Raw genomic sequence first — 233,071 nt, forward strand, 5'->3', positions numbered from 1 at the left:
CTCTCCTCAGTGTCTCAGAGCCTCAAACCCTGACTCAGTCTCTTGTCTTATTTATTTATTTATTTATTTATTTATTTATTTATTTATTTATTTTTGAGACAGAGTTTTGCTCTTGTTGCCCAAGCTGGAGTGCAATGGTGCAATATCAGCTCACTGCAACCTCTGCCTCCCAGGTTCAAGCGATTCTCCTGCCTCAGCCTCCCGAGTAGCTGGGATTACGGGCATGTGCCACCAAGCCTGGCTAATTTTTGTATTTGTAGTAGAAACAGGGGTTTGCCATGTTGGTCAGGCTGGTCTCGAACTCCTGACCTCAGGTGATCCTCCCGCCTCGGCCTCCCAAAGTGCTGGGATTACAGGCGTGAGCCACTGCGTCCGGCTTGGTCTCTCGTCTTAAATCAAGGAGGTTTTCATAGCTCATGGCCCATCCACACACAGCCTCTGCCACTCCCACATCAGACTGAGTGGGCAGGGAATGTCCTACTTTCATCCATTCATTCCATCCCTTATTCACTTAATTTTAACTGGGCAGAGAGTCAGGGTGACGTGTGGCCTGGTCAGAGTCCTGTGCCATCTTACTTAACTCTCAGAGCCTCAGTTTCTTCATGTATAAAATAGGCACAATGAACACTCAACTCCTCAAACTGCTGTGAAGGTTAACTGAGAGGAACAAGCCTGTGGTTATGATTCCATGGCCAGTTTACCATGGGGTCTGTGACTGCTGCCTCGGCTCTACCATCTGAGCTCAGGGCTGCCTGGCCTGGAATGGAGGGGTGGGTAAGAGCACAGGCTCTGAAGCCAGAGTACCTGGATTCAAATCCTCCCACCACCCTGACTAGCTGTGTGATTTTCAGCAATATACTAAGCTTTTTGGTGCCACATTTCCTCATTTAAAAAATTATGTTAATAATAATGCCTACCCTATGACATTGTCATGAATACGAAAAAAAGTTAATACATGTGAAACACAAAGAACCATGTAATTATAGACAAAACTGTGTCTCCTCCAACCCCACCCCAGATTCATATGTTAAGGCCCTCTCAATTTGACTGTATTTGGAGATAGGGCCTTTAAGGAGGTAATTAGGGTGATATGGTTTGGCTGTGTCCCCACCAAAATCTCACCTTGAATCGTAATAATCTGCACATGTCAAGGGTGGGGCCAGGGGGAGATAATTGAATCATGGGGGCAGTTTTCCCCATACTGTTGTCATGGTAGCAAATAAGTCTCATGAGATCTGATGGTTTTATAAATGGGCATTCCCCTGCACAGGCTCTCTTGCAGGCACCTTGTGAGACATGACTTTGCTCCTCATTAGCCTTCTGCCATGATTGTGAGGCCCCAGCCATTTGGAACTGAGTCAATTAAACCTCTTCTCTTTGTAAATGACCCAGCCTCGGGTATGTCTTTATTAGCAGAGTGAGAACAGACTAATACATAGGGTTAAACGAGGTCATAAGGGAAGTGGGGGCGGGGCTAATCAGATGGGATTGATGTCCTTGTAAGAAGAGAAGAGACAACTGAGATAGCTCTTCCCCCCATGACCTTTCCCTCTCTTTCTTGTGTGCACAGAGGAAAGGCCATGTGAGGACACATCAAGAAGGTGGCCATCTGCAAGCCAGGAAGTGAGGCCTCACCAGACGCCAGCCCTGCTGACTCCTGATCTTGGACTTTCAGCCTCCAGGACAGAAATAAATTTCTATTGTTTAAGCCACCCAGTCTGTGGTATTCTCTTATGGCAGCCTGAGCAGACTAATATGCCAAACTCATAGTTTGTGCTGAAGAAAAGCTAATTATTTGATAATAATTTTATTTATTATTATTAATACAATTGTGGTTGTAACTGAAAGACCAGATTCAGGTATCTCCTGCAGTGTTGATAAGGGGGTGGCAGGGTGAGGGACTGGGGCTAGTATCAGCACCCTGCCCAACAAAGGACTTCCCCTCCCAGGCAGCCAACAGAAGAGGCTGGGCCAGGCTGCAGGTGGTCGGGGAAGCCTGGCTTCCTTGTCACTTCTGCCTCTCATCACCGGTGCACAGGCCTGCTCAGGGCCAAGGGTACCAGAAAGCTTTGCCTGTGCTGTTTCTCTGACCCAGTGGCCTCTCCTTTTTCAATTGCCTAACTCCAGGACAGAAATAACTCTGATGCCCCTTTCAGACCTGCCCCCTAGGGCACCCCCTTAGACATTGGTCAGTAACAGGAGAGAAGATCGACAGATTAGAGGTGGGGGCATGGGAAGCTCTCTTCTGATTGTTTCTCTTTTACAAAATGAAAAGCAAGGTCAACAGCTGAGAATGGGAGGGGGTGGGAGTTGGAGATTTGAGGGGAGCGGAGATAAGGAATACAGGTTATCTTACTTTTGGTTGCTCAAAAGCAGACCCCAAGACAAGGATCCCAGAGCACGTAGTTTATTTGAAAGGTGATCCCAGGACAGCCAGGTAGGGGACTAGGAGGGTGAGGCAGGAAGGGAAAGGAGCCAAGCCCATTACGATGGTGGGCAGCTGAATGCAGGTCAATCCCACTGGGCTATCGTGGGTGCCACCCAAGATGGGAGGGGACCGGAGTGATCTACATTCCAGCTAGGGGTGGTTTTTGCTTAAAGGTTGCTCCTGGTTGAGAGGTCAAATCTCTGCCTCCAGCCCTGCTCCCCAAGAAAGCCCTAGCCATGCAGATGAGGGCAATTAGCATTGGGGCAGCAAGGAAAGGGTACTGGCCAGGGGTTGTGGGTGGGACCCTGCCAACATCTGCTATGGTGAAGGAGTGAATTAACCAGCAGTAAGTAGAGGTCCCTCAGGGCTAATGTTGATTGGTTTAAAGTGAACCAAAGAGCATAAGTTGCCAAAGGACCTTAGTCATCGCAGACTACCATGCCTGGCTAATTTTTGTATTTTTCGTAGAGATGGGATTTCTCTGTGTTTGCCAGGCTGGTCTCGGACTCCTGGCCTCAAGACTGGCTTACAGATGACATGAACCATAAGGCCCCTAGAAGAAAAGACACTTTTCCAAAATCACTCTTAGCATGGTCAGGATGGCAGATCACATTCCTCTGGAACCTTGCACAGAAGAAAAAATAAAAAAAAGTTTAAAGCAGTTTTTAGTATACAAAAGTAAAACATGATTATTGGAGAAAATCTAGAAAATATAGACAGAAAATTTAAAATCACACAGAAATGTGTAACCCAGAGACAACCACTGTCAACAATGGATCTGTATCTTTCTAGTCTATTTCCTAAGCCTATGTGTATTCATATAGTTTTTTTCAACAAAATTTCAATCACATTATATGTAATAGTACATACTGTCCTCTAACATGATTTTTTCATGTTACAGTATAATCATGTTTCTCTTTCCATATCATTGAATATTTTTCTGCATAAATGTCTAGGGCCACACAATATTCCATTGTTAAACACTGAAATTGTTTGTATTTTTTCATTATTATAAATACCACTGCAATGAATTTCCCAGAAATTCACTCTGAGCATGACCATGAATATTTCCTAAGAATAAATCCCTAGGAATGGAATTGCCATCTCAAAGGGTAAGCACTTTTTAAGGCATTTATTTGATAATTTGCCAATTTGATAAACTTTGCTAACTTTGGAAACAGCATGACTGTTTATTCAATTGCTCAGTCCAAAATTCTTGAGTCATTCTGTGTATAATAGTTCTGTACTTTGTGGTAGGATTTCTGTAGGGTCCTTTCAAGTGGGACATAAAAAGGAATGTTCATTTGCCATTTTGATAACACTGCCAAATTATCTTCTAAAAGTATTTAACCAAATTGAATGTTCTTATCTAAAAACACACTATTTCTCTCTCTCTCTCTTTTTTTCTGTTAAATGCTTCAGGAGAGTTAAATTGTTGTTCCTTTTTCATAGACATCATGCACATTATAAACTTTATTCTTAGGTATCTTTTGAGTTTTATTGCTGGCATGAATGAAATTTTAAAAATCGGTCATATTTTCTAGTTGGTCATTGTTGAAAACCTAAGAAAACTATAGATTTTAGCATATTTATTTATTTATTTATTTTAGTATTATTATTATTATTTTTATTATACTTTAAGTTCTCAGGTACATGTGCACAACGTGCAGGTTTGTTACATATGTATACATGTGCCATGTTGGTGTGCTGCACCCATTAACTCATCATTTACATTAGGTATATCTCCTAATGCTATCCCTTCCCCCTACCTCTACCTCACGACAGGCCCTGGTGTGTGATGTTCCCCAACCTGTGTCCAAGTGTTCTCATGGTTCTATTCCCACCTATGAGTGAGAACATGTGGTGTTTGGTTTTCTGTCCTTGCGATAGTTTGGTCAGAATGATGGTTTCCAGCTTCATCCATGTCCCTGCAAAGGACATGAACTCATCCTCTTTTATGGCTGCATAGTATTCCATGGTGTATATGTGCCACATTTTCTTAATCCAGTCTATCATTGTTGGACATTTGGGTTGGTTCCAAGTCTTTGCTATTGTGAATAGTGCCGCAATAAACATACGTGTGCAAATGTCTTTATAGCAGCATGATTTATAATCCTTTGGGTATATACCCAGTAATGGGATGGCTAGGTCAAATGGTATTTCTAGTTCTAGATCCTTGAGGAATCACCACACTGTCTTCCACAATGGTTGAACTAGTTTACAGTCCCACCAACGGTGTAAAAGTGTTCCTATTTCTCCACAGCCTCTCTAGCACCTGTTGTTTCCTGACTTTTTAATGATCGCCATTCTAACTGGTGTGAGATGGTATCTCATTGTGGTTTTGATTTGCATGTCTCTGATGACCAGTGATGATGAGCATTTTTTCATGTGTCTGTTGGCTGCATAAATGTCTTCTTTTGAGAAGTGTCTGTTCATATCCTTCGCCCACTTTTTGATGGGGTTGTTTTTTTCTTGTAAATTTGTTTAGGTTCTTTGTAGATTCTGGATATTAGCCCTTTGTCAGATGGGTAGATTGTGAAAATTTTCTTCCATTCTGTAGGTTGCCTGTTCACTCTGATGGTCATTTCTTTTGCTGTGCAGAAGCTCTTCAGCTTAATTAGATCCCATTTGTCAATTTTGGCTTTTGTTGCCATTGCTTTTGGTGTTTTAGACATGAAGTCCTTGCCCATGCCTATGTCCTGAATGGTATTGCCTATGTTTCCTTCTAGGGTTTTTATGGTTTTAGGTCTAACATTTAAGTCTTTAATCCATCTTGAATTAATTTTTGTACAAGGTGTAAGGAAGGGATCCAGTTTCAGCTTTCTACATATGGCTAGCCAGTTTTCCCAGCACCATTTATTAAATAGGGAATCCTTTCCCCATTTCTTGTTTTTGTCAGGTTTGTCAAAGATCAGATGGTTGTAGATGTGTGGTATTATTTCTGAGGGCTCTGTTCCGTCCATTGGTCTATATCTCTGTTTTGGTACCAGTACCATGCTGTTTTGGTTAGCCTTGTAGTATAGTTTGAAGTCAGGTAGTGTGATGCCTCCAGCTTTGTTCTTTTGGCTTAGGATTGACTTGGCAATGTGGGCTCTTTTTTGCTTCCATATGAACTTTAAAGTAGTTTTTTCCAATTCTGTGAAGAAAGTCATTGGTAGCTTGATGGGGATGGCATTGAATCTATAATTTACCTTGGGCAGTATGGCCATTTTCACGTTATTGATTCTTCCTATCCATGAGCATGGAATGTTCTTCCATTTGTTTGTGTCCTCTTTTATTTCATTGAGCAGTGGTTTGTAGTTCTCCTTGAAGAGGTCCTTCACATCCCTTGTAATTTGGATTCCTGGGTATTTTATTCTCTTTGAAGCAATTGTGAATGGGAGTTCACTCATTATTTGGCTCTCTGTTTGTCTGTTATCGGTTTATAGGAACGTTTAGATTTTTGCACATTGATTTTGTATCCTGAGACTTTGCTGAAGTTGCTTATCAGCTTGAGGAGATTTTGGGCTGAGATGATGGGGTTTTCTAAATATACAGTCATGTCATCTGCAAACAGGGACAATCTGACTTCCTCTTTTCCTAATTGAATACCCTTTATTTCTTTCTCCTGCCTGATTGCCCTGGCCAGAACTTCCAACACTATGTTGAATAGGAGTGGTGAGAGAGGGCATCCCTGTCTTGTGCCAGTTTTCAAAGGGAATGCTTCCAGTTTTTGCCCATTCAGTGTGCTATTGGCTGTGGGTTTGTCATAAATAGCTCTTATTATTTTGAGATACGTCCCATCAATACCTAGTTTATTGAGTTTTTAGCATGAAGGGCTGTTGAATTTTGTCAAAGGCCTTTTCTGCATCTTTTGAGATAATCATGTGGTTTTTGTCTTTGGTTCTGTTTATATGCTGGATTACGTTTATTGATTTGCATGTTGAACCAGCCTTGCTTCCCAGGGATGAAGCCAACTTGATCGTGGTGGATAAGCTTTTGATGTGCTGCTGGATTCGGTTTGCCAGTATTTTATTGAGGATTTTTGCATCGATGTTCATCAGGGATATTGGTCTAAAATTCTCTTTTTTTTGTTGTGTCTCTGCCAGGCTTTGGTATCAGGATGATGCTGGCCTCATAAAATGAGTTAGGGAGGATTCCCTCTTTTTCTATTGATTGGAATAGTTTCAGAAGGAATGGTACCAGCTCCTCCTTATACCTCTGGTAGAATTCGGCTGTGAATCTGTCTGGTCCTGGACTTTTTTTTGGTTGGTAAGCTATTAATTATTGCCTCAATTTCAGAGCCTGTTATTGGGCTATTCAGGGATTCAACTTCTTCCTGGTTTAGTTTTGGGAGGGTGTATTTGTCTAGGAATTTATCAATTTCTTCTAGATTTTCTAGTTAATTTGTGTAGAGGTGTTTATAGTATTCTCTGATGGTAGTTTGTTTTTCTGTGGGATCGGTGGTGATATCCCCTTTATCACTTTTTTTTGAGTCTATTTGATTCTTCTCTCTTTTCTCCTTTATTAGTCTTGCTAGCGGTCTATCTATTTTGTTAATCTTTTCAAAAAACCAGCTCCTGGATTCATTATTTTTTGAAGGGTTTTTTGTATCTCTATCTCCTTCAGTTCTGCTCTGACCTTAGTTTTTTCTGCTAGCTTTTGAATGTGTTTGCTCTTGATTCTCTAGTTCTTTTAATTGTGATATTAGGGTGTCAATTATAGATCTTTCCTGCTTTCTCTTGTGGGCATTTAGTGCTATAAATTTCCCTCTGCACACTGCTTTAAATGTGTCCTAGAGATTCTGGTATGTTGTGTCTTTGTTCTCATTGGTTTCAAAGAACATCTTTATTTCTGCTTTCATTTCGTTATGTACCCTGCAGTCACTCAGGAGCAGGTTGTTCAGTTTCCATGTAGACGAGTGGTTTTGAGTGAGTTTTTTAATCCTGAGTTCTAATTTGATTGCACTGTGGTCTGAGAGACAGTTTGTTATAATTTCTGTTCTTTTACATTTGCTGAGTAGTGCTTTACTTCCAACTATGTGGTCAATTTTGGAATAAGTGTGATGTGGTGCTGAGAAGAATGTATATTCTGTTGATTTGGGGTGGAGAATTCTGTAGATGTCTGTTAGGTCCGCTTGGTGCAGAGCTGAGTTCAAGTTCTGGATATCCTTGTTAACTTTCTGTCTCGTTGATCTGTCTAATGTTGACAGTGGGGTGTTAAAGTCTCCCATTATTATTGTGTGGGAGTCTAAGTCTCTTTGTAGGTCTCTAAGGACTTGCTTTATGAATCTAGGTGCTCCTGTGTTGGATGCATATATATTTAGGATAGTTAGCTCTTCTTGTTGAATTGATCCTTTTACCATTATGTAATGGCCTTCTTTGTCTCTTTTGATCTTTGTTGGTTTAAAGTCTGTTTTATCAGAGACTAGGACTGCAACCCCTGCCTTTTTTGTTTTCTGTTTGCTTGGTAGATCTTCCTCCATCCCTTTATTTTGAGCCTATGTGTGTCTCTGCACGTGAGATAGGTCTTCTGAATACAGCACACTGATGGATCTTGACTCTTTATCCAATTTGCCAGTCTGTGTCTTTTAATTGGAGCATTTAGCTCATTTACATTTAAGGTTAATATTGTTATGTGTGAATTTGATCCTGTCATTATGATGTTAGCTGGTTATTTTGCTTGTTAGTTGATGCAGTTTCTTCCTGGCATCAATGGTCTTTACAATTTGGCATATTTTTGCAGTGGCTGGTACCGGTTGTTCCTTTCCATGTTTAGTGCTTCCTTCAGGAGCTCTTGTAAGGCAGGCCTGGTGGTGACAAAATCTCTCAGCATTTGCTTGTCTGTAAAGGATTTTATTTCTCCTTCACTTATGAAGCTTAGTTTGGCTGGATATGAAATTCTGGTTTGCAAATTCTTTCCTTTAAGAATGATGAATATTGGCCCCCACTCTTTTCTGGCTTGTAGAGTTTCTGCCGAGAGATTTGCTGTTAGTCTGATGGGCTTCCCTTTGTGGGTAACCTGACCTTTCTCTCTGGCTGCCCTTAACATTTTTTCCTTCATTTCAACTTTGGTGAATCTGACAATTATGTGTCTTGGAGTTGCTCTTCTCGAGGACTATCTTTGTGGCATTCTCTGTATTTCCTGAATTTGAATGTTGGCCTGCCTTGCTAGGTTGGGGAAGTTCTCCTGGATAATATCCTGCAGAGTGTTTTCCAACTTGGTTCCATTCTCCCTGTCACTTTCAGGTATACCAATCAGATGTAGATTTGGTCTTTTCACATAGTCCCATATTTCTTGGAGGCTTTGTTAGTTTCTTTTTACTCTTTTATCTCTAAACTTTCCTTCTCGCTTCATTTCATTCATTTAATCTTCAATCACTGACACTCTTTCTTCCACTTGACTGAATCGGCTACTGAAGCTTGTGCATACATTATGTAGTTCTCATGCCATGGTTTTCAGCTCCATCAGGTCATTTAAGGTCTTCTCTATGCTGTTTATTCTAGTTAGCTATTCATCTAATCTCTTTTCAAGGTTTTTAGCTTCTCTGTGATGGGTTTGAACATCCTTCTTTAGCTCGGAGAAGTTTGTTATTACTGATCGTCTGAAGCCTACTTCTGTCAACTTGTCAAAGTCATGCTCTGTCCAGCTTTGTTCTGTTGCTGGTGAGGAGCTGCGTTCCTTTGGAGGAGAAGAGGCACTCTGATTTTTAGAATTTTCAGCCTTTCTGCTCTAGTTTCTCCCCATCTTTGTGGTCTTATCTACCTTTGGTCTTTGATGATGGTGATGTACAGATGGGATTTTGGTGTGGATGTCTTTTCTCTTTGTTAGTTTTCCTTCTAACAGTCAGGGCCCTCAGCTGCAGGTCTGTTGGAGTTTGCTGGTGGTCCATTCCAGACCCTGTTTGCCTGGGTATCACCGGCGGAGGCTGCAGAACAGCAAATATTGCAGAACAGTAAATGTTGCTGCCTGATCCTTCCTCTGGAAGCTTTGTCTCAGAGGGGCACCGGGCTGTATGAGGTGTCAGTCAGCCCCTACTGGGAGGTGTCTCCCAGTTAGGCTACTTGGGGGTCAGGGACCCACTTGAGGAGGCAGTTTGTCTGTTCTCAGATCTCAAACTTCGTGCTAGGAGAACCACTACTCTCTTCAAAGCTGTCAGACAGGGACTTTTAAGTCTGCAGAAGTTTCTGCTACCTTTTGTTCAGCCATGCCCTGCCCCCAGAGGTGGAGTCTACAGAGGCAGGCAGGCCTCCTTGAGCTGTGGTGGGCTCCACCCAGTTTGAGCTTCCCAGCCACTTTGTTTACTTACTGAAGCCTCAGCAATGGCAGACGCCCCTCCCCCAGCCTTGCTGCCACCTTGCAGTTCGATCTCAGACTGCTGTACTAGCAGGGAGCGAGTCTCCTTGGGCATGGCACCCTCTGAGCCAGGCATGGGATATAATCTCCTGGTGTGCCATTTGCTAAGACCATTGGAAAAGCACAATATTAGGGTGGGAATGTCCCGATTTTCCAGGTACCATCTGTCACGGCTTCCCTTGGCTAGGAAAGGGAATTCCCTGATCCCTTGGACCCCTTGTGCTTCCCAGGTGAGCCGATGCCCTGCCCTGCTTTGGCTCACACTCCGGGGGCTGCACCCACTGTCCAACAAGCCCCAGTGAGATGAACCCGGTACCTTAGTTGGAAATGCAGAAATCACTTGTCTTCTGCGTTGCTCACGCTGGGAGCTGTAGACTGGAGCTGTTCCTATTCGGCCATCTTGGAGGGTGACTTCAGCATATTTATTTTTAGGCCGCCTGCCTTACTGAATCTATTATGATTTCTAACAGGTTTTCAATTCATTTTCTTGTTTTTTTTTTCCCCTAGGTGGAAAATAATAAAATGTTTAAATATTAATCATTATACTTATTTTCCTAATAGTTGTATCTCTAATTTCATTCTCTTGTCTAGTGACATCGGTAGCACCTCCAGAAGAGAGAACAAAAGCAGTGGTAGCACCAATCTCCTTAGTCTTTTCTCAGATTGAGGGGGCATCTCATGTGTGTCTTCCCTTTGAAAATGATGCCAACACTCATTTGACGTACACGTGCAAATGTTTTTGTTGTGGAACTATCCTTCTATTCTTGTTTTATGAAACATTGCCATCGGGGATAGATATATTACTTTTAAAAATTGTATTTTAGAGCCCTGTGTGGGGCTCATGCCTGTAATCCCAGCACTTTGGGAAGCTGAGGTGGGTGGATCACTTGAGGTTAGGAGTTCGAGAACAGCTAGACCAACATGGTGAAACCCCATCTCTACTAAAAATACAGAAATTAGCCAGGTGTGGTGGCACGTGCCTGTAATCACAGCTACTCGAGAGGCTGAGGCAGGAGAATGGCTTGAACCCAGGAGGCAGAGGTTGCAGTGAGCCAAGATCATGCCACTGCACTCCAGCCTGGGTGACAGGGCAAGACTCAGTCTCAGAAAAAATAAAAAATTGTTTTTTAGATATTTATTGAAACTTTTTTCCTTTTATATTAACAGCCTACCAAATTTTGAATAACCCTTGCTTATTCTCACAATTTTTCTTTTAATGTTCTATTTAGTTTATTTGCTAATATTTTGTTATTTTGCATGTATATTCATAATTGGGTTTGTAGTCTTCCATTTTGTGCTTGTCTACTTTTTAAATATTTAATTCTGCATAATTTGTAACATTAATTGAAAATTTTCTTTCATTATGCATTGGGATGATTTAAAGGGCAACAGATTTCTATGTTGTTTGGATTTTTGAAAGAGTTCTACTTCATCTGATGTGATTGTGGTTCTGCTTTCTGCTTATTTGTTTTTCCTGGAACAATTTTTTTGAACAAGTTTTGCTGGTCCTCTTACTCATAGTCTTTCTGAATCATTTTATTTTACTTAAGTGTTTGTGGAGTTATATTTTATGTGTTAATTTAAGCTTTTAAAAAATATCTGTGTTTATTCCATTTTCATTTATTGTCATAGTAATTTCTGTTTAAAAATGTTCTTAGGTTATTTTGTTTGTTGTGATTCATCACAGTATAATTTCCTTTATATCTTTTGCTTTACTGTTCATAATTTTTAAAGTAATTGAATGCCCATATAGATTCTGCTTTTAGATCTATTGATAATTGAATAACTTGATCAATCCTCGTTCTCCAGTTCATGAGTTCTAGCAGTAAGGCCTTCCCCTTTGTCTTTCTCTATGAAAGAGAAGGCCAACTGCACGTTTTTGCTTCCTCTCATTCTCTCCTCCGTCAATATCAATTCCAAATCCACCTCACCCGATTTGTGTATCCTGAATTTTTGCCCCAGCCTATTATAAGGAACTTATCATTAATATTTGTATTAGGTGTCTTTCTTTGTCAAGGAACTTAATGTTTTTGTTCTTTCTTATAACAATACTTTCCATGGCTATTTAGTCTTCATTTCATGTTTGGAATTTGGATGCAGTTTGGATGGATTTGGCTCTTACCCCAGGCTTTCTGCAACACAGACTTCATGTTCAGAAATATATACTTATTCAACTAGTTCTTGAGAGAGTGTTTATGTGACCTCCTCCTAAAGTTTTCTGATGTTTAATAACAGCCTGTTTCCTTACCAGGTGACTGGCACTTTGACTGGGCTTAGAATTTGGGGGCTTAGAACTTGGGACCATATTCCTTTTCTTCCTTTAAAACACTGCCTTGTCTTCTGGCAGTGAATTGTATGGCAGAAACATCAGGGTCGTTTTTCTTCAGTGTAGATATTTACAGACATTTTTCTTTATAACTAAAATGAAATAATTTTTTATGAGAACTTGCCTTGAAACTGCCTCCTTTGTTCCTCTTTCATATTAGGAAAGATCTCTCCTTTTATGTTTCGAACTCTGTTTCTGTCTTTTTTTTTTTTTTTTTTTTTGGAGATGGAGTCTCACTCTGTTGCCCAGGCTGGAGTGAAGTGGCGTGATCTTGGCGCACTGCAACCTCTGCTTCCCACGTTCAAGCAATTTTCCTGCCTCAGCCTCTCGAGTAGCTGGGACTACAGGCGCACACTGCCATGCCTGGCTAATTTTTTTGTATTTTAGTAGAGATGGAGTTTCACCGTGTTGCCCAGGCTGGTCTTGAACTCCTGAGCTCAGGCAATCCACCCGCCTCGGCCTCCCAAAGTGCTAGGATTACAGGCGTGAGCCACCACGCCCAGCCTCTAGTCTCTTCTTTAGGAGCACCAATTATCCTATACTCCATCTCTTTTTCTTTCCTCTGTGGTTTTCCTCAATCCTTTGTCTTTTGCTTCTACGTTCTGCATTATTTTCTCTCAAGGACCCTCCATCTTGACAACCTGGGTTCCTTCAATGATGAATCCGTTCTCCCTTCCTACCCATTTAAAAAATGTTGCAGTAGCGTTGCTTGACCTCTTACTGTTTTTTCTTAGCATTGCCCATTCTTTTGTAAACCCAATCCATAGTTACAGGAGCTCATTTTTCATCCATTTTTTTCTTTGGAGTCCTTGAACTTTTTCCCATGCCACTGAGAATAGAAAGTAGATTTGCCCCAAATTTTCATCTGTTTTATGGGTTCAGTTTATAGAAATATGGTCTTCATCTCTCTACGCTGCTGTGTTCATTTCCTTGTCATTGGTTGCTAAGTTCTTGCTTCTCACTCTCTTCTCACCTTTGAATAGGATTCTATTTAGGATTTGTACTTGCCTTGGGCTGGCATGGATAGATTTTCCTTCATGATTCCTCACACTTTGCACTCTACCCTTAGGTATTTGGGTAGCTTCAGAATCGTCTTACTAGAACTCTATAAGTGAATATATATCTGGATGCATTTTGAGAGATTCAGAAGGATGCAAAACCAATAGAAAATATTGGTTACTTTAAGGTAAGATTGGAGGGAAATACTATTGACCTTTAATTTAAAAACCTCTCTTAAAAAATGGGCAAACATTAAGAATATCAGATAGAATGTACAAATGACTAATCTGCTATGTAAAAAGATGTTTGACCTTGCTGATAGCCAGTGAAGTGCAAACTAAAACCACACTAAGACATCATCACTTGCACATCAGATTGAAAAAGATTTACAATGTTATAATGTCCAACATGGTAAAGATGTTGAGAAAGATGCACTATTTCAAGATTTTTTTTTTTAAAGGAACTTGGAGACTGGATCAGGTAACTTAATTTTAGGAATTTAAAACTCAGACTGAAATGGGCCTATGGACAAAGTGGGTTAATTTAGTCTTTATTTTGTTTTTGCTAAATAAATATTTCATGTATGTTTAAGAAACCTTATAAACAAATTCAGTCACAGACTTTAGTTTGCATTAGGATTACCTTCAGTTTTTCTGTACTTTTATGTTTTGCCTCAAATGTGATTTCTTCACTGCTTTATCAAGAGCTGGACCTGACATCAACATTATAAAATAAATTTACAGAGCTCGAGGGCTTCAAGTGCCTGTCAAGGTGACCCAGAAGCCCACATCGATGGTTCTTGCCATGAACTCTACTCTGGAGAAACCACAGAAATAGGATAAAACACGGACTGGAGGAACTAACAAAGGAGTGTTGGAAGCCCCTGGAAGGGTCTCATGGCTGCTTTGAGCTGGAGTGTATGTATATGGGTGCACACACTCGTGTATGTAGGAAGCAGAAAAGGATGGGACAAGCAAAGGCAATGATGGGAAGGTGGGTTAGAGCAGTGATTTGCAATCCTGGTGCATGTTAGATATCATCTGAGAAGCTTTAAAAAATATTCACACCAGATAACAGGGAAATATAGGAGAATGTCCTCCTCCTTAGCTGATGTTGAATTACTAGCTGTCTGCAACTTATTTCCAAATGCTTCAACAAAACAAAACACCTCGTAACAGAGAATAAGAGAGAGAGAATGAGAGCAACTGTGGCAACTTTTGATGAATCCAGGTGAAGACAGCAGTGATGTTCTCTGTACTATTTTTTTTAAGACTGATTTGTTGGTTTGATTTTTGTTTTCAAAATACAATGTTGAGAAAATCAATACTCACCTCCAAGCCTCATCCCAGGTATTCTGATTTCATTGGTCTGTGATGCAGTGGCATCTGAAAAATGTTCCAGATATGAGTGTAATGCTGAACCAAGATTAAAATCCACAGGGTTGGCAGGAAGCTTTTAAAAAGCTCTTCTCTTGCTGCTTCTCCTGAAGTGCCTTGATACCATCTTTGACTTCCACTTCACCATAGAAATTGGAAGCAATAGTCCAAACCTCCAGTGCCAGTAAACATGGTGCTGGGTGCTCTGCTGAGTGAGGAATTGATGCAAAATGAAACCCCAACTAGAGGAGCTGTCAGTTACAATGGCAGCAAAGAGCAGTGGCTAACTGTTGTTTTGTGGTACTTGAGCTTCTCTACTCAGAGGCTCATCCCTCTCCTTAACTGACATTCATCCACAGGGACACAGATGAGAGCCTGGCCCTTGAGGTTTCATTCATACTCTGCTAAACAAAGTAGTTGATTCCACTGTGGGAAAATGAATTCACAGGCCAAGATATCTAGACACCTGAGAAATACCTGTCTTGTTAAAGAGAAAGAAAAAAAAAAAGACAAATGGAATGCATTCCACCTGAAGCAGCATTATTGAGAGATGGCTTCAGAATTTAAAATAAACATTATAGAAATAATTAAGAAAATAAGAGATGATTTTAAGCATATGAAGGAAAAGTAAGAAATCATGGACAAGAACCAAGTGGAAATATCGAGTATGAAAAGTATAATAGTTAAAGCAAAAAATACAAGAGATAGAATTAATAAAAGGATGGAAACAGCTGAAGAACAAATTAATGTAATGGAGGATTAGGTAGAGGAATTATTCTGAGGCAGTAGGAAATGATGAAGAGGGAGAAAAATATATATTTTCAAAATGCTTTGAAATATGGAGGACAGAAGTAAAAGTGTTAATATTTTAAAAATGAAAACACTAAGAGAAGAAAAAAACTGAGAAGATGAAATATTTAAAGAAACAGTGAAGATTCAGCTTCCTAAAATTGAAGACAAGTCTCTGGCTTGAAAAGTCCTATAGAACACCAAACAAAAGAGATAAGAAAAACCTATACTTAGCTGGGTGTGGTGGCTCACACCTGTAATCCCAGCACTTTGGGAGGCTGAGACAGGAAGGTTGCTTGTGTCCAGGAGTTCAAGACCAGCCTGGGCAACATAGTGAGACCCCTTCTCTACAAAAAATAAAAAATCAGCTGAATGTGGTGGTGTGCACCTGTAGTCCCAGCTACGTGGGGGGCCTGAGGCAGGAGAATTGTTTGAGCCTGGGAGGTTGAGCCTGCAGTGAGCCATGATCATGCCACTGCACTCCAGCCTGGTGGATAGAGTGAGATTTTGTCTCAAAACAAAACAAAGCAAACCCCTCAAAAAAACCTGTAGCTATATTAGAGTGAAACGTAAGAACATCAAAGACAAATTCTAAATGTTTTTGAAGTTGAAGCAGATTGCCAACAAACAAGAATCAGACCGACGTCAAGTGGGTACTACAAGTGATATGAAAAACACGGAAGACTAGATATAAATATAGTCAAGTTCAAGAAATAAATAAGGATAAATAAACTTGAGTATGGGTCTTAAATTAAGGGCAACTGACACAAGGCCCAAAGCAAAATAAATAAATTTTGAAGCAGCAAAAGGAAATTCTCCCTACCCAAAAGAAAGTTGGATAGAAGAAGGAAAAAAGAAAAATCCCTGTAAGTGTAAATTGTGAAATACATTATAACAATAATAATAATAAATGAAAATGGATTAAATTCACTAATTAAATTCACAGACAGCTCAGAGTAGATTTTTTAAAAGAAAGAGACAATATTATGTTTTTAAAATAAGAAATAAGCAATACAAAAAGGCAAAGAAAGTTGAAAAATCAGACTGGATTCCAGGCAAATATGAAAATATTGATAATCTGGCAATTTCAACACGTGACAAAATACCATTTAATGCCAAAACATCATAATGAACAAAGCAAGAGGTTATATACTAATAAAAGGAACAATATAACAAAAAACCCAATACAAATATATACGCACCTGAAAATAGACACTAAAAATATATCAAGCAACAAGTGACAGAACCACAGGGAGAGGATAATTCATTATTCCCAGTTGAATCTTTTATTGTATTCCTCCAAGGAATGGACAGATTAGGTAGTCTAAAAATGATCAGAAATTATTTTTTAAAATCTTCTCTTTGCTCCTAGTGTTCCGAAATTTCACGATGATATGTTTCAGCATGGGTCTATTTTTGTCCGTCTCACTTGGTACTCATGGGCCTTTTCAATCTGGCAATTCTTGTCACTCTCTTAGGGACATGTTTTATTGTTGTTTTGTTGCTGATGTACTCCCCTGTGTTTCTCTGTTCTCTCTGGAACTCCTCTTATTTGGATGGCATCTTCTGGATGGTTTCTCTAGTTTTTTTTGTTTTGTTTTGTTTTGTTTTTTATCTTTTCTTTCCTATTATCTATATCTTTGTCTTTTTGATCTACTTTCTGGGAGATTTCCTCATCTATAGCTTCCAAGCCTGCTGCTGACTTTAATTTTTTTCATATCGTATTTTTAACTTTATGAGCACTTTTTTGGTTTCAGAATGTCGCTTTTCTTAAAATAGAATCCTGTTCCTATTTCATGTTTGCAATACTTCATCCCTTTGAGGGAACTAATACTTTTTAAAAAAGAGATTTTCTTCTTTCTGGATAATTTCTGTTTCTCTAAATACCCCTGTACTGGTTTTTGTTGCTGCTGTAAAAAAAATTAAAACAATGTAAGTGTATTATCTTATAGTTCTGTAGGTTAGATGTTCAATATGGGTTTCACTGAACTGATATCACAGTGTTGGAAGGATCATGTTTCTTTCTGGAGGTTCTAGGGCTAATCTGTTTCCTTGCCTTTTTCAGCTTTTAGAGACCAGTCACATTTCTTAACTCATAGCCTGTTTCCTCACATCTCTCTGTCTCTTTTCTAGTTGCCACATCTCCCTCTGACCATGGCAAAGAAAAGTTCTTGGCTTTTAAGGACACATGTGATTTGACTGGGCTCACTAGGATAATCCAGGATAATCTCCTCATCTCAAAATCAGATCATTAACAACTTTAATTCCATTTGCAACCTTAAATCTGCAAAAGTGCCATGTAACATAATACATTCCCTGGTTCTGGGGATTCGAACATGCACATTTTGGGAGGGCATTATTCTACCTACCATATCCCATCCCCATAACCTCTCTCTTTTTTTGTTTAGTTTTGTTCTCTGATTTTCACTTTGGAGGTTTTCCTCACATGTCTGGTAATCTCTAGCTATCTGCACATACTTAGGAATGAAAGATTAAAAAGTTTATTGGAAGCTCTGAAAACATGAGTGGAGCTTATTGGCTGTATAACTGTGGATTATTTGACAGACTATTTCCCTGGGCAATCCCCATGTCAGTATATCAGGGTCTTTCTTGTTGGGCTGGTCAATTCCCCAGAGAAGACTTGTACAGTCTCCTCCCTAAAGGCAGAAGGCCTGGCCACCCGAGTTACACTATCTGAGCAGGGGAAGAGGCTTAAGAATCTCAAGATCTGGGATGTGTGTGTTTAGACTTAATAATTCTCTTGTGTCTGTCAATTATACCTGTCATCCCTTTTGCAAAAACTAGACATTCAGTCATCTGCCTGGGTGTAAAGATTCAGGGGGAAAATGGGGCAGAGGAGTTCAAATGTCTCTTAAACAGACCTTCAGCAACTCTTGAATTTTTAGTCAAATCCTCACCTTTACTTCCAGAGATCCTGGACAGCAATTGCTGAGTGACTCGGGGGTTCTTTAGTATAAACTGGGTTGGTTCTTGAATTTACCCTCCGTGGGCTTATAACTCAACTTTCTCAGTCCTCGGCTTGTCTATCTGCTTTCCAGTTTCCAAAATTTTGATGTTGCTTTTTCCCATTGGTCCTTGCCTTATTGGTTTTTTGTTAAAACCCTTTATTGTTGCTATAATGGCATTTCCAAAGAAAGCAGAGCTCAAAGCTTGGGTTCAATTCATTATTTTTTTAACTGGAAGTTGGTACATTGTTCCATATTTGTTGAACCCACTGTGCAACGTGAGCCATGGAAGTGCCCTGTCCCACTGTGGATGCCTCTTCTGACTGACATATTTCTCCTTTTTGGGGGCGGACCAACCATATCAAAGAGATGTCAAACTAAAGGAAAAGCTCATAACCATAGGCTTTCTGTGTTGAAGGTTGCTATGACTTTTAATGGCAAAAACCACAATTATGTTTGCACCAACTTAATAATATTCCCAACCCAACAGGTATTTGTTGAAGATATTGGTCTATCGCTCTGAAAATATTTCCCAAATGATATTTTCCAGCCTCCCTGATTCTGCCTTTGCCTTCCTGACATCCATGTGTGTGCTCACTTGTGCGTGCTTGCACACAGACATACACACACACACACACACATTTTCTTCCTTTTTTGGAGTGTACCCTTATCAGTATTAAGAATCTGACTCAGAACAATGGGGAGGGCTTTAGTCTTCTTGTTCAGCTATTACCATGGCTCAGAATGCTGTCTATGTCAGGAGATGAATCCCTGATTTTTTTCATGGCCCGTCCATGTCTTTCCCTCATGCCACCAAATTGAAGATAATGATATAACTTTGCATTTAGTTTTATAGCCATAGGAATATCCAGCACCATATATGTTTAAATACAGGATAACCCAGAACATAAAACACCTCCATTCCTTTTCCAGTTGAGAATATTCTCCAGAATTTTGGCCAATTTAAGTATAAATAACCTTTAGAACCTTATTGAAATTGATATTTACTTATACATTTTATTGGAGTAGTTTCATTATATATACAATTTAAAATTATATATTATAAAGGTAATTTAATTTACTGCTTTTTTCCTACTCATATAATAATAAAGTTGTAAGAAACAATTTTACTGAAACTCCTCACTGGCGTCTTGGACATTAGTGTCTCTGTCGTCAGTAGATCCATTTTTTTTAAATCGTCCAGCACAGTTTTCCACAGTACATTGTGTTCATTTCCATTTGAGTCATTGTGACACGTTTATGTTTGTATCTATATGTTTGCTCCCACGGAAACTTTTATCCCAAGCCACAATAGCCCATTATGTGCGGACAGATTTTTGGTTGTTTAATTTGTCCTGATGGTATATGTGCATGATTTCCACAGACAACCGTTTTCTGTATTGATTTTCAAGTGAGCTTTAGAAGGATTGTTTACAAAGACATTTGACACTTGCAATTGTGAGGTGATAGACCTTTAGCAATAATTACTAAATCTGTGTCAAATTTCTTTGCCTTCCTTATTTACTGATTCTGTCAGGTGACATCTCTAATCATTGCAAACCAGTGTTGATTGAGGTCATTTCAGGCTGATGTTTCTTTGCCAAACAAGATTTTTGTTCAAAATAAAGAATTTGAGGCTGGGCACGGTGGCTCATGTCTGTAATCCCAGCACTTTGGGAGGCCGAGGTGGGTGGATCACCTGAGGCCAGGAGTTAGAGACCAGCCTGGCCCACATAGTGAAACCCCATCGCTACTAAAAAATACAAAAATTAGCTGGACGTGGTGGTGGGCACCTGTAATCCCAGCTACTTGGGAGGCTGAGGCATGAGAATCGCTTGAACCTGGGAGGCAGAGTTTGCAGCGAGCCGAGATTGCGCCACTGCACTCCAGCCCGGGCAACAGAACAAGACTCCATATCAAAAAAAAAATTTTTTTTTGAAGGTGCATTTCCATAATAGTGCCTTTCCAAATTGGTCTTCTTGTTCAGCCTTATTACCATGGATCAGAATGCTGTCTATGTAGGGAGATGGGTCCTTGATTTTTTTCATGGCCTGTCCATGTCTTTTCCCTCATGCCTCTTCTTATAGATTACCCAGTCTCAAGTATTCTGTTATAGCAACACTAAATGGACTAAGACACTTTCTCTTCAGACATCCACAGGACTCTCTCCATAATATGAGAGATTTTTTTAAGGACGCAAATTTAGAGTAATTCTTTTCTGAGAGTTAATTTTTAGAAATTATTGTATTTGGAGTAGATTTCACACTCGGTTGGTTTTATTGCTTATTGTTGGTCCCCTTTTATCATGATCTTCTCATTTCTGGGTCCAACACTTTGGTCTAATAGCCAGTGGGATTTAAGTGCCATGATTTTAAACATCATTTACGCACTGATGATTCTCAGTGTTGTACCTCCAGTCTTGACATTTTCCTTGATCTTCAGTTTATATATTCATCTGTCAACTCAACACCTCCTAAGCCTAAACCTAAATTGATGTTTAATAGGCATCTCAAAATTGAAATGTCCAATACAGAATTAGTTCTCCAAGAGTTGGATTTTATAAAGCCAGGATGCCCCTTGGGTTTAGTCTTTTTGCATGTATCCACTGCCCATTTGACCTTCTCTACCATGTTATGCTGTAGACCAATAGCCCTCAACATAAGCCTGAGCCATACCCTTGAACTTCCCAGCTTGCAGAACTGTGAGCTAAATAAACCTCTCTTCTTTATAAATTACCCAGTCTCAGGTATTCTGTTACAGCAACAACACTAAACAGACTAAGACAGTCTTCCTTCAGATATCCACAGGACTCTCTCCATCATTTAATTCAGGTCTCTGTTAAGATATTATCTTCCCAACTGCAGTGCCACTCCACTGACATGCACTAGTCACTCTGTAACCCTTCATTCTGTGTTATTTTTCTTTATAAAACTTACCATTCCATGCTAGTGCATATACTAGCATTTACTAGTATATGCTAGTATATGCAAGTATATGTTAGTATATGCTAGTATATTATAGTATATGCTAGTGCATATACTATATTATATTACTATAATTTAAATATTTATTATTTACATTATACTTATTTGTTTATTTTCTGTTTTTCCACCAGAATGTGGGCTTCATTAAGGCTAAAACTTTGTTTTGTTCATGATTTATTCTCAGTTCCTAGCACCAAGTCTGTGTTCAATAAATATTTATTAAATGAATTAACGAATGAACAAACCAGTTTTCCATACGATGGATCACATATTTAGTTCTCCTTTCATCCTTTTTCTTTTACCCACTGCATTCCTGCTTTCTCTTTTATAATTTTCACCCTTATTCTTTTATCACTGCATTCCTGACATCTTATCAACATCGATGACTTGATATGCATTTGTTTTGCTGCAGTACTTTATTACTGTAGCCACAGTCTAAAATTCTGCCATAGCATTGTTTATTTCTTATATTATTAGTTTCTCACAGTAAAAACAATCTCAACCAGGCTTCTGTTCATCCCATTCTTCTGCATTATTATTTTGTCTCTCATCTTACATTTTATAGGCTCTACATTTTCTTGAATTTTATTGGGAACTTAAACTTTTCTTTTAGCAAGTGATTTTCTTCAGAAGACCTTTTCTTTTGCTTCCCTGCAGAGTGTTTAGCAGTGTCTCAACATCCACACAGAACCCCAAAGTGAAGAATGGGAGATGTGGTGGTCTGAGGCATTTAAGGAAATCTCTCTTTAATCTTTAGTGGCTGAGCTAACCAAGCAGAGACTTCAGCGGCAACATGTGACAAAGAATATAGACTTTACAGAATAATTCCAAAGGACACTAAAAAAAATGGCAGCAGCAACAACAAATAATAATAACAAACTCTGGAGAGGGGGAGAATCTGATTTCCAGAGTTGCCATATTATATTATTTTAAAGGTCAACTTTTTTAACAAAAAATACAAGTTATGCAAAGAAATCAGAAAGGATGGCCCATAAACAGGAAAAAGGGGCAAAAACAAGAGAAACTACACTAAGGAACCCCAGATGTTGGATTTATTAGACAAAGGCTTTAAATTAGCTATTTAAAATATGCTTAAAGCATGAAGGAAATTATGTCTAAGGAACTAAAGAAAAGTTTAAAAATGTCTGATGAAATATAGAATATCGATAAAGAGATAGAAATTATTAAAACAAAAATTCTGGAGTTGAAAGTACAGTAGCTGAAATGAAACATTCACTTAGAGGAGCTCAACAGAACATTTTAACAGGCAGAAGAAAAAGAAGTCAGCAAACCTGATGATAGGTCAAATGATATTATCTGTCTGAGGAAGAGAAAGATAAAAAGAATGAAGAAAAATGAAGAGTCTCAAAGACCTATCAAGCATACTGAGATAGACCAAGAATACAAAAATATGCATAATGTGATTTCTAGAAGAGAAGATAGAGTGGCAGAAAGAATATTTGAGAAAAAAAAGGATGGCTAGGTTGGGTGTGGTGGCTCACGCCTGTAATCCCAGCACTTTGGGGAGGCCGAGGTGGGTGGATCATGAGTTCAGGAGATTGAGACCATCCTGGCTAACATGGTCAAATCCCGTCTCTACTAAAAATACAAAACAAAACAAAACAAAACAATTAGCCAGGCATGGTGGCGGGCGCCTGTAGTCCCAGCTACTTGGGAGGCTGAGGCAGGAGAATGGTGTGAACCTGGGAGGCGGAGCTTGCAGTGAGCCTAGATTGCACCACTGCACTCCAGCCTGCCTGGGTGACAGAGTGAGACTCCGTCTCAAAAGAAAAAAAAAAAAAGGGATGGCTAAAACTTCCCAAATTTGATGAGAAACATTAATCTACACATTCGAGAATCTCAACAAACTCCAGCTAGGATAAACTAAGAAAGATCCTTACCTAGACACATCATAATTTAACTGTTAAGAGGCAAAGACAAAGAGAATATCTTCAGAGTATCAAGAGAGAAGTGACTCACCATGTATAAGAGAGCCTTAATAAGATTGTCAGCTCACTTTTAATCAGAAACCATAGATGTCAGAAGACAGTGGGTTGGTATAGTCAGAGCCCTGAAAGACAAAAAACTGTCAACCAAGAATTCTATATCCAAAGAAAACTATCTTTTAAAAATGAAGGAGACATTAAGACATTCCCAGAAAGACAGAAATGGAGGCAGTTTGTCAGGTATTTCAGCCTGAAGCTTTTCTACAAGTAATACTAACGAAATGTTCAGTCCTTCAGGCTGAAATGATAGGACAATAGGAAGTAACTCAAATCGACATAAAGAAATAAAGGTAACTACATAGGTAAATACAAAGGCCAAAATACATACAAAAGGAAAAATAAATTTATTTTTTTCTTTGTAACCCTTTTTTTCTCTTATTTGTTTTAAAGGATAGCGATATGAAGCAAAAATTATGAATCTATGTTGATGGTCATACAGTGTGTAAAGATGTAATCTGTATGACAAAAATAGTACAAAAGTTGGAGAGGGAATGAAGTTATATTGGAGAATGGTTTATGTATACAATTGAAATGAAGGTAATAACTAGGTTGTTATAAATTAAGATGCTAATTATAATCTCCAGGGCAACCACTAAGAAAATAACTAAAATATATATAGTGAAAGAAATGACAAAGGAATACTAGAAAATATCTAGTACAAAAGAAGGTAATAATGGAGGACTAGAAGAAACAAAAAAAAGAAACATATAAAAACAAACATCAGAATGGCAGACATAAAGCCTACCTTATCAGCAATTATATGAAATTACTCTACATAATCAAAATATAAAACTTTTATGTTTTGTTGGACACCACTGAGAAAGTGCAAGACTACTCAGAATGAGAGAAAAGTTCAAATTATATATCTGATAAGGGACTTATATCTAGAATATATAAAGAACTCCTACAGTTCAACAATAACTAAACAAATAACCCAATTTAAACATTGTGCAAAGGATCTGAATATACATATCTCCAAAGAAGATGTACAAAGACAATAAGCACATAAAAAGATGCCAAACATCATTAGCCAGCAGGGAGAGAAATGCAAATTAAACCAACAATGGGCCGGGTGAGGTGGCTCATGCCTGTAATCCCAGCACTTTGGGAGGCTGAGGTGGGCAGATCATTAGGTCTGAAGATCGAGACCATCCTGGCTAACATGGTGAAACCCTGTCTGTACTAAAAATACAAAAAATTAGCCGGGCATGGTGGCGGGTGCTTGTAGTCCCAGCTACTTGGGAGGCTGAGGCAGGAGAATGGTGTGAACCCTGGAGGCGGAGCTTGCAGTGAGCCGAGATCGCGCCACTGCACTCCAGCCTGGGCAACAGAGCGAGACTCTATCTCAAAAAAAAAAAAAAAAAAGCCAACAATGAATACATTTTTTGTTTGTGTTCTTTTTAAGAGATGTGGTCTCACTATGGTGCCCAGACTGGAGTGCAGTAGCTACTCACAGGCACATTCATGGCATACTGTAGCCTCAAACTCCTGGGCTCAAGTGATGCTCCCACTTCATCCTCTCAAGTATCTGGGACTACAGACATGCACCACTGCACCCAGCTTAAAACAATGAGATAGTACTTCAGACCACTAGAATGGCTATGATAAAAATGATGGACAATAATAAAGGTTGGCGAGGATGTAGAGAAATTGGGACATGCCTACACTGATGGTGGGAATGTAAAATGGTGCAGCTGCTTTGAAAAACTCTGGCAATTCCTCATGAAGTCAGACATACAGTTACCACATGAACCAGCAATTCCATTCATAGGTATATGATCCCCAGAATTGAAAATCTATGTTCATACAAAAACTTGCACAGAAATGTTCATAGCAGCTTTATTCATAATAGCCAAAAAGTAGAAAGAACCCAAATGTCCATTAACTGATGAATGGATAAACGAAACATGGTATATCCATACAGTGAAATATTAGTCAGCCTTAAAAAGGGATGAACTACTGATGCATGCAAAACACAGATGAACCTTGAAAACATTTTGTTAAAGAAGCCGGACACAAAGAGTCACATATTGTATGATTCCATTTATGTGAAATGTCTGGAAAAGGCATATCCATAGAGACAGAAAGAAGATTAGTGGTTGCCAGGGGCTTGGAGAAGGGGGTAATGCAGAGTGGTTGCTAATGGTTACAGAGTTTCTTTTTAGAGTGATGAAAATGTTCTGGAATTTGATAGTGGTGACTGTTGGACTACTCTGTGGATGTATGAAAAACCACTGAATTGCAGTTTAAGGGTAAATATTATAGTGTGTGAATTATATCTCAGTTTTAAAAATGGGACGGAGTTGTACCTAGACCTCTAATGTGCAAGGGACTTCCTCCTATGTCCTACCTCTATCACCTGGACATGTCTAAGTGGCCCTCCTGCCATCACCTTGACCCCTCTTGGTCCCTGTATTAGTCAGGTTTCTTCAGAGAAACAGAACCAATAGGATATCAACATCAATATTGGCGTTGACACCAGTATCTATATTGACAAAAATATTGATATATGGAGAGATATAGACACATAGAAAGACCAGCTGTTCACCCAACAAGCTCCTTCCTGTCCCCTTTGGGAGCTCTATTCTTTATACTCCCAGTAACTAGCTAGGATTCCATGACTAGAATCATCACTTCTATTTCCTTCTTGTTGTGAGGTTAATGAGGGGATACATATTGAGCCCAGAACCTGGCCAGTCCAGGGACTGTGGATGTCCTGGTGAGGGTGACTGGCGACAGCTCCTGAGATGTAGAAAATGAGAATCTATGGTTCTTTGAACAGTGCCTGGCTCCTGAGACCCTAACCTCTATGCATTGACTAGAATATGCTCAGCTTTCTTAAAGACTAGAATTAAAAATCTAATAATATTACAATTCTGCTCAAAACCTTCATCGACTCCCCATTGCATTCTAAATAAGAGCCTAAGTTTAGTCTAACATTCCCTTTTCTAGAATATTATCCCAGTCCACCTGTCTAGTCTCCTGTGCAATATTCCCTCAGTAGCTGTCATTCTTCTGCAGGACACTTGACCAAACATTCCAGAAAACCTGGCGTCTCCATCATGCATTGAACATGCCATTTGGCACAATGCCATTGAGAAACTGGACTTGGGATATAGGGAGACCTGCTCAGGAAGTCCAGCTCTGCCAAAGACTAGCTGGGTAACCTTGGGAAAGTCACTCTACCTTCTGTTTAGTTTCCTTATTTGTCAAAATGAGGAATGAGTCTACCTGTCTCAGTCGGTGGTCACAAGGTTTAAGAGACATAGAGCATGTGAAGAGCCTTAGAGAACTAATTTGGCCTAGTCTAGCATCCCCTTCCTGCAGGAAGAGGCCCCCTCTCCTACTCCCTCCCTCTGGTTCTGTGGGTGGCCAGTCATTGCCACTTTTACTTCTCTGGACACACAGGTGAGGAAGTGGATCTCTTTGGGAACTTTCAAGTTGGAATTAAAGAAGGATCGCCTCTTTAGGATGGAAGAGCCTGGAAGATGTGAAGTAGGGGGGCAGTGGTGCCCATGTGGCCCAGAAAGCCAGTGTGTAAGCATGGAGAGAGTCCAGGCGGCATTTAATTTTGGGTTCTGGTTATTTCTGCAGCCAGCTGCAGCCCCTTCCACGTAAAGCAAATTCACTCATCAATTACCCTTTTACCCAAGCTGGATTAAGACAGGCTTCTGATCCTTGCATGACTGATGAACTCAGGAGTGAGGGATTGGGGGACCCTTCCCAGACTCCTCGTTGCTCCAGGTTTGTGTTCTTATTCTCCACTCTTACCTTTCCCATGAGATCTGAGGCTCTGTCTAGGCAGGGAATTAGTCATTTGACTTGCTCCTCCCTTTGAGTCAGCTTGGGGTTCAATCAGTGTTTGGGCTTAACCCCTGAGGCTCAGGCAACATCAGCAGGGCAGTGAGAGCCGTTGCTCAGGGAGTGGAGGTACTTAGAAAACTTTGAGATAGGTGCCAGGACTTCTGCCAGCTTCCAAGGGAGAACTAAGTTTGGACTTCTATGAATCTCAATGGCTAAACCACCTTCATTTCCACTCAGATGCACTAAATCCAAATTTCTGGAATCAAGGCCTGAGAATCTGCATGTTTTTCAAGCATCCGGGTGATTCTCATGTGACCTAAACTTGACAATCTCTGGGCTGAGTCTTTTATGAAGCCCCGAGTTCATCGTTTTACTTCTTCAGATTCCTGAGTACAGCAGTTTGGGGAAAGTTATAACCAAAACAAGCCAGCGAGCTAGTTTCTTATGCTAATGGTCACACAGATCTCATAATTACATGGAGGACACAAGTGTCTCATAATTAGCGTCTGCTGTTCTGTTCTTGGGGGGCAATTGTTCTGCAACAATGGCCAGGCTCAGTGCTGGACCACCAGCCTCCCTCAGCTCACTCCCCTCCACCACATTCCAATCTCATGAGAGAAGAGCCCCTAGTTCTCAGGACTTTAACCCTCTTCCTGCCAGCACCCCCAGGCCAGTGCTGAGGTAGGGGAGGTTCGTGATCTGATGCCGGGCATCCAGAGGGAAGTGGGAGAAAGAAATGTGGAATGACTGAGTACTGGGGGCAGCTAGCACTTTGCATTTAAGGCTGTGTTTCTCACTCAGACCTAACGAAGCATAACTTACAGGGTTGAGGCGCAGGAACCCCCCTTGGTAATTCTGATTTTACTAGGATTTGAGACTCACTGACCAAATCTTTACCTCTTTCAGGCTGACAAGTTGTCTAAAAGGGCAGGAGGACTTACTCCTGACATGCATCTGCCACCCAAACCATCACAATAGCCTTCCGCCTTCTCAGTGGGAGTACGAGTGACCCTGCAGCAGAAGGCAGCAGGAGGTGGTGACAAGAATACACGTCTGGCCCTAAAACCTGGGTCAGTCACATCCTGGCTGCCATTCACCAGCTATATGATTTTAGGAAAGTGGATTCACCTCTGAGCTGCAGATTCCTCATCAATAAAATGAAGACAAGAACACCCACCCTTAGTATTTGGGTATTTAGACTGTTTCCATGTTTTTTTTATTTCTTTTATCATATTCTTGGCATTACGAGTTTAGCATTCAAGGTTCTGACCAATAAGTGATCCCAGGGGTGTTCATGAAAATCCCCGGGGAAAGCTTTTACAAAATAAAGAACGGAGTCTATTGAGCTGGAATTTGTAAGGGCATGACTCAGGAATGGAGTATTTGGAGAAAGTTCTTCAGGTCTTCCTAATGCACACTTTTATCTTTTATTTTTAAATTTTTTTATTATTCATTATTATTTTTTTAGAGACAGGGCCTCACTCTGTTGCCCAGGCTAGAGTGCAATGGTGCAATCGCAGCTCACTGCAGCTTTGACCTCCAGGGCTCAAGTGATCCTCCTGTATCAGCCTCCCAAATAGCTAGGTCTACAGGCATGTGCCACCATGCCAAACTAATTTTTTAAACATTTTTTTGTAGAGACTGGGTGATACGGTTTGGCCGTGTCCCTGCCCAAATCTCAACTTGAATTGTATCTCCCAGAATTCGTATGTGTTGTGGGAGGGACCCAGGAGGAGGTAATTGAATCATGGGGGCTGGTCTTACCCCTGCTATTCTCATGATAGTGAGTAAGTCTCATGAGATCTGATGGGTTTATCAGGGGTTTCCACTTCTACTTCTTCCTCGACTTTCTCTTGCTGCCACTACATGAGAAGTGCCTTTAGTCTCCCTCCATGATTCTGAGGTCTCCCCAGCCATGCGGAACCGTAAGTCCAATTAAACCTCTTTTTCTTCCCAGTTTCGGGTATGTCTTCATCAGCAGTGTGAAAATGAACTAATACAGTGGGTTTTGCTATGTTGCCCAGGCTGGCCTCAAACTGTCCTCAACTCATCCTCCTGCCTCGGCCTCCCAAACTGCTGGGATTACAGATGTGAGCCACCATGCCTGGCCTCCTAATGCATACTTTTATTCAAACTCATCTGTGAGAGGCCTGGAAGGACTTTGACATGGTAAAAAAAAAAAAAAAAGTGTGATTTTGCAGAGGCATTGATTTAAATTGTGTACACTGATAATGTTAGAGCAAGTTTGTTAGCAGGGAGTGAGCCCAGGCAAGTACCCAGCATAGACCTGTCTGTCTCCTTTCTAAGATTTCCAAAGGGCTAAACAAGCTTTACTTATTATCTTATTTAATCCTAAATTTGTATTGCTGCTCTGGGCTACTCCCCAGGCCCCTAGACCCATATATCCAGCTACCTGCCTGATCTCTCCACTTGGATGGGAATAAACATCTCCAGTGTTGCTGGTCCCAACTGAAATTCTGATTCCCCCCAAACCTGCTCCAGTCTCAACCTCAATGGCAACTTACTTAATGACAATTAAATTCTTATGATTTATTGGGCATTTTGAATATATCCTTAAATGTTCCCTTTCTCTCACACCCTACATCCTATTCTTAAGCAAATTCCACTGACTCTACCCTTGCAAAACATGCGGAATCCAAACAGTTCTCATCATACTCATGGCAACCTCTCTATCCTAAGGCACTTTCACCTCTCTCCTGAATAATTGCCATCATATTAAGGCAATGTCTCTGATGCTTTTTTTTTTTCTTTTTAGAGACGAAGTCTTGCTCTGTCGCCAGGCTGGAGTACAGTGGCGTGATCTCGGCTCACTGCAACCTCTGCCTCCCGGGTTCAAGCGATTCTCCTGCCTCAGCCTCTCGAGTAGCTGGGACTACAGGCATGCGCCATCATGCCCAGCTAATTTTTGTATTTTTAGTAGAGACGGGGTTTCACCATGTTGGCCAGGATGGTCTCGATCTCTTGACCTCGTGATCCACCCGCCTCGGCCTCCTAAAGTGCTGGGATTACAGGCGTGAGCCACCGCGTACGGCCTTTTTATTTTATTTTAATTAATTTTTTGAGACAGTGTCTTACTCTGTCGCCCAGGCTGGAGTGCAGTGGTGCAATCTCAGCTCACTGCAACCTCCACCTCCTGGGTTCAAGCAATTCTTCCACCTCAGCCTCCGGAGTAGCTGGGATACAGGTGTGCGCCACCATGCCTGGCTAATTTTTGTATTTTTAGTAGAGATGGGGTTTCACCATGTTGGCCAGGCTGGTCTTGAACTCCTGACCTTAAGTGATCTGCTCACGTTGGCCTCCCAAAGTGCTGGGATTACAGGCTTGAACCACCGTACCCGGCCTAGACAAGAGGCTTTTTTATCCCAGTCTCCCAAATCTCTCTGAGCTATGCCATGCCAACTCTGCAGGAATCCAGGCAACTCTAGTCAGTGTGGACCTGAAAAGGAACTGAATTCTCTGTGGCTTTTTTGCTCATTGTTTCCACTTGAGAGGAATCCTAAAGAGAAAAGTGGAAGAATCGTTTGCACAAAGATATTTATCTCTGGGATGGGTGCGGTGGCTCACGCTTGTAATTGGAGCACTTTGGGAGACCAAGGTGGGCGGATCACGAGGTCAGGAGATCGAGACCATCCTGGCCAACATGGTGAAACCCCGTCTCTACTAAAAATACAAAAATTAGCTGGGCGTGATGGTGCTTGCCTGTAATCCCAGCTACTCGGGAGGCTGAGGCAGGAGAAATGCTTGAACCAGGAAATCGGAGGTTGCAATGAGCCAAGATCACACCACTGCACTCCAGCTGACGACAGAGCGAGACTCCATCTCAAAAAAAAAAAAAAAAAAAAAGATATTTATCTCTGAATTGCTGGTTTATTCAGTAGAATCTTTGAGAATTACAAGTCTGAGCTCCAGAGCCCAATGTTAAGAGGTCTGGGAGAAGAGGCCGGGTACTGTGGCTCACACCTGTAATCCCAACACTTTGGGAGGCGGAGGCGGGTGGATCACCTGAAGTCAGGAGTTCGAGACCAGCCTGGCCAACATGAGGAAACCCCTGTCTCTACTAAGAATACAACATAAATTAGCCGGGCATGGTGGCGCATGCCTGTAATCCCAGGCTGAGGCAGGAGAATCACTTGAACCTGGGGGTTGGGGGCGCGGAGGTTGCAGTGAGCCAAGATTGTACCACTGCATTCCAGTCTGGATGGCAGAGTGAGACTCCATCTCAAAACAAAACCAAACAAAACAAGAGATCTGAGAGAAGAGAAAGAACCAGTAAAAGACACCAAAAAGAAGTGACCTGGGAGGTAGGAGGAAAACAGGAACGTGTGGTATTCTGGAAGGCAAATAAAAGCGTGCCTGGAGGAAGATTCCTAGAAATAAGATCAGTAACAGGTCTACTAGCAGAAAAAAAGCAATGAATCTCCACTGAAGGATATGAAATAGGACTTCAATAAAAGAAGACACATCTTTGATAGGAAGTTTTAGTATAGTAAGGATGTCTGTTCTTCTTAGATGAGTGTTTAACTCAATGTAATTCCAGTAAAAACACCCTACTCAAACTGATAGGAACTTAACGAAGTTATTATAAATCTGGGACAATTGGTATACAAGAATAGAATTGAATTTCCTGAAAAGTAAACATAAGAAGTGGAACTTGCCCTACTTGTTTACCAAAACATCTAATAAAGGTAAATTAATGGAAACCAAACCACAGGCGCATGGAGTGATGAATAAGGGTGCCGCCGAGTGCAGACTTGGGCTCCAGCATCACGGCTGTTCAGCGGATAATGAAATTGACACTTCACATTTGGGGAGGAAATAATGAATTACTTATTAAATTTTATTTAAATTAGCTAGTCATTTAGATTAAAAAAAAAAAAAGCTAGAAACTGTCCCTGAGTCTTATTCCAAAAGAGACTTCAGAAAAATGGAAGATAAAAAGAAAAAAAAAAATCCATACAGTATAAAAGAGAACACAACTGAATAGTTTAGTAATCTTTAGAAAAATAAAGAAAAGATTGAACGATTTAATTGCATAAAATAAAAAATTTCTATAGAGCAAAATAAATCATAAAACTAAAAGATAAATACTACTGTGAAATAAAAAAACTTTTAAACATATGAGAGAAATGGTTAATATCATTAATGTTAACTCTAGGGTGGGAGTAAAGTTGGGAGCTAAATAAATACTTTGGTAAGGAGAGGAAGAGCCTTAAACTCTGTCCATCAACTCCTTCCTGCAGATATCGGCTCCCTGCACCCGCACCAGGTCAGGCTACTTCCAGGTGGGCAGGCTGGGCCAGGTTCCTAAGTACCTAGAGCTGAAAGCCCCACGTACACCACTCCTCCATCCTGGTGGCCCACCTGGACCCTCCTGCCCCTCCTCTGCACCAGGTGTGATGATAGGGGACAGGAGGAGTCACAGGAGACCTCTTCTCTCAGAAAGCAAGACCAGGCTGACATCCAAGCTAAAGGCAGGGGCTAGGACTGCTGGGTGGAGGGATGGAGTGGGTTCTGGGTCAAAGGATAGGTGGGAGGAGATGGAAGGCTGTGCGCAGCAGCAGGGAGGGGCGGTGAGGAGGGGGAAAAGCAGAGATGGGAGCCCAAGCAGCTAGAATGGGGGCGGCAGTCAAGGGCAGGAGAGGTGGGACAGCTGAGGTGGGGGGTGTCCCTCCAGGCCCCAGAGCTGCCACTTCGCCTCTCCCAGTCATCCAATTTGCAACGAGTTCCCTTTAGTACATGGAAAGTATCCTCCGGAACTTGTTTGCAGGAAACAACGCAATGCATGAAAGCCCACTTTGAGATGTTAATTACCTATTTGGTTCATTTATTCAAAATTTTTTTTTATTTACTCTGAGTCACACTGTGCTAGGCACTGGGAACAGTTGGAATACTCACCACACCCATTCATTTATAAATTTTAAGACAATGTGAAAATGCTTAGATTTAAAATGGAAAACCATAAATGACAAGGTTTCTCTGCCAAGTCTACTCAACTGCCTTTCACCAAGGTCAGAGAACTCCAGGGTGTGGGTTTCCTCCTAAATTTACTGAGGCTGCCATGGGCCAGGCAGCACGCTGGTCTCTGGGGTTAGAGTACTGACTATCCTCATGCGTTTATTAATTTAAAATGAGGCCCAAACACAGGGTCACACAGTGTCCAAAATGAAATAACCTTTGGACCGACACAGCTTGTTTCAAAACAGCTGAGATCCGTTGCCTTTTTGGCATTTGATTTTTGGTGCTGGGCCAAAAAAAAAAAAAAAAAAAAAAAAAAAAAAACCCAAAAAAACGGGGAGGTGTATCTAGGAGGGGATCATAAATGCAGCTATTTAATCTGCTGTCACTTTGTAAGAGCCCCATTGAATTTTTGATGGGAAAAATGTTTTTGCCCGGGTTGAGCTTCAGGACAAAGAAGAAATGCAAGGAACAGAGAGCAGAATTGATAGTGTTTAAAAATATGTTAAAAGATCTTATACTTTGTAACAAAGTTGGTAAGCTACAATGGAAGAATTCCTGACACAGCAGAGGCCTGGCCAAACCCCTCCCCTGGGGGCCCCGGGAATAAAAGCTTCCTCCTCCAAGCTGTCAGTTGAAAGAAATCGTCCTGCCTGATGGCCATGTGCCACTCTCTCGATGCTTGGGAACAAAATTGTGATGTTGCAGACTATACATTGTTTTTCCAGAATAACACAGAAATGTGTTCTGGAGAATCAGTTTAGACTTAGGGTATTTGGTGAACCAGTACAGGACTGGGAAACAGATGCCCTGGGTTCTAGTCCCGGCTTCACAGGAGTGACCCTGCCCAAGGCTCGCTCACTCTCTCTCAACCTGTTTGCTCCTCTGTAAAAGAGGGATAATGAGCTAAAGGAGCTCCATCTCCCAAGACTAAGTGAGGATCAAATATAGCAATCAGTGGGTGAGAGAGCCACTCATGCTTTTCTCCTCCCTCCCTATATACACATCGTCTCCATGTTCCAGTTAGAATCTCAGGCAAGGCCAAGAACTGAATTCAGGGTGGCTGCTCATGTCCTTGGCCACTGGCACAAATGTGTGCCTCGAGGCCCCACTTTCCTCTTGTTTCTGTCACTTCTTATGTCAGTGCACCCAAAATCTCTGCTGGCCTTTCCATGGTGTAAAATTGTTTTGAGGAGGCATCTTTCCAGTCTAGCACTACATTTCCTCGCCTGCCTTGCATCTGGGGTTAGCTATATGAGAAGTTCTCATCAAGGGAAGGTGAGCAGAAGTGATGTGTCTCCTCTGGGCTGGGGTTTATGTGAAGCAGGGGGATGGTGGAGCCAGTGATAGAGGAAGCCTGGATCCCTGAATCACCACATGGAGGAAAGCTGTCAGCAAACAAGGAACTGGACTTTTCAGTGAACTGGAGTCATCAGTGAGCAGGAAACAGACTTCTGAGATTAAGCCAGTGAAATTCGGAGCTTACTTGTTGCAGTAGCTAATGTTACCCAGAAGATACACACTATCCACACACTCACCTCCCCTGGCACAAGCTGCCCTTTCAAACCTCTCAGACATTCACCGATCACATTCACACAGATCCAGGGAACTGGATCACTGATGTTATCAACTTAGTCATTGATTGAACAAATATTTATAACTCATCTGCAATGTGCAAGGAGCAAGGCTAAGCATCCCCAACACAGTGCAGATCACACCCCTACCCTTCCTGGAGGAAGTCATGTCCAGGCCTCCTCCCAAGTCTAGCTGCTGGCCTGAGGCCTGAGGCCCTCATTCTCCTACCTGGGGATCCAGCCCACCCTTAGACCCCTGATCCTGGACTTTCCCTTCTTCAAACACCAGCCCCTACTCACTGTGGACAATACACCCTAGAGCAGTGGTTTCCAACCCCTAGGCCCATGGACCTCCACCGGTCTGTAGCCTGTTAGGAACTGGGCCGCACAGCAGGAGGTGAATGGCAGGCAAGTGAGAATTACCACCCGAGCTCCACCTCCTATCAGATCAGCGGCAGTATCAGATTCTCATAGGAGCACGAACCCTATTGTGAACTGCTCATGTGAGGGATCTGGGTTGCACTCTCCTTATAAGAATCTAATGCCTGATGATCAGAGGTGGAACAGTTCCATTCCTAAACCATCCTTCTCCCGTACCACCGGTCCGTGGGAAAATTGTCTTCCACAAAACCGGTCCCTGGTGCCTAAAAGGTTGGAGACCACTGCCCTAGAGACTGTCTTCCCCTTAGGACTGTCACTCCCCGTCATTAATGTAAAAATCCAACTGGAAGTCCTCACCATTCCACCCTCAGCCCTCTCAGCTTTCCTCCAACTGCATCCCTTAGAGACCTCCAAAACCAGAACTCCCTCCTTTTATCATTATCTGTCCCCCTTCTGCCTTCCCTTCACTCTTAATCTAGGATCGACCTGAGAGCTGAGCATTTTCACTGTGTCTTCAAGCCCTGTACAGATGGCAGGGTGCATGTCCAGCCATCCCTGGCAGCCCCAGAAGCTGCTAATAGTTCTCCAGGGCCTTCTCATTTGTCCTGATTCTTTTGCATGGCCTCCCTTCAGATGTAGTGCCTCCTTCCCCCATACCACACACATATTGCGTGGAGCTGAGGACACCACTGTCCACCCCTGGAAATGGAAACATAAGCTACTGACCCCTTTGCAAGCTGACCTTGCTGCCTCTTTAAGTGAAGGGTTTAACTGTGTCCACAGGGTTTGGCCAGCAGACCATAGGCTGGATTTCAACTTCATTCACTTCCTTTACACAGTACACAACCTATACAACTGTACATGGTCGACTTGGCTTTGAGCTCCTAAATCTGGCTCTTGGGGTCCTCCCTCTGGCTTGCCCCTCCAGCTGTATCCAGGCCCTTTCTGCCATGCCCTGGATTCTCCACCAATAGACAGCTTCATGGGGAGCCCTGTGTATAGCAGGCTACTTCAAACCACCCTGTCTTTGCTCTTACTGTGTCTTCTGACTAAAGAATTCTGCTTTGCTCAGCCGGCTCCTGGTCATCTCTGAGACCTCGTTTGGGAGTGTCCCCATCCTGGAAGTCTTTCTGCATCCCTTCTTGCCTCCTGCAGCCTCCACTCCCAGCCCCTGTGGCCCCTGGGTAACCCCCATTGGCACTCCTTGCCCTCCACTGCCATTTCTGTCCACACATCTGTCTGAACACAGCCTCTCTCCAGCAGGGATCACATCTGTAAACTTGGTAGCCTGCTCCAGTTCTGGACCTGGCAGCAGAGGACAGCAGGAAATGGAACTAAATGAGGAAAATGGTTTTAATCTAAAAGAGTGCTTGATAGGATGAAATGAATCCATTCTGATAGATTCACTCATTCATGATTCACTGGGTCAACAAATACTTTTTGAGCACACGCTGTGTGCCAGGCACTGTGTTGGCCCTGGGGCACCGTGAACAACCATTTCTGGCTATGTGGGAGCTCCCAGCTTCAGCTCTCACATACATCATGGTACCAGAAAGAGAAGTGTAAATAATGATTCTGACTGGGGCAATGTGAGAGGAAAGGAAAATCCGGGCCTAACCTGGCAGGGGCTGTGGGTGGAAGCCCATGATTCTGGGAGTGGAAGGAGGGCCACAGGCTGCAGCCAAGGCCTGGGGGCTGTTCCCCATCCACCTGTGACCTTCAAGAGCCTAGGCCTGGAAGTTAAGATCCTGGACTCCCAGGCGCCTCTCTTATGTGAGCGGCTCAGAGAGCTTGAGCAAGGCACTGCCCTGCTTTACATTGCAACTTTGAGGGAGAAGAATCCGTGGCTGAATGAAGTTTGAGCCCCCAGGTCTGATGTCAGTCCATGGGGGGCCTGCCCTTGGTATAAGCCCCTTGCTCTTGGGTACAGAGGCCACCACAGAGCCAGAGACAGCCAGGACCACTTTGTGGGCCAGGCCCAGGCTGCTTGCTAAAATTTGAAGAACCATCTGCTTACCCAGTGCTGCTAGAGTTGCCATTTTAATAACCAAGTTTAGGAGATTCAGTTAAGATTGGGAGCCTCATCCCTCTCCTAGGGAGGCCTCACAATTGGTGTTTTTCTTTGCAAAAGCACGAGTGGGGCCCTTTGCAGGGGTTTTTGTACAGCAAGCAGCACAGAGAGAAAAAGAAATAAAACCAACAACTTTAGTTCAAAGATGCCAGTAATAGGGGGTTTCTTTTCCAGTCTCCCCATGGAAGGTTGTCGACAGTACAGGCACAATCAGGCCCGGCGGCTGGCCTGCTCAGAGAGAGGGACGTGTGCTCCTTTGTTAGGACGGGCTGAATAGGATGTCCCTGCACCCAGACCTGGTCTCCCGGCTAACAAAGGGCCCCTTTATCACCCCGGGCAAAGAGTGCTGCTGAGGTTGCCACAGCAACTCAGGGACACAGACTTAACGTGCAAGTGACATTTCAGATGGTAACCGGGCATGCAAAAATTCAAATTTCTTTTTGTAGAGTGGTTTCCTTCTCTAGATATTTTAAAGGAACCATATTGCAAACAAAAGAAAAAAATAAGTAAGCCAACAATACACACGCGGTCAAGCAGCAAACAGAACACTGCAATTCAGCATGCTGGCTCCTCCCCTCCTGATGAAAAAGTTGGGTGAAAAGCCTTGCTGAGGGCATCGTGGGAGGCCCTGGGTGAGCTGAGGGTTTTTCTTATCTCAAAGGCAATCGGACAACATTAAATAAAGTTTGGGGAAAAAATCACCTGGAATTCCAGTCACTGGACACAGGACACTTTTCCTTGTCTCTGTCTCTGTGTTTACCAAATACTACTGGATGATTCGCTGCATGCCAGGCTGAGAGCTGGGCCGGGGCATGCAAACAGATGTCAGGTTCCTGCTGTCCAAGGTGGACGGTAGGGTGCGGTCTCATGTAAATGTGATCTCCATCCAACGCTACATTGCCTTTAGTTGAGGTCAAGGGAGTCGCCCCTCAGAGGAAGAAATCGATGTGGCATGAGCAGAGGTGAGCAGGGAATAGTGGAACTTGGATTTGCTGCCAACCCAGTGTTGACCCTTTGTTGCTATTCGCTGGATGGGATGAGGGAGACCCTGAGGGAAGGAAGGAAGACAAGGAGGAAGGGCTACCTCTACATTCTTCTATAGTGGAAATCATGGTAAATAGCATGACGCAGACACAAATGTTTACCCAACTGCCACCATAACACACGAGGTATTTTCCCTCCACATTTTATGATGACAGTTTAATAAACAATGTGGAAAGGCTATGACAGCAAACACCTGTGTATCCACCACCTGGATTCCACCATTACTTTCCTCTCCTGCTTTTATCACATACTTACTATCCATCTATCTGTTTCTCTATCCATTCATCAAGCTGCCTTCTTTTGGAAGTGCATTTCCAGTTGCAGACATCCTTTCACTTCCCCTAAACTACATCAGCATGTGTACCATCAATTAGAGTCTAATACTTGTTTACAATTTTTAAAATGTGAAATTTACATACAATGCAATGTACAAACCTTAAATGTACATTTTCTGAGTTTTGAGGAATGTGACTGCCTGTGTAACCTAAGCCTTCATCGAGATATAGGATATTAGGGTTACTTCAGAAAGTTTCCTCATGTTCCTGCCGGTCAATTCCCCCACTTACCAACCATTAGAGCAAAAATAACGTTCTTGTGTTGCTTTCTAGTCTTCATGGCCATTCATTCTTCTGTTTACTTAATCAATTCATTCTTTAGTCACCCAGGGCCTGTGTCTCATGTGTCTCAGGCACTGGACACATGTCCCGATAGGAGATGGTGTGTAAATGTAAATGCTCTGGGTTTGAATCTCAGGCCTAGTGTTTTGTAGGGCAAGCCATCTAACCTCTTTGAGCTCCACTTTCCTGACCTGTAAACTGGGGATGGTAACATTAGCAACAACCTCACAGTGGGTAGATTATGTGAGATGATACATGCCAACCACTTAGTACATAGTAAGTGCTCAGTAAACATATTGTCTTGAGGGAGGCCACAGCTGAATGGTTGTTGTCAGCCCTCCAGGACTTTAAAAGCCTTTATTTTTCTCATGGCCATTAACTCGACTACTGTCTCTGTCTAATTTTGGCTATTAAAAGCCCTGCTTCTCTGAACGTTTTTGGGCAAGGATATTTAGGCTTCTACAGAACGATCGTCCAAAGCCCAGTAGAGACTTGGAAGGGAGTGACCAGAGAGTAGTACATCTTTTATTTTTATGTTCTTGTCTTCATGCGCCCCTTAAAGTGGGCTTGCTTATGAAGCCACCAGCGGTTGGGGAATGGTCGTTACCATAAGGGGCATTGCCAAAGGTCTTCTTCAAGGTGAGAAGTAGCAGCTGACTCTATCTTTATTCTCCTTCGTCCACCCCTGTGCTATAGCAGATGATAGAAAATACAGCAGCAGAGGGGCATGTAGGACCAAAGTGGAGTATTGTCATCCTTAGAAGGGGGAAACATTAGTAGACATTCTCTTGTGAAAATGAAGGAGCCAGGGTCCGGGCAGGTCACCCTTGCTCAGAGCTGAGCCACTTGAAGATGAGTCCAAAAGCAAGGATAAGAAACAGCCATCTGTTTCACTTGCCTAACTCTTAGCCATCCTACAGTGCCCAGCTCAGCATCACCCCCCTCAGGAAGTACTCCTCTGTGTTCCCAATCCACTTTGTACTTAACTCTATTATGTTTATCATACTATACTTCATTGACCACTTACCTGTCTGTCTCCCCAATTCAGCTATGAGCACAAATCATGTCGCAATCATAGTTTGAGTCTCTAGTCCCTGGCATGTGCTAAAAAATATTTTTCTTATATTAATTTAACCAATATTGCCAAATGTTTTCTAAGTACTAGGTGCTTTATGTGTATTATCTTTGTTTGTTTGCAAAAATGTTAATTTTTCTTCCCAGTTACTATAAAAAATTTGGAGAATATAGAAAATAGAAATATAGAATAAAAATGTAGTTTAATGACAGACAAACTTTAAGTATGATTGATTAAGAAAATAAGAGAAAGAGCATATGTAACAGATACAAGAGCATTTCAAAAATCATAATACTAAAGACACGTTTAACCCAATACATTTGAAAAGCTAAGTGAAATGAACAATGTTGTAGAAAAGCATACCAACATTTACTAAGAAAAAATGATATGATCATCCAATTATAATTTAAGAAGTTGAATCGGTTATTAAAATTCTTCTTTCCCATTCATTAGGCTAAACCAGTATAACCTTGACACATAAAGCTTGGCAACAATAGCACAGAATTTTAGACCAATTTTGGTTATTAACATAGATGCAAAAAAAAACCCTAAGTGAAATAACTTCAAATGGAGTTTAGCAGTGTATTAGAAAATAAAATATGGCTGGAGGTAGTGGCTCATGGCTGTAATACCAGTCACATGGGAGGCTGAGGCAGAAGGATCACTTGAGCCCAGGAGTTCGAGGCTGCAGTGAGCTATGATCACACCACTGGACTCCAGCCTGGGTGACAGAGTGAGACCCTGTTTGTAATAATAATAATAAAATTAGAAGCAAATAGAAGTCCCAACAATTACCCAAGGTATTCAAGGATGGTTCAATATAAATAATATCTCTATATATAATACATATAATTAATAGGTTAGATGATAAAACCCAGATGGTTATTTCAATAGATGCCAAAAAAAAACCACATTGTAAACTACAATTAATTCATGCCAGAAAAAAATATCTTAGCAGACTAGGAATAAAAAGAAACTTTATTAATTGATAAAATGTATTACCAAAAGCTACAGTAAGTATCTTACTTAATGGCTTAATGGTGAAATATAAGAAGTAGGTTCACTGAAGTAAGGAACATGACAAGAATGCCTGGTATCACCACTTCTATTTAACATTGATTCTAGAGGTGCTGGACAATGCAATAAGAAAAGACAAAGAAAGAAGTGGTAAGAAGATTGAAAAGGAAGAACAGAATCAATCCCCCTTCCAGACAACATGACCATCTACACAGAAAGTCAAAGGGAATCTATAGAAAAACAGAGCAAATAAGAGAGTTTAAAAATTTTTCTTGAATACAATATCAACTTTGAAAACTTTAATAGTTTCCTATCTATCTGAATTAAAACAACTTTTAATAAAAAATTTAATTCTCCCCAAGTTAATTGAACAATTAAATGTAATTTCAAGTAAAATACTAATAGGGTTTTCTTTTTACCTTAACCTGAAATTTGTATGACAGATCAGAAAGATGCAGTGAGGTGTAGTAGTTATGAGTGTGAATTTGGAAGCCAAACTGGCTAGTTGCACATCCTGGCTACAGCTTGTTCTAATGGCAGGTAAGTTACTTGGCCTCTCTGTGCCTCAGTTTCCTCAAGTATAAGATAGGGACTACCTACCTCATGGGATTGTTGGCTAAGGGAGTTGAGCAGAGTCCAGGACTTGCATTCAGAGTCTTTGACCTCTCATCTGGTATTCTTATATGCAAGGGCCAGAGTAAGTCACTTTGTGCCAAAGTCTGTCACACACGTGTTGGTCCATTAGATCTTTTGTCCAGCAGACACTTTGAGTACAAATTGTGGGCTTCTTTGGCTCATTGTCAGAAATAATGGACAGGTTGGCATGCTGTTGGCCAGAGGGCACCATGGCAAGGGCTCTAGGAATGCCCACTGCTGCCTCAGACAACAGCTACCCACCAACAAAGTTCCTGGAGGAGATGTGTATAGCTTGTACCTGCCTGCCTCTCTTTGCTTATGGGCTTTCTCTGGTTGCCACAGCCCTGTGGTGCCTCTCAGGCTGAACTGCCAGGAATGAATGCCCCAGACAGGAGGCTTTAACCAAGAGTGTTAAGAGAGTGGGTGGGTAAAACCCCAATTCCTTGTTCTTTAAGGGGATAACTCCAAGTATGCGCTCTACGCTGTTTCCAGAATTCCCCAGTGGAGTTAGGCTCCAGTTGCCCACAGTAGGAATTTGTTAGATAATATGCCCTTTCTTGACTGTCTTCCTTTCTTGTCTCACTTTCCCACACCACTATCTGTGTGTCCCGGAACTGCGCTCCCGTAAACTACTTGCACCAGAATCTGTGTCTCAGGATCTGCTTTTGACCTCAACTAAGATAAGTTGAGCTTTTGAAGTGAGGTTTTCCCTGTGGACTTCCATTTTCTGCACCTCAATCCAGCTTAACATATCCCACCACAGGCATGCTGGCTACTGGGAAGGAGGGGACAGAGATAGATGGTAGACAGGGCCTCACTGGAGGGCTGAATTGTGACTTCCCTCACTGGCAAACATGGCCCATCTGTGAGCTGGAATCTGAACAATTAAATTCTTCACGTGTGTGTGTGTGTGTGTGTGTGTGTGTAGGAAGGTGTGTGTGTGTGTGTGTGTGTGTATGTATGTAGGAAGGTCTTCTCCCCAGAGGTGGGCAGGAAGCATCCAGGCTTTGTTAGCCCCTGTGCTAGTCACTGGTGGCACTGAGATGAGCGAGCTATTGTCCTCGCCTTGGAGAAACTCACTGGGCAAATGTGATGTTGCAGTTCTTTGAGATTCACACTAGTAGTCCTGTGTGCAGATGGTTATTGGAGCAGCAAATTGGAGCACTAAGTTGGAGTCTTGGAGAAGTCTTAACCAAATAAATGTTACTTGAATTAGGTCTTAAAAAATGAGTCGACATTTGTTAGGATTTTTATGGCTCGGAGAATAGGATTAAATATTTTCTCAGGCCCTTAAAACTTCCACCTGGAAGTGACACACACCGATTCTGTTCATGTTCCATTAGCTAAAGTGTCACATGGTCACACCGAAATTCAAGTGGGTGGGGGAGTACAAGTCTACCACGTGCCTATAAGGAGAAAGAGGAAGAAGATTCATTACTAGATCTAAGTGCTCCCACAGTTGGGTATTTAGTTCCTCTGCCATAGTTGTTTTTTAGGGATTAGTCCTTTTGATTTAAAGCCAAGACATTTCCTAGGTAAAGGAGCAATAGATGGAGTAGGACTCATTTCCCTCTTGGATCCCATGGGTAAGTGGACACATCTTGTATTAACCATGTCTTTTTTTTTTTTTTTTTTTTTTTTTTTGAGACGGAGTCTCACTCTTTCGCCCAAGCTGGACTGCAGTGGCGCTATCCCGGCTCACTGCAAGCTCCGCCTCTTGGGTTCACGCCATTCTCCTGCCTCAGCCTCCCGAGTAGCTGGGACTACAGGCGCCCACCACCACGCCCGGCTAATTTTTTGTATTTTTAGTAGAGACGGGGTTTCACCGTGTTAGCCAGGATGGTCTCGATCTCCTGACCTCGTGATCCGCCCGCCTCGGCCTCCCAAAGTGCTGGGATTACAGGCGTGAGCCACCGCGCCCGGCCTAACCATGTCTTATTTTCTGTATTCTGATACTTTGACATCTGGGGTCTTGCAGACCCTGGAGGGACTGCCCCTTCTAGAGTTAGCCAATACCTAGAAATAGTCAACAACTCACCTGTGAGCCTGTTAGCATAATTTTCTAATGCAAACCAATACAGAGCCTACGCCTCCAACCACCTGTATTATTGGGCTCTCACACTCCAACTCACTATCTACCTGCTCTAATTACTCCAGAGCCAGTACCAGACAACTAGGGACAGCCCCTATGCCCCAGAGCTGCTGAAATTATTCGAACAAGCCAATCCTAAACCTGCTGACCCGGCCTTGTCTGCTCCTTCCTGCGGAAGCCACAGTAAAGGCTCTTGCCCACAGTTCTCCCCTCTCCCTCTGCCTCCTGACTGACCTGGTGCTTCCCCACTGGCCCCCAATGGCATGGTATGTCCCCTCCTCCTGACACCTGGGAGTACCAAACTGTCTTTTCCATGGCAATCATCTCCTGGTGTGTTGTCCTTACCATACCTCAAGGTTAATAAAACATATTAAAACCCATCTATATTCTGATATCTCAGCTATTTATGATGTCAGAAACTGAGAGGTGGAAGATGAACAAACAGATACTCTGGGTCTCCAGACTGGACCAGCTGGGCTACTGGCTGAGATCTGAGCTTCCTCTCTCACAGATTTTTCCTTGCAATCAAAGGGAAGAGAGGAGAACTGAAGCCCCACTACCATCTTCAAGACAACAGATGAGGCTCTGGTGTTTCTTTGGGGGAACTGAGTCATCAGCTTCCTGTCTGATCAACTGCCAACATGAAGTGGCAAGATCAAGCTTTGGGGCCTTGTTGGACTTTGCTGCTGGACTTCTCAGATACCTCCGTGGTGCTGGCTCCCTCCTCAGGGAAGAAAGTGGATATACGTGATTGGCAGGGTTGATTGTTGCTGCTGCTGGCAGGCTCCAGAGAAGTCAAATAGCTGCCTGTAGCTGACCCATTGCACATGCATCTTCAAACTCTGGTGGTCATTGTTCTACACCTCTGGCCAGAGTTAGTGGGACCAACACTGTGGAAATATGGGCAGTAGGAAGTGCTCCAGGTGGAATTTCCAGACTTAGGTGTAGTCCTGGCTCTACTATTAACTGTCAGGATGTGCATTCCTCACTGGGTCTCACTCTTCTCATCTGTAAAATGGCCACAGCAGTCTTATTTCCTGACCCAGAGTATTTCTGTGAAGACTGATTTCTTCAACCTGCAACAGAGGTGTCTGCAAAAAAAAACTGGATCACAAGGTCAGGAGATCAAGACCATCCTGGCCAACATGGTAAAACCCTGTCTCTACTAAAAATACAAAAATTAGCTGGGCATGGTGGCACACACCCGTAATCCCAGCTACTCAGGAGGCTGAGGCAGGAGAATCGCTTGAACCAGGGAGTCGGAGTTTGCAGTGAGCCAAGATCACACCACTGCACTCCAGCCTGGTGACAGAGTGAGACTCTGTCTCAAAAAACAAACAAACAAACAAAAACACCAAAGCAAAATGAAACAAAAATAAAACTACAGCAAGCATTATAACTAATGGTGAACTATTGATATCTTTCCTTCTGAGATCAGGAAATCAGGAATGGGGCAAGAGTGTCTGCTACTATTACTTCTTTCCAAAATTATACTGGTGATATTAGCCAGTGCAACAAGGCAAGAAAAAGAAACAAAACTTATAAGAATTGAAAAGAAAAAACTAAAACTCTCATTTTTACAGATGAGATAGAAATTTTTTTTTAAAGCCAAAGAATCTACAGATGAATTACTAGAATTAATAAATGAGTTTGGCAATGTTGCTGGATACAAGGGCATTATTTAAAAATCTATTTATACTATGTTTCAGACCTATATTGCTAAGTAACAAATCACTCCAAAACTTTGTGGCTTAAAATAACAATAATCATTTATTATCTCTCATGGTTTCTGTGCATTTTGGATTCAAGAAGGGCTCATCTGCACAGTTCAGCCTTTTTCATGTGGGTACAGTCAGATAGCAGATGGAACAGGAACAGCAGGAGCTGGCAGAGCTGGGGACTGGCTAGGAATCCCTCTTTACTTAGTATCAGGGTCTCTGCATATGATTTTTCTGTGTGGGTTAGTTTGGGCTTCTTCAATGCATGGCAGCCTAAGAGAGAGTTCTCATATGATGGCTTAGTGTTCCAAAGACAAAAGTCCTGAGAGAGGGAGCCAGGTAGAAGCCCTATTAATTTTATGATCTAGCTAGCCTCAGAAGTCACATAGATTCACTTCTGTCACATTCTTTTTGTTAAAACCCATTCGCTAAGACTAATCCCTTCCCGAGGGGAAGAGTGTTAGACTCTACTTCTTGGGAAAGGTGTCAAAGAATTTGTGGACATGTTGTAAAACAACAACCCTGTACTGACAACAAACAGAAAATAAAATAAAGAAGCCATTCATAATAGCAACAAAAAACACCCGGGGCTAAATTTAATAAAAGATGTGCAAGGTCTCCACGTAGAAAACTACAAAACATTGCTGAGATAACTTTTTTAAAAACCCAAAATAAATGAAGGGACATACCATGTTCATGGATAAGAAGTTTTACTATTGAAAATGTTAATTTTATTCCAATTGATCTAAAGGTTCAAAGTGATACCAATTGAAATCCCAGCAAGATTGTGTTAGTGTGTTTGTGTGTATATATATAAATAGGTATGCTGATTCCAAAATTTCTGTGAAAGTGTAAACATCAAGAATAGCCAATGCAGTCTTAAAAGAACAAAATGGGTAGGCTTATTTCATGGGACATTTAGACTTATAAGCCCACAGTAATCCAGACATTGTGATAATGGCACAGGGAGAGAAAAATAGGCTAACAGAACAGAATAGAGAATTCAGGAACAGTCTTATGCACATATCGACTACTTGATTTACGACAATGTTAGCATTGCAGAAGAGTATGTGTGTGTGTGTAGGGGGGTGGTGGTGGTGGTGGTGATCTTTTCAATAAAGAGTGCTGGTCAGTTGGATATCCAGATGAAAAAAATGGACACAGGACAATGGAAATTTTTTTCTGATGAGGTGTGGCATTGTATTTCTAGAAACAATGACTGCTGAAATTTATTTGGAAGTTCTTTCCTTTCTGAGCTATAATTTCCCTCTGTTGTTCCCAAGCCTTCAGTGAATGCCTGTTTCCCACACCTATCTTTTGTTAATGCATCTTTCTTATGGTCCTAGTTCTAGGCCAGGACCAGCAAAGCCCAAGCAGCAGTTGAGAACTAAGTTCTAAGCTAGCTCCTGAGTGGGCAGGAAGCTCAAGTCCTTTTCTCCCAATGGCATCCTATATCCTGGTGCCACACAAGAATGCCATTCTGGCTGACTTCGCCTCCTGGCCTCTCCCAGTCAGACATACCTGGAGCAGTCAGTGAGCAGTGAGATTGCTAGGGGAGATTGCTAGTGTAGACAATTCTTGCATGAAAAGGGGGATGGGGGTGCAACAGTCTAGCAACCAGCAAGTGATATCAAGAACTAGAGGGTTTTTTTTTTTTTTTTGGTTGGGGAGGAACCCCATTTCACAGTCACCTTTCTGACCCACCATCAGAGCCATCCCATTCCAATCTCATTTTCTTCCTTTCCTCACTCCAAGAGACCGTGACTGTGGGCAGATCCTAGACCCCTCTTCAGAGCTTCGGGCTCTAGGCATTCCTGCGGCCCTCCCCTCCCTATCATTAAAAGGGGTGGGGTCCTGCTGCCTTCTCCAAGTGGTTTCAGCTCTGGATCCTTTGGGGGCAACGGAGCCCACCCGCCTGGAGCTCCATTACTGATGCTGCAAGTTTTTGACTCAGTTTCCCCATATGTGAGTGAGAGTTTAAGCGCGGCAATCTCCAGGGGGGGCTGTCAAGCTGACTCAGATCAGTGAGACGAGGAGGGGGCGGGCATGCTAAGAGCATCCTCCGGCGCTGGCCTGCGTCCCCCCAGGTAAGGCAGCACCCATCTCCAAAGTGGTCCTGTCACCACCTTCCTCTTCCCCCCGCACCCACGCCGCGGGGCGGGGACTAGCGCCGCCTCAAATATTTAGGGCAAGGGAGTGTCCCACTTCTGGGGAGGGGTGCCGTTCGGGCTTCTCTCCTCACCGTGGGTGGCGAAAGGCGGGACGGAAAAGCGCCGTCTGGACAGGCGCGCCCCCCTCAGGGATGCAGGGCCGGGCGGGGGACCCGGCGGCGGCCCAGCCCGGAGGAAGGACCTCCACGCCCCGGCCCGGGCCCCCGGGCCCCCGGCCCTAGGCAGCGCCCGAGGCCGGAACAATAGCGCGCGCGGGCGGGGCGGGGGCGGGGGCGGGGCGCTCCTCTGGGCACCGCCCCCGGCCCGCCCCCCGCGCTCGCAGTCCCGCTCGCACACTGGCTCCCACCCGCCGCCCGCCCAGGCACTGCCCGCGGGAGCCGCCGCCGCCGCCGCCGCGCCCGCCATGGACGTCCGCCTGTACCCCTCGGCGCCCGCGGTGGGCGCGCGGCCCGGGGCCGAGCCGGCCGGCCTGGCGCACCTGGACTATTACCACGGCGGCAAGGTAGGCGGGGGCGGGCGGGGGTCCCCGGCGGGCGGGGCCGGAGTCACCTGGCAGCTCGGGACTCAGGCGCTCCCGGGGTCACACGGGGCCGCGCACATCAGCCCCGCCGACGGGCACGGGCGGCTCACATCGATCCCCTCGCGGCCACGCTCACGCCCTGAGTTGTTGGGATCGCGGGCAGAAGTCATCCCGACAGCCACCCGTGCGACGACACAGTGGCCCCTCACTCGCGTCCCCCTGACAGCCTCGCAGTCATTCACAAGCCGTCACAGTGACCCACAGCCACACGCAGGCGGCCAGGCACTGCTTACACGGTCCCGCCGTCCCACGCAAGTCACCCTGACAGTCACTTATACACAACGACACGCAACCACTCACCCGCAAACAGCCTCACCGCCACAGACGAGTCACCCACAGACGCTCCGATGCCCCACACACCGTGACATGCCCCCACCCGCTGTCACACCCAGGCACAACGGGGGACAGTCACACAAAGAAGTCGCCCGACAGTCACACTCTCGCAGCCACAACGCCTCACCCAGGCGCACGCTGTCACACACAGCCACCCCCCTGGACGGTGAGCCTCAGACACAGATCGTCCTGACGGCCACACAGTCACACGCGGTCACACCCAGGGACGGCCACACCTCGGTCATCCACACTCGCGCGTCGAGGTTTAACTTCTCAGCGCCGCAGCACACTAATTGGGCAGTTTACTAATTGGCCGTCACTGCCTGGCGGGGCCTCGGATTCCGAGTAGGCTGCGGCCAATCGAGGCCTGTGTCCTCCCGGGAGCGGTGAGCCGGCGTCCCTCCAGGCTGGGGCTGTAGTGCCGGACACCCTCCCTCCTCCATGTTTCCAGGATCTATCCCCCCACCCCAGCCAGGTCCCAGCTGCGCTGCGCCGGGCGCATTCCCAGTGATGGAGGCTTGCGTGCCTGGAACCCCGAACCCGAGGCGTCAGGTCCCACTGCCGGGTCTGGCCCAGCCTGGATGGGTTGGGTGCCTCTAAGCAGTCCGCGTCCCCTTCGGTCGCCGGAGAGGGAACTTTCAAACTTAGTTAGGAAGCCAGACTGTCCGCGCGTCCGCCAGTCGGTGCGTCGGTCCCGGGCCGGCTGGAGCCAAGCGCGGGTTTTCGTCACTCGGAGCCCGGATTGAACAGCGCGCGTGGGTTTCCCGCAGCCCTGGCGCAGACGCGTGGGCTCCGTGGCGATGCGGGGTGAGTGCGCGTCCAGTGGCTGGATCGGCGCCCCCCAGGGTCTCTCCCCAACCTCGCAGGCTTTTCGTCAGGCCCCTGGTAGTGGGGATGAGGCAGGAGAGAGGCGTCCCGGCGCGGATCCCGGGGCCTCCCGGGCTGGGCCTCCCTGAGTGCGCCCTCAGGCCCCAGGGGAGCGGCTTCTGGCAAAGCCTCCCTGCAGTTCGCCAGGGGCAGCAAGCATCCAGGCCACTAGGGCCTGCGCGATGTGGGGCGGTGGTGGGCGACAAGTGAGGTCTCGCGAAGAGTGGCGGTGGTTCTCTTTTGTCCAGTGACCTGCAAAGTTAGAAGCCGATGAGGGGGGATGGTAGCCTCAGGAGAAGGCCGGGAGCTGCCTCCAGTCTGATGGAGGAAAATAGATTAAAAGTAGCAAGTGGAGTTTTCAGGGAGGAGAAGGTTGGGTGTGGGGGCAGCTGGTCTGTCTTCTGCCCTTGGCTTTGTTATTTTTCAAAATGTGAAGTTGGCGAGGTAGGTACCAGCCTCTGGTTTGCGGGTGTGGGTGGGCTGGGCATTTGTGCCTCAAAGTCTGAGTGGGTGGGGGTTTAGCCTGGAGCGCTCCGTTTGAGGGTGGTGTTTCTATAAATCTCGCCAGGGTGGGGCTGTCCCAAATAGGGGCCTTTGGAGGCAGGACTCAGCCGAGGCCCCTGCTTTATTCTGATGCTCTGTAAACCTCTGACTCAGCACCAGAACCTGTGCGAATCTCGCCGGGAAGGGCCCGTCAGGGAGGGAATGAGAAGCCGGCGATTCTGGTTTCTTTCTGTGTGGGATGTAGGACCCCTGGCCCATAGCTGAGGATGTGTCCAGAGTGGGGCGGGGCAGGGATGGGGGTGGGGATGCAGCTGAGCCACTTGATAGGTGAAAGGAAGGTCTGACTTTGCACTTGGATGTGAAATCTGCTACTCAGTCCTTCAGGCTAGAGCAGGGTGAGGCGGGAGGGGAGAGGTCACTGTATTCATTTAGGGGCTAGAGGTCTTTTGGTAAGGGATTCCCAAGTGGGCATGGCCTTAGTGGTGGTGGTTGGGGGGTAGGGCCAGGCTGTGATCAGGAACTCCCCTTTTCTGGCTCAAGAAGTGGATGGGGAGGGGTTGGGGAGGGAAATGCCCAAGCTCCACCTTTACACTAGTCACTATCAAAGCTGGAGGGGAAACAGGCTCAGGGTGCAGTAGTGACCACACTTGGGGCCTGTAGGCCTGGCTGAATCCAGACATTGTGGGGTGGACACACCCACACATGGGGGGCTCTGTCCGCAGACAAGAGGCTCGTTGCACAGGGAGCCAGGCTTTATATACATAAGGGCAAGCATTTGCCCAAGTGATGCCCGACACCTATGGGGCAGTTGACCTGGAAGGGCTCTTGGCGACCGTCCCCTTGGCGACCATCCCCTTGGCGACTGTCCCCTTAGCGATCCTCTACACAGAGATTCCCAGCCTCTTTAAACCAAAGTCACGAACATTGGTTGTTCTTTTGGTATCTTTTGTTTGAGAAAATGCACACTAATGAAAAGCTGTTATGGTTTTATTTTTGCTTTGAAATAGATGTGTATTTTATTAAACACAATATTAGCATGCATTAGAAAAATAGCTTAACAGGTATGAAGAAGACTCATTACTATTTAATGTAATAAAGGTGCTTTTTGAGCATAGGGATTTGTGGCCCCATGGCTCCCAGGATCTGTGGCTCCATGCTGGGAACCATTGGTCTCCTCCTTCTTTGCATTACAGAAGGGGAAACTGAGTCACAGAGGAGTGTAACTCACAGATTACACAGCAAGTAAGGAACAAAGATGAGGCCTGAGCCCAGGTTTGACTCCCAGCAGGACACTTGTTTGGCTTTTTTGCAAGTCTCTGTCATGGTTCAGGGGTTTAGAGCCTGTAACATCTTTCTTAGGGTAACTATGAACTCCTGGTTCAGATTTTGGCAAGGCATCTTACCAGGCTGGGGGACAGCTGGGGGATCCCTGCTCAACTATGGCAGACTAGTGTAAACTAGCCATCAGAACTGGGCAAGCCTGGGTTCAAATGTCCATTTGTTGCTTAGTGACCTAGGGCAAATGATTTTTAGCTCATTTTTTACTGAGATGTGATTTACATACAATAACATGAAGATTTTAAGTGTACAGTTCCATGAGTTTTGATAAATATTAACACTCATGTAACCAGCATCCCAGTCCAGATAGAGAACATTTCCGTCATCCCAGGAAGTTCCCTCACATCCCTTTATAGACAGCACGCCTTATCCCCACCTCCAGAGGCAACTACTTACCTGATTTCTGTTACCAATGCTTTCTTTAAGTTCAATTTAGGTATATTAACCATGCTTAAGTTCTAGAACTTGATATGCAGCATAAACATTTGTGTGTCTGTCTTCTTTTTGCTCAATGTAATGTCTTCAACATTCATCCACGATGTTGTATATATCCATAGTTTGTTCCATTTAATTGCTGAGTAATATTATATTGTATAAATATAATACAATTGGTTTATCCATTCACCTGCAGGTGGACATTTGGGTTTGTTTCCAAGTTGGAGCTATTATAAGTAAAGCTACTGTGAACATTCTTATACAAGTCTTTTTGTGGGCGGGGAAAATCATTTAATATCTCTGAGTCTTGGTGTTCTCTCAAAGACAACATTGCCTACCTCTGAGTTTCAGGACGGTTAAGTGAGGTGATACAGGTTAGGACAGTTATTGGCACATACCAGCTACTAATTAGATAACAACAATATCAACCATCTGGGGCCCATTCCAGGAAGAGGCTTAGCATCTCCGTTCCAGCATCCTTCGTCCCTGGACTGAAGGGATGAAGGCCTTCATCAAGGCCAACCTGGGTACCACCTTCCCCATGTGGTGCTTCACAGCCAGCAAACTTCTCTTTCTTTCCAGGCTTCCCCAAGAACTGATACTGCATAGGATGTGGCATGTTCTGCCATCCATCATTCTACCAAAAATATTTATTGAGCACTTCTTGGTGCTAGGCACTGTGCACAGCAACTGATGCTGCAGCAGTGAACAAAAGTCACTCAAATCACTGCCCTCTGGAGCTTATTTATCAGTGTGGGAAGTCATAAATATATGGGTGAAATATATGGTATCATGATTGATGGGAATATGACTTTTGGAGAAAAATGGAACAGGAAAGAGAGTTGGGAGTCCCAAGGCCTGGGGCTGGTTTGTGATTGTTAAATAGGGAAGTTGAGGAAGGCCTTGTGGTCTAGAATAGTGTTTCTCAAATCTATGTACACATGAAGAATCAGCTGGCAAGATTTTTTTTAAATTTTATTTTAAGTTCCAGGATACATGTGCAGGATGTGTATATTTGTTACATAGGTAAACGTCTGCCATGGTGGTTTGCTACACCTATGAACCCATCACCTAGGAGTTAAGCCCCGCATGCATTAGCTATTTATCCTGATGCTCTCACTCCCTCCCTCCCCCCGGCACTTGACAGGCCCCGGTGTGTGTTGTTCCCCTCCCTGTGTCCATGTGTTCTCATTGTTCAGCTCCCACTTATAAGTGAGAACATGCGGTGTTTGGTTTTCTGTTCCTATGTTAATTTGCTGAGGATAATGGCTTCCAGCTCCATCCATGCCACTGCAAAGGACATGATCTTGTTCCTTTTTATGGCTGCATAGTATTCCATGGTGTATGTGTACCACATTCTCTTTATCCAGGTTAACACTGATGGACATTTGGGTTGATTCCGTGTCTTTTGTCTGGCGAGATTGTAAAAACAGATTCTTGGGCTCCACCCCCAGAGATTGGATTCAGTTGGTCTGGCATGGGGTCCTAGGAATTTGCATGTCTAATGAGCTACCCAGGTGTTGTTACTGCTGATCCAAGGACCACACTTTGTGTAGCAGTTGTTTGGTTGTTTGTGTACAGGCTTTTGTGGGCTCCTGGCAGGCAGGAATTCTGCCCAGCACCTGGCATCGTGCCTGACTCATAATTGCTCAGTAAATATGTGCTGGTGGGTGAAGGATTCAACTTCCCACCCACACAGCTCTGGGCACAGCATCTTGTAAGGATGAGATCTGGACAAGCTTGGTTAATGAATGATTGAGGACTCTTTTTGACAAAAATTCATGAAGTGGGGTTAAACTATGGACTTGATCTGGACTTGACCTATGTGAGGCCTGCCCGGCATACTTGGTGGGTGAGATTCCCACAGCTCCTTTCTTCAGGGGCACAGGTGGCTGCTAATGGGTCCCATGGAAGGTACCCTGGGATGGGTGGGCTTAGAGCTGAGATGGCTGGTCCCAGGGAACGCTAGATGGATGTCTGCATCTCTGCTAGGAAGCTCTCATTTACTTTCCATCTAAACATGCTCCCTATAGCTCCTCCCCCAACCTGTGCTGGAGGCTCCTCCAGGAAGGACCCCAGGATGTTTGCATGGCAGGACCAGCAGCCCAAGCCTGGCACTGCTGCCCCCGATCTGCTGGGTGACCTTGAGCCTGTCAGCACCCTTCTTTGGGCCTCTGTTTCCCTGTGTGCAAAGGGAAGGCAAACCGGTGACCATCAGCCTAGAGGGATGGTGTGGGGGTGGAAATATAATGAAATAAAGGCTGGGAATGTCATTTCTAACTGTGGAGGGTGCACTGGGAGGGAATGCTGGTGGGAATGGTGCTTTTTGAGGAGATGGGCCTGCTATCCTTCAGAGGACAGGAACCACTGTGTCTGCCTTTACTTTTGTATTCCCAGCGCTAGCCTGACACATAGATGCTCAGCAAATATTTGCTGAATGAATGAATGAATCTAGGGCTTGGCAGTTGTAACCTGTGGCTTGAGGAACTTAGCATCTGTTTGGCTGTTGTCATCTGAAGACTTTGTGGGGCACAAGGAGCCAGGGCAGGACCCCGCAGAGGCACAGAGTCTTTGGCGGACCTTCCATTCCTAGAGGAGCTTCCCCAAGTGGGCTCGGAGGACAGAGCCTGGCACACAGAGCAGCCTGTAGGCGGGAAGAGGAGCTGAGCCTGCATGAAGGACAAGGTCCTGTGCCTCCCCCTTGGTCCAGCAGTCCCCCTGCTGTGTGGCTCCTTGCCCCATGTGATTCTGTAGGGCAATCTATTTTGCTTCTCTGATTTCCTAGAGTTGGTCTCAGGATATGAAGGCATCATGGATTCTGGAACCTGGCAGACTTGGGTTTGAACACTGCCTTCACCACCATCAGGGCAGGCAAGTTATTTAACCTCCCTGGACTCAGTCTCCTCATCTGTAAAATGGGGACATTGACATCTCCCCTTTGGAGCTTGAGGGTTGGAGACCATGTATGTGTAGCACTTGGCCCCAGCAGGAAATGCTTTCATTTTCATCCACAAAGAGCAGCCCAACTGAAAGTTAAAATGCGAGAGGAACTTGCTTTTCTGTACCAGCTGCTGGAGGATGCTCCACAGCTGCCCCGCCATGTTCTTCTTCTTCTTCTTTTTTTTTTTCTAGAGACACAGTCTTGCTCTCTTGCCCAGGATGGAGTGCAGTGGTACAATCATAGCTCAGTGTAGCCTCAAACTCCTGGGCTCAAATGATCCTTCTGCTTTGGCCTCTCGAAGCGCTGGGACTGCAGGCATGAGCCACCACTTCTGGCCCTGGGCTGCTGGCAGTCCCAACGCTGGATGCTTCCATGTCTTGATCCCTAGACCTGATTTTCCTGAGCCTCTGGGTTGAAGGAGCCTCTTATTGGAGTGTCCAGGATTATGAATTGGGAGAGAGTTGCTCATTTCCTCCACCTTCTGTTACCTTCTTGAATCTGTGCAGCAGAGAAAGTGGGTTTTGGAGGCAGAGAAATTGGTTCAAATCACAGCTGCCCAGTCCACTGGCTTGGGCAGGTGACCTCATGCACATCACTTAGATGTTCAGGTCTCAGTTTTCTTATCTGTACAAGGGGACAGAAATGCCTGCCTTCTATTGTTGCTGCAAAGATCAGATTAAAGTAATAGGTATGGAAATTCTGTCTAATCTAGAATGATGTTTCCCAGCCTCGGCGCTATTGACATTTTGGACCTAATAACATTGTTGTGGGAGTTGCTGCATGCATTGCGGAATGTTTAGTCCTATCCCTGGCCCCTACCTAGTAGATGCCAAGAGCATCACCCTGCCCCCAGTCGTGACAACAAAAATGTCTCCAGACTTTGCCCCTGGTTGAGAACCAGTGATGTGGGAAGAAAGTTTAGCGCAGGTAAACTAGAAGATGGTGGTGAAGCGAATTGCAGCACCACAGCAGGCACCGTGCTTTCTGGCCAGGGCTTCAGTCCACTGTCTCCCTTCAGTAATCCTGTATCCACAGGGTTGACAGTCATCTTATTTACATGGATTCAAACCTACAGGATGATTTTTCAGCATGGTTTGGGAGCAACAGTAAAAACATATGGTAAGTGATTATTAACCTAATGAGTTGTGGTAAATTGTAATTTTATATCTTAATGAAATGATGTTGTATGACACAGGATAATACATTTTGATCAATTTCCCTGATATTTAAAACTTGCTGCCGTACAGTTGCTAATTCTGGTGCCTGCCAGGATGAGCAACCTGATTGTGGTTTTTCAATATTTAATGGCCTGTTTACTGCTGGGTTTCTCAGATGTTCAACAGGTTTTTATTGAGTGCCTACTGGGTGCTGGGGATTCAGCCCTGTCCTGGAGGCTCAGTAACTCCAGAGGAAAGTTTTATTTACTGGGTGAATGGCTATGTGGATTTGTAATCAATTGGCTTAAAATGCAGAGTAATAATTAAATATAAAATTGGCTGAGCAGTGCCAATGCCGGGAGTGTGGGAAGGTTTCACAATGGCAGTCTTACAGGAATGCCAGGTGGGCTGCCTGGGGGCATGTAGAGTGGTGGGGGGTGTTCCAGGCAGAGGGAGCAGCCATTGTAGGGGTGCTTTGGGGATACTGTCAGCCTAAGGAGGGGAAACCTGCCTGCGTGGGAGTTGGGACACCAGCAGAGATGGTTATGAAGAGCCTTGCACCCCAGCCTGTGGGGCTTTAAGTAGAGGACTGTGCCTGGAACCAGGGGTACGGTGCACAAGTATGGAATGCATCACATTGCTGGATTCTGACCATCCTCAACGACTGTCTCTTGGTCTTCTGCTGATGGGAAAGTCTAATGACTTGCATTTGATTTCCCCCAGTAGCCCATGATAGATACTCTGCTTCTCAAACTTTAGCCCACCAGAATCACCTGGAGCACAGTTAAAACAGACTGCTGTGTTCCACTCCCAGAAGTTCTGACTCAGCAGGCCTGGGGAGGAGCTGAAAGTTAGCACTACTAGCAAGTCGATGGTGCTGATGGTGCCAGTCTGGGATCCACACTTAGAGAACCTCTGGTCTAGACTAGAACGTGGCAGGATTGTCCTGCCTTAACTGAGGACAGTAGAGATGTATTGCTGGCCTGGGGCATGGAGCCCCGGTGTGGACATGGTTAGGTGTCCTTCTCAAGCCCCTTGGTGGGTTGTGGGGAGAGTCTTCTTCACCATGGGGAAAGTCTCACATTGGGTTGCCTGGAAAAGGACTCTGAGATGGAGAGTTGCTCGTGGAAGGTTTATGTGGGGAAGTTCTCTGCGGTGAGGTGGGCGGAAGGGGTGCACCTGCAGGGGACACAGGAGGAAACGTGCTTGGGCCGGGGAGAAGCTGGCCTGGCCTGACCTGTGGTTCTGAAGAACGCCATCCCACAGGGAGCTGTGGCGCTAAGGTGGCTCTTTAGTGTTGCCCCAGATGGAGGTGAGGGGACTGCCCAAGCCTTTGATTTCTGCATCATCTGGTCATTTCAGCATAAGTGAGAGGCCTAAAAATGAACAGCAGGCAGTTCCCTTGGGTGAAGGAGTTCACTGCAGTAGAGGGCAGTCCCATTGAAGGGCGAGCTGCAAGCCCAGCCGCTGATATTCCTGAGGTTGGGGGATGAGCATATGGAAGAGGGCTGGAGAGTACCACTGTGACCATCTCAGGGAGATTTCCCAGGAAATCAAGGGCCAGCATGTGGATGACTTTTAGTGATGGTCACTCACTTGCTCAAGGTTCTTCTTTGTCTCATGAAGTGAGAGAGATGTGTCATCTGCTCTGCGTAGGAAAGGCAGGATAGTTACTTTTTGGGTCCAAGGGAAGACAAATGGTAATTAATGGAGTTTTTAGGGGCTCAAAGATGCTCTTAGATGCTCCAGGGTGGGATTCCAGAGTCCTTGCACTGAGCTGTCACATATCTTCCTGTGTGTTAGGGAGGACTCCAGATGGGTCTCCAAGGAGCTTCTGGGCCATGCTTAAGGAGGTCACCTCTGGGCAAGAGCCAGGGCTTTCTCTTTGGGCTGGAGTCCTGTCTAGTTCAACAAGAGGCCATCTGCCCTGCCCAGCCTCAATGCAGGTCAGTGTTTCTGGCTTTGCCTTTCACCATCACTGAGCTCCCAGGAAGCTCAGAGGCAAAGGAGGGGTCACCTGTAGCCATAACATAGGCTGCTGTGGTGTGGCTACTGTTCATTAACTCACTCCCAACTGCACCTCATTTTTCTACCATTTTCCTCTTTATCTTGAGTCCTGCCACTGTTTTATTTTTTAAAAATTGATTTTGCTCTTTGTAAGACACACAGAAGTATTTTAGAAGAGGAAAGACACAAGTGAAGTCCCTCTCACTCTCTGTCCCTCTCCCTTCTCCACACACAGCCCTGTGTCCCGGGGTGTCCACTGAAAAGGGAGTGGAGGGTGTACTTCCCATCAAACCCTTTCTTCAGTTCCTTACTTTTAATACATTCGTTGTTTTTATTTCTGGAATCATTTTTTTATTTTCCCAGAATTCTGAGTTTCTTGATTGATCTCATATCATCGTGGTCTATTCTTCTTTTATGGATATGTGACTATCTTGAATCTCTTTGAAGATGGTAATTCGATTTTTAAAAAAGTGGTCTTTTGTTTCCTGCATTTAACTCTGTTTTATTGGTGATTCTTCTGTTCACTTTTAGGCCTCTCTTTTATGCTGATATTTTCTACAAATGCCTGGTGATTCTCGGTTGACATTTAAATTTGTAAATGGGAGGGGGGCATCTAGATCTGTTCTGTGGTTGTGAGTTTCCTCAACATGGGTGAAAGCCGTGACTGCGTGGGTGGGCAGGGTGGATGTTGAGTAGAAACGCTCTGTGTGTGGTGTGTGAGTGCAGACTCTATTGCGGTGTGGGATGAGCCTACGAAGTCCTTGGGGGCCTCTTTGTCCCTCGGGTAGGCCAGCAGTTACCCCCAGGGCGCTGGTGCACTTTTTCCAGCCTTGTGCTCACCCGCAGGAGGGAGTCTCCCAGGCAGATTTCTCATTTCAATTAGAGAATTCTTCTGGTTGGCATTAGCCTGGGGGCAAAACCAACAAACAGCTTCTCCCAGGGCTTTGGACGGGCACAGGGGTCCCAGCGCAGGCTTCCTCTCTCTGGGAATGTTCTGGGGTTCAGTTAGGTGTTGGGTGCCGGTTCCTTAGTGCTCACAGGCTTCGCTGTCAGTCTGTTTCTTTGACTTCTTAGTTTCTAGCAGTCTCATAACGTTTCTGATCCCAGCCTTTTCCTATTTTCTTATGTGCCTTAAGTTTTCCTAAGAACTATGCTGGGCACATTTGTCCCCATTTTTTTAGGTGAGAAGACTGAGGTCCAGATGAATCAAGTAACAGAAGGGTGGCAGAGGGGGCTGTTAGGCAGAGCTGGAATTTGGCCCGAGCTTGCTCTGCAGCTGTCAGGGTGCCAGGGGGAGCTCACTTCCTCCTGCTGCAGGGGTGGAAGAGTGTATCACTGGCTCCTTGTCCTAGAGTGCTTTTTACATTACAGCTAATTAAAATGTGCTTATTTCGAAGCTGGGCCTGATTTGCAGGAATGATTTAGAAACTTGTCGGAAATGAATCGACTCAGTAGTAGTATAACCCAGGGTCAATGCCACGCATATATTTTATTGTTTCATCATGCTGTGTTTTGGCTTGAACTGAACTTTATGATGTGGAAGATGGACCCTGGGCCCTTTATGTCTCATTTATTCTGCAAATATTTCCTGTTTACATTATTTAGGAAGGTCTCCCACCCCCACTCCCATGCTTTCTCTGTTCTCTATGTCCACCTGAGATGGAAGTTCATTTTTATGCAAATCCAGATGTTGGATCCAAATGTGACTTTGAGTTTGATGGAAGTGCCTGGGTTCGTATCCTGACACTTATAAGCTGTATGACTTTGGACCTGTCACTTAGCCTCTCTGAGTCGTGGTTTCCTCACATAATCACAATTGCATCTCAGGTTGGTGGTTAGGTCTGTGGGAGAGCAAGTAAGTCTTCCCCTCCCTCATTTCTTCCTCCAGGCACTGTTTAGGTGAACCGAGCCCTCTGTAGAACAGCGAGCATAGACCCTATACTAGGTTTTAGTGCCTTTATACACTGTACAGTCTAAGGAGCTTTTCAGTTCAGGATCGGTGTAGCGCTTGTTCCCATTGGGGCTGTCTCTTTTCTCTCCTGTATCAGTTCCCTTCTTTCTCATTGCAATTCCCACAGGGAGTTTTTAAGGACCAATGAAACATTCAGACTCACAAGATGAACACAGGGGACACTTGGCACCAGTCTCCTCGAAAGATTTGGGACACAGCCTGACACAGCCTGCCAGCAAGGCACGTGAGCTGTTCTCTTCTGCACAAGTAATTCTTGCAACAGTCTCCGCAGTGGTCCACGAAGGTGGCCAGGAGCTATTCTCTTTGCTGCCCCCTCCCTCCCAGGATCTAGTTCAAGTGCAAAGGAATGAGATACACAATGGGTGGCTGTGGAAGCCACCCTGGCTTAGAAGCCTTATTGTCCCAGCTGCCATATCCATTGTAACAATTCCGTAGGCTTAGCTTCAAGGACCCAGGGACATGTCAGGTACAAATTTCTCTGCATCTAGGAAAACCCAAATTATGGCTTCTTTTTCAGATATTTATAACTTATTTATAGTTCCTCCCAGTTCAAATGCAACTTACCAATCAGGGGTCATTTTTACCATAAGCAGAGTTGCCTGGTAACATAGTTAACGTCCCACTTTCCTCAGGTTTCCAGGGGAGTTATGCTCCGCAATTAACAAAGGTGAAATTCTCTTGCAACAAGGAAAAGGGTTTGGTTAACCCTTTCCCCCATATTCATCATCCTACTTTTTTCCCCTGTGGGCTGGTATTTTTGGCATCTCTTTTGGAAGGACGAATGGAGTCCTCAGAAATATATTCCACACTGTGTACATTTTCTGATGATCTATATAACACACACACACACACACACACACACACACACACACACACACACACACACACATCATGAGATATGCTTTGGAGTCATACTGGCCTGGGATCAAATCTTGGCTCTTGGCTTTGCCACCTATGAAGAGTTAATTTCCTTCCTTCCTTCCTTCCTTCCTTCCTTCCTTCCTCCTTCCTTCCTTCCTCCCCTTCCCTTCCCTTCCCCTTCCTTCCTTCCTTTCTTCCTTCCTTCCCTTCCCCTTCCTTCCTTTCTTCCTTCCTTCCTTCTTTCCTTCCATCCTTCCTTCCTTCCCTCCTTCCTTCCCTCCCTCCCTCCCTCTTTCCCTCCCTCCCTCCCTCTATCCCTCCTTCATACAGCCATCCAAGGAGCATGCACTGCCTGCTGTATGCAAGGCTTTGTGGTAGGTGCCAGGCAGGAACAGGTAATTAAGACATGGTCCTTTTCCTTGAGAAGCATGATCTTATTAGAGAGACAGAAATAAACAATTTCAAATGTGTGTGGTAAGCATTATGTTGAAGTAGCACAGGGGAGTGTGGGACCACCAGGCTAGGCTGGGGACAGTCAGAAAAGGCTTCTCAGAGGAAGGGACACTTGCCTGTGCTTGAAGGTGAGTAGAACTTGGCCAAGTGAAGAAGGTAGGGAAAAGCATTCCAGGTAGAAGGAACAACATATGCAAAGGCATAGAAGGTGCTGAGAGTGTCAAGATGTGAGGCTGAAGAAGGGAGCCAGGGGCATTTGGAAAGCTGTTTATTATCTCTGACTTCAGTTTTCTCGTATACAAAATGTGATGAGCAATGCTTACTTGTTTATGAAATTAAATGAGGTAATGATGTATGTTTAAGCACCTGGTGTAGTTAGCTTCAATTCCCTTTCCAAATCTGTCTACAGATGCCTAAGAGCCAGGCTTTGATTTTAAATGAGAGAAGGAATAAAAAGCACTGAAGGGCCTGGCCGCCCACTTGCACAGTGCAGGTTTCCTGCAGCTGCTCTTGTGTTGGTCGCTTTATTGCTGCTTTGGACGGAGCACTAAATGTCTGCATGCCGACCTGGATTACGTCCTTCAGGATCAGCGAAGCACATCATTGTGTTTTCTTAATGGCTCAATGCTAACAGCAAGTCACGGCCTGTCGAGGTGTCCTGTGGGACAATTTTTCATCTGCCTATGGCCATGCTTCTGTCTGACGCTCTGTCAACACGCCCTGTCATTCGCTTCTTTGTCTTGCTTTGCCTTCCACATGCCAGCTGGGGAAACTTCGCTTTCCATGGAGTTTGGAGACATTTACTATCCAGTGACCAAAGGTCAGGATGAGCTGAGGAGCCATGGTGGCCACCATCAATGTCTTTATGATGCGTAAATTGGATCCTGTCTCTTCTCCATACAAAGCTACTCAGTGGGGCCGGGCGTGGTGGCTCACGCCTGTAATCCCAGCACTTTGGGAGGCAGAGGCGGGTGGATCATTCGAGGTCAGGAGTTCAAGACCAGCCTGGCCAACATGGTGAAACCCTGTCTCTACTAAAAATATGAAAAAAAAAAAAAAAAAACAACAACAAAAAAACTGGGCATGGTGGCTCGTGCCTGTAATCTCAACTACTTGGGAGGCTGAGGCAGAAGAATCACTTGAACCCTGGAGGCAGAGGTTGCAGTGAGCTGAGATCATTCCACTGCACTCCAATCTGGCGACAGAGTGAGACCCTGTCTCAAAAACAAACAAACAAACAAACAAACAAAAACAGGGAAAAAAACCCCCACAAAGCTGCTCAATGGCTTTCTGTTGTAGCTTGATGAACTCTTACAAACCTAAATCACATCTTCTTAGGTTTCTGCTTAAAGCCTTCCAGTGCTTTGCCCTGGTGAGTAGATAACATCCAACTCCTTTGGCCCATAAGTCCTCACGTGAGCTTGCCTCTGCCTGCATTTCCAGCCTCTGTTCCAGGAACCAGGCTTCATGCTGGGGACATGGTGATGAGCAAAGTCAGAGTCAGTCCCCCTCAGTGACTCCATTCCAGTCACCTGGCCTTCTTGCTATTTCTCAGATCCCCCCACCCTGTTCTTTTGCGCTTGAGGGGCTTTGCACATGCTGTTCCCTTTGCCTGGAATGTTCTTGCCCTCATTCTTTACATGGCTGGCTCCTGCCCAGCCTCTGACCTCAGCTTCATCCTCGTCTTCCCAGAGTCTGACCTGCTCATCTGTGCAGTTGTCTTTCTTTTTGTCTACCATAGCCTCTGAGTATTTTTATTTTTTAATTTTTTATTTGTTTCTTTATTTTTTTGAGATGGAGTCTCGCTCTGTTGCCCAGGTTGGAGTGCAGTGGTGCGATCTCAGCTCACTGCAACCTTCACCTCCCAGGTTCAAGTGATTCTCCTACCTCAGCCTCCCGAGTAGCTGGGATTACAGGAACACACCACCATGCCCGGCTACTTTTTGTATTTTTAGTAGAGACGGGGTTTCACCATGTTGGCCAGGATGGTCTCAATCTCCTGACATCATGATCCACCCGCCTCGGCCTCCCGAAGCGCTGGGATTACAGACGTGAGCCAATGCGCCCAGCTGCTTCTGAGTATTTTTCTTCGTGGCATCATATATCTGTGAAATTACTTGGTTGCTCCCCCTTCAGGATAATAAACTTTAAGAAGCAATAGGCTCATGCTTATTTTGTTTACCATTGCATCCCCATGGTGTCTGACCTATAGTAGGTGCTCAGTAAAAAGTTGTTGAAAGATTGAATGAATGAATGAGGCAGGTTATATTTTTCAGAGATGACCACCGTAACATAGCCCAGGCTGTGTTTCTAAGAATAATCCACTCACCCTCTCTGGGCCTCACTTACCCTGTTTATATGTTGTTGCCAGGAGGATTAAACACATATATGTGAGGGACACAGTGTTTGGGGCCTGCAAGTGTTAATCCATGTGAATTCTATAATTCTCCTTGTAGAAACATGCCAGGCCCATCTCTAGCTGAGTCCAAGGAGGAAAGTTGAGATATGACTCAAGAGGGATGATGTTTGAAATCCTTGTCCTCATGGCTTTTAATCAATGCTTGACCCTTTGGGGCAAGGCTGGCAGATGCAGCCCCTGTTTTGTCCCCTTCCCATCTCCCTGGGAATGATGACCTTGCCTTTGTCAGGAGGGAGGCGTCACTCCCAGTTGCTTGGGCTGGGGTATCTGGGGCACAGTTGGCCTGGCCTTCGGAGATAATAAAATCTCTCTCCAGCCCATGGGAATGTTTCTGTTGAGCAAGCAGGACTTTTTGGTGGCTTCTCTCCTGAAGTTATCACTCTTCTTTTTTAAAAAAATTAAACTGTAAATTATGAACACTATGTTACCTGCCAAAAAGTTTAGGAAATGAGGGAAATCACCTGCTATGATCCCACGGTGCAGATTCAAGGGCAGTGTTTGACACTTTGCCTTCTTAATACTCAAGGCTTGCAAACTGCACTGCCCTACCATGGTTTTCTGGAAGCCCCTTACCCATCGCTTTCTTTCTACCTATTCCTGATGTTTATTGTTTATGTCCTTCTCTCCTCCCTCCTCTATCCCCTTCACTAGAATGTCGGCTTTGGAAGTGTGGGGAATCTCTGTCGTTTGCTCATGGGTGGAGCCTTCAGAGCGACTCTGACTGCCAGGCCTCTGGTTTTAGTGTTTCCCACCCACCAGGCAAACTCCTACACATACATCTTTTATGTTTTTTTTCTTTAAAAGACAGAGGCTTGCTCTATTGCCCAGGCTGGAGTGTAGTGGTACAAACATGGCTTACTGCAGCCTCGACCTCCTGGGCTCAAGCGATCCTCCTGCCTCAGCCTCCTGAGTAGCTGCGACTTCAGGCACAGGCCACCACACCTGATAATTTTTAAATTTTTTGACAAGGGGTCTCACCATGTTGCCCAGGCTGGTCTCCAACTCCTGGGCTCAAGCGATCCTCCCACCTCGGCCTCCCAAGTAGCTGGGACTACAGGCATGTGCCACCACGCCTCGCTAAACATACACGTCTGTTAAATTTCTGCTCAAGCGCCACCCCCTCCTGGAGGCTTTCACTGCTATCCTCCCCTGTGCTCCTGCCCTTCCCATCTGGCATCTCTGACACTGTGGGCTCCCTGGGGCTGGGCTGCCCAATGTCCATAGGAGACATGGGCTTCAGAGGCCATGTCTGGGTGCTTGGACGTTGACTTAAGAGCAGTGGGAGTCCTGGAGGTGTGCTGCGTTTTAGAAGAATCTTTGCAGTTGTTCTGTGGGGGAAAATACTGGACGGGGCAAGAGTGGAGGCAGGAGAATAGTTGGGAGGTGGTGCCTGTGGCTCAGGGGAGAATTGATGATGGCTTGTGGCCATGCTATCCAGTAAGGTAGCCAGTAGCCGTGTGTGGCTCTTTTCATTGAAAATACAGGAAAATAAAACAAAATTTAGTTCATTCACACTAGCCATATTTCGAGTACTCGCTAGCCACATGTGGGTATTTTAGCCCCTATTGGGCAGCGCAGATACAGACATTTCCATCCCTGCAGAAAGTTCTGTTGGTCCACTCTGGCTTGGACTGTGGTGGTGGAGTGGAAATGAAGAGAAGTAAGGGCGTGGGAGGTAACAGGAGGGAAGATGTATGCAGTTTGGGGATGAGTTGGATCTGGGGTATGGTGGAGAGTGGGGTATCAAAGAAGACTCAGGAAGTAAAATTTCTGGGTCAAAAAAGAGTGAGCATTTTTATGGCTCCTGATTTCTGCTGACCTGTCATTTTCCAAAAGGGTCATCACCACTCACCAGAAGCATGAGAAAGTGCCCATTTTATCCTGCCCTCCTGGCACAGCTTATTACCTTCGGAACACCCTTCCATTGTGTATATCTCTTGCCAAATCTGCCTTCATTTAGGGTCTAGCATGTGGACCCTGAGGTCTTTGTGATCTCAGGGACTTATATGTATATTAATGCAGATTTCAATAAAAAGAGTTATGTTTGCCATTGTGGTACGGTCTGATGCTGTTTAAATGCCTTCGGTAATATCTTCAATCAGACAGCAAATAGAAAACAGGGAAGTTAGTAATAAAAAATGAATTAGGACGATTAGCAAAAGGTGAACCGCTTCCCTCCTCAGGCGACAGGCAGAGTTGACGGAGCTTTGCAGGGTGCCTCCTGTCCAAACACACGTCTGGATTATTGCAGCCTTTGGGGCTGGCCCTGGGGTCTTCTCTGCACATAGGACTTGGTTATTGCATTTAGTTTTGCAAAGGTCATGGACATCCCCTCGGAGGGGCTTTGAGGGGCTCACACCAGGATTGGGGGCCCGCACCCTGGGTTGGGTGAAGGCAAGGGGTTGGAGAGGGGTTGCTGCCCCCCCCCGCCATTTCTGACTGAGGGCAGGTCAGCGGCTTCTTCCTCTAAGCAGAGACATCAGTGGGCCTTGCTTCCCTCCGTGCATCCTCCAGGGGCCTGGACAAATCTCATCTGCCCCTCTTTCTAACACCTTCCCCGGGGTTGCTTTTGGGGAACATTTCCTGGCTGTCTGGTGGCAGGGGCAAAGTCCCTTCAAGAAGGAAGTAGAGGCAAAGGCTATAATTGACTAACGCAGACCCTGGGGCACCAAAGAGAAACAGAATTCTAGTGACCAAGTAAGTTCACTAGAGTTTAGAGCTCAACAGAAGGGTGAGAAGCTTCTACCTGGGTAAAGTTGGGCATCACACTCACCTGGAGCAAAGGGGACCACGTTGACCCCCACAGGTGGTGAATGTCTCCGTTACCTAGCTCATTTCTGTAGCTGCAATACCATCAGGATTTCAACATGTGAACTTTGGGGGGACCACAGCATTCAGACCATAGCAGATAACATGCACATTAGCAATACGATTGCCATGACAGAGTGGTTGGTGTGGTTAATACCCAGGTTAGTTGGCTGATCCCCACAGAGGGCTGGTGACTGCCTACCTCAGGCCAGCGCAGCTGAAACTGAAGAGCACCTGAATCACATGAGGGTCTTGTGAGAACGCAGATTCTGATTCAGTAGGTCTGGGGCGGGTCCAGAGATCTGGCATTTCTAACAAGGGCTAGATGTTGCTGCTCAGGGGGCCATGCTTTGAGAATCAAGGCGCTTGTGTTAGGCTGAGATTCTAGAAGCAGAGCCTGAGACGAGGGTTCTTGTGCGAGAGGTTTGGTGGGGAGTGATTGCAGGAGAAAGGGGGAAGGCCCTGGAGCAGGGATGTTACGAGAAAGCGGGTCCCACCTGGAGGCTGGGGTGTTGCCTCTGCAGCCCACATGTCAGTTAGTCATTGGCCATGGGCTGCCCAGGACAGGGAGAGGTATCATGCCTCCTGTGCCACCTCCCAGCAGGTATTTCTCCAGAGGGAGCAGCTGTGGGCAGCTGTGGGCATCAGCACTCAGCCCCCGGGGTGTGGGTGCACAGCCTGAAAGAGGGGTTCTGGGTGGAACTCGTGGTCATCCAGTCACAGTATCTTTGCCTGAGGATGGCCTTGAGGAGGGTGGACTGGGAGGCAGGACTCGGGCTCCGATGTGGACTCTGCTGTGTCCCCTGGGGTGGCCGCCTCTCCTTTCTGGGAGCTGCGTGTGCTGCAGGTTCACAAGGTGATGGTTTGGTTGGTCCTTTGTTCTGGTCCTCAGGCTGTGATGGAAGGTGAGGGTGGGGATGGGGGGAGGGTCTGCACAGGAAGAGGCAGCTCTTATTTCAGAGCCCAAGGTAAGGAGAGAGAGAGAGAGAGAGAGAGAGAGAGAGACCTGCCCTCAGTCAGAAATGGCAGAAATTACCACTGAGGCCTGCAGTGTTCAGGGAGGACTTCCTGGCAGAGGGAAACTTTAGGTGGGACCTCCAAGAAGCATAGGAGGAGAACATAGAGGAATGGGGAAAGGCAGAGGCATTTATTTAGCATCCATCACAGGATGGGTATTTCACTTACGTTATTTATTTAATCTTCACAACAATCCTATGTAGAAAGCCACCTCCACCGTGCAGGTGAGGAGCTGAGGCTTGAGAGGTGAGGGCACTGGGCCGGGGTCACAGTGGGATTGGAACCCAAGCCTGCTTGCCAGGAACATACTTTCTCTTCCTAAGGGACCATACCACATAGGGAGGGGGTGTGTGGAAAGGGGAGGGGAGCTGGAGGCCTTGGGAATTACTGCAGACCTGACTGGATGGGCAGAGGCTCGTGTAGAGGGGGCTGGGAGGACACTGACTACCAGGCTCTGGGGTTTGGATTCTGTATGGGGAGCCATGGAGGGCTTTGGGGCAGGCGTGATGGTGCAGTGTCATGCCCTCTGTCCTGGGACCCTCTTCCCATCCCAACTCTGAGCCAGCTTCTCCACATTGTCCACCCTCCCTGGATTCAGACTTCATCTGTGTGTGTGTTTGTGTGTGTGTGTGTGTGTGTGTGTGTATGTGGGGGTGTGTGTTGGGGTGGGTGGAGTCCATCCTGGACCCTTTCTGTAGACCATTTTTTGGACATTTGGGCTACTCCAGACAGGGGTCATCTATTTTTGCTGTAAGTGTTTTGTGGGGCAGAGGCCAGGCTAAGCTGCCGACAGCATCCCTGGAATCATGCTCTGTCCAGGAATCTTAGTGACAGCTGGGTGTCTGGCCACTGTGGTGAGCCTTCCTTCTCTACCCTTCCCATGCAGCCAGCCCCATTCTGTGCACTGGTGCCTTGGGGGTGAATGGAGGAAGGAGCACAAATCATTATCCCAGATGAAGACAGATTGGGCTTGGGGTGCGTCAGGACCTTGTGGGGAGGATTCGGTTCTGAATTATTTTCAGTCTTCTTTGCTCTGTCCCCACCTCTGTGGCCTGAGTTTTCTCTCCCAGTCAAAGCTGGGAACATCCAACTCTTTCTCCGCCATCTTCCCTGTAAGCCTCTCCTGCGTAGGATGTTATATAAGCTATAGTCACAGCTTGGAACCTGGCACGATATGCTGATATCAAACATGGAAACTGTTAGTGCTAAGCTGCTATGTGGGGATAAGATGGTCGAATGAAAGGTACCAGTGGAGTTGGGGCGGGGACGAGGAGGAACTACTGTTCAGTGAATACCTACTATGTGCCAAGCACTGTGCTAGGTGTCTTTTGTGTACTATCTTATTTAACCCCTACAACAGCCCTGCAAATTATGTATTACTATTAACCATGTCACAAATGGGATACCTGAAGCTCAGAGAAACTTGCCCAAGGTCACACAGCCTGTAAGAAGCAGAGTGGATCTGCCGGGTGGGGTGGCTCATGCTTGTAATCCCAGCGCTTTGGGAGGCCGAGGTGGGTGGATCACCTGAGGTCAGGAGTTCGAGACCAGCCTGGACAACATGGTGAAACCCTGTCTCTCCTGAAAATACAAAAATTTAGCTGGGTGTGGTGGTGCATGCCTGTAATCCTAGCTACTCAGGAGGCTGAGGCAGGAGAATCGCTTGAACCCAGGAGGAGGAGGTTGCAGTGAGCCAAGATCATGCCATTGCACTCCAGCCTGGGCAACAAGAGTGAAACTCCATCCCAAAAAAAAAAAAAAAAAAAAAAAAAGAAGCAGAGTGGATCGTGAACCTGAATCCGTCTAGCTCTGAAGTCATGGTCTTTATTCTGCACCACATATTCTTGCATGCACAGGGGTCTTTAGCTTCCTTTTGGAGACCCTTTCATGTGTTCCTCATTGAGACTCAGACCATCAACCTGAGAAGCCTTGGCATGGCGTCTTGTCATTCCCACTGGTAGAGACAGGCAGACCTACCCACAGAGGTGAGTGCCCACCTTGTCCCAGCTCAAGGCAATGTCATAGGCCAGCAGGCTCAAACTCAGGGTCTGAACTTTCCTGATCCCAGCTGCTTCCCAGCCCCCAAGAGGCTTTGTTGTTTTCAACTTGATGTTGAGTAGACCAGACACATGTTCTTTGGCTGTGAGTATTATCAGCGCAAATGCTCTTATATTAGCTCCTGTATTGGTTGTGTATTGCTTCACAGTAAGCCACCAGAATTAATGGCTTAAAACAATAACCATTTCATTAAGCTCATGATTCCATGGGTTGGCTGCAAGGCTTCCTGGCTAGGCTGGTTGTCTCTACAGGCTCTCCCTCCCTGCATCATGGTCAGTTGGCCAGTGGCCTGGGAGCTGGGTGATCTAGGACAGCCTCCCTCGTGCAGCTGGCAGTTTGCATGCTGCTGGCTGGGGGCTGGCTGGTTGTTGGCTCAGCTCCCCACATGACCTCCTGTCCTCCAGCAGGCTAGCTCGGGCATGTGCACCTGGGGCTCCCAGGCTCCCTGGTGCATCAAGAGAGAGCAAACCCCAGTGTCCTGGTGCTTTTCAAGCCTCTGCTTGTGTCACCTTTGTTGTTGTCCCATTTGTCAAATACAAGCATATGGCCAAGCCCATATTCAAAGCATAAAGAGAGAGATGATGAGAGGAGTGGCAGCCTCACGGTGCCAAGGGCATGCATGCAGGACAGGAGGCTATGATTAGGATTAGTGGTCATCTTTGTAATCTACACAGCTGCCCCCACTCTTCAGACAGCAGACATTCATCGAGTCCCTGCTGTGTGCCAGGCACTGTGGCAGGGAACAAGACAGGCCTTGTGCTGTGGGCATGTGGCCTCTAGTCTAGCCAGTGAATAATCACATGATGAAACATAACTAAAGCAGAACAGGTGTGATGAAGGAGAGCCACACAGGGCCGGGAGACCAGGCAACAGAGAGCTCTGGGGGGACTGTGGGAAGACTAGGAGTTGCTAGATGATGGGCACGGGGGAAGCATTCCAGGCAGGGAAGAGCACGCGCGAAGGTCCTGTGGAAGGAGGGGCCTGGCACACTTGACCACTCCAAGAAAGTGCCAGTTTCTTTTAAGTGTCGGCAACCTTGGGCTGGGAAAGGAACTTCTGGTTCGCAAAGGTCCCCTGAGCATTTCCGTGCGATGCAGTCTCAGGAGGGAGGTGGCTGATAACCTTCCCACGGGCAGCTCCTGGGTTTTGTGGGCTGGGAGAGGAGACCCAGGAGGGATTTGAGCATTGGGAAGGGTGTTGTGGGCACAGAGTTCAGTTTGAGGAAGGGGGAGGAGGAAGCAAGGAAGGGGTCAGTTGCAGAGGATTTGGGAGGGACTGGTGTGTGAGGGAAGTGAGGGGTTTTGGACTCAGTCCTGCTGGCTGGTGGTCTTTGAACCATGGACTGAGAATGAGGTGATCAGATGCTGGGGAGGCCCGTAGGGAGGGTGCACAGAGGAATGACTTGGGGACCCTCCCCAGCCACACCCCAGGTCTCCAACCCTAAGCCAGCCTCTACGTCCATGTGCAGGGCTGGGAGGGCCATCCTGGGGGCGACCGCAGCATCGAGTCCCCATGCGGATCTGCCTGCCCAGTCCCATAAGCAGCCTTTGATGTCCCTGGAGCCTTCAACAGCTTCTCTGAAGGCAGATCAGGGGCTGTGGTTTTGGAAAAGGCCTAGCATCACTGGGTGCCAGAATCATGATCATAAATGAACCAGCACAGATTGGAAAAATGGGAGGAGTCTGGAGTGTGGGTTCCAGCTTCTTGCCAATGTCTCCATGAAACCGTGCAAGTAGCTGCCCAGTCCTGAGCCTCCGTTTTCTCACCTGGAAATAGGGCCAGCTCCCATCCTCCCTGGGTCAAGTGAAGAGGAAGCTTTGAGGGCTGTTAACCTCAGCACCTTCAGTCTAATGCTTGTGGACAATGCGGGCACCCCAGTGACTGCACGGTGGAGTGAAGCAAACTCTCCTCTTACCAGGACCCATGTCAGTGGAACTTTCTTCCCCAGAATAAATAGAAACCATGGCAACCGGGATATGTCATGTGGACTGGCAGCCTGTCCCAGTGATGGCCAGGAGAAGGGCCTGGCACAGATGCGGGCCCCACTCACAACTCCACCCGCTGTGGGATGACCCACCGGGACCCCTTAGTCCTCCCCTCCTGCCTGAGGTAGGACTGAGAAGTTCAGTCCTGACCTTGGGTTTCCATTCAACCTCAGATTTTATTATTACTTAATAGTAAAATGCTTGTCCCGGAAAGCACGTCTCAAATGAGATAAGTTGAAGCAATCCTGGCTCCTGCCCCATGTCCTGATGGGTGCACTAGGAGTTATCAGGATACTGCTGGATGTGGGCACTGAAATGGCAGCAAATCTACTCTGAGAGGGAGGGCGCTGAGCCTGTGAGCGCCTTCAGTCTTCAGATGGCCAGCGAGGTGGTGGCATTAATATCCCACTTTACGGAGAGCCTCAGCTCTTTACCCGGGATTCACAGCTAGTATTTGACAGAGCTGGCATTCGAACCTGCATCTTCATGCCCCAGGACTTATTTCCACACTGGCTTTAGCTGAACTGGAGGCCCAGCCACCACATGGCAGGCAAAGAGCATTTGTCGCTCCCTGCATTGAGGGGGTGACTGGTCTGTGACGCCTGCCCCCAGCACAATGGGTCCAGGGGTGGTAGAGGGGCATCTGAGGCAGCTTTGAAGGCCAGGGGGTTTTTCCAGCCCTTGTGTTTCTGCCTTATGGCCTCCTTGTGCAGCTCTGGCAGGAGTGGACAGGTGCCCTCGCTTCTAGAAGCATGGTCTTGCCTTAGCTGGAAGTTGAGGGTGGAGCTTCCTGGAGTCGCTGGCTTCACCTGCCTCTGCAGCCATCCAGACAGGATGCCAAAGCCCCAGCTTGGGTAACCCCCTTGTCTCTTGGAGCCCCAGTGTCCTTATCTGTAAAACGAGGAGATCAGTGACTCAGGGACAGCATAGCATAGTGGTGCTGTGCATGCACGTTAGGTCCTAGGACCTTAGTTCCAATTCTGTCTGTGACAATTACTAGCTGTGCACATCTAGTAAGTTACTTAACCTCTCTATGCCTCAGTTTCCTCCTCTGTGAAATGGGGATAATAATTGCATCTACTTAATTTGTGGTAAGGTTTGCATAGGGATTTCATCATATTGGGACTGGAGGAGTTGAGTAAGAAGAAAGGGCAAAACCTTGGTCTAGCTTCCGCCAATTTCTGGGCAAAAGCTGAAGTTAGCACAAAGTCAGCCCAAGCATGCTCCACTGCACTCAAAGTACAGTTCTGCTGCCAGAACCCAGCCAGGGGGAGGGGATGGGAACTGTATAAGAGTAGGACGGATGCCAAGACTAGTGAGGCATTTTAACAACATGAGGCTGGAATGTGGCATTGTGTAAGTCCCACAAATGAATATGTGCGGTGAGGTTGGAAGATAAGCGAGGGTTCATTTGGTGAGACCATTCGTATAGTCAGACATGAGTTTAAACTGACCCTGCAGCTTAGAAGCTGTGTGGCCTCAAGAGCTTACTTAACTCCTCTGAGCCTGTTGGCACACCCAAAAAGAAAAACAACTCATTTCATTTTGCTAGATTGTCTAAGGATTAAAGAGATGACAGAAAGTACCAGTGCCTGGCACAGAGTAGATGCTTACTAAGCACCCCAAGAGTGTCTTATGGGGTGCTTATGTGATTCAGTCGGTGCTGCTGCTGAGTGACCACAGGGATATGCTCAGATATGCTGCAGAGGTTTCCTTCTGTAGTTAAAGGGCAGGGAGTCATGCCCTGTATGAGACATTTTTCCTTAGGGAAAATGAAGTCATGGGACTTGTTCATCTGGATAGTGCAGTCCAGGGGTGTATGGGGCTTGGGGTACTGCAGGCAAGTCCCTGGGACAGTGTGGCTGAGGGATGGGGCATTGGGTCTAGGAGCTTGGTGCAGAGCTCAATCAGGAACCTTGAAAGAAAACACAATGTGAAGACTTTCTACCTTGAGGACAGTGGGGCCGTGGAAGGATTTTAAATGGTGGGACGTCACTTTTTTTTTTTGAAGAGTTGGTGTCCTACTCTGTCACCCAGACTGAAGTGTAGTGGCATGATTATAGTTCACTGCAGCCTTGAACTCCTGGGCTCAAGTGATCCTCCTGCATAAGGCTCCTGAGTAGCTGGGATTACAGGCATGCGCCACCATGCACAGCTAGCTTTTTTTTTTTTTGTCTGTTTTTCAGAGATAGGTCTCGATATGTTGCCCAGGCTGCTCTTGAATTCCTGATCTCAAGCAATCCTCCCATCTCGGCCTCACAAATTGCTGGGATTACAGGTGTGAGCAATCGCACCTGGCAACTTTTTTTTTTTCCCCCAGGAAAACTCTACTAATTGGCCTGGAAAATAAATGGGGGAGGGTGAGCTAAGGGGCTGCTATGGGGATCCAGGCCAGAAGGGTGAGAGGCTGAGCCAGAGTCGCAGGGATGGAGGGAGAAGAGGTGACTGCAGAGGATGAGGCAGCTATCAGGGCACCCTAGGGGTGTGGTGTGGCACTTTAGTGGTCAGTGCTTTGCAGAGACGAGGCACATGGGATTAAGCAAACACAAAATCCCAGTGGGCATGAGGATGTAGACCAGGGCACCTTAGAAGCGCAAAGCGGCTTTAGTCACTTCCCTTGCGTGAGATTTGTTTAATAGAAGCTTGCAGCTTCGCAGCACTTAACAGGTGCTGACGGGGGCATCACAATATTGTGAAATTAAGCTGTGAAGCCGACTTCATTACCAGCTTACCTGGCGATGAAGCAGCTGCCTTAGTTAGCACTGATGGTTGGGCATGACAGAGCTAAAATTGAACTTGGCAATTACTGCTCATGAGAGGTTCTCAGTACTGTGAAAGGAAGGTTCCATGGAAATCAACCCTGGTAATCACAGGGTTTAAAATTAGTCAGTTACTATTAAGGTTGCTCTGTCAGCATATGCTTCAGGGTGATGTGAGGGAAGGGGGCGTGGAAGCTTGGGTTTGGGCTGTTGTGGGTTACCTTATGTTCACCTGCACTGCATTTAAGAAAAAAAGTTGGTTCTAGGACAAAGGTTCGAGAGTCCCAGGGTTAATATCATGGTGCAGGGTGGCCATTTGGATAATAGGTGGTTTTAAAGCCTTTTTTTTTTTTTTTGAGTATTTTTTGAGACAGAATTTCGCTCTTGTTGCCCAGGCTGGAGTACAATGGCGCGATCTCGGCTCACTGCAACCTCCGCCTCCCAGGATCGAGTGATGCTCCTGCCTCAGCCTCCTGAGTAGCTGGGATGACAGGCATGTGCCACCACACCTGGCTAATTTTCGTATTTTTAGTAGAGATGGAGTATCACCATGTTAGCCAGGCTGGTCTCGAACTCCTGACGTCATGTGATCCACCCACTTCGGCCTCCCAAAGTGTTGGGATTACAGGCGCGAGCCACTGTACCTGGCCTAAAGCCCTGTTCTTTTTATTTGCGTAAGCTCACACCCTCTCAGCTTTGGTGTTTTCTATTGACTTAAGGAGGTTTCCTGACTCGCTTCTGGTCTCTCCTTGGGATGTTGCACAGGAAGAGCTCAGCTCTCTGTGGGTTCCTCCTTGCCCTGGAGGAAGCAATGATGTGATAGGATGGGAGGTTCCTGAGTCCTTCACAGAATTGTTTTTGGTAAACCTTGGCTGGAACATCTCAGCAATCTCAGAAGATTTGTCCCCGTTTTGTGAATAAAGACAGCAAGGGGCTGATATGGGCTTGGTTGCTACTGTAGTGAAAATCAAAGGACAAAGCTTATAATGATTCAATTGTGAGTTTGCCTGGGCTGTGTGCACTGACCCTCATCAATAAGAAGATGGAAGTTGACTCCTTGCTGTGAGCCTCAACTTCCTCATCTGTAAAAGGGGAACTTGTTTTGTGCAAGTGTGAGGATTAAATGAGATCATCAAAGCACAGTAGAACCTCAGCATGGTGGCTGTTGGCTATTAACAGTGATATTTATGGACCAGACCAGGCACTTTCCATCGATGACAGCTGCTTTGACAAAAACCCCACCAGGAGGGAACTATTATTCCCATCTTAACATTAGTAAACAGAGGCTCAGAGAGGATCTAAGTTTGGCCAAGATCTAAGGGTACAGCCAGGATTCAAACCCAGGCATTCTGGCCACAGAGCCTGGCCATTGTCCCTGCCCCTCACCCTGGGAACAGCTGAACAACAAGGAAACAAGTAACATCATAGCTCATGCCTGTCATCCCAGCACTTTGGGAGGCCAAGACGGGAGGATTGCTTTAGGACAGGAGTTAGAGACCAGCCTAGGCAACATAGTGAGACCCTATTTTTACAAAAAAAGAAAAAACACAAAAATTAGCAGGGTGTGGTGGCACATGCCTGTAGTCCCAGCTACTTGGGAGGCTGAAGCAGGAGGATCTCTCGAGCCCAGGAATTCAAGGCTGCAGTAAGTTATGCTCATGCCACTGCACTGCAGCCTGGGCAATAGAGGGAGACCCTGTCTCAATAAATAAATAAATAAGAGAAAAAAGAAAAGAAAAAAGAAAACAAGCAGCTTGGACAAGCTGCCTCCATGGATAAGAAGAGAGAAGCATTAAAACTGAAAGATCATTTGCAAAAGGCTGCAGCTTCTCCACAGGAAGCTGAGTCATCTCTCTTTGTTTTGAACCGTAACCATCACGTTGCCTCAGAATCTGAAAAATTAAAAAAGAACTAAAAAAATGCTGAGTTTCTTCATGGTGCAGAGGCCCTTCTTGTCTCCACACCAGAAGGAGCTGAGCAGAGGGGCCACAGCGATGGGACCCCCTCCAACCCACATTAAATACCTCCACCTGAATATTTATTGCAACGGCAAGAGCACTGCACCTGGAATCCGGTCTCACAGCCTTGGATTTGCCTTGCTAAGCCTCAGTCATCCAACCTGCCAGGCAGGTGCACCTGCCGCAGCCCTGCCTTCTCTGTGGAGCTGGTGCTCTCGGGGTGCACGAGTCAGGGTTGGGAGGATGCTTTCTCACCTGTACACCTGTGGATGGTACGATCACAACCCCAAATGCCTCCTCCCAGTACATTTGGCAGAATTCAGTCCAGAATCTGGGCCTTGGCCTAGCTCCTATAAACTCCCTCTCCTACAGATGGTGGGGTTCAGTAAGAGTTTGATGAAGAATGCAGGGGCTTTCTGTGCTTGTCTGGTATCACCCAGCTTCTGCCTTTTAAAATGCCTCATTCCTTATCTGTGTACTCAAACTCTGCCCCTTCTCCAAATCTCGGCTTGACTGACACCTTTTTCATGAGGCCCTCGCCCAGGTGACCACCCTGAGACCCTTACCGGTGAGTACTGTCTTCCTTATACTCACCTCTGTGTGTAAGCTGGGCTTCCTGTGAGGACAGGGGCAGTGTCCTGATCACACATTGCTCCAGCTTCTGGAATTATGACCTATGTGAAGTAGGGAGGAGGCAGAGGGAACAACAAAAAAAAAGTTTTTTCAGTGAATGAATAAATAAATGAGACTTGAAAGATTTTTACCTTTGTGTTTTCTCTCTGACAATCAATTATACCTTTCACTTATCTCTTGTTTCTGATGAACAAGTTTAACATTCAACAAGCAACATGGCTTCTTGCAACATCAACAAATGCCCATCATTTTCAAGGCCGCATAGTATTCCATTCTATGGAGAGCCATGATTTATCCAATCCTCTATCGATGGACTTTATTGTCATTTTCATCTTCTTATAAATAATGATGCAATAAATATCCTTGTCCACACGAATTTGAGCCTAGAAAGTTCTTTATCATCCTAAGCTTATATAAATATTCATGGACAATTTCCTCTTGCATGCTTACAGCTTTGTGTGTGTGTGTGTGTTTCTAAATCTTTGGTATGTCTGAAATTTTCATCCATCTTTGTATCGCGGTGCAAAATGCACCTCTCTTTTGCCTTGAGACGAGTGTCATGTGCCTTGGATCTATGGGTTGTGTGCACTTTCTATCTGGTGAGCACGCACTGTGTGTCAGGCCCCATGCTGGGAGCCAGGACCCAGAGATGAGCAAGACAGACGATCCTGACCATCAAGAAGCTCAGAGCCTAGAGAAGAACAATAAACACAGAAACAAAAGCCATCAAACACATGAACAGAAACGATTGGCTGCAGGAGTGTGCTATGGACAAAGTAACTCAGGTGCAGGTGAGATTAGAGGAGCTCTCTTTGGGGAAGAAGGAGATCTTTGAGCAGAGCTGGAAGGATGAGAAGCAGTCAGTTGTGTGAAGGTCAGGGGAAGAGCATTCCAGGCAGAGGGAACAGCATGAAAAAGGTACAGAGGCAGGGAAGCAAGACTTTTTTCCTTTCTGGAGCCTTTTGTAATCCCCCTTCCAGCCTCTCCCTCCTCCTGCAGACACGCTGGGCACCAGCCCCCTTTATCACATGACATTTGCTATTCCCAGGCCGTTCTCTCTGTCACTTACTTTAGTATTGTTACAAGTGTTCAGGAATAGGATGATTCCCCAGAGCGCTTCCTGCTTAGTCTGGATCCTCTCAGCTCTGTGGTGCTTCCTCAGCAGCCTTTGCTGCTACTGAAATGTCCAAAAAATTAAAATTAGTTTAATAGCACCTGGCATAGTACATGACACTTAATAGGTACTATTATCCCCATTTTACAGGTGAAGAAACTGAGGCTCAGGGAAGTTAGCCATTCCAGCAGGCAGAGCTAGGATTCGAACCCAGCTCTGTCTTATTTCAAAGTCTGCCTTCTTCATGGAGCCCTAGTTTAACTGCATTTGTGCGAAAGCTAATGAGAGACTGCTGGTTAATCCTTAGTGCCCGGGGCCAGCTTTATCCCAAGCCCGATCAAGGCTTGTGGTGGGTGACCTTGGCCTTTGGCCTGATGGCTTCAGAAGAGTGGAAAGGAACCAGGGGAGGTTCTTATTTTTTTGTTTTAAATTACAAATGTAATACACGCTTGTGGTAAAGAAAAAAAAAATGAAACAAGAAAGAAAAAAGCAGCCACTGAAAATATCTCCTCCTCCCTAGTGTAACTGCTATTAACAGCCTGGTATCTTTTATAGTGCATGTTCAAACACATACATATACACCGTTATTGTTTTTATAAAAATGGAACCATGTCCTTGACTTTTTCTTGCAGGCAGTTCCAAGTCAGTACCTACACACCTTCCTCATTCCATCAGATGTATTTCAGTGTATTCAACCAGACCCTGGCTTTCGACATTTAGCTGTCTCTAATTCTCTCTGTAACAAGCAACATCCTTGGGCATGCATCCATGCACTGAGTACAGGTATTTCTGCAGGATGGATGCTCAGAAGTCTAATTGCTGAATGAAAGGGCATGCAAGTTTCACACGTTGACAGGTGCTGCCAATTTGCCTTCCGAAGGCTCTTCCAGTGCAACACCCCTCCCAAGGCAGCGTGTGTGAGTGGGGAAGGCTCTTAAGCCACAAATGACGTGGAGCCGCGCTGTACTTAGGGGCTGCCTCCCCTTCTGCTCCCCGAGACCTGGCGTGGAGACCGCCACCAGGAGCTCCGAACACGCAGGCCCAAATTGGAATAGGAGATGGATTTTGATAAAAGAGGTTAAATAACAGGTTTTTCCATTTCACCTTATACGAATGGGATGGGGGGTGGGGGTGCTGGGCCTCCAGCCAATAGAGGACCAAGAGTTGTCAGGAGGGCTTATAAAGCTTGCTATTTCTGGCATTTTTTCCTCTTTCTCTGCTGATTATGCAGCAGACTCGCACAGAGGCTGTCGCGGGCGCGTTCTCTCGCTGCCTGGGCTTCTGTGGAATGAGACTCGGGCTCCTTCTACTTGCAAGACACTGGTGCATTGCAGGTGTGTTTCCGCAGAAGGTAAGCAGCGGGTGCCCACCGCCCCATGAGGTGGAGGTGGTCAGGCCGTCACTGTGGGCTGAAGATAGGTGATGTCTGGATGGGGGCAGGCAGGGACCTGGACTGGTGCTTGTCACATTCTGGAATGAAGATGCTTTAGAGGGGCCAGGAGGCCTGCAGTTGGCAGCTCCTTCTTGGAGAGGAATTCTGGAGGCGGTTTGGGCTGTCCTCTGGAGAGCAGGGTCAGGCTGTGGCCTTGGTGCCCAGGCTGCTCAGGATCATTCATTCATTCATTCATTCATTCAGCACACCCTGCAGTAGGCCTGGCCAGGTGTGGGTTGGGGGGTCTGGCTGATTCAGACTGGAAACAATGGGAGCAGTAATGGGGATGGCCCATGGCTTGGGAGGAGCCCAGAAGATACCTGGGCTGAAGAGTGACAGGGGCCTTCCAAGAAGGCAAGACGGGTGAGAAGCAGCTGAGGACGTCACCAGGAATACCCGAGCTGCCTCTTCCACTAGATTTTGGAGTTTGGGGAATCAATAAAAATTTCTTGCCAAATTTGGTGAATGCCACCTTTTCCGTTTGTGAAGTAAGGACATTAAAAAATAACCAGTTGGGATCTCTACGCAGCATACTTTCGTAGAAGAAAGGACAGCAACAAATGAGAAAGGAACTAAGGGGACTTAAGGGGACACACATGCCCTTAATAGGTGGCAGAGATTTCAAATGCAGAAACCTAACGTGAAGGGGCCATCCCAGCTGTGCCTGGGAGGCTATCTTGGTGATGGGAGTTGACTGGGTTGGGGGCGGGGCTTGTTGCTGTTGATGGTGCTGCACCCAGCAGACCAGGAGACCCGACCTCTTCTCGTGCTCTGATTTATCACAGCCATTGTTGAAATCTGGCTTCGTGCATGTGTGTCCCAGCAAAAGAAGGCTCCCGCTCAGGTCCGCTTTCCGTCATTTGGAACATCCTGGGTGAACTGGGAGAGACCAGGAAACACCAGCTTCTGTGCCTCCTGGGATGGTTTCTACCTTCTCCACTCTGGGTCTGAAAGCCTGCAGGAGGCAGTGGGCCCAGGTCTGCAAGGGAAGCCTGAGGAGCCAGCTGGACACAGAATGTAGCTATTGAGCACCTACTGTATACTGGGGTCTGGGTTAGGCACTGCTTACATATCTCAGCTCGGCCATAAATACAATCTGTGACATAGGGCAAGTTCCTTGAGCTTTCTGTCTCTTCATCCATAAAATGGGGACACTGATGCCTACTTTCTTGTGTTGTCATGATGGTGTGTGTGTATAAGCATTTACGTGTGTTCATGTGTATATGTATGCACACATGCACGTGTGCACACACTCACTGTGTAACACTTTGCCTGGTGTGTGGAAGGACCTCATTAATGAGGCATGAATGAATGAACAAATGACCTAGGATGTCGGCTCAGCTCATGAGGAGGGCGTGGCTCACAACGGCATGTGTTTGTGTGCATCTGCGTGTGTGATCCAGGGAGCTCTCTTCTTGTGCTTAAGAGTCAGAGGCTCTGGAATCTGTTTGGGGAGCTTGAAGGGAGGGCCATGTCTGTTTCACAGCCCTGGCTAATAGGAATTCTTTGTGTTTCTGGTCACTTCCATGGGTTCTTGACTGGGAGAGGAGTTCATGGCAAGGACTGACTGGCCATTTTGAAAGAGAACCAACCGATCCTTTTAGTGTTAACACTTCCTGAACAACTTACTGAATACCACTCATCAGCACTGTGTTGGTGGGGCCCTGGGAAAACAGCCAGCCAGTAAGCCAGCATTCAGATTGCTACCTGACGACCTGTTTGCTGAGAGCCCCTGGCTGGGAAGGAAGGTGCTGGAAGGAAAGGAGTCTTGGAAGGGAGAGAGTGGCTGAGAATTGCACCCTCACACATGCTCCCTGCCTGGAGAACAGAAGCTGAGCCAGGTTTAAGACCTTGTTTTAAGTCATGGCTCTGTTCCTTACTTGCTGTGTGACCTCAGCACAGCAACCTCTCTCAGCCAGAGCTTCCTTGCCTATAAAATGACATTGTTAGGAGGACTAAGTGGGATAAAATATGTAAAGCACATTGTTGGTGCTCAGTAAATAACGTGTTCTCCTGGGGAGGGAAGAGGCCCTGGAGAGCTTTTGCCTGAAACCAGGGTGTCTGTTGGCACACAGGGGCCCAAACACGGCAGGCACCTGCTGAATATTTATGGGAAGAATGAAGGTGTGCAGAAGTGGGAGGCCTGAGTTGCAGGGCTTTTCCTGCCATTAGTAATTGCTGTGTGATCTTGGGCCAGTTCTTCATCCCCTTTGGACCTTTGATTCCCTCAGAAGAAGAGTCCAGGCTGATGGCTTCAACCCCTGCTCTTCCACTGTGTTGGAAATCGGGTATGTGGGAGCCTCCAGAGCAGGATGAGCTTCATGTTTGAAATTAATTTCCTTTCCTCGGCCGGCGGCATCCCTGATGACTCTCCCCTGCTGCCTTGTGCATGAACAAACCGGTAATTAATGAAATTGGGAGCAGGGGCAGGGAGGTGAGGTTTCCAGTGGAGGCAGCTGGGGGTCTGCTGGGGCAGCCTCTGTGCCACCCACTGGGAGGCCCCGGGCCTGCTGGGGCAGCCTCTGTGTCGCCCACTGGGAGGCCCAGGGCTGCCCAGGAGCTGCCATCTCCGTCTAGCCAGGGGGCCTGGCAGATGTTCACACATCTGGACAGTTGCAAAGGGAGGCATGAAATATAGATGGGGAGATGGGGAGTGAATTCTCCAGCTTCTCCTGGGCCTGGGGAGCCATTTTCCAGGGAGGGCCTCGGGAACCTCCTGCTGTTGGGTGTTGAGATGAGCCTGGAGTAGCAATTGGGTGGACCTGGATTTTTAGCCTTTGGTCTCTTGACTTCTAGTTGTGAGGCTTGAGGCAGCTCACTTAACCTCCCTGGGTCTTCCTTGCTGTGAAGAGCAATTGAGGCCATGGGAGCAGCAGCCCCCTAGTCATGGGGGGATTGGTGTAGAAAGGCAGCTTTGATTTGCATGTCCTCACCCCAGGGGCTCATCTAGAAGGAAACAGTTACTCTCAATGGCCCTTTTCCTGATTCACACCCTCCGTCACCTCAAAATGCCCCTTCTACTTTGTGCCCACTTTTTATATATGACTGTCCACCCCTCGGCTTAGGCCACAAATGTGGGATCATCTTTGACCCCTTTCTCTGCCTTACTCCTTGCATCTAATCCAACTGCACTTGCTGCTGGCTGTACCTTCAGGGTGCAATGACTTCTCCCCGCTTCACTATTACTTGTCACCGGGATGACCGCAGGAGCCTCCTCCCAGGCCTCCCTGCCTCCACCCTTCCTCCTTAGTCTGTTCTTCTCGCAGCAGCCAGTGGGATCTCTGAGAACCACCTGATGCGCACATCCCTCCCTGCTTAAAGCCTGTGGTTGGTTGTCTTTTGTAATCAGCTGGATCTGTTCTGATACCTTTAATATACCCACCTGGGGGAGCTGGGCACCTGTCTGATCTCACTTTTTGCAGTCCACAAGCTAGCTTCTGCCTCCTGCAGAATCACTGTCCTGCCACCTCCTAAATCCGCTTCCCCACTGACCAAGCTATTGTGCCTCTTAATTTTACTTTCAGACCCCTTTGTCTGGAATGGTTCTTTTACCCCTTGGACTCCTGTTTATTCTCGCAGGTGTGGTCACGACATCCACGGCTTTCCAGAAGCCTTCTCTGATTGCCCCCACCGTCTAGCCGCAACTATCAGAGCCAGGGTCCCCTTCCCTGTGCCCGCTTCTGTCATTGTCCTCCCCATCAGTGCTGTGATGCTCTGGGAGGACATCACCCACGATGATGCACCTTTATTCTCACACGTGCTGCAAGGCCAGACAGCACAGAAATGTTAATTTAGGCAGTAGATGCAAAAGACCTCCCTGCAAATTAAGGGCCTTCAGACCTAGACAGACTGGAATAGGATCCTCAAACTGGTTTGATTTGGCTGTGACCTTGGACAAGCCACCTAGCCTCTCTGCTTTGGAGGGTCACGAGGATTGACGAGATGACATGTATAACAAACATCCTCCTCTTTCCCACTTGCTGGATTGTAAGTGTTCCCAAAGACACTTGGAATGTTTAACCCCTCACATCTGCTCTGAGCAGAGCAAACTCAACAATGCATAGACGAGCCCACCACAGAACCCCAAACAGGAGCAAAAATAGCAGCCATCGGGGCAACCTGAGATGCAGAAGCCACAGGAAGAAGCCGCAGGCCAAGCGGATGTCAGCGGCTCTGAGGCCCTGCTGAGGTTCCTCGGATGTGCTGAGCTCTGCAGCCCTCTCGCCTGCCCTCGCTGGCTCCCCAACCACAGCATCAGATAAGGCCGGTGGAAAAAGTGCTGGCTTCCTCTTTCTGGGGAGGGGTAATCTCAGTGCCATCTGTGGGGCACACTCCATCCCCAGTTGCCTCTCTGGCCTCCCCTCCCCCTCCCCACTGCTTGCTCTGCCTGTCTTTGCTGGTCTCTTTGCTGACCGAGGTCACACCTGCCGGCAGCTCCCATCTTAGGGCCTGTACACAGGCTGTCAGGCCCTGGAATGCTCTCCCCAACACATCTACTTGGCTCACTCCCTCACCTCCTTCCAGTCTTGGCTCCACTATCACTTCCTCAATGAGGCCCACCTTGACTGCTCTGTTTAAACGTGCATACCCTCCATCTCGACATTCCCAATACCCCTCACCTGCTCAACTCTTTCTTCTTTCCATATACCATGTAAGTCACTTATTGACTATGTGTATTGTTTTCTATCTCCAATGCAAGAGCGTAAACTCCAGGGGTCTTTGTTCACTGCTGTCTCCCAGGATCCCAGAATAGTGCCTGGCACAAAGTAGATGCACAGCAAATACTTTTTTGGTGCACGGACGCATGAGTACATGAGTAAGAACCAGCCCAGCAATCAGAAGAGGTTCAGGCTAGATTTTGGGGTGAGGGGGGTTTGTTTCTGGGCTCCAGGCCCCAGGGATGGGCTCACGTAGTCATTAAGGATTCTGGCCCCATGATTGACCTGCATTGGCCAGAAGCCCCTGCTGACCTTCAGGGCGATAGCTGTCTGGGGCCAGAGAAGGGTCTGGAAGCCTGTGGTCCCTTTCAGGAGGGACCCTTGCAGTAGTTAAGAGTTTGGCTTTGGAACCACATTGCTGTGGGTTTGAATCCCAGCTCCACCACTTCCTAGGTAGATAGCCTTCACGTCTACCTCTCTGTATTTGAGTTTTCTACCTTTAAAATAGAGTAGATAGGCCGGTGTGGTGGCTCACGCTTGTAATCCCAGCACTTTGGGAGGCTGAGGCGGGTGGATCACTTGAGTACCGGAGTTCAAGACCAGCCTGGCTAACATGGTGAAACCCCGTATCTACTAAAAATACAAAAAAATTAGCCGGGTATGGTGGCGCACACCTGTAATCCCAGCTACTCGGGAGGCTGAGGCAGGAGAATCACTCGAACCCAGGAGGCGGAGGTTGCAGTGAGCTGAGATCGTGCCATTGCAATCCAGCCTGGGCAACAAGAATGAAACTCCACCTCAAAACAAAACAAAAGTAGTGAATTCTGACCTTGCTTGGGTGGTGATTATGAGGGTTACATGCAATATAGATAAAGTGCCTGACTCATGGTAGATGATCAGCAAATGACCATTACTATTAAACTTATTATGTTTTTTTTTTTTTTTTTTTTTAGAGAAAGGGTCTTGCTCTGTCAACCAGGCTCTAGTGCAGTGGCATGATAATAGCTCACTGTAGCATCAAACTCCTGGGCTCAAGCACTCCTCCCATCTTAGCCTCCTGATTAGGACTACAGGTACATACCACCATGCCTGGCTAATTAAAAATAATTTTTTGTTTGTTTGTTTGTTTGTTTTTTTGAGGCCGAGTCTCGCTCTGTCGCCCAAGCTGGAGTGCAGTGGTGCGATCTTGGCTCACTGCAACCTCCACCTCCTGGGTTCAAGTGATTCTCCTGTCTCGCCCTCCCGAGTAGCTGGAACTACAGGCATGTGCCACCACACCCGGCTGATTTTTTTTTTAAAATTTTTAGTAGAGATGGGGTTTCACCATGTTAGCCAGGATGGTCTCGATCTCCTGACCTCGTGATCTGCCCGCCTTGGCCTCCCAAAGTGCTGGAATTACAGGCGTGAGCCACTGCGCCCAGCAGAAAAGTAATTTTTTTTTCTAAGAGACGGGGCCTTGCTATGTTGCTCAGGCTGGTGTCAAACTCCTAGTCTCAGCTATCTTCTCGCCCTGGCCCCCCAAAGCTCTGGAATTACAGGTGTGAGCCACTGCCCCTGGCCTAAACTTAACTGAGCATGTTAGGGTTATGCTGCCGTAACAACCCCCTGAATCTCAGTTGCTTATCATAAGGAAGGCTTATTTTTGCTCTTACTATGTGTTCCATGACAATCAGCAGAGAAGTAGGGGTTGGGCTCTGCTCCACAGATCACTCAGGGCTGTAGGTTGGTCAAGTCTCGACCATCTGGAACCTTGCTGGTCCTCTAGAGAAAGCCTGCAGATCTCAAGTTTGCTTTTTTATACTTCTACCCAGAGGAGACCCACGTTGTTTCTGCTCATAACCCATTGGTCTAAACTAGACGCATAGCTCCAATAAATGGTAAGGGGAGCCTGAGGTGTAGTGTCCTATGTGCCAGGAAGGAGAGGAGAGCCAGATATTGGAGAGCAGTAGTAAAGTCTACCACAGCAGGTACTTCCCTCTCTGCCCTCTCCAGACATATAGGCAGACTGAGACACAGTTAGTCGGTACTTACGGGACTCACTGTGGGTGGCTGAATAATGACCCCTAAGTATAGCTAGGTCCTAATCTTTGAAACCTGTGTATGTTACTTTAAATGGCAAAAGGGGCTCTGCAGATGTGATTAAGGGTCTTGGGATGGGGAGAGTATCATGGGTTGTCTGGGTGGGCCCTATAGGATCACAGTGGTCCTTATAAGTGAGGAGGGGTTGCAGAATCAGGAGAAGGTGATGTGAGGATGGAAGCAGAGACTGGGGTGACGGCTATGAAGATGGAGGAAGGGACCACAAGCTAAGGAACACAAGCAGCCACTAGACACAGGGAAAGGCAAGGAAATGGATTTTCTCCTAGAGCCTACAGACCAGCCAGCCCTGATGACACCTTGGTTTTAGCCCAGTGAGGCTGATTTTAGACTTCGGGCTTTCCAGAACTGTAAGAGAATATGTTGTTTTAAGTCACCTGTTTATGGTGATTTGTGACAACAGCCCTAGGAAACTAATATATCACCTTCAGTCAGAAAATCATTTGAGACCCAGTGCATAGAAGCCGCCTCTGTCTGCTCAGACAGAACTGACCCCTTCCTCCTGTCTGTTGTGGCGCCCCTTGTACCTGTCTGTCATCACGTTCATGCACAGGCAGAGGTGTCTCTTAACATAGTCCTTCCACTCCCAACCCGCATGCTCCAACATGTATGCCCACACTCTCAGCCACTCTTTGAGCCTCTCATTGCTTGGGCTGATCCGGGTTGGTGTGTGTCCACGTCTGTAGGAATGCAGGGCAGGCTGGTGGCAAGGTCAGTGTAAAGGACTTGTCTCTGGGGAAAGGGCCCTGGCATGCCCCAGGAGTGGCTCAGTTGGCGGGAGAGTAGAGGCCCTGTGGAAGATGGTGGGAGGGTGAAGGATGGGGCTGGAGAAATCAGCAGGGACCAGGTCAAGCAGGACCTTAGGACCAAGAGAAAGAGGTGGATCTTTGTTTTGAGGACAGAGAGGAGCCTAGTAGGATTTTGAGCAGGGGGGCGACTATGGATGACTGATGACTGGGTTCTCCTGGTTTGCGACTAGGTTAGAAGACTGTCTTTGTCCTCCCATCTTCTGGAAGTCAACTCTATGCCAGACACTCCTGAGCTATGCTTTTCACAGGATTTCTCATGCATCCATTTTATAGAGGAGAAAGCTGAGACTCAAAGAATGGAACCTCATGGAATCCATCCTCCACGTGGCTAGCTGAGTCATCTTTTAAACTATAAATTAAAGCATGTTACTCCCCTGCAAGAACTCTCCAAGGGCTTCCCATCTGGGATGAAATCCAAGTGCCTTATGGTGGCCCTAGGACCCCAAATCACGTCCTTGCCTCGCCCCTCTGCCTACTGTGTCCTGCCTGTTATTCCCCCTGCATGCGAGAGCTTCTACTTGTGGACCTCAGGGACTTTGCATTGCTGCTCCCTCTGCCTTAAATGCTCCCACCCACTACTTGTTGCCTGACAGCCTCCTTCTCTCTCTTCTGGGCTCCCTCAGTTTAATTGCTGCCTCTACAGAGAGACCCTGTCTCCACACTTCCTGTGTTTGCTGCACAGCACTTAGCACAATGCAACGTGTGACCACCTTTGTGTGTTTGCTTGTTTGTTGCCTGCCTCCTGCAGTGGACTCTGAGGCCTGCAGGGGCTGGGACTGTGTCTACCTTGCTTCTCGTTGTGTCCCAGCCCCCAGGAGCTGGTATGAAGGGGGCACTCAGCGAACAAACCTCTGCGGAAAGATGAAGGATGGGTCCTGTGTGCAGAGGGAGCTCTGGACCTTTGAGGGTGGCTGGAGGCTCCTGGACCTGCCTTGGAGGACAGACACCAGGCAGGGGCCAGCTGAGGAGGAGTGCCAGTGATTTCTCTGGGCACCTGGGCAGCCCCATTCCTATTGCACCTGGCCTTGACCCACTCCCTGTGCTGTCTACATTCTCTGTCACATTAAATGCTCTGCCTGCCATTTCAGCCTCTGGGAGGATCCACGAGGGTGTGGGGAGAGACGTCAGACCTGGGTTTGGATCCCAGCTCAGCCACTTAATAGCTATGAGACCTTGCACAATTCCCTTTAACTTTCCAAGCCTCAGTTTCTTCCTATGTAAAATGGGCATACAGAGGGACAGCCTTCTAGCACGTGACTCCTGGTGCTTGATTCGCTTGAAACTGCCTTATCTACAATCCAAAAAGCCCTGCGACGAGAAGTTGTTTTGTCAATATGCTGCAAACTCATTTGGCCCCCAAAATCTGACCTGAGCTGACGCGAGGCTCTTTGTAATCTTTACTCACCCCACTTGTGTGAATATTCATATGTTCCACTGCAGAAATATGAATGTGTTCCATTGCAGGTGTTGCCTGAGGCTCCACTGAAGCTATGGCATAATTTGCAGAATTTGCACTTCATTACTTTTCTGAAATTCAAACAAATTCTGAAACTGCACGAGTTCTGGCTGAGAGCTGTGGATCTGTGCATGTGAGTAGCTGCTGAAAACCCTCCTGGGTCACAGGAGGGCCCATGGGGGCCTCTGGCAGCCATCGCAGAGCCTGAAACCCGTTGTTTCCCCTTGGCTGGCTTCTGGTTTCTTGGCAGCCAGTGTCTTCTTAGCCACCTGGGGTTATGTTGGGTTTTGCTGGTTCAGGGGCAGGGGTTAAAGCTTAGGGCAGGGTGAGCCGAGGTACTCAGACATTTCTGATGTGAATTTAAAAGGAGAATTTTTTTTTAATGAATCATCAGAAGAAAGAAATCAGAAGGAAGTGTGTGACCAAGGAGAGGAAATTAGGGTTTGCAAATTGCATGAGTCACCCCCTTTCTGACTCCTGGGTGATCCCTTGCCCTTGGCACTTTTCACTCATCTCTGAGACTCTCAAGGCCGTATTCTGCATAACATGCTGGGGCTGTCATGGTTTTATTCTGGCTCCAAACCTGCTTCTCATTCTAGCCATCAGTATAAATTTCTAGTTTTGAATCACTGCCACGCTGTTTTACTTATTATTGTGTTAGCCAGTGTTTCTTCCCTGCCCAAGCCCTGCTCAGACTCCCGTTTCCCCATCTTAGTTAGCATCTACAACCCATTCTCCACCCAGAAGCCAGAGGCCAGTTTCTGAAGTGCAGCCCACATTCCGGGTTTCAGTCTCATCTCCCCAGTGTGGCCCTTGAAGCTCCCTTGTGATAAGGCCCTGCTTGCCTTTCTGTCTTATCTTGCACCGCCTTACTATTCCATGAATGGGCCCTTCCCTCCAGCTCCCAGGCTTTGGCAAATGCTGTTCCCACTGGCCTCTGCCCTCGCCTGGCTAGTTGTGTGCATGCTGCGGGTAGATCTGCTTAGAAGCCACCTCTTCCGTGAAGTCTTTTTACAAGGCCCTTGTCTAGGCCCCACGAACCTGGCTTCCCATCTACTTATCACCCACCCATATTCTGATTCCTGGTCCTGTCCCCTTCCCTAGACCATGAGCTCCGGGACAAAGACTGTGTGTCCACCAGGTGCAGTGGCTCAGGCCTGTAATCAGTCCTAGCACTTTGGGAGGCTGAGGTGGGTGGATCACCTGAGGTCAGGAGTTCGAGACCAGCCTGGCCAACATGATGAAACCCCATCTCTACTAAAGATACAAAAATTAGTTGGGCATGGTGGCGCATGCCTGTAATTCCAGCTACTCAGGAGGCTGAGGCAGGAGAATCGCTTGAACCCAGGAGGCCGAGGTTGCAGTGAGCTGAGATCATGCCACTGCACTCCAGCCTGGGTGAGAGTAAGGTTCTATCTTTAAAAAAAAAAAAAAAAAAAAAAGACTGTTTTCTGTATATCACTTTACCATCCCCAGCACTCAGAGTAAAAGGCTGTTTTAAGCAAGACTGTTTTAAGCCCTTGAGTGCTCGTCCCCTGCCTCTGGCTAGCTGTGTCTGCCTAAGAGTGGCCACCATATTGTCTTCCATTAGGCTGGAACCCGTTTCCCATGTCCGCAGTGGTGTGAAATATCCCAGTTGCATTGCAGTAAGTTTATTTTATGTGCATTTCCCCACTTGCCATTGAATCAGGTGTCCCTTTTTTCCCTTCCATATTTGTTTCTTAAGATATCGCCTCTTGTGTGACTTTTGTTTGAATCCCATGTCTTTTTGTCTGTTGGCATCTTGCTTTCTGTTTAATGTGACTGAGCCATTTCTACCTTGTATATATTAACTGTCTTATAGTTGGTGCTGATATTTTCTTAGTCTGATGTCCTTTTCATTTTGGTTTTATTATGTTTTCTTCCACAGAAGATATTAATGCATATATATTTGAATCTGTCAATCTCTCTTCCTCTGTGATTGCTTCGAGGGCTGAAGAAGTTATCCTGCTCCACAGATCTGATAAACATTCTGTTCTGTTTTCTGATTGTTTCCCTGTAACATGACTTTTTATGTTTAACTCTTTAATCCATTCGGAGTGCATGCATTTTGGTTGGTGTCTTGCAGTGGGTATCTAGTTCACTGTTCCTAAATAGGGACAGGATAACCCTCTTGTCCCCATTCTGTTTATTATATAATTAGCCCTTGTCTCTTTGTTTGCAAAAGGGGAGACAAAATATAGTAGCTGTTATAAGCGTGAGCTTTAGCAGAATTAAGATTTTGGCTTTGCCACTTTCTGTGTGAGCTATGAGCACGTTGCTTAAATTGGGCTTGTTTTTTCCTCTGTAAAACTGGATGATATCTTCCTCCTAGGACCGTTGTCAAGATTGAGCAGAAGATCATGTGCAAAGCACATCACATGTTACCTGGCATAAAGTAAATGCCCTCTTTTTTTTTTTTTTTTTTTTGGCTTAAACAAATATTTATTTTCTCACAGGGCTAGAGGTCAGAAGTATGAGATCAAGGTGTTGGCAGGGTTGATTCCATCTGAGGCCTCTGTATTAGTTTGTTCTTACACTTCTATAAAGACATACCTGAGACTGGGTAATTTATGAAGAGGTTTATTTGGCTCACGATTCTGTGAGCTGTACAAGCTTCTGCTTCTGGGGAGGTCTCAGAAAACTTACAACCGTGGCAGAAGGTGAAAGGGTGGCAGGTACACTTCACATGGCCAGCAGGAGAGACAGAGCAAGTGGGGAAGCGTTACACACTTTCAAACAACCAGATCTCATGAGAACTCACTATCACGAGAACAGCAAGGGGGATATCCGCCCCCAAGATCCAATTACCTCACCATGTCCCTCCTCCAAAATTGGGCATTACAATTCGACATGAGACTTGGGTGGGGACATAGAGCTAAATCATATCAGCCTCTCTCCTAGGCTTGCAGGTGGACAGCTTCCCCTTGTGTCTTTACGTGGTCTTCCCTCTGAAATGCCCTCCTTAATCTTGATACGTTTCCATACCTAGTTGGGTCCAACATTGTACTTTTCCTTCTGTTTCATTGATTTTAGAATTCTTGTTTTCTGTTACTGCCACACTGCTTTAATTGTGGCTTCACGGAATGTTTCACTCTCTGGCCAGATTGGGCATCCTTCCATTACTCTTTCTTTAAGAATATTGCTTTAAACACGCACCTGTTTTCTTTAGTGGATGTTGATTTTCTCTCTCACATTCTGTACTGTAGCCTACCTCAGTGACTTCTAGACACCCCTTCTTCCCCTTCCCCAGCACACATACCGGTTTTCCCCCAACCTGGCTGCCCAGCCTTTGCTCACTCTGGACCCACTACCTCACAGGTATGTACCAACTGCTCTCACCTGGCCTATCTCCACCTTAGTGCTTTATCACCCCCCTCCAGGTGCCATTATGCAGATACCCATTTTCCCTATGGACCTGAGCTTCCCTGGGAATTGGTTCTAGGTCCCTAGTGCCCCTCTGCACCTGGCATATGGCCAGGTACATTGTAGGTGCTGAGGTCAGGGCTTGGGGAAGACAGGAATGTTCACCGTGCCCTTGGGCTTTTGACAGTAACTGGGCTAAATCTGGCTTCTTCTGGAGGTGCAGGCTTACAGGACTCAACAATTTGGTGGTTGTAACCCTGGACATGCTCTTGCCAATAACGGTGGGCCATCCATCAGCCCTGGCCTTGGTTTCCCCAGTGGGATTTGCAGAAGCCAGAGGATTAAAGCCCTCCCAGCCCTGAGGCCTCATTATTTATCTTAGTGGGTCCACAGTGAAGATGAATTAGAATAACTCATTGGCACATGCCATGCCTTGGAGTGCAGTTTTCTGTTTTCTGGGAGAGAAAAGGCCTCTTAGGACAGAGCCCCCCACTGCCCTCCTGGGTCTCCAGGAGACAGCCCAGATCTGGGTCAGAAGGGTTCAATAGTCAAGAACAGAGGGGTGGCTCTCTGCCTGGGAAGGCAACTGGGGTGAAAGCGGGGAGCTGGCCTTTCTCTGCATACTGCTAGGTAGCATGCAAAACCCTGCCTGTTCCATTCCTGTTCTCCAGGGGAGGAATCTGAGGACGAGAGGGGTAAGATCCCTGCCCACTGCCATGCAGCAGCTTAGTGCAGAGCCTGGACTTGAACCTAGATCTGCCTGCTTCCAGAGCTGTGCTGCACCAGTGTTCTCGCAGCTCCCAGTCCAAAGGCCGACGTTGAGACAGCGCTTAAAAATATATCAGCAGTGTTTACAAATACCATTTCCTGTGTTATCTGGTACTGACAGAAGGAAGTGAACCTGGCACTTTGTCTGTGTTAGGTTTGGGGTTAGAGGCATAAGTGCCAAGTTCAGATGACCTAGAAAAACCTTTCTAGGTCAAATTACAATTTCAAAGATTTCTTTTCTTCTTCTTTTTGAACCGCTCCAAGATCGAACGCTGTCGTTGACATATTTCCCTTCCGACAACACGAGCCTTTTGTGGCATGATTGAGGGCTTGTTTTGTAGTGCTGGGGAGAAAATATCTTCCACATCATCTGCTCATTGTCTCAGTCACACTCGTTCCCCCCACACCACAGTGCAACCCGACGTACGCTCATGCGGCTTTTAGTTAATTGCCTTTGGTAAGAATCAGTTTTGGGACTTGTTCCCAACTGCTTGGATGATAGATAATTGTCAAATACAAATATTGGCAGCGCAGGGCAACCTGAGGCTCTAGACTGCTGACTGCATCCCAGCCTCTAGGGAGAGCTGGGAGCTGGCCAGCTCCATGTTATGGGAGGTAACGGGGCAAGACCTGGCAGGAGTACAGCCTTCTCATTAGAGTGTAGGCTCTGGAGTTGAACTTCCTGGGTTTGAATCTTCATTCCACCCCTTCCTAGCTGTGTGGCCTTGGGCAAGCTACATAACCTCCCTCGACCTCAGTCTCCTTTTCTGTAAAATGGGAGCCTCAGTAACTTACCTTGTGAGGTTGTCGTGAGGATTATAGGAACGGATGTTTGTCATTCAATTAAGAGTGCCTGGCTTGTTGTTAGTGTGATGTAAACATTGCATGCATTCGTTCTAATGAGTAAATGATCATAGCCATTAGTGGATGCTCTTGCGTGTCACCCTAGTCCCTCCTCAGATCCAGGCACACATTCTGTCAGCTGCTTAGAGTGTTGGCTGCTGCCCCTATCAGCTGAGCCTCTCTCTGGGCAGCTCCATGGTGCCTTTGGTGGAAAGAGGAAGCCTTGGCCAAGGTCATCAACACTCACCCCCTGGGCATCCTGGATCCGATGGCCATCCCATGTGGGGATACAGAATGCTTAGCTCCCTGCCTCAAACTGGGACACCTCTGCTGGGCCATCCCAGTTCCAGAGCTCCCCTTGGGACAGGTGGAGGCCTCCGTTGTGACTACATCACAGTTTGGCTTGTCCCTCTGGCCTGTCCTGCTCCCCCACTTCCCTATAGCACTTCCCAGTACATTTCTTGTCTGTAGATTTCACACTCAGAGTCTGTTTGGTACCTGAAACAACAGGTAGCTATCCAGACGCTGAATGGAATCTGATTTCCATTTTAAAGCACATGCTGATTTCACTTGCTTGTATTTTTGGAAGCTTTTTGAGGAGTGGCCTTGGGTTCTCTACCACTCCTGTCTCCTACCCTGTGTGTGCACCTTTCGGGCACTGTCAGCATGCCTTGGTCACCTCCATGACTCCTGGTGGGAAGAATGTGGCCTAGCTCCTGGGCAGACCATAAAACTTAAGACTGATGGAACGGCCCAGGGGCTCAGAGGGCATCACCCATTCAACCCTTCCAGGTATGAATGAGGAAACTGAGGCCTAGAAAGGGGGAGGCCTTTTTCAAGGACACACAGTGAGTGGTGCCTGTCTTTTCCATCTTTGAAGGTGATGGTGTCTTGGGATATAGTGAGCAGGCTGGTCTTAGGAGCCAGACATGTGGCTGTTGTGATATTATGGCGCTAGGGTCCAATACATGTTTTACGGGGTGCCCCCATGGCAGAGGGGTGGCCAGGCCAGCCCAAGAGTGGCTATCAGCAATGGCTTCTGGAAGGAGGACAGCACAGGAGTTGAATGGGCATGAACGGTGTGGAAGAGAGAAAGCAGGGAGTTTCAGGTGGAGACACAGCTGCTGCAGAGGTCTGGATGAGGTGTGGGGGAGAGTGTGATCTGGGCAGGGGGCTTGGAAAGGCAGAAGAGGGGATGGGCGCGTGATGGGTGGGAGGCAGCCTGGACTGTTGGGCTGGCAGGCGGCAGATGCTCAAGTGAATGTTGTGGCCAAGAATTAAAACTTTTCCCCAGTGGAGGGGATGGGACTTGATGGAGAGTGACTTGGGGAGAGCCACGCAGAGGCCTTACCCATCATGGTCCCCACTGACCCTGCACTGCCTGAGCCAACTGATGCTCAGTCAATGGTTGTGGAATAAATGAGTGAACGAATGAGGGAAGGGAAGATGGTGCTGAAGAGGAGGCCTCCAGCTGCACTGTGGCGGGTGGGTGGGAGCAGGGACGAGCCCACAGGCTCTGATGAAACTGGCTTTTGGTTGGGGGTTTTATCCTTCTGAGCCAGACTGTGGGTCCCTACCTTCCCTCCTGTCACTGGAGAGGTCCATGGGCCTGGCTTCGATGAGACTCTGGGGACGTGGGGAGTGCCGGTGGGTGAGACCAGCCGAGAGCACGTACATTGGCATCCCCCACAGCAGAAGCCCAGAGAAAGGCCTCAAAGTCGCGAGCCCAATCAGATGAGGTCCTGGCCCTGCCCCTTGGATGGCCTCATCTCATTACACCTTGACCCACTTCCCAGCCCAGCTCCCTCCAGCCCCAGGCAGCGTCTGCAGCCCTCTTTGAACCATTCCCCCTCACAGCGCCAAATGAAAATGTTTGTTGAAAACAACATGTGCATAATTAAAGCTTAATGAGCGCTTGTCTGTTTGGAATGTGCAATTAGATTTACAATCGGGGATGGGAGAGAGCTCCAAATGGCTTTAAATGGAGCTGAGAGAGAGGATAATTTTTGCCATAAATCTGCAGTAATGCAGACGGTGTGTGAGCTACCAGTGGCAGTACCAGGGAAGGAAGAAATACAGGCCTGCCAGGCCTCCATGCTATCTATGTTAGGGGGCTGCCCTGCCCATCAGGCCCGGCCCTCTGGGCAGCTGCAGCTGGTGAGTGTACTGGGATGGGACTCACTGGTGGTCCTGGGGGCAGAGCTGCCCTAGGTTGGAGCTGGAGTTCCTGCCTGCAGCTTATGAGATCTGCGATCCAGCCAACTGTGAGGGGCTGAGGGGCTGGTGCTGAGTCCAGCTGCCCAGGTCCCCAGGATCCCATGGCTGGGGCGAGATTCCTGCGTCATCACCACGTTCACCCCCAGCCTGCAAACTGGCTTCAGGGCAGAGCCCTAGACTGGGATGTGGCCCTCTACTTTGTTCTCTGCTGTTTCCCAGTACCCAGAGCGTACATAGTTAAGGCCTCAGTTAACATTTGTTGGATGAATGAATGCCTCGTTACCAGACTCTTGCCTTCAACAGGTCACTCTCCCTCTGCAAACCCCATTTCTCCCATATCTATCACAGAGAAATGGATTCGGCTACTGCTGATGATGTCAGCTCTTCCGTCTCTGGGGTTCTGGGTCAGGAGCAGATAATGACTAGGGCAGTGTCTAGACCAGCACCATCCAGTAGAAATACAATGCAGGCCACATACATGATTTTAAGTTTTCTAATAGCCATGTTCAGAAAAAGTGAAAAGAAACAGGTGACATTAATTGTAATACTTTAGTTAACCCAGTATATCCCAAATATTAATATTATTCCAATACATCATCAATATACAAATATTGACAAGGTATTTTGCATTCCTTTTTGTTGTCATCGTCATCATTCTTGCTCTGAAGTCTTTGAGATTCAGTGTGGACTTTATACTTACCCACATCTCAGTTTGGACTAGGCACAATTCAAGTGCTCAGAAGCCACGTGTGGTAAGCGGCCACCATTCTAGATGGTAGAGGTCTAGAAAGAGCACAGTTAGAGCGAGGTAGGTGGGAGGGGGCAATGATTCCCACCTCCCAGAGGAGCCCAGGTACCTGGCAGCCCTCACCTGTGGTGCTATAGTGACCACTGCCATTTTTACACTACCCCTCGATGCCTTTTATTGACTGAAATAGGTGGCACCATCCAAGCCAACTCTTGTTGGGGGTGGGGACAAGGGTCCTGAAGGGGCCCACAGCACTGAGCTTGCTTACAAGGGACATTCCCAGCTCCTGCGGCAGGCAGTGCCCAAGGCGTTGTCCTTGCTTCTGATAGTTAAGGTCCCAGGCCTATAGTCATGAGGTCACCTTCTCTGGTTCACGTGGCTTGGAGGCAGTGGGGGTGGGAAGCCAGGATGTACTCTTAGGAGTCAGCAGCCTGGACTTCAGACTCAGCTCAGGCAGGTCTTGGCTGTGTGGCCTTAGGCAGATCCCCTAAACTTTCCGGGCCTCTGTGATGGGGAGGATTTATCACCAGGCAGAATACGAATGTGCGTTGTGCCCAGCAAAGCAGGCACACCAATCAGGAGAAAAACATTTTTGAAGAATTGTTAATATCTGATATTTTAGGAACAAAGCATGAAAATCATCGTTGTTGGGAAAAATCGGCCCTGGCAGTTGGACTTTCTTATAAAGACTTTAATTTGCAAATTTTATTTCAAATTACATACAGTGGGCACAGGCATCGAGGGTCTTTTCCATGATTAAGACCTCAGAGATTTGCACAAAGCCCCACTCAGTTTCTTCATCTACAGAAGAGAGGTAGTTATAGCAACTGGCAGGATTCTTAGGAGGATTCAATAATAAAATAAGAAATAGCTAACAATGATTGAGTGCCTTCTCTAGGTAGGCAATGTTCTAAGCACTTTCCGTATATTTATTTAATCCAAATGATAGTCATACCCATTTTGCAGATGAGAAAACTGAGACACAGTAATGTAGTTTAAAAAAAAAAAAAACCAACAGCTTGAAAGCAACAAGCCCAGGATTTGAACCCTGGCAGCCAGACCAGGGCCTGTGTTTGTATCCACTGTGCCATCATGTTTCTCCAAGTGGTGATGGACCTGGAGTTGGTGTACAGGGCCCGGGTCAGGCTGAGACTGAGGCTTCCCAGGCCGTGCTCTATTCCTGTTCCTCTTCCATCTGTGCCGGGCTCTCTGCCTGCACCCCTCCCCCGGCATCTTCCTGGCCCTGATGTGTATTTCCCCATGAGACTTCCACATAAAACCGCACTCTCGGCAGGACCTAGGTTGCAGCTGTCTCTCTCTTTAGAGCTGTGTTTTATCTGTGCAGAATGAGCGTTCTCACCGCCCAATGTGGGGCAGGCGGGAGCAGTGTGTGCTGCTTTGATTGTTTCCTCTTTAGATCTTGGTGAGGCTCAGCTCTCAGTGCCTGTGACTGGCTAGGCTGAGGGCTGTGCATCCCTAGGCTTTGATCTGTGTCTCTGTGCAGAGGGGAGGAGCAACAGCTTCTACAGAACAGCTGCTGCTTTGGTACCTGGGATCAAGGCCAAGTTCAGACTTCCTGGGTGGCTTTGGACAAGTTCCCAACCACTCTGAGCCTTACCTTGCTCATCTTGACAGTGGGGCTGCTGCTCATGGAAGCCTTGGGATTTCTAGGGGGTTCCAGTGAGATGGCTGGTCACAGCTCTGGGATAAGGGCTGGTATACAGTAGGTGCTCTTTGGCCAGTGCTCACAGCAGCCTTGGATGTCATATTCCCTGCTCCTTGCCTAGTCACCTCCTTTGCTTCCTACATCATGGAGCCTCCAAGTCACTTTTTCAGGATGCTTCTCTGGAAAGACCCTCTGCCTTGCTTCTGCTCCCCTTGGCTAACCTTATCCTGGCCTTTGTCACATGTGTCAAAGAAGAAGGCATCATTCAATATCGAAAGCAAGAAGCTGAATTCATTGGTATACTTCGCAAGGGTAGTCTCCCCAAATCAAGCAAGAGGCTGATCTTTTCAGGGTTTGGGGAAGCATGGGGTCCTGGGATAGGAGGACTTTCAGAGCAGGAGGTTCTGAGACTGGCTGGCTGTCTCCGTGGTGGACATGTGGCTATTGGGAGTAAGACTATTGATTGACTGACTTTCAGAGGTGGGGCTGTAAAGCTCCCAGTGACAAATGAGGATGAGCTTTAAGCTGGTTTGGGGATTCATTGTTTGCAGCTTGGGACTGTGGTCAAAGAACATCTTTTCCTTTGTAGATTTGGAGAATAGGAAGGTTTTATTCTCCCTCCATAGCTGTCATCTTCTCCAAAGGACTGGGGGTTCCTTGAAGGCAGGGGCCGTGTCATCATCATTCTGGCATGCCTGGCACCTAGCACACTCCCTGTCACATAGTAAGCACGCACAAGAGATCGTTCAATGAACAGTGATTGTTGCCTCCAAGTCCCTTTGCTTTTCTCTCTTTTCAGTGCCTTTGTGATGATCTATTTGCATAGATTTCCCAAGGGGCAGTGGCAAAATTCACTTGTAGATTCCCCAGTGGCTGGGAGCATATTCCTCAGCACGAGATATGTGCCTGGTACACGATACAACAAAGGCACTGCCTGGTCTCATTTCGCCTCAGCACATTTGAATGAGATCTTAGACCCAGGACCAAGAGTGGGAGCAAATGGGTAGAAGACATGGGAGGGACAGGGTCAAGGTGAAGAGGCTGACCTTGAACAGGAGAGAGATACCTTTTCAGACTAAAGGAAAGGAAGTCAAGATGAGCATGATGTAAATAACGTAGGGGAGGTTGGGAGAATTGAGGGAATATCTGATGGCTTCAATTCCTCAGTGACAGAGGAGACAATGTCATCTGCTAGACTGAGGGAGATGGGGGCTGATAAGGGGATAGGAGTTGATATATCATAACAATGATAATAGGTAACATTTATTAAGCACCTGTCAAAAATAGTTAATATCTGTAACATAATGCTTAATAATGCTAACTCATAGCTGATGTCTGATAACAGATACCAAGAACCTTATGAGGTAGGAATGTAGCTGTCATAATTGTTGTTTTATAGGTGAGGAAAGGAAGGCAAAGTGAAGTTAAAGTCACTGAGCTCGTAAGTAGTGGAACCAGTCGTCAGATCAATGCTGTTACCCAGTATGTTACACTGCACATAGGAGTTGAATTAAGTCCAAAGCTGATTTTAGATGGAAGCTTTTGGTTAGGTCCAAGAATATGGGTTTATAAAAGCAAGCAAGACAGTGTTAAGGTTGGAGTTTGTAGCCAGAAATAAAGAAGGGCCTAGGAAGAGGTAGATTTCGGTGGATAGAGAAAGGGAGAGTGTTCCAGGCTCATGGTGGGACGATGTGTAAGAGTGGGGGCACTTGCTGGGTGTGGTGGCTCATGCCTGTAATCCCAGCACTTTGGGAGGCCGAGGCAGGCAGGTCACTTGAGAGCAGGAGTTCGAGATCAGCCTGGTCAACGTGGTGAAACCCCGTCTCTAAAAATACAAATTTAGCCAGGCTTGGTGGTGCATGCCTGTAATCCCAGCTACTCAGGAGGCTGAGGCAGCAGAATCACTTGAACCTGGGAGGTGGAGGTTGCAGTGAACTGAGATCATGCCATTTCACTCCAGCCTGGGCGACAGAGCAAAACTCTGTCTCAAAAAAAAAAAAAAAAAGTGGGGGCACTGGAGGCTCCCACTATGCTGAGGACCCACGGGAACTGAGACTTGGGGCTGCCCTGGAGGGTCCTGGATATAGGCTAAGTGATGTGGAGTCTCTGCAGGGTTTGGATCTGAGGAGTGAAGCGATTGCCCAAATATCGCTAGTGATAGCCAAGGTGTACGATGGATTGTGTGACACGGACCCACCAACACCAACATGGGTTTGTGGTGCCTGTGTGTGCCCCTACGCTGTGCATACCACATGCACTGTATACCTTTGTGTTCACACTCAGCATACTCTTAGGGAAGCTCAGCAGAAGGATGTTGCAGGTGATTGGATCAGAGGGATGTAGATGGCAGGGAGACCAGAGTCACCCCAGGGGTACTGACTGTGGGACTGTGTGGAAGGTGACAGTTTCTGTTAAGACAGGGGAGTGCTGGAGAAACAGCAAGTCCATGTACATGTTATGAGTTCAGTGCTGGAGGTGTTGAATTTGAGGTGCTCATGGGCAAATGGGGGAGATAGGGAGAAAACTATATATTAGAATCTGGAGGTAATTTGGCTAAAGATGAGGATTTGAGAATTGGTGATGTTGCAACCGTGAGTAGCCATGACATTTTCCAGAGAAAGTGTGAATCGAGTGAGAAGGAAATGCCAGACCCACATTGCTATGCGCCTATCCATTCCACCCAACCACTCAACCCATTTTACCCACCCGGGAACCCACACGTCCAGGCATCTATCCACGCATCCCCAACACCCATCTCACCCATCCATGTTCATCTCGTCCACCATCCCAATACTCTTCCCATACACTTGTCTGTTCACACTCATGCAGCCATCCCTTTTCACCTATCCATTCATCCACTCCTCCCTCTCATCCCAGCCATCCCATCCATACATCCCAACCACCCATCTATTTGTCCATCCACCCATCTCATTAATAAACCATTCATTAATAATCATTTTATATTGATTACATGTTGAAATCATGTTATGAATATGTTGAGTTAAACTTAATTTTGATGATATATTTTATTTATCTGTTAATATTTTTAAACAGTGGCTACTACATTTAAAAATAATGAAAAGAGTATAATTGGATTGTCTGCAACACAAGGGATAAATGCTTGAGGGGATGGAAACCCATTCTCCATGATGTGATTATTACACTTTGCATGCCTGTGTTGGAACATCTCATGTACCCCATAAAAAAAACTGTGGCTACTAGAAAATGTAAAATTACATATGTGGGTCACATTTGTAACTTTTATTATATTTCTGTTGGACAGTGCTAATGTGTACAATCCCTCACCCATCTATTCATTCACCCGTCCGTCATCTGCCGATCATCCGTCTATCCATCACCCATCTATCAATCATCTATCCACCCATCCATTCGTCCACCCATCTGCCCATCCATCCATCCCATCCTTTACTCCTTCCTCCTTTCCATCCATTCATCTACCCACTTATCACATCTGTTTACCCCACAAATATTTTATTTATACCTGTCATGAATCAGTGACTCTGTGGTCATAAGAATGAGAAAACTGAGGCTTAAAGCAGTTAAGCAATTTGCCCAAGGTGGCACAGATGGACCTGGGATCTGACTGTCTAAGATCAGGGCTCCTCACCTTGGCTGCCTATTTGCTAAGTTTCCTTAAAAAATCCTTTGGGGAAGCATGGTGTGCTTAGGTTGGGGGCTGGCTGTTGGAATAGGGGCCGAGGAGCTCTTTTCCCTGAGGGGACCACACAGGGAAAGGAGAGGTAGGGGAGAGACAGATGCCTTAGAAGCCCCTGTAAGCTGTGTCCCCGGTGGCCGTCATGAAAGGGTTATCCCTACACATTCGATATTTGCAAAAATGTGGGTTCTTTCAGATTCCAAAACTCATTTCCATGACAAAACTCTTGGGAAGAGAAGATGAAGGCCTGGCTTTTGCAGAACAATCTTCCAGCTGTAATGAGGACTGAAGATGGCAATGGGAAAAGGAATTATAATTAGAATATGAAATGGGGAAAATTAATCTATTCCAGTCACTGGTAAGAGGATGTTCTCCTGGCGTTCATGGAAATTCTTAAGCTGTTGTTTCTCCCTGCATTTTTTTCTCACATTTTAAAGCATAGGGAAGGCTGTGTGGTATGAAAAAAAGATTTTTGACCAAGGAACTGATAAACTGTGAAATATGCATAGAATTGAAGTTCATGTGCATCTTTGCTTTGTATGTCTCTGTATGCACATTCAGTATATGTTTGTGTTCACATTTGTGTGAGTTACATTTAAATGGCTGCAGATGCATGGAATGTTTGTACACATATGGGCACACCCTGCTTTCCTTGTGTGCGTGCTGTGGTTATTGTGTGCCCAGTTGTATAAAGGTCTCTGACATGTGCACACTCATGCCTGTGCTGTGTGTGCGTTGGTTGGTGTTACCCATGGACATGATACATGAGTGAGCTGAACGCTGCCGTGTTGAACGCTGTGCTGCATGACCTGGGTCCACACAAACATGGGTTTGTGGTGTGTGTGTGTGCTGCCCATGCTGTGCACACGGTGTACATCATATACCTTTGTGTTCACACAGTGTATGCACTGCGGTGGGTGTAGATGTGGGTGTTTTTGATCTTGTCTGTGCACATGTGGAGGAGGAAGTAGCCCTGCTGTGTCTGAGGGCAGAGGTGACTTTGTGACCTCTCCCCTTGGCTTCCAAGTTCATTTAGCCAGAAAAGGTCCCAAATGAGGAGGGGGCTGCAGGGGTAAGCCCCAGGCCTTAGAGTACTGGAAGCCAAGCCAGAGGGAGCCTGGGAACCCTCAGTGTCCCCCAACTATTCCTTCATGCCCTCCAAGGGCTCCGATGTGGTGGAACCCTGGCAGAGGTGGGCAAAGAACAGGCCTCCCCGCCCACTCAGGGCCTCTGCTCACTGCTGCTCCGCAGCTGGTTCTGAGCCCAGCAGGCTCCAGGGCACTGTGCAAGGTGCCCAAGGGTAACTGAACTGAGGAGACTCAGGCCCTGCCTCGGGAACCTCTGCCAGCTTCTCAAGTGCCCCTTGAAAGCCAGAAGCAAGCTTTACTACAGCACGTGGCAGCTCTTTCCTAGACATTGGTTGAATAAAGGAGTGAATGAATAAGACAGGCTCTGGTGACCTCATGGGAATCCACTGCCCACCCCCTTGCCTGCCCCTAACACACTCGTGTCGGAGACCAGGCCCCCTTGCCCTACATCTCCAGTACCATTCCCACTGCTCTCTGTGGATAATTCCTCCCTCTCCTGAACCTCTAACACACTTATCAAGCACCTGTTATGCGCCAGGCCCAAGGCAGACTATTGATTATATAGTAGGCTCTAGAAAAGCATTGGTCCCTGCTGTGAATGCACTTGCAGCTAGTGGGAGAGTCCAAGCAGAAAAAATCCAACAAGGGACTCTTAAATCCCATCTCTCCCCAGCTGTGTGATCTTGGACAACTGCTTATCCTCTCTCTATCTGTTTGCTTGGTTTTAGCAGGGAAAAGAATATTTTCTTCATTGGATCATCGTGAGGATTAAATGAGGTCTTTTATGTAAAGCATTTTGCTCAGTACCAGGAATATTCATTCTGTCACCAAATATTTATTGATTGTCTACTGTGCTTATCGGGGAATGAAGCAGATGTTGGCCCCTGCCTTGCAGTGGCTCTGTTCTCACCAGCATTTAATAAATGGTGACCATTCAAAGGTTTTTTGGACATCTTTCCCTCTGTTTCTCATGCATATTCCTATACCATACTGTTCGATTACTATTGCTTTATAAAATGTTTCAAACACTTCATTAAACTTAATGTTCCTCCATCTCCAATTATTCTTCCTATTAGGGTCTACTTATAAGTTACATGTGATTTTTAAAAAATTTTACTTTTGTCAAAATGATCAATGGCCATGGTCACACATCAAGTCAAGTACCCAGGAGCTTTTGCTGAGAGCGCCCCCACCCTGCCTAATTTATAGCCCCATCCCTAATGCCAGGCTCTGGGAGATTTGGAGATGACCAGACACAGTTCCAGCCTCCATGTTGCTTCCACTCTGGGACAGATGACAAATGTGGAGACAGTCTATGTTATAAGAGCAACAGCCAGAGGAGATGCGAGCATGGCAGGCCTCCTGGAGGAGGTAGCCTCTGAGCAGGGTCTTGCAGCATGAGCTCTGTGTGCAGTGTGGTGGATGGAGTCCTGCATTTGGGGTCAGTGCCCAAACTCTAGGCATGGAAGAACCTTTTTTTAAATCATCCAGTAGTCACCAAGGGACTCTCCCCGTCCCTGTGCTGGGGAGGCTCTTTGGTGTAACCATCAACCCAACTGCCTAGATGGGAAGATAGGCCTGGTCAGAGGTGATCTGCATGTGGTAGTGACTGCTTTATTTACTTATTCAACAAACATTTATTGAGTACCTTCTCTGTGCCAGGCACTGTTCTAGGAGCTTGGGAGACATCAAGGTACAGATAGACAAAGATCCCTGATCCCTGGGAGCCTCCATTTTAGTAAGAGGAATCTAATCATAAGCAATGAATATAGTAAATATAGAGAATGCTAGAAGGTAACAGGGACTTCGGAACAAAGACCAAGGGAAGGCGGGGCGAGGGCGCGTCGAAAATGGTGGTAGAAAGGGTGGTGGGCTCTCAGCCCACAGGGGCTGGGGCTGGCATCTGAGCCAGTTATCAAGCAAAGCTTCTCTGAGTGAAGGCGGCTGGGTAAACAGACATTTCACATGGTTGTGGGCGTGTGGATTTCTACGGCCTCCGTGAGGGCAGCTGGGTGATGTCTGTCTAAATTACAAATGCACATACAGTTGGATCCAGCAATTACACAAATGAATCCTACAGATAAACTCACACCTATGCTCAATAACAGATGCACAAAAATATTTATGGGAGCAATATTGGGATAGCAGAAAACTAGAAACAATGCAACTACCCATGTGCTCAGCTAGTTGAATATATGTGTTATATCCACACTGTGGAATACTGGGTACAGAAAAAAGAACTATGTTCTGATATAAAACATTTTCTAAGATGTGTTGCTAAGAGAAAAATAAAGTGCAAAACTGTATAGCATGCTGTCATGAATAGAATAAATGACTCTAAAATGTGTATATGTAGACAGTCTTTGAAATGATATAAAAAAGCTGGTAGACGTTGCCTCTGGAGAGGGGCAGTGGATGGCTGGGAGGTGGGGTGGTGTTGCTTTTTGTACTCTTGGAATTTTGAACCATGTGAATATATCTTAATAAATAAATGGTTCAATTAAAATAAAATGGCTGTTTGCTATTGGTGCCCCACTCAGAACCCTTTACTGACCAGCACAGACATCTCCCACCTGCCTTGAGCACAAGCTGCCTGCAAATGGCTCACAGCCAGTATAGTTCTCTGAAGACTTGTGCTTGGTCAATTGGGGGCCACCTTGCTCAGAAGGTTATGTCTCCCCATGTCCCCTAAGGGCAGCCCATGGCCTATGACTTCCTTACCTGGGCTACAACAGCCACCCCTTGCTTCGTGTTGGTACTAACTCTGCATACAATTCATGCCCCAGAGTTCCCCATCAGAGCAGGCTGAAAGAAGTCTTCAGGCAAGACCACATCCTTGCTTAGCTGTACCCACTCCTGTCCGGCTTGCCTCCCACACTTACAGGTTATTCCCAAGGAGTACTTTCTTAATAGCCACATGCATCTGAACCCTTGCCTCAGGCTCTCCTTCTAGGGAACCCTATCTAAGATACCTAGCTTAAGGGAAGGGAACTAACTGGAATTAAGTCCTCTCCATATTAATGTGTTGAGTCAAGTGCTCTACAGTGCAACATCCTATGAGGAGGGGCCTACAGGCACCATCCCCATTTAACAGATGAGGAATCTCAGAAGTTGAGGCACCAACTTGAGATCACACTTCAGGGCAAAGAGGGAGGCGGGGGTCCCAGAGCCCACATCTCTTCCCCTGCACCTGCTCCTGACTTTTTAGGCAGATTTACAGGGAAATCTTCCTGAATCCAGACTTAGCAGCTTCTCTGCACACAGGATATAGTTCCTGTACATGGTCTCTACCATAGTCCTCACTGCCTGTAGCCAGGCGTGGCCCTAGGGGCTGGGATGGCATAGGTGATGGGCCAAAACCACTCAGGATGGCAGGACCCGGAGGGCATGTCTGGGGAAGGCTGTCATGATCCCAAGGCTCTGGTGTTCTTGGCCTCCCCCAGCACATGGGATTCCAGCTCTAGCTGATCACCTGATATAATTTTGATCAAGGGAGGTGTTTGCATACTTCCAAGGATGGGCAGCTCAGCACATGGCAAGGCAGCCTGTTGTGTCTATGGACAAGTTATAGAGGGCAGAAAGGTTTTCCTATTTGCATTGTAAGTGTGATTAACAGCATGAACCTGAGCACTCAAGGGCCGTGGAACAGGGGCTGCTCCTTCCACCCTAGAGGTAGCCCTGCTGAAATGGGGCTTTGGGCATCCTGGGCTCTGATTTGCCTTCTGCAGCTCCCACAGTCCCCTGCAGTCAGTCCCCTGCCCTCCTCCGGCTGCTTCTCCTGGTGCCTTCCTGAGAGCATTTTAATCAGAGCTGCTTCTCCCTCTCTCTCTATTCTAGTTTGATGGTGACAGTGCCTACGTGGGGATGAGTGACGGAAACCCAGAGCTCCTGTCAACCAGCCAGGTGGGTGCCTCATCCTCCCTGAACGGGTGTCTTAAGATTTGGGCTGGCTGGATCTGAGCTGTTCCTGGGTGGAGGTAGGGGGTGCAGAATGGGGCCAGCACAGCCCGCTGCTGTCTTCTCTCTGAATGATCAAGAATAGCAATAGTCTCCTTAAAAGGTACAATCAAAGTGGGACTATAGTGTTCGTAAATTAACTACCTGGCTACTGTTGGCTTAAAATGGATTGGGAACTTGATGAAACTTGAAATGTATTGCCCATACTCCCCACGCTTGGGGCAGCTTTTCAGCAGCAGTGAGTTGAGGTGCCTGCTGCTCTCTGGTGCCGCCTGCCTCTTGCCACCACACAGCACCCACGGGGACATGTTCTGGTTTGGATGCACACATGCCCTTGCGTAGGCATGCATGGTTCTCCTGCCTGCTGGGAGTTGTTGAAGGCCACAGGGGAGGGTTGTGGACAGGGCACAAGGAAAGAGAGCAGAAGGTCTTACTGGTGGCAAAGGAAGCAGAGTCATTCCTGGGCAAGGCTGTCTCGAACCCCAGCCTGGCCCTCTGGGGGGTCATAGTTGCCAGTTGGAATCAGATTTTCCACTGAGAGCCTGGTCTCTGAAAATTAATGTTTCTCTCAGCTGGGAGCATCCTCACTATAGACTATGATGCCACAGAGGGTCCTTGCTGCAGGCTGAGGGTCCAGGGAGGGTCTCCCTGCAGAATGTGATGCCAGGGTGGGTCCTCACTGCAGGCTGGGACCCCAGGGAGGGTTCTCACTCTAGGCTGAGATCAGGGAGGGTCCTCACTGCAGGCCAGGACCCTGGGGAATGTCATCCCTACAGAAAGTGATGCAAGGGTGGGTCCTCACTGAAGGCTGGGGCCCCAGGGAGGGTCCTCACTGCAGGCGGGGGCCCCAGGGAGAGTCCTTACTGCAGGCCGGAACCCCAGGGAGGGTCCTCATGGCAGAATGTGATACCAGGAAGTATTCTCATTACAGGCATGGCATCGTGGAGGATGGTTCCCTAAGGCAGTGGTGCTTGCTGGGTGGGACCAGCTCGGGACACTGATTGGAGAGCCAAGGAGGGTTATAGCTGCTGAGAAACTTGGGAAGCTGGAGGGCAACCCCGGCCCTGGAGCTGACCTCTACCCTCTGTCTCTGCCATTGTGGGGGCTATGGCAGTCCAAGTTGGGTGGCCCCTCAGCCATCAGGCTGGGCACATATTTTCCAGATGGGGCAATAGAAGCCTATTAATTCACAAATATTTATGTCCCTATTCTGTGACAGGTCCCATGGAGGCCATAGATGAGTAAGACATGGGCCTGTGGCCCTAGGGGGCACTACTAGTGAGGAAGATACTGTAGTCTCAGTGGGGCATGGAAGCTCTGCTGCAGGGTGCTGCGCCCCCTCCCCTGCCGCTGCAGGATCGCTCATGCCGGGGCCACCATACCATGCCCCTCTCTGGCCTGTCCCTGTGTGAGCATAATGCTGCTGCTGCAAAGCTGCCTTTATATTGCATTGACATGCGCCAACATGCAAGACTGGTGGGCAAGACTCCAGGCCTTGGAAGTGGTTATTTTGGAAGAGTACACTGATGTCATTTAATTGTACATAATCAACTGAAGTCTCATCTCAGCAGACCAGAGTTAGCCCTGACATCTCATCTGAGCCTTTTCACAATGTTTAAATAGTATTTTTGTTAACATATTGAGCCCTGGTTTTCAGAACTATATTATGGTGAATTCTGTTCTGGAACCTACTGGAAAGCATTGGCAATGTCCTTCCACCAAGAAGGAAAAGTGGGACTCAGTGGGGCTCTGTGTCTGCTCTAGGCCTCGGCAGAGGAGAGCACAGTCGTTTGGAGAGGAGACTTGGTACAAATAAATGTCACCCTCCCCAAACCATTAACAGTCATATCCTCAACAATTCCCCCAACACTTTGCAGCTTGCAAAGCCTTTTTCTCAATGGTTATTTCAGCTAATCTTCACAACAGCCTCGAGAATGAGTAGACGTTATTGTTCAGTCAATTTTATAGATGATGCAACTGAAGATCAAGGATGTTGGCTGATTCAATCAAGGTGACTCAGCCAGGGAGCACTAGAGCTGGCATTCAAACTTGTGAAGCTCAGACTCGGAGCTCCACAAGCCTCCCTTGCCTTGTCCACTGACTTGCCTCAGCCTAAATGTCACTTCTGCAGAGAGCTCTTTGTGACTGCCAAACCCACGTTAGGTCCCCTTTCCATGATTCTCATTAAAATGGCACCAGGTCTTTTTAATTCATAGTGACAAAAATTCATAATTTTTGTCACAGTGGTCATCTACTTACCTTGTGATGACTTAGTTAATGCCTGATTTCCACCCTAAACTGTGACCACCATGGGGAAAGGATCTGGTCTCTCTGGTCCAATGCTGTGTATCCCAGTGGGGCATAGTGTCTGGAACACCGAGAGCACTCAGAAAATATTTGTGTAATGAGTGATGGTAGCCCCTGCTCTTCTCTGAACTTCAATGTCCCTAACAGTGGAACAAGGTGGTTGGACTTCCTGAGGGTCCTTCTAAATCTTTTATGCTGTGACCCAGAGGGTCTCCCTAACTTAGGACTTTATGAAGAAGATATCAAAATTCTCTGAGATTAATTAAGTCTAGCCAGTGGCATGAGCCAATCTTAATGTGAACAAATTTTGCAATTGCAGTTAGATTTCTTATAGTGTATCCGTTAGTTTTTCCTGCATAACAAACACCTCAAAACTTAGTGGCTTAAAACAACAAATGTTTATCTGGTTAATGATTTTGTGGGTCAGCAGTTTAACTGAGTTCAGTTGGGTGGTTCTTCTGGCCTTGCTTAGGATCACTTTAGCAGCAGCAATACATTGCCAGATCAGCAGTGGGCTGGTTGGTATGGGAGGCTCACCTGTGTTCCACATGGTCTCTCAGCTTCCAGCAGGCTAGCTCCAGGTTGTTCACATGGTAGGAGAAGGGTTCCCAGAGCAGCAAGAGCAGAAATTGCAAGATTTCTTGAGGTCCAGGCTTGAAATAAACACACATCTACTTCCAACACATTCTATTGGTCAAAGCCAGTCACAGGACCAGCCTAGATCAAGGAATGGAGAAATAGCCTCTACCTCTTGATGGGAAAGGCTGCAAAATATTGTGGCCTTTTTACAAACTACCACATGTAGGAAACATATGGGATATGATTCATGATGATTTTGTTGAAAAATAACTTAGACTTTTCTGGTACCTATAGCTCCTTGCAGCTCAGTGGGACCCTACTAGCTTCTAGACTTGAATGATGAAAGTTCTATATATTTCCTTCCTCTTTTCCCTGGAGTGCTTCTTGAACTCACAACGCGAGCGCGCGCGCACACACACACACACACACACATACACACATACACGTGAACACCCTCTCACAATGTGTTGTCTCATCAACTGCAAGAATTGTATTGTCCAAATTACTGGATTAAGGATTGACATCAACATTTGGGTAAAATGAAGCCCTCACAGCCACTAGAGGATTCAGAGGATAAACACTCTAAATGGCTTAAAATATGTTTTATAAATACAGTTAAATACAAGGTTCACCCAATCAGCAAATGTTTATTGGACACCTGTTATATGCAAGGCTGTGAATATCAGTGGGAAGCCATTTCTGGAAAACATTTGCTTCCAGAACATCCAATCAATATATGTATATATTTTTGAGATGGAGTCTCACTGTCACCCAGGCTGGAGTGCAGTAGCTTGATCTCGGCTCACTGCAACCTCCACCTCCTGGGTTCAAGTGATTCTCCAGCCTCAGCCTCCCGAGTAGCTGGGATTACAGGTGCCTGCCACCACACCCAGCTGATTTGTGTGTGTGTGTATTTTTAGTTGAGACAGGGTTTCACCATGTTGGCCAGGCTGGTCTTGAACTCCTGACCTTAAGTGATCCGCCCACCTCGGCCTCCCAAAGTGGTGGGATTACAGGCGTGAGTCACTATGTCTGGCCCAGAACATTCAAATCGTATTACAAATTTGTTCTTTAATGTAACACTTCTCCTGAGATGCCATCTTCTTTACTTAGAAACCGCAGCTGAGACAGAGGTTCCCCTAGGGTATGTATTAGCTGACTGTGTCCCTTTTTGAAAACTTTCACCGCCGCTCTACGGGCTTGAAGTGTTTTTTTTTGCAAATACATTCTCCATTGTTTGGTTTTTGCAAGACTCCACATAAATTTTCCCATAGCTGCTTTAGCTTCTACAAATGATCACACTCCCTCTCCCTCCTTGGACCTTGGGTTACTTTTGTACCAGACTTGCCGGGGTGGCCTGAGAATGAGATATAATTCTCAGATAGGGCTGTGTCCCCATCAGCAGCTCCAGGGGGGTAGAGGACCTGGTAGAGGTCAGTTCTTTCCTGTTGAGAGCAGACTCTGTCCAGGAGTTACAGAAATGGATATTTCCTGATGATGTGACCCAGAAAGAGTCTCCTCCTTCCTGGGACGAGGTGAGGAGGAAAGGGAAGTGGGCTTGGGACTCAGCAGACCTGGATTCAAATTCCAGCTCCTCCATGCCTCAGCATGGGCCAGATTTCCTTATGCAAGTGATAGCAGCTTCCTATCAAATGGGAGGAGTAGCAGCGTCTGCCTCCTAGAGTGTCATGAGAAGTAAATGAGGTGTGTGTGTATTGTGGATTCTGTTGCTGCCTCACCAGAGTCCTGCTCATCATTCAGCTGCTGTGAGTGTTGGCTGCTAACTATTCACAGCTACTCTTTCTTTGGAAAATTGGAACTGTGAACCCAGGAGAGGATAGAAGGGGAGGTCTAGAAACCGATATCCTTATCTCAAGGAGTGACCAACTCTGCAACTCCTCATGGGCTCCAGCTAATCCAGCCAGACTCCAGCCACCAAGGCCAAATCTTTACTCAGCTCCTCCCCTGTCATGTCCTGCCTCCCTCCCGCCCTTCTTCTAAGAGCCCTCTTCAAGTCACTTTCACAGGCATCCCCATCTCAGGCTGTACTTCAGAGGAAGCTAAACTAAGAGTATGTAAAGAACCAGAGTCAGAAAAACTAGCTATGACTTATTATTTTTTACCATATATAATGCTTTGGTCACACAAGAGCTTCTGTTCACCTCTTGCGCTCATTTACAACTTGGTGTTTTTGTATGCATTGTTTCCTCTGATGGGAATCCCCTAGTGTTTTTCAACCAACAAATGCCTATTTGTTCCTTCAGGGGCACTGCAAATGTCACCTCCTCATCACAGCCTTCCTGGCTGTGTGTAGAGTTTTCCACTCTCTTAGCTCTAAATACCACTTCTGCTAAAGAGCTCACATTTTTTACAGGAATTATTGAAAGAACTTGTGTGTGTGTGTGTGTGTGTGTGTGTGTGTGTGTATTAGAGTCAGACTGAATGACATGAATGACATCAGATTTGCAGTCTTAAAAGCTCTCAATGACAAGAATGAATACAGGGAGACCAAGTTGAGAGGGTTGGTAATAGGCCAAGTAAAGGATCAAGATCTAGATTGTGGCAGAGGGGATGGAAAGAAGTAGATGCATTGGAGATAAAGTTAGTGGGTCTTGACAGTGATGGACATAGAGGGAGAGAGAAACGGAGGGGTAAAGGATGACTCCTAGGCTTCTACCATGAGCCCATTTTCAGGCATGGTGGTACCATTTTCTGAGTTGGGGAAACCCTGGGGATTTGCAGGTTTGATGATGCCAGACTTGGATGTGTTATATTTGAGATGCTCATCCACATGGAGATGTTCAAGTAGATAGATGATGGTACAAATCTTGAGCTCATAAGAGAAGTAAATTTGGAAATCTTCAGCCCATGATATCAAAACCTTGGGAGTGAAGGAGATTTATGGAGAGAGGGAAGAACGAGAAGAGCAGAGGACCAATGACTCTGAGATGTTGAGCTCCAACATTTGAAGGCAAAGTAGAGGAGGAGAAGACTGTGAAATAGATTAAGAAGGAGTGGTTTGAGAAGTAGGAGGAGAACTTGGAGTCTTAGAAACCACGGGCAGAGTAATTCAAGAAGAGAGGGGATCTAGGTGAAAAGGATGTTGGATCCACAGTTCCTTAAAATTTATCAAAGGATAAATAAAATCCTTTGATAATGGGATCACATCAAGTTAAAACACTTCTGTACAGCAAAGGAAACAATCAACAAAGTGAAGAGACAGCCCACAGAATGGGAGAAAGTATTTGCAAACTACCTGATGAGATTAGTAATCAGGATATATAAGGAGCTCAAATGACTCTATAGGAAAAAAAATCTCGTAATCCAATTAAAAAATGGGCCAAAGATTTGAATAGACATTTCTTAAAAGAAGACCTGCAATGGCAAAGAGGCATATGAAAAGTTGCTCAATATCACTGACAATCAGAGAAATGCAAATCAAAACTACAATGAAATGTGATCTCACCCAGTTAAAATGGCTTATATTCAAAAGACAGGCAATAACGAATGCTGGTGAGGATATGGAGAAAAGGGAACCCTCGTACACTGTTGGTGGGAATGTAAAATAGTATAACTACTGTGGAGAACAGTTTGGAGGTTCCTCAAAAAACTAAAAATAGAGCTACCATATGATCCAGCAATCCAACTGCTGGGTATATACCCCAAAGAAAGGAAATCAGTATATTGAAGATATCGGCACTTCCATGTTTGTTGCAGCACTGTTCACAAAGCTAAAACTTGGAAGAAACCTAAGTGTCCATCAACAGATGAATGGGTAAAGAGAATGTGGTATTTATACACAATGGAGTATTATTCAGCCATACAAAGAGAATGAGATCCATTTGCAACAACATGGATGGAACTAGAGATCATCATGTTAAGTGAAATAAGCCAGGCACAGAAAGATAAACATTGCATGTTCTCACTTATCTGTGGGGTCTAAAAATCAAGACAATGAACCCATGGAGATAGGGAGTAGAAGGATGGTTACCAGAGGCTGGGAAGGGTAGTGGGGCAGAGGGGGGACATGGGGATGATTAATGTGTACAAAATAGAATGAATAAGATTTAATGTTTGATAGTACAACAAAGTATAGTCAATAATTGCGTATTTTAAAATAACTGAAAGAGTATAATTGGGTTGTTTGTGACACAAGGATAAATGCTTAAGGGAATGGATAACCCATTCTCCATGATGTAATTATTACTTATTGCATGCCTGTATCAAAATGTCTCATGTACTCTATAAATATGTACACCTATGTACACACAAAAATTAAAAATAAAAAATGATTTGATAAATGTTAAATCAAACATTTAAACATACTCAAGGGAACCATAAAGGCACCAGCAAAACAAACCTTAAGGTATACTTTACAAGTTTGGTGTGGGGAAGGCATTTCTACTATTTAAAGCCTCAGAAGAAAAGACTTAAAATTGGACCATAAATTAACATAAAACTAAATTAATATAAATATAAAAATTAACATAAAATCAACATATGACTTTTGTATGGCCAAACCAGCATAAGTAAAGTCAGTAGACAAAAGTTGGGCAAGAATATTTTCAACTTACACCATAGTTGAAGAACTAATCACCCTTATACATGAAGACTTGCTAGAGATCAGTTCAAAACCCTGGTAGAAAAAAAGGAAGGAGATATGAACCAATAGTTTACAGAAAAAGAAATACAAGTGGCTCTTAAGTATGTGAAAAGTGCTAAGAATCATTCATAAATCATAAGACAGCCATTTTTTACCAATTGGATTGACCAAAATCCAAAGGTTTGATAACACACTCGGTTGGAGTTCTTATGGGGAAACAGGTACTTTATACATTTCTGTGGGCAGGGTAAATGGACAACATCTATCAAAATTGCAAATACATTGACCTTTAACCCAGCAATTCGTTTTTTTGGAAATATGCCCTACAGATATATTTGTACATATGAGAAATGACATATTCAAGACTATTCATTTTGATATTGCTTTACTAAAAAAGATGTAAAACAGTACAGTATGCTACCATTTATACAAAAAGGTGATAAGAATGTATATTTCTAAGTGCTTGCATTTGATTAAATAACCTTGGAAGGATACATGGACGCTAGAGTGGCTTTGCGCGTTGTACATGCATGTACCTCTGTGTGTGTGTGCGTGGTATGGGAACTGTGCAGGTGCTGGGCAGGGATAGAAAAAGACTTTTCACCGTATCTTTTTATGTTTAGGGAGTTTTAAACCATGGGAATTTATTATAACTTTAGAAAGTTAAATAAAATGTAAGAAGAAGGAGAGAGTCAGTTAGCTCAAACACTTCTGAGGGATTGGGTGAGATGAAAGTTGAAATGTGTCCAGTCATCTTAGCGAAAAGGAAGTGACTCTGGGCTTCAGTATAAGCAGTTTTGATGTGCAGGGTCATTGTTCTGGTCCCATGGGCAGATTGAGAAGCGTGAGGTGAGGACATGTAAACAGTAAATATAGACAACTTGTGTGAGAAATTTAGCTGTGCAGGACAAGGGCCAGGGCCGAGCTCAATGAGATGAAGATTCCATAGAAGGGATTTTCTTTTTTTTTTTTTTTTAAAGAAAAGTCTTTAGAATATTTAGTCATCAATGGAAAGTGTCAGGAGAGAGGGTGAAGCTCTGGGTTTAGGAGGGGGAAAGGCTAAGGGATGCTTTCAGATTTCAGAGAAAGTGGGAGGGTCTGGATCCTGCTCAGAGGTGGTGGCTCTGGCCTTAGCTGGGAGTGCTGGGTGTGGAGGACAGCAGAGAAAAGGAGTGTGGCTTTGTAGATGGGTTGGCTGGGAGCAGAGGGTGTCTGCACCTGAAGGTGTCAGTCTTCTCAGAGAGTTGGTGGGCCAAGAGCCAGGGGACTGCGGGTGAGAGGTGGTGGGGAGGTCTGGGGTATTTGCTGTGGGGCATGGGAGAATGAGCTCCCGGTGCTTGTGCTGTGGGGCAGACAGGTGGGTTAATCCAGGGCAAGAGATCTGCCAGGCAGTTGCACCAGAAGGACACAACAGCTTTTTTTTACTCAAAAGAGACTAATGTAAAGGATCAGGGAATCTAAGCTGCTTTTAGAGAGAAGACGGGTCCCAGGGCCTGGGGTCCAGTGCAGCTAAAGAGCTAGTGGGGAGCAGCTGGATGGCAAGGACACCTTATTCAGAGTGGGACGCTGGCTGGTGATTTTGGAAGTGAGCAGGCCATGGCATTGGCAGGGGCCTGGTATGCCTGGGGAGCAGGGAGCTGCATGGGGGAGAAGCTCCTGGGAGGTGAGGAGCCCACTGCCCAGCACAGCATGGTGGCTGAGCTGAAGGGCCCTGGAAGGATGCCGGGGTAGGGTGGATGGGAAGGTGGGACCCAGAACTGAAGGCTGGAAGAATGAGGGGCTGGATGCTGATGGGGCTGGGTGTGATGGGATTTATAGGGACAATCAGCAGGGGTCTGAATGGATGGGGCAGTGGAGAGGGAGAAGGATGTCAGTTCCTCTGAAATTCCTGTTGAGGCAGGAGGCAAGCAGAAGGCGTGTTCTAAGGCAAGGCTGGGAAATAGGGTACTTTGTTCCTAGAGTGAGAATCCCAGTGGCTCCAGAGCTGTTTGCAAGGGGAATGACACTGCACAATTGAACATAAAGATTCTGGGGACTTACACATGAGGTGCTCCCTGGGGAGCTCTCAGGTCTCTGGGGTGCGGTGTGTGCCACCAAATGTGAACCTGCTGGCTGTGAGCCTCACAGGGCATGCGCAGCACCCAGTGTGGCCCCTGGCCCCACTGCCCCTGTAGCATCCCTTCCCGATGCTCCAGCAGAACGTGTGCTGGAGTACAGCCATCATGTCATACAGGCCAACATCCTCATGCTACAGAATGAGGCTTCTCAGTGCCTCACACCACACCTGGCATGCAACAGACACACAAGAACTTGGAGTTCGTGATTCTTGCTCTTGGTTCCAGCACCACCATCATGTTTGTGCAGCAACCTTCCTTCACAGATCCCCAAGTTTGCCTGGTCTGTTTCTCTCACCACTTGGATCAAGCATCTCCCCACTAGGGTGGGGAGATGGTACCATCAGGAGGCCAGAAGACAAGGTGCTGTTCAGCTTCTAGAGGAGAACTCAGACCTGCCGCTCCCTGAGCACTGAGGTCCTTGCGGCCTCAAAGTCACAGCCTCCTTCCAGCAGGGGGCAGTGTCAGATGCCCAGAATGGGAAAAAGAGCCAGGAGCTCTGAGTTCGAGGCTCCGCCCTGCTCTTAGGCCTTCACCTGTGCTGGTATCACTCTGAACCTGTTTCCTCATGTGAATAATGAGGGTAGATGGTCTGTTTTTTCCAGCACTAAATGATGATACCGATGATCAATAACATTTGCCCTGCACCTCCTTAGGCTCAGGCTCAGGGGCTAAATGTTTTCCATGGGTGGTCTCATTTCATCCTCACATTAACTGTGTAGGTGGGCACTATTGCTGTCCCATTTTACAGAGGAGGAAACTGCAGCACAGAGAGGCAGAGGAGGGTGAGGCTCTTCGAAACAAATAAAAACCCTCCCCAGTAAATGTATTGGAGGCAGGCGACCCTCCTGCTGCTGTTGAAATCTAAGATTTCTGTCTTAGTAATTCTGGCCTCTGAGTCTGTGTACACTGTAAAGGGCAAAGATGACAAGGCTTTTATTGCTTTAATTAAAACCTGGGTGAAGAGCTCGCGATTCATATTAAAATGAAATTGTGTTTCACCCGCTGTGGTGCGGAGAAGGTAACAGCGGTGATTACTGCTAAGATTACAAACAATCAAAGAGAAAAGGCCTTTTGCAAGCATTTCCTATTAAAGCCACAAACATCACACTTTAAAAATAATTATGGTTGTGTTATCAGAACATGATTCATGAGTTCTGAATAAATACCAGAGGCCTTAAAGGAAACTGTTTCAAGACCATAGATTTTGTTCAAATCTGATGAAATTTAATATCACTTCACAGTTGGAGAATAAAATACAAGGAGGGGGAAAAAGCCCATCCTGTGTATATGGAGAGAATTGAGTATATATGTCAGATTGAACTAATGAGCTCTTCCCCATCAACCCTAAACACATACTCAGAAAAAATGGCCTAGCTTCTCTTATTTTCACTGAGAGAAAACTGCCGAGGAGGAGTGAGTACTTATATCTCACCAATCTTAATTTTACATCCCAATGGCCAAAAATATATTTATTTTAAAGCTCTTGATTCCTGCCTATGAGACGTTTAAATATTTGAGGGCGCAGGCATGGAGACATTGGGGAATGGATGGGGGGAGGACTTTGGTCTGCATTTATGGTGCCTCCCCTGTCATAAAGATATTTTTCATACAATGCAGTGAATGTTTATGGCATATAGTTTTGTTTCCTTCCAACTATTATGAGAGAAATTGAATCCCAGGAAATGTTCACTCTCTCTAAATGGGATGGAAACAATGATGATGATGTGGGAAGTGCAGGGGCCTGGGGGAGGGGATAGCAGTGGGGTGGACACGTGATTTCAAGGATTTTCTTAAAAACAGCACCCTTCCCCCTCCCAGCCACCTCCCAGCCACCTCGAACTTAGCATCCCCTGTAGGACCTGAGTTTTTACTGGGGAGGGTCAGAGAATGAAGATTTTATACATTGTTCATTGCTGTGTGTGAGCTCACTGGTGACCAAGAAGTGGAAATGAAGCCAGACGTGGGGACTTTCTCAGAATGGGACTGGGTTCTTATCTTCTGGAGGGTCAGGATCCTGGTTCCGGCCCCTCCTCAGCCTCTCTCCCTGTGTCCCCTCAGACTGGTCATTTGTCCTCTCTGGGCTCTGGTTTTTGCATCTGTGAATGGGGATTGGATGAATATCTCTGAGGGACCTTCCGGGTTGACTTACAGCCAAGGGCTCAGCCCCCTTCACCCACTGCCTGAGCGCCCAGGAGGGACAATGGTCTGTCCCAGAGGTCTTCCCCACCTGGCTGAGTCACACCAATGCTGAGAGGGCCCCGCAATGAGGCTGGAAGCTGTGTGTCACATTTCAGCCCACCAGGCATGATGATAAGGAGCTGGGTTATAAAGGTAATGACATGAGAAGGCAGAACTGGGCTCAAATGATAATCTTGACACATGTGGCTGGGGAAGCTTGGACAAGTTAACCAAGTTTTCTGAGCTTCAATTTTGTCTTTAGAAGTTCCTCAGAGTGATGCAGAAGTAAATTAAGTGTGTTTATATCCAAAGTGGTTATTCTAGTGCTTGGTACATAGCAATTGGTAGTTAGCCTGAGGTGCTACTAAAATCCCCATTTTATAGATGGAAAACATTATTTTCAGTAAGGTAAAATGGGACAGGTACATACTCAGCCCCAAGTAGAGGCCCGGAAGCCCTGGGGTCAGGCCAGTGATGCAGGCCTTCGAAGATGCATCTGCTTGCGAGGTAGCAGGGTCTGTGCCAACAGCCACCCGGTGGCGCCGAGCTCATAGTTGGGAGGGTGCTTAGAGCAGAGTGAGGAGCTGGGGCGCATGGCTTTAAGAGGAGTGTGTGTCCAGCTGGGAAGGATGAGCAGGCGGTGAGAGTGACCCATGCACTTGGAGAGAGAGATGGGGAAGGAGGGCTCTGAGGAAGGTTGCTGTGCATTGGGAGGTGGGATCTTCCTCTTATAAGTCCCCTGAAGAAAACCTTCAGTGAAGTTCTTTGTAACTGCCCAAAGGCTTTAAAAGTTAGCACAGTGTGACCTTTGGCTATTGACTGCTGGGATGGCCCTCAAGGGTGGGAAGTTTGTGGCTAGTGGTTATACTTGTGCCATGTGTAAACTGAGCAGTTGTAGTTTTATTGTTGCCACTAGCCTTCATAAACAATGGTTGGCAATTGCAACAGGAAAGATATAATGGGAAGGGACGAGGAAGCCTTTTAAAATGTATGTATGTATGTATGTATGTATGTATGTGTGTATTTTTTGAGATGGAGTCTCACTCTGTCACCCAGGCTGGAGTACAGTGGTGTGATCTTGGCTCACTGCAACCTCCGCCTCCTGGGTTCAAGTGATTCTCCTGTCTCAGCCTCCCGAGTAGCTGGGATTACAGGCATGTGCCATCATGCCCAGCTAATTTTTGTATTTTTAGTAGAAATGGGGTTTTTCCATGTTGGCCAGGCTGGTCTCGAACTCCTGACCTCAAGTGATCTGCCCACCCCAGCCTCCCAAAGTGCTGGGATTACAGGTGTGAGCCACTGTGCCCGGCTTTAAAATTTATTAACATGGTATACTCCCACCGAAACGGAGAATATGTAAAAGACTAAGTTGAGAAGGATCTGGAGGAACCAGTACCCTCACTCACTGCTGTGTAAATTGGTACCACCATAGATGCCATTTTGCAGTATCTAAAGCTGAATATATGTCTCTATGACTCAGTAATTCAACTCCACAAATGCCTTCGTATGTTCAGGCCAGGCGTGGTGGCTCATGCCTGTAATCCTAGCACTTTGGGAGTCTGAGGTGGGAGGATCGCTTGAGCCCAGGAGTTCAAGACCAGCCTGAGCAATTTAGTGAGACCCCTGTTTTAAAAAATTAAATAATTAGCCAGGTGTGCTGGTACATACCTGTAGTCCCAGCTACTCGAGAGGCTAAGGTGGGACGATCACTTGAGCCCTGGAGGTTGAGGCTGCAATGAGCCATGTTTGCTCCATTGCACTCTAGCCTTGGTGACAGAGTGAGACTGTTTCTTAAAAAAAAGTTTATAGGAGTGTTTTTCATTAAAGCTCAAAACTGAAAACAATCCAAATGCCCATCAAGAGTAGACTGGATACATGATTCTGAAATATTCTTACACAGTGGAATACTATGCAGCAATGAGAATGAATGATGTGTAACCACATGCCATCAAGCAGATGAGTCTCACAAACACGTTGAGTGAAAGAAACCAGACAACAAGACAGAACATTCTAGACAATGCCATTTACATACAGCACATGAACAGGCAAAACTAATCAATGGAGATAGAATGTGAATTGCAGTTACCCTAGAGGGGGGTGGGGAGTGACTATAGGGGCTTTGAGGGGCTTCAGAGGTGCTGGGAAGGTTTTCTCCCTTCCTTTGAGTGCTGTTTACACAAATCTGTTCACTTTATGAAAATTCATTGAGCTGTACATTTATGATTTGTGCACTTTTCTGTTGTATTCTATGCTTCAATAAGGTGTAAAAAAAGAAAGATCAAGGCATTGTATTTTTACAAGTATCTCAATTTTTAGAGACAGGGCAGGCAGGGAAGGGAACCTAGCCAGGTTTGGTCATTTGTATCTTGTGTTAATCCGGTCACCAGGGTAGTAAATTCCCACTGAGAGCATGGATGGGCGAGCCTTTTACCGCTTGAACAATGTATTTAACTTCCTGGGAGGGAAAGAATTATTTTAGCCTCATAATGGATGATGAGCTGTGAAATTGCTCTGGCTGTGGCTTGCCCCAGGGAAGCAGGTGGCACGGGCTTCCCCAGATCTGCTCAGCTCTGCAGGCTCTGGCCTTCCACTTCTATTTCCTTGTGGACAGAGTTTTAGGAAATGTTTGAAATATCAACATCTTTTTTTTTTTTTTTTTTTTTTTTTGGAGACAGTGTCTCACTCTGTCGCCAGGCTGGAGTGCAGTATCACAATCTTGGCTCACTGCAACCTCCACCTCCCCGGTTCAAGTGAGTCTCCTGCCTCAGCCTCCTGAGTAGCGGGGATTACAGGCACATGCTACCACACCCAGCTAATTTTTGTATTTTTATTAGAGACGGGGCTTTACCATGTTGGCCAAGATGGTCTTGATCTCTTGACCTCGTGATCTGCCCGCCTCGGCCTCCCAAAGTGCTGGGATTACAGGCGTGAGCCACCGCACCTGGCCGAAACATCAACACTTAAAGCACATGCATATGTGTGTGTGTGTATGTGTGGTTTTTGTGATGCTGTGCTGTGGTGCCAGAAAATCTTGTTAATGGAATATGTGAAGATGTCTAAGTTTCTCTGGGCACAGACAACACACATGCTTGTGTACAGACACATTCATGCACAAATATAAGCAAATACAAACACAACTTGTAGGCATGCTCAGTGTATGGAAAGGCACATTGAGCATTGCTGTGTGCTCCTGGGCAAGTTACTCAATCTCTCATTGCCTCAGTTTCTGCAGTGAAATGGAGATAATAAATCACCTGACTCTTGGGCTAGTGTGAGCAATACTCTCACATGTGCACAAGCACACACAAATGAGATTTTAGTTTCCGTTTATTTGCTTAATGGCTGCTTTCCTCCTAGACTGTGGGTTTCGTGGGGGCAGGGACCTGGCACAGGGTAGGAGTGGAGTTGGTATCTGGTGAGCTAATATCTGGTGATGAACAACTCTCACAAGCCTACTGGTACACATGCTGTTTAGACACATTCACAAGCACATCTGACACACTTATTCACAGGTGTAGGCACATACAGGGATATACACACACACACTCAAATGTGTCCAGACTCAGAACTTAGGAGGGTGGATTTATCTGCAGTTTGGGGACTCTGGACTAGAAGTGAGAACACTGGGTTTTGGTTGTGGCTCCAGGTAACTCTAATTTATTATGTGACCTTGAGTAAGTCTCTCTTCTCAGAGGTCAAGGACTCCCAGCTGCATGTGATGGACTGGAATTTGAACCACAGTTAGTCTGAGTCAAAGTGCTTTTAATGATTCAGGCCGTGCTATCCCCAGTGTGGTCATGGACATGCAGCATCCCCTGGAGCTTGTTAGGCATGCAGCATCTCAGTCCCCACCCAGAATCTGATTTAGAGTCTCCTAAATCAGAATCTTCATTTTAACAGATCCCTACTTGATTTGTGTGCACATTACAGATTGAGAAGTGCTGGCCTAGTGTACTTTGCCTTCCCCAAGCACTGCAAGCAATTAGCCCATGCTGAGGGGGTTCATAAGCTGGTGGGGCACAGGCACATGCCTACCCTGAGGAGCAGTTAGAGAATGGGAGAGGAGGCAGTCGGGAGCTGCCTATAAAGACAGAATCAACATGGAAGCTCAGCATCACACATGCGGGAGCCCAGTCCCTTCTATTTATAAAGAAGCAGAATCACACAGTCGTTAAGAGTGCCAATTCATGAGCTAGGCTTTTTAATTTTAAAAACAGCATATATTAGGGCTAGGCACAGTGGCTCATGCCTGTAATCCTAGCACTTTGGGAGGCCCAGACAGGTGGGTCACTTGAGGTCAGGAGTTCGAGACCAGCCTGGCCAACATGGAGAAACTCCATCTCTACTAAAAATACAAAAATTAGCTGGGCATGGTGGCATGTGTCTGTAATCCCAGCTACTCAGGAGGCTGAGGCTGGAGAATCACTTGAATCCGGGAGGTGGAGGTTACAGTGAGGCGAGATCACGCCACTGAACTCCAGCCTGGGCAACAGAGCAAGACTCTGTCTCAGAAAAAAAAAAAAAAAACCCACCCAGCATATATTAATCATCTCATAGTTACTGCATGCCAGGAATCAAGTGTGGCTTCATGTGGTGCCTCTGGCTTAAGATCTCTTGGAGGCTGTGCTCAATGTGATACTCAAGGCTGTGGTCTCATCTGATGGCTTGACTGAAGGGGGATTTACTTCCAAGTTCCCTCTATTGGTTGTTGGCCGGATTCAGTTCCCCTGAACTGAACCATTGAGTTGGAATCATGGCTCCATCCCTTCTTACCAGTTGTGTGGCTTTATGCAAGCTTCCCATCTCTGTGGCTCCTCTGTGAAATGATTATAATAATAACACCTGCCTCATAGAGTTGTTGTGAAGATTAACAAATTCATGTATGAAAAGTACATAGGATAAGGATACCTCTACACATGGTAAGTGCTATATAAATGGTTTCTGCTATTTTTTGAAAAAAGCTATAGAAAAGCAGGTCAGAACAATGTGACTATGGGGGCTGAGCTATATATTTTTTAAAAATTTTACTGGTAACTCCGTAGGTTGCAGCACAAGCCTAGTTCAGAGTGGATGCTTACTACATTTTAGGGGAGTGGATGAGCTCTGGGTGGCAGCCCCCTGATGGGATGTTTGGGGCATAGTTACAGGAGCACGGGGTCCAGGCTGCAAGAGGAGCAGGCCTTGCTCTATTCTGCCCAGATCACTGGGCCCCATTTGTGGTGCCACCACCTGGGAAGGCAGTAGGGTATTGTGGAAGTCCTCTCAATGTCACCTGGGAGGACAATGGCATGAGCAGAGGGGCCAGCACACCTAGGTGATACCACAGAATGCAGTGTTTGGGGGCTACAGTGAGTTCACTGTGGCTAGTATCAGGCAAGGTTGCAGGACTTGGTCCAGGAGGCCTTGGATGCCAAGCAGAGGCCGGGACCCTGTTCTGAAGGGTCTGAGCAGGGCAGTGTCCATGGAGCAGTGTGCTCTAGGGGACTTCACTGCTCAGCCTGGTGTCCTGGGATCTCGGGGCACTCATGAGGACCATTCTCAGAGAACTTAAGTGCCTTCATCCACAGGCAGCTGGCGTGTGGCACATTTTTAGGCAATGCTACTTCTGTCATTTTCAGAAGGTAGAAATGGGAAAGAAAAAAAAAGCTGCAAATAGACATCATTTTTCCAGAAGCTTATTTTAAGACAGAAACAACTAGAGAGCCTACTCATCATTTTTGCTGCTTTTAAAATCAGCACTGCCTTGTGTGTGCCTGGGTACCTGCATACAAGGAGCACAGGCATGAATTGAATTTGATTTTTAAAATCCCTTGATCCAATTGCCTCTTTTTACAGTTGGTGTAACTGAGGCCCAGAAAGGGGTCAGTGATTTGTCCAAGGTCACACAGCCTGTCAGAGGTAGGGGCTCAGATCTTCATGAGAAGATGCTAAGATAAGGACAAGGAACCAGGAGACCCCGATGGGCCAAGTTAGAATGATTTCATGCTGAACAGCGTCACTGAGCGGGCTGCTTCAGACCTTTGCTGACTTCTTAGAGCTTGCAGGAAAGATGGTGCAGCACTGAGCCCAATGCCATAGCAGACCATTAGGATGTTCATTCATTCATTCACTCCAAAACATATTTACTAAGCACCTACTGTGCGTCAGGCAGTGGTGTAGGTGCTGAGACGAAACTGTGAACAAAGCAGTCAAACACTCCTAGTCCTTACTCGTTCATGCATCCTTTTATTCAGTAAATGTTTATTGAGGGCCTACTATGTGCAAGGTACTATCCTTGGCCCTTGGAATATATCAGTGACCAAATGGTGGAATTTATATCCTAGTGAAGGGGACAGGCAATAATCATTATTATTATTATTATTATTATTATTATTATTATTATTATTATTTTGAGTTGGAGTCTTGCTCTGTCATCCAGGCTGGAGTGCAGTGGTACAATCTCAGCTCACTGCAACCTCCACCTCCCAGGTTCAAGCAATTCTGCTGCTTCAGCCTCCTGAGTAGCTGGGATTACAGGCATACACCACTATGCCCGGATCATTTTTGTATTTTTAGTACAGATGGGGTTTCACCATGTTGGCAACGCTGGTCTTGAACTCCTGACCTCAGGTGGTCTGGCCTCCCAAAGTGCTAGGATTACAGACGTGAGCCACTGCAGCCAGCCATAATCATTATTTTAAAGAAGTAAAGTATACTGTATGTTTGCAGGTAAAAGTTCTGTGGGGAAACTGAGCAGGTAGGGGAGCTGGGTGTGCCAGCAGGAGCTGCACTTGCAAACAGGGTGGCCAGGGAAGGCGCTGCTGAGAAAGTGACATTTGAGCAACGACTTGAAGGGGCGAGGGAGTTGAGATCTGGGAAAGGACATTGCAGTAGAGGGAACAGCCAGCACCAAGGCCCCGCAGTGGGAGTGTGCCTGGCATGTTTGAGGAACGTGGCTGGAGTGGAGGCAGTGAGGTGGAAGAACTGGGAGACTTATCTGATCGACGGCTGGGATGGTCAAGAGCAGCTCCCAACCACGTGTGGCATGGGCAGAGGTAAGTGACCCAGGACAGCATCAGGAGTGATCGTGTAGGAGCGATCGTGTAGGAGCCAGGATACCCCTACCTCCCTTGTAAGGCCTCCCAGCATTGACATGAGGGCAGGGCACGTGCATGGGGTGTGGCATCCCTTGCAGTGATTTAAAGGGAAGTCTCAGCATCTCGCAATGTCTTGGAGCCAAAGGAGCTCCCATTTTGAGGCCACTGTGGGAAACTCATGTGGCGTAAGGAAGGATCATAGCCTTCAGATCGAGCCAGGCCCATATCTGAAAAAATGTCGTGGTTGAATGTCTTAGTAATACCAGCATGGAGAAGCCATTTTCTAAGCATGATGTGAAAGCCAGAAATCATACATTAATACATTTAATGTTTTAACATAAATGTAAAGCCCTTGATATGGCAAAAGTTATAAATAAGATCAAGTGACAAATTGGGAGTAATATTTGTAGCATGTAACATGCAAACACATAGAATAAAACAATAGAAAAATGGCAGAGGTAATGCTGGTTTTAGAACATGAAACACATTCGTGTAGGGTTTACAAAAAAAAAAAAAAAAAGAAAAAATGGTGGAGGGCCAGATTTGGTCCACGGCCTGTGATTTGCTGATCCGAACTGATTTAGGAATGTTGACATGTCCAAAACTGAGCTCGTGGTCCTCCTTATACCCACCAAGCATGTTTTCCCCTCAGTATTCCTCCACCAGTGGCTCGAGATGGGAACCTGGGAGTGATGTTCGAGTCCCCGCTGAATGAGGAAGGCACGTGGCATGTCAGACACCATCCAGGCTGGCCATAGCGATGAGGGGGTGTCATAGGAGGTGAGACTGGAAGGAGACTGGGCCGGATCATGCAGGACTTTGCAGGCTACAGAGAGGGTTTCACACACACTGTATCCTGAGCGTAGAGGACATCAGCTAATGGGAGTATCACCATCAGTTTTGTGTGTGGAACCTCTACCCTGGCTGCTATGGAGAACAATTTGGAAGGAAAGAGATTAGAAGTTAGGAGATCATTGAGGAGGTGATTACAGCAGTCCTTGTGGGAGGTGATGACCGCTTGGACTAGGATGGTTGCTCTGCAGATGGATTGTGGTGGGAAGATTTGAGATACATGGGGAGGTGGGGCTGACAGGACTTTGTGATTGATTGGAGATGGGGATGAGAGAGGGAGGAATTGAACATCTCTCCCAGGTACCCAGCTTGAGCCACCGGTAGAGGAATACTGAGGGGGAAATGGACTTGGTGGGTACAAGGATGACCACAAGCTCAGTTCTGGACGTGTCAAAGAAATCATGGCCCTTGGACCAAATCTGACCCTCCACCTGTTTTGTGTAAATAAAGCTTTACTGGAACATGGGATCCTCCTAAGTTTAAATATTGCCTGTGGCTACTTTCATGCTATAGCAATAGAGTTGAATAGTTCTGACAGAGACCATATGACTCACAAAGCCAAAAATACATATTATCTGCAGAAAAAGTTTGCTGGGCTTTTGTGTAGGACATCCAAGGGAAGTAAAGTATCAAAGAGGCAGTTGGATATGTAGCTATAAAAATGTAATTTGAGGCTGGGCACAGTAGCTCACGCGTGTAATCCCAGCACTTCGGAATGGAAAGCAGGGAGGATTGCTTGAGGCCAGGAGTTTGAGACCAGTCTGGGCAATATAGCAAGACCCGGTCTCTACAAAAAAATAAAAAATAGTAGGACATGGTGGCACACGCCTGTAGTCCCAGCTCCTTGGGTGTCTCAGGTGGAAGATCGCTTGAATCCGGGAGATTGAGGCTGCAGTGAGCTGTGATCATGCCACTGTGCTCCAGCCTGGGCAACAGAGCAAGACCCTGTCTCGAAAAAGAAAATTCAATTAAAAAAACAAAAACAGTTTGGCACGGTGGCTCATGCCTATACTCCCAGCACTTTGGGAGGCCAAGGTGGGTAGATCGCTTGAGCTCAGGAGTTTGAGACCAGCCTGGGCAGCATGGCAAAAACCCATCTCTACAAAAAAAATTAACCAGGTGTGTTGGCTCGTGCCTGTAGTCCCAGCTATTCAGGAGGCTGAGGTGGGAGGATAGCTTGAGCCCAGGAGTCAGAGGCTGCAGTGAGCCAAGATCATGCTATTGCACTCTAGCCTGGGTGACAGAGCCAGACCCTGTCTCCAAAAAAAAAAAAAAAGACTACCACTTATTGGAAAACTGAGCTTCCTTATCTGTAAAATGGGGCCAGTGCCTGCTTCAGGCTGCCTCTTCTCATTCAGATGCTGTTGCCCACAAGTTATCCCCAGCCTTGCGACTTTTGCTACTTAAGTTCTGCTGGGACTGCTGCTTCCTAAAGAAAAGGACCCCCAAACCCACCCACCAATCATGTATCTTTCCAGAGCCTCCCCGTCCCTGCCCGGTGAATCACCCAGGATGCTGCTGAAACCTTAGCTTGAGTCAGATTGTGTCCTGAGCGAGAACACATGGGGATTATCATGTTTGTTCCCAGATAGGGTTTTAGTCAACAAAACTCCTGTCTAATGTGACTGCCTGTCATTGTCCCACTATGATGCCTCTGTCTGCCCTGATCCAAGCATTTCGGGGTCAGGAACAGCCACAGAGCAGCCGTGGCTGGCAGCGTGGCACACTGCCGGTGGGAGGGTGTTAGATGCACTCCTGTGTGAGTGGCCTGGCTCGGCTTGGAGGTTCTGCCTGTAGATAAAGGCTGAGAAAAGATATTACATTCCCCTCCCCCACCTCCTCCAGAATCCACGCTTCATTTTACCGGTATGGCTTTTCTCTCCTGTTTGGCTTATATATGGTATGGACTTTTAGTTTTTTATTTTTTAAGAAGCATTTTTAGTCCAGGAAAATGACAGGCCAAGCAAAAGGCATAATTGTCCTGATTTTCAGAAGTGCTACAATACTCCAGATCTGATGTATGGTGAGACTCGAATCAGAAAGATTCTATTAAACATGTCTGGGGTGGGTGACATAGGGGTATTATCTGAGATGATTAATTTGACTCGGTCATTATGGACACAGACAAGCCTGACAAAATTGCATTTCATTCCCCGCAGAATTCATAAAATCACTATACCCGTGATAAGAAGTTACAGTGCTAGGAGCTCAGCTCCAGTTGTTGGGGTTTGGAGTTTTGATAAGATGTCATTTTCTGTTGTGAAAACAGAGTTGAGAAACACTGAATCGCACTACAGTCTTTTAGCAGAGATGGCTTTTTTTAAACTTTTATTTTAGGTTCAGGGGTACGTGTGAAGGTTTGTTATATAGGTAAGCTTGTGTCGTGGGGATTTGATGTACGGATTATTTTGTCACCCAGGTATTCAGCCTAGTACCCATTAGTTATTTTTTCTGCTCCTCTCCCTCCTCCCACCCTCAAGTAGAACCCAGTGTCTGTTTTTCCTTTTCTTGTGTTGATGAGTTCTTATCACTTAGCTCTCACTTGTGAGTGAGAACATGTGGTATTTGCTTTTCTGTTCCTGCATTAGTTTACTAAGGATAATGGCCTCCAGCTCCATCCATGTTCCTACAGAAGACATGATGTCATTCTTTTTTATGACTGCATAGTATTCCATGGTGTATATGTACCACATACAACATTTTCTTTATCCAATCTGTCCTTGATGGTCATTCAGGTTGATTCCATGTTTGTTGTGAATAGTCCTGCAATGAACATTTGTGTACACATGTCTTTATGGAAGAATGATTTATATTCTTCTGGGTATATATCCAGTAATGGGATTGCTGGGTTGAATGGTAGTTCTGCTTTTTGTTCTTTGAGTGATTGCTATATTGCTTTCCACAATGGTTGAACTAATTTACACTCCTACCAACAGTGTAAGTGTTACCTTTTCTCTGCAACCTTGCCAGGATCTGTTATTTTTTGGCTTTTTCATAATAGCTATTCTGACTGGTGTGAGATGGTATCTCATTATGGTTTTGATTTGCATTTCTCTAATGATCGGTGATGTTGTAGCTGAGATGTTCTTGCTGGTGCGGGTTTTACTTGTTAAAATGGCAAGATGGTAGGGCGACCATATAATTTACTGGCCAAACCAGGACACTGTTTAGAGTGAAATAAAACATTATTAACGTGACACTGGAACAAGAGGCGTGGAGCAGGCCTGCCCTGGCCTAGCCAGGACTCGTGTGTGTTGGGAGGAGCTTGAACAGTGGCAGAGCAAAGCTTTGGCTACTGGTAGGCAGGGCTTCTTGTCCTCATTTTCATAAATGCTACCCATATGACTTTGGATAAGTCATTTTTCCCTTTTGAACCTCAGTTTCCTCATCTGTAAAATGGAAATGCCATTTTCTACTTGTTCTGCATATCATCCGAGGGCTTTTTTTTTCTTGCTTGGGTGTGTGTGTGTGGGATTTATGCTGACTTCCTGTTAATGTGTTTTCCCATCTGTTTCCTGGTATAATTCTCTCAGCTCTTAGGTGGGGTTTTGTAGACAAGGAAACTGAGTAGTAGGCAGTTTGGATAAATTGCCAGAAGCCCTCAGCAAGTAAGATTCCCCATGTCAGTGTAACTCCAAAGCCAGAGCTCTTTCTGCAGATCAACAATGTAACTCTCAATACATGAGAGTTACAGCACCTCATGTTTCCATGTATTTCAAATATTCCTCCCAACAAAGCTGGAAGGTTGTTGGAATACATAATCAGGATTCAACTCTGGGGACACAAGTTGGGTTCTCCCAAGAATCATTTCTCACCATGCATCACCAGGGAGTGAATGCCACTTCTCCTTTTATGCTATACTCCAACTCTCAACAAGCTCTTTGGAAAAAGGTCAAATCACCTGCTACTCCCTCAGTGAATCTTCACCTCTTTCTTATACAGCATTGTGGTGGGAAATGGAGATCGATAGTCAAAATGGCAGCCTGAGAACTTTCATGTAAGCACTAACTGGGATAAAGTAGAAAGCCATCACTAATAAAAGGAACACTTCAACAAGCAGATACAATAACAACTGATTTGTAAATACCTAACAACATAGCTTTGAAATATATGAAGCAATACAGCAGGTTGATAAAATCACAATCACAGTGGAAATTTTTAACACATTTCTCTCAGAAACCAAAGGGTCAAGCAGAAAAAGAAAAGTAATTGTTGTTTGGAAGATTTAAATGATAGAATTAACAAGCTGAAAATTATAAATATTGATCAAAATTAGCCTGATACTGTATCAAAGGAATTCTCAATGGCTTTTAAAGAATTAATATATTTTTCATTCCCTTTTGGGTATCTTTTTCTTTTTTCATGTCAGTGGTTCCTTATTTTATTAGCCTTTTCAAAAAAACAATCTCTTCCTTGTATTTCTTATCTAAAATTTGTTTTCTATTTTATTTTTCTCCTACAGACTTTCGGTTTATTTTGTTATTCTATTTCTACCATCTTGAGTTGAGTGCTGAGTTTGTCTTTCTTGTCTTCTAATAAATTCATTTTGATAAAAGTATAATTTTTCATTGTCCATCTCTCATAAGTTTTGTCAGGTAGTGTTCTCATCATTTCAGTTGTGATTTCCTTTTTAACACAGAAGTTACTTAGATGATTGCTCTTAAAGTGTTTAAGTATGTAGGAGGATTTCCCTCCCTCCATTTTTTTTTCTGCTCGTTTGTTTTTGTTAATAACTAGGTTGGTGCATGTACTAGTCTGTTCTCACATTGCTAGAAAACTACCTGAGACTGGGTAGTTTATAAAGAAAAGAGGTTTAATTGATTCACAGTTCTGCAGGCTCTATAGGAGGCATGGCTAGGGAGGCCTCAGGAAACTTACAATCATGGTAGAAGGGTGAAAGGGAAGCAAGCACATATTCACATGGCAGCAGGAGACAGGGAGATGGGGAAAGGGCTACACACTTTCAAACAACCCGATCTTGTGAGAACTTACTTACTGTCACGAGAACAGCAAGGGGGAAATCAGCCCCCATGATCCAATCACCTTCCACCAGGCCCCTGCCTGAACTCTGAGAATTACAATTTGACATGAGATTTGGGTGGGGATGCAAAGCCAAAGCCTATCAGTGTAGTTAGGTCTTAGAATTTGATCTATCTAATTTCTACCTTTTGAAGAGTTTGAGATTCTCTTTGTAGTTTACCTGGTTATATTTTGTAAGTGTTCTATGGACATTTGAAAGGAATAAATCAAAAGAGTGAATTGCGTCATTCAGATCCTCAATCCTCACTCATTTCTATCTGACTGATTTGCCCATTTTATTTATGGTTTTATACTAACAGTTTTTTACATTTTATATTTCTGTGGTTTTATCAATTTACATAAAAATTTGTCATTTCTTCTTAGTAGATTTATATCATTTATTGACTTAAGTGTTCCTTTTGATATTTTTTAGTGCTTTTTTGCCCTGATTTGTACTTAATTTGTAATTAATTTTGCCACTCTGCTTTTTGTTGGCCTGATACATCTATCTATCTATCTATCTATCTATCTATCTATCTATCTATCTATCTATTTATTTTAAGATGGAGTCTCATTCTGTTACTCAGGATGGAGGGCAGTGGCACAATCTCAGCTCACTGCAACCCCTGCTTCCCGGGTTCAAGGGATTCTCCTGTCTCAGCCTCCTGAGTAGCTGGGATTACAGGCACTCGCCACCATGTCCAGCTAATTTTTGTATTTTTAGTAGAGATGGAGTTTCACCATATTGGCCAGGCTCATCTTGGACTCCTGACCTGAGGTGATCTACCCACCTTGGCCTCTCAAAGTTCTCGGATTACAGGCGTGCGCCACCATGCTCGGCTGGTGTCTATTTATTTTTATCTTACAGGTCATTTTATTTTAGGCATGTCTATTATAAACCATATGCTGTATGTATTTTAATAAAAATATTTTGTCTTTTAATAAAGCAATTGAAATCATTCGTATTATGTTATGAATATTTAGTCTTAATGCTGCCATTTTATGAATATTCTTTATTATGTTTGATAGTTCACTCCTGTTTTCTTTGCAGATTTTTCTAGATTGATAAAGTTCTGTTTTCTTCTACTTTCTTTGGTTCTTCCAATGGTGTAAAATTTTTGCTTTTCCTTAAAATTATAACAAATATTTAATAAATTAATTCATCAAAGTTTCAGGGCAAGATCAGTATGGAAAAATCACTGGTGTTTCTGTAAACCAACAATGAACAACCCATAAAGGAAACTAAAAAAAAATTCCATATATAATAACATCTAAGAGAATAAAATATGTAGGAATAAATTTAACCAGGAAGGGGAAAAACTCCTAAACTGAAAACTACACAACATTGTCAAAAGAAATTAAAGATCTAAATAAATTGAAAGATATCCATGTCTGTGGATTGGAAGACTTAATAATGTTAAGATGGCAATACTATCTGAGCGTCTACAGATTCAATGCAATCTTTATCAAATTTCCACTGGTCTTTTTTGCAGAAATGAAAAATCTGATCCTCAAATTCATATGGAATTGCCAGGGGGCCTGAATAGCACCAGTAATCTTGAAAAATAACAGGCTGGAGGACTCACACTTCCCAATTTCCATAAAGCAACAGTAGTCAAAACAATGTGGTACTGGCATAAGGATAGACATATAGACCAATGGAATAGAATTGAGAGTGTAGAAATAAACCAATACATCTATGGCCAGTTGATTTTATATAGGGGTGTCAAGACCATTCAGTGGGGAAAGAACAGCAGGCTGTGTGGATATTGAGAGCAGAGTATTCTAAAGGAAGGGAACAGCCATTGCAAAGACTCTGGGGCAGAAACGTGCCTGGAGTAGCTGGAGTGGTATGAACAAGGGGAATAGGAGATGATGACGTCAGAGAGGTAAAAAAGGACGTGGGACTGGGGAGAGCAAGACTACATAGCATGGGGCCGTTGTTCCTTATCTGAGTGAGAAGGAGAGCTCTAGAGGGTTGTGAGCAGAGCTTATATTTTAGCAGGATAATTCTGGCCCTGGGGTGAGAATGGACCTTAGCAAAGGTGGAGGCAGGGAGGCCAAGAGGCCAGGGAGGAGACTGCTGCAGTCATCCAGGGCAAAGAGGGTGATGGCTCAAGGTGGAGCTGATGGTATTTTTGGACACATTTCGTGTAGGATGTGAGAGGAAGAGAGGGGTCAAGGGTGACACCTTGGTTTCTGGCCTGAGCAACCAGAAGGATGGAGTGGCCATTAGCTGAGGTGGAGAAGACTGTGGGAGGGGTAGGTTCTCTCTTAAATGTGTTAAGTTGTTTGAGGTATCAATTAACATCCAAAGGGAAGGACAAATAACAGTGGGCTATATGAGTCAGCATTTCAGGGGAAGGTCTGGCTCGGTGGTAAGAACTGGAGCTCAGCAGCATACAGATGGTCCATAATGCCATGAGTCTGGATGAGAGCACCAGGGAGTGAGTGTGTTTAGAGGAGGGTATAAGATCTGAGCTCTGGGAATGTCATCATCAATAGATTAAGGAGAAGAATGGGAACCAACAAAGGACATACAGAATGGCCTGTGATGTTGGCCATGGACAGAAGAAATGGCCTGTGATGTTGAAGGACCAATATCTCTGGTGTCCCAGAAGCCAAGTGAAGAAGTTTGTTCCCAGGGAGGAGGATGAACTAATTATATCAAATTCCACTGATAAGGTCAAGATGAAGGCCAGATGAAGACTGAGCATTGGCCACTGGATTTAGGAAGATGGAGGTCATTGATGACCTTCCCAAGCAGTTTTGGTGGAAGTGGGATGAAAACATGATTGGAGTGGGTTTAAGAAAGAACGAGTGGAAATGAAGAGGTAACTCTTTGCAGATTTCCTGTAAGATTTTACTAATATTTTTAACTGGCAAAGCTCTTACGACTTAGCATCTCTTTCTATATTTTCATGAGGATGCCAGTGGTAGAGAGAAAATTAGGCACCATGGAACGGCCAATTCTACTGTAGGAAAATGCTGGGTTTGGAGTCACAAGACCAGGGTCTGAATCACAACCAGGACCTACTAGCTATGTGACACCTCTACTCTCTAAGCTCCATGTCCCTCATCTGCAAAATGAAGATAATAATCACTTCTCTACAGAACACATATGAACTAAATGGAGAAGGTACATGGACATGCTGGGCTCAGTGCCTGGCACATAGTAGGTACTCAGGACAAGTTGTTTAGTGTTCAGTGTCATGCATGTAGGATTTGATTGCATTCAGAAGAGGCATGTTCATGTTTGCGTGCTTAGTTATTTTTAAGTGTGCTAATTGCCTCTTTAAGTGAATTGTCATAATTGTGTGATTCCAATATTTTGATACAGCATATGCTTATTTTTTCAAAAGGCTTCTGGTCAATTGGGCCGGTTCCAGTGGATTGAAGTTTTGTTTTTTGACTGAAAGGAATGGACTTGAGCAGTCAGTTAGCATTCACTGGGCACCTTCTCTGTGCCAGCACCTGCTCTGTGCCAGCACCTATTTTAACAGTGCTGAGGGACAGGGAGGGAGGTGTCGGTCAAAACACATGAACAGCAGGTGGCTGAGGGGCGTGTAGTATGCTGGGAAGGAGAGCTGTGGTTTGAAACTAGAGCCTGGGACATTCCCCCATTTCCCGTGCCCATTTATTGTGTTGTAATGAGTCATTACTGTGCACTGTGCTAGGCACTGAGGACAAGAGAGTTAAAGGACTTCCCCAAAGACACAGAATAAGTAAACAGCAGCTCACTGGCTCAGGATCCTCATTTATGAGTGTTCCTAACTCACACAGCACAGGTCTGAGCACCACAGGGTGATGTGTGTCTTCAGCCTGACCACCAAGATGGGCTGGGGGCCGATTGCCTTTAGGTGGCAATAAGCCACAGATATCATATCACCCCAGAAAGTAGAGTCCCACTGCCAGCTTTCCAGTTCAGAGTCGCCACCTCCAGGAAGCCTTCCCAACCCCTCTGCCCATTCTAAGGCAAGACTCTACTCCTTTGATGCTCCCTATACAATTCCTTGTGTGTGTCCCCCATAGTATCATAATATTCATGACCACCTGCAACCATTTTGACTCTACTTACCTTTTGCTTGTGTCCCTGTCCCCCATATCCCAGTGTGCTACTGTTTGCTTATTCTGTGTCCTTGGGGAAGTCCCCACCATCTCTGAAACTCCAGATGAGGGCAGCAAGGATAGCAATAACTAACGCTGACATCACTCACTGTGTGCTCAACATTGCCCTGAGAAACTTACATGTTATTGATTCATTTATTCTTTATAGCAGCCCTGTAGATACATACTGTCATTACCTGCTTTCTCACACATGAGGAAACTGAGGCACAGAGAGGGTGTTTTAGTCTGTTTTGCATTGCTATAAAGGAATACTTGAGACTAGATCTTTTACAAAGAAAAGAGGTTTAATTGGCTCATGGTTCTGCAGGCTGTATCAGCATGGCACCCACATCTGCTCAGCTTTTGATGAGGCCTCAGGAAGCTTTTACTCCTGGGAGAAGGTGAAGGGGGGAGCAGGCATGTCACACGGCAGGAGAATGAGAGAGAGAGAGGGGAAGAGGTGCCAGTCTCTTTAAACAACCAGCTCTTGCATGAATGAATAGAGCAAAAACTCACTCATTACCACAGGGAGGGTCCCAAGCCACTACTGAAAGATCTGCCCCATGACCCAAACACTTTTGGCTCAGCCCCACCTCCAACAGTGGGTCACTTTTCAACATGAGATTTGGAGGGGACAAATATCCAAACTGTATCAGAGGGTAAGTAATGCACCCAGAGTCACACACAGGCAGTAAGTGGCAGAGCCAGGATGCAAACCCAAGCTGCCTGGCTCCTAACCACTGCACTGCACTGCCTCCTGCGTGATAGGGACAGTAGTTCCCAGCTCCAGGGCAATCATGAAGGTTGAGTGAGATGCATGTTTATGGTGTCCACCCCAGGACCTGGCTGTACATTCAACTTTTTTTTTTTTTTTTTTTTTAAGATGAGGTCTCCCTCTGTCACCCAGGCTGGAGTGCAGTGGCACAATCACAGCTCACTTCAGCCTTGACATCCTGGGCTCAAATGATCCTCCACCTCAGCCCCCGAAGTAGCTGGGACTACAGGTGCATGGCCACACACCCAGTGAATTTTTGTATTTTTTTTTGTAGAGATGGGGTTTCACCATGTTGCCCAGAGTGGTCTCAAACTCCTGGGCTCAAGCGATCCTCCCGTCTTGGCCTCCCAAAGTGCTGGGATTATAGGCCAACTCATTGTTTCTGAGCTCTTACTTTGTGTTCCAACTCTGTGCCAGGTCCTGACTGAGGCATTGGGGATATAGGGAGCAAAACTCATGTTAAATATCAGACAAATAATCACACAAGAAGTCAGTTAACTACTTATAACGATGAGTGCTTCCAAGGAAAAATTCTGGGCAATCTTGGGGTGTGAAATGGGGTTTGATCTACCCTGGAGTATCAGGGAAGACATTTAAACAAAACCTATTGTGGAGAGATGAGTAGGAACTAACCACGGGAGGGACAGTGTGTGGCAGGCGGAGTGCAGCAGAGGGAACTGTGTAGGGGAGAGCCCAGAGGCAGGAGAGGTCACTGTGGTTAGAGGGGTGGTGGGGCCAGGCCATACAAGGACTTCCAGGGCTGGATCTGGGACTGTGGACTTCATCCTGAAGGCAGTGGGGAGCTCATCATTTGATGTGGGATTGACATCGTGTGATGATCATCTTGACAGAGACCAGTCTGGCTACAGAAAGAGAATAGAGCAGCCCGAGTGGCCAATGAAAACGGCTGGTAAGAGGTGGTGGTGGCCTGGACTAGGATAGTGGCAGTGGGAAAGAAACAGATTTTAAAGATATTTTGGAGACATTTCATTGGATTTGAGAGATGTCAGGGGGTGAGTCCCAGGTTCGTGGTTCTATGAACGGGATGGAAGGTAGTGTCACTTGCTGAGATGTAGAGGACACAGGGACACGGCAGGGGAAGGGGTATTATGATCAACAAACGAGAACATTGACTGGGCATCGAGAGGCTCCGCCCTGGAGCTCAGATGAGTGACCAAGGCTGGAGGGGTAAATGTGGCACTTAGATGAGAATCGAAACCCAGACTGGTTGAGGTCCACCTGGGGAGGCAATGTAGGGCAGGAAGAGAGGGGAGTTCAGGACAGCCTGAGGAACCCTAGATGAGAACAGAGAAGGAGAAGGTGAAGCAGGAAGGTGGACATGGTCATGGCCTGTTCCCAGATGACTGTTTGCCCATCTATGAGATCATCCCACTGCAGCCCTGCAGAGGGAGGAAATGAGCAAGGGGCCATGTGGGCTCTGGGTCCCAGTGGTGGGTCCCAGGGTGGCAAGGCACTTACCCTCTCAGTCTGTTCTACGACTGTAAAGGGTAGTCTAGGGCTCTCCCCCATGGAATTTAGGTATCTTGTGCTTTCTGCTGTTGCCACAGGCTGTACACACACCCAGCTATCCCCGCTGCTCAGTAACTTCATCCAGCAGACACTCAGGGAATTGGCCACCACCAACCAGGTCCTGTGCCAGGCTCAGTGACCTTCACTATTTTAACACACGCACTTAAACAATACAATGATGCTAGAAGGTGTTATTTCTTACATGCTATTGTGGTTTAGGTTTCCCCCCACCTCTATGCATATTTCTTGATTGATTTAAGATTTAGCACTGTAGGTAACAATATATGTTACGTAGTTATATAGTCTGAAAGAGCTAGAAGGAAGATATTGAATGTTCCCAACACAAATGATAAATGTTCAAGATGCTGGATATGCCAATTACCCTGATCTGATCGTTATGCATTATTTGTATCAAAACATCACTGTGTACCCCATAAGTAAGTACCATTATTTTATGTCCATTTAAAAAATGAAAGAAAAAGTGTAGAAAACATTTACCTTTATATTTACCAATGCCTTTGATATGCTTCCTCTGTTCTGGAACATTCTCAACTATTATCTCCTCAGTTCTCCCCTGACCTATTATTCTCTCACTCTTCTCCTTCCAGAATGCTGATTGAACAGGCATCCATTAGACACTCTTACTCTGTCCGCTGTGCACATAAACTCTCTTTCATATTTCCTTTTTGACCGTCTATGCCAAACTCTGGATAATTTCTTCAGAGTCATCTTCCAGTTGACACACCTCTTTTCTGCTAGGTCTAATCTGTTCCAGAGTGTAGAAATGGAAGAATGACTCCTCAAGCTAAAGTAACCTTGTTACTAAAACCCCAACAAAGACAGTATGAGACAGGAAAATTATAGGCCAGTCACACTTGTGAACCTGATACAAAAGTCCTAAACAAAACATCAGCCAACAAAACCCAACAATCTATAGAAAGAATAATATGTCATGACCAAATAGGGTTTATTCCAGGAATGCAAGATTGATCTACCATTAGAAAACCAAATTACATGTTTACTATGCTAACTGAATTAAAGGAGAAAGGTCATTTGAGCCTGTCAGTGGATGCAGGGGGAAAGAATTTGATACAATTGAAAAGCCATGCATGATTTTAATAAAGCCACACACTTTGACCCACCAGGAGGTCCCTCAGCTTGCTTAAGAATACCTCAAAGAACCTGTGGCAAATGGCATCCTTTGTGGTGAAATATTGAGCTCTTTAAGATAAGGAAAAAGGCCCGGATGTCTGTTCTCACCATTTCTATTCAGCGTTGTCCTGGAGGTTCCTGGACAGTTTGGCGAGGTGGGAAAAAAAAAACAAGGAAGGACTGGAAAGGAAGGTGCACAGGTGACTCCTGGTTTCTAGCTTGCACTCCTGCAAGGATGTTTGTGCCATTTACCAAGATGAGAAAGACTGAGAAGCCTTGGGCTGAGTGTTGGGAGCACAAGAGAAAATGGCCTGGCTTCCCTGGAAAGATCACCAGGCCTGGAATCAGGATACTTCAGCTCCATTCCCAACTCTTCCCCCAGCCATGGATGGACTGCTTTCCTCCCTGGACCTGAGTCTCTATCTGTGAAATGGGTGGGCAGGAAAGATGGATCCAAGGTGGACTGTGATGGCCAGATCTGGTGGGAAACCAGAGAGGAACAGGGGGAGCCGGCCCCCATTCTCCAGGAGGGCAGGCTTCTGTGTGCAGAGCCTCTGGTGGGAGGAAACATCTGTTTGGGGATAGGGCAGGAGTCTGACCGAGTTAGGGCACCGTCTTGACCCTCTGCCTTGCAGAAACATCATCCCTTCTCTCCTTTGCCAAGGGGTTGCTATCGTTATTATTGTTGCTGTTATTGGTGCTGTTGGGTATGTTCTGCGGTTGTAAGGCACTGACCCCCACCGACATGTCTTTTTGATGTTTTAGACCTACAACGGCCAGAGCGAGAACAACGAAGACTATGAGATCCCCCCGATAACACCTCCCAACCTCCCGGAGCCATCCCTCCTGCACCTGGGGGACCACGAAGCCAGCTACCACTCGCTGTGCCACGGCCTCACCCCCAACGGTCTGCTCCCTGCCTACTCCTATCAGGCCATGGACCTCCCAGCCATCATGGTGTCCAACATGCTAGCACAGGACAGCCACCTGCTGTCGGGCCAGCTGCCCACGGTGAGTCCCTATCGCCTGCTGCAGTTCCTGCTGATGACAGCAGGGAGGGGGTTGAGAGGGAAGCAGAAGAATGTTGATGCTTTGATAAGAACTCTCTGCTCATGGGCAGGGTCTGGGTTTACCTGGTTGCTTGGAGTTGGTAATCCCATGCTGGGATTACCTGGTAGCATGGGAGTCTGTGGGACACGGTGGGTGGGCATGGAGAGAAATCTAATATCAGCACACTGCTTCCTTCTGGAGCTCTGCGTACAGTATCTCGGTATTGGTTTGCATTATTTGTTAATAGTATAATCTCATTTTTATTTTTTAACAGTTTTATTGAGGTATAATTTATATTCCATACAATTCACCCATTTAAAGTATACTACTTAATGACTTTTCATATATTGACAGAGTTGTGTGACCATTAACACGATTGATTTTAGAACATTTCATCACCCCATAAAGAAACACTAGCTAGGCACAGTGTTGTGTACCTATAATCTCAGCTACTTGGGAGGCTAAATGGGAGGATCGCTTGAGCCCAGGAGTCCTGGGCTGTAGTGCCCTATGCAAATCAGTTGGCTGCACTAGCTTTGGCATCAGTATGGTGACCTCCTGGGAGAGGGGAACCACTAGGTTGCTTAAGGAGGGGTAAACTGGCCACGGTCGGAAACAGAGCAGGTCAAAACTCCCATGCTAACCAGTAGTGGGATTGTGCCTGTGAAAAGGCACTGCACTCCGGGCATCATGGCAAGACCCTATCACGAAAAGAAAAGAAAAATGCTCTGTTGCCGGGCATGGTGGCTCACGCCTATAACCCCAGCACTTTGGGAGACTGAGGCAGGAGGATCACTTGAGTCTAGGAGTTCAAGACCAGCCTTGGCAACATAGCAAGACCCCGTCTCTACAAAACAAATTAGCCAGGTGTGGTGGCATGTACCTGTAGTCCTAGCTACTTAGGAGGCTGAGGTGGGAGGATCACTCAAGCCCGGGAGGTCAAGGCTGTGGTGACAGAGTGAGACCCTTTCTCAAAAAAACAACAGGAAGAAACATCATATTTTTGGCCATCACTCCCAATCCACCCCCTGAAATCTTCAGCCCTAGGCAACCACTAATTGACTTTCTGTCTCTATAAATTTGTCTGTTCTGGACATTTCATAGAAATGGAGTCATATAATTAAAAAAAAATTGTATCTTGCTTAAGCTGCCAGAGAAGAGGGTGATTACTGAGTTAAAGTTCATGGGATAGGTAAAAATGTAGCAGGCAGACAAAGGCAAGAAAGAACCTTTCCCAGGTTGGGGGAATATCAGGTACAAAAGGAGGTGGCAAGGGTGCTCGTGCCATGCTTGGGAATAGCATGTGGTTCATGCTTTTTATTGGGCTGGAGAGGAAGGACCTGGAGCCAAGGAGAGAGAGGAGATGAAAGAGCTCAGCAGGGCCTGGATCATAAGGGTCCTGAATCCCATTCTAAGGAGATATATATCCTTAGAATGGCTGATTTGAGGCCAGGCATGGTGGCTCACAGCTCTAATCCCAGCACTTTGGGAGGCTGAGGCGGGGGATCACTTGAGGCCAGGAGTTCAAGACCATCCTGGTCAACATGGTGAAATTCTGTCTCTACTAAAAATACAAAAATTAGCCAGGCATAGTGGCACACACCTGTAATACCAGCTACTCAGAAGGTTGAGGCACGAGAATTGCTTGAACCTGGGAGGTAAAGGTTGCAGTAAGCTGAGATGGTGCCACTGCACTCCAGCCTGGGCCACGCAGCAAGACCCTGTCTCAAAAAAAAAAAAATAATAATGGCTGATCTGAACCATCAAAATCTATAGAAAAATGGTAGAACAGTAGAGCATTTTTTTTATACCACAGAAAAATCTCCTTAAGGGAATTCTATTGCTTCTTCTGAACAACTGTGACTTGTGTTTATTTTTGCTTTTTTTCCCTTCACATTTAATATTACGTACTAGTCATGACTCTTACGTTCATTTTTAAGTGACAGGGACCAAACTCAAACTTATACAAAAGAGTATGAAATATCCAGGGGGTGGATACAGGGTTTCAGGCATGGTTCAATCCAGGAACCCCACCAGTGTCACAAGGCCCATTTCCACACAACAGGCTTGATGGCTGCTGGCAGCCAGCATCTTCCCTGACATCTCTGGCAGAGAGGATGATGACAGCATCGCTGGACAGACCACTATGTCTAGGAGGAAGCAGTTCACTATTTTGTCAGCTTGAGTCACACATACACCTGTGGCACAGGAGGAGGCCTGCTTAGTTGATTTTCCTAGCAGAATCTCATGGTTTGGGGTGGCTTGTGTCTACCTCTGCCATGACTGTTCAGAAGCCACAGTCGAATTTGTGGCCCAATTCTAGCAGACCCCTGGGACCTTAGGACACGGCTTTATAGTCAAACGATCTCAACTGTATTTTGTTTACTCTTCATTTATTACCACCAAACTTCCTTGTTCAAAAAAGCGGTGTCCTCTGTGTATTTTTATAAGGCACGTCACATTTTTTTGTTTGTTTTTGAAGCTAGGTGGGAAATAAAAGGAGACAAGAAAGGGAAGGAGGGTGGGAGGAAACCAACTCGAGATCCACATTTCATAGTGTTTGGTTCTCACGAAAGAGTTCAATGAAAATGGATGCTCCGTTTCTCCAGAAATTTTTTCCTCGTGGGTCCATCAATAATGCAAGTCCTCAGCTTCCTCTTCTCTCTCTCAAACCTAGCGATTCAGACTCACACTGCCATGTCTGGAATGGTTTTAACCCATTTATGCCTGAGGTTGCAATTTTTTGAATTTTTGCTATCAGACCTTGGCAATGAGCTTGAGCAGTAGGATATAAATAACTCCCACATGCTTAGCGTTTCAGTAATGGAACACTAGGCATAAATGGGTTTCCAGTTCGTTAGAATGCTTGTACCGTACTTGCTTACTGGGCTCATTTTCTAGCAGAAACCTCACTGCTCCGGACCATCCCTGTTTGGGATTTATGGTAATACAAACAAGAGCAGGGCCAGGTGGGCACTTTGTCATCTGCTATGAGGGCTGTGGTGCAGGGGTGAGCATGGCTACAGTTTGGGGCCACTGTGTTGCCGCCTTTGGTACTGGGGTGAATGGAGACAGTGTGGGGTGGTGGTTGGTCCCAGACACCAGAATTAGATCCTGGCTTCACCTTTGAAGCCTCGGTTTCCTTGTCTTGGAATCATAATCGTACCCACCTGAGGATTGTGATGAAGTGTATCGGAGATAATGTATGTAAAGTCTTAGCAAATGTCTGGCAGAGAGTAAACATTCAATGAGCACTTGCTATTATTATTTGTAATAAAAACGAATTTGACTGTAACTGAATGGCAGTGTTTTCCCTTAAGTCTCATTTACCTAAAGGAGCAGACTGCAGACGCCCTCAGGTACATTTGTAGGGCCACCTGATTATAATAGCTCTGATAATTACAAAGCATGTTATCTTTTTGTCAAAGATGGCCCCCTAATTGCCCCTCCTAGGAAATGCTTTTGTTGGGCTCTGTCCAAATAGGCACTTGCAGTCGTTTTCCAGATTTTCTTTAAAAGTAGCTCATGTTTAAGAGGCTTCACAAATTCAGATAGCCTTAATTCTTCCATTAGACTTTGCAAGGGTTCACTGAATTTTATATTTTCTCTTTATGTCATGAAAGATAAGCCAAACTCTATTACCCAGGGGAGGGCACCCGGACCAACTGGGAAAACCAGATAAGGAGATGTACATGCATTGGGACTATCTGGTGAAGAGAGACAAGGGACTCTTCAAGACAAGAGTTTTTAAATTCATCTGAACCACAGGACAAAGGGGCGTGGCTCTGTGTGTGCGTGGGCATACACGCTACGTGGGTGACGCTGGAATTGGTGTTAACACCTGCTGGGTTTCAAGCACCGTGCAGAGGGCTTTCAAACGTTTTCTTGCATAATCCCCCCAAGAAGCAAACCGAGGGATAATGATAATAGTATCATGAAGGGATGGAGACCCCAAGGTGGCAGATGATTATATTAGTGTCTCATGGCTGTTCCAAGAGATTGCCACCAACTTGGGGGCTTAAAAAAACAGAGATTTATTCTATCACACCTCCAGAAGTCCAGAAGCAGTCTCCTTGGGCTGAAATCACGGTGTCAGGAGGAACTCACTTTCCCCAGAGGCTGTCGGGGAGAATCCAGCCTCGCTTCTCCTCCGGCTCCTGGGGGTTGCTGGTCTTCCCTGGCTCGTGGCTGCATCATTCTGATCTCTGCCTCCATCTTCACATCGCCTTCCCTCTGTCAGCAAAACTCCCTTTGCCCCTCTTCTAAGGACATTTGTGATGGCATTTAGGGCATTTGGGGATAATCTAGGAAAATCTCCCATCTCAAGATCCTTAATCACATCTGCAAAGACCCTCTTTTCTAAATACAGTACCATTTACAGGTTCCAAGGATTAGGACCTGATGTCTTTGGGGGACATTTTTCAACCTACCACAGTGATCCTCAGCTGTGCGACAGCCTTCATTGAGTGCCCACTAGGTACCAGGCATTGTTCTAGGCTTGTGATCTACAAGATGCCCTTGAGGGACTCCTGGTGCAGATGGAGAGAAGGTGAAAAGCCTATTTCTAAGACTGTGGTAAATTCTCTAATAGCATCAGTGTGTGGTGCTCTGTGCCCGGAAGAGGCCCCTTAGATGTGGGGTTATCACTTCCTAGAGGAAGTGTCCCCTGATGCAGAGTAGATTCTATAAGTACTTTGTGAATGAATTACTGTCATGCAGCTCTTAAACAGCAAGGCCAGAATGCAAACCCAGCTCTATCCCCTGCCATCCACCTCTCAGTTTTACCAGATGGCTGAGGGATGGTGCGGCTGGGCTGCAGGGCCACAGGTGGCACAGAGGATGCGCTGATGGCCAGGGTGCTTCAGGCGTTGTCTGCACAGATCGAGATACACTGAGGATGTCATCCCTGGAGAGGCGGGCAAGGCCAAGGCATTTGACAGCCATCTCATAAATGCCAAAGCCCCCTTGGCTCTGATCCCAGAGGCCACCAATTCTTTCCGGTCCCCTGCCCTGGCCTGTTCAGCCTTGCAGGCGTGGGTGGGAGTTAGCTTTCTGCTTTGAAGGTATGGCAGCTAGCAGGAGTCATGTACAGTATTGGAATCGAACCCCTTTTACAAAATTAAATATGCTTAAGGCTTCTCTCTCAACTTCAGCGTCTTAACTGATTAAACATTTATTTCCAAGACAAAAAGAGTCAATTTAGTATGAAAGATATATTTTGCCGGTTTAATTTAAAGTGCTGCACCTCTGTCTGACCCTGATTTTCATAACTCAATAATTTTATCCTGTGTTGATTGTCTCATTTCGAGAGAGATATTGTATGTATAAATCAGTTTCTAAAATACCCAAAGAAACTCGAAGAGTGGAATTTATTAAGCTGCTTCTGTTAAGTCTGAAATCATTTATTTTGGAGTCGTCCTTGGGAAATGTTTGAGCTTATGCTCCTGGCTTACCCAGGAGAGGAATTACCCTGGGAGATGACAGAGTTGGACATTCCCAGACAGGTTCCTGGGGAACCTGCATCTTTTGTGAGACCAGAGAAACTCCTGGGAGAGCCTCGGGCAGATGGAGGCTGGGCCCAGCCAGAAATGAATTCTGGCAAAGCTCCCCCGACAGTAGCTATAGATTCTGCTGATCAGGGAAATGTGGGTTTTTCCTGCACCAAGCCCTGTGGGTCCCTGGAGTTGTGTGGTCTTGCTGTGGGACTCACTTAGTGCAGGAGAGGTATGCAGTGTCATTCATGCATTCTCCTCCCAGCTTTGACTCCTGTTTGCTATCTTTGGGATCTTGGACAAGTTACTTCTCTCCCAGCCTCAGTTTTCCTATCTATGAAATGGGGATTGGGATTTCAGCTCTGGTGAACTCACAAATAGGAAAATGGGTAGAATTGTTTTGTTAGCAGTGACATACTAGACAAGTATATGGATCTGAAGTTCAATAGTCCTCCCACTACCAACGTCACACATATCACTGGCCTAAGGGGGCTCAAATACTATCAAATGCAGTACTTAGTGCTGCGTTTCAGATTCTTTGTGTTCTAGGTCCCCGTCCCAAAGCATCTTGCCAAGATAGGCCCTTCATGCTGCACACACAGGGCTAGGGGCTGTGGCCCAGGGTCCCCCACCCCAAGTGAAGGGCCTTTCCATGCTGGTGCCCTGGACTAGGCTGTTGGGGAAGGGGCTGAGCTGTACCTTAGTTGCCACTTGACCACCTTGCTTTAGAGATGGTTCCTGTGCCCGGAGCCTGGGGGCAGGATTTAAAACTTGGAGTGGGGACTTGATCCTGGGGGCAGGGCCTTGGACTTAGGGACAAGTTCTGGGTATTGACTCTGGGAGGTCCTTGATATACCTTGGAGTGGGGACTTGATCCTGGGGGCAAGGGCCTTGGAGTTAGGGACAGGGTCTGGGTATTGACTCTGGGAGGTGCTTGATATACCTCCTAACACCTCCCCCATTTTCTTCCTGTTCTGAACTATTCCCCTCCAATCTCCTTTCTCTCTCCTCTTCTCTTCCCTACCACTTTCCTCCTCCCTGCAGAAGGCATGGTCTATCCCTGTTGGATTCTCACAAGTTGAGACATAGGAATACCCTCCCAAGTTGCAGACACAAGGAAGAAAGACCCTCAACCCTTGGTCCTCTGGTCTTCTGAAACACAGGGGGCAGTAGGGACCCCCTAGTCCAACCCATTCATTTCATTACTCTTAATGCATAACATTTTTGGTTTGGTCTTGTCTTATGAATGTATCAATTAGCTTTTGCTGTGTAACAAACTACCCCAATACCTAGTGGCTTAAAACAATGAATTCTTATGATTTCTCATTATTTGGCAGGTCAGCGAGGTAGTTGTTTTGATCTGGACTGATTCAGGTGATTTCTGAGGTCCAGCTTAAAGCCTGCCTGCAGCTGCTTATTCTAGGATGGCCTTATTGACATTGCAGTGCTTGGCCCAGGGTCAGCTGACACCAAAGGGGAATGATTTGGCCACTCTCATATCTCGTGATGAGAGGTGTATGTCTCAAGGCTGGGCATCGTGGCTCGCCTGTCATATCAGTACTTCGGGAGGCCAAGATGGGCAGATCACTTGAGGTCAGGAGTTCAAGACCAGCCTGGCCAACATAGTGAAACCCCATCTCTACTAAAAATACAAAAATTAGCTGGGCATAGTGGCTTGCGCCTGTGGTCCTAGCTACTCGGGAAGCTGAAGCAAGAGAATCACTTGGACCCGGGAAGCCAAGGTTGCAGTGAGCCAAGATCATGCCACTTGCACTCCAGCGTGGGTGACAGAGTGAGACTATCTCAAAAAAAAAAAAAAAAAAAAAAAAAAAGGAAAAGAGAGATGTGTGTCTCTCATCACATGGTGGCCTAGGATCATTCACATGGTGATGGACACAGGGTGCAAGAGAGGGTACACCCCAATGTGCAGTACTTTTCAAACCTCTGCACGCATCCTATTTGCCCTAGCCCATTGGCCAAAGCCTGTCATGTGGCAAATCCCAGAGTAAGGGGTGGAGAAATAGATCCTACCTCTTGAAGAGAGAAATGGTAGAGTCGCATCATATGAGGGTGTGCACGCAGAGAGGCAAGAATGTGTAGCTAACTTTGTAACCTACCATGATGACATTTTGGGTTTTCTCTGTGCATTTTTGGTTTCTTGGCATACAGTATCATCTAGTAGTCAGGTGTATAGGCTATGTGGTCAGGCTGACCTAAGTTCAAACCCCAGCTCCCCTCCTTGTTACCCCCAACCCTGTGACCCAGATCAAGGGGTTGATCCTCCCTGAGCCTCAGTTTCTTCATCTGTAAATGGAGATATTGTTACCTGCCTCATAGGAGTTTATAAAGAGTCAGCGATCCGATGCAGGTGAAGTGTCACGCATAGGCAATTGGTAAATGTAAGCTGCTCTGTTTATTACTTTAACCACTTTATTGACGGGGTTGGGGTGGCTTCAGCCTCGTCTCTAAGTTTGTCCGGGCTGACCTGCTGCTTACCAACTTTGTCGGGGGCTGAGGTGGCCAGGGATAGTGGGAGGGCCCCAGCTGGGGGACAGGCAGGGGAAGGCATATTAGTTACACTTAGGACCTCGGTCAGGGCTCAGAGCTTAAAAGCAACAGCGGAGTGACAGTTCCACTGCTTGCCAAGAAAGCGGGGGCCCAAGACGCAATGCTTCTTGGCATCGTGACCAAGGGAAGGATCCATCTTAGTCGAAGCAGGGGGTTACCAGGGGCACCTCCGAGTTGGGCTTTTCCAAGGTGCCATGCTTTTGTCTAACGTCCCTCTGGGGATGGAAGTAGGGGGAGCACTGATCTCCCAAATGGGTCTCTGAGGGTCCTAAACAGTGGTAACTAGAGGCCCTGGGCTTCCTTTGTATTTACCAGAGTCCAGATGAAACTCCTGGCCCCTGTTTTTCAGAGGCATTAAGCAAAAGAAATATGTCTTTTTACATTTTATAAAACTCAGAAAAATGGCTTTAAACAGCTTTTGCTCTCCTGCTATAATTATTTATTTTCAAACACTCCTGCAGGGGACCGCTCCGTTTTCTTACCCTGAACTCCTTTTTCTCATAAATGAACCATCACTTCAATAAATCATTATGGAAACAGAGACTAACACCGGCTCTGAAAGGTTGAAAGATTTATGTAACACATTTATGTTTCCCATTTTCTCATTCTGGTACTCGGCTGCAAAAGCTAAGCTAATAAAAGCTGCTATTAATATTTCTTGTTGCCTAGCAACCCCAGAGCGGGAGTAATAGCTTCGGCTAGAAAAATAGATGACCGATAAGGAAAAATTCAATTCTTTTATTATCTCAGGGGGAAATGGCCTTTTACTGGAACATTATGATGTACGAGTGTGAAGTTGAACACAAAAGATTTTTTTGTATGTGTTTGTTTTTCTGTTTTTAATGAACATTATTTTACCTCCACTAACTCTTTTAGGGCACTTTTACTTTTCTTTCGTAAACCCCCCATCCCATCCCTCATGCTTAATTTAGCAGCTACAGTAGTTAAGAATCTGTCGGCGTTCTTTAGTTTAAAAATGGTTTTTGCAAAGGTTTACAACTCGGTCATAAAAATTCACTCCCTGTTAAAACTCAGGCCAGTGATAAGCTAACACGCAGGCTGGTTTTCTGTGAACAGGATCACGTTTGTTGACGAGATAAGATTCATGGTTTTCCCTACAAGAAAGGTCGGAAAGGAACAAAACATGTTCTTTTCCATGTCCCAGTTTTCTTTGGAACCAGGGACACTGTCTCTTTTGAGAACCGTTTGCTCTGCAGTTTGGGATGCGTTCACACTGGGAGAGGATGGGGCACAGATATTCACTGAGCACCTGCTCTGCAGAGCCTTGGTGCCGTTCCCTTCTCCCAGCACCCTTTAAGGTAGGAACCATTAGGGTGCCTATTTTTCAGATGCAGAAACTGAGGCTTAGAGAGGCCAAGGGATCAGGCTGAGGTAGCATCTTTTTTATTTTTAGTAGAGACAGGATTTCACCATGTTGCCCAAGCTGGTCTCGAACTCCTGAGCTCATGCAATCTGCCTGCCTCAGCCTCCCAAAGTGCCAGGATTACAGACGTGAGCCACTATGCCTGGCCTGAAGTAGCATCTTAAACCATGGTGTTTCCCACCTGTGTTCTTTAGCGCAGGGGTTCCCAACCTCGGCACCACTGACATTTTGGGTGGGATGATTCTCTGTTATTGGGGGTGTCCTGTGCCTTGTAGGATGTCTAGCAGCATTCCTGGCCTCTACTCACTATTCCTGGCCTCTAGTAGCACTACCCTAGTCAAAATAAAAACGAAAAATGTCTCTAGACCTTGCCAAACATCCCCTGGGAGCAAAATCACCCCTGGTTGAGAGCCTCCGCCTGCTGTTCGCTCTGCTGAGAAGGCTGTTCCACCTTGTCCACCCAGTGAACTCCTATTCCTGTATGAGGACCCAGTTCAGAAGTTATCTTCTCACAGAGGCTGCCTGGATGCTCTGGGCTGGAACGAGGGTGAGGCATGTGAGATGCGTGCCTCAACCATAAAATTTAAAGGTGTGTCCAAAAAGTCATCAAGATAAAAATAGTGTTTTAACGAAATATTTTGAAAAGGCAAGATTAACACAGAAAACCATGATGAACAACATATCAGAAATGTAAATTAAGGTGGGATCAGTCTGAATTCATGGCAATATGTGGTTGTGCATTTACCAGGGGCCACCAGCCTGGGATGGCCTGAAGGCTGGGCCTGGGCCTTGTGTCTTTCTCTGGCCCCAGAATCTAGCAAAGGGCCTGGTTAGCAGGTGACCTTCAATGTCTGTTTATTAATTACTGAATGAATGGGAGAAGGGAATTACTTGTCCAGGGTCACATAGCCAGAAAAAGGATAGAGCTGGGACTTGAACCTGGGCCTCTGACTCTAAGCCCAGTTCTTCCTGCACCCGCCTGGCTGAGTATGAGTATGGGGTGAATCTTTGTTGTCCGCTGAGTAGGGACCTAAGCTGTGGACGATTGAAAGATGCTCTGGGGTGCTCACCGTCTAGGAGTGGCGGGCAGGGAACAGTGGCCGTGATTTCAGCTTGGTGTCAACCCGGCTTTCCCTGGGGCTGTTATTTCGGCTTCACCACCTCTGTGCCAGGCGAGAGCTGACGTGGGCAGCTCAGTGACATGTGGAGCATCCCCAAGAACATCACGATGGCCAGCCCCTTGCAGCACTGCTCATGCCCATGGGGCCAGATGCTTCACCTTGGCCTTTGGAGGTCAAGAACCACACCTTATTTGACCTTGTATCCTCTCAGTGAACTTTTCCTAAAGGAATGGGTGAATTATTTATAACTGTCATGTAACATTTATTTAGCAGTTACTATGGAACTGGCACCTACTTAAACCCTTTCTATTTATAATCTCACTTAATCCTTGACCCTGAGAAGGAGGTACTGTTATTGTTGCCATTTTACAGATGAGAAAACAGAGGCACAGAGGGGTAAATGACTTGGCTACACAGTTATCAAAATGATGGTGCCAGGAATTGAACCCAGGCAGCCCGACTCCCCAGCCTGGGCTCTCCATATCTAGCCCATGTAGCCTTCCAAAATGAATGAGTGAATGAGCAAGGCAGTGAGCGGGACAAGATGGAGACCCACTTTATCTGCCCAGCTCTGAGTTGAGCTATTCATATTCATAAATAATCTCAACATGAAGTGTGAGGCACTTGCAGCTTGGAACAAGAAATGGAAGAAGTGCTGAGCTCAGGGGACTGTCCCGGCACCGAAGGCTTCCTGGAGGGGGTAGCCTTGGGGGCCAGAGGACAGTGGGAAAGCCTGAGAGGAAGAAATTTCATATGTGCATGGACCTCCCTGTTCAGACCTGATCACCACCCCTTCCGCTGAAATTCATAAAACAATTTGTGATGTTTTATGGTTGCTCAGCTGCCCTCTGGTACCCACCCTTTCCATCCCCTGCTGGGCTCCTAATCAGAGCACTCGAGGCTGAGTGCAAGGGCCAGGTGTTTAACTTCCACTCCAGGCAGCATGCCAAGCCTAACAGGGTATGAACTCTGAGAGCTGCTCCTGAGTCATGAGGGAGAATTAAGGGAAAATCGCAGCGACATTCGTCAGCTGCAGCCTCGATATTACTGGGTGTAATGGCTCTTTCCTCCGAGTGCATATTCAGGACCATGTTTGGGAAAATGAGCTTTTAATGTACCGTCGGCATTGCTGAGAAGCCATCTTTGGCTCCGCAGAATGTCTGGAGCACATAAAACTTGAGATTTATTGGAGTCATTTTCCCCCTGCTCTGCCTGGATAATAAAAAGTCAGTCTCATGAGCTCTCTTTCTCTCATCTTGTGGCTTTGTCCATTTAGAACTCGGAGCCTTTATAAAAGGCAGCAAGACAAATACAGCTCATCTAAATATTAAAGCTCCAGGAGAGAGTGTCGGGGGACTATGGAAGACTGGAGGCTGGGAGCGTTTCCAGGACAAGCGCGCCCCATCAGAGATTTAAGCTCAGCAGCTGTGTTGGGCTGGGGCCCGGGCTATGGTGGTGGCAGCTGCTTGCCCAAGCAGTAGCACTTAACTGGGAGTCTGGGGTCCTGGGTGCCTGTTCTACCCCAGTGGGTGACCTTGGGTGAATTACTGTCTCTCTCAGAGCCTCAAGTAAGATGGAGCTGATGCTGTCTACTCCACAGAGTGTGGGAATCAAACGTGCCAATGAATATTTCTGATGCTTTGCTTCATGTGTGGCATGTAGCAGGTGTCTGAAAAAGGTTTGTTGACTGACTGACTGACTGACTGACTGACTGAAAAATGAATGAATGAATGAATGAATGAAAAATAAATGCCTCTGTAAACACCTCAAACATCATTTTTGGAGACTAAGTTACATGGGGACCCTATAGCATCTTCTGTCTTACACAGCAGTCTGCTTCATATCTTCTAACCCTCCTGTTGACTTTAAGGGAGATAGAATTCTGCTCATTTACAGATGTGTTCCCAAGACCTAAAGGGAAGGTGGCTTGTCCAAAGACACACAGCTAGGAAGTGGTGAAGACAGGATGGGACCCTGATTCTTTTGACCCCAAGTGCTTTATGTCCTCAACACAAAAACATCCCTCACCCTATCCTTGGCCCAGGCCTCTGAGCTGGGATGGTGGGCAAAGGTGGGACCCTTGCCCCTGTCTCCCTATCGAGTGTGGGTGTTGGTCAAAGCTCTCAGCTGAGACAGGGTTAGGAGGGCAAAAGTGTTGGTTTAATGGCTCTGTCTCCAAACTCCTGGTAGCAAGGAAAAAGGGAAGGAATATCAGGTGAGTAGTCAGAACCTGTCATAGGGTGTGTGTGTTGGGCAGAGCTGTGGGACTGGGATGCTGGAGCCCTGAGGAATCTCTAACTAACTAACTAAGCATGGTTAGTTCTTCCTGTCATCCCGGAAACTGATAACAAGACCGCGAGTCAGGAAGCCTGGGTTTAACTTCCTGTCTCTGCCACCACTAAGAGATTGTGGGAGACAAGTCACTTTCCTTCCGGCCTCACTTTCTTCACCTGTTGAATGGACAAAACCTAAATCACCCCAGGGAGTTGTGGAAAGGATCAAGGGAGAGGGGGCTTCTAAAGCATTTCATGAATGAGCTCCTCAAGAGATTCAAGTCTCTGGAGGGTGTGGATCACAGCCGGCTCAGGAGAGCCCCGGGATTAGGAGGTAGGGCTCCAAGGTCAGGCAGCATCAGCTGCACATGTAACCAGCTGTGCGACCTCAGCCAAGCTGTTTAACCTCTCTGTGCCACAGTTTCCTCCCAGGGTTGTTGTGAAGAGTAAATGAGACATTAGAGATGCTATCTGGAGCCGCGCTAGAGGGAGGTCTGCCTGGTCCCACAGGCAGCACTGCAGCGTGGATTAGGCCACGGAGTTGCTGGCATTTGTTCCCCAGTGTGAACTGTGAATCAGTCATGGGTCACAGGCCAGAAGTAGGTGGAGCTCCTGCATAACTTCCTACGTAAGACGGCCCCCCAAGGGAGGGAGAGCATTAGGACAAATACCTAATGCATGCGGGGCTCAAAACCTAGATGACAGGTTGATAGGTGCAGCAAACCACCATGGCACATGTATACCTATGTAACAAACCTGCACGTTCTGCACATATAACCCGGAACTTAAAGTAAAATTAAAAATAAAAATAAAAATAAAAAGATGGCCCCTCTTGGCCAAGGGCAGTTCTCGAGAAAGGGGCAGGTGTGTGCCTTTGGCAGCCACACTCCCAGCAGGGGATCCAGCAAGACAGACTACTGCTGAGCTGCTTCTGGAAACGTGATCCTAAGGCCAGCAGCAGCAGCATTGCCTGGGGACCTGTTAGAGATGCAGATTCTCAGGCCCCTCCCTAGACCTGGTGACTGGGAGACTCGGCTGGGCCCAGCAGCCCATGCCTAACCACGCCTCCAGGGGCTTCTAATGCCAGCCCAGAACACTAGGCTGTGGTCATCCTCAGTTGAGCCCTGAATTCTCAGTTGTTTTAGGACACATAGGATGCACTTGTGTTTCTGTTTGCCTTGAGGATTTCATCACACTGAGGATGGTTGCAGACTTTTTCCCCCCAGAGGAACTCGAGGACCGACACCTCTGCCTGTGGTTCCTGGTTCTTTCCTACCCTGTGCACCTCCCATTGGGACAGGCCTTGAAGCGGACCCTCTGGCATGATGACAGTCCCAGCCTGTGATCAGAAAGACTCTAGGTTTTCCTGAATCGCACGACGCCTCATCCTGGGGTGCTTCATGGGCAATTGTGCACCAAGGGCCTAAGAAGAACCAGGAACAAAATGCAACAGGGAAAAGAAAGGGGGCCTAGGACAGGGGAGGTATCAGGGACGTCTTGTGACCAGAACGCAAAATTCCTCCCACTGCTTATGGGGGAGAGGGGTGTGCATATGCCGGGGAAGGGATGGATCAGCAAAGCCCATTCTTTGAGATCATAGGAGGACAGAGTGTGAGCAGGTAGACAGACTCAGACATTTGCAGCACTGGTAGCAACTGGCCCGGGAGAACTGGACCTTCGTCAGAAGCACAGGGTAACAGCAAATTATGGGGCCGTAAGCCGAGATTCTAAGACTGAAGGATCAGCCTGAGATGGTCGCTACCCCATCCCACAGGACTCCTCTTCTCCTTTGGGAGCCCCAGACCTGAGGCCCCTGTCCCTGTGCACACAAGACCCCCAACCACTCCCTTTTTGTCTGCCTTGTGAACTTGACACCTTCTTACCTTCTGCTTCTGTATCCCTCCTCTGAGAAGCAGATTAACTCTAGCCAGTACATTGGCTGTGCCCTGCATGCTTCCACTAGGTCGACTTTTTTTTGAGAAAGAGTCTTGCTCTGTTGCCCAGGCTGGAGTGCAGCGGTGCAATCATGGCTCCCTGCAGCCTCTACCTTCCTGATTCAAGCAATCCTCCTGCCTCAGCCTCCTGAGTAGCTGGGATCACAGACACACACCACCATGTCTGGCTAATTTTTGATTTTTTTTTTTTTTTAAGAGATGGGGTTTCCCTGTGTTGCCCAGGCTTGTCTTGTACTCCTGGCCTCAAGTGATCCTCCCACTTTGGCCTCCCAAAGTGTTGGGATTATAGGTGTGAGCCACCACACCCAGCCTAACTGACTTTGATCACACTAAACCAGAACTGTACCTTCCCATAACCCACTGCAAAATGAATTCCAGATGTGGTAGGGAGCAGGCTCACTTTGCCCTTAGCACGTGGCGGAAGGCCCGTCACCCACACATGCGTCCACAGCACAAGTGAGCAATGGCCGGCCGATGACGCTGGAGACAAAACTGTCCTTCGGGAACAGCCCCTTAACCGGGACTCTCCTTGTCTTCTCTGTGCCCATGGCCCTGCTGAGAGGGGGGTCAGCACATTGCCAGAATTAATGTCACTGGCCTTGGACTTGGAGAGAACTGGATTTTGAGTTTCTCCAGCTACATGCGTGTTGAGGAAGTTACCCAGGCCCTCTGAACTTTAGTGTTTTTTTTTGTGTGTGTAAAATAGATGTATTATTCATTCTTACCTTGTGGGTTGCTTTGAAAATCAGATGCTGTCATGATTATAAAGTACTCAGCATGGGAGCCATGGCAATGCTATTATTTGTCTCTAAGCACTTTACGTGTGAGCTGTCTCTTTTTCTTCCCTGCCAACCACATAGAGGGCTCTGTATCCTTTCTGGTTCCCCCAGGAAGTCCACCTTCCCAAGCATTGGTGAACTGACAGTGGATACCCACATGGTCTCACAGGGGTACCTGGCACAAACAGTTTACTCATTTTTGCAGTTCCATGCCTTATTGTGGCCACAGTCACTGTGAGCCTGTGAGTGTATCCCTGCCCTGTGGCATGTTCCATGCCTGGTTCTTCTCTCGGTTCTGTCTGTCACACTGTGAGCCCCTCAGCCCTGGCATCTCCCCTATACTTACCTCTGTGCCCATGAAACCAAAGCTCCTCCATGGGCAGGACCTGCCTTCGTTAGAAATTAGCTTAGTGACCCCTGAGTGGGGTGTCCTTGGGATCCACCCTCCACCCCAAGCAGGTCCTCAGTGTGTTTCTATCAAACAGGTACAATTTTTCTCCCAGAGACAGATTCTAGTTGTACATTAGTTGGAGTCTACCAAGAAACAGGCACCAGACGGGATTAGATATGTAAGAGGAGAGAGAGAGGGAAAGGGAGGTGGGGGGAGGAAGAGAAGGCCAGAGGAGGGGGGAAGCTTCAGACCATGATATAGGTCTGAAACCAGAGGGAAAAAGGATGGGAAGGAGGGAGGAAAGGGAAGAAAGAAGGAAGGAAGTGAGGTAGGAGGGAAAGATAGAGGAAGGAAGGGACAGAAGGGAAGGAAGGAAGGGATCCCAGCACTTTGGGAGGCCGAGGCGAGCAGATCACCTGAGGTCAGGAGTTCAAGGCCAGCCTGGCCAACATGGTGAAACCCTGCCTCTACTAAAACAACAAAAATTTAGCTGGATGTGGTGGTGAACACCTGTAATCCCAGCTACTTGGGAGGCTGAGGCAGGAGAATTACTTGAACTTGGGAGGCAGAGTTTGCAATGAGCCAAGATCGCACCACTGCATTCCAGTCTGGGTGACAGAGCTAGACTTTATCTCAGAAAAAAAAAAAAAAAAAAAGGAGGGAAAGAAGGACTGACTGGATAGGAAGATCTGGGTAGCAAGGACTGGACAGGAAGCATCTTGGACTGCATCAGTTTTAAGAAAGATTGGCCAGGCCAATGGGGAGTCCTCAAACCAAAGCTGCCCATCAGAAGAGCTGCACACCTTCCCCAAATGGACCTGCCTTAAGCACCAATGTGTTCAGACACTGACTGGGCGTGACCACAGGCCAGCGTGGCCTGGGAGGCGCATGCTCAGGGAGCCGAGGAGCTGCAGCTGGTGCTCTCAGCATCAGTGCCACCTGGCACAGAAGGTCTGAGTCCCACATTTTGGTGGCCAGCACAGTCCATCCCTTTTGCCACACAGCTCTGCTTCTCATGCAGGACAGTGAGCAGCACCTCCACGTCCCGTGGGCCCTCACTTCTGCAGGGAAACTTAACAAATGACAACCTCATTGCTGCCTCTGGTCTTGGGGCTGCCACCAGCACTCACCCCCTTCCCTCCTTCCTCAGCCACATCCCCTCTCCCTTAGCCCGTCCCCTCTCTGATCCGGTGGTGGCTTTTTATAAGATAGCTTTATCATACTTCTGTATTGAGGTTCCACTATCTTTATAAGATGACTATTACACTGAGTTCTCCTGAGTAATCTACTACACTGAGATCTCATACTTCTGTATTGAGGTTATACCATCTTCCTAAGATGATTATTACATTGAGCTCTATACGGTTATTACCATGGAGTTGTATATAGTATTACCTTATCTCTTTTATGGTCTTCGTATCTATAATTACACCCTGATTCATAATGCTAAAGTCATATATTGGTGGTTTCTCCCTCTCTTTTCTGTTCACCTTTACCCAGGGTTTATCCATCTTATTGCTTTATCTACATTGTTTTATTCATTTTATTCAGAGGACTAAGCATCAGAGTTGTGTTCCAATTCTCTTACTTTTCTTTCTCTTAATGTTTTCCCTCTTTATGAATCCCTTCTTTCTTTTTGTAGATGTTTACATTTTTTATTTTGAATTCTTTAGTTCATTTACTTTTATTGTTTATTGTTTAATAATAAAAAGTTTATGGCTGTACATTTTTTCTTAGTATGGCTTTGGCTGCATCTATAAATTTTGAAATGAAGTCTTCTTACATCTTTTACTTTCTTCCCAAAGCATAGCTTTGTGGATTTGATTTTTAAAAAATGGCACATGTTCACTGTGAAAAAAAAATTAAACCAACAAATACAAAGAAGTAAAAATTGTTAAAACTGCACCATCCACAAATAATCATTATTAACCCAACCATTTACTAAGTATCTTTTCAGTCTTATCTTTGTGCATTATACACAAAGATAATATATACAATAATATATACAATATACAAAGATATACAATATACAAAGATAATATACACAATATATAAAAATATGTACAAAATTTACATACATGGGACCCGAATGTGATGCCTTTTCCTGTACTTTCCAGTGTGTTCTATTGGAGCAGTTCTAGGACCTGCCAATTTTCTGCAACAGTGTATCATGTGTATACTTCCACGTGCATAATTACAGGTCTTGCTCTTCCTTTTAGTGGCTAGATAACATTCCATCATATGGGTGTTTCATCATGTACTTAACCTTCTGTTGATGGACATTTAGGCTATTTCTGATCTTTTCTATTATAAACTCTCTTGGGATGGGTTCTTTGGGAGTGGTGAAAAGGATTTTTTAAAAAATTTTATTATTATTATATTTTGAGGGTGGGATCTCAGGAGAGGGAGGGAGAGATGTTAAGGCAGACAGAGAAGTTTCCCTTGGATGCGTCGAGCCTCTGCCTGCCCCCAGGGGTGTTCTGGAGCATAAATTGCACCACACAGTTGATCCCATCATAGGGTAAAGGGGTAGCCTTTGCACCCCCATGTCCATTCGTCGTTGGCCAGAGATTGGGGGATGGAGTGACCTCCTGGGGCTGCAGTACCTGTTGGCAAGTGGTGTCCTCTGAAGAAGGGGGCAGCTGAGAGCCTTCACCAACCGATGTTCCCAGCAGCTGGGGGACAGGTTGCTGCTCCAGTGAAGGGGGCCCAGGAAGGGGCCAAGAACTTCTGCATCAGCTGCACCCCCACTCATGGTGCCAGAGATATCAGAGTTCTCCCCCTCATGTCAGCACTGAATTTTGTAGAACTTTTTAAAAATCTGAACTAATCCTATGTGTGAAAAATGTTATTTTCTCCCCTCCCACCACATGTCTGGATCCTTGGGAGGAATGAGTTACAGCTTCCCCCACTCTCAGAAAGAACCCAGATCCTCAGTGGAGGAGTAATTTGATGCCATCAGGAGAGCAGGGACCTTGGGGCTGGAAGATTCCAGCTCAAGCCCCAGCTCTATCCTGGGCAATCTTCTTCACCCTTTCAGCCTCAGCTTTCTCATCTGTAAAAAATGGTAACCATCATAGCGCCTGCCTCAGAGGAGGGATGTGAGGATAAATGAGGAGCCATTTGTGGAGCCTTCCAAACTGTTTACAGGTTGAGAGGCCCTAAAGCTCCTGGCGGGGTGGGGTGGGGACACATAGTCCTCTGACGTGGCCATGGAGTCCTGGGTAGGGGGAACTCTGATCTTTAAGCCAGCTTGGATTCTAAGATGGCCTGTTGCCTTGAACGGCTGTACCTGATTGGTCAACATTTGGCCATTGCCCAAAAGGGGCTGGGGATAATGACTTCTTTCCGCGTGATTATAGCAGCACAATTCACAATTGCAAAATGTGGAACCAACCCAAATGCCCATCGATCGAGTGGATAAAGAAACTGTGATATATATATATATATATATAGACACACACACACACAATGGAATACTACTCAGCCATAAAAAGGAATGAATTAATGGCATTTGCAGCAACCTGGGTGTGATTGGAGACTATTATTCTAAGTGAAGTAACTCAGGAATGGAAAACCAAACATCGTATATTCTCACTCATAAGTGGGAGCTAAGCTATGAGGATGCAAAGACATAAGAATGACTCAATGGACTTTGGGGACTCAGGGAGAAAGGGTGGGAAGAGGGGGAAAAAGAAGATAAACAGCATATTTTGAACTAAAAATTACTCCTTGATATTAATAGTGGGCATTCCTCTTAAATTATGGATTAAAAAAACCCTAGGAATTTGTTTTACCTCAAAAATAAAATAAACCGTAATAAACCTAAAAAGGGGGTGCTGGAGAGCAGGAAATGTGTGGCTTCTTCTGCCTCCCTGACACTGTCTCAGGCCAGACCTCCCCACACCCCCTTCATCAATTAAATTGTGGTAAATTAGGCGGTAGGAACCACCCCAGAACTCCAAGTCCTTCTGTGCCTCAGGTCCACTGTGTGACCTCAGGGCTGGTTCTGACCCTCTCTGGGCCTCCTTCCTTCTTCTGTGGGGTGAGGCCACTGAGCCCCATCCCTGAGCACCCACAACTCTCCTGGGAAAGGATCTGGGAAGCTTTTCCTGCCGCCTCCTCCCCACCTTGGGCATTTCAGTCTCGGCTTAACCAGCCACTTCAACACAGGCAACACTTTTCTCGAGAGTTCATAAAAACATGTAAACACGGGTGAGGATACAAAATATTGAGCGGCGAGGCAGTAAAACACGGCAGTGTTTGTTGTGTTAACTGAATATTCATGAGCTGACTGTTTAAATTACAGTTCACAACTGTTGCAGGGCCTGATGAATAATTTAAATGAGGGTGGCCAAAGAGATTTCAACACTGCATTAGCAAACTGCTCAGGATCAGCTTCAGAGAATTTATAATTAGCTCAGAATAGCCTATAATAAATTCTTTGGAAAGATGGTTTTAATTAGCACATGTGCCAATTCAGAATGGAGAATGTTCAGCGTTCAGGGGAGGGGGTGGGTCACCCTCCCCTCCTTCTTATGTTTCCCCGTCATGCGGAGGTCCCACCACCTGCCTGGGATCCCTGAGCCATGCTGAGCCCACCCGGAACCCACCACCAGGCTTCCTGCCTTGAGTCTGTCCCGCCTCCACTGCCCCATCCCAGCTTAGGCCTCTCCGCCATAGCCTGTGCAGCTGCAGAAGCCTCTGACCTGGTCTCCCTGCTTCTGTGTCTCCTGCTCCAGTTCATCCCCATGGGGGCAGCCAGTGGGAACTTACTGGATGCAGATCTGATTCCATCTCTGCCCCATTTGGAGATCCTTAATTGAGGAGGCCCAGAGAGATGAAGTGGCTGGTCGAGCTCAAATAGGTCCCAGACACCAGTTGACTTCAGCCAGTGCCTAGGTGCTTGGGGATGGGTGAGGCATCACTGGCAGAAGGAAGTGCACAGGCAAAGATGAGGAGGCAGGAATGTTCTGTGTGTCGGGGGCCAGTGGGGAGCAGGACAAGCAGAGGCTTGGAGAAAGCAGGGGCCCGACCATGGCGTGCCTCAAATGCTTCGAGGTGGAGGATGTAGGAGGGAGGTCCCACTTAGGGGATCATGGAGGCTGCCAGTCTGGGGCCTAGAGCTCCCAGCCCACCTGGCTCATTCCTCAACATGTGCTGAGTGCCTGACAGGTGCCAGACCTCGGGCTGGGCACTGGGGAAACGGCTCAGAGCAAAGCACCAGCCACGGTTCCCTCTTTCATAAATGGAGCACACAACCAGAGCCATGTACACACTCAGCCGAAGGTACGACTAACAGCTGTGACAAGTTCAATGGAAAAAATAACAGGGTGTCAGGAGAGAGAATCAGCAGGGATCCTGATTTAGGTGGGGAGCCAGGGAAGGCCTCCTGAAGGCAAGGGCATTTGAACTGAGTCCAAAAGTGAGTAGGGGTGAAGGAGGCCAACTGGTCCCAGGTGGAAGGGGCTGCCCCATTCCCAGAGGGGGTGCTGTGGCTGGGCAGGGGGGTGAGGGGGTCTAGTAGAGCCCCCAGCAGCAGCCTAGGGTGGGGCTGGACTGGTTCTGGGAGAGGGGCATCTGTCTATGGGGAGCTCATTGCTGGAGGAGAAAATAACCTACTTTTCTGCTCCCAAACCCTCGCTGCAGCGCTTAGAGCTGCAAACCTTGAGCAAGACATTGGAGTTTCTCTGCTTCATTCCATCAGGATCACTCACGCACTCATTCAGCCCTCACACTTTTATTAAGCCCCTACTATGTACCAGGCACTCTTCCAAGCCCTGAGCAGTGAACAAAACTGATGACAATCCCTGATTCCTGGAGCTTACATTCCAGTGATACAGACAGACAAAGACGCAAAGGAGTAAGATGTGCCCTCCCTGGCACTCAGATGGGGGAGGAAAGGTTCCCTGCCAGATTCTCTGATGCCCCCTCCCAGTCCTGGTGCTGTGGGCAGGGCTCTCAGACCCCTTTTGAAATAGAAACTGAAGATCAAATTCAGGAATTTGGAGGATTCACAGCTTGGACAGGTCATTTTTAGTTATCCACCTGCTGTGACCAAGGGCAGCCAGTTCTGCCTCCTCAGCTCTCTCCTGTCCATGACATCTGCCCCATGTGCCTCTTGACCCTGCCTTTAGCCTCTTGCCCTGAGCACAGGGGAACCTGCTGGGCCATCCCCCACTCACACACCACTCTGGACCCCCAGTGACTGCCAGACCAAGTCCTCATCCCCTTGTGATCTGCCCCTCCTGGCTCCCCAAGCTTCGTCCCTTCCTTGGCCACAGTGAACCCTGGAGTCCTGGCAGCCCCCTGACACTCAGGGTCGCCACCGCGCTGATGCTGAACAGCAAGCCTCGCCCTCCAGCTCCGCTTCCATCACAGCAGTTCTGTGGTTTGTCATTGTTTTTGACCAGTGGTTCCCTCTCAATTCTTCACAAAGATACAGAAAGATAAGTCACAAAGATTAGTCAAAACAAGACGGATATTGCTGTGCTGACCTGCTTGGTGATAACAAGCACCATACCCTTTCAGGCACTCTGTAACCGTGGGTAAGAGGATGTGGTGAGGCCAGCCCAGCCTGCACCATGCCCCTCTGCCCTCAATAGTGAAAAGAGCTCAAACTTTGGGGTCAGACAGACCTGGGTTTGGATCCTGATCCTGCTCTGTGTGCGCTGCAGACAGGGAGCCATGAACCTCACCTCTTGGAGGCTCCGTTTGCTCAACTGTAAGGTGGAAACAGCAGCAGCGACCTCACAGGGTTGTTAAAAGAACCACTTGACCCCCAAAATGAGAACATGGCCTGTGAGTGGCAAACCCATGTTCCAGTCACCCGCTTCTGCAGTTAGGATCCCCATGGGGAATTGCTGTGATGGGAACACCTGCCCTCCACAATCGCACTTTCTGCTCAGCATCTAAATAGAAAGTTGTCCTGTGACACCTGCTTACTGTCTCCTCTCTCCCCTCGTGGTCCCAGCAGAGCTTCCAAAAGGGGGTCATTGACTCTGGCTGTCTATATTTCCTCCCCTCCCATTTGCCTTGACCTCTGCCTCCCTGTGACTATAAAACTCCTCTGGTTAGGGGCACTGATGGCCTTCACGTTGCCAAACCCATTGGGCACCTGCTGTCTTTATCATCCTTGACTTTGACTGTATTAGACCAGGCTCCTGGTGTCCTCCACCCCTCAGGCCACCCTTTTGCACCCTCCTTTATAGGACTCTCCCGATGCTCCACGCTCATGGCTGGGTACCACAAGGGAGTCCAGGCCATTTCCACTGCTCTATCCCCTCTCCTAAGCACCAGACCATGCAATCGGCCCCCACCTGGAAACCCCCACTTGGATGTCATCCCCAAGTTCAGCTGTCTACAGCTGGCCACTCTCCCCTACCTGGCTGGATGTGTCTCTTCTCCTATGTAAGCAGCCCATGAATTTCATCAGTAATCTGGTATGAGTCTTAATCTGCCAGAACCAGTCCCCAATCCTAAGTCTCTCCCTCCATCTCTTGCTTTCCATCTATCTGAGTCTCAGATGGTGGCTATATCACCTCTCAGCTGGAAGTTGCCACCTACTCTTAGCAGCCAAGCTGGCCTTTCTGAAATACAAGTCACTGCTCTGCCTAAAACTCTTATGGGTTTCCAATGACCCTCAGGATAAAGTCCAATGTCTTCCCCTGGCATTCAAGGCCCACCCAGCCTGGCCCCTGCCTGTGACTCTAAGCTCCTCCTTCCCCAACCCTCCTCACCCCTCCCACTATCCTTCACTCCTGCCAAATCAGGGCCTTTCCTGATGCCCAGTGTGCCCTTGACCGCTGATCTTACAGCCTCACTTGGCCTTTGGCTTCCCTCTCGGCCCTCACCACCACTGTGACTGTGTATTGATTTGGGTGTAGATGAGCTCCACAGGGCAGGGGAGTCCCAGTGCTCAGCACAGGGCCTGGCATATAGCAGATAGTTAATAAATACAGATGTGCCTGCTATAAAGTGACACATGCCTTCCTGAAAAACCTGAAAAATCCTAAGAACAAGAGTTTATGGGAAAAATAGAGCTGGGACAAACTACTCAAGGTCTATGCAACTTTGTAACCAGAGCACTAAGAGAAAACCATTACATTCCTAATGTATATATCTGCACAATTAAAAAGCATTTGTTAAATTCTTCCTTAAAAACCCTCAGTAACAACTGGGGAGGCATTTTGATGGAAGGGGTTTTGAGGAAGGGTGGGGAGACATTTTGATGGAAGTGGGTGTGAGGTTCACTGCTGAGTTATGGAGACAAGGGCAAAATGCACAAAGATGGAGAAGCAAGCAGTTGGCGCCTTTACACCAGAGCAGGTGGCCAAGTGGTATGAAGGTGGGCCAAGTGGTACACAAGGGCAGGTGGGGGAAGGTGGGCGAATGGGCATTGGAAGCAGCGCTGCTTCCTCCACTGTTTGCTGAGTCCTGCTCTGTTAGCGCCCTCTGTGTTCAGCCGCTGTTCCTTGGTAGCATAAAATAGTACTGCGCTGGAATAAGCCTGTATGACTGAGCAGGACTCCTCTGCAATGCCACTTTCCCCGTTCACTGGAAGGGGTGAGATACTTGTGTCACAGGAGCACGCTGCATTTGTCAAGTGGGTGAGCGCATTAGTAGCATGGGTTGTGCTATATTGGTGCGATTAGCTCATTCCATCTGTTTGTCCCGCTGGACTTGGTGGCCCCTTCTGCGTGGCAAGGTCTGTGCCTGCATTCTTTGTGTCTCAGGTCCTGTGGCTCATTGACCGCCACCGTTTAGGTCCTGAGGCTGTGACAGTTCACAGGCCACTGTTTCTGCCCTCAAAGAACCAACCGAGAATACACCATGTGGCCTGTGGGAGTTACCCAAAAGCACTTGCTGGAGAAATGCCTAAGCTGCCCATTAAGAGACTTACCATAGGCCAGGAAAATGAAGTGGGCTCTGAACCTTGGCAAGAAGGGGTGGATTTGGGAGACCAGGAGGAGGTGGCATGTGCTTTTGAGGGCCCAGCAGAAGTGGAGGGTGAAGGGAGGGGGAGGTTGGTGGATAACTCATTCAACATTCACTGAACCCCCTGCTAGGTGTCGCGGTCTAGATACCAGCAGGCGCTGGTCTAGATACCAGCAACACATCAGTGAACAAAACAAAGATCTTTGCCCATGTGCAATTTACATCCTAGCAGGGGGAGCGAGATAATAAACAATAATCTACTAAATAAGTCATGCAGTATGTTAGCAGGTGTTAAGTACTTTGGAAGAAAGAACAGAAGCATAATGGGATGGGGAATGCTGGCCCGGTGTGAGGGGCAGGGGAGCGGGTTGCAGTATTGGGTAGGATGGTCGGGGAAGGCCTTCTGATAAAACTGTGGTTTGAAGGAAGTCTTGCAGTAGGTGAGGGAGGGAGCAGGGTGAGTATCCCCTGCTGGGTGGGGGAAGAACATTCCATGCAGAGGCAGTAGCTCACCTCCCATGGTTTTCCAGCTCAGCACTACTGACATTTTGGACTGGATTGTTCTTCATTGCGGGGCTGCCCTGTGCATTGCAGGATGTTGGCCAGCTTCTCTGGCCTCTACCCACCAGATGCCAGGAGCGTCCCCGCGGTTGTAACAACAAAAATGTCTGCACATAATGCCAGATATCTCCTGGGGACAAAAATGCACTGAGCTAGAAGAGAGCCCTGTGGTGGGAGGCTGCTCGAGTGCTGAAGGAAGAGCAAGTGGGGGTGGATGTGATGGAGAGGGGTGATGGAGGGGACTGGAGTTGGGGAGGCCAGAGAGGTGCCAGGTGGTGGTGGTGGTGGTTGAGTTGTTATAGGGGCTTGTGGCTCAGTAAGGACTTTGGCTTTTACTTGAGATATAGTAGGGAGCTGGAGCTGGCTCTGAGCAGAGGAGAGAGGGTCTGTATTGCAGAGGTGGGGAGCACGGGGACTCCCCACAGCCCCATCCCAACCTGAACAGAAACCTCACACCCCCAGCTGAGCAATCCCAGACCCAGGGGCTTGGTGACCCGTATTTGCAAACCTTTCTTCTAAGACAAAACCAGCCCCCAAAGGGGACAAATTGCTTTTCATTTCTCTGCTTCTCTGCCGGCGGCTTCATATTCATAACACGATGATCAGTATCACCAGGAATGGGGCTGTTGCCTTAAAGGATAAATTAGTCTGACTCTTAACTCAATAATTAAAACTGTGATGGCACTTGGCCTGCAGGGATAATATGCTATTATTATAGTCGTTTGTTTCAATTAAATGCTTACTGATTTTACAATAGCAGCTGGGCACCTGTGCGCTACAGCTATTATTCTGAACAAGACATCTACATTTCAGGAGAAATTTGTCAGCGTGCAAAGGATCTCCCACCAAGCATGAAAGTGTATTAGCAATACGTACTGACGAGGCTTCGGGGCCAGAGGCAGGCACGGGGGAGGCTTCCTATTGGTTCTCTTTTCCTCTCTTTTGTGCTAGATTTTTTTTTTCCAAAAAGGAGATAGTTTTCAATTATTTGACACTTGAAGCCCCAGGACATCTCAGAGAGCAGTGTGCCCCTGGGAAGACTCGCATGGGGGAGCTTTAGTTGTGACTTCCCACATCATTGATTCTGGGCTGCAGTAAACTGAATCATGCCCCACCAGATGCCCATGTCCTGATCCCTGGGGCCTGTAACTGTGTTACCTTATATATCAAAAGGGGCTTTGCAGATGTGATGAAGGTAAAGATCTTGTGATGGGCATATGGCTCTGGTTTATTTGTGTGAGCTCAATGATGTAATTTCAGAAGTACTTACAAGAGGGAGATGGGAGGGCCCAACAGACAGAACCACTGCTGATGAAACCACAGAAGCAGAGAGCAAAAAGGTCATGTGATGTGGGGCCACAAGCCAAGGCATGAGGATACGGTTCATCCAAAAAAAAAAAAAAAATTATGGAAATGCTTCTCCCCTGGAGCCTCCAAAGAGAACGAGCCCTGCCAACACCTTCACTTTAGTTCAGTGAGACTCATTTTGGACTTCTGACTTCCAGGAGGTGCATGTGCTGTTCTTGCTCCTGCAACGGAAGGAATTTTTATTAAGTTTGTGGTAATTTATTACAGTAGCAACAGGAAACTAATACACAGAGTCTCTGCTGCCTTCTCAGAGGACTGAGACGTGTCGACTTTCACTGGGGAGGCAGATATGCTGCAGATCATAGGGCTTCTTGTCAGTTATCAGTGCCCAGACCTGTTGCCTGTGGCCATCCACTTAGCATCTGCAAGCATGCTTACCCTCCAACAAGTCCCAGCCTCTGGATACCCCTTTATCCTTATCTGCCACCCTACCCATCACTCCAGCCCTGCCAGGCTCCAGGCAGCTTGCAGAGCTCATCGCACTGGCCCATGCCTCAGTGCCTTTGCATGTGCCGTTCTTGCTCCTGGTACACCCTCTGCACCCTCCTTATCTTCTGCAGACTTCAAGAGTCAGTTCAGTTTTTTTTTTTCCTGTGGAAAGGCTTCCTGGCTGTCCAGGTATTGGAGGGGCTCCTTCTCTGGCACCCCACAGGACCCCAGGCACACCTGGGTTGCTGCACTGTTTAAAATTGTGGGGTCATTTCTGCCTCCCCCACCAGAATGTGCACTCCTGCGATGGGGTGTTTCTGGCTCAGGGTCTCAGACATAAGAATCCTCAGGGAATGTTTATGGAATGAATGAATGAATGGAGTACCAGGAGCAGCATGGAGCTCTGGGAGGTCTTGAGAAGTGAAATGGCCACAGAAAGAGTTGTGATGAGGGCAGCTCAAGACAGAGGCCTGCAGAGGATGTGAGAAAGAGGCTCGAGGCAGTGACTCAAGGAAGCTCAGAGTCAGAGGACAGAACAGTGGCCAACTTCTGGGTCTCTGTCACCATCCAGGCCTCTCTGCCAGGTCTAGACTTCCAGGCTGGACTCCAGACTTGTGACCTCTGCTTCTCCTTCCAGGACTGGCATGCAGGAGCTTTGTCTTGACTTCTCACATCATTGATCCAAGTGTGGTGGGCTGGAAGAGAATACCCCCAAAAGATGTCTACATCCTAATTCCCAGACCCTGTGAACATGTTAGCTTCCATAGACACCCTGTTGGCTCCCAAAACTTAACACATGTCTGCCTGTGCTCATCACCTTCACTCTGCTCAATCCTGCTCCTCCTTCTATGTCTCCACCTCAGAGAATTGCAATAGCCACCCCTTATCACCATTTCATCCCAAGAGTCTTGCTTGACTCAGCCACTACTCATCCCACGCATTCCACTCAATCACCTGTCAATATCAATCTTCCTCAGTGCCTCTCGGACCTACCTGGTAGATTTGGCCACTGCCATAGACTGTACCAGCCCCCTCTCTGGGACCTCTTGTCTCCTCTCTCAACTGCCTCATCCATGTGCAGCCAGAGTGGTTCCATCGGGCAATTCTGAACACGTCCTCCCCTGCTGAAATCCCTTCGATGGCTCCCCATGGGTCTGGGAGAGCCTTCCCCTACTCTGGCTCTCAGGCCTTTTGCTGTCCATCCCTGCTGGCCTCTGAAGCCTCAGTGAAGCCACCTTGGGTCCTGCCAGGTCCATGTCAGCTCCACGGCTTTGCACAGGCTGTTTCCTCTTCCTGGACACCCTCACCTTCTTCACCAGCTAACTCCTGAGCAGCTGCAAGAGTCAGGCCAGACTCCACTTCCTCTCGGTGGCCGCCGCCTTCTGCAGACTAGGTGGGAAGGTCGCTGCACATGTCTTACTCCTGTTCCCCCACGACCACCACACAAGGCGTCTTGAAGGAGGGACTGTGTTCTGGTCAGCCATGTGTTCTCTAACCCAGCATCTGCACTCAGCACTGGACATACTCAACAAGGGTTGCTGAAGGGCTGGAGGGAGACGTGGCTGATGCGTGGGGAGAGGCTGGTTCTTGCCCAGGCATTGGGACCCTGCTCAATGCCAGGGAGATGCAGAGAGCTTGAATGTGCTGGGTAATGGGGTAATATGGGCCAGCCAGGTGGCTGTCATCTGTCAGGTTCCCTGGAAACAGACTCCGAGATGGAGATTGTGCACAGCAAGTTTTAGGGGAGCACTCTCAGGAACGTCACCCATGAGAAGTAAAGGAAGCAGCCTGGGGCAGAGAGAGAACTTGAACCAACGTGCATTGCTACAGAGGCTTCAGCCAATCCAGTGAGCTCTGGAATGCTAGGATGCGCCTTCTGAGATGTCCCAAATTGAGTCAACGGGGCTGGGCCTTTGAACCCCCACATCAGTGAATGTAGACCACCCCTTGGAAGGGCTTGTAACCATGGGGGAAGCAGCTCCATCAGCCACAGGCAATTCCTGGAGAGGGTTGCAGCTGCGAGCTGTCAGAAGCCCATATGCCCGGCAGCTGGAGAACTGAGTCCTGTGGTCCTGAGGGGGCCGTCGGGCCGTGCAGGGGTCACAGCTGCACTGATTTTAGAGAGAGGCTACAACGCAAGGTTAGAGCAAGAGCTCAGCTTGTGGCCAGCACAGGGCTTGGCCAAGTGAGAGCACACTGAGTAGGTGTTCACTGAGGCTGTGCTGGGCAAGTGGGTGCAGCAATGGGGTAGGGCTGTGGACACAGGCCTGGGAGCCACACAGACATTCATGTGAATCCAGCTGTGCCGCCTACGGCCAAATGACCTTGGGCACGTGACTTCTCATTCTGAGCCTCAGTTTCCTCATCTGTAAAATGTCGATGATAAGCACCCCTTTCTCGCATGCCTGAGTAAGAAGTAACTGGTCAACAGGTCAGTGTCTGGCAAATGCTACCTGCCACATAAAGGATAACATTTCTACCATCGCTTCTACTTACCACACTCCACTACCAGAAGGATTGCCAGTCTGTGGCCCTGGGCCAAAGGCCCTCTGCCCATTTTTGTAAATAAGGTTTTATTGGAACACAGCCACAGCCCTTCATTTGCATTCTCATCTATGGCTGCTTTCCTGCTCCTGCAGCAGAATTGAGTTGAGTAGTGATTAGAGACCATCTGGCCCACAAAGCCTAAAATATTTACTGTCTGACCCTTTACAGAGTTTGCCAACCCCTGGATCTGACAAATATAGCGAATATTTGTGAAGTGCCCTCCTGTGCCAGGCTGGGTGCTGTCATTTTTAGTGTCCTTGGAGGCTCCCTCCTGGCATCCCTCTCCTCTCAGATTTCAGAACCTTCTATTGTTTCTCACCTCTTCTTTTCTTTTTTGAGATGGATTCTCGCTCTGTCGCCCAGGCTGGAGTGCAATGGTGCGATCGCAGCTCATTGCAACCTCTACCTCCCGGGTTCAAGCGATTCTCCTGCCTCAGCCTCCGAGTAGCTGGGATTACAGGAGCCCACCACCATGACCAGCTAATTTTTGTATTTTTAGTAGCGACAGGGTTTTACCATGTTGGTCAGGCTGGTCTTGAACTCCTGACCTCAGGTGATCCACCCACCTTGGCCTCCCAAAGTGTTGGGATTACAGGCATGAGCCATGGCGCCCAGTCATTTCTCACCTCTTCTTAGCCCAGTTGAGGTGCAGTTCAAGCTCATACCTTAAGCAAGTTAATGAGGGGATGAAGAAAGGAAAACTTTCGTCTTGAACACACTAGGTGTCTGACTCTGTACAAAGTTAGCTTTTTGTTTGATCCTCACAGCTGCCCCATGAGGGCAGGGTCATTGTTACCCCATGTTGAAGCTGTTAAGATCTGTATGGATACAGTGGAAAACATCTCAGACTCAGAAGACAGGCAGAATTCTGGCTTTCCCACTTTCTGGCTGTGTGATCTTAGGCAAATCACTTAACTCTCTGGGTTTCAGTGTCTTTATTGTCAAATGGGGGTGATAAGAGTGCTTCCATCAAAGATTTGTTGGTGACTCTTCTAGCATGGTTCCTGGGGTGTAGTGAGCCCTCACTCACTGAAATACTAGATATTATTATCATTATTATTATTGCTATCATTTTCTATAAAACAAAGACGTTGGGATCTATTGGAAAGTGCTACTCTTTTAAATTACTCAGTGTCAGGTAGTTCTTTATAGCAGTATGAGAATGAACTGATACAGAAAATTGGTACCAGTAACGGGGCGATGCTACAAAGATACCTGAAAATGTGGAATCAACTTTGGAACTGGGTAACAGGCAGAGGTTGGAACCGTTTGGAGGGGTCAGAAGAAGGCAGGAAGATGTGGGCAAGTTTGGAAGTTCCTAGAGACTTGTTGAATGGTTTTGACCAAAATGCCGATAATGATATGGACAATGAAGTTCAGTGGTCTCAAATGGAGATGAGGAACCTATTGAAAACTGGAATAAAGGTCACTCTTGCTATGCTTTAATTTCTGATTGTGCTCAGAAATTAACGAGAAGTGCTGGGTGCCGTGGCTCACACCTATAATCCCAGCACTCTGGGGAGCTGAGGAGGGTGGATCGCTTGAGCCCAGGAGTTCAAGAACAGCCTGGGCAACATAGAGAGACCCTGTATCTACAAAAAATATAAAAAATTAGCCGGGTTCCGTGGCTCCACCTGTGGTCCCAGCTACTTGGGAGGCTGAGGTGGGAGGATCGCCTGAGCCTGGGAGGTGGAGGCTGCAGTGAGCTGTCATTGCACCACTGCACTCCAGCCTGGGCAACAGAGTCCAGGAATTAAGGAGACGTTTCTGAACCCTCTCAAACTGAAGCAGGGACTTAAATAAGAGCACAATTGAACATAGCCGTTGTTGCCATCAGAAGATTGATTCTACATCGTATACATCTGTCAGCACATCAGATTGGACCCTATGCATGTATACAACTATGACTTGTCAATAAAAAGAAAAGAAAAAAATTTAATTGTGGGGGAAAAAAATTCCACCTTTCCAGGCTGAAGAAAATAAAAAAATTTAATTGTGGAAAAAAAGAAAAAAAAAAATTCCGCCTTCCTGGGCTGAGTGTGAGGCTGTGTTGAATGACAGCTCATTCAGGCTTCGGAGGACGCAGGGTGGCTGCCAGCTCTGTGAATCGGCAGAAGGCGGGAAGGAGGAAGGTGTGATTTTTCTTGTTCTCTCCTCACTGTGTGGGGTTACACTAAGCACACGGGGCTGCTCTCCATAGAGACTGCAAATGGGGAATTTGTGAAAAACGCCCTTGTGTTCCTGCAGCCCTGCGAAGCTATTAAGCTCTGCGATCCTAATTACATTCACAGCCGCCTCGTTCCTGCTGCCTCCGTGTCTCCTCCTTCCTGGGGCGGGTGCAGATGTGGCTCGGGAGCGTGGCCATATGTTTCCAAGAGGGAAGCAGGAGGCTGGCTTCACTTGGTTCCCAGACATCTCATGAGTGCCGGCTGCCTGCCCAGCCCTCTGCCTGGTGCTGGGAGGCAGGTGTCTCTGCACTTGAGCAGATGCCGGGAGGCAACGTGTGGAGAGCTCTGCCAGAGGCTTGGAAAGAGGGTGAGGCCAGAGGATGGAGCAGGAGAGGGAAGGCTTCTCTGAGGAGGTGACATTTCAGGTAAGCCATAAAGGAGGATGACACAGAGGGCAGGTGTCCAGTCTAGAGAGAAGCCCACATGTCCCCAGGGAGCTCTGGGAAGGGGCTGGAGAGGTCAGGAGGAGAGAGATTGTACAGATCCTCATGGAGCATTTTACATGGCTAGGCCATTGCTAAGTGGGCCCCTGGGAGCTGCTGAGAGATGGAGAGCAGGGAGGCGACATTTCATGCTCCAGAAGGGTCACTGCAGGGGCCAGCATGGTGCCTGGACTCAGGAGGCCATGCTGGAGGCTGGGACTAGAGCTGCATAGCTTGAGATAGCCCTGAAAACAGACCCTGACACAAAGGTTTGGGTGCAAGTAGTTTGTCTCAGGGGTGAACCCAGGAAGCCCTTGGAGGGAAAAAGGCAAGTGAGATTGAAAGGAAAGAAAGTCATGGGTTGTTACCTCTGTGGGCAACAGGAACGGGGTCCTGCTGTGGACCCTCTGAAAGACTTGTGGATGTGATCCGGGAAGGATGTCAAGTCTTCCAGGACGCAAGTCAGAATCGTCCCACTGAGGGGAGAGGAAGTCGAGGTTTCATCTACAAACTCCTGTTCCTCACTGGCTGAGGGTCATTCCTGGGGCCCCAGTTGGTCAGCACTTCCAGGCTGTTTGGGGCACAGAACACCCTCAGGCAGGGTGCCGAGGGAAGCTGTCCGCATGCACAATAACCCTCTGTAGGGACCCCCGAGGTGGGCCGAGGGCCGGGGGGCAGGGTCTCCACTGCATCTGCTGCAGCTGATCAGGACAAAAGGCCTTAGCTGCTAAAAGTGTTGGGGCAGCGGGGTGTGGGTTCTGATTGGAGTAGGGGTCTCGTGAGCTGGTAGAGTGTTCTAGAATGCATGGAGGGATGGGCAGGGTCTCACCACTTCTGTGTCCCTCTCTTGTGAGCTCAACTTTCTTCTTCTAAAGGCTGAAATTGGCTTTAAGCAAAACACGTTTTGAGGTGAAACTTGGGAATTTTAGAATCATCACGGGGATGCCCCTATCTGTAGGTGTCTATGGAGGAGCCACAGACTTACTTGGAAGGAAAGTAAGATGGGAGGAAATGTCAGAACCTTAGGAACACCAGCGTTTAGTGGGTGGGCTGAAGAAGAGCAGGAAGGACTGGCTGGAGAGGTGGTTGGACAGTCAAGCACTGGGCCCTGGAGAAAGGAAAGGGAGCTGGGAGGGGAGGCAGCAGGCCCAGGAGTTGAGGATGGAGAAGTGTCTTGGGGAAGGCATCATAACTTAGGGAGGAGGGTGATACTTTGGAGAAGCTCAACTCCACCTTTAGTAGCTGTGTGATTATGGGCAAGTCTCTTGGCCTGAGACTTGGCTTTTTCTGCTGGGGATGATTATATTCCGCCTCCTGTATAGTTGTGATTAAATGAGTCATAAGTGGACATGGTCAGCACAGTGTCTGGCACATATTAAGTGCTTAATAAAAATCTGTCCTCCTCTTCCTCTTTCTCTTCCTCCTGATGAGGATGGTGGTGAGGACACTGATTACAACGGTATGGGTAGTAATGAGGACAGATGCCAGGTGAGTCGCTGGTGGGGGGAGTGGCCCAAGGACAGTGAGGAGAGACAATTCTTTGCACAGTTGGCTGCATGGAGAAGAAGGAAAGTTGGGGCAGAAGTTTTTAAGAGACCTGGAGCTAAGAGAGATTTTAAAAGATGGGAGAGGAGTGATATTGATGAGATGCAGCCGACAGACAGGGGAGACAGGAGCTGAACTGATGGAGGTGGGGGCTGTCTAGAAGCAGAGCCTGAGATGGGGTTCTTGTGAAGGTTGTTTACTGAGGGAGGGGCTGCAGGAATCAGGGATTGCAAGGGAAGGGGCTGAGCATGGATGTAGCCTCGGCTGGAGACTCGCTTCAGGCTGATTCCACAGGGAGCCCTGGAGCGCAGCTTCACTGCACAGCCAGCAGGGTGGCCTTTAGCACCCCTGTGCCAGTCAAGCAGTGGTGAGGTCTGCTGCAAGGTGGGCTGTTGGCGTTAAGATGTCATAGTCTCCTGGGAGAAGCAGTTCCCATTTGGCCACTTTTCTGGAGATGGGGGCAGGTGCAGATGATCCCAGCACACAGGGGAATGGGTACAGAAGCATGGTAAAGGGGGCGGGGTCCGGCACCGACAGTGTCCACTACAGCGGGCATCCTCAACTAGCAGGCCTCAAATGAGAGGCATATCTTTCACCGTGGGGAAGTTAGGACAAAGTTTTTTAAATGCCCTAGAAAACCTGGGATGCTTAGTGGCTGTCCCCATGTTTTTGCTGGTTTTTATCTAAGAATAGCCAGTCATGTACTGTCTTTATGAAGGGAACTGTCTCTCTGACTGTGAGACCCTGAAGTGCGGTTGGGGAAGTGGGCGCTCTCATCCCCAAAGCTTGCCATTGTGTCCATCACAAAGCATGGACTCATGAAAGGTCCGACTATATATTGAGAATGTATTTGTAACTATAGCAAGAATGAAGCTTCTCCACAGAGACTTGACATCCTTCCTGAATCGCATCCAGTTCTGCTGTTGTGGCTTTAATTTTATTAAATAGGTCCAACAAGTATTTGCTTTTGCAGTGTGCAGGCTCGAATCTAGGAATCAGGATATAAAGAAAAGTCACTGGACAATTGTACAAAATCCGTAGTTCTAAAGAGCACACATTCTGAGAATCTTACTCCAAAAAATAGGCAAAAACATTCATAATAAACTTCAATTATACGGTGTATCCATGTGATGAGAAGAATTTGCAATCAGGAAAGATTGCTTTCAGGTAAAACATGTGTATTAGTCTGTTCTCATGCTGCTAATAAAGACATACCCAAGACTGGATAATTTATAAAGGAAAGAGATTTAATGGACTCACAGTTCCACAGGGCTGGGGAGGCCTCATAATCATGGCGGAAGGCAAAAGAGAAGCAAAGGCACGTCTTACGTGGCGGCAGACAAGAGGGCTTGTGCAGGGGAACTCCCGTTTATAAAACCATCAGATCTCATGAGACGTATTCACTATCACAAGAACAGCACAGGAAAGACCCACTCCCGTAATTCGATTACCTCCCATTGGGTCCCTCCCACAACATGTGGGAATTACAGAAGCCACAATTCAAGATGAGATTTGAGTGTGAAACCATATCAATATGTGACCACTGGATGTAAAAGTTTGTTGAAAGCAGCGAGCAACACTGGTTGTAACCAAATAAGTGAAGATGATCAGCTCCAGGTTTTCTCCCAAAACTCCAAGGGAGAAGTTAAAGGGCTCAAAATTATGACTGAAAAGATAAAAGATCGTGATGATTCAATGTGTTTAATAGGAAACTTAGCAAAAAGGCAATAATCAAATAATTGTAGAAAATATCACTTATCTGAAGAAAGTGGAAAATGTTCCAAAGGACCTAGCAAATATCAGCAAAATTAAATCTGTTACCCACATTAAAAACATCATAGTGCAATGTTTTTATTTCAAAGAAACTTTGAGACTCAAAAAAGCCATTATTATTGTTGTCATTATTATTTGGGGGATCGGATTTTATTCTAAGAGGATCAACAAGCCAATGAAGAATTTTAAGGAGGATAGTAGCCTGGCCTGACTTATTTATATAGAGAGATATTAATTGCTTGGGATGTGAGGAGTGTGAAAGACATAGGATTCATTATGGAGGTGGAACCAATAATGGCGTGTCCTGGCTAGTGCCTGGGGTTGTAAGGGAAAGGGAGAAGTCAGGGTTTCTGTTCAGGTTTGTGGCTTGGGTGACAGCAAGAACAGCAGTGCCATTTTACTATTTTGGTAAAACTGGAGGAGGAACAGTTTTCAGGAGAGGGAAGAGCTCCATTTGCAGCATGTGAAGTTTTATATGCTTGCGGGGCATCCGAGGGAAGATGTCACTCAGGGACTTGGATGTGGGAGTCTGGAGCCCAGGTTGGGGATGAGGGGATGAGGCTGACCCTGTTTCAGACATTTCAGGGTGCCTAATGTGGCCAATTAAGTTATGTAGGTACCAGCCATTTCCCCTCATTCCAGACTTCCCAGAACTCATCACATTTAAGTTTAACACTCTGCTTGGAAGAGCCCATATTGTTGTTGCTGCTGCTTTGGATCTGCTTTTGAAGAAATAAATATTGCAGGTACAAGTTAAGGTCCCTTTGTACCTCTCTGTTCTCAGAAAGAAATAACCACTATTCTGCAGTGAGTGTTTTTATGCTTTTACTACATTTTCATATATCCTTGAACACCTGACAGTGATGTTTTATATTTTAAACGTGTTCATAAAGGCATTATACTGTATGTGTCCTTCTGAAACTATCTTCACTGGTTATTGTCTTTGAGTTCATCTGCATTGGCAGCTGTAGGTCCACGTTGGTCAGGTTAACCGTCTACAGAATTCCATTATGTGAATACACCACAGATTTTCGCCATCTCCCAGTTAGTGAATGTTTATATTATTTCCAGTTTTTTTGGAATTAAATGCCATAATGATCATCTTTGTTGTAATGCATAACTTTCTAAAGGTAACATCATAACTCTCATACAAATATAAGATGAAAGCATGCCAAAAATTTATTTAAGTCGTGATTAATGAGGAATCCAGTAAGATATGACAACAGGTTCAAAGGTGAATCTGAAGAGTAGACACATATATAGGCAAACAGGAATGGTGAGATAAATTTTCTAAGAAATGGACCCAGCCATCCCATTACTGGGTATATACCCAAAGGATTATAAATCATGCTGCTATAAAGACACATGCACATGTATGTTTACTGCGGCACTATTCACAGTAGCAAAGACTTGGAACCAACCCAAATGTCCATCAGTGATAGACTGGATTAAGAAAATGTGGCACATATACACCATGGAATACTATGCAGCCATAAAAAAGGATGAGTTCACGTCCTTTGTAGGGACATGGATGAAGCTGGAAACCATCATTCTTGGCAAACTATCGCAAGAACAAAAAACCAAACACCACGTGTTGTCACTCATAGGTGGGAATTGAACAATGAGAACACTTGGACAAAGGAAGGGGAACATCACACACTGGGGCCTGTTGTGGGGGGCGGTTGTGGGGAGGGATAGCATGAGGAGATATACCTAATGTAAATGATGAGTTAATGGGTGCAGCACACCAACAAGGCACATGTATACATATGTAACAAACCTGCATGTTGTGCACATGTACCCTAGAACTTAAAGCATAAAAAAAAAAAAAAGAAATGCAAAACTGCTTAATGGCTATAGAGCAACCAAACATAATGTTTGGAATCATCCTTTTTACAGGGTGGGATCAATTATATCCCTACCGGACAAAATTTCTTTGCATTTTTATGGACAAGAATGGGTTTCACTCTACCTCACACCTATTAGGATGGCTTCTATTGAAAAGAGGGAGAGAGAGAAACGAGTGGCGTGGATGTGTAGAAACCGCAACCGGAACCCTTGTGTGTTGCTGGTGGGAATTGAAGTGATATAGCCACTGTGGAAAACAGTATGGTGGTTTCTTAAAAATTAAAAAACAGAATTACTATATGATACGGCAATTGGAATTCTGGGTGTCTACTCGAGAGAATTGAAAGCAGAGGCTCCACGAGATACTTGTGCACCCACATTCCTAGCAGCATTATTCATAATGCCCAACCAACTGCCTACCAGCAGATGAATGGATAAGCAAAATGTAGTCTATACATACAAGGGTGTATTGCTCAGCCTTAAAAAGGGAAGAAAGTTCTGATTCAGCTGCCACGTGGATGAACCTTGAGTACCTTAAGCTAAGTGAAATAAGTCAGTCACGAAAGAATACTGTGTGATTCCACTTGTTTGAGGTACCTGGAGTAGTCATAGTTCTAGAGACAGAAAGTAGAAGAGTGGTTTCCAGGGCTGGGGGAAGAGAGGAATGGGGAGTTCTTATTTACTAGGGATGGAGTGTCAGTTTTGCAAAATGGAAAGAATTCTGCAGACGGCTGCTGGTGATGGCTGCATAATGGCGTGAACATATTTAATGCCACTGAACTGTACACTTAAAAATGGTTGATGGTAAATTTTATGTGTATTTTATCACAATTTAAATTTTTAATGATTAAAAAAATCAGTTGCATTAATGTCACCTTTCTAGAGCTTACAAAGTTGTAAAATAAATAGCCTAGACAAAGACGTGTACTCCTATAGAAGCAGGTAACCCCAGAGGTCTGCTGGACAATGCCCCGCAGTTCATTGAATGACACTCATTTGTCCATCTTGAAGTCTTTTGCAGTTTTCCACACTGTGTGTATGTCTTCTTGTGCATGTGTGAAAGTTCTTTATAGTAAACATCTTGGAGTAGAATTCTAGGTTATAGGATATCTGCATCTTCAATATACTGAGTGTTGCCAGGTTGTTTTCTAAAGTGTTTTACATACTAGTCTACACTCCTAACAGCAGTGTATGCAGAAACATAAATGGTCCAGTAAACTTATGAAAAGGTGGTCACCCTCACTAGTGATCAGAATGGTGGAAATCAGAATGACTTTGAGAGAATTTCACACTTAGCAGGTTTGCAAAACTTCAAAAATCCGCCATTATCAAGAGTTGGTAAAAATATTAAATCACCAAGTCAGGAATATCTGATGGAAGAATTCTAAAGCAGGCCACTGGGAAGAAAAAGAAAACAAGCCCTAATACAGAGTTCTAAAGCTGATTTGATCTTGAGGAGCTAATGCCAGATTCTTGCTTAAGGCTTATAGAAGGTGAGAGTGCGTAAGCTATGGGGTGGGAAGAGGAGAATGTTTGGAGAATACATTTTAAAACCTTCTATAAAACAGTTCACTTTAAATCTGTCTCTCAGATATTTGTATGATTAATAATCAAATACATATATGTCACAATATATTAAGAACTGGGTTAGAAACCAGTATCTACCTACACACTGTTTACACTTAAAATTATGCAGGACAAAAATAAAACAGTGAAAACTTAGAGTGATAATGATAGCAGATAAAGTAGGATGTAAGACAGAAACATTAAGGCAAAGATGCTTATTTTTTATGAGCAAGGAGAAGCCACAGTAAAGACATAACATTCTGGGACATTTACAGGATAAATAACTTCACGTTAGTGTGTATGCAGAAAATCTGTTTAAATTTTAGAGAGAAACTGCTGGAAACACAATAGGAATGGCAGGCTTTGTGGAAAACAGTATGGTGGTTTCTTAAAAATTAAAAAACAGAATTACTATATGATACGGCAATTGGAATTCTGGATGTCTACTCAAGAGAATTGAAAGCAGAGTCTCCACGAGATACTTGTGCACCCACGTTCCTAGCAGCATTATTCATAATGCCCAACCAACTGCCTACCAGCAGATGAATGGATAAGCAAAATGTAGTCTATACATACAAGGGTGTATTGCTCAGCCTTAAAAAGGGAAGAAAGTTCTGATTCAGCTACCACATGGATGAACCTTGAGTACCTTAAGCTAAGTGAAATAAGCCAATTCTTTTGAGATTTTACACCTAAAGTAAAGTAGTCAAAACTGTTTATTGAATAGACATATGGAGAAATTTGTACAATATACAGTATTATTTCCAATATACATGAACGGTTTTGCAAAAATTGATCATACTTTGGTGACACAATAGTCTGTATACCAAACCCCTGTGACATGCAATTTGTCTCTATAACAAACCTTCACATATACCCCTGAACCTAAAAGTTTTTAAAAAGGAAAAACAAACTGATCATATCCTAAGCTATAACAAAAATCTCAGTACTTTCCAAAAAGATAAAATTCTGGGAGTCATGGTCTCTGATCTTGATAACAAAGGATACATTAAATAAAAACACTCTTCCAAATAACTTTAGGGTCAGAGAGAAAATAAAATCATCAATGTAGACTATTTTAAAAATACTTATATGATGTAGCTAAAATTCTCCCTGGGAGAAAAATCATAGTTACAGTGCAGAGTTTCTCAACCTCAGCACTATTGACATTTTGGGATGCATAATTCTTTGTTTAGTGGGGACATCCCTGGCCACTACCCAGCAGATGCCAGTAGCTTCCCACCCTCCAGTTGTCAGAACCAAAAATGTCTTCAGAGAAATGCCCCCTGCATGGTAAAATTGCTCATCTCAACTCCTGCCCTAGATGTTTCTGTTACTAAAAAAGAAAATGTGAAAATAGCTTAATTTGAAAACCTATGTAAAAAACAACATATGCTACCTCAAGTCAACATTAATAGAGAAGAAAGCAGAATTTAATGAATTATCATGAAAGTTGTCAAATTTTTTTAACATCTGCACTAAGAAAAATTCCTCTGCCTTGGGATCCTGTTGATCTGTGACCTTACCCCCAACCCTGTGCTCTCTGAAACATGTGCTGTGTCCACTCAGGGTTAAATGGATTAAGGGCGGTGCAAGATGTGCTTTGTTAAACAGATGCTTGAAGGCAGCATGCTCGTTAAGAGTCATCACCAATCCCTAATCTCAAGTAATCAGGGACACAAACACTGCGGAAGGCCGCAGGGTCCTCTGCCTAGGAAAACCAGAGACCTTTGTTCACTTGTTTATCTGCTGACCTTCCCTCCACTATTGTCCCATGACCCTGCCAAATCCCCCTCTGTGAGAAACACCCAAGAATTATCAATAAAAAAAAATTAAAAAAAAAAAAAAAAAAAAAAAAAAAAAAAATAAAATATAAGAGCTGGTTCTTTGGCTAGACAGTTGAAATATATAAACTTTTGGCCGGGTGTGGTGGCTCATGCCTGTAATCTCAGCATTTTGGGAGGCTGAGACGGGTGGATCACTTGAGGTCAGGAGTTTGAGACCAGCTTGGCCAACATGGCAAAAACCCATCTCTCCTAAAAATACAAAAAGTAGCCGGGTGTGGTGACATGCACCTGTAATTCCAGCTACTCAGGAGGCTGAGGCAGAAAAATTGCTTGAACCCTGGAGGTGGAGGCAGAGGTTGTGGTGAGCCGAGATAGCATCACTGCACTCCAGTGTGGGCAACAGAGCAAGACTCCGTCACAAAAAAATAAATAAAATAAATTTTGAGAAGGAAAATTTTAAAAAGCAACGTGTATTCACAATATTACAATTTTGAATGGGAACTGATGAAAACCACAGAGTATATTTTTAAATATATTATCCAGTTATATGCTAGTACATGTTAGTATCTGGATAAAATGAATTTATATATATATATATATATATATATGTATAATTTACCAAAACTGACTCGAGAGAAAATGGAAACTGAAATAGACCTATTAGCCATGAAGGATATTGTGAAAACAAAAAGCACTGGGCCTCAGATGGTTTTCTGTTTAAGCTCTTTCATTCTCTAAGGAAAATGTAATTTATATGTTATCTATACTGTTCCAGGGCATAAGGGAAGAGTTCAATTTCTAAAGCTGATCATAACAAAAACATTTGACAAAAGTAACCCTAAAAAATAAAAACTAAGAGATTTGTAATAAAATACATGCCAGACACATTCAAACAAACATACAGGCAAGGACAGCATTATTCATATCAGACTCCACTGAATTCAAGGCAAAAAAAAAAATGAGACAAAAAAGATACTTAATAAAGAGTTTAATCCATAATGAAGATACAATTGTCTGTCTTCTTTTTGTAATAAAAACCAATATCAGGGCCAGGTGTGGTGGCTCATGCCTATAAAATCCCAGCACTTTGGCGGGCCGAGGTGGGCAGATCACTTGAGGTCAGGAGTTTGAGACAAGCCTGGCCAATATGGCGAAACCCCGTCTCGCTCTACTAAAAATACAAAAATTAGCCAGGCATGATGGTGCCACCTGTTGTCCCAGCTACCTGGGAGGCAGAGGTTGCAGTGAGCCAAGATCGCGCCACTGCACTCCAGCCTGCGCGATGCAGCACAACTCTGTCTCAAAACAAAACCGACATCAAATTCCCAAAACAAACACTTTAAGCATTAAAAGGAGATATTTTTATGGAAACAGAAAAATTGCAGGCAATCTGGACAAGCCTGTGTAAGATTAAAGAGCCAAAAAGGTAAGGAATCTAAAGAATAATCACTGATGGAATGGAAAAATATACTGCTGTATTCATCTGCAAACATAGCCTATTCTTTGTAAGGACTGTGGAATATGTACACAATTTAATCATATTTGGGTCTCAAAGAAAACCTTAACAAAATCTCAAACTTGTAAATAGTACAGACCCCATACTTTGATAATTTTTGTTACTGGAAATTGTAGCCAAAAGAAAAAGAAAATTAGCCACTTAGAATTTCCAGAACTCTTCTTTTTGTTAGCCTTTTTAAATTTAAGCTCCAGGGTATATATGCAGGATGTGCAGGTTTGTTACCTAGGTAAATGTGTGCCACGGTGGTTTGCTGTACCTATCAACTCATCACCTAGGTGCTAAACCCAGTATGCATTAGCATTTTTCTTGATGCTGTCCCTCCCCTTGCCCCCTCAACGCGCCCCAGTGTGTAGTTCCCCTCCCTGTGTCTAAGCGTTCACATTGTTCGGCTTCCACTTACAAGTGAAAACATGAGGTGTTTGGTTTTCTGTTCCTGCATTAGTTTGCTGAGGATAATGGCTTCCAGCTCCATCCATGTCCCTGCAGAGGACATGATTTCATCCCTTTTTATGACTGTATAGTACTTCATGATAGGTATGTACCACATTTTCTTTCAGTCTATCTTTGATGGGTATCTGGGCTGATTCCGTGTCTTTGCTATTGTGAATAGTGCTGCAGTGAACACACACGTGCATGTATCTTTATGATAGAATGATTTATATTCCTCTGGGTATATACCCAGTAATGGGATTGCTGGGTCAAATGGTATTCCAGAAGTCTTCTTGAACAACTCTTGGATCAAAGAAGAAAGTAGATTTTAAATGTTCTCATCTAAGCAATGCTAGGTGAGGTGATGAATATGTCAATTATTTCACAGTGTATACATGCATCAAAACATATCGTACATATAAATATATACAATTTGTCATTTGTCAATTAAAAAATAAAATACAACTCAAAATTGAGGGGGAAGCAGCAATTATGAATCTTTAAAATGCGGAGGAAGGGATAGCTAAAGACAAAGAATTAGAAAACAGAGAAGCAGAAGTGATACACTTGAGATTTGATTCTTTTGAGGAGAAAAGAAACAACCCACATAAAACTGAAAACCTGTTTGCTTTCCTAATGAAGAAAAAATGGGAGAAAAACAGATACTTGATGTTTGTTAGAAATTAGAAAGGGCAAATAAATAACCACAGATGCAGAGGAAATAAAAATCGTAAGAGTATGCAAATAGGTATGCTTCACTCAACAGGGTGTGGACATATATTTAGGTCCAAAGTCCTATCCTCAATGCGTGTTTAGTGTGAAAAATGCTTATATGTAAAACCAATAACTTTCCAGAAGTAACCAGTTAGAAAATATCATGGGGAATGGAGTTAATAACAAAATTGCTGACCTGTAGGAAGAAAAGTACTCAACTTTATCAAGAAATTTATTTATTCAATGTATTTAACACATGCTTATACAATATAGGGCTTACTGTATGCCAGGTACATTTGATCTTTAAGGAACCCTAGAATGTAGGTTTGCTCATATCCACATTTTACAGATGAAGAAACTGAGGCACAAAGAGGTTAGGTAACTTGGCCAAAGTCACCCAGCTGGTAGAATGGCAGGACCAGGATTCAAAATGTAGTTAGCGTCGTCCAGCATCTGTGTGCGTTGCTATCATGCTGACTGCTCAGTTCATGCAGAGACATATTGCATTCCAGGAGGGAAGACTCGGTCTCATCAAATGATCCAACATAACTGGACTGAGCTCTCTGGCAGGGGCTGAAATGCAAAGCGTCTGTCCGAGGTGAATGTCAGTAGAATGGCACACAGCCACGGAGCTGCCGGTTTCCCACGAGTGCACTTAATCATACAGAGGTCCAAGTAGCATGAGGCTCCATCTTGAGATTCACCTGTCAGGGATCGGAGCAGGAGCCGCACCCATCACTTCTCCTCTGCATTCCCTCCTCTAAGTCCGCTAGCACAGATGTGATGGAGTGGCAGGACAGATCCTTCCTAACTCAACCCTCCTGTCCTCCTCTCTTAGATCCAGGAGATGGTCCACTCGGAAGTGGCTGCCTATGACTCGGGCCGGCCCGGGCCCCTGCTGGGTCGCCCGGCAATGCTGGCCAGCCACATGAGTGCCCTCAGCCAGTCCCAGCTCATCTCGCAGATGGGCATCCGGAGCAGCATCGCCCACAGCTCCCCATCACCGCCGGGGAGCAAGTCAGCGACCCCCTCTCCCTCCAGCTCCACTCAGGAAGAGGAGTCGGAAGTGCATTTCAAGGTATGTGCGGTGGAGGAACAGAGCCTGAAGCTGCCCTCCTGTCGGCAGGGAAGGGGTCCTGTGGGGAAATGGGCATCACCTCCCTCTAGTAAAGACTAGAAAAGCCTGATGTCCCAAGGTCCCCGTAGGTGCCATTCCCACTGAGCAGGCGTTCCTGGTGGCGGTTGGGATGTCCGCCACAGAGCTCAGTGGTTTTCTGTTAAGACCCCCAGGCCACGCTGGAAGCCAAGGAAAAAGCACATTGGCAGGTGGAGCACCTGGTCAGGGGGGATGGCACCTATGGGGCTTTGTGGCATCGGGCTTTGGCTGCTCCAAGTGCTGAGCGTCCTTGACAAGCTGTGTTCCCTCGGGGCTCCCACAGCCTTGTGCGTAAAGCAGAGAAAATTCCAACAAATGTTGAGGGGATGGGGTGAGAAGATCCTGTGAAAGTTGGCAAAGACTGACTCCTGAAGGCCAGTGGGCGATTTCAGAGGTGTGGACGGCTTCAGCAAGGCCATCGGGGTCACATTTATGGCCATTTGGCCCTTTTAGGAGAAAATATTCTGACAAAACTGTGTGGTCCAGAAGACAGCACCTCTGGGCCTAGAGTATTCACTGACCTTGAGGGTGGGGTGCAAAAATGACCGCCCCACTGGGAACATGCATTCCCCCAACATTCCTGGAGTCTAGAGTGGTTTGACCTCCTCAAGAACATGGTAGGGATGAGAGCCCGCCACCTGTCCGGGCTCTGGCCCTTCTTTGCATTGACTCCAAATCCACCTCCCGGTGAGAGAACATCTTGTCTTACCAGGGAGGAAAACAGAGGCCCAGAAATGCCAAAGACAGAAGTGTTTGCCCAGGGCCTCCCAGCGAGCTAGTGGCAGAATTAAGACTTATCTCCCTCCGTGCCTCCTGCCTCTGTCGATCCAGTGTCCTTTCCACGTGGTGGCCTCCCGAGGCCTAGGGCAGTAACCCTGGACTTTGGGGGAAGAGGGGTTTACTTCTGGATCCTGGCCCAGCTTCATCCTAAGGATGACTCGACCTCTATTATAGTCCATGCAGGAACGGTTTTTATTTAACAAACACTCTCTATGGGCCAGACACTGCTCTAAACACATAACAAGTATACGTCCATGTAATCCTCATAAAAGTCCTATAGGGCAGGGACTGTTATTATCTCTGTTTGGCAGATGGGGACACTGAGGCACAGAGAGGTTAAGTAATGTATCTGGTGTCACACAGCTAGTAAGTGGGGGGAACCAGGATTCAAACCCAGGAGGCTGCAGGTGCAGTCCAGTGTATGTGCCCTCAACCCCCTGCCCTGCTGTGCCTGTTCAGGACTTTATCAATGACAACATGCCTCTTCATCCCTGATCTTGCTAGGGTCACACCACGGTGCTAACACAACTGGGGCTTGGAGAAGGGAGTAGCTGCAGAGATAAGCCTCAGGAACAGAACCATGTCCTTCAGACATGGATGCCTGATCATGCCTACTGGCCCATGGCTTTGTCATCAGGTCAACATGTCACCTCCATCTTCTTGGCTCCTAGAGCCAGAGTCTTCACTACAGGGTCCAGGGCTTTTGACCAAAGTCCCCTGTTCCTACATGGCTTGAGTGACCCAACAGAGACCCACTGAGGTCTGTGGTGGGCATCCCAACACCACCCCATCCTGGAAGCCCTAAGTCAAGTGTTCACAGGATCATGGTCCTGCAGTCTGTCCAGAGTGAAGCCACTGGTTCCAGGGCTGACGCAGTAACAGTCGCTTTAGCCTCGTGCCCTCCCCACTTCACAGGGTCAAGGGACTAAGCCACCTGCTCAAAGCTGCACAGCTGAAACATGGCGGTGGAGACCAGCCTTTTGTAATGCAGGATCCTTTTTGGGGATTGTGCTCACAAGTGGGAGGGCAGATATATACACACACACACACACACACACACACACACACATATATATATACACACATATATATACAGACATATATATACTATATATACACATATATATACATATATACTATATATATACATATATACTATATATACACACACATATATATACTATATATACACACACATATATATACATATACACACACACACACACGTATATACACATATACACACATGCACACACACTCCAAACTTGGAAATAGGCCCCCAAATAACTGCACATTCTTTCAATGTCATACCAAAGCCTTGGCTAACAGGCTCACTCAATAATTATCTGATTCCCTAGGAAACTGGACCTTTGCTTTGATTCATTATTCACTATTGATTAGGGGATTTCACAACTCTGTAAAAGAAGATGTTACCTTGGGCGGGGGAGGGGAAGTGATAAGAGATGTAAGGGATTTTTGTCTGATTATAAGGCAAATTAACTTTGCCCGGTAGAGATGCAAATTTCTGTCCAGTAGAAAAGATTAAAAGTCCCAAAGGTGATAGTTTCAGCGCTCTATTGGGCACTAACCAGTTTCACGTGTAATTTAGTAATCTAATTCCAGCATTCTTTCCATTCTTTCAGTGACTATACAGTCCGTCTTCTCCTCCTGCATTTCTCTGAATCAACTTTACAATCATGCTGATTCTCTTTAATGAGTTAAACACCCACCCAGGGTGTGTGTGTCTGTCTGTCCATTGCCCCCTCCATCGCGCGAGTGGTTATCTGTGCATGAGCAGGGCTGGAGAAGTGCAGCTCGGCCCAAGTCTGTGTTGATCGCCTTTGGCAGGAGGCCCTTGGGCTTCTTTGGTTTTCTGACTCTTCTCACTCGGGCAGATCTCGGGAGAAAAGAGACCTTCAGCCGACCCAGGAAAAAAGGCCAAGAACCCGAAGAAGAAGAAAAAGAAGGACCCCAATGAGCCGCAGAAGCCTGTGTCGGCCTACGCACTCTTCTTCAGAGACACTCAGGCCGCCATCAAGGGTCAGAACCCCAGTGCCACTTTCGGTGACGTGTCCAAAATCGTGGCCTCCATGTGGGACAGCCTGGGAGAGGAACAGAAGCAGGTGAGCCTCCCTCTCTTTCTGGGCCATCCCCTGAGGCTTTGTGGTCCTGGAACCAAGGACACACTTTGAAGGTCTGAAACCAGGCCCAGCTCTGGAACTAGAGACTCTTACAGAGGTCTTTCCTGGGCTCAGGTTGCCCATCTGTAAACTGGGAAGCTAGCTGCCTTCCAATTCTACTAACCAACTGCATTTACTAGCAACTTAACCACTCTGAACCTCTGCTTCCCGCAACTTAACCATTCTGAACCTCTGCTTCCCCCTTGATAAAATGAGAACAAGCATCTCCATCCATCTTGTCCCACCAACCCTAAAAGTCTGGAGTCCAGGCCAGAGCTTCCTATCCCACTGACCATGTGCCTGTGGCCTCCTCTAAAGGCCTCCAGGGAGAATAGAGAGCAGAACTAGCTGGTAGGCAAATGGAGTTGCCAGCTGTGTGACCTCAGCCTGACCACCTAAACTCTCTGAGCCTCGGTTTTCATGTCTATTAAAACAGGGGTGCTGGCTACTCCTTCTCTGAGCTCACATCTGGGCTGGGCTTTCCCCCCGGTATGTCACTGAATCCTTACAACACCCTGTGGAGTAGCCATTGCTTTCCTGTTTGGTAGAGACACCAAGAGGTAAAGTGACTCACCCAGGGTCACCAGCGTGAATCAAGGTAGAGTCAGGATTTGAACTCACATCTGTAGAAGCAGGAGGCTCAACTGGGCTGTTGGCATGAGAGACATGAATCAAATAAGCAGATGAGTAAATGTAAAATTACAATTGTGATTGTGCCGTGTACCAGGAGGGTACATAGTTCATGAGAGTGGAAAGAGCAGGGACGGACATTGTCCCAGGGGTCAGGTCACCAGGTGAGACCTGAAGTGTGAGTTCTCTTTGGAGGAGGGGAAGTGTTCCAGACAGGGAGGCCTGGTAAGGAAGGAGGCTGGAAAAGCACAGGGGACTGAAAGGAGACCAGGATGGCCAGAGAGGAGACAATAAGAGTACCCATGGCAGAGACGGAGCTGGAAAGGAGGGCAGGGGCCAGACCACGCTGGGCTTTGCAGACCTTGGAAGTAGTCAGGCCCTGTTCTAAGAGGAGAGAAAACCAGTGAAGAGTTTTATGTAGAGGAGAGACTGGAACGGCAGCATAAGGCAGGTAAGAGTGGATGTGGAGGGTGCACAGTGATCCAGGTGGGGGAAGGTAGGGTCTGGAGCATCTTCCAGAATGGTTTAGGGTAGGGGACACAGAGCATGTCCTGGGAGCCTCCTTGCATCTGGCTTCCATTCTGAGTAAATGGAGATGCCAGTCACTGGATGGGAAATATGGGGAAAGTAGCAGGCTTGGGGCAGAGAGATGAATTACTGACTTATTTGAAACATCATCTTTACCGTATTCTAAAATTTTAGGTAATTTTGGAATATGTTATAATGCAGAGAGTTTATTTGGGAGATGATCCCCACCTCTGGTAGGGGAGTGGGGAAATGAGACAGGGAAAGGAGGGCAGCCAGGAAAGGGCACATTGTCCCAGGAGAATCCACCATGGGCAACTGGAGCACAATCCCGCTGGGAACTCAGGAGCCTGCTTAGAACGTGCCAGGCCTCAGGGTCATCCTGTCTGAGGGGCAAGGGTGCTGGGGTGGACACCAGCATTCCTTCAGAGCTGCTCCAGGGGACATTACTTCTGCAGCACCCCTGGCCTGCTACACATGCCAGGCTCCTGCCACCAGAGGGACCCTCAGGCAAAGGAATATAGCCGGTGGCAGCTGGAAGTAGAGCATGTTTGTAGGACAGGGGTAAGGACTGGGGGATATTGGCAGGGCACTGTGGCTTTTGCTATAGGGACGTCTGTCATTTTCACTTGTGTGTTTCGTTGGCAACCAATTCCCTTTCAAAAGACTTCAGGTTGTTTTTGTTTGGTGGGGGGATTTCCTTGCCGTTTTATACAGTCTGGGGAGACAGTGGTCTCAAGTCCTATGTCCCCGGGCACTCCCTCCACCGATGCTTTCTCTGACCTCATTCAGCGCAGCCCAGAGGCAAGCAAAGGTGGTTGAGAGTCCCAGCCCCTGTGTCGGTTTCATTTCTGCTTACCTGTCTGACGTTTTATTTCTAACCCAAGAACTTGGCATATATTTATTTCCATCCGATAATGGGCATTTCTCTCCTTTTACTTAATGCGTTCTTTTACTTAATGCGTTATAAATGGCTTGTTTCTCCCCATTTTCCTAGCAAATTGTTGAGTATAAAAAGTTAGGAATTTAATTTGTAACTGCCAAGCTTACTATTTATTTTATCATTTCTGATCATTTTTAATTCCTGAGTCTTCTAGGTTTAAAAAAAGTGTCTATAATTATACACATATTTATACATATGTATCTTTTACAAATGATAATTTTGTCTCCTTTGTTATTTGTTTTTTAAGAGACAGGGTGTCACTCTGTCACCCAGGCTAGAGGTCAGTGGCATGATCATAGCTCACTGCAGCCTTGAACTCCTGGGCTCAAGCAATTTTCCCAGCTCAGCTTCCCAAGTAGCTGGACTACAGGCGTGCCATGCATCACCATGCCCCACAAAATTTTTTCTTTTTTTTGGTATTTTGTAGAGACAGGGTCTTGCTGTGTTGCTCAGGCTGACAAACTCTTAGCCTCAAATGATCATCCCACCTTGGCCTCCCAAAGTGCTGGGATTAGAGGCATGAGCCACTATATCCAGCCATATCTCCTTATTTTGTCTCCTCACTTCTCAGATTTCTAATTCTGTTTTCTTTTCCCAGTTATGTTGACTAGGACTTCTAAAAAAGAGATGTTCAGCAATGGCGGGGATAGTGGTCTTCTTACTTTGCATTACCTCTCATGTTTCACTATTAAGCATAAGGCTGGATGTTAGCTTGTGTCAGTTTTTGAAATCACATTTAGAAATGTGACTTATATTCCTATTTTACTATTAATACACTAATAACCAAGAGAGGTAGTGAGAAAATAATAGGAAATAAAAAAACCTTGCCTATCCCCCAAAAGTTTCAAGCCTAGGTGATGGATAGGAAAGTTCTTTCAAATCATCAAAGAGCTAATAATTCCAAGACTTAGAAAAATAAGAAAACCTTCACAAGTCTTTATATACAATGTAACCTTGACACTAAAACATAATGAAGCTAACTGCATCATTTAATTTTGAATGTGTAATAAACAATACCAAAATTTAATGGCTTAAAACAATAATCATTTATTCAACTTATGATTCTGAGGGTCCATGAACTGTGCTGGGCTCAGCAGGATGGTTCTGCTGCTGCTCTTGGCTGGGCTCACCCATTTGCATCAGTGGTCAACTACAGTAAATTAGGCATCTCTGCTTCTGGGAGTTGGATGGCTGTCAGCTGGAGCAGTGGAGCCAAACTGGGCCATGTGTCTTTCATCATCCAGCAGACTAGCTCATGCTTATTCACATAGCAAGTCAGAGTTCCAAGAGCAGTTTTAGAGCAGAAAAATGGCAGGAAGGAGGCAGGACTAACTTGCAGCTCCCACTCGGACAGACAGAGCACGGAGACTCACATTGTGAACTTTTGCTCCAAGAACTACCACAGGAACATACTAGGAAAGCCAAAAGAATCCACAGACACTTTGAAGGATGTGGATTGCTGCTGCAGGCTCTCTGGGACAGCCAAGGAATTGTGAGTTGGCGTGCTTTCTCAGCTGGGAGGCCTGTAGCCTGGGGCAAGTTCTCAGCCCTGTTCACTAGCTGCCTGGAAATAAACTCGGTGCTGTTGGGGGTGCATGGTGGGAGTGAGACCAGCCTGTGGCTGCCAGCTTTCCCTCACTTCCCTGACAACCTGTGTGATGCAGCAGTCAGCCATAATCCCTCTGGGAACCACAACCCCCACAGCATCTGCAGCAAGCCCCACCTAACCCTGCCCCTACCTGATGGTCTTTCTCTACCTGCCCTGTTAGCCTAAGACAAAGGACATAATCTCTCTTGGGAACTCCATGGCCCCGCCCACCACCTGACACTAGGGCAAGCTTGTATCCTCCCTATACTACTGCAGCTGATGTGCTCTAGAAAGTGCTACCTCCTGGCTAGAGGCCAACCAACACAAAACCAGTGCACTTAAAAATACAACCAAGGACCCTCATGGAGTCCACTTCACTCCCCTGCTACTTCCACTGGACCAGGTGTTGATATCCATGGAGGAGAGACCTGAAGACAGATCACATCACAGGACTCTTTGCAGACACTCCCCAGTACTAGCCCAGAGCCCGGTAGCTCCGCTGGGTGGCTAGATCCAGAAGAGAAATAACAATCACTGCAGCAGGGCTCTCAGGAAACCACATCCCTAGGGGAAGGGGGAGAACCCCAAGGGACAGGAGAATCTGAATAGCAGCCTTGAGTCCCAGATCTTCCCTCTGACATAGTTTACCCAAATGGGAAGGAACCAGAAAAATAATTCTGGTAATATGACAAAACGAGGTTATTTAACACCCCCAAAAGATAACACTAGCTCAACAGCAATGGATCCAAACCAAGACAAAATCTCTGAATTGCCAGAAAAAGAATTCAGAAGGTTGATTGTTAAGCTAATCAAGGAGGCACCAGAGAAAGGTGAAGTCCAACTTAAAATAAAAAGAATTATACAGCATATGAATGGAAAAATCTCCAGTGAAATAGCATAAATAAAAACAATCACAACTTCTGGAAATGAAGGACACACTTAGAGAAATGCAAAATACACTGGGAAGTCTCAGCAACTGAATTGAACAAGTAGAAGAAAGAACTTCAGAGCTCAAAGACAAGGCTTTCAAATTAACCCAATTCAACAGAGACAAAAAATTTTAACAAATGAACAAAGCCTCCAAGAAGTTTGGGATTATGTTAAATGACCAAATCTAAGAATCACTGGTGTTCCTGAGGAAGAAGAGAAATCTAAAAGTTTGGAAAATATATTTGAGGGAATAATTGAGGAAAACTTCCCTGGCCTTGCTAGAGATCTAGACATCCAAATACAAGAAGTTCAAAGAACACCTGGGAAATTTGTCACAAAAAGAAGGAAAGGAAAACCTTTCAGATTAACAGCAGATTTCTTAGCAGAAACCCTACAAGCTAGAAGGGATTGGGGTCCTATTTTTAGCCTCCTTAAACGATTAGCCAAGAATTTTGTATCCAGCAAAACTAAGCTTCATTACAGTTCTTTTTTTCAAAGCAATGCTGAGAGAATTTGCCACTGCCAAGCCAGCACTGCAAGAACTACTAAAAGGAGCTCAATCTTGAAACAAATTTTTGAAATACACAAAAATGGAATCTCCTTAAAGCATAAATCTCACAGGACCTCTAAAATAATAACACAATTTTTTAAAAACCACAAGGTATTTGGGCAACAAATAGCACAACGAATAGAATAGTACCTCACATCTCAATACTAGCACTGAATGTAAATGGCCTAAATGCTCCACTTAAAAATACAGAATGGCAGAATGAATAATTGACCAACTGAGTATCTGCTGTCTTCAAGAGACTCACCTGACACATAAGGACACACATAACCTTTAGGTAAAGGGGTGGAAAAAGATACTCCATGCAAATGGATACCAAAAGTGAGCAGGAATAGCTATTCTTATATCAGACCAAACAAACTTTAAAGCAACGGCAGTTGAAAAAGACAAAGAGGGACATTATATAATAAAACTAGTCCAACAGGAAAATATCACGATCCTAAATTTATATGCATCTAACATTGGAGCTCCCAAATTTAAAAAAATAATTACTACTAGACCTAAGAAATGAGAAAGATAGACAGTAAAACAACAATAGCGGGAAACTTCAATACTCCACTGACAGCACTAGACAGGTCATCAAGACAAAGTCAACAAAGAAACAATGAACTTAAACTTACCCTGCAACAAATGGACTTAACAGATATTTATAGAACATTCTACCCAACAACTGCAGAATATACATTCTGTTCATCAGCACATGGAACGTTCTCCAAGATAGACCATACAATAGGCCATAAAACAAGTCTCAACAAATTTAAGAAAATAATAGAAATTATATCAAGTACTCTCTCAGAACATAGTGGAATAAAACTGGAAATCAACTCCAAAAGGAACCCTCAAAACAATGCAAATATATGGAAATAGTTAAATAACCTGCTCCTGAATGATTGTTGGGTCAACAATGAAATCAAGATGGATATTATAAAATTATTTGAACTGAACGATAATAGTGACATAACCTATCAAAACCTCTAGGATACAGCAAAAGTGGTGCTAAGAGGAAAGGTCATAGCATTAAATGCCTACATCAAAAAGTCTGAAAGAGCACAAATAGACAATGTAAGGTCACGCCTCAAGGAACTAAAGAGAGAGAACACACCAAACTCAAACGCAGCAGAAGAAAAAAATGACCAAGATCAGAGCAGAACTAAATGAAATTGAAACCAAAAAATACAAAAGATAAACAAAAAGCTGGTTCTTTGAAAAGATAAATAAAACTGATAGACCATTAGTGAGATTAACCAAGAAAAGAAGAGAGAAGATCCAAATAAGCTCAATTAGAAACAAAACATGAGATATTACAACCGATACCACAGAAATACAAAAGATCATTTAAGACTACTATGAACACCTTTATGTACATAAACTAGAAAACCTAGAGGAGATGGATAAATTCCTGGAAATATACAACCCTCCTAGATTAAACCAGACCAATAACAAGCAGTGAGATTGAAATGGTAATTAAAAAGTTACCAACAAAAAAAGGCCAGGACCAGATAGATTCAGAGCTGAATTCTATCAGACTTTTAAAGGACACTATTCCACAAAATAAAGAGGGAATCCTTCCTAAATTATTCTATGAAGCCAGTCAATCACCCTAATACCCAAACCAGGAAAGGACATAACAACAACAAAAAAACGAAAACTGCAGGCCAGTATTCCTTCTATGCCCAAAATCAGCATAGAAGGGATATACTTCAAGGTAATAAAAGCCATCTATGATAAACCAGAGCCAACATTATAGTGAATGGGGAAAAATTGAAAGCATTCCCCTTGAGAACTGGAACAAGACAAGGATGCCCACTCTTACCACTTCTATTCAACAGAGTACTGGAATTCCTAGCCAGAGCAATCAGACAAGAGAAAGAAAGAGCATCCAAATCTGTAAAGAGGAAGTCAAAGTGTTGCTGTTTGCTGATGATATGATTGTATACCTAGATGAACATGAATGCAAAAATCCTCAGTACAATACTAGCTAACTGAATCCAATGTTGTATCAGAAAGATAATCCACCATGATCAAGTGGGTTTCATACCATGGATGCAGGGATGGTTTAACATACACGAGTCAATAAATGTGATATACCACATAAACAGAATTTAAAACCACATGATCATCTCAATAGACACAGAAAAAGCATTTGACAAAATTGAGCATCCCTTTGATTAAAACCCTCAGCAAAATCGGCATAGAAGGGACATACCTTAAGGTAATAAAAGCCATCTATGATAAATCCAGAGCCAACATTACACTGAATGGGGAAAAGTTGAAAGCATTCCCCCTGAGAACTAGAACAAGACAAGGATGCCCATTTATTCGATGCAGTACTGGAAGTCCTGGCCAGAGCAATCAGACAAGAGAAAGAAATAAAGGGCACCAAATCAGTAAAGAGGAAGTCAAACTGTCACTGTTTGCTGATGGGATTATCATATACCTAGAAAACCCTAAAGACTCATCCAAAAAGCTCCTAGAACTGGTAAATGAATTCAGCAAAGTTTCAAGATACAAAATTAATGTACACAAATCAATAGATCTGCTATACACCAACAGTGACCAAGCTGAGAATCACATCAAGAACTCAACCCCCTTTAACTGCAAAATAAATAAATAAATAAATAAATAAATAAATAAATAAATGAATAAATAAAATACTTAGGAATATACCTAACCAAGGAGGTGGAAGACCTCTACAAGGAAAACTACAAAACACTGCTGAAAGAAATCGTAGATGAAACAAATGGAAACACATCCCATGCTCATGGATGGGTAGAATCAATAGTGTGAAAATGACCATACTGCCAAAAGCAATCTATAAATTAAATGCAATTCCCATCAAAACACCACCAACATTCTTCACAGAACTAGAAAAAACAATCCTAAAATTCATGTGGAATCAAAAAAGAGCCCTCATAGCCAAAGCATGACTAAGCAAAAAGAACAAATCTGGAGGCATCACATTACCCGACTTCAAACTATATGGCCATAGTCACCAAAACAGCATGGTACTGGTATAAAAATAGGCATATAGACCATGGAAAAGATTAGAGAACCCAGATATAAAGCCAAATCCTTACAACCAACTGATCTTTAACAAAGCAAACAATAACATGAAGTGGGGAAAGGACACCTTATTCAACAAATGGTGCTTGGATAATTGGCAAGCCACATGTAGAAGAGTGAAACTGGATCCTCATCTCTCACCTTATACAAAAATCAACTCAAAATGGATGGAAGACTTAAATCTAAGACCTGAAACCCTAAAAATTCTAGAAGATAACACTGGAAAAACCCTTCCACAGACATTGGCTTAGGCAAAGACTTCATGACCAAGAACCCAAAAGCAAATGCAACAAAAACAAAGGTAAATAGATGGGACTTAATTAAACTAAAAAGCTGCACAGCAAAAGAACCAGCAGGGTAAACAGACAACCCACAGAGTGGGAGAAAATCTTCACAATCTATACTTTCGACAAAGGACTAATATCCAGAATCTACAAAGGAACTCAAATCAGCAAGAAAAAAACAATCCCATCAAAAATTGGGCTAAGGAGATGAATAGAGAATTCTCAAAAGAAAATATACAAATGGCCAACAAACATATTAAAAAATACTTAACATCATTATGATCAGGGAAATGCAAATCAAAACCACCTTACTCCTGCAAGAATGTCCATAATCAAAAAATAGATGTTGGCATGGATGTGGCAAAAAGGGAACACTTTTACACTGTTGGTGGGAATATAAACTAGTACATCCACTGTGAAAAACAGTGTGGAAATTCCCCAAAGAACTAAAAGTAGATCTACTGTTTGACCCAGCAATCCCACTGCTTGGTATCCACCCAGAGGAGAAGAAATTTTACAAAAAAGATACTTGCACATGTTTGTAGCAGCCCAATTTGCAATTGCAAAAATATGGAACCAGCCCAAATGCCCATCAATCAATGAGTAAAGAAAATGTGCTACATATATATACACACATATATATGTACACACACACACATATACATATATATGTACACACACACACACACAAACACCATGAAATACTACTCAGCCATAAAAAGGAAGGAAATAATGGCATTTGCAGCAACCTGGATGGAATTGGAGACAATTATTCTAAGTGAAGTAACTCAGGAATGGAAAACCAAACATTGTATGTTCTCATAAGTGGGAACTAAGCTATGAGGACACAAAGGCATAAGAATGATACAATGGACTTTGGGGACTTGGGGAAAAGGATGGTAGTGAAGGATAAAAGACTATCATCAGGTACAGTGTACACTGCTCAGGTGGTAGGTTCACCAACATCTCAGAAATCACCATTAAAGAACTTATTCATATACAAAAAAAATTTTTAAATAAGAGTTCCAAGAGTAGCAAGAGGGCTCACCAATATGTGATCACTTTGTCAGTCTCTGCATGCATCACATTTGTGCTTGTCTTATTGGCCAACACAAGTCACACAAGGCTAAGCTCCAAGTCATTTGCACCTCCTCGTTTCTACCAAAAGCCATGGAAACAAGGAGGTGCGAACAAACTGGGACCAGTCCTACAATAACATATGAACCTAGGTCTAAAATTTTTAATAAAAAATATTAGCAAACCGAATCCAAACTAACATACTATGAACAAGTAGGTTCATTCTAGGTTGCGAAGGTGGTTCGGCATTAAGAAATCTGCACTGTGCTGGCTCAGAATGGGGGCTTCAAAGGGCATTGTCTTTCTGTGATCAGTTGTGCTGATAGAACCTGGAGGCCCAGAGAGATGAAGCATGTTGGCCAAGGCCACACAGTGACTTGGCTGAGGAACTGGGATATGGCCTGGTCTCCACAATTTCTCTGCAGCGCTCCCAGAAAGGGGCCAGTGGCTGGCTGACTCAGCTTCTGACCCCACCACCCTCGTCCATTCGTGATCCTTGAATCCATGCCTTCCCACCCCAGGACCCTGCACGGCATCTCCTCTGTAACTTTCTCCCCAGTGTTGCTCATGTGTTGACTCTTCCAGGCCTACAAGAGGAAGACAGAAGCAGCAAAGAAGGAATATCTGAAGGCCCTGGCAGCCTACCGGGCTAGCCTCGTCTCCAAGGTAACACCCGGAATCTCCAGGCACAGCCCTGATCAGAGTGGGGCCACTTGAGGAATGGAGCAAGAACTGGGGCCCGTGGGAAGGGCCGGCACCCCAGGTCTTAGAAAGAATGGCTCAGACCTACATGGTCATGTCTGCAGGGCACCTACAGCATGCCAGGCTCATTCTGGGCACTTTACATGCATTTCATTGGCTTCTTCCAACAAGAACCCAGCACCCAGAGGGGTTGAGCAACTTGCCTGAAAAGATCCAGTTTGTTAAAGTGGCCGCACTAGGATTCAAACCCAGTTTTGCCAGTTTTATGTGGCCTTCACTTCTGACCGCTGATGGGGCTTGGGACACGCTACCCCAAAATATGGCACCTCCTCACCACACCGTCGGCCTCCTCTGTCAACACCAGCAACGTAGGAAGCTAAGTGTGGCTGCGGATGCGTGGCCCAAGTGGAGGTGGGTGTTGTTCCTGGTACAGAAGAGATGGCATCCAAACTGGTCTATAACAGGCCAAGTAAAAGGTGGTTCAAAGTCAAGGGAAAAACATCTACAAAGGCACAGAGGTTGGAAGGAGCATGATTAGAGCTGGCTCAGTGGGATGGTGCTTGTCTCACTGGCCAGGCTGAGGAGCATGGATTCCCCCAAGGGCAGGGGAGCCCCCCAAAGATAAAAGCAGTAGGTGACTGGATGGTCAGAGCCAAGGGGACTAAGGACCCTGTGCTATCTCTGGTTAGTCCAAGCTCTCTCCCAAGACAGCCAGCCAGCAGCCGTGTCAGTGGGTTGCAGAGCCTCCTGGCCTCACAGCCCATGTTCTGGCTCATCCCTCTTCTGTTCTCCAGTGACTGATATCTGTCTCCTTCCAGAGCTCCCCAGATCAAGGTGAGACCAAGAGCACTCAGGCAAACCCACCAGCCAAAATGCTCCCACCCAAGCAGCCCATGTATGCCATGCCAGGCCTGGCCTCCTTCCTGACGCCGTCGGACCTGCAGGCCTTCCGCAGTGGGGCCTCCCCTGCCAGCCTCGCCCGGACGCTGGGCTCCAAGTCTCTGCTGCCAGGCCTCAGTGCGTCCCCGCCGCCGCCACCCTCCTTCCCGCTCAGCCCCACACTGCACCAGCAGCTGTCACTGCCCCCTCACGCCCAGGGCGCCCTCCTCAGTCCACCTGTTAGCATGTCCCCAGCCCCCCAGCCCCCTGTCCTGCCCACCCCCATGGCACTCCAGGTGCAGCTGGCGATGAGCCCCTCACCTCCAGGGCCACAGGTAAGCAGGGAAGAGCAGAACAGCCCTTCTGTGACCGTGTGGGGAGGGGAAGCGGCTTTGCCCTTTCAAACCCTGGCCCTGCCACTCACCAGTGATATAACCTCAGCCTTGGCACCTGACCTCTCTGAGCCTCAGTTACCACATCTAGGAAGTGGGTCTCGCACACCTTACCTGAGATGTGCTGGCTGCAGTGAACAGTTCACGAGTTGCCAGACTGACTCTTAGGATACTCCAGTCCCCCCTTCCTGCATCCTCAGCCCTAGCCCTGGCCCTTCCCAAAGCCTTCGAGACCTTACCCCCGCTAATTGTTCCACAGAGATTGCTACGAGGTTCACATGGCCCTTAGAGGTCATTGGGTTCAGTAATTCCATTTTACAGATCGAGAAACTGAGGCCCAGAAAGGGAAAGGCCCTGAAAGCCAAGTCCTTCAGCCCCTGATTCAGCCAAGACAAGGGTTGAACATTTTGAAAGGTGCTCTACTGGGAGCAAGGCAGCAGCCCTGGAGGCAGCATCTCTTTGGTGTGGACACCCTTGGACACATGGGCTCTCACCCCGGGAGGCCTGGGACAGTCTGCCCCCTCATCTCTCCTTGGCTCATGGCCTCCTCCTTCCCACTCTGTAGGACTTCCCGCACATCTCTGAGTTCCCCAGCAGCTCGGGATCCTGCTCACCTGGCCCATCCAACCCCACCAGCAGCGGGGACTGGGACAGCAGCTACCCCAGTGGGGAGTGTGGCATCAGCACCTGCAGGTTAGTCCTCGCCCGTCCCTGCCTTTGTCCTGCCAGCCAGGGAGAGTGGGAACAGGATGGCCAGGGATGGGAGAATGGCCAAGGGCAACGTGGACAGGGGAGGACCCTGCAGTCACTGTCAGCCCTGCTGAGGGGATCGATATCTCAGATGACACCGCAGAGCCAGGCCCCGGAAGGACTCTGCTGGCCTGATGCTGAGGCCTGCTTGGGAAACTGACTAGTCTTCAGTCTTGCTGCTTCTTCCTTGCTCCTGTTTTTTTCACAAGTGCTTCCACGTGACATTCACAGATGAGTCCTGCATCTTAGGCCAGTTCCCTAGAAGCAGAGCCTGAGGCAGCAGGGATTGGGTGCCTTTGGGGATGCACTGGGGAAAGCTTGCAGGAGAAGGGGGTGAGGGAGGCAGGACAGGGTGGGGGAAGGAGCTGAGGGGGGATGTGGCCTCAGCTGAAGACTTGCTTCTGCCTCATCCCATGGGAGCCCTGGAGCATGAACGGTGCTAGAGTGGCTCCCACCTGGAGGTCAGGGAACTGGCTTTTTGAACCCTTCATCAGTCAGCCCTTGGCTGTGGGCTGCCCCGGGGTGAGTGTAGCCCACTGGGCAGGGCAGCTCCCAAGACTAGAACAGCTAAGAATGCAGGACAGGGGACCTCGGTGGGACACGGTGGGAGAAGGGACCCACTGTCTATCCCAAGGAATTACAGACACCTTAGAGACCCCTTCTCCCTGCACCCCAGTGTCCTCCCTAGTCCTCCTGTGGGCCTCCTGTCTCAGGCCTCTGTTCCTATCCTGCACTCCACCTTTCAAACCCATGCTAACACCTCCCTCTAGAAAGTCTTCCTGGATCCACGCCACCCCAACTCTGGGGAAGAGTGACCTTTCAACAACCGCAGCCAGCAGGAGAGGGAGAGTGCAGTGAGGAGGGACACTTGCTCCTTAACCCGCCAGCCAGGTTCCCATTCCCTTGGCAAAAATGAGTCCCGCAGCCACACCTGGGGGACGTAGTGCCAAGCAGCTGTCCCAGCGATAGCGCCACAACCTGGAAGGCACAGCGCACTTGTCGGGTGGCCACCTTGCTGCTGAGAAACGCTGCCCCCAGCCCTAGCCTCGGCCTCCCAGCACACGGCTGGTTCCTCTGCTGACCCACCAGCGCCCTTGGACACTGAACAAGTGACCAGCGCGCATGCCCCATTTCTGACATGCCTGAAGTGAGATTCTACATGGGTGGGTGGACTCAGCTCAGCAAGAATCCCTTCCCTGCACCCCAAGCAGGTGCAGACCCTCCTACCCCAGCCCTTTCCTGTCCCTAAGTTTCCTTCTCAAAAGTCAGAATACTTAGGGTATGTAGGGGAGTGTCACACAATGTCCAAGCCTCCTGAGGCTTGCCCATCACATCCAGCATGGAGGTCAGACCCCAGCAGGGCCGTATTTTAAAAACATAAAAAGCACCTGTCCTCCCTTAATTCAGTTTGAGATTTACAAATTCCTGTGATTAAAAACCCATGTGAGAGCAATGGTGACATCGGCGTGCGCCTCGATGAAAGACAGACACGCTACTGCCCTTTCACCCAGAGCTGAGGACCGGGTGGTCCCCTGCTGGGTTTCCGGGAGGGGTTTGGTTCTGCTTGGTGTAGAGGTGGGTGGGGGTGGGACTTGCAGATGCAAGTCCCTCATTCAGCCACAGAGGGGCAGCTGAATCCAGGGGTGGGGGTGGGGCGTACAGTGCAGGGGTCCTGGTGCTCCCCTGGCCCGGAGAGGTACCCAACAGCTTTGACAGCCCCTCCTCTCTCTCACAGCCTGCTCCCCAGGGACAAATCGCTCTACCTCACCTAATCCCGCCTCCCTACCATCCCTGAGGCTCGCTGGAAGGCACTGCTCAGAGCCTGAAGGGCTGACAGCAGAAAAGAGGCCCTGGCCAGAGGCAGGGTGGCCCATCGGAGAGAGCAGTGACACACCCATTGCCCGGGGGCTGAGTCTCTTCCTCAACCTCCCACCAGACTCTGCAGAGGCAGCCCACTGCCCACCACCAGCCCAAAGAACCTGCAGGAACCTTCCGCCCGCTGACCTGCTTGCTCCAGGGTAACTGTGGACCCTGTCCTCGCCCTGCGCACGGTACCCTATGTCTGGACACCCGGCCCCAGCTCCAGCCCCAGCCCAGGTGGGCCGCCCCTGGCGGGGTCGCTTACCAACGGACACCCACCCCAGATGCATGGGCCAGAGGGCCGGCCCCCGGCATAGATGTGCACATCGGTTTTCCAGTGTGAACAAAAGATTACGAAACCTAGAAACTGTTGGTTCCGTGTAAGTAGTTGACTACGTGTTTTAGAACTGTGCTGAAGACATCTGTAAGACTATTTTGTGGGGGAAAAAAGTAGTTTCCTTTAAGGTAAAAAGCATTTTATATGATCCTTAGCACATTTTTAAGTTTTATCTTAAGGGAGACGCGCACAAAAGCGGCTGCCAAACCGTTTCGTCATCCTCACAGCAAGGACCGGACGCTTGCTAGCCACCCCGGAGCACTGCTCTCCTTTTAATCATGTATTCATCTATTTTAAATTGCCGGCGACGACTTTTGTCTATTTATGAAGAAACCTTGAGAACGAAGTTACAGCTTATCCTACCGTGTGTGTGGTTTTGGGGTTTCGTTTGGGTTTGGGTTCTTGACGTCGTTTGCAGCTGTTTCCTGGCCCTGGCGAGTGTCTGTCTTGGTGCCCAGTGCTTCTCTCAAATCTCTTTATAATAAAACTTCTGAAAAGCTGAAAACAAGTCTGTGTCTCCTTGCCCTTGGTGAGCCAGGGTTGAACCCCCTAAAGTGGCATAGAGCCCCTCGGGCCAGACGGACACGGGTCAAAGTCTTGCCTGACCTTTACCAGCCCATGTGGGTTTGTGTGTGGGTGATGGGACCACTCTGACCTCAGTCTTGCCCTCTAAGGGGGTAACAGTGGTCAGACCCGTAGGGCTCTTGCGACGATGAGAAGGGGTGTGGGCAAGAACGCCGCCACACAGGAACTTGCATCAGCTGGTGACAGTGGCGAGCCCTTCCTCTGGAGGATGGGGCCACCCAGGCTTGTGGAGGTGAGCAGTGGGAATCCAGGGAGGAGGCCAAGGGGTTTTTCAAACCTGAGTGTAGGAAGCATCCCAGACAGGGAATTCTTTAAACCAGATTTCCCAGCAGATGTTAGATGGTGATACTAACAACGACAGCAAACAACAACAAAAGGCAAATAATAGTTGACTGTTTTAACTACATCTGGAAAAATACCAATTGCCTGGTGGGAGGCTGCAACTCTTGCACCCTGTGATGCAGCCATTTTGAGGTGGGGACAGGTGCCCCCGCTCCCAGCCAGGCTCGGGACCGAGACAGAGGAGCCCCCACACTCAGGACAGCTCTCCCAGCCTCTCACTCTCCAATCACGGTAAACCCCCTCCTTCCAGATGACAGCCCAGGAGTGGGGTGCAGTTTCCCCACTGGAGGGCATTTTGTAATCCACTTTAGAAAAATAAAATAACCCCAAACCAGCCACCTGCCGTCCCGTCAGCAGCAGCACCGCAATGTGCAGCATAAATATTTCATGTGGTTACAATTTCCTTTTCTATGTGGGGCTTGTCAGTAACACGACGGCTTAGACAGTTTAATATTCAACTCTTGCTTCCATGTTTGTGAAAACAGCATCACTGGGATCCACGCAGACAGCCCACAATGACAAGAGTACAAGGCCCTCCTTGTACAGTGGTGCTGAGGCGGAGGCCTGCTGCCACCCCTCACAGCTGCACCAGGAGCTCAGGAGTCCTTTCCAAGCATCCACACGCCAAGACCACCCCCTCTAGGCTGCACGGGACACTCAGAGGCCCCAAGCAGAACCTAAGCGCCCTGCCTGCAGGTATCAGGGACTGTCGCACGGGTGTGTTCTGGGGCCCAGAGAGTGAGAATAGAGCCTAAAGGCCAATTTCAGGGCCATGGAGTGGACAGCGACTGTCTTAGTCCATCCCAGCTGCCATAACAGAGTGCCATGGGCCAGGTGGCTCACAGCAACACAAACTTACTGCTCAGTTGTGGAGGCTGGGAGGTCTAAGATCAAGGCGCTGGCAGCTTCAGTGTCAGGTGAGGGTTCACTTGCTGGTTCGTAAACGTCCATCCTCTCGCTGTGTCCGACAGGGCAGGAGGGGAGGGTGCTCTCCAGAATTCAACAGCACTCACCCCAATCCTGAGGGCTCCGCTCAGTCACCTTCCAAAGGCCCCGCCTCCAAATACTGGCCCGTTGAGGGTTAGGATTCCAATAATCAAATTCCGGGAGGACACAACCATTCAGTCTGTAGTGCCGACTGCAGTAGTTGGCACTGGTGTCCCCCTCTCGCCTGTCCTCTTCTGTTGCCAGAGCCCATCCCCAGGTCCTGAGTGCCATCCCAGTCATTGCCCCCCAGAGCTGCCACAGCTAATGACCAAATAATGGAGACGCCAACTCTCTGGTCCCATTCACAACCCGAGTCCATGGGAGCAGCCTGAAGCTGCCTCCAGCGGCAACACCATCCTTGCTAAGCTCCCTCCCCCCACCCCGCCCTGCTCTGAGGATGTGACTCCCTCCTGGGAGCACCCACTCAGTAAATCGCTTGAACCAGAATCCCCATCTCAGGCCCGTATGTTTCTAAGGCAACAGCCTACCATACTGACTATGCCCATGGCCCAAGTGGGGCCACATCGGTATTGCTCCAAATGTCTCTGGCTCTGGTCTTACCTGCAACTACAAGAATTTCAGCCCCGAAACCACCACCCAAGCCCCACTCCAGGGCCTTCCTCCTTCTTGGGAGGCAGTGTCTGCTGCATGTTTTCTATTCCATCCTGCAATGATGGTGGCCACGACCCACAGCGCCTCCAAGAACCCAGGGTCACACCGGCTGTGAAAGCACTGGGGTCTCTGCCATGGGCTCTCTCACTCCCCATCCCTGTGCTCCCAAAGCTGCCAGCCCTGGGTGCCCCAGCCTTGTCGTGGGCCAGGTTCTCCCTGCAGCATCCTCCACCTGCCGGGGCCAGTCTACGGTCGGGGCCCCTCACACCTTGAGGCTTCAAGTTATTGCCAGACCCTAGAGCAGTGTCCCCAACAGTGTGAACACCTTTAACTCCTACCTGCAGCCTGCCCCCACTGCCCACAGAGCTGGCCCAGGGAGCAACCCCACTCACCCTTCCCAGGGCCAAGCGCCTTCCTCAGGTTTCTCCATCTCACACCTCCCCCAACAAACTCATCTCGGTCCAAACAGGAGGCAGGACCTGGGCCGAGGCTGAGACCACGCCCCCTCCCCCAACCCCAGAAGGCAGTCATGGCTGGTCCCAAAATTGCCCAGTAGTCATTCCTCCTTGGAGGGATACACAGAAATTTTTACACTGGATTGGAATGTGGGCAACATGGCACAGATTAATTTTTTGATTAATTTTCAGAGTCCGCGATGCTAAAATTCGATACGTTCATTCAGCAAGAATACAAACAACAGAGCAGCTCTTCTCTGCCACACAGCACATACGTATACATACATCAGTTAGCGTGGAATTATCTGTTCTTGAAAGTTTGAAGTAACTCCCATGCGAAAAAGATCTGATGTGCTGTTATAGATTCAGGAGTTTAAAAAAAATTGTTCAACCCATCAGTTATTAACCAGCTCTGCTTCCCAAATTACCCAAAACGAATAACCTCAAGCCCACCAAACGCTGAAGGGTAGTCAGTCAGAGTGAGAGGCAGTGTCGGGGTGGTGGTTAGGAGGGAGGGCTGGGTCACAGCCTGCCTGGGAGAATATTCGCTTGGCTGCCTACAAGTTGTATGAGCTCAGGCAAGTTTCTTAACTTCTGTTTCTTCATGTCTAACTTGGAGATAATAGTCTCCTCTTCAAAGGGCTGTTCTAGTAACAATGAGTTAATATAGGTAAGTCCTTAAAATAGTATTATTTCTCATTATTATATAATAATACTTAATCTCTGCACCAGGTCAAGTTTCTTGCATCGTGTACTATTCAGGATGTGCTAGGCTACGCTGCAGAAACAACTCCCATCTCAGCAGCTTAACCCAACAGAGTTGATCCCTCCAAGCCTCCTCCAAGCCACCAAGAACATTTGGGGATCCAAGGTTCTTCTCTGTGGTGGCTCTGCCACCCCCTTCACCCTCGGAGCCCTCCCTGAGTCCTCTATAGCCAGCCAGTGGTGAGTGAGCCGGGGATCCTGCAGAAGCAGGAAACGAAGTGGTGCCTGTCACTGCTTCCCGTTTCCTGATGGCCACAGCTAGTCAGCAGGGATGGGAAATGGAATCATCCCAGAGAAGGGGTCCCCAACCCCTGGGCCAGTCTGTGGCCTGTCAGGAACCGGGCCACACAGCAGGAGGTGAGCGGTGGGCGAGCAAGCATTACCGCCTGAGCCCCACCTCCTGTCAGATCAACAGCAGTATTGGATTCTCACAGGAGCGTGAACCCTATTGTGAACTGCGCATGCGAGTTACATGCTCCTTGTAAGTAGGTTACACGCTCCTTATAAGACTCTAACTAATGCCTGATGACCTGAGGTGCAACAGTTTCATCCCAAAACCATCTCCCCGCCGCCTGCCAGCCATGGGAAAGTTGTCTTCCATGAAACTGGTCACTGGTGCCAAAAAAGTTGGGGACCACTGTCCTAGAGGAAACGTGCCCTGGGGGAAAAATGCAAGTTCATGGAACTCACAGTGATGCTTTCGCCGAATATCACAACACATTTTCAGGGGAGGAACATGTTGCCCAGAGAGGCCAAGGTACTTGCTGGAGGTCACATAATTTGCATGAAGCCAAGAATTAAAATGACCTCAGACCCCACATCTCTCCTTTTCCAAATTTCCTCTACTTGCACGTAGGAAGCAAAACTCCAGGAGGGAAGAGAGCTCAGGCACTAAAGCCCTGCGGGTTTGACTTGCAAAAAGCACCCAGATCATCACTTTACACACAACCCCAGCAACTTTATCTTCCAGCCTTTAGCATATGAAGGAAGTCAGCAAAAAACTGTCTGCTAGAGGCGGGCACACCAAAAGCCATGAGAAGCAATGCTGGGCAAGGGAAGGAGATATAAGAACTCAAACTTAGCGGTCTGGGGACATTTGGTGCAGGATCAAACAGTCCTGTGCACACCGGCTGTCCCTGCAGGCATCATCTAACATGCTTGTAATTTTTTCTTAGGTTTCAACATGTATAGGGGGACATGCATGAGTTACGAGACACATTTATTTCTGCAAAATGGCCGTATCCTGGCAAAGTGGACCAGATGACCTGTCATTGTCCTTTGAATGAAGGACAAAGATGATGACATTGGAAGACTTTCCACTTGGAGATCTGGTTTCCTCATATGCAAAACCTTATGGTAATAGCTATGGCTCAGCCTACTGATTAAATGAGACAGTATGTGTGAATTGCCTGGGACAATTTGATATAATAAATGTTGTTTGCTTATCTTTCTCTAGGTCTTGCTTTCCTTATCTGAAAAATGGGAATACTATTACCATTCCCAGAGGACACTTGTTGGGATTGAAAATGATGGCATATTTGTAGAGGTCTGACTCATAACGACTCACATTCTCATGTTTTATTATGTGTGTTTTTTAAGAACCTGGGCCTGAGAGTGAAGAGAGCAGTGTCACCCTTAATCTCTCTGGTCCCCGTTTCACTCTGCCTGCAGGGCGCAAGCTTTGCTTCTCTCCTCCCCAATCTTGCTACTGCTAACAGAAGGTGCAGCCACCCGCCACCCACCTGCCCATCTCTCTGCCAGCCTGGCCTTGCCTGTGTTTGACCTTCTGCCTTAGAGCTCTGCTTCCAAGTGGAGGAAGGCTGCCTTCCAGAGGTTTCTATTAAGTACAAAAACAGGACAGTTGGCATTCATTCAGCAAGCATTTAATGGACTCCTATTAAGTGCCAGCTGCTGTGGCAAAGTGACAAGTGACACAGACCAGGCAGGTCTCCAGCCTTCTGGACTTCAGGATAGCAGGAGAAATAAGCCCTAAACAAGGACACGCGCAGGCGCAGAGAAGACTTCCGATTGTGAGGCTGCTGAGAAGGGTCAAAAATCGCTGCTATGAGCAAGAATAAAAGGAGGCCTGTCTTAGATGGGGAGAAGGTGGGGAAGAAAGGCCTTTTGAGGAAGTACCCTGGAGGCCCGACCCAGCCTGCAGTCATTTTCTTGCAGGGGTCAGAGGTGTGGACGCACACGGGGTGCTGACCAGGGAGGAGCTGCTGTCCATCCTTCTCATGAGCTCCAGGGATGAGTGTGAGGGGCCAGGGGCAGGGAGGTGATGTGTGGCCCCACTGCGAATCAACCCCTGCCACGCTTACACCCTCTCTTTCTCCTCCATGGGGATCCCTGGTCACCCTCCTGGGCAACAGGAAAGATTCCAGTCAACATTTTCTTACACAAATATGCTAATGAATAAACAGGAAGTGTGAGATGGTGACAAGATAGGATAGGGTGACATGACGGGGGACAGCGGACAGGTAGTGTGTGGCATCTCAGAGAGGGAACAGGGACAGGTAGCGTGCGGCACCTCAGAGAGGGAATGGAGCTGGCTGTTGAGCGGAGACCTGAAGGAAGCAAAGAACAGGTAAGGACAGTATCAGAACGGAGTTCCTGGCAGAAGAACGGGCACACAGACGTCTGGGGTGGGAAGACGCTGGCTTGCTCTGAAATAACAAGGAAACCAGTGTTGCCTGCGGAAATGGCCAAAGGGGAAAATGGCATGATTTTGAGAAGCCGGCAGGAGCCTGGCCAGGCCGCAAGAGGAGTTTAGACTGTGTTGTAAGAACAACGGGAAGTCATCTAAGTTTAGGAGAGGCATGGCCCAAATGGCAGTTTTACAGGACCCCTCTGGCGGTTGAGAGGGAAGGGGATGGCAGGGGTGGAGGAGTGGACGTGGGAAGATTTGTCAGGAGGCTGCACAGTCATCCAGGGGAGAGGAGGTGGCGACGTTAGACAAGGGTGGTGACAGTGAAGGACAGGAATCCCAATTGCCACGATGCAGAATGCCACTGGAAACTGGATATGTACTCACGGGCGCCATGAGCGAGAGCGCTGGCTGAGGAGCCGCAGTCCTCAAGTCAGAGCCTCAGCCCTGGGGCCTACGCCACTATGCATTTGCCACGTGACTGTTGTGCCCCCTGTACCCAAGACCGAGGCTGACTTTGAGGCATAGGAAGGGAATCAGAGGACAGAAATGAGCTTTCTGAAGTGCAAGTGCAAAGCAGTTTAAAGAAACCACTTTGAAGAAGTTCCAATCAACAGAGGAGCCAGCTGTGATTTCACTGTTGCCTTATGCCGTGGACTGTACTGTGTCTCCCCAAAATTTGTATGTTGAAGCACTGACCTTCAAGGCGATGGTATCTGGAGATGGGGCCTTTGGTAGGTGACAGGTTGAGAAGAGGTCACGAGGGTAGAGTCCTCATGATGGGATCAGTGTCCCAAGAGGAGACACCAGACACCCCCCCCCCCCCCGCCACCTACCAGGTGAGGACACAGAGAGAAGGCAGCCATCGTCAAGCCAGGAAGGGCTCTCACCAGAAACCAGCCATGCGGGTGCCTTGATCATGGACTTTCCAGCCTCCAGAACTGCGAGAAAACAAATTTCTGTTGCTTGAGCCACCCAGTCTGTAATGTTTTGTTAGGGCAGCCTGAGCTAAGATGCCCTGAGCATTAGAAAGGGCCCTAGGGGGACAAGAAAAGGGGACTTGGACCTGGCAGTGTAAAAATTGCGCTGGTGGTGCCCTGCACAGGCCTTTCACACAGTTTTAAAATAGCAAGTAACATCTACGTGGGTGTAAGGGTGCTAATTTTCAACGTCCTTGACTTCAACTTTAAAACTTTAATAATATAATTGCGGCCAGGTGCAGTGGCTCATGCCTGTAATCCCAGCACTTTGGGAGGCCAAGGCGGGCCGATCACCTGAGGTCGGGAGTTCAAGACCAGCCTGACCAACATGAAGAAACCCTGTCTCTACTAAAAATACAAAATTAGCCGGAATGGTGGTGCATGCCTGTAATCCCAGCTACTCGGGAGGTTGAGGCAGGAGAGTCGCTTGAACCCAGGAGGCGGAGGTTGCAGTGAGCCAAGATCTCACTGTTGCACTCCAGCCTGGGCAAGAAGAGTGTAACTCCATTTCAAAAAAAAAAAAAAAAGAAAAAAAAAACCACTTTAATAATATAATCAATCCTTGGTATCTACAGGGGATTGGTTCCAGGACCTTCTACAGATACCAAAATCCACAGATGCTCAAGTCTCCTATACAAAATGGCATAGAATTTGCAAATAACCTATGCATATCTTCCTGTGTACTTGAAATCATCTCTAGATTACTGATAACATCTAATCCAATATAACTGCTATGTAAATAGTTGTTATACTGTTTTGGCTTTATTTGTATTAATTTTTACTGTTGTACTTTTAAAAAATATATGTTTGATCTGTGGTAGGTTGAATCCATCATGCAGAACCCACGGATATGGAAGACTGACCACATATCCCTGCCTTAAAAAGTCAAACCAGGCCGGGCATGGTGGCTCATGCCTGTAATCCCAACACTTTGGGAGGCCAAGGTGGGCAGATCACGAGGTCAGGAGATCGAGACCATCCTGGCTAATGCGGTGAAATCCCGTCTCTACTAAAAAAAAAAAAATACAAAAAATTAACCTGGTGTGGTGGCAGGTACCTGTATAGTCTCAGCTACTCGGGAGGCTGAGGCAGAAGAATAGCGTGAACCCGGGAGGTGGAGCTTGCAGTGAGCCGAGATTGCACCACTGCATTCCAGCCTGGGGGACAGAGCAAAACTCCGTCTCAAACAAAAACAAAAAACAAAAGTCAAACCAGACCATGAAGCTTATAATGATGTCAGGGTGTCCTCTGCTCTTCCCTCCTTCAATCTCTGATTCTCACCACCTAGGGATAAATATTCTCAACTCTTTTTGTTATTTAACAACTGAATATGCACACACTGCTATTTCTTGATTTATAGATTTTTTTTCTTTTTTCTGAGATGGAGTCTCACTCTGTCACCCAGGCTGGAGTGCAATGGTGCAATCTTGGCTCACTGCAACCTCCGCCTCCCGGGTTCAAGCAATTCTCCTGCCTCAGCCTCCCAAGTAGCTGGGACTACAGGCATGCGCCACCACGGCTGGCTAATTTTTAGTATTTTTAGTAGAGACGGGTTTCACAGCTTTAGCCAGGATGGTCTCAATCTCCTGACCTTGTGATCCGCCCACCTCGGCCTCCCAAAGTGCTAGGACTACAGGCGTGAGCCTAGCCGATTTTTAAATGCCTTTTAGTCACTTCTTTTCATGGAAAAAGAGGATTTAGTGCTCCTCCTCCATCTTGCTTCCCCCTGTGTCCTCCCAGTGAACTACATAATCATGGTGGTTAATCAATATTCCAGGCTTACATTATTCCTATTCTGTAACTCATGTTTGCTGATGGGTCAAGCTACATATTTTTTTCCTTGAATAATTTTTCATTTTTGTTTTTCGTGTGCTTAATTTTCCTCCCTGTCACTCATTTTCCCCCAAAGCTCAGAGCTGTAAACCCCTTCTGATTATGGCCAGACACTTTGTGCTCCAATTTGATCTCTTTCTCAGGCAGATTCCAGCCATCATCAGATGCTTCCTTTTATTACTTAGCAAATCCCCTTGCTTTTCTCTATCATGGGTCCTCTCTTTGCAGGATTCCATCCATTCCTCCTTCCTATCTTGCTTCTTCATTGTGGTGGAACACATCTTCCAGGCCCTTTCTAAGAAAGGATGGATGAGAAATAAAGGTGCAGTTCTGCAAATGTTTTCATCTTACCCTCACACTTGATTGGTGGTTTGGCTGGGTAAAGACATCTAGGCTGAAAATAACTTTCTCTCTGAATTTTGAAGGCACGGCTTCATTGACTTCTCATTTCCAGCCTTGCTGCTGTTGAGCGTTGAATATTATTCTGCCTCCCATTTCTTTGTATACTGCTTACTTTTTGCCCCCTTCTCTGGTAACTTTTAGATTTTCTCTTCATCCACCATGTCTTGAAATCTCACAGGGATTTAGGTGGGTCTTCCCTGGCTTTGCGGGTGGTAGGTGGACCCTTCCAATCTGAAGAGAGCCAGACTGCATCTCCCCTTCCAGCTTCCTCTTACTCCTAGACCATCTTTTTGAATTTAGAAACCAAGAATTTGGCTTCTTTATGCTCTCATCTATGAAGAAGTGGTTTTCATCACTAATAGTAAGAGTGTAACAAACGAAGCACATTCATTAATTCCTCCACACACGTGTCTTCCACAGGGGAGTGGGGAGTAGGAGGGTGGTCTCCAAGCTCCTTCCTCCTCCCCTGTCAGGCTGGCTTTTTATTTTTATTTTTTTTTTTTTGAGACAGGGTCTTACTCTGTTACCCAGGCTGGAGTGCAGTGACGCCATCTCAGCTCACTGCAGCTGCAACCTCCTGGGCTCCAGCGATCTCCACACCTAAGCCTCCCGAGTAGCGGAGACTACAGACACGTATCACCACACCTGGCTAATTTTTGTAGAGACAGGGTCTCACTATGTTGGCCAGGCTGGTCTTGAACTCCTGAGCTCAAGCGATCCTCCCGTCTCGGCCTCCCAAAGTGCTGGGATCACATGCATGAGCTACAGTGCCCTGCGAGGCCGGCTGTTGACCACACTTACATCCTCAACTCCGCCCACCTTTGATGGACAGCATATTAGTCAGCCTGGGCTGCCATAACAACAGAAATGGTTTAAACAACAGAAATTAATTTTCTCACTGTTCTGGAGACTGGGAGTCAAAGGTCAAGGTGCTAGCAGGCTTTGTTTCTTCTGAGGCCTCTCTAGATGACCACCTTCTGTGTCCTCACATGGCCATCCCTCTGCGCCTGTCCACCTCTGGGGTCTCTCTGCATGTCTGAGTCTCGTCTTCTTTGAGAACACCTGGTAGGTTGAATTAGGGCCCATCCTAATGGCCTCATTTTTAACGTAATCACCTCTTTAAAGGCCCCGTCTCCAAATACAGTCATATTCTGAGGCACCGGGGGTTCGAACTTCAACATGTGAGTTTGGGGGAACACAGTTCAGTCCCTGTAGATGGGGTGCTCAATAATGATTAGAAACCCCACGGTGCTGGTTAAATCTAACCACTGGTTCATGGGCCAGGTGAAAGGAAACAGACGCAAATCAGGAAGGATTCTGTGTGAGTGCACAGTAGCCAGGTCACTCTTCTGGGAGGGTATTGCAAAGTCGAAACGCGGCATGCTCCACCTCCAGCTCACCACCGTCCAGCCCAGGAAATCCACAGGTCTTTGCAGGTGCCATGCACGCTATGCTGACACAGCACAAGGGACACTTACTGATAGGTCCTGGGAGGACACTGAAGGACAGGACTGCCTCCCGCATCTCCACAGTGACTCTTGGCCACACCATTTGTTACATTTCCTGGGTGCCTTCCTAAACCTCCAAGCTGCCCTGGAATCCCTTGACTCCCATCTACAATATATTATTAGTATAAAGGGAGTCGACGAACTCACAACCACAAGCTGCAAATTCCAGTGACGTCAGGGTCAGGCAGATAACATAAGCAAAGGAAGGAGACAGAGGGACGGACATATGAGAGAGAGTGATGAGGACTGGGGCTAAGTGGAGAGGGACTGCCCTGCCAAAAAGCATTTAAATTCAATGCGTGTTGGAACACCATCCCAGCCAAAAAACAAAACAAAACAAAAAAAAACCAACCAAACACAAACCAACCAACAAAACCAAGTTTGCTGACCAAATGCAGCCTCCAAGCATCTAGTTGGTGATCTCCACTGAGGATATATGGTTAAGAGGACAGGCTTTGAAGACACAGACCTGATTTTGAATTTCACTGTTTCTGTGAAACAGTCTGGTCCAAATGTTAGAGATGTGTGAGAAATATATGAAATAAAGCATGTAGTGCTTAGTGCAGTCCTGACACATAGCAAGTGCTAAGTTAATAGTAGCTATTAATATTACTGTGGTAAATAAGAAAGTAGTGACGTGATTCTAAGCCTTCACTTCTCAGGAACAGTGCGGAGAGTACTCACGTGTGGAGTGGTGGTGCCTCCTGGTGGTCATAATTAGGAACTGCAGAGCAGTGTAGCAGGCCTAACAGAATGATTAGGAGCCAAGAGGGCTAATTTACGGTCAGACAATGGGTTTGACTCCAGTTCTGCCATCTGCGAGTAGGTGACACAGGTCATTCACCTCCATGCTTAGCCTCCATATTCAACTGCCCTACACCTACAACCCCACGGAGTGGCTCTGACAACTTAACAAGACAATATGATATCACTTTTAAGGGCTTTACTGCATACTAAGTGCTACGATCCTAGGATGATCCTGGCATGATGTCAGAACTCAGAACACCGCAGCACCACACTGCCAACATCCTTCTCTCTTGTGAGAAGGTGAAACAGGTGGGTCCCCAGTTGTTACTTATTTTTTCTTTTATTGGGTGGCAATGAGAAGGGGTTACTCTGGACCGGAGCCCCTGACCAGAAAAATAGATCTGCTGTATCACCTGAAATTCACTGGAGCAAAATATTCCTTTGAGTTATGCATTGCTCTATCCAGACTTCTCTTTTAAACCGGAAGTTCCCCCAGAAGGGTGACTGTATTAGTTCCAAATACCCACATGAGCATGAGTTTATCAGCTGCTCCCCTCCCTGACAGGAGGAGGGGACTGGGGGACACTTTGTGCTGTCATTACCTCCGTTTGGGACCCCTGCCCCAGTCACAGCCTTCTGCCCACTTGCCATTGCTGGCCTACAGAGCTGGCTTCCTGCCTGCCTGTGATGGGAGACCCTGCCTTCAAGCTGGCTGAGTTGTCCCCAGGAGGTAGAGAACCAGAGGCCAGGCCTGACCTCAGACTGCAGGGTCCCCTCTCCCACGGCCCTCTGGGGAAGCTCCCCGCACCCAGGCCTCCTCAGCCCTGCCCCTCCTCCCCAGGTCCTGAGCTCTTCTTCCAGCAAACAGCGGCAGCATCTGCCTGGAAACACAGGAAAGGTGCCTCCACTTGTATCCTTTCCTGCCGCCAGATGGAGAAATAAAAACAGGAATAACAGATCCCACTGCCAGAGCACGTGTGCTGGGGCCTCTGCTGGGCACTGCAGACCCATTGGCTCATTTCATCATCTCGCCAACCCCATGTGATAGATGCAATGATTGTTCACATTTCACAGATGAGAAAACTGAGGCTCAGAAGGGTGAGTGAGTTGCCGAAGGTCACAGAGCTTGACAGCGGGGGAGCCTGGGTGGGAACCAGGCAGACCAATGCCTGACCCTTCACCATGGTGCAATGTTTACCCAATGGGAAGCCATCCCTTCCACCTCCAAATCCAAGAGGCTGCTGCTGACCAAGATCCAGCCCATTACCCTACTGTCAGATTGATCACATGAGCATGAATTATCAAACTGACACTCTGACCCACCCTGACAAATGTCACTGGCCAAATGTGTGACTGGTCATAACTGACAGATGGACAGACATTTGGCTTGGGAAAGCTAGGACCTGGCTAATGTTTGCTTTTAAAAGATCTTAATTTTTTTTTTCATTTTAAATTGAGGTATAATTTACAGCCTCTAAAATGCCCACATTTTAGATTGATGTACAGTTGATGTGGTTTTGTTTTCTTGTTTTTGAGATGGAGGGTTGCGTCTTGCTCTGTTGCCCAGGCTGGAACGTAGTGGCGTGATGTTGGCTCACTGCAACCTCCACCTCCTGGGGTCAAGGGATTCTCCTGCCTCAGCCTCCCGAGTAGCAGGGATTACAGGCATGCACCACCACACCTGGCTAATTTTTGTATTTTTAGTAGACATGGGGTTTCACCATGTTGGTTAGGCTGGTCTTCAACTCCTGACCTCAGGCGATTGGCCCACCTCAGCCTCTCAAGTGCTGGGATTACAGGTGTGCGCCACCCCGCCTGGCCAGATTGATGAGTTTGATACACGTGTATGTCCCAGTCAAGCTACAGGACATTCCTGTCACCCTAGAAATCTCTCACACCCCTTTCCAGCCAACCCCTGCCCCCACTGCTCTAGGCAGCCACTGCTCTGATTTCTGTCACTACAGCTAGGTTTTGCCTCTTCTAGAATTTCATACAAATGGAAGTACTGGGTATGTACATATTTATGTGTCTGCTTCCTTCACTTAATGGCTTTTAAGTTCATCCATGTTGTTCCCTGCATGTCTTTAATTTCTTCCTTTTTGTCCCTGAACAGGATTCCATTTTAAGCGATCGGGCACAGTTTGTTTTTCTGTTATCCTGTTGAGAGTCATGTGTGTTGTTTCTAGGTTTTGACAATTATGCCTAAAGCTGCTATGAACATTCTTGTACAAGTCTTTTTGCACATATGTTTTCATTTATTTTGGGTAAATACGTGGGAGTTTAAATGCTTGATCACAGGGTAGGTATATGTTTAACTTCAAAATAAAACCTGTCAAACTGTTTCCCCAAGTGGGTGTATGATCTGGTCAATTAATTTTAACTACTCATCTGGTGAGCCAGAACTACCTACCAACTGACTTCCTTTCCAGACAAATACCATGTGACTCATGAGCTGGGCTTCCAGGGACTAGAATTGTTCCTGGGGACAGGCTGGGTGCTGACCAGAAGCAAAGGATGACATTTGAGAAGTTACCTGGCTGGCTGCCCGCCTTCTGGGGCCTGTGCTGCGCACTGCAGACCCACGGTCTCCCTTCTGCCCCAGCTCCTCTTGCAGGCTTCTGAGGCAAAAGAACTTCTGCCAGGCCAGGCATCCCAACTCCCTCTAAAGAAACCCTCAGCAAGATGCTCATTCGGTCCCTCACATCAGTGCCAGGTGAAGAGAACGTGACCGGGGCTATCCTGAGGCTGCGGGTGGCCAGGGACGTAGGAGGGAGAAGGCAGGAGCTCTCTAGGCCAGACTAGAGTTCCATGCTCAGGCGTGAGGCTGTACAGCCCTATGGTACACCTCAGATCTGGGAGAGGGAATTATCTCACCTGTGAGAGTGTGGACAATACTGTCAATAGCAGCTCAGCCCTGGCCTCATGTCAGTTATCAATTGCTGTGTAATGAAGGATCCCCAAGCTTACGGGTCAAAATGATTATTCATTCTATCTCACAAACCTGTGGGTTGACTAGATGGCTCTCCTGCTCCACGTGGTTGGCTAGGGCGACAGGACACTGGAGCTGGAGCATCAAAGACGGCTTCTCTCCATATCCAGAGCTCAACTGAGATGACTGAAACATCTGGGGTTGACTGGGCGTCTCTCTTCTTTCTCCATCCATGTGGCCTGTCCATGGAGCTAGCTTGGGCTCCCTCATCACATGGTGGTCTTAGGGGCATCAGGCTTTTTTTTTTTTTTTTTTTTGAGATAGGGTCTCACCTTGTCACCCAGGCTAGCATGCAGTGGCATGATCACGACTCACTGCAGCCTCGACCTCCCTGGGTTCAGGTGATCCTCCCACCTCAACCTCCTGAGTAGCTGGGACTACAGGCACACGCCACCATGTCTGGCTAATTTTTCTATTTTTTTTTTTTTTTGTAAAGGATGGGTCTCACTATGTTGTCCAGGCTGGTCTTGAACTCCTGGGTTCAAGTGATTCACCCACCTCAGCCTCACAAAGTGCTGGGATTACACCATGACCAGCTGAATTGGACTTCTTAACATGGTGTGGCAAGCTGAACAGTCTACCCCCAAAATTCATATCTGCCCAGAACCTCAAAATACGACCTAATGTATGGTTGTATATGACCTCATCTTAACTAGTTATATCTGCAGAGATGAGAACAAAGTCTTCACAGATGTTAACTAGTTAAGATGAGGTCATACTGGATTAGGTTAAGCCCTAAATCCAACATCAGATGTCCTTCTAAGGAGGTTGGAAGACAAACAGATACACACAGGGACGAAGGCCATGTGAAGATAGAGGAGGAGACTAGAATTATGCCAACACCAGCCATGAAATGCCAAGGACTGCCAGGAGTCAAGAGACAGGCATGGAATAGATTCTCCCCTCAGAGCCTCCAGAAGGACCCAGCCCTGCCAACACCTTGATTTTGGCCTTCTAGCCTCCAGAACTGAGACAGAATACATTTCTGTTGCCTTAAGCTGCCCAGTTTGTGGTACCTTGTTATGGCAGTGCTGGGAAACTCACTTGCATGGTGGCTGGGGCCTGAAGATGCAGCAGAAGCTAACGGCGTCTTAAAGGCTGATCCCAGAACTGACGGAGCATCACCCCGCCATGCTTCATCCGGCAAGGCAGGGCCTCTCAGCGTAGGCCCCATTGACACTGGAATGGTCTCACTCTGTTTGCGGAGGGCAGAGGAATTGGAGGAGGTTGCTCTGTGTTCCAGGATGTTTAGTGGAATCTCTGGCTTCCACTCATTGTCAGTAGCACCCCCACCAGGCCCAACAACTAAAAGTGTCCCCAGAGATTGCCCAATGTCCCCTGGAGGACAAAGCCATCCTGGATTGAGAACCACTGGGTTAAAGTAAGTAACAGGATCAGCACAGCTCCCAGGGCAGGGGCTGTATAAGCGTGGGAACGGCAGCAGGCTCCCTGAGGGCCACCAATGGGACAGTCTCCCGCTTCAGGATCACTTGGAACTTGCCTTGAGATTTGCAGGACACAACCCACAATCCCCAGATCTTTTTTTTTTTTCTTAGAGACAGAGGTTCACTCTGTTGCTCAGGCTGGAGTGCAGTGGTGCAATCATGGCTCACTGCAGGCTTGAACTCCCAGGCTCAAGGGAGGCCTCAGCCTCCTGAGTAGCTGGGACTACAGGCACATGCCAATGCATGCCCGGCTAATTTTTATTTTTATTTTTGTAGAGATGGGGGTCTTGCAATGTTGCCCAGACTTGTCTCAAACTCCAGGGATCAAGTGATCCTCCTGCCACTCAGAGTGCTGGGATGACAGGTATGAGCCACGTGCCTGGCCCCCCAGAAACCTTGAATCCCTTGTGTTCTACCTTATGAAGTGAGTCCCAGGTGGGGGTCAGAAGCTGGCATCCAGGTCCAGGACCCCATGGAGCGTTACCTGTGACTTTGGATGCTTCTGCACACTTGTTGCCAACTTGAGATGCTGAATTCAAACCACCACAGAGCTGCTCCCCGTACCAGGTGAGAAGTGTGGGAAAATGGTTTGAAGCCACGTGGTTTGCCCTGGGCAGTCTAACGGGCAAGACATGAATGCACATGTGTCTAGGTTGGGCACTGCAAAAAAAGACGCCACATCTAAGGGCAACAGGGCAAACATACTAACTTGCATGAGTGGCAGAGGTAAAGATTCATGGGCTCCCGCCTGAGTCCTGGAGCAGCACAGGAGAGCCCCTGCCCACCTAAACCAGTGCTGGCAGCCCCAGCCATGCCACAGGCTTGGGAGAACACGTTCACCCTGTGCTGCACCCTCCGCTGCCCAACCCCAAACCTACATTGTGGCCTCGGTGTGGCAGGCTGCTGGCGGGAGCACACGCGGCATCTGGGGTAGCTGTGTGTGAAGCACAGAGCGTGGCACCTGTGTGTGCAGCGGAGTTCGCCTGGGAGGAAGCCACATAGCATTTGCCTGATTTCTTGTATGTTGCATACACGCTGGATGCTGATTTAGAAGGGCTGTTTTTGGTTGGTTTGTTTTTAAAGGATACATTTTCACATCTCCATCTCTGTAGCCATGACCCAAAACAAAATGGAACGTTTCCATCACCCCAATAGTTCCCACGTGCCCTTGTTCCTCAGTGATTTCACCCACCTCCCTCCACACCACCTCCCCAGGTAACCACCACCCTAACTGTTATTGCCATAAACTGAGTTTGCCTCCTGTTCTATCGTTTTATATAAATGGACTCATATATGGTTATCTTTTCTGTCTGGCTTTTCTTCAGCACCATTTTACGAGATTCATTCCTGCAGCTGTGTATAGCCATCCCTTGACTTTTTTTTTTTGCAACCAAGTCTTGCTCTGTTGCCCAGGCTGGAGTGCAGTGGTGCGATCCTGGCTCACTGCAACCTCCACCTTCCCAGTGCAAGCCATTCTCCTGCCTCAGCCTCCCGAGTAGCTGGGATTACAGGCTTACACCATCATGCCTGGCAAGTTTTTTTGTATTTTTTAGTAGAGATGGGGTTTCACCATGTTGCCCAGGCTGATCTCTAACTCCTAGGCTCAAGCAATCCACCCGCCTCAGCCTCCCAAATCCCTTGTACTTTTTATTGGTGTGCAATATGATAAAAAGAAGCTTGGTTTATGAAACTGCAGTTCCTAACTGGATGCTACTGTTTAAGGCCCAGTGCCAGAGCCCCTACCCCCTCCTTCTCTCCTTCCCCGAACTCCGTCTTTACACTTTGGCCATGACCACTGTCACCCAATTCACCTAGAGTGAGCGTCCCATTCCGCCTCAGTCAGCCCCCAGGGCCACCTGTGATTGTTCAGGCTGTGCAATGCCATCCTGACTCCAACAATCCCTGGGGGAGAGGTGACGGATATCCTAACTACCCTGCTTCGATTATGATACATGGTATGCATGTACCAAAATATCACATGTACCCCATAAATATTGTATATCAAAGATGGAGAATTACTGTAAAAAACAATGACCGGAGGAAGAGAAGCCTTTTTCCAGTTTACACCCTGGCCGTGTCTGGCTGGCAGCAGATTCTCCACTTCCCACAGCCAGAGCCTTTTAAAAACTGGTTTGGCCCCAATGCCATTGCTGCAGCTGGAACGGGTACAGCTGGCTCATCTAGGATAGAAAGTGCATGGCCAGCTTTGTGTGAAAGGAGAGGAAACTCTCCCCCTGCACGTAGCTGCTGCTGCTGGATTCCAAATTCCTTGTCCTGTCCTCCTATCTTCCCCATATCCTGCCCCAACTTATCCTTGAGGCACTGTTCCACTGCAGCCCTGCCCACTCCCGCCAGAGCCATGGGCACACCAGCCACCACCCTTCCAGGGAATGCAGTGCGGCAGAGCACATAGGCCACATCGCTGGCCGTTCAGCCACCTCACGCAGCCTCAACTTCCTCATTTGTAAAATGGGCGTAATGACAGCAACTAGCTCATTTGGTGGGAAAACATAAGATCATCTAGGTAAAGTCCTGGCACAGTGCCTGGTGCACAAGTCGTCACTGAATATTACCTTTTGGTTGATCTGTGCAGGACAGTTCCCCAGGCGGCCTTGGGCCAACCCATCAACCCAGTTCTCCTTGCCTGCCCCCCACCCCTGCCCACCTCCCCCGCAACTTTTTTTTTGAGACAGAATCTCACTCTGTCACCCAGGCTGGAGTGCGGTTGTGTGATCTTAGCTCACTGTGCAACCTCCACCTCCTGGGTTCAAGCGATTCTCCTGCCTCAGCTTCCCAAGTAGCTGGGATTACAGATGTGTGCCACCACACCTGGCTAATTTTTGTATTTTTAGTAGAGTTGGGGTTACACCATGTTGGCCAGGCTGGCCACGAACGCCTGACTTCAAGCGATCCACCCGCCTTGGCCTCCTGAAGTGCTGGGATTACAGGCGTGAGCCACAATGCCCAGCTACCCACTTTTTTGCTTAAGGTTCTCAGGACTAACTTGGCGTGTGCTGGGAATGCAATATCCTGAGATACGCAGGAACTGGCTACAACAGCCCAGGCTCTATTCCTCTTTCCCCTACAAACGGGGTATCCTTAGGTGTTTTAGCCCAGCCTATCGTGTTGCCCCTGAAGTATACAACCTGGGCTGGGCTGTCTTTTGGGGTATCTCAGATGTGGTACAATTGGGGCACACACACAGAGACTCCATTCACCCCGGGCAGATTTCCTGAGCCTGGGGGACTGGCTTACAATGAATCCCAGGCTTCTGTTGTCCCTTGCTGCCTGTCTGTAAGTAATAAACCCATTTCATTTCATGTAACTTGTGTACGTGGGTGTTCTATCTCACCAGATTCAGGCAAGCTGCTCACCAGCACACAGAAACTCTGCTCCACAACCTGGGATCTAGTTGAAACTCCGGCACTAGTGCCAATTTGAGAGGGCTCAATGTCTGGGTAAAAATACACTTCTACCCCTGTCCTTCAGTTTCCCCATCTATAAAAGAGATGGTATGCCTGTAATCCCAGCACCTTGGGAGGCCGAGGTGGATGGATCACTTGAGACCAGGAGTTCAGGACCAGCCTGGCCAACATGGCAAAACCTCATCCCTACTAAAAATACAAAAATTAGCCAGGTGTGGTAGTGCATGCCTGTGGTACAGGTAACCCATAAAGTCACTTCCAAACCTCACATTCTATAAAGCTGTGATTCCCAGAGGCTGAGAGCTCACCACCACCTTTTTTGTACTTTCATTTTAAATATTTAAATCTTCAATCCATTTGCGAGTGACTTTAGTGCAAAGTATGAGCCATGGATCTAAGTTTACTTTTTCCCCAAATGGTTGCCCAGTTGTCTCTTTGCTATGTATTAAAGGTTCCATTTCACCTTTTTGAGTGACACTCCTTTAATTAGAAAATTGGGTCCATTTCTGGATTTTAAAAATCTTATTCCATTGATCCATTGATTTTAGTGTAGATTTTTAATACAATGAAGTATTTTTGTGGGTGAAGCAACCTCTAGTTTCTTTCTGAAATATTTTAGATGTATAAACAGTACAGAGAGAATATAACTAGCACCTAGGCAACCTCCACCAATCTTAAACTTCAGTCAGAACTCAACTCCCCACACACAGTTATAGTCAAAGTTCCCATGTGCTTCATTCTGCCAGTTTCCATCCTCCTCTGAAAGTAGCTGCTTCGAGTTTGTTTTTTTAATCATTTCCATTATTTAAACACAAATGTAAATATCCACGATATATAATATTGCTTTATGTGTTTTAGAATTTTATGTAAATTTCTCATACTATAAATATCATTTTCCACTTACAGGTTTTTGAGATATATGTAATGTTGGTATATGTAGCTTCTTATTCTCATGGCTCTAAGAATTAAATGAGATAATCCTTGTATGCAATTAGAAGTGTCTGGAATGTGATAAACAAGGTTAGCTGTCATTATCAATGTCACTAATCATTATTTTTATTATCACCATTCCCACCAAAGGGATCAGAGGTTCACACATGACATTGTTGAGGAGCAGCAAAATGGAGCCACGATTTCTTTTAGGATAACAGGAGCCATTTTCCCTGCTCTGAGGTATGTTTGGATGGAAACATTGGGCTCCTTGTCAGCTGTTCCCTGGTGCTGTGCACAGCTTGCAGGAACGGCTCTGATTTTGTTTAATGACTCTGACAAGAACGCCAGACTTGGCCATGTGACTTGCTCTAGCCAATGAGACAGCAGCAAACATTATGCAAGCAGAAACTTGAAAAGTGCTTGCTCATTGGCCTTGCCCTCTCACTGCTCTTGGTCAGACCCATCACCATGAGAACAAGCCCATGCTAGCCTGTTGGATGATGAGAGACCCTGCAGAGAAAAGGAAGGTGCCCCAGCTGACATCAGAAAGCCCTGTGCCCATCCAGCAGCCAACTTCAGATGTACGAGTGAGTTCCAGCTGAGATAAACCAAACTTGGCGAAATCGCAGAACTGCCCACATGAACCTACCCCAAACTGCCATCCCACAGAGCTGTGAGCTCAATAAATAGTTGTTGTATTAAGTCACAGAGTCTGGGGTGGTTTGTTGTGCTGCATAAGCTAGCTGATACACCTGGTTATCTGACATCTCCAGCAATTACTGACCTGTATTTGCAGACTTAACTCTTGGTTACATGACCAGAAAACAATATTCCACGTGCATGAACCACAATCCACAAGAGACAGGCTCCCTTTCAGAAACATCAAACGATGTTCAACATTTGGCAGGTCTGAAAAGCTCTCATCCATACCATGAGTGTATAAAACATGCCTTGACCCATGATAATCACCAAGGGGCACTTTCTGGGGGTTGGTGCTATCCCCCCCAAATAGCAGACTCTTCCCAAGGGAATCACAGGTGATGTATAGGTGTTTCTAACTGGTCCTAATCCCAAATCCATGTCTGAAACCTCACCTTATACCTACATATTAACTTCATGGGTGCAAACACCACACCTGGTCATACCAGAAACCAGAGTTCCCAAAAAGGGTAAATGTCCTTCTGTACACAGCAAAGGCATGTTGGGCCATGCCTAGAGGAAAAGGAGGCAGAGGCTGCAGAGCTGGAAGCTCAGCTGTTTTGAGGCCCTGGGCTGACAGATCTTTGTCCACAGCCTTGCCAGGAAATGCCCCACAGTCCCACATTTGGAAGTGAACAAGCTGGAAGGGTGATTTTCCAACTGGACACAGCTGGTGACGATCAAGATAGTGACCCTGGATAACTGCCCTCAGACTCTGCAAGGCCAATTCTCACCATAGGTGGAGTTATTTGCCTGCATAAGCGATGGTCAGGCCCTCTCTCCTGCCCCCAGACACAGAGGAGGGACCATGCGCTTCCTGACATTGTGGCTTCAAATGCCACAACCACAAGGGCCATCCACTTAGGGACAACATTGGTGTCTGCCTCAGGAAGTCCCTTCCCACTCCACCTGCCTGGGAACACGCCCTCTGATGTGACAGCTTCTGGACTCATGTTATAAACAAGTCCTTTTTTAAGGGCCTGAAACATTGGAATAGAACCACCACCAACCCTGGAAAAAAAATGCAAATCCAAAATACCAAGTACTATACAAAGGTGCTCTAATTATTCTTGGTTCAAAATGATTCACAAGAGGAAAGGGAACCGACTCCGTATGTACGCGTGTCTATCTGAGAAAGAATAAGAGACGCTTTCTCTATGCGCATGCTTCCCAAAAATTAATGAATGAAATCTCTCATCCTAGTCCTTTACAGATTTATCTAAGGTTTCTTCCTGTGTTTGAATTCCTCTATTAGAAAAAAATTAATCAAAGCAATACATCCCTATGGCTAGAAATTAAATATTTACGGACCTATTATAGAAAGCAGTAATTTGCCACCCCCTCTCTCCACACCAACGCAACTCTCACAGTGTAATTCCTGATGACTACCTAGTATAACTCTAAGTAATATATTTATACCATTCTTTCTTGATTTATCAGCTCTGACATTACTTCTTCCCAAATTCCTCTAAAGGTTTTGAAAGATTACTTTGATTCCACCCCCCCCTTAGAAACATCACACCTTTAAACAATGCACTTAAACCTCAATTAATTGAGCTTTTCTATTATAACTTTTGTCTCCCTACTGCTATTGATGAACTTAACTCCCTTCTACCTCCCCACCCTTCTTTCATTTTATACCTTTCTATGTCTGTTAGCTGCATCATAACTTTCACCTGTAATTAACTCCTTAATTGCCAGGCACTATTCTCTGTACTGGGGATACAGCCTTCGAGAAGACAATAACATTCCTTCTGTCATGGAAATGACCCTTTAAGGGAAGCAGAGAATAAAAATATAAGGATGTGCAGAAGATAATTTCTGAGAATGAAAACACACTGGATATAAACAAACAGTCACGTGCAAGAGACTATACATAGAAGCAGGAAGCTCAAAACTAACTGGGGGCCGGGTGTGGTGGCTCACTCCTATAATCCCATCATTCTGGGAGGCCGAGGCAGATGGATCACCTGAGGTCAGGAGTTCGAGACCAGCCTGGCCAACATGGTGAAACTCCATCTCTACTTTAAAAATAGAAAAAGGTAGCTGGCCATGGTGGCACGTGCCTGTAATCCCAGCTACTCAGGAGGCTGAGGCAGGAGAATCACTTGAACCCGGGAGGCAGAGGTTGCAGGGAGGCAGAGATGGTGCCACTGCACTCCAGCCTGAGTGACAGAGTGAGACTGCCTCAAACAAACAAACAAAACACCTAACTGGGGAGGTCACAGAAGGTCTCGCCCAGCAGACGGCACTTGAGCTGAAGCCCTGTGAATCTTAAGGTTGTCCAGTCTGACTGTGGGAGCAGACACTGTTCCTGGTCCTGAGGGAGCATGTCTTCCCCCGGTCTCACATAGTTCCATCTCACACATGCACTGATCAGCAATCTGCCAAGTAAGGGAGACACTCTGCAAACACCTGGGGTGCTGTGTGTAATTCTCTTCTCTCTGGGACTCTGTCCTGAGAAATCTGCCTACCTTGGTTTTCCCAGGCTCTCAGCCAGTGTCCTCAACTCACGGATTCTGCCAAGTTCCCTGTCTCGGCACTGCGACCTGAAAACTCACTGGGTCAATTGTAGACTGTATTAGCCTGGGCTGCCACGACAAAAGATCACAGACAGGGCGGCTTCAACAACAGACATTATGCTCTTCCACTTCTGGAGGCTGGAAGTCCATCATCAAGATGACAGCAAATTCAGTTTCTGTTGAGAACCTGCCCCCTGCTGGTAAATGTCCTTCCATGACTTTACTCTGTAAAAAGTCTTTACTCTGTAAAAAGTCTTTACTCTGTAAAGTCTGTCTTTACTCTGTAAAGTCTGTCTTTACTCTGTAAAGTCTTTACTCTGTGCTTGCACTGGGGAAAGGAGAGATTTTTAGTGTGTGCGTGTGTGTTTTAGTTAAAGAGGCAGGGTCTCTCTCAGTTGCCTAGGCTGGTCTCAAACTCCTGGGCTCAAGCAATTCTCCCATCTCAGCCTCCCAAAGTGCTTGGATTATAGGCGTGAGCCACTATGCCTCACCTCTTCCTTTTCTTATAAGGACACCAATCCTATCTGACTAGGGTCCCACACTTATGACCTCATTTAACCTTAATTACTTCCCTGAAGACCCTATCTCCAAATATATTTATATTGAAGGTTAGGACTTCAACATATGAATTAAGGTGGGAGGGGCACAATTCTGTCCATAACCGGGCTCACTCCATTTGTCTCCCACTTCTCAGCGATCACTGTCCTTTGTTGATCGATGTACAGTGTCTTGCAAACCATTGTTTAGTCCCTTCTTTTGTTGATCCAGAAGGGAAGTTACCTCTTGGCTGGTCTTAGATTTTCACATTTATATGCATAAAATAGTCTCAATATTTTTTTCGTTTTTGTTTTATGGTCATTTGCAGTATTTTGTATGTTCCTGCTTTTTTATTACACTAGCTAGTATTTTTTTTCATAGAAACAATTCCCAGTTCTACTATTTCCTTTCTCTTTTCTGATTATTCTAGGTACTTGTGTTTATTAATTCTCCCTTCCACATCTTTTCATTGATATTTGTTTTGTTTTGTTTTTGAGACAGAGTTTCGCTCTGTCACCCAGGCTGGAATGCAGCGGCGCAATCTCGGCTTACTGCAACCTCCACCTCCTGGGCTCAAGCGATTCTCCTGCCTCAGCCTGCCAAGTAGCTGGGATTACAGGCATCCACCACCATGCCCAGGTAATTTTTATATTTTTGGTAGAGACGGGGTTTCACCTTGTTGGCCAGGCTGGTCTCAAACTCCTGACCTCAAGTGATCCACCCACCTCGGCCTCCCAAAGCGCTGGGATTACAGGTGTGAGTCACTGCACCTGGCCCTTTTCATTGTTATTTTTATTGTTGTCCATTTCTTAACTGTGAGTTGAAAATTAAACTTTTTTCTTTGTAATATATTTATTGCTATACCTATTCAATGGTAGGAGTTCTTAGCTAAGCACTGTATTGGCTGTGTCCCCCAGTGATTCTGGTATGTTTTTATTCATAATAAAGCTTTTAATTTCAATAAAACATACATCCAGAAAATGCACACGTCTTGAGACAGCTGACAAACCTATTACAAAGTGAATATACTCATGAAACCAACACCTGGATCAAAAATAGGACATTGCCAGCATCCTAAAAATTCCCACTGCGCCACTTCCCAATATCCCTCCATCCCCCAAGCAACTTCTAACACAATAGATTACGAATGTTTTTGAACATTATGTAAGTGATATCATGACGGAGTCTCTTAGGTCTGTCTAGTTTCACCCAGCATTATGTTTGTATAATTTGTCCATGTTTCTGCACGTAGAAGAAAAATCTGTTACAATGTTTTTGTTATGACTGAAATAAATAGAAAATGCAAAACTGCTCCTTAAAATCTGTTATTACAAATGTTCCAAGCAGATTTCATGATTTGGTGAAGAGGTTGAATAGCTTACCCAATAATATGCAACAGATTAAAGAGAGGAAGTACTCCAAAGTCACATCACAAAAATAGATGCCTACATAAGTGGAAATAAACTAAAAATTTAATAATTGACATAACCTTTACACAATCTGTATTATTTTGACTTTCAAAAAATTGCTAAAATGAAGTCTACATTTATCAAGTTTGCTCATGCAGGGATTATGCACAATAAACATACATCCCCTTGGTTAGGCATGGTGGCTCATGCCTATAATCCCAGCACTTTGGGAGGCCAAGGCAGGCAGATCACTTGAGGTCAGGAGTTCAAGACCAGCCTGGCCAACATGGTGAAACCCCATCTCCACTAAAAACACAAAAATTAGCTGGGCATGGTGGCAGGCGCCTGTAATCCCAGCTACTCGGGAGGGTGAGGCAAGAGAATCACCTGAACTCAGGGGCGGATGTTGCAGTGAGCCGCGATGGTGCCACTGCACTCTAGCCTGGGCAACAGAGTGAAACTCCATCTCAAAAAAAAATAAATAAAATAAAACAAAAATAAAATAAACATACATCCTCTTTATACAATGCTTTTGGAGAGAGACTGATCGTATGATGCAAATCACTCCAGACTGGGAATAACAGTTAAATTTGAGTCTCTGTCCATCAGTGATAAACAAGATGAAGTTAATTAGATTCAAATATTTTATTTTCAAGCATAAAATAGGACATTCACAAGACACGCTGAGGTTTTTTTTCTAGCTCTAAAACATAACATGATCCTAAATATATTTAGACAACCAAAAATGATATCAGAGACATGAGAAAATCTGGCAAGATAGTGATTTCAAGAGGTGGACCCAGCTCACCCTCTGTATTCATTTTCTACTATTTTACTATTAAATTTCCTGGTATTAAAAATTACCAAAACGTAGTGGATTAAAACAACACAAATGTCTTACCTTACCTTATTATCTCATAGTTTTGTGGGCCAGAGTCCAGCAAGGGTCTCACTGGGCTGAGATTAAGGTGTCAGCAGGGCCGTGTGCCTTTCAGGAAGCTGTAGGAGGGTATCTGCTTCCTGGCCTCTTCCAGCCTCCAGAGACCCCCTTCCTCCATCTTCAAAGCCGGCAACATAGTGTGTAGGTGACCCTACTTCCATCACCACATCCCTTTCTCCGACCGCAGCTGCCACTGGTTGTCTGCTCTTAAGGAGCCGTGTGATTAGATTGGATCCACCTGGATAATCCAGGCTACTCGCCCCAACTCAAGGACAGATGATAGCAACTTTAGTCAATTCCCTTTTGCCATGCAAGGTAACATGCTCACAGGTGCTGGGGACTAGGACGTGGACATTGTATTAGGCCATTCTTGCCTTGCTATAAAGGAACACCTGAGACTGGGTAATTTACAAGAAAAGAGGTTTAATTGGCTCATGGTTCTATAGGTTTACAGTTTCAAAGATGGCATCAGCATCTATCCAGCTTCTGGGGAGGCTTTGAGGGGGCTTTTACTCATGGCGGAAGATGAAGGGAAGCAGTCTGTTACATGGTGACAGCAGGAGAAAGAGAGGGAGGTGGAGTGGGAGGGAGGGGGGTGCCACACACCTTTAAACAATCAGATCTTCTGATAACTCACTCACTATCACCAGGACAGCACCCTCTTTTCCACAATCTTGATGGAGTAACTCCAATTCTAGAGCTAGCAGGTTAGTGAAGCTTAGAAAGGGCATTTGATTTTGTTTTTAATCATCCCTATCCAGCTCCTGTCCTGTTCCCCAAATCTCCAGGGCTCAAAGCCTAGATGATCCTTTATTTCCTATAAAACAAAACATGCGATGGCAAAAGCTCATGTCTCCACCAGGCCTTAAGACCAAGGACTTCCTGGGCTCCCTGAGGGAGTCTGCTCAGTGGATGCTTTTGAATTATCTATACCAGGGACTGGCAAACCTTTTCTGTAAGGGACAGAAAGGAAATATTTTAGGCTTTGCGGGCCACATGGTATCTATCACAACTATTCTGTTACCAGATGGAGGGCCTTGAGTGTGAGTTGTCCGGGTCCTCAGTGTTTTGAACAAAGAATTGGACAAAACACACAAAGTGACAAACGAATGAAACAAAGCAACAAAGCAGTGAAAGCAGGGAATGATATTTTATTTTATTCATTTATTTATTTTTGAGACAGAGTCTCACTCTGTCGCCCAGGCTGGAGTGCAGTGGTGTGATCTTGGCTCACTGCAACCTCTGCCTCCTGGGCTCACGCCATTCTCCGAAAGCGAGATTTATTAAAGTGGAAAGCGCTCCACAGGTGGGAGTGGGCCCAAGCAAGCAGCTCACGGGCCTGGTTACGAAGTTTTCTGGGTTTTAACGACTCCTTTTGAGGGCCCTATCGGCTACAAAAATGAGTACCAAACTCATGTCTTGCTTTATAGAAAATAAAGGATCATCTAGGCTTTGGATCCTGGAGATTTGGGGAACAGGACAGGAGCCGGATGTCAGGTCCACAACTACGCCAAATGTCCTGCTTGGGGTCAGGTTCGGGCCCATACTGAGGTCCAAGGGGAGTGGGCGGATGGGCAGATAGGTGAAAAACACTGGGCGGGTGCCATAGGCAGGTGAAATGTAGTTTTATTCAGCAGCTCTCTCATCAACAGCTCTTACACACTCTTCTCTCATCAGTAGTTTTCTCACACCGTCCGCCCTGTTTTAGCTGCTTGAGTGGGCTGCTCCCATACACCGCTGTGCTGCCGGCTCTCCCTTGCCTTCAGGGTCAGCAGCTTAACTCTTTCTCTGGGCACAAGCTGGTTCCGGGCTCCCCACTGCCCACCTGCAAGACGGACAGCTTTGGCTCTCTCTTCCTCTGGGCACCAGCGCACCCAACCACGTCAAGCCATGCCCAAGAGCCAAGCCCAGCCATGTCCCCAGAGCCCCGTGCAGTGTCAGCAGGGCAGTCATACCTTTTACAGACAATAGTGGCGTAGAGCCAAGTATGAACTTACACAAACAGTTATATAACAAGTGGAGGTGTGAGCCTGCACCCCAACCCTGCTGAGTCATGCAGGCCTGGATGTCTGCCTCGGCCTATTCCTTGACCAAAGCACATCCATGTGAAGGAAATAATGTATACAGTGGTCCATTTCCAAGATAAAGTGCCTTGAATTGGCTTAGGTCAGCAAACTACAGAAGAAACAAGATATACTAGGCCCCTGCTTGGATAGCCGATGCCTGCTTGTCGGCCTCTCCCTTCTCCCCTTCCTCCCTTGCTTAGTTGCCCTCACTCAAACCAAAGACATTTAGTCTAAAATGAAAGTTTACTAGCCTGCAAAATAGCTCACTTTGTCAGTTCTTATCGGCCTGCCCAGCTACTTAGGTCATTAGGTCATAAGACAAATGCTTAAAAAGCCCCTGAGCTAACTAGGATTGCAATACATTGTGGGCTGCAACAAAATGCCACAAGACAACCCTAAAAAAGAACACCTAAAGCCCCTACCCACCATCACTAGGCAAAGTCCGGGAAGAGTGTGACCCCACAGTACTCAGCCTTTGAGGAACCGGTGGAGAGACCTGTGCACTAGAGGATGAATTGCTTGTTGTGACTGCGCTGGGTGTGCCTGCTCATTAGACACCCAGTCTTGCAAGACCGTCATTAAAAGTCTCACTTTCACTATTCTCTGGGTCTCTAAGTCCATTCTTGAGTTCGAACGCATGAATTTGTTCCTCACACATGTACCTTACACTGGATAGGGCTGATTAAAAACAAAATCAAATACACCTTCTAAGCTTCACTTTCCTGCTAGCTCTAGAGTTGGAGTTACTCCATCAAGATTGTGGAAGAGAGTGTGGTAGGAAGAATAATGGCACCGCTGAAGATGTCCATTCTTTATCTGGATGAAGGATTTGGCCCATGGCTAATTAAAGCTGAAGTGAATTGGTCCGCAGTCATCTGGAGACGGAGTGGATCGGCACCCTACGCAGATGGGGGGATGGCTAGCACTTGGCCCACAGCCAATCCAAGGCACTTTCCTTTCCATCTGAGACATGGTGGAAGGTTGTATGGAGAGTAACCTTTGATTCTTTGTTATCCCAGCATGGCAAGATGGAGTTTTTCCTTTTGGCTTAGCTTTTGGAAGTGGGTGTTAATTGGTCTTAGAGTCCCTGCCCCCAGACCCAAGTGTTTCCCTTTTGATCCAGCCTTAGGAAGTCAGCACACATTGGCCTTAAGTTGCCTGGTCCAAACCCTATTCTCCTGCCTCAGTTCAATCTGTCAATATGAAGGTTGAAAATACATCATTAAATGAGCATAGCTGTGGGCCAATAGAACTTTATTCATAACACTGAAATGTGAATTTTACATGATTTTTCACATCATGAACTAGTCTTCCTTTGTTTCCCACCCTAACCATTTAAAACAGTAAAAACCAGCTGGGCATGGTGGCTCATGCCTTTAACCCCAGTACTTTGGGAGGCCAAGGTGGGCGGATCACTTGAGGCCAGGAGTTCGAGACCAGCCTGGCCAACATGGTGAAACCCTGTCTTTACTAAAAATACAAAAATTATCTGGGCATGATGACTCATGCCTGTGATCCCAGCTACTCAGGAGGCTGGGGCAGGAGAAGTGCTTGAACCCGGGAGCTGGAGGTTGCAGTGAGCCAAGATCCCACCACTGCACTCCAGCCTGGGTGACAGAGTGATACTCTGTTTCAAAAATACATACATACATACATACATACATACATACATACATACATACATATGTAAAAACTGTTCTTAGCTCAAAGACCAAAAAAAAAAACAAATCAGACATCGGGCCAGATTTTGCCCACCAGCCATGTTTTGCCAGCCTCTGATATTCACAAAGGGCTGTCTTCTGTCTGCTGAGTGTGGCGTTATTTGGCTCAATACCATGGACCTGAAGCAGGCAGGACTCAAATCTCTGCAGCTGGGAGAGTTTTTAAATGCAGCTACAAAGTTTTCCTGAATATTAGATATATTTGCAAGTTGCCAGCTTGTTAGATAAGCACTCACAGGGCGTTCTGCTCGCTGCTAGTTTGCCCTGATCAACACTTTTATGTCGTGACCTATAAGAAAGCTCAGAGAACCTAGTGGCCAGGAATAGCAAAGGAAAATAGTTACGAGAGGAGGTAATTACCCTCTCTACCACCAAGAGATAGAGGATGGAGGGTGGAGGTTAAAAGGGTGGGCCCTGGAGTCACGGTAAATTACTCGGGGTAAATCATGTAAATTTTCTGGCCACCAGTTTCCTCATCTGCATAATAGGGATGATGATAGTGTCTGTCTAATTA

At 46.5% G+C, this 233,071-nt stretch overlaps 1 protein-coding gene, 3 long non-coding RNA genes and 1 pseudogene across 15 annotated transcripts in view, besides 27 other annotated features; 4 read left to right on the top strand and 1 right to left on the bottom strand.

The window, feature by feature from the left end:
• The window catches only part of LOC124904907 (uncharacterized), a 3,176-nt gene extending 1,464 nt beyond the window's left edge, over window positions 1-1,712 (top strand). The window contains exon 2 of the long non-coding RNA XR_007067594.1: window positions 1,571-1,712. This is a non-coding gene — a long non-coding RNA (uncharacterized LOC124904907). The remainder of the gene's footprint in view (window positions 1-1,570) is intronic.
• Window positions 1,713-16,516: 14,804 nt separating this feature from the next.
• Window positions 16,517-18,402, bottom strand: LOC124904908 (uncharacterized). The gene is made up of 2 exons (XR_007067595.1): window positions 18,172-18,402; window positions 16,517-17,163 (listed from the first exon to the last, which is right to left on the bottom strand). It is a non-coding gene; the product is annotated as an uncharacterized LOC124904908 (long non-coding RNA).
• A 9,212-nt stretch (window positions 18,403-27,614) lies between these two features.
• On the top strand, window positions 27,615-28,365 carry LINC01728 (long intergenic non-protein coding RNA 1728). Its single transcript, NR_134577.1, has 2 exons — window positions 27,615-27,694; window positions 27,920-28,365. It is a non-coding gene; the product is annotated as a long intergenic non-protein coding RNA 1728 (long non-coding RNA).
• Window positions 47,400-47,519: a silencer, noted in NCBI's record as "silent region_12931". NCBI's record gives its function as "represses an Ori minimal core promoter by ATAC-STARR-seq in GM12878 lymphoblastoid cells {active_cell/tissue: GM12878}" and the evidence as "EXISTENCE:reporter gene assay evidence [ECO:0000049][PMID:35858748]".
• Window positions 47,400-48,203: a biological region, named in NCBI's record as "H3K27ac-H3K4me1 hESC enhancer GRCh37_chr20:42543229-42543946".
• Window positions 47,486-48,203: an enhancer, noted in NCBI's record as "H3K27ac-H3K4me1 hESC enhancer chr20:42543229-42543946 (GRCh37/hg19 assembly coordinates)". NCBI's record gives its function as "activates a minimal SCP1, AML or CMV promoter by ChIP-STARR-seq in naive H9 embryonic stem cells {active_cell/tissue: H9 hESC(naive)}" and the evidence as "EXISTENCE:reporter gene assay evidence [ECO:0000049][PMID:30033119]".
• Window positions 47,620-47,719: a silencer, noted in NCBI's record as "silent region_12932". NCBI's record gives its function as "represses an Ori minimal core promoter by ATAC-STARR-seq in GM12878 lymphoblastoid cells {active_cell/tissue: GM12878}" and the evidence as "EXISTENCE:reporter gene assay evidence [ECO:0000049][PMID:35858748]".
• Window positions 47,740-47,849: a silencer, noted in NCBI's record as "silent region_12933". NCBI's record gives its function as "represses an Ori minimal core promoter by ATAC-STARR-seq in GM12878 lymphoblastoid cells {active_cell/tissue: GM12878}" and the evidence as "EXISTENCE:reporter gene assay evidence [ECO:0000049][PMID:35858748]".
• Window positions 47,749-202,513, top strand: TOX2 (TOX high mobility group box family member 2). Of its 12 annotated transcripts, none has more exons than XM_047440561.1 (10): window positions 47,749-47,887; window positions 88,045-88,169; window positions 106,264-106,329; window positions 139,444-139,689; window positions 184,203-184,442; window positions 187,196-187,423; window positions 197,674-197,754; window positions 198,609-199,004; window positions 199,627-199,754; window positions 201,547-202,513. In XM_047440561.1, exons 3-10 carry the CDS (start codon window positions 106,291-106,293, stop codon window positions 201,581-201,583), a joined length of 1,395 nt encoding a protein of 464 aa, XP_047296517.1. In that variant the 5' UTR covers window positions 47,749-47,887; window positions 88,045-88,169; window positions 106,264-106,290; the 3' UTR covers window positions 201,584-202,513. The 12 variants fall into 12 exon arrangements, with proteins under 12 accessions (XP_047296517.1, NP_001092267.1, XP_047296519.1 ...); NM_032883.3 differs by lacking the exon at window positions 47,749-47,887 and adding an exon at window positions 49,027-49,105; NM_001098797.2 differs by lacking the exon at window positions 88,045-88,169.
• Window positions 47,900-47,989: a silencer, noted in NCBI's record as "silent region_12934". NCBI's record gives its function as "represses an Ori minimal core promoter by ATAC-STARR-seq in GM12878 lymphoblastoid cells {active_cell/tissue: GM12878}" and the evidence as "EXISTENCE:reporter gene assay evidence [ECO:0000049][PMID:35858748]".
• Window positions 48,204-48,921: an enhancer, noted in NCBI's record as "H3K27ac-H3K4me1 hESC enhancer chr20:42543947-42544664 (GRCh37/hg19 assembly coordinates)". NCBI's record gives its function as "activates a minimal SCP1, AML or CMV promoter by ChIP-STARR-seq in naive and primed H9 embryonic stem cells {active_cell/tissue: H9 hESC(naive and primed)}" and the evidence as "EXISTENCE:reporter gene assay evidence [ECO:0000049][PMID:30033119]".
• Window positions 49,060-49,119: a silencer, noted in NCBI's record as "silent region_12935". NCBI's record gives its function as "represses an Ori minimal core promoter by ATAC-STARR-seq in GM12878 lymphoblastoid cells {active_cell/tissue: GM12878}" and the evidence as "EXISTENCE:reporter gene assay evidence [ECO:0000049][PMID:35858748]".
• Window positions 49,180-49,229: a silencer, noted in NCBI's record as "silent region_12936". NCBI's record gives its function as "represses an Ori minimal core promoter by ATAC-STARR-seq in GM12878 lymphoblastoid cells {active_cell/tissue: GM12878}" and the evidence as "EXISTENCE:reporter gene assay evidence [ECO:0000049][PMID:35858748]".
• Window positions 50,300-50,359: an enhancer, noted in NCBI's record as "active region_17916". NCBI's record gives its function as "activates an Ori minimal core promoter by ATAC-STARR-seq in GM12878 lymphoblastoid cells {active_cell/tissue: GM12878}" and the evidence as "EXISTENCE:reporter gene assay evidence [ECO:0000049][PMID:35858748]".
• Window positions 68,981-69,481: an enhancer, noted in NCBI's record as "H3K4me1 hESC enhancer chr20:42564724-42565224 (GRCh37/hg19 assembly coordinates)". NCBI's record gives its function as "activates a minimal SCP1, AML or CMV promoter by ChIP-STARR-seq in naive H9 embryonic stem cells {active_cell/tissue: H9 hESC(naive)}" and the evidence as "EXISTENCE:reporter gene assay evidence [ECO:0000049][PMID:30033119]".
• Window positions 69,482-69,982: an enhancer, noted in NCBI's record as "H3K4me1 hESC enhancer chr20:42565225-42565725 (GRCh37/hg19 assembly coordinates)". NCBI's record gives its function as "activates a minimal SCP1, AML or CMV promoter by ChIP-STARR-seq in naive H9 embryonic stem cells {active_cell/tissue: H9 hESC(naive)}" and the evidence as "EXISTENCE:reporter gene assay evidence [ECO:0000049][PMID:30033119]".
• Window positions 75,521-76,021: an enhancer, noted in NCBI's record as "H3K27ac hESC enhancer chr20:42571264-42571764 (GRCh37/hg19 assembly coordinates)". NCBI's record gives its function as "activates a minimal SCP1, AML or CMV promoter by ChIP-STARR-seq in primed H9 embryonic stem cells {active_cell/tissue: H9 hESC(primed)}" and the evidence as "EXISTENCE:reporter gene assay evidence [ECO:0000049][PMID:30033119]".
• Window positions 75,521-76,072: a biological region, named in NCBI's record as "H3K27ac hESC enhancer GRCh37_chr20:42571264-42571764".
• Window positions 75,743-76,072: an enhancer, noted in NCBI's record as "active region_17917". NCBI's record gives its function as "activates an Ori minimal core promoter by ATAC-STARR-seq in GM12878 lymphoblastoid cells {active_cell/tissue: GM12878}" and the evidence as "EXISTENCE:reporter gene assay evidence [ECO:0000049][PMID:35858748]".
• Window positions 83,472-83,561: an enhancer, noted in NCBI's record as "active region_17918". NCBI's record gives its function as "activates an Ori minimal core promoter by ATAC-STARR-seq in GM12878 lymphoblastoid cells {active_cell/tissue: GM12878}" and the evidence as "EXISTENCE:reporter gene assay evidence [ECO:0000049][PMID:35858748]".
• Window positions 87,536-88,735: an enhancer, noted in NCBI's record as "P300/CBP strongly-dependent group 1 enhancer chr20:42583279-42584478 (GRCh37/hg19 assembly coordinates)". NCBI's record gives its function as "activates an origin of replication core promoter dependent on BRD2, BRD4, P300/CBP, MED14 and CDK7 cofactors, with strong dependence on P300/CBP, by STARR-seq in HCT116 cells {active_cell/tissue: HCT116}" and the evidence as "EXISTENCE:reporter gene assay evidence [ECO:0000049][PMID:35650434]".
• Window positions 88,347-88,396: an enhancer, noted in NCBI's record as "active region_17919". NCBI's record gives its function as "activates an Ori minimal core promoter by ATAC-STARR-seq in GM12878 lymphoblastoid cells {active_cell/tissue: GM12878}" and the evidence as "EXISTENCE:reporter gene assay evidence [ECO:0000049][PMID:35858748]".
• Window positions 88,869-89,503: an enhancer, noted in NCBI's record as "H3K27ac hESC enhancer chr20:42584612-42585246 (GRCh37/hg19 assembly coordinates)". NCBI's record gives its function as "activates a minimal SCP1, AML or CMV promoter by ChIP-STARR-seq in primed H9 embryonic stem cells {active_cell/tissue: H9 hESC(primed)}" and the evidence as "EXISTENCE:reporter gene assay evidence [ECO:0000049][PMID:30033119]".
• Window positions 92,166-92,460: an enhancer, noted in NCBI's record as "tiled region #6747; HepG2 Activating DNase unmatched - State 4:PromP". NCBI's record gives its function as "activates a minimal TATA promoter and a strong SV40 promoter by Sharpr-MPRA in HepG2 cells {active_cell/tissue: HepG2}" and the evidence as "EXISTENCE:reporter gene assay evidence [ECO:0000049][PMID:27701403]".
• Window positions 92,166-92,460: a silencer, noted in NCBI's record as "tiled region #6747; K562 Repressive DNase unmatched - State 8:EnhW". NCBI's record gives its function as "represses a minimal TATA promoter and a strong SV40 promoter by Sharpr-MPRA in K562 cells {active_cell/tissue: K562}" and the evidence as "EXISTENCE:reporter gene assay evidence [ECO:0000049][PMID:27701403]".
• Window positions 97,121-97,200: an enhancer, noted in NCBI's record as "active region_17920". NCBI's record gives its function as "activates an Ori minimal core promoter by ATAC-STARR-seq in GM12878 lymphoblastoid cells {active_cell/tissue: GM12878}" and the evidence as "EXISTENCE:reporter gene assay evidence [ECO:0000049][PMID:35858748]".
• Window positions 121,395-121,474: a silencer, noted in NCBI's record as "silent region_12937". NCBI's record gives its function as "represses an Ori minimal core promoter by ATAC-STARR-seq in GM12878 lymphoblastoid cells {active_cell/tissue: GM12878}" and the evidence as "EXISTENCE:reporter gene assay evidence [ECO:0000049][PMID:35858748]".
• Window positions 139,097-139,597: an enhancer, noted in NCBI's record as "H3K4me1 hESC enhancer chr20:42634840-42635340 (GRCh37/hg19 assembly coordinates)". NCBI's record gives its function as "activates a minimal SCP1, AML or CMV promoter by ChIP-STARR-seq in naive H9 embryonic stem cells {active_cell/tissue: H9 hESC(naive)}" and the evidence as "EXISTENCE:reporter gene assay evidence [ECO:0000049][PMID:30033119]".
• RN7SL443P (RNA, 7SL, cytoplasmic 443, pseudogene) lies at window positions 140,145-140,434 on the top strand (annotated as a pseudogene).
• Window positions 189,064-189,173: a silencer, noted in NCBI's record as "silent region_12938". NCBI's record gives its function as "represses an Ori minimal core promoter by ATAC-STARR-seq in GM12878 lymphoblastoid cells {active_cell/tissue: GM12878}" and the evidence as "EXISTENCE:reporter gene assay evidence [ECO:0000049][PMID:35858748]".
• Window positions 200,802-201,318: an enhancer, noted in NCBI's record as "H3K4me1 hESC enhancer chr20:42696545-42697061 (GRCh37/hg19 assembly coordinates)". NCBI's record gives its function as "activates a minimal SCP1, AML or CMV promoter by ChIP-STARR-seq in naive H9 embryonic stem cells {active_cell/tissue: H9 hESC(naive)}" and the evidence as "EXISTENCE:reporter gene assay evidence [ECO:0000049][PMID:30033119]".
• Window positions 222,886-223,180: an enhancer, noted in NCBI's record as "tiled region #7745; HepG2 Activating non-DNase unmatched - State 20:ReprD, and K562 Activating DNase unmatched - State 8:EnhW". NCBI's record gives its function as "activates a minimal TATA promoter and a strong SV40 promoter by Sharpr-MPRA in HepG2 and K562 cells {active_cell/tissue: HepG2 | K562}" and the evidence as "EXISTENCE:reporter gene assay evidence [ECO:0000049][PMID:27701403]".

The sequence above is a fragment of the Homo sapiens genome, chromosome 20, assembly GCF_000001405.40.
Source record: "Homo sapiens chromosome 20, GRCh38.p14 Primary Assembly".
NCBI lineage: Eukaryota > Metazoa > Chordata > Mammalia > Primates > Hominidae > Homo > Homo sapiens.

Excerpts from the sequence above, each read along its gene's own strand:
- TOX2 (XM_006723884.1), top strand. The coding sequence starts at position 78,810 with ATGCAGCAGACTCGCACAGAGGCTGTCGCGGGCGCGTTCTCTCGCTGC. Across the intron at positions 78,936-106,263 it reads CAGGTGTGTTTCCGCAGAAG|TTTGATGGTGACAGTGCCTA; the intron begins GTAAGCAGCGGG and ends TCTCTATTCTAG. Across the intron at positions 184,443-187,195 it reads AGTCGGAAGTGCATTTCAAG|ATCTCGGGAGAAAAGAGACC; the intron begins GTATGTGCGGTG and ends TCACTCGGGCAG.